At 46.0% G+C, this 288358-nt stretch overlaps 1 protein-coding gene, 1 long non-coding RNA gene and 1 other non-coding gene across 4 annotated transcripts; 1 reads left to right on the forward strand and 2 right to left on the reverse strand.

Moving 5' to 3' along the window:
• Nucleotides 1–46711: 46711 nt before the first annotated feature.
• Nucleotides 46712–72661, reverse strand: LOC139186416 (uncharacterized). Its single transcript, XR_011569962.1, has 3 exons — nt 72558–72661; nt 51650–51716; nt 46712–47047 (listed from the first exon to the last, which is right to left on the reverse strand). It is a non-coding gene; the product is annotated as an uncharacterized lncRNA (long non-coding RNA).
• Nucleotides 72662–81054: 8393 nt separating this feature from the next.
• DOK5 (docking protein 5) lies at nt 81055–232382 on the forward strand. 2 transcript variants are annotated; one of them, XM_070801919.1, is made up of 8 exons: nt 81056–81380; nt 150661–150768; nt 171785–171899; nt 171982–172101; nt 175042–175231; nt 193739–193874; nt 222244–222364; nt 231681–232382. In XM_070801919.1, exons 1-8 carry the CDS (start codon nt 81315–81317, stop codon nt 231743–231745), a joined length of 921 nt encoding a protein of 306 aa, XP_070658020.1. In that variant the 5' UTR covers nt 81056–81314; the 3' UTR covers nt 231746–232382. The 2 variants fall into 2 exon arrangements, with proteins under 2 accessions (XP_070658021.1, XP_070658020.1); XM_070801920.1 differs by lacking the exon at nt 150661–150768 and having other exon boundaries at nt 81055–81380.
• Nucleotides 120536–120607, reverse strand: TRNAL-CAA (transfer RNA leucine (anticodon CAA)). Its single transcript has one exon. It is a non-coding gene; the product is annotated as a tRNA-Leu (tRNA).
• Nucleotides 232383–288358: the final 55976 nt, after the last annotated feature.

Consider the following 288358-nt stretch of genomic DNA (forward strand, 5'->3'; position numbering starts at 1 on the left):
TTGGCCTTACTTCCTGCCTCTTTCCCCCTGCAAATCAATTACAAACATTTGACTAGGATTGTATATTTATCCCTCACAGAGAGCCCCCTTCGACCATTTCCAGACCAGGTCCTCGTTTGCTCCTGTTGAGTAGACTGTAAGCACACACCCTACTGCTGGCTTTGAACCTGCGTAATGCATGTGCACGTTGGGATTCATTACACTGAACACGTAAGCCAACGGTAATTTGCAGAGCCATATGTTTACATATCATGTCTGAAGTCAAGCTGTTATCTTCTTTTTTATAGCTCAGAATGATCTGGCATTAAACTCATCCACCTCCCTGTGTCTGGTAATAAAGCTTTCTTGGAATCATAGAATACTTCAGTCTACCGTGAGGCATTCCTGCTGTGGCTGGCTGGGTGCAGAGGGTGAGGGCCGCCTGTTTACGTGCTCTCCTCCCAGAGCGGCAAGCCTTGCCTTTGAGTGGCACACCCTGAGAAGGCCCAGCTTTTATTCGGGTGGAAAGCCACGTCAGCAGTTAGAACAAGTGATTAATACAGCGTGGCACCGCCAGCCAGGGGTCAGACCATTAAACGGGGGCACGTGGAGAGACAGCTTCAGACACCACAAAGAACGTATTCGTCTGAGAATAAAGGGGCCAGAGTCCTCGTTCTTGTTGTGCAGCGGGTCGTTCTGTGACTTGTTCTCTCTGCTCCACTTTCTCATCTGTTTTATACGGAGATAAATCTGGCAAATTCTAAAGCCCTTTTTATATACAATTTACAGAATGTATGGGAGATTAACCAGCTCTTCTGAATGCATCCAAAAATAAATGTCAATAGATGGAATTCTTTTTGATGAGATGTTATGCAGTCACTAAAATAGGGATTTTTAAAGAGTAACTAATAACATGAATATCTGCTTTATTGACTATGCCAAAGCCTTTGACTGTGTGGATCACAACAAACTCTGGAAAATTCTGAAAGAGATGGGAATACCAGACCACGTGACCTGCCTCTTGAGAAACCTGTATGCAGGTCAGGAAGCAACAGTTAGAACTGGACATGGAACAACAGACTGGTTCCAAATAGGAAAAGGAGTACGTAAAGGCTGTATATTGTCACCCTGATTATTTAACTTGTATGCAGAGTACATCATGAGAAACGCTGGGCTGGAAGAAGCACAAGCTGGAATCGAGATTGCCAGGAGAAATAGCAATAACCTCAGATATGCAGATGACACCACCCTTATGGCAGAAAGTGAAGAAGAACTAAAGAGCCTCTTGATGAAAGTGAAAGAGGAGAGTGAAAAAGTTGGCTTAAAGCTCAATATTCAGAAAACGAAGATCATGGCATCTGGTCCCATGACTTCATGGCAAATAGATGGGGAAACAGTGGAAACAGTGTCAGACTTTATTTTTTGGGGCTCCAAAATCACTGCAGATGGTGATTGCAGCCATGAAATTAAAAGACGCTTACTCCTTGAAAGGAAAGTTATGACCAACCTAGACAGCATATTAAAAAGCAGAGACATTACTTTGCCAACAAAGGTTCATCTAGTCAAGGCTATGGTTTTTCCGGTGGTCATATATAGATGTGAGAGTTGGACTATAAAGAAAGCTGAGCGCTGAAGAATTGATGCTTTTGAACTGTGGTGTTGGAGAAGACTCTTGAGAGCCCCTTGGACTGCAAGGAGATCCAGCCAGTCCATCCTAAAGGAGATCAGTCCTGGGTGTTCATTGGAAGGACTGATGTTGAAGCTGAAACTCCAATATTTTGGCCACCTGATGCAAAGAGCTGACTCGTTGGAAAAGACCCTGATGCTGGGAAAGATTGGGTGCAGGAGGAGAAGGTGATGACAGAGAATGAGATGGTTGGATGGCATCACTGACACAATGGACATGGGTTTGGGTGGACTCCAAGAGTTGGTGATGGACAGGGAGGCCTGGTGTGCTGCAGTTTATAGGGTTGCAAAGAGTCGGACACGACTGAGCAACTGAACTGAACTGAACTGAATGACATGAATCATATACAGGAAAATAATTCCCCAAACCATAGAATCTCCTGACGTTTGTCGCAGATGGAAGCAGCGTGGACTTGGCAGCTTCCAGTACAGGCCGACTCAGACGGAGGGACAGTAACTGAGGTACCACGATCTGAATGATTACTGGGGGTAGATAGGATTTTGCAAAAGAGGAAAATTTAGTAAATTTCCAACAAAACAGAGTGCAGGCTTGTCTTGATTGACACAGTAGTTTTATATTTGGGAAAGTCACTAAATATTGGAATTCTACAAAAATACATTGTGTTCCTATGCAGATTAATTTTAGGTTCACTTGTAAATGCTATTTGAAAGTTAGGCCAAAAAGAAAAAGGGCCGAAGGTCAGACAGTTCCTCCTTGGGCAGGACTGTCCTGTGCATTGCCGGCCGCCTCCGTCCTCACTCAATGCTTACGGAACCTGCATTACCTGAAGGCTGTGCCCTGTGAGGAATGGCCTCATGCCTCATGTATTCCACAGTTCCCTCCGGGAAAGCACCAGCTCTGGGCAGGAAGCCCCATGTAGCTCAGCTCTTACCGTCGTCCCCCAGTTCCCTAAACCATCCCTGCTCCTGGAGAGTGGCAGGTCGAGTCACGCCTCTGAACTGCTTTGCTTTAGTTACTGCTTCCGGCTGAGCGGGGCCTTCACTGCTGCTCGCAGGCCTTCTCTGGTGCGGTGGGCAGGCTCCTCTCTGGCTGAGGGCCGCGGCTTCCGTTGTCGCAGACGCCCGCTCTGCCGTGCGCGCCCCAGCAGTTGCAGCCTGTGGAATCTGCCCAGACCAGGGACTGGCCTGTGTTCCACCGGACCTGCTCTGGCAGGCAGACTCTTGACCACCGGACCACCAGGGAAGCCGCCTCTGTCCTTCCACATGTACCAGGCCCTCTGTCTGGGGTGTCTCACTTCCCTCGCTTCCTATCAAAATATCTTTCCATTTCATCAAATCTGAAATGCCTTTGATATCTACGATGCACCATTATTTGTGCCACCAGGAAAGAAAAAAATGCTGCCAAGAAGTCTAAGGCAAGCTGTTGTGTGTAAGATGCATCCCGGTTTCTGAGACAGAAAATGTGAACGAGAATGCGCATTTGGACAATGAAATCAGGTCTTTACCCATCCAAGTCAGGCTGCCTTAAGTGAAAGTCACTCAGTTGTGTCCGACTCTGCAACTCCATGGTCTGTGGTCTGCCAGGCTCCTGTCTATGGAATTCTCCAGGCCAGAATAGTGGAGTAGGTAGCCACTCCCTTCTTCAGGGGATCTTCCCAACCCAGGGATCAAACCCAGGCCTCCTGCATTGCAGGTGGATTCTTTACCCGCTGAGCCACCAGGGAGGCCAGGGGAGACTGTGTACCCGAGTGTCTATGATCCAGCCTCTGAGCCAGGGACTCTGCTAAGCCTCGGCTCCACCACTTAGAATGATGGTGCTCCCTTTCCCTCACCCTCCCATTGAGGTTAATGGGTAAATTCTCAGAAGACCAAACAGGATAATTCCTGTAAAGCACCGAGCTCAGCGTCTGCCACAGCAGTAAACCTTCATGACTGTTTTATGTATTATTATTAATAACGGGCACTTGTAGCATCACCTTCACTGCGGATTTGTCCCAAATTCCCTCGATCTGAATTACCCCCTCCTCTTGGGAGTTTCGCATCTCCACACACCATACCCTAAACCTTGCTAGTTATCAAGAAGTTTAACAAGGTCCCTAGACGTCTTCAAGACACATTTGGAAAAGAATATTGACGTTTGTGTATATTCACATGAGAACACACACGCGTGCACACACACACACACACACACACAAGGAAGTCCTGACAAGAGAAGTCACTTAATTCCTGGAAATAGTGGATAACATTTACTCACTTTACTCCGGGCCAGGCACTGTGGGAGCGCTCCCTGGGCGTGATCTTTAATCCTTGTGAAAATCCTTTGAAGTAGACACAGCATATTCCTAATTCACGGACGAAGAAACTGCGAGTTCGGCCGCGCAGCTGGCGTGAGAGCTGGGCTGTTACCCCGCGGTCTCTTGGTCCCCGAGCCCGAATTGAACCTGTGACTGTCTTTGCATCGGTGTCAGAGCCAAGTCTGTGGTCAGCTGGCTCATCTTGCCAGTTTGTGTGTTTCCTCCCCCATCGCCCCGTGGAGAAGGTCCACTGTTTGCTCCTTCACATCCAGGGACGTTAGGCACAGCAACACTTGATCACTTTTCCCCCAGCAGCTTCTTAATGCTGCACAAAGCTGCACTAGAAAGAAAAGAAGATTTTCTATCTGTAATTTTATTCCCAAATAGTGAGCCAGGGAGCAACAGAGAGTGAGGAGGTGGGGCTTATGAACGCACTAAGGCCCTGTGTGTATGAGGATGAGTTTCTGAAAAGAAAACGGAAATAGCGCTCTGAGAAAGCGGGCATGTGTCTTTATTACAGTAGACGTGTGGCTCCTCCAGGTAACCAGCTGAGCCCCGATTCCTCTCTGAGGAGCCATACAGTAGTGCCGTTCTGCATCTGCTGGCTTGAAGTCAGGAAGCCAAAGGCAAGGTTTTCGTTGGGGCTTTGTGGACTCAGCCCCCCTCCTGCCTCCTCTCCCCAGTGATGCATGGTCCCGAAAACAGCAAAGATGATGGAAATTGTAACCAACAGCTTAGTAAATATGCAGGTCATTTTTTCTTTCTTATTGCTTTTGGAAAGATGGCATTACAAATTTGCCAACTCATTTTTTTTCCCAGGCAGTGAAAGCAAAACTATCTGTTAAAAAGTGTGTGGAGCTGCCAAAATCCTGCTGAGCAGCCCCCAACATCTGGAATTCAAACTGCTGCAAATGCAGGGAGCAAGAAAGCTATTATCCTGCTGTTCCCGGCAGATAAAGTCATGCTCATTAAGGCTTAGAGTGATATCCAGGGATTCAGTTCGACTGTGAGAATAGCTATTGTCTTGTGAAAGTCTTGCCTCATGCTACTGAAATCTCATCAAAGAGCATGAGATGCTGTCTAAAATAGGGGTGATGTTTCCCTCTGTATATATGTTCTCCATTAAAGGTACTTTTATTTAAACACACAGCCATTTGATATACAGTAAATGTTTGTTTACCCAGAATCAACCAAATAAAAAATTTTTAGTTAGCCTTGTTACTAAGGTGGCCCAAATAGTAAAGAACCCACCTGCCAATGCAGGAGACATAAGAAACTCGGGTTCAATCCTTGGGTCGGGAAAATCCCCTGGAGGAAGGCATAGCAGCCCACTCCAATATTCTTGCCTGGAGAATCCCATGGACAGAGAAGCCTGGTAAATCCATGGGGTCACAAAAGAGACACAACTGAGCAACTCAGCACACAAGCACAGCACACGTGGGCAGGGTCAGATTATCTCCCTGTAAGCTAAGCGAAGGCACTTACCGTCGGGCAGACAGGCAAGCCTCTGAGACAGGCCGCTCTGTATGGCTGTAATAACAGAAGCAACGAAAAGCAAGTCAAAGAAACAGCTCCAACATGGAGTCAGAACTGCCTTCTCCCTGCATCAACAGCGGGTTTTCATAATGATGAGCCTGTTGTCTTACAGCATTTTTACATTTCTTTTCTATCATCAAAGATAGACTACATTCTGTTGAATATATATATGTTTAGTATTTTGCACGTGTATTTGAGTTAGTTCATCAGTTTTAACTACTGAAGTGCAGGATGGCAACTGCTCCCTTCAGGCACACTTCGGGCCCCAGCCCTGAGCAGGTGCCGTGGAAGCATCTTTAACTGACGACAGGGCTCCTTCCTCTGGGGCTTCCATCTGACTTCAGCATCCAAGCCACTACTAAAACCTGGGCCACACTGATGCTAAAATACAGAATAACATGTTTCTGCCATTAAATTAATCAATAAGATTTCACAGAAAGAACATTCAGTTCAGGACTAGATCAACAGAATTCTGTTGATCTTATGCAAAACTGTATTGCATGGATTGCATTTCAATTGATATGTCTTTTATATGATATTAGCTACTTCCTCAGTGTTTATAAAACTGATCAAAACTATGCAGGCTGCAGGTGAACTTAGGCAATGTTAGTAACATAAAGAAACAATTCATGTATTTTAAAGGGCTGCTGCTACTGCTAAGTCAATTCAGTCGTGCCTGACTCTGTGCGACCCCATAGATGGCAGCCTACCAGGCTCCCCCGTTCCTGGGATTCTCCAGGCAAGAACACTGGAGTGGGTTGCCATTTCCCTCTCCAATGCATGAAAGTGAAAAGTGAAAGTGAAGTCACTCAGTCATGTATGACTCTCAGTGACCCCATGGATTGCAGCCCACCAGGCTCCTCCATCCATGGGATTTTCCAGGTGAGAGTACTGGAGTGGGTTGCCATTGCCTTCTCCATTTTAAAGGGCTAAAGGAGATTAACTTAACATAGTATATTTCTTGTTGTTCGGTTGCTAAGTTGTGTCCAACTCTTTGAGACCCCATAGACTGTAGCACGCTAGGCTCCTCTGTCCTCTGCTATCTCCTGGAGTTTGCTCAAATTCACATACATCCATTGAGTCAATGATGCTATCTAACCATCTCATCCTCTGTTGTTCCCTTCTCCTTTTGTCTTCAACCTTTCCCAGCATTAGGGTCTTTTCCAATGAATTGGCTCTTTGCATCAGGTGGCCAAAGTATTGGAGCTTCAGCATCAGTCCTCCTGATTGGTATTCAGAGTTGATTTCCTTTAAGATGGACTAGTCTGATCTCCTTTTTGTCAAGGGACTCTCAAGAGTCTTCTCCAGCATCACAATTCAAAAGCATCAATTTTTCGGTGCTTAGCCTTCTTTAAGGGTCCAGCTCTCATGTTCATACATGACTACTGGGAAAAACAGCTTTGATTATATAGACCTTTGTCAGCAAAGTGATGTCTCTTCTTTTTAATACACTGTTTAAGTTTGTCAATGTAGTATATGAATATTATAAATAATGCATATGATAGATATCCTATGTATCTATTAATATATATGTGTTTATTAGCAAGCTACTGCACCATAATTAACAATAGTAGCCAACTCCTAGGAAGTAATATGTTACATTGATGCAACTACATGTGTTATATTTTAATGGACTATATTATAAAATGCACAGATCTTTAAGTGTGAAGTTCAATACATACATTCATATAACCCACAAACCTATCAATTTATAAAAATAGGGACTATTTCTATCACCCCCAAAAGTTTCTCTGTGTCCCTTGCCAGTCAGTCACCCCTTTCCACTTTTATCTGCCAAGAGCATCCGATGCCTGACTCCCATCACCATAGATGAGTCTCGCTTGTTCTAGAACTTTATATTGAGAATCATACAATAGGTAACCTTCGTGTCTGGAAGGTATGCAAGACTTGTACACAAAGCAGTGCTAAGAGAAACTTGCTGCTACTGCTAAGTCGCTTCAGTCGTGTCCGACTCTGTGCAACCCCATAGACAGCAGCCCACCAGGCTCCACTGTCCCTGGGATTCTCCAGGCAAGAACACTGGAGTGGGTTGCCATTTCCTTCTCCAATGCAAGAAAGTGGAAAGTGAAAGTGAAGTCGCTCAGTCATGTCCGACTCCTATCGACCCCATGGACTGCAAGCCTACCAGGCTCCTCTGTCCATGGGATTTTCCAGGCAAGAGTACTGGAGTGGGGTGCCATCTCCTTCTCCAAGAGAAACTTGAAGAGCATCTAAATAAGAACTAGGTATGCCACATTCATGGAACATTCTCCAAAATTTATCTATGAAGTAAATGCAATCCCAATCAAAATCCAAGCAGATTTTTTTTGGGGGTAGAAATTGATGGTTTGATTAGGAAATTTATATGGAAATACAAAGAACTTGGAAAAGCCAAAGCAGCTAGCTCCGCGTTTTCTGCTGGTCGGATGGCCTCTCCGGCTATTCCCACCTGGACGGTGCTGCGGACTCGGCTCCAGGCTTAGGCAGGAAACAGAGTCCGTGGTTGCACAGGCCCAGCCGTGCCTGCGATCAGGGGCTCACAGCTGGGCTGCAGACTTAGGAAGACTACAAGCTGGGCTTCACAGCTCGGTGAGAGGCTGGCGGTGATCTGCTGGGCAAGTTTGCTGGGCTTTCAGTGAAAAGGGGCTCCGGCTGTGAACTGCGATTGGGCGGGGCTCGAGGAGGCTTTCCCCAGTAGGCGGCATTGCTGGCCCAGCTCCCTTGTTGGATAGGGCTGTGGCTGTGCTGCAGGGTCAAGCAGGGTCCCTGCGAGGGCAGGCCATAGGAGGCCCCCCCGGGAGATGGCCTGCAGCCGCGGGGTTGCCGGAAGTCCGCGTTGGTCTCGCACCTCCTACCGGAGAGGGTGTAGCTCCGGGGGGCCCTCTAGGGGGCGCGATACTATGCCAGCCTGGGGCGGGGACGTGGGGGCGAATGCCCCTGTTTGGGCTCTTGTCTGTCTCTTGGTCCAACAGGTACCTAAACCTCCTCCCGGGGATCTGGAATTTCCACAAAGTTGTCCTGTCTATGAAGCGTTCTAGTTGGTCTTCTTAGGAGAGGGACTGAAGTCAGAAATGACCTATGTCACCATTTAAATGATGTCACCTCAGTTCAGTTCAGTTAGTCCTTTCTGACTCTTTGCGACCCCGTGGACTGTAGCACGCCAGGCCTCCTTGTCCATCACCAACTCCCGGAGTTTACTCAAACTTGTGTCCATTGAGTCAGTGATGCCATCCAACCGTCTCATCCTCTGTCATCCCCTTCTCCTCCTGCCTTCAATCTTTCCCAGCATCAGGGTCTTTTCCAATGAGTTAACTCTTCGCATGAGGTGGCCAAAGTACTGAAGTTTCAGCTTCAACATCAGTCCTTCCAATGAACACCCAGGACTGATCTCCTTTAGGATGGACTGGCTGGATCTCCTTGCAGTCCAAGGGGTTCTCAAGAGTCTTCTCCAACACCACAGTTCAAAAGCATCAATTCTTTGGTGCTCAGCTTTCTTTATGGTCCAACTCTCACATCCGTACATGACTACTGGGAAAACCATAGCCTTGACTAGATGGACCTTTGTTGGCAAAGTAATGTCTCTGCTTTTTAATATGCTGTCTAGGTTGGTAATAGCTTTTCTTCCAAGGAGCAAGGGTCTTTTAATTTCATGGCTGCAGTCATCATCTGCAGTGATTTTGGAGCCCAAGAAAATAAAGTCTGTCACTGTTTCCATTGTTTCCCCATGTATTTGCCATCACGTGATGGGACCAGATGCCATGATCATAGTATTCTGAATGTTGTCACCTCAGTAGCCCCATTTTAATCTTCCATAAACGTCACATCTTTTTTATAGAACTAATATATTGATAACTTTATTAAGCAAAGCTAACATATTGTTTTGCTTTTCCACATGCTAAAAAAAAGATCATCAGTTAGAAAATATGATGCCATATAAGATTCCATTCACAGCAATAAATTTATATACATATACATATATATACACCTGATGATACATTTTTGTTTGTTTTATTTTATTTATTTATCTTTTTATTTTGTATTAGGTTATAGTCAATTAATAACAATGCTATGATTGTTTCCGGTCAGCAGTGAAGGGACTCAGCTATACATACACATGTGGGAATGCATTTTTTTAAATGCAGGTTTAAAAAAAGCAAACATTTTTAAAACAAAACTGTTTAGAGGGACCTAAAATAAAACAGGAAGAAAAGAGAGTAATGGTTACTGAAGTAAGGCAAATTCAGCAGAAAGGATACTTATCTGGAAAAGATCACCCACCGACTCGTATTCATTAGAACCCTAGCTCCAATCTGCTTGACTTATCAGTGGTTAATTCACTGGGCCAAGTCCTGGGCAATGAGACACACTCTGGCAAGTTTGTTAATAGGCATGATGTTAACAAAAGACCAGAAGTACAGAGTGTAGGGAGGAATGTGTTAACTTTTATCTCAGTCTCTCAAAGGGATAGCTGTCTTAATAGATTAAGCCTTTATTATTTGTTAAGCAATTCTTCCCGTGGAAACACAAGATGAAAAAAAGGAAAACTGCAATTCTGGACTGAAGATCCGTCTTTAAGATCTATTTTTATGCTCGCAAATAGGAAATGATCAATACCACGCTCAGCAGCTGCATTCATCGTTTCGGCTGCTGTAGCTGGAATGAGTCAGTGTCTCATGACCCTATCTGCTCATTAAGTTTTCCCTTCCTAATCGCTTGGCTGGACTGAGATTCAGCAGCGATACGTGAACATCGCGTCTACTCGCCGGCAGACCTCGGAGAGGAGGAGCCGGGAAGAGCAGCCTTGCTGTTTATCTTGGCTTTGAACAGAAGCGAGGGATATTTTTAAGCCAAAAGTGAGAAAATGACAACTCCAGCTCTGCCTCAAACCAAAGGCATCAAAAGCTGTTACGATGTTGGAGTCTAAAAAGGAGAGAACATGGGGTCTTTTATTTGTATTTATTAATCATTTATTGGACTGTCATTGCGTTACAATGCTGGGTTAGCTTCCGCTGTACAACAGTGTGAGTCAGCTGTGTACACACAGACGCCTCCTCTTGAGTCTCTCCCGCCCTCCCCTCCCACCGCTCTAGGTCATCCCGGAGCAGGAGCTGAGCTCGTGTTACTCACAGCTCCCCACTGGCTCCCTGTTTCACACCGCGGTGTCTTTATGGCAGTGCTCCTCTTCCAGTTTGTCCCACTCTCTCCTCCCCCACCCCCAACCCGTGTTGTTTTTTCATCATTTCTGACATTTTATTTCACAACGTTCTGTTTGTTATAAGCAGCCCACGGAGGCTTACTGTCCCCCACAGCTCGGATGAGAGCTGGAGTCGGCACACTTTGTAAGAGCCAGAGAGTAAATATCTGACGAGTCGCTGCCCAGATGCTCTCTATCAAAAGTTCTGCAGTCTGCTGCGGCCTTGCAAAAGCAGCGATGGACAATGAGTAAATGAATGGTCATGCGTTCCAATAAAGCTTTATTGACAGTTACTGAAATTTCAGTTTTATATAATTTACATGTGTCACATTTTTCTTTTGATTTTTTTCTCCAACCATTCAAAATGTAAAAAATATGCATACTTACCCTCTGAGCTGTATTAGCTAGAAACCCAGATTTGGCCATCGTTTGCCAATCCCAGGATGGTGGCATTCACTGGTTAGCATTTTGTCAAAAACTATTATGGAGGCTGAGTGTTAAGTGTCAGGAACCAGGCACTGGAGTTGTTCTTCAGTCAATTAGTCATATCCAACTCTTTGCGACCCCATGGACCGCAGCACGCCAGGCTTCCCTGTCCTTCACTATCTTCCAGAGTTTGCTCAAATTTGTGTACATTGAGATGGTGATGCCATCCTACCATCTCATCCTCTGTCATCCCTTTCTCCTCCTGCCTTCAATCTTTCCCAGCATCAGGGTCTTTCCCAATAAGTCAGCCCTTCACATCAGGTGGCCAAAGTTTTGGAGCCTCAGCTTCAGCATCAGTCCTTCCAATGAATATTCAGGGTTGATTTCCTTTAGAATTGACTGGTTGGATCTCCTTGCAGTCCAAGGGACTCTCAAGAGTCTTCTCCAACACCACAGTTCAAAAGCATCAATTCTTTGGTGCTCAGCCTTCTTTATGGTCCAACTCCCACATCCGTATGTGACTCCTCGAAAAACTGCAGTTTTGACTATATGGACTTTGGTCGGCAAAGAGATATCTCTGCTTTTTAATATGCTGTCTAGGCTGGTCATAGCTTTCCTTCCAAGGAGCAAACGATTTTTAATTTCATGGCTGCAGTCAACATCCACAGTGATTTTGGAGCCCAAGACAAAAAAATCTGTCCTTGCTTCTACTTTTTCCCCATCTATTTGCCATGAAGTGATGGCAAAAACAAAACAAAACAAAACAAAAACAGATGCCAGGATCTTAGTATTTTTTTAATGCTGAGCTTTGAGTCAGAGCAGCATGATCGCCTTGCTCTGCTCCCTAGTAGTCGTGGCACCTTGGGTCGGTTATTTAAGGTGCCTGACCTCAGTCCTCCCACCTGTAAAATGGGCATTTTTGAAAACAGTCATTGATTTGGCTGTGTCAGGTCTTGGGCGTTCATGTGGGGCCTCTGCAGTGGCACGCGCATTCTCTAGTTGTGCTGCACAGGCTCCGTGGTGGTGGTGAGCAGGCTAGATTCTCTGCGGCACGTGGGATCTTAGTTCCCCACCAGGGAGCAAACCCCAGGCCCCTGGCATTGCAAGGAGGTTTCTTAACCTCTGGATCACCAGGGAAGACCCCCGGAGATCTAACTTGTAAGATTGTTGTACAGACTCAGTAAGTGTAAGAAATAGCCACTGATTCCTGGAATAAATTAGTTGTTATGTTCGGGTTGTTTCCTTAGAGTGCAGTGTGCAGTCTGGATTCATTTCTCATGCCCCTAGCATAGCCAGCTTTAGCTGGAGGACCACGGACTTCGGGGAGGCTTGGAAACAGGGGAGGCTTGTGTGTGAGTTCTGTTTGCCTTGTTGAGGAGCATCCTCTGAGCCTTATCAGCTCATCAAAGGGGTTTACAAAGGGCTGTATTCATCCGGGGGCATGCAAAGCAGTGAAGGCCACAGTGGCTGACTGTAGGCACTCAAGGACCCTGTAACATGTTGCAGCCTCATGTGGCTGCTTAACAGCCTCTCAGGGCTTCTGCAAAACAGCCCTTGACTCACATCCTTGAAGCTAGGCTGGCCATTTGTCTGCGGAGAGCTGGGAAGCCAGGGAGCTTAATCATTCGCCCACACTCTAACAGACGTGGGCATGGCCTTACAGGCCCTCCACCGGAAGTGGGATGAAACTGGTGTTTTAGCCAAACGGGGCTGGACCAAGGGAGGCCTGTAAGAAGCTCTCCAGGGTGGTCTGCCAAGGAATGCATCTCAGGGAAGGTGCACAGTAGAACTTCAAGCAGAGCCAGTGGGTGCAGTAGCTAAGCTTTAGAAACTCAGTGCTCATGGTCAGCCTCACCTGCAGAATGGCTCACGTGGGGTCCCAGGGCTTCACTGGGGTCTCACACACGGTGAGAATGAGTGGCCTTGGCTGTCCTGCCTTGGAAGTAGTCCTCATCTGCCAAAATGTGTTTCTGTCATTAACGTTCACGGCAATTTGTGTCAAACATCTCTTAAACCACCTCTTAGTATTTTCCTTTAAAGTTGCATGTTTTAGAAGAGAAAAATGGGCCCAAAGTAATGTCCGCCAGAAGGAGGACAAATGAACTCAGGTAAGCGTGTGAGGGAATGTGGGCTTCCCCAGTGTCTCAGCAGAAAATAAAGAAAAGAATCCACGTGCAATGCAGGAGATGCAGAACACGCGAGTTTGATCCCTGGGTTGGGAAGCTCCCCTGGAGCAGGGCGTGGCAACCCACTCCAGTGTTCTTGCCTGGAGAATCCCATGGACAGAGAAGCCTGGCGGGCTACAGTCCAGGGGGTCACAAAGAGCTGGACACGGCTGAAGCGGCTGAGCACACATGCACGGGTAAGGGAATATGATGTAGCAGCGAAGACGCCGCAAGAGCTACCTGTGTCATTACGCACACTCAGGGTCAACTCATGTAAATCATTAACGGAGAGAAAAAAGTTGCAGAAGGGTACATACAGTTTGACACCACAAATACAGTGCTTTTAGGGCCAAAAAAAAATTGCTTTTTTTAAGACTTTTATCAACAGTAGTATTACAATTTTAAAATACTTTGATCACTCTAGGCAAAAATGAGTTCTTGTTTTCATTTGCATTTCTCTGTGTTTTCTTGGACATGTGTTTTCTTCTATGAATTGCTTGTTTTCTATTAGAATTTTCATCTTTTCTTACTAATCTGTGAAAATTCACCAGGAACGCAGTTATTTTGTTTTGCTTTTTAATTTTAATGTTATTGTTCAGTCACTCAGTTATGTCTGACTCTTTGTGACCCCATGGACTGCAGCACACCGGATTTCCCTGTCCTTCACTGTCTCCTGGAGCTTGCTCAAATTCATGTCCATCGAGTCGGTGGTGCCATCCAACCATCTCATCCTCTGTCATCCCCTTCTCCTCCCACCTTCAATCTTTCCCAGCATCAGGGTCTTTTCCAATGAGTCAGCTCTTTGCCTCAGGTGGCCAAAGTATTGGAGTTTCAGCTTCAGCATCAGTCCTTCCAATGTATGTTCAGGGTTGATTTCCTTTAGGATGGACTGTCCATAGGAGACCTGAGAGCCCACGGGACTCTCCTGAGAACCCCCACCCCACTCTGAACTCACCCCCACAGGCTGGGTGAACACTGGTCTCCCGACTCTAGGTTCTATGTCAAAAGAGCTGCTGTATTTGCTACAAGAATTATTTTGCGATTTACAGTTGAGCTTGTCGCAGGCTGGTCATTCAGCCAGCTGGATGTTTGCAGGTTGATTTTCAGTGTATGGGCCCGAAGCTGTCCCCTTTCCCTACTCTGTCATGGACCATTCCCTCTGTCATTCTGGGCAGTACTCCTCTTGTTAAAACTCTTCTCTAAATACTGGTGCCCTTCAAGGTCTGTTCTCTTCCAGTCCAGTAGTTGAACATGGAAGCAGGGAAGACTTTCCAACTGTCATAGCCTTGTGATTAGCATCCCAGTAATTCCGTTAGTGAGTGTTCTGTGCTTGCAACTACTCTGAAGCGGCCATAGCTCTCTTGAAACACACACAGCCTGAGACAGACATGAGCTTGGCTTATCTGATTCACCCAGTTCTCCTGAGACCAGCTCTTTCCACTCTCAGAATTTTGTATTACATGTGTATGATGACTTTGACCAACATTTTCTACTAGAGAAGCATCCCGAAACCAAACACATTCTCTACTTATTTCTTTTTGCAAATCTACTTCTTTTTCGCCAGCTATCATTATGGGATATTTCAACAGGCATGTGGGACTGTCAGTATATGATAAATATGTCAGAAAACAGATTAATTGCAGGTGAGAGAGAACTTCTGTACTTGCTGTGTAGAAGGCAGAAGGGAAAAGGCAAGCATTTAAGTCAGACCTCCTGGAAATATTTCACAGAAATGGGATTTTGCAGCTATTGGAATTTCACTAAACCAGTAAGAGGAGGCTCAAATCATCTAGTTCAAAGATGGTCAGACTTTTCCAGGAAAGGGGCAGCTAGGAAGTATTTTGGAGGTTGCATAGTCTCTGTTCCAACTACCCTTCTCTGCCATTGTAGTGGGAAAGCAACCACAGACCCCACAAAGGAGATGGGCACGACTGTGCTCCAATAAAACTTTATTGACAATGACAGGTGCTGGGCCAGATTCAGTCCATAGATGTACTCAAATGATGTCTGAGCTAGTTTATGTATGTCATACAAAGCAGAAGATGTTTGTTTCATCCCACAACCTGAAAAATGTATACCTTCCACAGCTACCTTCTTTTTGGTGGGAAAGTGGTTTCTTTCCTTTTAAAAATTTTTATTTATTTATTTGGTTGTCAGGTCTTAGTTGCGATGTGTGGATTCTCGAGTTGTGGCACGCAGGCTCAGTTGCTCCTTGGCATGCGGAATCTTAGTTCCCTGACCAGGGATTGAACCTGAGTCCCCTGCATTACAAGGCAGACTCTTAACCCCTGGATCACCAGGGAAATCCCTCTACCTACTTTTAAATTTCATCAGTAGCCTGTCATATTTGTGTCTTCAAATACCATCTTTTAAAGTAACTCAACTCGTTGTACTATTTTGAAATTGCCAAGTTGGCTTTGATTTTCCTTGGCATGCAATCTTTCCATATTTCCAAGAGCTGCCAACATCCCTAAGAAGAATTCTTTAATTAAAACATCAATAATGAAATAATAAGTTCTCACTTTGAAAAAGTTCAGCAGTGGCATGAAGGACTCTTAGCTGGGGTATCAAATATTGGAAGGATCAAAATTTTAATTGCGGCATGATAATGGTACTATTTATTTAGCATTCATTGTGGGATTGGCTCTACTAAACCTTGGTGCCTTAAAAGAGACGGATGTCATTACGCCCATCATACATTTGAAGGAATAGAGTATCTAAGCTTTTAAATGATGTGTAGCGCCCATATGCATCTGAACATAAAGTTCAAGAGGTCATGCTGGATGTGGAATTGGCTTTGGGTGTCCCTGGACAAGCAAATCAGCAATTCCCCCCCTCTCTGTCCGCCTGAAAGTAAAAGGCTGATCTCATTGATCTTAATATCCCTTCAAATATCCTTGTTTGAAATGATACCCAGTCACTCAAAAAGCAACCACGTGTTGAGTACTGCTCAATTCTAGCAACACCAGTATTTTTCTTTAGACTTTTCGTTGTAGAAATAAGAAACTGTTATTTCTTATACAACACAGAATATATTTGACTACCCCAAAGAAAAGAACCATTGTTATAAAGACAGTCGGTTCAGATCAGTAACTCAGTTGTGTCTGACTCTTTGTGACCCCATGGACTGCAGCACGCCAGGCCTCCCTGTCCATCACCAACTTCCAGAGTTTACCCAAACTCATGTCCATTGAGTCAGTGATGCCATCCAACCATCTCATCCTCTGTCATCCCCTTCTCCTCCCACCTTCAACTTTTCCCAGCATCAGGGTCTTTTCCAATGAGTTAGTTCTTCGCATCACGTGGCCAAAGTATTGGAGTTTCAGCTTCAAATAGCTTTAACTATATGCAGCTTTGTCAGCAAAGTGATGTCTGTTTTTTAATATGCTGTCTAGGTTGGTCATAACTTTTCTTCCAAGGAGCAAACATCTTTTAATTTCATGGCTGCAATCACTATCTGCAGTGATTTTGGAGCCCAAGAAAATAAAGTCTGTCACTGTTTTCATTGTTTCCCCATCTATTTGCCATGAAGTGATGGGACTGGATGCCATGATCTTTGTTTTCTGAATGTTGAGTTTTAAGCCAGCTTTTTCACCTTCCTCTTTCACTGTGATCAAGAAGCTCTTTAGTTCCTCTTTGCTTTCTGCCACAAGAGTGGTGTCATCTGTATATTTGAGGTTATGGCTTTTCTCCTGGAAATCTTGATTCCACCTTGTTCTTCATCAAGCCCAGCATTTCTCATGATGTACTCTGCATAGAAGTTAAACAAGCAGGGTGACAATACACAGCCTTGATGTACTCCTTTCCCAATTTGGAACCAGTTTGTTGTTCCATGTCCGGTTCTATTGCTTCTTGACCTGCATACAGATTTCTCAAGAGGCAGGTAAGGTGGTCTGGTATTCCCATCTCTTTCAGAATTTTCCAGTTTGTGATCCACACATTCAAAGGCTTTGGTGTAGTCAATGAAGCAGAATTAATGTTTTTCTAGAATTCTTTTGCCTTTTCTATGATCCAGCAGATGTTGGCAATTTGATCTCTGGTTCCTTCTGCCTTTTCTAAATTCAGCTTGAACATCTGGAAGCTCTCAGTTCACGTACTATTGAAGTCTAGCTTGGAGAATTTTGAGTATTACTTTGCTAGTGTGTGAGATGAGTGCAATTGTGTGGTAGTTTGAATGTTCTTTAGCATTGCCTTTCTTTGGGATTGGAATGAAAGCTAACCTTCCCAGTTCTGTGGCCACTGCTGAATTTTCCAAATTTGCTGGCATACTGAATGCAGCACTTTCACAGCATCATCTTTTAGAACTTGAAATAGCTCAGTTGGAATCCCACACACCCACTAGCTTTGATGCTTCCTAAGGCCCACTTGACTTCACATTCCAGGATGTCTGGCTCCAGGTGAGTGACCACACCATCGTGATTATCTGGGTCATTAACATCTTTTTCGTGTAGTTTTTCTGTGTATTCTTGCCACCTCTTCTTAATATCTTCTGCTTCTGTTAGGTCCATACCATTTCTGTCCTTTGTTGAGCCCATCTTTGCATGAAACCTTCCCTTGGTATCTCTAGTTTTCTTGAAGAGACCTCTAATCTTTCCCATTCTATTGTTTTCCTCTGTTTCTTTGCATAGATCACATAGGAAGGCTTTCTTATCTCCCCTTCTATTCTTTGGAATTCTGCATTCAGATGGAAGGCTTTCTTATCTCCCCTTCTATTCTTTGGAATTCTGCATTCAGATGGAAGGCTTTCTTATCTCCCCTTCTATTCTTTGGAACTCTGCATTCAGATGGAAGGCTTTCTTATCTCCCCTTCTATTCTTTGGAACTCTGCATTCAGATGGAAGGCTTTCTTATCTCCCCTTCTATTCTTTGGAACTCTGCATTCAGATGGATATATCTTTCTTTTTCTCCTTTGCCTTTCACTCCTCTTCTTTCCTCAATTATTTGTAAGGCCTCCTCAGATAACCATTTTGCTTTTTTGCATTTCTTTTCCTTGGGGATGGTTTTGATCACCACCTCCTATACAATGTTACTATATAAGAACAGAGATATTCTTACTATATAAGAACAGAGTCTACGGGGACTTCCCTGGTGGTCTGGTGGTTAAGATTCTGCACTTCCAATACAGGGGGCATGGGTTTGATCCCTGATCAGGGAACTAAGATCTCATATACCATGGGGTGTGACCAAAAAATAAATAAATAAAATTAAAAGGAAAAGATACATATTATAGACCACGGCCAAAACAATAAATAAATAAAAGGAAAGGGAAGACTATATGTACTGTGGGTCACAGGGCTTGACTATAACCCGGTTTTGACTCGTGTATATTACTGTAGCTAGTGATAATAAATCTCCAGAATTTTAGGTGGGAGACTTCAGGTAAAAGGAAAGCTGTGGAGGAACTGAAAATATTTAATTTGAACGTGAGTGTTGGAAACAAAGTTCCCCTAATGCCAAAAATAAGCTCTACTGGATTAGTGAGCAGGAAGCAATTAAAAATTTATATATTTGTGCTAGAGCCAATCTGTGCGGGAGTTTTATAATTGCCAGCAACCAAATATGGCAAATGTAAACCACAGGGAATTTACTAGAACAGTGTGGAGCCATTGAGTTGCAAGACTCACAGAATTAAAAGGAAACTTGTACACCAGACTTGGGCTGACCCAGAACCAAGGATCCAGGAACATTAGCGTATCTGGAATGACCTGGTTGCAGACGCCAGCAGCGTTTTCATATTTATCTCTCTCTTTTTAAAGGTATTTATTTATGGCTGTGCTGGGTCTTTGTTGTTGCACGTGAACTTCTCTCTAGCTCAGAGAGCAGGGCTTCTCTCTAGCTGAGGTATAGGGGCCTCTTTCTCGCTGAGGGAGCGGGGGCTTCTTTCTCCCTGAGGTGCGCGGGCCTCTCGCTGCCAGGCTTTCTCTTGCTGTGGAGCAGGGGCCGCAGGGTATGCAGGCTTCAGTAGTTGTCACTCATGGGCTCCAGGGCGCAGGCTCAGAAGTTGCGGTGCATGAGTTGGGTGAGCCACGGCACGTGGGATCTTCCTGGACCAGGGATCGAACGTATGTCCGTTGCATTGGCAGGTGGATTCTTTATCACTGAGCCACCAAGGAAGCACTTGTCTCTCTTTTTATCAGTTGTTAAAATTAAAATCTATTAGCCTTTGCCCTGCTTCATTCTGTACTCCAAGGCCAAATTGAAGAAAGTGGAGAAAACCACTAGACCATTCAGGTATGACCTAAATCAAATCCTTTATGACTATACAGTGAAAGTGAGAAAAAGATTTAAGGGACTAGATCTGATAGACAGAGTGCCTGATGAACTATGGACGGAGGTTCGTGACATTGTACAGGAGACAGGGAGCAAGGCCAGCCCCAAGAAAAAGAAATGCAAAAAAGCAAAATTGCTGTCTGAGGAGGCCTTACAAATAGCTGTGGAAAGAAGGGAAGCGAAACGCAAGGGAGAACAGGAAAGATATACCCATCTGAATGCAGAGTTCCAAAGAATAGCAAGGAGAGATAAGAAAGACTTCCTCAGCAATCAATGCAAAGAAATACAGGAAAACAATAGGATGGGAAAGACTAGCGATCTCTTCAAGAAAATTAGAGATACCAAAGGAACATTTCATGCAAACATGGGCTCAATAAAGGACAGAAATGGTAGGGACCCAACAGAAACAGAAGATATTAAGAAGAGGTGGCAAGAATACACAGAAGAACTGTACAAAAAAATCTTCATGAACCAGATAATCACAATGGTGTGATCACTCACGTAGAGCCAGACATCCTGGAATGTGAAATCAAGTGGGCCTTAGGGAGCATCACTACTAACAAAGCTAGTGGAGGTGATGGCATTCCAGTTGAGCTATTTCAAATCCTGAATGATGACGCTGTGAAAGTTCTGCACTCAATATGCCAGCAAATTTGGAAAACTCAGCAGTGGTCCCAGGACTGGAAAAGGTCAGTTTTCATTCCAATCCCAAAGAAAGGCAGTGCCAAAGATTGCTCAAACTACCACACAATTGCACTCATCTCACATGCTAGTAAAGCAATGCTTAAAATTCTCCAAGCCAGGCTTCAGCAATATGTGAACCGTGAACTTCCTGATGTTCAAGCTGGTTTTAGAAAAGGCAGAGGAGCCAGAGATCAAATTGCCAACATCCGCTGGATCATGGAAAAAGCAAGAGAGTTCCAGAAAAACATCTATTTCTGTTTTATTGACTATGCCAAAGCCTTTGACTCTGTGGATCACAATACGCTGTGGGAAATTCTGAAAGAGATGGGAATACCAGACCACCTGATCTGCCTCTTGAGAAACCTGTATGCAGGTCAGGAAGCAACAGTTAGAACTGGACATGGAACAACAGACTGGTTCCAAATAGGAAGAGGAGTACGTCAAGGCTGTATATTGTCACCCTGCTTATTTAAATTATATGCAGAGTACATCATGAGAAGTTCTGGGCTGGAGGAAGCACAAGCTGGAATCAAGATTGCTGGGAGAAATATCAATAACCTCAGATATGCAGATGACACCACCCTTATGGCAGAAAGTGAAGAACTAAAGAGCCTCTTGATGAAAATGAAAGAGGAAAGTGAAAAAGTTGGCTTAAAGCTCAACATTCAGAAAACTAAGATCATGGCATCTGGTCCCATCACTTCATGGCAAATAGATGGGGAAACTGAAAACAGTGGCTGATTTTATTTTTCTGGGTTCCAAAATCACTGCAGATAGTGATTGCAGCCATGAAATTAAAAGACACTTACTCCTTGGAAGGAAAGTTATGACCAACATCTGCTGGATCATAGGCAGCATATTAAAAAGCAGAGACATTACTTTACCAAAAAAGATCAGTCTAGTCAAGGCTATGGTTTTTCCAGTGGTCATGTATGGATGTTAGAGTTGGACTGTGAAGAAAGCTGAGCACCAAAGAATTGATGCTTTTGAACTGTGGTGTGGAGAAGACTCTTGAGAGTCCCTTGGACTGCAAGGAGATCCAACCAGCCCATCTTAAAGGAGGTCAGTCCTGGGTGTTCATTGGAAGGACTGATGTTGAAGCTGAAACTCCAATACTTTGGCCACCTGATGTGAAGAGCTGACTCATTGGAAAAGACCCTGATGCTGGGAAAGATTGAGGGCAGGAGGAGAAGAGGATGACAGAGGATGAGATGGTTGGATGGCATCATCAACTCGATGGACATGGGTTTGGGTGGACTCCGGGAGTTGGTGATGGACAGGGAAGCCTGGCATGCTGTGGTTCATGGGGTTGCAAAGAGTCGGACACGACTGAGTGAACTGAAAATTAAAATCCTGGGAGGATGCACCCTATGGTGCAGGCTTATTCTCAAGCAAGTCCTTTTCTCAAGACAAAATATTTTTCCCACACTAGATTCCCTAGGGGTGGCAACGTTTAGGATTAGCGTACTATCAAGACTACATACACTGGGGAGAGGAATCTCCCCTCAAAAAATGAAGTAGAATGGTCTGGCAAAGAATGAAGTGGCTCTAAGAATATTGCTTTTAAGCCATCAATTTCTAAATAAGTTCATGCCTGATTCTTGGATTTATTCAGATAAATACTAAATGAGAACCAGTGTATTCTATTTGGGCAAATCTGGCTTTAGATAATGAACTTTTCTGAAAAAGCTTGTTTCCAAATTATTCCTAGCATACAAATTGGATTTCTGATTTCTCTATCCCAAACAGCAGTGAGACACAATTATGACTGTTAAACACCTGCTACATTAAAATGAGATGGTGGCAGAAACAGCCTGGAGTTGTGGAATGTTGCTGTTGCGGGAATGTAGAATTGATTTTCATTACGTGGAGACCCCAGACAAGGGTGTCTACCTGCCTCTATTCCAGGACAGCTGGCCATTGGATGAATGTGATGTAGAATTAAGGATTTTTATTCTACCCACAGCATTTGCCTCGCTAATGTTCAATAAGTGTAATGCCATGCAAGTGAGGTAGTATTTGATGATTAATCAAGAACTTCCTTTCCTGCGTCTACTTCAAGGTAGAAGTCTTCTATTAATTCAACATTTAATGAGTGACTACTGCATGTCATGGACTAGGCTAACCCTAGGGTGTTACAGGAACAAACAAACAAAAAAAACCATGGTTTCAACACTGGAGAAGAGTCTAATTAGGGAAACAGATATGCCAAGTGTAGTGATGGAAGCACAAGCTGGGTATATATTAGGTGCTATAAACTCATAGAATAGGATCCTAGCCCAGTGTGGGATTCCCACCGAGATCCTAGAAGGCAAAAATATAGCACAAGTGTTTTCAAAATATGATCCACTGACCAGCAGCCTAAGCCTCACCTGGGAACTTTTATGAAGGCAGAGTCTGGGTGCTCCTCCAGACCTCCTGAATCAGAAACTTTGGAGTTCAGCCCCAGCAATCGTAGTTCTAATGAGCTCTCCAGGTGAGTAATGTTGATGCTTGTCAAGTTCAAGAGTCATGTCAATAGATCAAAACTGCTAAGAGTTCAGGCTTTCCAATTAGATCAGTGGGTCTCAGTTCTGGCTGCAGGTTAGAATCAGCTGGGGGAGTTTTAAAATTCCTCGATGCTCAGACTCAATCAACTTTCACGGCTAGGGCCTGTGCTTCTCTCTATATGTATACACAAGAATACATATTTTAAAAATGTCCAAGTGATTTAAATACTAGATTGAAGTTTGCCAACTTCAACCTTCAATTATTGACTATCTCCTAATAAGTGACAAGGGACTTCCCAGGTGGCACAGTGGTAAGAATCTGCCTGCCAACACAGGAGACACAAGAGATGTGGGTTCAATCACTGTGTTGGGAAGATCCCTTGGAGTAGGAAATGGCAACACGCTCTAATATTTTTGCCTGGAGAGTCTTATGTACAGAGGAGCCTGGCGGGCTACAGTCCATGGGGCTGCCAAGGGTTGGACTTGACTGGGCGAGTGAGCACAGCGCACAGATGGCAGAGCAGTAGGTAGAGCAGATGCGGGCAAGGGGAAGAGGAGGGAAAACAGCAAGCGTTTTGAATGTTGCGTGGCAGACAATGACCAAGGGGTTAAAATACAAAGAAAGAATAAAAGGAAATAATGAAGGGAGAGAAAGGGAAAACCGGGGAAAGAGCAGCCAGAACTTCCTGAACTGTGTGCTAGACTCAGGATCTCATCACTTCATTCAGATCTCATGACACTCCTTCCACGCCGTTGATATAAGACCCATTTTAAAGATGAGAAAACTGAGATTCAGAAACCATACGTAGTTTATCCAGTGACGACACTGTAAGTGCAGAGTCAATAGTTGAGCGAAGCCGCCTACCTTCTAGTTCCCAGGCCCTGGTCTGCTCGCTGCAAGGTGGCGGCAGGCCGGTGGCCCAGCCAGGTTTCCTGCCACCAATCCGCCCTTCTGTTCATCCCACAGTGTGCCCCACTTTCCCCGGCCCCATGGACCGTAGCCCGCCAGGCGCCTCTGTCCGTGGAATTCTCCAGGCAAGAGTACAAGAGTGGGTAGCCATTCCCTTCTCCAGGGGGTTTTCCCGGCCCAGAATTCGAACCCAGGTCTCCTGAATTGCAGGCAGTTCTTTACGTCTGAGCCACCAGGGATGCCCTTGAGCAGTGGATTCAGTTGCATTTTCTACTCTCGGGTGTTTAAGACCCAGTGAGGAGAGAGAAAAATCAACATAGTCTTGATTATTTATTTTTCACCTCAAAGAATTAGCAAATTGTCAAATTTTATTTTATTTTACACTTTTTTGGAGTACAGATGCTCTGCAACATTGGTTAGTTCCTACTGTAGCAAAGTGAATCAGCCTTGTGTACACACATCCCCTCTCCTTGGGGCTGCCTTCCCATTCAGGCCACCACAGTTCCCCGTGCCGTGTGGCCGGTTCTTATTAATTATCTGTTTTATTCACAGTATCAATAGTGTACATATGTCGATTCCCATCTCCTGGTTCATCCGCCCGCTTTCCCCCTCGGTATCCACACATTTTTCTCTACATCTGTGTCTCCATTTCTGTTTCGTGAATAAGATCATCTATACCAGTTTTTTCAGGTTCCACGTATTTTCGTCAATATATGACATTTGGTTTTCTCCTTCTGACTTACTTCAGTATGTATGACAGTCTCTAGGTCCATCCAGGTCTCTACCAATGACCCCGTTCTGTTCCTTTTTATGGCCGAGTAATATTCCATTGTGTATAAGTAGCGAGTCTTCTGTATCTGTTCCTCTGTTGATAATTTAGATTTTGTGTGTAAGTGCCTTAGAGCAAACAAACCCAGCTTGCTGTGGTGGGAAGTCTTCATTTGGAAAACGTGGTGATTTGAGTCACGTTTGCCAACCAGTCCCATCCTTTTCCCGGTAGGAAAATTATACAGATAAATGAAGTTGCAATGTGAATATTCTTGGATTCCTCGGAAATATGTACAAATTACACAGGTTGCAAATAACATGCTACGACTGAATAAATCAGGTGTTTTATCCAACTGATGTCAGAGTTGAATACGCATTTCTGAACTTCTGAATACACGTTTCCTTGCCCCTTCCCACTATGAAAACATTTTGCAGCACGTCTGCTTCAGCAAAGCGTGCTTGCAGCCTCAGTCATGGTCACCTGGTGATTTGGTCAGTAATCACCCAGAGTGAAGACGATGTGAGCAACTTATTACAGGGCAACGAAGCTTGCTCAGAATTTACTGCCTCCTGTCCTTGCAAGCGTGAAATATGGGCGAGCTCATTTTGTAACACCTAGAAATCATTTCAGAGGCGACAGATTAGTCAGCTTCCCTCAGCAAGCAAGCGGTGTCGATCATTTGTCACTTGTGGGTGGCCTTTTTCTTCCTTTTCCCTCATTGTCCAAAGAACGTGGTGATTTAAGGAGAGACGAGTTTCAGGAGTGATTAGAAGGACTGATGCTGAAGCTCCAATACTTTGGTCACCTGATGTGAAGAGCCGACTCATTGGGAAAGACCCTGCTGCTGGGAAAGATTGAAGGCAGGAGGAGAAGGGGACGGCAGAGCATGAGATGGTTGGATGGCATCACCGACCGAATGGACACGAGTTTGAGCAGGCTCCGGAGAAAGTGACGGACAGGGAGGCCTGGCGTGCTGCAGTCCATGGGGTTGCAGAGAGTCAGACACGACTGAGTGATTAAACAACAGCAAAGTTTCAGGATTCACTTCCACTCACAGACTCTGTACCTTGCCCATAACCGGGATTCAGAAGACTGTGTAAAGCAATCAGATTTCATTTTCCACAGACAGTGCTTTGACCTTGCTGACAAAATGTTATCCGTGTGCTAAATCTGTATCCCAATCTGGCCTCCTGACAACATTGACTTCAACCTACAGCAGAAATTCAGCAGAAAAAAAAAATAGAATTAAATGTGGGCTGGGAAACTACCACTTTTAAACTTACATTTTTCTTTGGCGTGTCCACCAAGACCACAACCAGGAGAAAAATAGACAGTGTCCGGTCAGTGCTCCCTTGTGAAACTAGATCTCTCTTGAAAGACTGATTTCTTAATAGATCTTCCTGAAAGATCCCTTGGCGCTGGATGAACAACCATGGAAATCCTTGCTCACAGCACTTAAAGTGAGGGTTGCCCGTTCTATTCCTGGTTTCCGAAAGTTGGGCCAGTGAAGATCAGAGAACCGTCTTTTATATTTGCCAGTATGCTGGCAGTTCCAAAAGACAAAAATATGACTCATGCTTTTTCGGTAATAATTTATTGGCTGATGTAATAGAAAAGTTCAGAGTCATCTTTAGGCAAGGCTGAATTCGGGTGCTCAGGGTTATTTATCTGGATCTCTTCTCTCTGCTTTATTCTGTTTGGGCTTTAGTCAGGCTCTTGAGTCATCACAGCAGAAGGACCTCCAGCAGTTCTAGATGTACATCCTGTTAGAATAGCAATCCCACCATTAAAAGAATTTCCCTTTTATAATGATTTCATCAAAGTCTTAAAGTTGTATCTTGCTGGTTCGGCCTGTGTACATTCCTGAACCAAATGTGGTATCTGGATATTAATTTTAAGAATGCTCTTATTGGACTTGCCTTCATCATATGCTGAAGCAAAGAAAGCAGATTCAATCTCACATAGACGATATGGACTAAATTAAGGAAGATTTCCTTCCAAAGGACGAAGATGGGCTATTACTAGAGCCATCCCCGTTCGTATGGATACCAGGGTTCCGCCCTCACACGGAGCCCAGGGTTCGATTCCCTGCTGGGGAAGCAGCACAGCCTTTTGGATACCAGGGTTCCGTCCTCACACGGAGCCTGGGAAGGCAGCTCAGCCTTTTGGATACCAGGGTTCCGCCCTCACACGGAGCCCAGGGTCCGATTCCCTGCTGGGGAGGCAGCACAGCCTTTTGGGTACCAGGGTTCCGTCCTCACATGGAGACCAGGGTTCGATTCCCTGCTGGGGAGGCAGCTCAGCCTTTTGGGTTTCCCGGGTGGTGCAGTGGTAAAGAATCCACCTGCCGATGTGTGAGTCACAAGAGATGCGGGTTCAATCCCTGGGTCGGGAAGATCCGCTGGAGGAGGAAATGGCACCCCACTCCAGCATTCTTGCCTAGGAAATCCCATGGACAGAGGAGCCTGGCGGGCTGCAGTCAGCGGGGTCCCAGAGAGTTGGGCAGGACTGGGCACACACACAGCAAAGAGCAGAGGACAGGGGACGCGCTGGAAAAGTCAACCAACCAGCCAACGGAAGTGTCCACCTGTTGAGAATGGAGATGGGAAGCCCACTAATATCAAAACCATCGCATCCCCGACATTTTCTCTCTCCAGCTCTCCAGGGGAACAATCAAACTATGGCCACTGTATCCGCCCTTGGAAGAAGACCTCCTAAAGCCACTTCCTTACAACCTCCTAGCAGTGCCTTCCTTCAAAAGAGGCGCAGACAACTCAGCTCAGCATGGACCCTGCGTTGAAATTACTGCGAGGTCCTTGCGTTTGACTCTTGATGATGACACTGAATGCTACCAGCGACCCCAACATGTCCTAAATGAAGAAAGAAGTTCCAGGGTTCATGTAAGGCATTTTGAAACTGTTCAAAGAGAGCTTGAATTTAAGAGTGCTTACATTTTTAAGCACCAAACTGAAAAGAGGAGAAATGCTGGTTTTAAATTTTAATGTTAGGGAAATGGGCTCTGTCAGGAGGTCTGAGGCTGCACAGCCTGCGGAGGAATGTGAGCACATTCAGACTTTAAATTCCCCTAAATGCCACAGGAGCCGTTTTACCTCAGTCACGTAGAAAGTAAAGAAGGAGATAGTGCATTTTCCAGGAGGAAAACCGTAGCTTAGAAGGTATGCATGCCTCCCTGCCCCCATACAGATTCTGCACTATACTCGTGAAACTCAGAAGCCAAAGGGTTTATTCCAAAGCTCAAAGATGTGTGCCCATGTCACAAAGCTGGGATTTTAATTCTCTCTCTTGGAAGATGAATACGAAAGAAGGAGAGGTTTGGGAAAGATGAAAAGGCAAATTGAGTTTCAAAGAAGAAGGTGACCCTAAAGTTTAATACTGTGGCTCATCTTTTAATTAAATAAGGATTCAGATATACACTTACTATCAATGAGGACATTTCAAAGAGAGATGCTTCTCCTTGAAAAGGGGGGAATACACCTAGCCCCTATTCTTTCTTTTCTGCAATTCCTTTAGTGGTCGTTAAAGGGGACCTATATAAAAATGACCCCCTCAGTGTTCTCATAGCACTTTGATCATATGCCTGTTATAGAAATTCACTCACTCACTCACTCATGCACTTGTTTAAGAAATATTTATTGAGTATCAGCTATAGTCCAGGTAATGTGGACTCATCAAGGAACAAGACAGACAAAGCTAGTGCTCTCTAGAACTGACAGTTGAGGCTTAAATAAAAACAAGTGCACAAGGGCTTCCCTGGTGGTCCACTGGTTAAGAATCTGCCTTGCAATGCAGGGGTCATGGGTTCAGTCCCTGGCAGGGGAACAAAGATCCCACATGCCACAGAATAACTGAGCCTGAGTGCCACAGCTAGAGACTCTGCTCTACGACAAGAGATGCAGCAAAATAAATAAATATTTTTTTTAAAAGAAGCAAGTAAACAAAGCAGATATACAAAATAATTATGAAACAACTAATCCAATTTCTATACTGTTACTTTAAGAAAGGAGAGGGGAGTTCTATTCCAGATTTAAAATAACATAATCAGATGCAAATTGTGGGCCTTGATTCGATTCGAGGTTTAACATATCGATTGAAAAAGATGACTGGAAACAATTGGAGAAATTTGAATGTGCCCTGGATATTAATGATGTTAAGGGAATGCTGGGCTTCCCTGGGGGCTCAGTTGGTCAAGAATCCACCTGCAATGCAGGAGACCCGGGTTCGATTCTTGGGTTGGGAAGATCCACTGGAGAAGGGATAGGCTACCCACTCCAGTGTTCTGGCCTGGAGAATCCCATGGACAGAGGAGCCTGGCGGGCTACAGTCCATGGGGTGGCAGGGTCAGACACGACTGAGAAACTTTGATTCACTCACTCAGGGAACGCTGGTGTGTGTGTTTTCTGTACATGTAGTGCAATTATGAAGCAAAATGTCTTTAGTTTTTTGAGATTTATACTAAAGTATATACAGAGTATGGAGAAGGCAATGGCACCCCACTCCAGTACTCTTGCCTGGAAAATCCCATGGACGGAGGAGCCTGGTAGGTTCCAGTCCATGGGGTCGCTGAGAGTCGGGCACGACTGAGCAACTTCACTTTCACTTTTCACTTTCATGCATTGGAGAAGGAAATGGCAGCCCACTCCAGTGTTCTTGCCTGGAGAATCCCAGGGAAGGGGGGAGCCTCGTGGGCTGCCGTCTATGGGGTCGCACAGAGTCGGACATGACTGAGGTGACTTAGCAGCAGCAGCAGCATACACAGAGTAGGGCTTCCCAGGTGGCGCTAGTGGTAAAGAACCTGCCTGCCAGTGCAGGAGACATGAGGCACAGGTTCGATCCCTGGGTGGGGAAGATCCCCTGGAGGCGGGCATGGCAACCCACTCCAGTATTCTCGCCTGCGGAACCCTAGGGACAGAGGAGCCTGGCAGGTTACAGTCCATGGGGTCGCAAAGAGCCAGACTTAGTGCGCGCGCGCACACACACACACATAGGATAAAATGTCAAGATAGTTGCAACTTTGCTTAAAAGTGCATGTGTGTTAAGTTGCTTCAGTCATGTCCGACTCTTTGCAACCCTATGGGCTATAGCCTGCCAGGCTCCTCTGTCCATGGGCTTCTCCCACATTCTCAAGAATGCTGGGTTGCCGTGCCCTCCTCCAGGGGATTTTCCCCACCCAGGGACTGAAGCTGCAGCTCCTGCACTGCAGGTGGATTCTTTACCACTGAGCCTCAGGGGAAGCCCTTGCTTAAGAGTATTCAACAATAAAAGGTAAACTTAAAAGTGGCACAAGATTAAATCTTGTTGATGGGTATACGAGACTCCATTATGATTGTCTCACTACTTTTCTGTGTGCTCGGACATTTCTGTAATAGACACACAACTTCTGCTTATTATACCACGTCAGACAGAATCAGAGGGCTGAGATAAAGGGATGTGTTGGTTGTCTCGAGTCTGAGTGGTCAGGAAAGACATGATGAAAAGGTGACTTCTAATGTGAGACCTGAAGGAAGAGAACAAGTTGGCCACATTAAGAGCGGGAAAGTATTTCTGACAAAGAGGACAGTGTGTTCAAAGACATGATGACTTAATCTCAGATAGCATCCATCATAAGGAATCCAGTTTTTTTAAAAAGCTATTAGAACTAGAAAATAAGTTAACCAAGGTTAAGTTAAACAAGGTTGCAGGGGACAGAATCAATACACAAAGAATAACTATATTTAGCAATAAAAAATCCAATAGCAATAAAAGCACTATACAAAATATAGTAAGTAAAAGATCCAAGGAGGAAATTAAGAATTTCATTTGTGATAACATCAGAAGAATAAAGTTCTTAGACTTTAATTTAACAAAATAAGTGTAAAACTCACACTCTAAAAACTGTAATGCATTGTTGAAAGTAGCTAACGGAGACTTAAATAAATGGAAAGGCAGCTCTTGCTTATGGATTGGAAGACAGAATCTTGTTAAGAAGGTGGTCCTCTCCACATTGATTTATAAATTCAGTCCTTGGGCCACTATGGCTTGTTTTCATCAGAGCTCTGTACTTTACTCAGCAAAACACTTTCCTAAATAAATGTTTAAATCCAAGTATATTCAAAAGCTGAATAAACAGTAGAAGCAGTAGTATATGATTGAATGCCAATGTTAGAAAAACATTGAATAATGAAGTTTGCATTTTCAAGATGGACTACATGAATACCAAAAAAAAGGATGGTCATCACATCTAAATAAAAGTCCTGATTGCATAAAAACTTTGCATATTGACTTTATTCATTAATTAGTTTCTAAATCATTTTTTATCCAAAATAGCATGTAAGTAATTACAAATATCCATGCAATAAAATTTTATTAGGCGTTTATGTGCCAAATACTCTGTTAAAAATAAAAGATTAAAAAAAAAAGATAAGGCATAATCCCTCTCCTCAAAGTTTCAATACTTTGTACACAATTTTAATTTATCTCATGGTTAATAGCTCACGACTAGCTTATCTATCTTGGGCAAGTTAGTTAACATCTTTGTGCCTGTGTGTGTGTGTGTGTGTGTATTAGTGTACTATGGAAAATTTCAAACATACAGCAAAGTAGGGAGAATTGTGTAATAAACCCCATGCATCTACCAATCAGATTCAGTCATTTTCAGCCGAGTGTATTTTTTTTAATGTCCTCTCTTTGCCCCTTACCCCTTAACAATTGGATTATTTTGAAGCCCATCCTAGACATCATATTATTTTCATCTATCAGCACTTCCTTATTGCTGTTCAGTCACCAAGGCATGATCGATTCTGTGACCCCACAGCCTGCAGCACGCCAGGCCTCCCTGTCCATCACCATCTCCTGGAGTTTGCTCAAACTCATGTCCATTGAGTCGGTGATACCATCCGACCATCTCATCCTCTGTCGTCCCCTTCTCCTCCTGTTCCCAATCCCTCCCAGCATCTGGGTCTTTTCAAATGAGTCAGCTCTTCGCATCAGGTGGCCAAAGTATCAGAGCTTCAGCGTCAGCATCAGTCCTTCCAATGAACACCCAGGACTGATTTCCTTTAGGATGGACTGGTTGGATCTCCTTGCAGTCCAAGGGACTCTCAAGAGTCTTCTCCAACACCACAGTTCAAAAGCATCAATTCTTTGGTGCTCAGCTTTCTTTATAGTCCAACTCTCACATCCATCCACGACCACTGGAAAAATCATAGCCTTGACTAGATGGACCTTTGTTGACAAAGTAATGTCTCTGCTTTTTAATATGCTGTTTAGGTTGGTCATAGCTTTTCTTCCAAGGAGCAAGTGTCTTTTAGTTTCATGGCTGCAGTCACCATCTGCAGTGATTTTGGAGCCCCCAAAAATAAAGTCTGACACTGTTTCTATTGTTTCCCCATCTATTTGCTATGAAGTGATGGATGCCATGATCTTAGTTTTTTTAATTTGAACTTTAAGCCAGCTTTTTCATTTTCCTCTTTTACTTTCATCAAGAGGCTCTTTAGTTCCTGTTCACTTTCTGCCATTGAAGTGACATCATCTGCATAGCTGAGGTTATTGATATTTCTCCCAGCAATCTTGATTCCAGATTTTGCTTCATTGAGCCCAACATTTCTCATGATGTACTCTGCGTATAAGTTGAATAAGCAGGGTGACGATATGCAGCCTGACTACTTCTTTCCCATTTTTGAACCTGTCTGTTGTTCCATGTCCACTTCTAACTGTTGCTTCTTGTCCTGAATCAACATTCCCTTAGGTACTTCTAAATATTAACATAACCATAACACCATCATTAAATGCAAAAAATAACAATAATTCCTTGATTTTATGAAGTATCTAATCAATCTTAAAATGTTTCAGCATATATCACATTTCTTTTTTTAAATTTTATTTATTTTTTACTTATTTAATTTTGGCTGTGCCGAGTCTTCACTGCTGCTTGCTGGCTTTCTCTAGTGCGGCGAGCAGGGGCTCCTCTCTAGCTGCGGTGCGCGGGCTTCTCATTGTGATGGCTTCTCTTGCTGCAGAGCACAGACTCCAGGGCCCGTGGGCTTCAGCAGTGTGGCTCACGGGCTTTGCTGCCCTGTGTCATGTGGGATCTTCCCAGACCAGGGATCGAACCTATGCTTCCTGCACTGGCAGGCAGATTCTAACCACTGGACCACCAGGGAAATCCACACATTTTCTTTTTAAATGTTTTTTTTTTTCAAATCGACTTCAAAGTCCACACGTGCGCAAATTCACTTCCCACTCCCTCTTCTCTCTTCCCTCCCATCTGGTTGGAGAAACGAAATTGTTCTGTATCGTTGCCATCGTGGATTTTGTCAGTTGCTTCCCGTGGCAGCATTTAAGACGTCACACTGTCATCTGATATTTTTGTAAGTGGAGTCAAGTTCCCTCTTTCCCATCCCTGAAGAATACAGGTAGGAGGTGGTGCTGCCTTCAGCATCCCAGCAGGAAGAATAGGATGTCTGGTGTTGTTTGTGTGGTGTTATGATTGGCCCGTTCATTATGGAGTTCCTTACTGGCTTTTCACCTTAAGGTATTCATTATTTCAGTAGGCTTTGAAAGTGGCTCAGTGGTAAAGAATCTGCCGGCCAATGTGGGAGACACATGAGCTGTGGGTTCGACCCTTGGGTCAGGAAGATCCCCTGGAGTAGGAAACGGCAACTCACTCCAGTATTGTTGCCTGGACAGAGGAGCCTGGTGGGCGATAGTCCGTGGAGTCACAGCCTCTCCTCTTTCACTTTCATCAAAATGCTCTTTAGTTTCTCTTCATTTTCTGCCATAAGGGTGGTGTCATCTGCATATCTGAGGTTATTGATATTTCTCCCAGCAATCTTGATTCCAGCTTGTGCTTCGTCCAGCCTGGCATTTCACATGATGTACTCTGCATTTAAGTTAAATAAGCAGGGTGACAATATACAGCCTTGACGTACTCCTTTTCCTATTTGGAACCAGTTCGTTGTTCCATGTCCAGTTCTAACTGTTGCTTCTTGACCTGAATACAGATTTCTCAGGAAGCAGGTCGGGTGGTCTGGTGTTCCCATCTCTTGAAGAATTTTCCACAGTTTTGTTGTGATCCATGCAGTCAAAGGCTTTGGCAAAGTCTACAAAGCAGAAGTAGATGTTTTTCTAGAACTTTCACTTTTCAATGATCCAACGAATGTTGGCAATTTGATCTTTGGCTCCTCTGCCTTTTCTAAATCCAGCTTGAACATCTGGAGGTTCACGGTTTACATACTGCTGAAGCCTGGCTTGGAGAATTTTGAGCATTACTTTCCCTTAGTTTACTGCAATTTCACAAAGATGATGAACTAAGGTTTCTTTATCTATTTAAATGTTTTTAGCATTATTTTTCAGTATTATCATGAAGGTACTTAAAATTTTTTTTTATATTTTTAATTGAAGGGTAATTGCTTTCAATACTGTCTTGGTTTCTGCCAAGCATCATGAATCAGCCATAGGTATTATAGGTCCCCTCCCTCTTGAACCTCCCTCCCATCTCCCATCTCGCCCAATCCCTCTAACTTATCAGAGGGCCCCGGTTTGAGTATTTTAACACAGTTGTTTTTCCACCCCTTGTCTTTTTTTTTCCTTTTTCTTCCTTTTTTGAGGCTTAATTCTTTTTATCTTTGGCCAAGGGGAGCTTGTTCAAATCGCTCCCGAGTCCTTTAGACATAATTTCGAGAGCCTTTTGCAGCTTTCTTGGTTTCTGGCACGAGGTGCTCCTAACTCTGCATGTGCTTCATCTGCCCCAGACCTGGAACGTGCTGCTTCCCCAACGAGCCCTGGTTCTCGGCGTCCCCAGACCTGGAACGTGCTGCTTCCCCAGCGAGCCCTGGTTCTCGGCGTCCACGGAGCACAGTCTAGGGGCTGAGGCCACTTACTCATACCAGGCTGGCTTTTGTGTCTTGGCCTTTTAGTGGACAGAAATAGGGTATACACGTAATTCTTCAGAGAAAAGTAAACCGTGAGTTTATACTGCTATTACCCATTTAAACTTGTGGTTACAAGATTTTTACTTAACTTCTTTGATTTTATACTTGAATTTCTTTACTTTTATGCTGAAAAATCCTGGGTACTAATTACTTCTTTTCTTTAATTTTCATCATGTTTATAAATGTGTATCAGAATAATAATATAGCTATTTGCATATATATGATTAATCACACATTTGTGTGCCTGTCTGTGAGAAAAATAATACCACTATTATTAAAACAGCTTTGCCCTTATAGTGTATCCCACTAAGGATATACTGTCAAATTACTGGGTTTTAAAATCACTTAGAATAATTTCTGGATGTTTGGTTAAGCCACAAATCAATACTCATTAGGTTGCTTTGTTTTATTTTGCTTTCATTTTAGGTTTTTTAAAAGACTTTGTTTTATAACTGTGTAAAAGTTAAATTGATAAATCAAGAAATAGCCAGAGAATTTTAGCTTTCATCCCTGCCCGTTGACCTATTTTTTCCTTTGCTTTATGGATGACCTTTTATTTTTAACGTTTCTGGTTTATCCTTTCATTATATATTTATACTATAAGCAAGTGTGTATATGTGTATGTTTACATTAGTGTAATGCTCATTTCTTAGATAAAATGTAGGTCCTCTACGTACTATTCTATATCTTGTTTTTTTTTCCCCCACTTAAAGATATATAGAGCCTGTTCTACAGAGTGGAATAAGTCAGAAAGAGAGAAACAAATACCGTATTATGTATTAATGCATGTGTATATGGAATCTAGAGAAATGGTCCTGATGAGCCCATTACAGGGAAGGAGTGGAGATGCAGGTGTACAGGTCGGACTTGTGGACACAGGGAGGGCAGGGAGGAGGGATGAATGGAGAGAGGAGCATCAGCACACACACTGCCAGGTGTGAGACGGCCAGCAGCCGAGAAGGGTCTGTAGCACAGGGGCCCAGCCCGGTGCTCTGGGATGACGGAGAGGGGTGGGGGTGGGTGGGAGGGAGGCTCCAGAGGGAAGGGATATATATATATATATATATATATATATATATATAATTATGGCTGTTTCCCATCATTGTATGGCAAAAAACAACACAAAATTCTAAAACAATTTTCCTCCAATTAAAAAAGAAACAAAATACATTCTGGAAGCCACTGCATAGCATCACGTTAATAAGGTATTCCCCATGTTTTCAGCCATCTCTTTGAGCTCTAGTATGTGGACATTCTGTTGCTTATTAAATCCCTTCTCTGCAGATAGCCATTTGTGTCGTTTCCAGTCTCCCACTGTTTCAAATAGGGCTGCAAGTAACAGCCTTGTCCGTATGGAGGTCTCATCTGTTGCTGCTTTTTTGGTTTTATTTGGTTTCTATTTTTGCTGCTGTGTCTTTAGGATCCATCTCTAGAAGAGGAACTGGAAGATCGAAGGGTAGAAGCATACGCATTGTGCTCTGCATGATAAATTCCACGTTACTTTCCTTTCCTACCAGCAGTGTATAAACATTCTTCTTTCCCCACAGCTGCACCAACAGATTATTTTTTGTCACCCTGATAGGGAAGTGAAAGTGATGGCATCACGGCAAAATGTCACGTTGCGAGAGCCGACTCAGCGAACCACAGATCTTCCCTACCACCGGACTCCACTAATAATTCACAATAAAACAAAGTGAGTGTAAGCAAGGAGATGGCATTCTTCTCTGCGGGGACCTCGAACGATCAGATGCAGCTTCTGGAAAGTGTTCCTCTTGGCTCCAGTGGAACTGGTGTCAGTGTCAGAGTAAGATGATAGCGACCACGTGTGTGACTGAGGTCAGCCCAGAGGAGCTCGTCTCAGGGTTAGGGCTTCTTGGTTTTTAGACTTTATTAGTTATGCAGAGAGAGAGGCTGTGAACTCAGCTTCCACTTTCCGGACTTCCTTGCTCCTTACATTAATACATTCCAGTGGTTTATTTATGACAAGCAATCTTGATAGATCAGCTATATCCTGGTAAAGGTGTTAGGATGTTTAAAAAGAAGTCTGTTTGAGGTAAACCCAGGAAGGGTTCGGGTGAGTTGCAGGTTTGCTGTTTTACTTCCAGTTGCCTTATCTTGGCTATTTTATCCTGAGTCGAGGTTAAGCACCTTATCTTCAGTTTATCGTCTGTTTGCATTTTCTCCTGTGAACCATCTGTTCCTATTCATTGCTTCTTCTTCTAATAGCCTCGTGGTGGCTGCTGGCTTAGTCCCTAAGTTGTCTCTGTCTCCTCTGACCCCATGGACTGTAGCCCGCCAGGCTCCTTTGTCCATGGACTTTTCCAGGCAAGAATACTAGGGTGGGTTGCCATTTCCTTCTCTAGGGGATCTTCCTGACCCAGGGATTGAACCCATGTCTTCTGCATTGCAGGAAGATTCTTTAGCAACTGAGCCACCAGGGAAGCTCTCTAATAGCCTCAGTTCAGTTCAGTCACTCAGTCGTGTCTGATTCTTTGGGAACCCATGAACTGTAGCACTCCAGGCTTCCCTGTCCATCACCTACTCCTGGAGCTTGCTCACACTCATATCCATCGACTTGGAGATGCCATCCAACCTTTTCATCCTCTGTCTTCCCCTTCTCCTCCTGCCTTCAATCTTTCCCAGCATCAGAGTCTTTTCCAATGAGTCAGCTCTTCGCATCAAGTGGTCAAAATACTGAAGCTTCAGCTTCAGCATCAGTCCTTCCAATGCATATTCAGAACTGATTTCCTTTAGGATGGACTGGTTGGATCTCCTTGCAGTCCAAGAGACTTTCAAGAGTCTTCTCCAACACCACAGTTCAAAAGTATCAGTTCTGCACTCAGCTTTCTTTATGGTCCAACTCTCACATCCATACATGACTATTGGAAAAATCATAGCTTTGACTAGATAGACCTTTGTTGGCAAAGTAATGTCTCTGCTTTTTAATATGCTGTCTAGGTTGGTCATAGCTTTTCTTCCAAGGAGCAAGTATCTTTTAATTTCACGGCTGCAGTCACCATCTGCAGTGATTTTGGAGCCCAAGAAAATAAAGTCTGTCACTGTTTCCATTGTTTCCCCATCTATTTGCCATGAAGTGATGGAACCGGATGCCATGATCTTCGTTTTCTGAATGTTTTGTTTTAAGCCAACTTTTCACTCTCCTCTTTCATGTTCATCAAGAGGATCTTTAGTTCCTCTTAACCTTCTGTCATTAGACTGGTGTCATCTGAATATCTGAGGTTACTGATATTGAATATCAGTTTACTGATATCTCATCTGAATATCAGGTTACTGATATTTCTCCCCTAATTTTTGTACCTCTAATTACTTTCATTGGTTGTATCATGGTTCCTTAAGTTAAAAGATGAAACAGAAATTATATTTATCTCATCACCCAGATAATCACGGTGGTGTGATCACTGACCTAGAGCCAGACATCCTGGAATGTGAAGTCAAGTGGGCCTTAGAAAGCATCACTACGAACAAAGCTAGTGGAGGTGATGGAATTCCAGTTGAGCTATTTCAAATCCTGGAAGATGATGCTGTGAAAATGCTGCACTCGGCAAATTTGGAAAACTCAGCAGTGGCTACAGGACTGGAAAAGGTCAGTTTTCATTCCAATCCCAAAGAAAGGCAATGCCAAAGAATGCTCAAACTACCGCACAATTGCACTCATCTCACACACTAGTAAAGTAATGCTCAAAATTCTCCAAGCCAGGCTTCAGCAATATGTGAACCATGAACTTCCTGATGTTCAAACTGGTTTTAGAAAAGGCAGAGGAACCAGAGATCAAATTGCCAACATCCACTGGATCGTGGAAAAAGCAAGAGAGTTCCAGAAAAACATCTATTTCTGCTTTATTGACTATGCCAAAGCCTTTGACTGTGTGGATCACAATAAACTGGAAAATTCTGAAAGAGATGGGAATACCAGACCACCTGATCTGCCTCTTGAGAAACCTATATGCAGGTCAGGAAGCAACAGTTAGAACTGGACATGGAACAACAAACTGGTTCCAAATAGGAAAAGGAGTACATCAAGGCTGTATATTGTCACCCTGTTTATTTAACTTATATGCAGGGTACATCATGAGAAATGCTGGACTGGAAGAAACACAAGCTGGAATCAAGATTGCTGGGAGAAATATCAATAACCTCAGATATGTGGATGACACCACCCTTATGGCAGAAAGTGAAGAGGAACTAAAAAGCCTCTTGATAAAAGTGAAAGTGGAGAGTGAAAAAGTTGGCTTAAAGCTCAACATTCAGAAAACCAAGATCATGGCATCCGGTCCCATCACTTCATGGCAAATAGATGGGGAAACAGTGGAAACAGTGTCAGACTTTATTTTTCTGGGCTCCAAAATCACTGTAGATGGTGACTGCAGCCATGAAATTAAAAGACGCTTACTCCTTGGAAGCAAAGTTATGACCAACCTAGATAGCATATTGAAAAGCAGAGACATTACTTTGCCAACAAAGGTCCGTCTAGTCAAGGCTATGGTTTTTCCCGTGGTCATGTATGGATGTGAGAGTTGGACTGTGAAGAAGGCTGAGAGCCGAAGAATTGATGCTTTTGAACTGTGGTGTTGGAGAAGACTCTTGAGAGTCCCTTGGACTGCAAGGAGATCCAACCAGTTCATTCTGAAGGAGATCAGCCCTGGGATTTCTTTGGAAGGAATGATGCTAAAGCTGAAACTCCAGTACTTTGGCCACCTCATGTGAAGAGTTGAATCATTGGAAAAGACTCTGATGCTGGGAGGGATTGGGGGCAGGAGGAGAAGGGGACGACAGAGGATGAGATGGGTGGATGGCATCACTGACTAGATGGCTGTGAGTCTCAGTGAACTCCGGGAGTTGGTGATGGACAAGGAGGCCTGGCGTGCTGCGATTCATGGGGTCGCAAAGAGTCGGACACGACTGAGCGACAGATCTGATCTCATCTGATCTCTGTTGTACATATTAAATGATATTAAATATGTAAAATGATTAGAGCAGTGTCTGAAATTTAAATTGCACAATTACTTATTTAATTATAGCTGTGTGTGTGTATATACATATATATATATATGGGTCTTCTCTGGTGGATGAGATGGTAAAAATCCCACCTGAAATGCAAGAGATCCCTGTTTGATTCTTGGGTCAGGAAGATCCCCTGGAGAAGGGATAGGCTACCCACTCCAGTATTCTTGGGCTTGCGTGCTGACTCAGATGGTAAAGAATCTGCCTGCAATGCAGGAGACTGGGTTAAATCCCTGGGTCGGGAAAGATCCCTGGGAAGATCCCCTGGGGAAGGGAATGGCAACCCACTCCAGTATTTTTTGCCTGAAGAAACCCATGGACAGAGGAGCATAGCAGGCTCAGTCCATGGTGTTGCAAAGAGTCAGACACTTGCATATGGTTGGATAGCATCACTGACTAAATGGACATGAGTTTGAGAAAACTCAGGGAGATAGTGAAAGACAGGGAAGCCTGGTGTGCTGCAGTTCATGGGGTTGCAGAGTTGGATATAACTTAGTGACTGAGCAACAACAAATATATATATATATATATGTGTGTGTGTGTGTGTTCAGTGAAATATTTCAGAGTTAAGCAATTCTTTCCAATAGCATGCATTTGCACATCTGCAATTTGGAATTATGAAAGCCACAGTCACTGTCTGAAGAGATCAGTATTTGCAAACTTTGATCACGTGTCACCTTCATTATTTCTCCATCCTCTGTGTATCCTGCCACTTCTAGTTTTCTTTAGTATTTTTCTTTAAATGAAAAAGTTTCTCTTTTTTCTTTTAAATGTATATGTAAAGATATACATATAAATAAATGCAGATTCTATTTTTAGTGTGTCTTTATATATCTCTCTGTGTTACATATATTAAAATAAAGATATTGTTTTTTTTTTAAACCTTAACACCTGAATGCATTTCATATCCCACATTGTGGAAAACATTAACGAGTTTCTGCTTTAGACAAGAACCCCCTTTTCAGCATCCCAGGTAGCGGACAAGCTTATTTTTAATGACTTCTTGAGTAGGTTTTATAATCACTCTTAATTATAGCTGGAATGTAAATTTTTAAAAGTGGGATCTTTGGTCTGATTCACTGATCCATACATGTTTTGGAATTCTTTCATTCATTCAGCTCTTCTGTCTTTTTCTCCAAGTCCTGCTCTGGGGCTGAATGGGCTCACAGTGTGTTTTAACTGCAGTGGTTTAAATTAGTGTTCATTCAGTTGAAAAAAATGGAAGAATTGGGAATTTTGGGTCTATTCTAGAAGACTCATGAAAAAATAATTGGATTTTTTTTTCCGCAGCTAGCTGTGTTTCATTCACATTTCCCCCTCACTTCTGGAAGTTTCCCTATAGATTATTTTTGAATCATGAAGTTTTAAATGTTTGCAGTGGGTAATGCGGATGCTACCCCAATATAATTAGAAATATAGAAGTGTGGGGCAAAATACAGCTAGGGTATATTTGGCTTTCGTTTGATCTGCAACTTATATAACCAGCAATAACTCAGTCCCCAAATGCTAAATGTTGCCTATAATTAGAAAGGCCCACTTTTATAATTGATGGTTAAAACGACTGTTACTGGTGCTTAATGGGCTTCCTTTAGGTATTCTTATCGTAAGGAATGTGTAGGCTGCCTGTTTATGCCTTTCAAAGATTCCCCCAAATCGTTTTCTTTAAGAAAGTAAGGTCACGTTATAAAGCACAGTTCTCTTTTGTTCTACTTTGTTAAATGACATAGTTTGTAAGTTTTCAAAGTGCCATCTGCATTCTATAATTAGAGCAGTATATTTTTCTTCCAAACATTTGTCAAATTAAGGATCCCAAGGTCTCAGGCATAATTTTTCACATCTTATGCATAATGCTGGAAGCTTCTGTATGTACCAATTCAAGATGAGGATAGGCCATTAGCAGGAAAAGCAAGATTAAAAGAAAAAAAAAAAAGTGTTAGCCTTGGGGGAAAATATGCTAGTTACAGTCACATGGATCAACCGTGTACTTACTTGGGGAGGTCTCTGAATTTCCCTGACCTTCCTGTTCTTCTCTGAAAAATGGGAATCACCAGGCAGGGAGGAAAGGTGTGTTGGGGCTTCCCTGGCTGTCCAGTGGTTAAGACTTTGTCCTCACAAAGACCCGCTGAGCACTGGGTGGGGGTTTTGTCTCTGGTTGAGGAGTTAAGATCTCACGTGCCTCTCGACCGAAATCCAAAACAAAACAGAAGCAATACTGTAACAAATTCAATAAAGATTTAGAAAATGGTGCAGATTAAAAACAGAGAGAGAGAGAAAGGTGTCTTAAAGAGACGAGGGTGCGATTCAACAAACACTTTCCTCAGTCTTTATCATAGGTAAGGTCCTTCCTAAGTGTACGTGAGACCGAAGAATAAGGTGAAAGCCTGCCTTTAGGGACTTTGCAGTTTGTTCTGGATGACAGGCATATAGAGATAATTATGTTACAATATAGAGAGGGAGAAAGTGTCAAAATAAACATGGATGAAAGACCAAAAGATAAATTGATAATCATTTCTTCATTAATTCATTAACCAAATATTGATTTTGAACCATAAATGTCTAACAAAACTTGTAATCTCAAACAAGACATTTTTCCAAATATCAACCATGTAAATCTATTTTTCTCCATGTTTTGTGGGCTTTTCTCAGCCTACCAAGATGTCCTTCAATCCCTGTGATGGGTTATCTTCCACAAGGACCCTGAGTTCTGGTAGGTATAGTTGTCAAGGGCATGTTTGAGATTAAAAACAACCCATTTCCTGGAAATTCTCTGCAAAATTCACACGGGTTACCTTTAAAGCTACAGGGAGGGAGGTGGGAGGGGGGTTCAGGATGGGGAACACGTGTACACCCATGGTGGATTCATGTTGATGTATGGCAAAACCAATACAATATTGTAAAGTAATTAGCCTCCAATTAAAATAAATAAATTTAAATTAAAAAAAAGAATGCCCACCATACAGTATTAGCAAAAATAGTTAAGATATAATATTGTTTACAGACCGCTGAATTTCCATAAATGAGTATGGGTTTGCGAAAGGGTTTAGGCTTACTTTTTGTTGCACAGTCCTGCCTTGAGATAGTAAATGACTACAGTGTTTTGCTTCTTTAATATCCTGAGGGTAAAGTATAATATTCATTCATTCATTCAACAAAAGGCTAGATTCAGGCACTCTTGTTGCAAAACTTTCAGCAATTAACAAGATAGAACTCACATCCTAATGAAGGAAGGGAAAAAGCATTCAATTCTGTTTTAAAGAGTTACTTATTTATCGATGGGGCGCTGTGTTTTAAAGAGTTACGTATTTATCGATGGGGCGCTGGATCTGCGTGGCTGCGCGCGGCGTTCTCTGGTACCGGGGCCGGGGGATACTCTCTCTTGCGTTGCGCCTGCTTCCCGTTGAGCGGCTGGTGCGCGGGCTTCAGCAGCCGCAGCACGCACGCTCGGTAGTCCTGGCGAGCTGGATTAGTTGCTCTGCGACATGTGGGATCTCCCCAGGCCAGAGATCGAATCCATGTCTGCCTCCTCGGCAGGCGGATTCTTAACCACTGGGCCACCAGGGAAGTTCCGTTAAATTCTTAAGAAAACAAAAAACTGATGATTGCACGAAGCTGTATGAAAACAAAAAATAAGGGAATAGAGTAATTGGCAGAGATAGATCTTGATAGAGTGGTAAGACAGAGTCTCTCCAAAGGAGTGCATTTTAGGGTCTGAATGATGAGAACTAGTGAGCCGTGTGAAGGTCCATAGAGAAAGCATTGCTTGCACTTTAGGGTCTGAATGATGAGAACTAGTGAGCCGTGTGAAGGTCCATAGAGAAAGCACTGCTTGTAGCATTGATAACAGGTAACAATGGAGTGAACTTGAATTACTCAAGGAGCACAGTAAAAATGGGAGAGTTTGATGAATTGGGCTAAAAAGGTGATGGAGAGAGTAGGGGCAGAAATTTCTAAAATGGTTTCTGATTTCAAAGATGCCTATCTGGCTCCTGTGTAAAACATGAATTGAAACAGAAGAGTACAACGGGAAACTGGTTCAGGGGCTGTTGCTGTCACATCGGAGAGAGAGAGTGATGGTTTGGTGTGGGGGGAAGCCATGAAGCCTGTCTGCTTACGGTGTGTTAGACATTGTGTTCATGCTTTGAGAATATTAAAACCAGCAGCATTCTGAAAAGGTAATCACTTTACATTTTTCAGGTGAGAAGACTGGAGCTTAGAGAGGGTAAAACGTGGCACATAGTCACAGAGTTGGTAGACAGCAGACGACACTGAGTTGGTCAAATTTCAAAGACATGCTCTTTTCTAAATAATAATTTTATTTATTTATTTTTGGCTGCCCTGGGTCTTTGCTGCTGTTCACAGTCTTTCTCTAGTTGCAGAGGGTGGGGGCTACTGTAGCTGCAGGGCATGCGCTTCTCACTGCAGTGGCTTCTCCTGCTGTGGAGCGTGGGCTCTAGGAGCATGGGCTGCAGTAGACGCGGCACACAGGCTCAGCAGATGCGGTTCACAGGCTGAGCAGATGCAGCACACAGGCTCAGCAGATGCGGTTCACAGGCTGAGCAGATTCGGTACACAGGCTGAGCAGATGCGGTTCACAGGCTGAGCAGATGCGGTACACAGGCTCAGCAGATGCGGTACACAGGCTCAGCAGATGCGGTTCACAGGCTGAGCAGATGCGGTACACAGGCTCAGCAGATGCGGTACACAGGCTGAGCAGATTCGGTACACAGGCTCAGCAGATGCGGTACACAGGCTCGGTAGATGTGGTTCACAGGCTCAGTAGATGCAGTACACAGGCTCAGCAGATGTGGTTCACAGGCTCAGTAGATACAGTACACAGGCTCTTAGATGCGGTTCACAGGCTCAGCAGATGTGGTTCACAGGCTCAGTAGATGCAGTACACAGGCTCAGCAGATGTGGTTCACAGGCTCAGTAGATACAGTACACAGGCTCTTAGATGCGGTTCACAGGCTCAGCAGATGCGGTTCACAGGCTCAGTAGATGCAGTACACAGGCTCGGTAGATGCGGTTCACAGGCTCAGTAGACGTGGTTCACAAGCTTAGTGGATGCAGTTCACAGGCTCAGCAGATGCAGTTCACAGGCTCAGTAGATGCAGTACACAGGCTCAGCAGATGTGGTTCACAGGCTCAGTAGATACAGTACACAGGCTCTTAGATTCGGTTCACAGGCTCAGCAGATGCGGTACACAGGCTTGGTAGATGCGGTTCACAGGCTCAGTAGATGCAGTACACAGGCTCAGCAGATGTGGTTCACAGGCTCAGTAGATACAGTACACAGGCTCTTAGATGCGGTTCACAGGCTCAGTAGACGTGGTTCACAAGCTTAGTAGATGCAGTTCACAGGCTCAGCAGATGCGGTTCACAGGCTCAGCAGATGCGGTACACAGGCTCTGTAGGTGCGGTACACAGGCTCTTAGATGCAGTTCACGGCTCTGCAGCTGTGGTTCACAAGCTCAGCAGATGGGGTACACAGGCTTGGTAGATGTGGTACACAGGCTCAGTAGATGCGGTTCACAGGCTCAGTAGATGCGGTTCACAGGCTCAGCAGATGCGGTTCACAGGCTCTGCAGCTGTGGTTCACAGGCTCAGCAGTTGCAGCTCACAGCCTCAGTTGCCTTGCAGCGTGTGGGATCCTCCTGGACGAGGGATCCAACCTGTATCCCCTGCATTGGCAGACTCTTATCCACACACCACCAGGGAAGTCCCAAAGACTATGATCCTGAGTGCTGAGACACCAGGACTGCAAGGAATCGGTTAAGGTAGATTTTCATGCAAGGCATGATGGGAGTACAACCACAGTCTGCGGACGTGGCAGGCCTGCCTCCCTCTGAGGGGAATATCTTGCTCCACAGGTCTGCCAACCGCTGTGAAGGGCCTGAGAGTTTATCCTGCTTGCAAGTGAACCGTTTCATGTTTGCTGGGAGGACACATGAGGTTCTCGGGACAGAGACAAAGGATTTAGTTTGGACAGCAAGTGGCCTGAGCTTCTTGTTTGGTTTGGCTCCCGCTGCCCTCCAGGTCCCCCAGTGGGTGAGGAAAGGAGGCGTTCCCAGGTCTGAGGGGCTCAGGTGGGTTCGCATTACAGCCAAGGAGCCCTGAACCTGGGAAGTTCCCCGCTGTTACAGCGAGCTGTGAGCCAGCCTGCTTGCTGTCTGGAGGGGAGTTACCTCATCCTTTAAAGTTGCTTGCTATGAACAGAACCCTGAACCGTGACCTGGGTGAAGAGAAGTCGGGGCCTTGCATTCGTGGCACAGCCACAAGAATATGGAGGAGTGCTTCAGGGCCCACGGCGGCTGCCCATCCTCCCTACCCCTCCTCCCCGCGGGGTCTACAGCTCACCTCAGTGGGAACAGAGCCACTTCCTCAGGACTGATGCAGGAATTTGTCCCAAATTCAACCCTCACACTGTTTTAGAAAGATCTGGGAGATGCATCAGAAACCAGAGTCTTGGGTAAGAGATTTGAATGCTTTTGGCTGCAAGAAAGGGAATGTTGGCACAGTGGTAAAGAACCTGCCTGCCAGCACAAGAGACTGTGGGTTTGATCCCTGGGTCAATAACATGCCCTGGGAAAGGAAATGCAACCCACTCTAGTACTCTTGCCTGGGCAAGAATAGACAGAGGAGCCTGGTGGGCTACAGTTCATGGGTCAAAAAGAGTCAGACACAACTGAGCGACTGAGCATACACGTGCACACAAGGGAAATTCACCTTTTAGGATCTTGTAGGAGGGTTTCGTTTCCTCATCGAAAATGAAGCTCTGGTAAAAGGTGATACTGGGCCCCGGGTCCACATCCCTGCGGTTCTCTAAACTTTCCGCTTGGTGTCAGACAGACCTGACTCATCTGAGCATGATGTTCTTCCTCAATCACTTCCAAAGCAAGGAGGAGGCAGGCAGGGTACTTCTTTTCCAACACCATCCCCTTGTCAGGGGTGAGAATTCACTGCTTCAGGAATCCCCAGGAGATTGCTGCTTAGCTCTCATTGGTCACACATTGGTCACATGACCACCCTTCTCTTCCTGAGGGACCCCTGCCAGACATGTGAATAAAACTGAGGTTCTGTGACTGAGGAGAAAAGGAGATTTTCGTGTTTGATGGTCACACGTGTACCCCAGTGCGTTTCTGGCATTTAGACAAGGGCTCTGGGCAAGAAGCATGGACTGGAAATCCACCATCCCTGAAGCAGGTCGTGGCTCTGTGGGTGGCTCCGCAGGGGCAGCACTAAGGAAGCCTTCTGCCTTTCACACCAGCCTGGTGTGGCGATAGCTGCAGAGCCTGCCAGTTAATTTGGCAAAGACTCTCCCCTTCAGTGAACTTTAAATAAAGAGCACAAAAGGGGACAAATGGGAATTATTTTACAATCTGACTCAAACCTTGCAGGTTCCTGAGTCACTGAATAGAGCGAGGACAAGGTCTCTTCAGCATATGCTGTCGGCCGGCCGGAAGCAGGAGGGAGCAGAGAGAAAGCTGTTTGTGCGCCTGGAACCTGTCACAAAAAATCCCAAACAAGCAGAATGAACGCTGCGATTCTCAGTGGGCACCGCGGCCCGAGGTTCCGCACGGTCTGTTTGCTTGCAGCTTTAGTCAGCGTTACTTTCCTCCGTGTTTAATAGTATTCACCATATTGACAGTAATTTGCAGGTTTTTAATTCTGCATATGTTCCCACAGAAATAAGCCTCCTTTTTTGCTTCCCTGAGACCTTGTTCAGGAAACACCTGAGGAAGCAAAAATAATAAATAAATAAAAATGTTAAAGTTGTGCATGAATCAGAAAATGTCTTTGGAAATTTCTCCAGGCTTTTACATATCACGTACTTCCCCCACTGAAATGGCAGTTGCAACATCAGGAGATTTATTGCTATGAATTGGAATCATAATCATGGGATGTTTTTCACTGAGAATTATTTTACACTATCAGATCATGAACTCCTTATTGCCAAATTCAGACTTAAATTGCAGAAAGTAGGGAAAACCACTAGACCATTCAGGTATGACCTAAATCAAATCCCTTATGATTATACAGTGGAAGTGAGAAATAGATTTAAGGGCCTAGATCTGATAGATAGAGTGTCTGATGAACTATGGACTGAGGTTTGTGACATTGTACAGGAGATAGGGATCAAGACCATCCCCATGGAAAAGAAATGCAAAAACGTAAAATGCCTGTCTGAGGAGGCCTTACAAATAGCTGTGAAAAGAAGAGAAGCGAAAAGCAAAGGAGAAAAGGAAAGATATAAGCATCTGAATGCAGAATTCCAAAGAATAGCAAGAAGAGATAAGAAAGCCTTCCTCAGCAATCAATGCAAAGAAATAGAGGAAAACAACAGAATGGGAAAGACTAGAGATCTCTTCAAGAAAATTAGAGATACCAAGGGAATATTTCATGCAAAGATGGGCTCGATAAAGGACAGAAATGGTATGGACCTAACAGACGCAGAAGATATTAAGAAGAGGTGGCAAGAATACACAGAAGAACTGTACCAAAAAATCTTCACGACCCAGATAATCACGATGGTGTGATCACTCACCTAGAGCCAGACATCCTGGAAGCTGAAGTCAAGTGGGCCTTAGAAAGCATCACTACGAACAAAGCTAGTGGAGGTGATGGAATTCCAGTTGAGCAATTCCAAATCCTGAAAGATGATGCTGTGAAAATGCTGCACTCAATATGCCAGCAAATTTGGAAAACTCAGCAGTGGCCACAGGACTGGAAAAGATCAGTTTTCATTCCAATCCCAAAGAAAGGCAATGCCAAAGAATGCTCAAACTACCGCACAATTGCACTCATCTCACACGCTAGTAAAGCAATGCTCAAAATTCTCCAAGCCAGGCTTCAGCAGTACGTCAACCGTCAACTTCGAGATGTTCAAGCTGGTTTTAGAAAAGGCAGAGGAACCAGAGACCAAATTGCCAACATCCGCTGGATCATCGCAAAAGCAAGAGAGTTCCAGAAAAACATCTATTTCTGCTTTATTGACTATGCCAAAGCCTCTGACTGTGTGGATCACAATAAACTATGGAAAATTCTGAAAGAGATGGGAATACCAGACCACGTGACCTGCCTCTTGAGAAACCTATATGCAGGTCAGGAAGCAACAGTTAGAACTGGACATGGAACAACAGACTGGTTCCAAATAGGAAGAGGAGTACGTCAAGGCTGTATATTGTCACCCTGCTTATTTAAGTTATATGCAGAGTACATCATGAGAAATGCTGGGCTGGAAGAAACACAAGCTGGAATCAAGATTGCTGGGAGAAATATCAATAACCTCAGATATGCTGATGACACCACCCTTATGGCAGAAAGTGAAGAGGAACTAAAAAGCCCCTTGATGAAGGTGAAAGAGGAGAGTGAAAAAGTTGGCTTAAAACTCAACATTCAGAAAAAGAAGATCATGGCATCTGGTCCCATCACTTCATGGGAAATAGATGGGGAAACAGTGGAAACAGTGGCAGACTTTATTTTTCTGGGCTCCAAAATCACTGCAGATGGTGACTGCAGCCATGAAATTAAAAGACACTTACTCCTTGAAAGAAAAGTTATGACCAACCTAGATAGCATATTGAAAAGCAGAGACATTACTTTGCCAACAAAGGTCTGTCTAGTCGAGGCTATGGTTTTTCCAGTAGTCATGTATGGATGTGAGAGTTGGACTGTGAAGAAAGCTGAGTACCAAAGAATTGATGCTTTTGAACTGTGGTGTTGAGAGTCCCTTGGACTGCAAGGAGATCCAACCAGTCCATCCTAAAGGAGATCAGCCCTGGGTGTTCTTTGGAAGGAATGATGCTAAAGCTGAAACTCCAGTACTTTGGCCACCTCATGGGAAGAGTTGACTCATTGGAAAAGACTGATGCTGGGAGGGATTGGGGGCAGGAGGAGAAGGGGACGACAGAGGATGAGATGGCTGGATGGCATCACTGACTCGATGGATGTGAGTCTCAGTGAACTCTGGGAGTTGGTGATGGACAGGGTGGCCTGGTGTGCTGCGATTCATGGGGTCGCAAAGAGTCGGACACGACTGAGCAACTGAACTGAACTGAACTGAACTGATTAAGTCTCTGATATATTTTTTGAAGTTTAAAAAATAACTTTTTGGGTTTTTTCCCCTAGAAAAGTAGCACATTTATTTATCATTCAAAGAGCTTATTATTGTAATTTATTAGGGGTCTTAAGTGTACTGGAACTGTGACTCTATTTTTATATGGACAGCTGTGTGTGTGTGTGTGTGTGTGTGTGTGTATAGGAAATCTCCAAATGACATCAAGGAGGAATACTGTAGACAACTGGTTCAAATATTGGCCCAAATAATAATATAGTTCCAACCAGATAATTATCACTGTAGATTTGGGGAGCCTGGTAGTTTTGAAGTCAGACTTTGGGGTTTCAATTCCCACCCTGTCATCTGACCTTGGGAAAGTTACTTCAATTCTCTGAGCCTCAGTTCCTTCATCTGTTGGTTGAGTTAATAATAGCAAATAGTAATATTAATAGCAATAATAGTAATGATGAAAATGATGGCGCTGAATCTAGCTAAGAGTTATTGGGTGAGAGGCACTGTTCTAAGTGCCTCTCAAGTATTGTTGCTGTTTGGTTGCTAAGTCATGTCCAACTCTTCTGCAACCCCATGGCCTATAGCTTGCCAGGTCCCCTGTCCATGGGATTGTCCAGGCAGGAATACTGGAGTGGGTTGTTTATTCAATCGTTAATTAATTAATTATTAATATTAATAAGTATAGAGGCTTGTGAGGATAAGATGCTATGTGTCTAACACACTACTTCATACGCTGTAAATATTTTAAAACATACACAGACCAGCTAGGCATCCAGACCCAGACAAAGAGCCCAGGCCACGCGGGCTCGTTAATTTTAAAGGCAGCGCAAGGTGTCCTGGACAAACGATTTTCAAAGTACATCCTGCCCTGCCAGAATGCACAATCAGCACCTCGGAGCATGGGACCTCTGGCCTGGATTCTTCTGAACTAGAGCCTGAAAGAGTTCCACATGTTTGCATATTTCCCCTGGTGGCCCAGTGATGAAGAATACGCCTGCCGTGGGAGACGTGGGAGGTGTAGGCCTGATCCCTGCATCAGAAGATCCCCTGGAGAAGGAAATGGCAACCCACTCCAGCATTCTTGCCTAGAAAATCCCATGGACAGAGAAGCCTGGCGGGCTACAACCCATGGGGTTGCAAAAAGTCAGACACCTTAGTGATTAACAACAACCTTGTCTTTCTGGCTGTAACCGCAGAGGTTTAAATATTTGCCCAACAGACTTTCAAGAACGCTGGGGAGGACCGTCACACGCCCTGCTACTGCCGCCCCAGATCGGCTCCTCCTCAGCTGGTGTTTTCCTTTTCCGGGTCTGGCGCACAGCAGTGCTGAGCAACATCCAGGGATACCCAGCATGCCCGGCAGGGAAGGCTCCGACTAGCTTTCTGAGGCGCCTGCTTCCAGCAGAGTTTCTGAGCCCTCCCCTGTCGACTTTTTAATAATAGACGCAGAAACCTGGCTACCCCCTTTCATTCATTCATTTAAGCAGTCCTCTGGGGAGCACCCGGGGATATCTCTCAGAGAGTCATTCAGATCACACACATTCTGAGATGTCTAAAAGCTTCAGCGTTTCCTTGTGGGTCTGATAAAAAAGCTCCTCCTCTCACCTTATCTCACGAGACCCAGCCTGGTCCCGACTTGCCTGGCTCTGTCTCACTTTGCATCACCGTCCCTGCCTCTCTGCTTCAGTCCTCCCGTCTTATTGCCTTTCATCGAAGGAGCCAGACTGAGGCAGCTGCAAGGCCTTCACTCTGCCTGCGTGCTCTTCTCTGCCTTTGCCTGGCTTGCTGTTGTTTAGTTGCTAAGTTGTGTCTGACTCTCTGTGACCCCGTGGACTGTAGCCCACCAGGCTCCACTGTCCGTGGGATTCTCCAGGGAAGAATACTGGAGTGGGTTGCCATTTTCTTCTCCAGAGGACCTTCCCAGTCCAGGGATTGAACCCATGTCTCCTGCATTGACAGGTGGATTCTTTACCTCTGCGCCACCAGAGAAGCCTTTTCTGTGACTGGTTCAATTTACATATTTCCATCACACTGAGGCTTTTCATATCAACTCGACTTAAAGTAATTCCCTTCTCCAGTGCCTGGAACAGGGCCAAACACATAATAGATGCTAGTACCTTAATTAACTTAAATGACATGAAGGATGCTTCTATAATGTGCAAATTGCTTTCTTTTAAAGAAAATATTTAGGTGTATAATTAAACTCAAGGAGGACTCATGAGATTTTAGGTGATCTCTTGGAAGGCAGAGTAATAGAATGGCTAACCTTTAGAATGGTGTGTTCCAGTTTAAATAGGTCCAGGAGCCGGGCAGGTAAGCAGTGTGAAGTCAACCTAATATTAAAGGAAAAAGAAAGGGTGAGAGGTGTGGCTTGAGTGTTATGCCTGACCTCAGATAATTCAATTCAGTTTAAAAAGTTAAGACAAATAAGAACTGTAGCCTTAGCCGTGGGTTCCGCCGGCTGGCGTCTAACATTTGACGTGCTGCCGACTCTGAGAAGTGCCTTCCTTCCCACTCTGCGTGTGTTCTTTCATTTACCATCACTCTACCCTGTAAAGGAGGAGCTATGATTGACATCCTTTATGCAGTCAGCCTTCCGTGTCTGCGGGTTCTTCATCTGCAGATTCAACCAACTGGAGTGAAAATATTCAGAGGAAGAAAAAAAATCCAGAAAACTCCAAAAGCAAAGGTTGAATTTGCCAAACCCCCAAATCATTTGCATAATATTTACATTGTATTAGGTATTATTGGGAATCTAGAGATGATTTAAAGTGTACTGGAGTATTTTATTTATTTTATCCCTATGTATCTTATATCAGGAAAGTACAAATTTTAGAGTGGAATATTATTAAAATACTAATGCTGGACAAATAGACTAAAATATCATTTAAAGGTTGTCCATAATCTGAGACAGTGCTAAATTTTTGGACAGACAACTGAAAAGATGCCGGCACAGAATGCTTTGCAAATTTTTTCATGTATTACCAGCAGGTCCCTTTGAAAAAAAAATAATGCTTAATTCTTAAAAAGCAAAAGATTATCCATATAAAATAAAAGTTATTTGTGAAGCATAAGAAAGCAAAATGAAATAATAAAGTACACCGGAAGATACATGTAGCTTATATGCACCATTATATAAACGGGACTTGAACATTCCTGGAGTTTGGGGTCCACCGGGTCTGGAACCAATCCCCTGAAGTCACCGATGGACTTCTGGAAATTCGATACTTGAAGTTTATAGAGCAGGGCAGACTTTTTCTGTAAAAGGCTTGATAGTAAATATTTTAGGCTCAGGGATCTACACGGTCTCTGCTGCAGCTACTCAGCTCACAAGCAGCCACAGCCACTGTATCAACGCACGCGTGTGGCGCCCTTCCAACCCAACGTGCTTTATAGACGCAGCGGGCTGGACCTAGCTGTCCCTGGTCTGCCAGCCTCTCTTCCAGAGGGTAGGTAATTGGCTGGTATTTACAGAACTAAATGGCAGCTAGGTTTCGACCCCACTTGTCCTGGTTTTCAGATGCTGGTTTACTGCCTGTGCTTCCTACTGGTCTATCCAATAGGTCAGGGCCACCACAGCTTTTAGTAACTAGAACACACGTTTATTGACTTACTTACCAGGCACTGCCTAAGGGTCTGTGTGCGTATTCAATGATTTAATTCTTATGGTGTTGATGTAAGAAAGTGTTAGTCACTCAGTTGTGTTCAAATCTTTGAGACTCTGTGGACTGCAGCACGCCAGGCTCCTCTGTCCTCCACTATCTCCCAGCAGACAGGAGTTTGCTCAAACTCATGTCCATTGAGTTGGTGATGCTATCTAAACAGCTCATCCTCCGTCGTCCCCTTCTCCTCCCACCTTCAATCTTTCCCAGAGTCAGGGTCTTTTCCAGGAAGTCGGCTCTTTGCATCAGGTGGCCAAAGTATTGGAGCTTCAGCTTCAGCATCAGTCCTTCCAGTGAATATTCAGGGTTGATTTCTTTTAGGGTCAAAGTACCAGCAGCATTTTTCTCCCTTGATTTTGCAGGCTAAGAACTTTTTGCGCTTACAACAATGCTATAAAGAGATACTTTTATTTCTCCCAATGTGATGTTTGTGGAAATGGAGGCAGATTTTGTGTCTCTTCCAGGATCTTGGAGGTGGGGGTGGCTTAGTTGCTAAATTATGTCTGATTCTTTGTGACTCCTGGACTGTAACCTGCCAGGCTCCTCTGTCCATGGGATTCTCCAGGTAAAAACACTGGAGTGGGTTGCCATTTTCCTCTTCAGGGGATCTTTCTGACCCAGGGATTGAACCCAGTTCTCTTGCATTGCAGGAAGAATCTTTATCGACTGAGCCACCAGGGAAGCCCAGGATCTTAATGCTGGTAAATAAATGGTAGAGCCAAGATTTTAAAACTGAAAGTTTGGATCCTGCTCTGTGCTTTTAACAAAGACTTTCTTCTGCTGCTCGAGTTATATATTTGCTTTTGGTGAGACTAACAAGCTGATCACTTACAATCATGTAGATTAATTCCTCGTTTGAATCTATGTCCTTTTATCCATTTTAGTTCTCGCCTGTGTTACCTCTTTGTAGGTAACAAAAAGGCTACTTAAAAAAGAGCATTCATAAGGCCAATTTCCTTGATGTGAAATGCTGTGCCATTTAAGGTAATTGTTCCTAATATTTTAGCTTCTAACCCAAAAGTCAGGTTGCTTTAAATGAAAGGTTAATAACCAGGAATCTCAACTGCACAGTACATCAGGGCAGATAAATGACGACACAAACGGTAATGCAAAATTATAGCCTAGTTTAAGCCCACTGGGTTTGTTCTTGATTCTTAGACCAACCTTGCCAAAGGTTAAATGGAAAATTAAGGAAAAGACAAGTTTCAGTTCACTTCAGTTCAGTCGCTCAGTCGTGTCCGACTCTTTGCGACCCCATGAATCGCAGCACGCCAGGCCTCCCTGTCCATCACCAACTCCCGGAGTTCACTCAGACTCACGTCCATCGAGTCAGTGATGCTATCCAGCCCTCTCATCCTCTGTCGTCCCCTTCTCCTCCTGCCCCCAATCCCTCCCAGGATCAGAGTCTTTTCCAATGAGTCAACTCTTCGCATCAGGTGGCCAAAGTACTGGAGCTTCAGCTTCAGCATCATTCCTTCCAAAGAAATCCCAGGGCTGATCTCCTTCAGAATGGACTGGTTGGATCTCCTTGCAGTCCAAGGGACTCTCAAGAGTCTTCTCCAACACCACAGTTCAAAAGCATCAATTCTTCGGTGCTCAGCCTTCTTCACAGTCCAACTCTTACATCCATACATGACCACAGGAAAAACCATAGCCTTGAGTAGACGGACCTTTGTTGGCAAAGTAATGTCTCTGCTTTTGAATATGCTATCTAGGTTTGTCATAACTTTCCTTCCAAGGAGTAAGCGTCTTTTAATTCCATGGCTGCAATCACCATCTGCAGTGATTTTGGAGCCCCCAAAAATAAAGTCTGACACTGTTTCCACTGTTTTCCCATCTATTTGCCATGAAGTGATGGGACCAGATGCCATGATCTTGGTTTTCTGAATGCTGAGCTTTAAGCCAACTTTTTCACTCTCCTCTTTCACTTTCCTCAAGAGGCTTTTTAGTTCCTCTTCACTTTCTGCCATAAGGGTGGTGTCATCAGCATATCTGAGGTTATTGATATTTCTCCCAGCAATCTTGATTCCAGCTTGTGCTTCTTCCAGTCCAGTGTTTCTCATGATGTACTCTGCATGTTTATCTCTTGGCAAATTCATGTTTCACCTTCTACAGCTTGCAGGACTCGATAGTCGTGGCCAGCATTTGCAGCAGAACTGGAATTATCACTGGAGAGTTGTAGTTGTTTGTTGTTTGACTCTAGGCTGATTCAGGGGGTAAAAGACATGGACTGGGTCCTATTTTATTCAATAAATTCGATGTAAAATCCGGGGGAAGGGTTGAGTCTATTCGTGTGTATTTGTTTTTTGGGGGCTACTGTGACAAAGTACCACAAATTGGGTGACTGAAAGTAACAGAAATGTACTGAGATAGTTTTGGAGACCAGATGTCTGAAATCAAGTTACGTAAGAGTCAGAGTGAACCTCTCCTTGTCTCTCTTAGCTCCTGGCGTTTGCCTGCAATCTTTACTGTTGTTTGGCTTGTAGATGCGTCGCTGTGCCTCTGCCTCTGTCACCCTGTATCTCTCCCTTCTTCCCCAGTAGCATTGTGGCCTATTTTGGACCTTCGGGGGCTCATCTTTCAGTGTCCTATCTTTCTGCATTCTCATACTGCTCATATAGTACTCTTGCCTGGAAAATCCCATGGACGGAGGAGCCTGGTGGGCTGCAGTCCATGGGGTCGCGAAGAGTTGGACACGACTGAGCGACTTCATTTTCACTTTTCACTTGCAGGCATTGGAGAAGGAAATGGCAGCCCACTCCAGTGTTCTTGCCTGGAGAATCCCAGGGACGGGGGGGCCTGGTGGGCTGCCGTCCATGGGGCCGTACAGAGTTGGACACGACTGAAGCGACTCAGCAGCAGGAGGAGCAGCATGGGGTTCTCGAGGCAAGAATACTGCGGTGGTTTGCCATTCCCTTCTCCAGTGGACCACGTTTGGTCAGAACGCTCCACCATGACCCGTCCGTCTTGGGTGGCCCCACACGGCCTGGCTCATAGCTTCATTGAGTCACGCAGGGCTGTGATCCACGTGGTTGTTCTGATTAGTTTCCTGTGATTGTGGTTTTCATTTTGGAGGCTGTGGGATCGCAGTTCTTGCTTCTTCTATCTGTCCTCTGAGGATGAGGATAAGAGGCTTGTGCACGTTTCCAATGGGAGGGACCGGCTCTGGGGAAAGCTGGGTCTTGCTCTGGTGGGCAGGCCACACTCAGGCCGTGGTCATGCAGCTTCTCTGCCTCTGTTGCCCTTAGCTTTACCCCGTGTGTCTCTGTCTCTGAGCCTCTTCTTCTCTTACAAAACCACCGGTCCTGTCGGATAATGAGCCCACCCTACTTTATTTGGACTCATTTTCACTAATTACATCTGCAGTGACTGATTTCTAAATAAGGTCACATTCTAAGGTACGAGGTGCTAGGACTTCAGCATATCTTTTGGGGGAAAACAAAATTCAACCAGTAACACCAGGTTTCCATGTTCTCATTTGTTTTTGCATGTTAAAATTATCTTCTCTATAGGAATGCTAAAGGGAGGCTAATGAAATCCAAGTCCTTTGAGGAAACAATACTCCATAATTATTAAACAGATCACTGTGAGACTTATCCAAGAGATGAGGACATATTCATGGGACAGTCTTTATGAAGTCTGGAATTGTTTTACATACCCAACCAAGTTCTCTTTTTACAGGAGCTGGGCTCCCCACAGTGTATTTTTAACCAGAATAATAAATAACTTCAAAGTAAGTGAGATAGACACAAAAGGATGACAATTCCTGACCTGGATGTGATTCTGCAGCAAGCTTTAGAAATTGCGTTCTTTATTTATAAACTGGATATTTATTAAGAGAAAACCAGTTTCTCCCCAGACATACAAAGAAGTGTTTCGTTTGTTCTGGAAGAAAAGGCAGTTTTCATGTACACAGACCTTCCGTATTTGGCTTTTTCACTGAACATGTAGAAAAGAATGTCATTTCAGACACAAATTTCATAGAGGATGCAGGAAGTCCTCTTGGGCTTCTCAAGAAGTGAAGTTCACATGAAATGGGAAAACAAGAGCTTCCATAATCTTCTCCGGGGGGCGTTGCTCACTCGTTTATTTGACAAATAGAGAGCCCACTTGATTAAGGCAAAGACAACAGGGGCGCAAAGATGCAAAAGATATGGTCCTTCCCCTCAGAGAACCCACGGGTGAGTGCAGAAAAATGTAAAGAAATAGCCAAAGTATGGTAAGTTCTGTTGAAGACGTATTTCCAAAATGCTGTGGATACAGCTGATACCATTGAAAGGAGCCAGGGAAAGCTTTCTTGAGGCAGAAACAGCAACAGCAGGGAATGGGATTGGGTGAAGGCTGAGGATGTAGGTGCCATGCTGTTTTTAATGTGTGGCTGGAGTGTAGAGTGTGAGGTGCGTGGATGGCGAGACGATGAGAGGTGAGGTCCGAGGGGCAGGCTGGGCCATGCTGCGAATATTCTCTTACGTGTTGACCCAAAGAATTTGAACTCTACCAAGGGAGGACTGGCTTCTTTCCTTTCCTCAATACTGTTTTTCTGAAATTAATCTCAGCCTGTTATATCAAACTTTAAGTATAAAATAGTATAAATATGAAAATCAAAGCACTTCTAATCTCGACATTCAGAGTAAAGCTTTTTGTGTTTTATGTGTATCTCTTGGCCTAGAGAATTCTAGGACCATATAGTCCACGGGGTTGCAAAGAGTCGGACACGCCTGAGCGGCCTTCACTTTTCACTTTCACTTTGTATTTTAAAAATAATCAAGTAGGGACTCCCCTGGCGGCCCAGCGGCTAAGACGCTGTGCTTCCAATGCCGGGTGCCCAGTTTCCATCCCTGACCAGGGAACCCACACGCTGCAACAAAAATCCTGTTTACTGCAACTCAGACCATGTCCAGCCAAACAAATAAATAAAAATAAATATTTTAAAAATATGTAAATCAACATAATGTGTTTATTTTAATTTTAGTTTATTATAATGCGAAGGTAGATAGGATTTTTGTCTCTCTCATTTTCTCTTGTCACTTAACTTTATATTGTGGACTTTGTCCTGAAAGAATTTTTCTAGATAGTCTTATGATATATCTACATTTTACAAAGTTTAACTGTTGTAGCAAGCAGAGATTTCTACACTTGAGGATAACATCAAGGTGATATCAGTCAAAACCTTGAACTCCCACTATTCCTAGCTGCAGAATTCAGCTAGGAATAGTGATTCAGTCTTGATGTATTTCAACTTGTCATGTGATTCACAGAAATAAAGTCAATGGTTCATCTTTTATGGAATTGTATACATTTATAAAAAATTATAAAGGGGAAGTGATACATGAAGCACAATCTTGAAGAAGAAAATATGGGTGTAGAAAAATAGCAGGTTTGAAGCAGTGCATTTATTTTCTGAAGATAAACATTCCTGTTTATTTAAACATATAGTCTGAGTATGCTAACTATGTGGTACTTCAAGCCTAAGACTTCCATAAATTGCATCACTATAAGACACATAAGCGTATTGACAGCATTACAACAATCTCAAATAATCTGTCTGGAGGACAACTCTTGGATCAAAATAACATCATAGTACACGTGATTTTTTAAATTTATCCTTGAAATTTAAGACAATAATACCATTAGAAGGGATCAAAATAGTCTGAATGGGCATGAAATAAAATAACTGCACAGGAATGTGGGCTTGTACAGTGTCCCCTGGGTCTTGTCTAACTCTAAAATAGCTTAATACTTTTAATGTGAAAAATCAGAAGTCTGTTGCATTTCAATGATATTCAATAACATCCACAAATTTCACTGAACCAGAGAATTCACAAATAGTTAAGGTAATCAGAATGATTTTTTAAATTTTTTGGCGTAACTTGGAGGCTGTCAACTCTGTTTTTTAATTCACCATGTCAAAACAAACTAAGACCATTCATCTATGATGACACATATTTTCAAGGATAAAGGAGAATAACTTAAGCATCTAGAGGGAAAAACCATATAATCTATAAAGAGACAAAAATCAGGCTGGCTGCAACTTTCTCTTCTGGGAGAGAGGGAATTTGACAGCCCTGACCATTATTGAAAGATAATTTTCAGGAAGAGGTAAAATCATGACTTATATACAGATATCAAAATGAATATGCACATTAAAGGCTTTATTGTACTCGTAGGAGGGGCCTAGGCTGCTATTATAACTGGTTCAAAGAGAAAATCAGAATAGCACCGAGTAAAGGAAGGCTCAGATGAATTGCAAGCAGAGACAAAACCGGGGTGGGGGGGGGGGGGCGGAGTGGGCGGGGGAGTGAAGGTAGTTTGAACCTCTTCTCAATAACACATACTCTGCCTGTCTCTCTGTCATCACAACTACAGCTCGTAACAGCTCAGAGTCAAGGAGTGGAGTTAGGTTCTGATAACAGCGGGTGTGCTGTAGGGCCTGAGCTGGGTTCCACGGAAGCCAGCTCTTCTGTGGTGTAGTGTCATCGTGGTAATCTACCTCTCTTTGCTGAGTGATCTTCTGTTTCCCATTATGCCAGTCATCTACAATATAAACTCAGAATTAAATGAAATGATTTTTTTCCCCTACAGATTTAGGAGTTAAAAAAAAAAAAAGATTTAAAAAAGCAGAAATCTAGGCCAATCACTACCACTGTTAGAGGGCAATGGACAAATGCACTCCCACTGCAGTCTGAGTCCCATGAACCCAGGAACTTCAGCTCTGTGGTTCACTAGTAGTGATACATCCTGGTGGTTTTTAAAAGATATTTGTAAAAAAAAAAATAAAAAAATAAAAGATATTTGTTTATTTATTTGGCTGTGCCAGGTCTCAGCTGTGGCTAGCAGGATCTTCCGTTGCAGCCTGTGGGATCTAGTTCCCCGACCAGGGATCAAACCTGGGCCCCCAGCACTGGGAGGGTGGAGTCTGCCACTGGCCACGAGGGACGTTTCCCAGATCCTGGTTTTTGAGGTCTGAAGCTTTTACAATGATTTTAGCCCTCTTAAAAAGATGTATATAAAATTATGAGAAAAGCATTAGATATAGGGCAAATACTTAGAATGAGCAAAGAAATCATGAAATAATTAATAAACCAATAAAAATGATGAGTCACAATTGATTTTAAAGCTGATTTTAAAAAACCCACACATGTCACAAAGTCCAGAAAAATAATACTGTTAAAAAAAAAATTAACGGATTCAACCCTCTGTAGTACACTTTTCCCTACTTTTGTGTGTGTGTGTGGGCGTATCTTTTGATATCACTGACATCATTCTTTTGTTCCTGTGACAAGGATTTTGCAATATTATTTTCCATCGAGAGAGCTGGAAGAAGTTCCGGTTTTCTTCTGCTGTTGTGGCTGCTTCTCTTTTGTGAGCAGTCTCGTGTGCTCTTCCGTCTGGATTCACAAGACGCCATCAGGACAAGATGCGTCGAAGGAGCTCAGATGTGATCTAATACGCTGCCACTCAGCTTGTCCATTGTGAGTTTAAGAATTCTGAAGTTCTCATGAGTGAGTGAAAGGCGCTCAGTCGTGTCTGACTCTTTGCAACCCCATGGACTGTAGCCCACCAGACTCCTCTGTCCATGAAATTCTCCAGGCCAGAATACTGGAGTGGGTAGCCAGTGCCCTTCTCCAGCGGATCTTCCCAACCCAGGTCTCCTGCATTGCAGGCGGATTCTTCACCAGCTGAGTCACCAGGGAAGCCCAATTCGCATCAAAAGAGGAATGAGAATGCATGGTGTATTTACTGTTGGGCTAGTTGGTTTTAGTCGCTAAGTTTTGTCCAACACTTGAGACCCCATGGACTGTAGCCCGCCAGACTCCTCTGTCCATGAGATTTCCCAGGCAAGAGTACTGGGGTGGTTGCCATTTCTCTTTTCAGGGTTTCTTCCAGACCCAGGGATCGAATCCGCCTCTCTTCTATTGGCAGGCGGATTCTGTACCACTGCGCCACCTATAGGAAGCCCAAAGGAAGCAGCCGTCTAATGGAACCCTGGGTAGACATTTTGCTCTTAAAAAATTACAAGAACCCAAAATTATGTGTGTCCGTTTGAACGTATTGCTAGTAAGCCTTCCTCATTTCTCACTGTATCCCCAGTGTTTTGCCCATTACATAGACAATAAGAAGCATTTAATAAATCTATGTTTAATGATTAAACGCTTGATGAGCAACGTGAAAGGAAGGATATATTTATCCAAGGATTCTTTGGTGCCCTCAAGGGATGTATGTACATATAGAAAATACTACCCAGAAGTAGTTTTATTTATTTATTTAAAATGGTTCATTTCTTGTAGAACCCTGTATTGATTTATTTGTTTTTGGCTGCTTGGGCTTCTTGTCACAGTGGCGTGTCTTGCTGCGGAGCATGGCTCTAGGGTGGGCTTTAGTTACGGTGCACAGGCTTAACTGCCCTGCAGCACGTGGGGTCTTCCCAGACCAGGGATAGAACCCATGTCCCCTCATTGACAGGTGGATTCTTAACCACTGGACCACCAGGGAAGTCCAGAAATATTTTATTTTTAAAAAATAAGTATTCAACTTATTAAAGTTGTGAAAGGAAAACTAACTCTAGCTTAGTCTTGAAGCATATCACACTATAATCTATTATTTTAATTTTAAATCCTGCAGATATTATTAGCAACTACTTCTAATGGATCTTTGACAAATATTGGGCCTTCCCAAGCTTGAACATCTCAAATATTTTAAACAGCTTTTAGAAAATTAATCTATTTGCTCTCTCTAAGTACCCTGAAGAGACTGAATTAATGAAAACAACCCTCTAGAATAATTATCAAGCCTTTTTCATTTACTAATGTTTACACTTACAAAAATTTGAAGTTTTTTTTTCTTGAATTGTTTCAAATGCATATTTATAAAGTGTGGATCCGTCTAGTCAAGGCTATGGTTTTTCCTGTGGTCATGTATGGATGTGAGAATTGGACTGTGAAGAAAGCTGAGCACCAAAGAATTGATGCTTTTGAACTGTGGTGTTGGAGAAGACTCTTGAGAGTCCCTTGGACTGCAAGGAGATCCAACAAGTCCATTCTGAAGGAGATCGGTCCTGGGATTTCTTTGGAAGGAATGATGCCAAAGCTGAAACTCCAGTACTTTGGCCACCTCATGGGAAGAGTTGACTCATTGGAAAAGACTCTGATGCTGGGAGGGATTGGGGGCATGAGGAGAAGGGGACGACAGAGGATGAGATGGCTGGATGGCATCACTGACTCGATGGACGTGAGTCTGGGTGGACTCCGGGAGTTGGTGATGGACAGGGAGGCCTTGCGTGCTGCAATTCATGGGGTCGCAAAGAGTCGGACATGACTGAGCGACTGAACTGAACCGAACTGAACTGAAAGTGTGTACAGATTCAGTATTTACAGAAAAGAATGTTAATGCTATGAGTTTGTTACTCTCAAAATTCTTATACTTAATTTTAAAGTTTATTATGTTCATATTTGAGTAATATAATTAAACTTTCGATTAACTGGCTTTATTCATGAATAGCAGAGAAGGCAATGGCACCCCACTCCAGTACTCTTGCCTGGAAAGTCCCATGGATGGAGGAGCCTGGTGGGCTGCAGTTCATGGGGTCGCTAAGAGTCGGACACGACTGAGCAACTTCACTTTCACTTTTCACTTTCATGCATTGGAGAAGGCAATGGCAACCCACTCCAGTATTCTTGCCTGGAGAATCCCAGGGATGGGGGAGCCTGGTGGGCTGCCGTCTATGGGGTCGCACAGAGTCGGACATGACTGAAGTGACTTAGCAGTAGAATTCATGAACAGAGGTTACATTCAAAAAGCTACCTGGGTTTTTAGTGACTGTTCTGCTGGAACTCATTGAGATCTATTTTATAGTCTACTTGTCGTGTCTCCATAATTCCAGGATGTGATCAAATTGCCTGATTTCCCAAGTTCAGGTTATACATATTTGCTAATTCATACAGGGAAGCCCGGTGTGTTGCAGTCCATGGGGTCACAGAGTCTGACACTAATGAGCGACTGAACAGCAGGTGTCTGTTTCCTGGGCTTCCCAGGCGCTGCCAGTGGTAAGAACCCACCTGCCAATGTAGGAGACACAAGAGATGTGAGCTTGTTCCTGGGCCCGGAAGATGCCCTGGAGAAGGCCATGGCAACCCACTCCAGTATTTTTGCCTGGAAAATTTCATGGACAGAGGAGACTGACAGGCTAAAGTCCATGGGGCTGCAAAAAGGAAAGCTATGATAAGCCTAGACAGCATATTAAAAAGCAGAGATATCACTTTGCCAATAAAGGTCTGTGTGGCCAAAGCTATGATTTTTCAGTAGTTATGTATAGTTGTGAGAGTTGGACCATAAAAGAAGGCTGAGTACTGAAGAGCTGATGCTTTTAAACTGTGGTGCTGGAGAAGACTCTTGAGAGTCCCTTGGACTGCAAGGAGATCCAACCAGTCAGTCCTAAAGGAAATCAGTCCTGAATATTCATTGGAAGGAGTGATGCTGAAGCTGAAGCTCCAATACTTTGGCCTCTTTGCAAAGAGCTCACTCTTTGGGAAAGGCCCTGATGCTAGGAAAGATTGAAGGCAGGAGAAGTGGATGACAGATGGTTGGATGGCATCACCAACTCAATGGACATGAATCTGAGCAAGCTTTAGGAGATAGTGATGGACAGGGAAGTGCTGCAGTCCACGGAGTCACAAAGAGTCAGATACGACAGAGATACTTAACAACAACCACCAACCCAGCATAAAGACTTGCCCGTTCAATTAGCTCATTTTTAAAATAAATATTTTATTTGTTTTATTTAAAATAAATATTCTCAAATTCGTATAATTGAGGAGGTGTTAAGAATGATATCCAGTAGAATTCTGTATTCCTCACGTGGCCTTTGTCTGATTTGCATTTAAACTCATGAGGTCATTCTGATGGCAGGAAAATGTAGGTCCTCTTGCGGAAAATAAAATCAAAGACACCCTCCCTCTGCCCAAAATAATGAATCACAGAATTCCAGAGAAGGAAAATGACAGTTTTTTTAAACTGTCAGTGATCAAGAGAGATGCAATTTAATAATAGAGTTTAAATGTGATAGTAACATTAAATTTCAAAAATAATTTTTAAAAGGTGCAAAAAATGAATAATAGATCTATGGATTGAAAATCTCACATTATGTAGATGCTCTGTAATAGAATGGGTAGAATGGAGCTGATATAAAACAAAATGTACTCAAATTTCCATCATGGGTGTTTATGTATTTATATAGTCTAATACAAATATCAAAAATAATTATTGAGAGAGCAATATAATGTAAAATCATCACATTTGTCATTATATTTCCATATCATATCTTATTATTGAAAAAAAAAACAGGAAAGGGGGTCAGGTCTCAGGAAAATAAAAATTGCTGGCATCTTTGTCTTCTAGAGGAAGTTAGACTTCAAAAATTTTTTGACATAGAAATGAAAAATACATGCATAAAATTATAAAACTAACTGCTGAGGGAATAAAAATAAGATAGTGTTGACAGCTGACTCCCCAGAGAGACCATCAAAATCACCTACAGATCAGACAAAGGCGAACTCATGGTTCACTTCAGTGCTGAACAGAGGGAGAGTCTCAGTAGCATTTCTAGAAGGAAAGGGCCAACGTGGGAGAGACCTTGAGGGTTTTTTGATCTGATTTAAGGTATATCTTTCAGTGCAGGGACCTGAATAGGATTTTGCAAAGTGTGCGGTATAATAGTTGAAGATTGATGGATGCAGAGAAGTGAAGATTTTGAAGCGAAGCTCTAATAAATATACAATAATTTGGTGAATCCACTTGGGTTGTTTAATAGGAAGAAACGACTTCTGTTCCTTGTACTGAAGAGAACAAGGTGAATAGTCTAGTGTTCAGATACATGGATTTTCAGCAAGCTCCTGAAAGAAACAATAAAGGTTTGCAACTTCATTTTTCCGGGCAAGAATTTTCTGGCTTAATGCTGCTAAGTCGCTTCAGTCGTGTCCGACTCTGTGCGACCCCATAGACGGCAGCCCACCAGGCTCTCCCGTCCCTGGGATTCTCCAGGCAAGAACAATGGAGTGGGTTGCCATTTCCTTCTGGCTTAATAGAGTCATGTTAAAGCAGACAGTAAGTTGTGTTGATGTAGATGGTATCAGGTATCAACAATATTTTTTTAAACATCAGCCTTATTAAAAATTACAAAGCTTTGTCTATAGCTTGTATAGACAGGAGGAGGAAAGATGAATAATAAAATGAGCATAAAATCAGACAACAGAAATTAAGAAGATCAAACACAACAATAAATGTTGAAAATGAAAGTGGATTAAGCTATCTGAAGCAAAGACACATTTAGCTGTGCACTAACCGAAGCCTTGTGCTGCGCTCGGTCGTGTCCGAGTCTCGTGACCCCGTGGACTGGAACCTGCCAGGCTCCTCTGTCCATGGGATTCTCCAGGCAAGAACACTGCAGTGGGTTGCCATTTCCTTCTCCATATGGTCATGTATCTTTATGCATAAAATCAAAGAGCATCTAAGAACATAAATCAAAAACTGTTGAGGCAAGAGAATGTAGGAGGAAGAAGAATTCAGGATGAATGAGTGTATGGGTCTGGGTTTAGGGCTCGAAGAGATGCTGGTTCTTGAGGCCGTGAGCCGAGGGTGCGGGGGTGCTGTCCAGTACCCAGCCTCTGACCCAGGTGGGGAAGTTAGACCTCCGACAGGCGAGATGATGCTGATGGAGAACGGGGCTACTACAGCGGTTTCCACGCAGAAGAGAGTGAACTGGATTTCGATCTTCCACGGCACCCCTCTCTCCCAATAAAATGATCATTCGTGATGAATTCAAGACTTAACTGTGAAAAGCAAAACTTTAACACTTGTGGAAGAAAATAGCGACTGTGTTTGACGTTAGGATCCTGAAGGATTTCTTAAGACACAAAAATGAAAAAAAAATGACCCATAATCTGACTCCAATGAAAATTTAAACTTGTTTATTAAAAAAACCCCATAAAGAAAAAGAAAAGACAACCCCAGACCCCTTTTATAACACACTGACAAAAATCTGTTGTCTGGAATACATTAACAAAAAAATTCCTACAGTGAAAATTTGGGCAAAAGACACGAACAAACACTGCAGAGAATATAAAACATGGATAGAAAGTGAGCACGTGAGGACAGCGCTCAAGCCCATCCTAATCGGAAAAATGGGCGCTGAGATCTCATGCCGATATCCAGGAAAAGAGGAGCACTGGGGCCAGAGGACGTGCAAAGGCCCAGAGGCAGGATCCTGCTCGGCTGGTCAGGAGAGAGCAGGAAGGCCGTGAGCCAGACAGAGGGAGGCAGGAGAGGGGGACAGAGACAGGCAAGGGTCCAGACCATTGATTTCTGTGCCACACAATTCAGCCCTGGACTTAAGGGACGAGCAAGATAAGGTATAAGAGTAATAAAGAGAAATGTAAACAGAGGGGACACCATCGATAGGAGGGGCAAACCAATCTTGAGAGAGCGGGTCAAAGGGAGAGCGAGTAGATGTTTTAGATAATTCAATATTTAAATAATCCAGACCATGTTTATTAAGGTATCTGCTAGACCTTCTATTAGGAGCTAAGGATTCAAAGATAAGAAGAAACACTGCCACAAAAGAAGTCATGTGTCCTAATAAATAAGTATAAAAATAAACAGAAACAAGTAATGAGCTGTTAATGTGTGATGTTCACAATAAAACAATGTGTGTTTGTGGTAACTTCAAGCCCCCACCTTTTCCCCCTAATCTCTACACTGTAGAGCACTGTAGCCAGAGGACGTGCAAAGGCCCCAAGGCAGGATCCTGCCTGGCTTGACGGTTGATGCTGTTTGTTGCCAATTTACATCTGAGAAAACAGCTACAGGAGAGATTAAATAATTTGTTTCGAGTTTCCCGTGTTCCATGCTCTTGGCCTTTGGGGCTGGATAATTGTTTGTTGTGAGGCTGTCCTGTGCATCGCAGGCTGTTCTGAGCATCCTTGGTCTCTACGTACTAAAGGCAAGTGGCTCCCCACCCCCAACAGTTGTGAGAGCCACGATGTCTCTAGAAAACATCTCCTGGGTGACAAAATCAACCCCATGGGGAACCACTGGCTCAGAAGCAGAGTAAGGGTGAGGGTGGAAATTCAGACCAAATCTGTCAACGCCAAAGGCGACATTTGTTGCCTGTGTTTTGCAGAGTTCTTACTGTAGTGAACAGTGCCTTTCCGAATGGGTCTCACTGTCCATTCATGTTTAACATTCATGTAAAGCAACGCAGCTACTACAAATGGTTTGCCCTGGAGGAAGGTACACAGGAGACCACAATGCAAATGTTATTTTGATTTTCCATTGTTTGTTGAACATCTCAAGACACACGTAATATCAAATAACAGCCTGCATTTCATTCATTCATTCAATGCTGGGTGTTGCATGAGGCACTGAGGCCCGCAGTGGACAAGTCAGAAAGATCCTGACTTGGGCTCAGTCTAATGGGGGATGGAGGACAGACAGGGACATGTTAGTACATCGTGAAACAAGATAACTTCAATTTGTGCCATGAGTTTTGGGGAGGGGAGGGGAAGGTCCCAAGGGAAAGTGTCTTGGTTGGAAGAAGGGAGCTAATTTGGACTCAGATATCAAGGAAGGCTTCCCAGAGGAGGTGACACAAGCTGAGAAATCGGTGATTAGAAAGAGTCAGCCGTGTGAAAATCTGAAGGAAGAGTGTGGCAGAGAGCAGCAAGCAGGCGCTAAGATGCAGGCAGCGAGTCTGGCGTATTTTGGGAACCGGAAGAAGGTCTTGGTGGACGGTGGGGGTTGAGCCATGGCAAGAAGGACGTGAGGGCCTGGGGCCATGCCTGACCTTGTAAGCCAGCGGATTTTATTCTATATGCAAATGGAACATGGTTTTGTGGAAGCCACTTCAAAAGGAAGACCAACTGTTATCTTTCTCCAAGCTGAAATACCAGTGCAGGGTCCTACGTCTTCTTGCTCCCATCATTCATAGTTACATGTTTGCAATTATTTAAATGGACTGATGTGAGACTTTACTTTTGAAGCCAAGGGAAATCAAAGAAATATTTAAAATATATTAGTTTAGCTTTTATTCTCACTGCAGAACTTCTGCAAAACCAACTTTTTTTTTTTTTTGCTCTGGCTCCTTAGAAAGTCTACTGAGCATTTGATTTCATTAAAAAGAGCCCACAAGCATCTATATTCTTTAGGAATTCTGATGTTGAGCATCAATGGCTGTCAGTGATTTTTAGATTTTTTTTTAAGAAAGATATTACTGTAATGATCTTATTTCATATTTCAAGGATAACAATTTAATGTCTGTTGCTTGTGAAGGGATAAAATAGAAATAATTTAAGTGCCCAGCAGTGGAAAAGGAGAAATAAAATGTATTATTATTATATGATGGAATACGATTCAGTAGTTTAATGACTAGATCTAAGTGTATCAAACTGTACAAGTCTCCACAGAAGGAGAAGGAAAAAGTAGGCTGTAGTCAAACAGGTATATAAAAATACATTTCCCCCCAGATTTATTGAGATATAATTGACACCTAACATAGTGTAAGCTTAAGATACACAGATGCTAATTTGGTATATTTATGTATTGCAAAGTGATGACCACTGCGGCATGGGGGCCTGGGACAGCATGAGACGCTGCGGCCTGGGGGCCTGGGACAGCGTGAGACGCTTTGAGGGATGGCAGGCATGTCCATTATCCTGATTGTTCACTGTTGCTGTTCAGTTGCTAGGTCATGTCCAACTCTTTGTGACCCCATGGATCGCAGCACACCAGGCTTCCCTGTCCTTTGCTATCTCCCGGAGCTTGCTCAAACTCATGTCCACTGAGTCAATGATGCCATCCAACCATCTCATCCTCTGTTGTCCCCTTCTCCTCCCACTTTCAGTCTTTCCCAGCATCAGGGTCTTTTCCAGTGAGTCAGCTCTTCATATCAGGTGACCAAAGTATTGGAGCTTCAGCTTCAGCATCAGTCCTTTCAATGACTATTCAGGGTTGTGATAATTTCACAGGGTGTACACATTTGTCAGAACTTAAGAAATTTTATGCTTTATTATATATGTGCTTTATAGCTGAATGTCAACTATACCTCAGTGAAACTATGAAAATTTCTTATGCTTGGCCATTGGCATGGAAAGTTAAGTTGAGAGAAATTTCCCTCCCTTACTAGGGCATAAAGTGGGAGTGTCCCTGAAAATTAATGGCATCTTCAATTCCATCAACTGCAGCAGTAATGCCTTTGATCTGAGATTCTGGTGGCTGAGCTTTATGCTATTTTCAGCTAAAAACATGCTGAGTGACATGCTTTGGAAATACTGGAGGGGAACGAGGTTGAAAGACGGTGAATTTGGTTTCAGCCATGTGAAGACTGAGGCGGCAGGAGCTTCCCTGGTAGTCCAGTGGGGAAGGCTCCAAGCTCCCAAAGCAGGGGACCCGGGTTCTGTCCTTGGCTGGGGAACTGGATCCCACATGCTGCAACTGCGTTTGAACCACACGGGAATAAAGACTGAAGAGCCCGCGAGCTGCAACCAAGGCCTGGTGCAGCCAAATAAATAAAAACAAGTTTTAAAAAGTTCTCATAAAAAAAAGCACACCAAGATTGGGATGACAGGAAGACTGGTTGTCCCAGTAAGTTTCTAACTGGTCGCTCCGTCCTCTAGGGCTTCTCTGGTCCAGGCCCCACCCAGGCAGTCTTTCTGCCTTTGCCATAGACTGCCGCCTTAGCCTGGCTCCTGCCTGCCTTGGATAAAACATGCCTTTCCCTACGGTCCCTTCTCTTTGTGAAGTCGAGGGTCACATGGCTAAACTCTGGCCAATGAGATAAAAGTGGAATTGATGCGTGCAGCTAATTCTAGTCATCTGTCTAAGAAAGGAGTTCCTAGGACTGCAAATGGATCTGTCTATCATATCTTATTGTAAATGCATCTGGTTTTTGCTGCCTTATAATTCATCAACACGGAAACCCTGTTTTCAAAAGAAAAACATACCAGACTCAATTTAGCTACATCTTATGAGTGATGTCTTAAAACGTGGCTTCTCTGGATGTCAGCGCTGTTCAATGGCTCATCCCGGTTCTCAAGCAGGCTCCATCAGTGTCCCTGGACAAGCCATTTATTCTTTCTGCTTCAGATCCTTCAGCTGTGAAACGTGGCTAATACTGTAGGCCTTGGGAGTGCTGTGAGGATTAATTAACGCTGGCAGAGCGCTTTGAACAGGAGCTTGTCCTCTCTGCATGTTTTATCCAGGGACTTCGACAAACTGTACCAGTAAGGCTGGTCCCATTTATCTCTGTTTTCCAGATCAGGTTATAAGGCAGGAGACATTAAAACCTTGCCCAAAGTCACTCAGTGAACAGGGGGGTGGGGGCCTAGAGGAGACCTCTGGAATATTGGCTTCTAATCTTGCAACAACCACTGAAACACACTTTATTTTGGAAAGAGGGCTCTATAAATGCCAAATGCCTTTGTCACCTGGTTCCTTCTCATGGGTCTCTTTCTCACGTGCTGGCCTAGATTTTCCTGAGTTGACTTTGTGCTGACCTACAAAGAGGAGGCCTCTTCTCATCAGAAAAGAAACGCGAGTATCTTGGAGAAGCTTAAGGATCACCAGACTCCAAAATGTGCATCACAGATAAGTTGACTGGAGGTTTATGTTAGCTTTGGTGTCCTTGGTTAAAAACTTAACATGTGAGGTCCTCCCCTGCAGAGAGAGGGTCACTCTTTATCCTAATTGTATCTGGAATTTATTTTAAAAAACACGCACAGGAGAGAGTTCACAGCCTCAGTACTTCACTTTGGCCACAGATAAGCCCTGCTTATATTTTAGTATAGATATATTCTAGCACGCGTGTGGTGTGTGAGTGTGTGTATATACGTATGTGTGTGTGTATATACCTTTAAAACAGAACACAGACCGCACCAGCGCGTGAGCAGCCCTCTCCTCTCTGCCTGGCGCCCGCCGCCCTCTCCTCTCCCGCATCGTCTCCATGACCTCTCTGCTCTGAATGGGCCACCGCTCCCTTGTCTGGGGCACTGGCACCTGGCCTTCTTCCCCCGTCCTCTCCTCCCACCCGAGTAATATTGTCTTCTTCCCATTTCAGCCCTCCAGTCTCTCCATTCCTCACCTTCCAAAGGGATCAGGTCCTGTCTCTTTGCCTTTGTCGTTCAGTCTCTAAGTCATGTCTGACTCTTTGCGACCCCATGGACTGCAGCACGCCAGGCCTCCCTGTCCATCACTATCTCCCAGAGTTTGCTCAAACTCGTGTCCATGAAGTCGGTGATGCCCTCCAACCATCTCACCCTCTGCCGCCCGCTTCCACTTTGGCCTTCAATCTTCCCCAGCACCAGGGACTTTTCCATCAGCTCGTGGGGGATTTTAGTAACGCTTGCGCTCCCACTGGACCGTCACGTCCGTGAGGGCAGAGTCTGGTCTCTTCATGTCTGCTCCACCAACACCCCAGAGCCGAGGAAGCCTGGCTCATATGATACGTGTCGAATGAACAAATCAGAAAGGGTCCCGTCTACATCTGTTCGAATGCTTGATATGGATTTGTAACAGAATGATAAAACGGCACCTTTCCTGTTGACTCAGTTTTGGAGGAAGCCTGTAAAGTGCAGGGGAAGGCTGGGGTGGGGGGCCTGTTTAGAAAACATTCCGAAGCCAAGGTGCGAGGCTGTCTGCGCAGAAGTGACAAACAAGAGTGACCAAAAAATGATGATCCAGTGAGAGCACAAGACGGTAACAAAACACACCCATAGGTGTACGATTACGCGACAATTTCATGATGCTAGGACCAGGCGTGAGACCCCGACCGCCGTGGAAGATGGGAAAATCAGGCAGCTGAGCTGGGAGAAGTAGTCCGGAACACTTTGCTTGCACTAGTCGATAACGCTCCTCCAGCCTAAAGAGGACTTTGTGGATAAAGAAATTCAAGGAGGCAGCAGCCCTGCAGACAGCTGTCCTCTCCCCACAGGGCAGGCGGGGAGGCTTGTCCTTACGTCATAGCAAGGGAGCTGTTTTCAAGAGATTCGCTCAGCGGGCTGAGATGCGGGTCCCTGTGAGTGTGGCGGACACGCGGGCAGCCCGAGTCTGAAGGCGGAGGTCTGTGGCTGACCCATGGCCTTGAGCGCGGGACCGTGATGAGCGCCGAGGCTGCCCTGGGGTGAGCAGAGCACTCAGTAGTGCGTGAGCTTTCCCTCAGGCCGCCGTGCACACGTGGGGCACAGAGCCATCAGGAGGACACAGGGTATCCGCCGAAGCCTGGAGCCCTGGGGCCTGGGGCCTGGGGGTGTGGGGGGGAAAGAGTAGCCCGACTAAGAAAGGGATCGACCCTGAGCTCTCGGCACGTGCATCTCTAGTGAACTTGCAAACACTCAGAGACAGAACCAGCAGCCTTAAATGCCTGGAGCCCTGAAGGCATCTGGCCCCAGGCAAACCTTGGGGCAGGCAGAGCTTCTCTGTGTTGCAGCCTCTCCAACCCTGGAGGTCTCTGACGCCTGCAGTTATTACCTGGAGGAGGAGGCAGCTCAGAAAGTCAGTGAAGATCCCGCTCCCAACCCCAGCGCGCTCTCAGGCCTGACCGGACTGGCGGATACACCCTGCGCTGAGAGGTGTTGGTGTTCTGTGGTTGCTAGGCTCAGCTGAACTCTTTATGACACATTAGTAGTCAAAGGGGCCAAGGGCCTCCTGGAAATTTCACTCAGCCTTGGAGGAAGCACTTCTCAATAAGCAAAGGGTAATGAGGACTGACTGAGATTCCCAGGTGGCCAATCTGCAGCCCTATCCTCCTCGTTGGCGCGGCCTCGCCTCGCGGGGCCAAGGCTGCACGTGTTTCTGTGACAGTCCCACTGAGAGCAGCAGCCCACGGGGCCAAAGCTCAAGTTATTTTTGGTAAAGATTTTGGACACGTGCCATTTCAGCCTCTGCCCTGGTGCTTGGTGGCACCCAGTGAGAGAACGACCTTTGATGAACTTGGGCACCTGCTCTGGCAGACTGCAGAAACCTCTGGACTTTCTGTTCAGAAGAACTTAATAATCATAGAAATAACAACAATAATTGGTTGAACGGGATGCAGAGAGCAAGGCATGAGGTGTTCGTGTTTGAGTGAGAGTGGATCTCTGCTCTGAATGTATTGAAGTGGGCAGCTTTTGGGCTTTCCTGGTGGCTCAGATGGTAAAGAATCTGCCTACAATGCAGGAGACCTGGGTTCAATCCCTGCATGGGGAAGATCCCCTGGAGAATGGACTGGCTACCCACTCCAGTACTCTTGTCTGGAGAATTGCATGGACAGAAGAGCCTGGTGGGCTACGTCCATGGAGTCACAAAGGCCTTTGGGTTAATTCCTGCCTTTGTGCAGCTGTGGCTATAACGTTCTATTTCAGTGTGTGACAGGATTTTGTTTTATAGCCAGATGTCCAAGTAGAAGAGTACTGTTACATGTGTTCCATTTCAAACGGACACTCCTTTCATTTTAATTATTACGCTTTTAATAAGGACAGTGTTGTGGACTGAATGTGTCCCTTCAAAATTCACAAGCTGAGTTCCTCTCCTCTCCCCAGTGTGGTGATCTTTGGACCTTTGGGAGATGATTAGACTTAGATGAGATTATGACCATGGACCCCTTGTGAATAAGATTAGTGCTTTTAGGAGAAGAGAAAGAGAGACCAGAGCCCTGTCTCCCTCTCTGGCATGTGAGCACCTAGCAAGAAGGCTGCTGTCTGCAAGCCAGGAAGAGGGGTCTGCAGGCACTTCATCCTGGACTTCCCAGCCTCTAAAAATGTGAGAGAGAAAACTCTGCTGTGGAAGCTACCTGGTCCACATATTTTGTTATAGCAGCCTGAGCTTAGAGAACACAAGAGAAGACTCTACACATGGACATCAAAAGATGGTCAACACCGAAATCAGATTGATTATATTCTTTGCAGCCAAAGATGGAGAAGCTCTATACAGTCAGCAAAAACAAGACCAGGAGCTTACTGTGGCTCAGATCATAAACTCCTTATTGCCAAATTCAGACTTAAATTGAAGAAAGTAGGGAAAACCACTAGACCATTCAGGTATGACCTAAATCAAACCCCTTATGATTATACAGTGGAAATGAGAAATAGATTTAAGGGCCTAGATCTGATAGATAGAGTACCTGATGAACTATGGACTGAAGTTCGTGACACTGTACAGGAGACAGGGATCAAGACCATCCCCAAGAAAAATGCAACAAAGCAAAATGGCTGTCTGGGGAGGCCTTACAAATAGCTATGAAAAGAAGAGAAGTGAAAAGCAAAGGAGAAAAGGAAATATATAAGCATTTGAATGCAGAGTTCCAAAGAATAGCAAGAAGAGATAAGAAAGCCTTCCTCAGCGATCAATGCAAAGAAATAGAGGAAAACAATAGAATGGGAAAGACTAGAGATCTCTTAAAGAAAATTAGAGATGCCAAGGGAACATTCATGCAAAGATGGGCTCAATAAAGGACAGAAATGGTATGGACCCAACAGAAGCAGAAGATGTTAAGAAGAGATGGCAAGAATACACAGAAGAACTGTACAAAAAAGATCTTCATGACCCAGATAATCACAATGGTGTGATCACTGACCTAGAGCCAGACATCCTGTAATGTGAAGTCAAGTGGGCCTTAGAAAGCATCACTACGAACAAAGCTAGTGGAGGTGATGGAATTCCAGTGGAGCTATTTCAAATCCTGAAAGATGATGCCATGAAAGTGCTGCACTCAATATGCCAGCAAATTTGGAAAACTCAGCAGTGGTCACAGGACTGGAAAAGGTCAGTTTTCATTCCAATCCCAAAGAAAGGCAATGCCAAAGAATGCTCAAACTACCGCACAATTACATTCATCTCACACGCTAGTAAAGTAATGCTCAAAATTCTCCAAGCCAGGCTTCAGCAGTACGTCAACCGTGAACTTCCAGATGTTCAAGCTGGTTTTAGAAAAGCCAGAGGAACCAGAGATCAAATTGCCAACATCCACTGGATCGTGGAAAAAGCAAGAGAGTTCCAGAAAACATCTATTTCTGCTTTATTGACTATGCCAAAGCCTTTGACTGTGTGGATCACAAGAAACTGGAAAATTCTGAAAGAGATGGGAATACCAGACCACCTGATCTGCCTCTTGAGAAATTTGTATGCAGGTCAGGAAGCAACAGTTAGAACTGGACGTGGAACAACAGACTGGTTCCAAACTGGAAAAGGAGTATGTCAAGGCTGTATATTGTCACCCTGCTTATTTAACTTATATGCAGAGTACATCATGAGAAATGCTGGGCTGGAAGAAGCACAAGCTGGAATCAAGATTACTGGGAGAAATATCAATAACCTCAGATATGCAGATGACACCACCCTTATGGCAGAAAGTGAAGAAGAACTAAAAAGCCTCTTGATGAAAGTGAAAGAGGAGAGTGAAAAAGTTGGCTTAAAGCTCAACATTTAGAAAACGAAGATCATGGCATCTGGTCCCATCACTTCATGGCAAATAGATGGGGAAACAGTGGAAACAGTGTCAGACTTAATTTTCTTGGGCTCCAAAATCACTGCAGATGATGACTGCAGCCGAGAAATTAAAAGACGCTTACTCCTTGGAAGGAAAGTTATGAGCAACCTAGATAGCATATTCAAAACCAGAGACATTACTTTGCCAATAAAGGTCCGTCTAGTCAAGGCTATGGTTTTTCCAGTGGTCATGTATGGATGTGAGAGTTGGACTGTGAAGAAAGCTGAGCGCCAAAGAATTGATGCTTTTGAACTATGGTGGTGGAGAAGACTCTTGAGAGTCCCTTGGACTGCAAGAAGATCCAACCAGTCCATCCTAAAGCAGATCAGTCCTGGGTGTTCATTGGAAGGAATGATGCTGAAGCTGAAACTCCAGTACTTTGGCCACTTCATTGGAAGAGTTGACTCATTGGAAAAGACTGATGCTGGGAGGGATTGAGGGGAGGAGGAGAAGGGGACGACAGAGGATGAGATGGCTGGATGGCATCACCGACTCGATGGACATGAGTTTGGGTAAACTCCGGGAGTTGATGATGGACAGGGTGGCCTGGTGTGCTGTGATTCATGTGGTGGCAAAGAGTCGGACACGACTGAGCAATTGAACTGAAGTGAGCTTAGAAAGGTGGTAGTATCAGGGTTGGGACTGAGGAGGCAAGAAGCTCCTAGAAGGGGTGGTTTAAGGAAGCATTCACCCTCAGGGTCTTGGAAATGGAGATTCAGCACTTGGTACCCCAGAGAGCAAGTGCTTCCTTAAATTTTGCACAGTGTCCCATTCACTTCACCCTAGTCCAGGCCCTCGGAAGCATACTGTTTATATCCCAAACCCAATGGGCTCAAATAAACAAAACAGAACAAAGAAAAGTAGATCTTGTCAGCAAGACGCAAAAGAGGTATCGTTCTGGCATGAGGAATGATTCCATCTCTAGCTCTGTCTCTTCCTGCTTTCTCCTTTCTTAACTTTATTCTTGACTGGGCTTCCATTTTGGAAACAATATGGCCACGTAGCTGTGCATCTCAGTGAAGGTTTTGATTGGCTCTTCTGGGTCACGTGCCCATCTCTGTGCCAATCCCCGTGTCATGGGTGGTGTGTGCTGATTGGCCAGACTCGATCAGGTGTCCAGCCCAGGATGGGTGAGACTGGCTCCTGCAGAATCACTCATGTTGAGACAGAAAAGTGAAGTGAAGTCGCTCAGTCATGTCCGACTCTTTCTCGACCCCATGGAGTGTAGCCTACCAGGCTCCTCCATCCATGGGATTTTCTAGGCACGAGTACTGGAGTGGGTTGCCATTTCCTTCTCCAGACAGAAGTGATTCCCAAGGGACAGCGATTAGACCAGTTTGGACCTGAGGTCACCTTCCCCTTTGTCGACAGCTTTCTAGAAAATGCCACAAAAATGTTGGGAATTTTCTCAAGTAATCTATGCCTTCTAGGTGTGTCTGTATACAATTAAGTTGAGATTCTTGAGGCTTCAAATTGTACTGTGGGGCCATAAGCAGGACTCCTTTGATTGCAAATGACAGAATACCTCAGTCTGACTGGTTTGAGCAAAAAGGTGATTTTTTTACTTTGTGCAATTAAACAGCCCAAGAGTGGCTCTGGTGAGGTAGAAAATGCCAACTGACGCAGGCAACACCAATTCAATTTTGTTCTTTCAGAATTAAAGCCATGTCGGAACAGAGACTATATTCCCCATTCTCCTTGGAGACAGATGTGGTCATATGACAATGGATCCTCAGTGGAACGTAAGAGAAAGAGGTTTGAAATATCTGGATGAAATTTTTATTTGAGGATGTTTTCCGTCCATGCTCTCGTCTCTCTTCCTGGGAAGTGGCAGTTAACTAGACTCAAGGATGGGAACCATGTCCACAGCTGACCCACCTGCCTGAGTCCCTGGGTGACCTTCTGGGATTGAGCTACCTATCTGCCCACCTGTTTTGTTCCATGAGAGATAAGTCAAACTTTTACCCAATCTAAGTCATTGCATTTTGGGCTCTAATTGTAACAACAGCTTCACAAGTATTTATAACATAGTAAGCTCCTGGGTCAAAGAAGGCAATGGCACCCCACTCCAGTACTCTTGCCTGGAAAATCCCATGGGCGGAGGAGCCCGGTAGGCTGCAGTTCATGGGGTCACGAAGAGTCGGACATGACTAAGCGACTTCACTTTCACTTTTCACTTTCATACATTGGAGAAGGAAATGGCAACCCACTCAGTGTTCTTGCCTGGAGAATCCCAGGGACGGGGGAGCCTGGTGGGCTGCCATCTATGGGGTCACACAGAGTCAGACACGATTGAAGCGACTTAGCAGCAGCAGCAGCAGCAGGCTCCTGGTGGGTGGGGTGGGTTACCTGGACCGCAAGGAGATCAAACCAGTCCATCCTAAAGGAAATCAACCCTGAATATTCGTGGGAAGGACGATCCTGATGCTGAAGCTGAAGCTCCTATACTTTGGCCATGTGATGTGAAGAGTTGACACACTGGAACAGACTCTGATGCTGGGGAGGATTTAAGGCAGGAGGAGAAGGGGCGGGGAGAGAATGAGATGGTTGGATGGCATCACCAACTCAATGGACATAATGGACATGAATTGGCACTAACTCTGGGAGATTAGTGAAGGACGGGAAGCCTGGCATGCTGCAGTCCGTGGGTCACAAAGAGTCTTACACAATGAGCGATTGAACTGAACCTGGGGTGCTAGATTGGGGGGTTCCAAATGGTACTGTCAGGATTTGGTTTGCTTCTCTGAACCTCTTGATCTGCTTCTTCTGTGTGGCCTCCACTCCCAATGCTTCTGGGCTCTGTCCATCTAGACTCTATTTCAGCCAAACCTTTGGCCCAGTAGTCATCAAAAGTAACATGTGTCTTAGTGCACCAACTTAGGTCACGTGTCCAGGTCTAAAGCCATCAGTGTGTTTGAAAGAAGGCAGTGTACAAGGCTGCACACCTGTGCTGGTGGTTGCACCTCAGGTAACAGCAGTGACCCTAGCGGAAGAGGCTTATTTACATGCTCTGGAAGCAAGCAAAAATGGGTACATATGAAGTTCCAAGTGTTCAAATTGAGTTAAAAGCAGGGATTGAAATAACGATTTTTCTGTATCAGACTTATCTCTAGTGAAACCGCATTGTGTGTGGCTGTGTGTCTGACTTACACAAGTTGTGCACCGTGCAACTCTACAGGCACTATTTACGTTGTGCCTCTCTGCGAATTACTACTTTCTCTTCAGCAGTAGGTTTCCAAATGATTTTTTAAATTATTTCATCCTCTTTTGGTGAGAGATTTAAACTTAAAACATCATTTTCATTGAATGACAACATGATGACAGAGCTGATGGTTTACTGTATAACAAAGAGAGTTCTCCTTGTCAGAAGATTTGATTTTTGATGGTCCCAATTTAGTCTCAGTTCCTCTGTGACACATTCTAGGGTGATTCTCTTCTTTAATTGACACCCATCAAACCAAGATGGCTCAAAGCCAGTGTTCCCAGGGAGAAAGATTCCTATAATCTTAGAGTTGAAAACCTTTGAATGTCATCAGGTCAGAGAACCCACTAAATAAATAGATGAATCTTTTCCTCAATAGCTCTGAGCAAAGATCACCCAGCCTTCACTCGGTCACCTCCAGGGCACAAGCACTGTCAGATTTCTGACTCCATCTTTGCCTCTGTGGACAGTACAAGTGATTGTAAAGATTTTTTGGAAATCAACTAGTAACCTCCCTCCCCCTGACATCTGCTCTTCAGAAGGGGTATGTTGTTGTTCAGTCACTAAGTCATATCCGACTCTTAATAACCCCATGGACTGCAGCATGCCAGGCTCCTCTGTCCTCTACAGCCTCCTGGAGTTTGCTATTGAGTCAGTGATGCTATCCAACCATCTCATCCTCTGCTGCCTACTTCTCCTTTTGCTTTTAATCTTTGCCAGCATCAGGGGCTTTCCCAATGAGTCAGGTCTTCACGTCAGGTGGCCAAAGTACTGGAGCTTCAACACCAGTCCTTCCAATATTCAGGGTTGATTTCCTTTAGGATTGACTGGTTTGCTCTCCTTTCAGTCCAAAGGGACTCTCAAGAGTCTTCTCCAGCGCCACAGTTCAAAAGCTTCAGTTCTTTGGTGCTCTGTCTTCTTTATGGCCCAACTCTCACATCCATCATGACTACTGGAAAGATCATAGCTTTGACTATAGGGACCTTTGTTGGCAAAGTGATGTCTCTGCTTTTTAATATGCTGTCTAGGTTGGTCATAACTTTCCTTCCAAGGAGAAGGGATGTAGGGCAGTGTTTACCATCAGAACTGGTGGCACATCCATCTCCCTTCTGGTGGAATCTGATTCAAATCTCTTTAATTCCTCTGAGCTTCAGTTTCTATAAAATGTAGCCCATAGTAGTTCATTATTCCTTTAGCAGGATTAGCATATTGCCTAATGCCTTGTTCCAAGCAATGATTGGCGTTATCACTCAAACAGGTTTCGGGAAGGCAGTGCAGCCAGGGCCAGGTGGATGTGCAATGGGTCCCCCTTTTGCCCTGTTCTGTAGGTGGCATCCTGCAATGGCTATGAACACGAACCTTATAAGGGAGGGTACCTGTGGGGTATATGAGAGTCTGCATGAGTCTGGCTAAGGGCTCAGAGGATACCTGGCACTAAGGATTTATTCAGCATCTGCTCTGGGTCAGGCTTAGGCGGGTACAGGTATTAATGAGGCCAAGGGTCAACCTCTGGGAAACTCACAACCGGCCTGGAAAGACAGGCTCAAACAAGCAAAATGTGGAAAATGATATCACCGCAGGCTAGGTCCAGGATGCCAGGGAAATCCGAGGAAGCAGGCAGCTTAAGCCAGGACACTATTCCTCCCCTCCTATGCCAAGGTCAAGGCTAACCAGGGCAACAACAGCCCCCAGGCACACGCACAGCAGAGGCAAAAGCCAGTCGTCCTCCGGAAAGAGCTGGGGGTGCAGGGAGAGGAGGGAGAGACGCGGCTGAGAAAAGTGAAATTCCCTCTCCATCTGAAAGGAGCTGGGGATCTCCGCGGGCGTGGGCGAGGCGCAGGGGCGCGCAGGGCAACTCGGGGTCCCGGGGAGGGGAGGGGTCGGAGGACCGGATCGGGCCAGGGGGGCGCCAGAGGGGTGGAGGGGAGAGTGCGCCGTCAAGGCTGTCTGCCTGCGGGTGACCGGCGGCTCCTCCGGCTCCCTCTTCCCCGTCCCCCTCCCCCTTCTCCCTCTCCTCCCCCTACCCACCCCGAGAGGCAGGGCTGGATCCCTGAGCGCTGCCCCTCCTCGCCCTCCCCCTCCTCCTCCCCCTCCTCGCCCTCCCCCTCCTCCTCCCCCTCCTCCCCCTTCCTCGCCCTCCCCCTCACCCCAGAGGCAAGGGCTGGATCCCTGAGCGCCGCCCCTCCCTCCCCCTGCGCCTCCTCCTCCTCCCCTCCCCCTCCCCCCTCCTCCCCCGTCCCCCCTCCCCCTCCATTCTCCCCCCGCCTTGCAGAGGCTGGGCTGGATCCCTGAGCGCCGCCCCTCCTCGGAGCAGGCCGGCTGATGAGTCAGCTGACGCGGGCGCCCCAGCCGCGCCGGCTCCCCGCGCTCCCCGAAGTGGCTGCGAGCCGGCCGCCCACTTCCAGGCTCGGGGACGGGAAAGTGATGCGCGCCTCCTGACGCCGCTCGAGCCGCCGCCGCCCGGTCTGCGCTTTCTCCCCTGGCCCAGCCCAGAGCCCCGTCTTGACCCGAGGCCACTTAGGGCGCGCGCGGGGCGCGGGGAGCTCGCCGGCCGCCCGGGATGGCCTCCAGTTTCAATGACATCGTGAAGCAAGGCTACGTGAGGATCCGGAGCCGCCGCCTGGGGGTGAGTGTGGACCCGTCCTCCCGCCTCCCGGCGCGGGTTCAGGGTCCCGACCCCCGGCCGGCGTCCCTGGGTCTCGGGCGCGCCGCGCCGCGCCTTCCCGGCTGGAGCGCACCCGGGCAGCCGCTGGAGCCGCTCTCGGTGTGTCGCGGGTCTGTCTTTGTCTCCCGGGTGACTTGGCTTTCCGTCGGTGGCCGCGTGTCCGCCTCGGTAGCCTGGAGCCCAGCGAATGGAAATAAATATTTCTCGGTAGCCATGGGAGTCGGCGCCGAGGAACCCGGGCGGGGGCGCCGAGCCTGCCGGGTGCCCGGTGCCCCCACCCGCCGCCAACTTCACTCCAGCGGGGGTGGGGGACGGACCGGCCGGGCGAGGAACGGCGGCCGCTCCGGGTGCGAGCCGGGTCAGTGACCCCCCGACCCCGGAGAGACACTTGTGCCAAGAGAAAGGCTTTTTTCGGAACTCCGGGCCGTGGACGGTGACCCAGCCCCGGCCCAGGAGCTGGCGAAGGCGCCGTGGGTAGATGTCCTCGTCCTGAGCCTGGGCAGGGGATGTGTTGCTGGAGTACACACCGGATGCCCCTGGAAGGCTGTCTGTTAGGGCGGAACGGAACACCTGGCGCAGAGCTGGCGCTCTCTCTTTAAATATGTGCTGAAAGGAAGGATGGCTGAGCCGGAGGGCACTGGTGTGGACAGGTGTTGGCACAGGGATGGGTCCTCCTTTAAAACTCCCTCTCTGTGGCCCTTCTCCCCTTTGCTCTTCATTGACGAACTTCAAAGAGAACTTACTCTGCTTCTCTTTGGGCTTGAGTGGTGATGGCTAAGGAATTCTTGAGGGAGGAAGAGGATACTGGAATGATTTTTTTTTTTAAATTTCAGACTGCCTCATTTCTCTTTGCTTTGTGTCGGGTACTGTTGCTGCCTTTTTTTTTCTTTTTTCATTGTGTACTTTGGGGCGAGAGGGTTGGGGGGAGAAAAGTTTACTTTGCTAATGTCTGAATAATGGTAATATCAGTAATGGCCACAGGGATAACTTAAACATCTTTCTCCACAAATATATGTCATTGGCACTGTTCTCTGATTGGATCTTTGGACTTGTTAATGCACTAGATAATCTTACTGGAAATTGAAATTTTCACCGTGTTAAACAGCTAGACAGGAAGACCTGCTGGTGGCAAATATCCATAACTATCAACAGCTCTTACCTGATGTGTTTTGGTCCTTTGCTTTCTTTCTTCCTTCCTCCTCCCTTTTCTCCCTCTCTTTCTTTCCTTTATTTTCTTCCTTTCTTTCCCTGCTGGTTACCATTTTTTAGCAACTATGTCGTGTAATTGTGAATATACAAATATATAATTAGGGAGCAGTGTAAGAGAACTAACCAGTCCCTATCAACCGTAAGTTTCCTTGGTTTTCTTCCCTGCTATGCAGACATTCTGATCAACAGGAACAGCTTTTGTTAGGGTATTTAACCTAATGACTCTCATGCAAAGAGTCAGAAATAATAGGAACTTTTTATTTTTCATAACCTTGTGGGCCAGCCAAGTGTTACAGTGTTAAAAGGAGCATTTGAAAACACCATTCTAATTTTAGATTTACTCCATCATGTCAGTTGAGGAAATTGATGAGACATCCATTCTGTGCTAGAGAGCATTCCAATAGAAAGAGGACGTGAATTACTAATGTACAAAATGGGAATTATTCATAAGGATCAGTTTATACCAAATTTTGACACATGGTGATTTATTTGAAAAACTAGTTACTGTAACTTCCTAGTTTATAGTAATTGAGACTTTTTCTGTAATATTACTACTGACACAGCGTAGTCCCACGTGTGTGTCAGGAAAGGAAAAGTAGTTTACTTTGCATTTACTTTATATTTTATAGTATTTTGGATGCCAACAGAAGTGTACTTTCTTAGGATTTATTCATTGTGTCTGTGTTAATACTCAAATAGATTTTGGAATATTTATTGAATGACAGTTATTGTTCATGGAGAGAAAAGGTCAAAAATAATCAAAATCTAGTTTTATTTGTTCAGTTTGGTTTTATCAGCAGTTAATTTTAAAAAGTGTTCTAAATAGTATAATTTATCATTAGAAGCTGAGGAGGCTGTCGGAACCACTGCAAGCTAAAGCTTTAATGGAGGCATCAAGAAGAATACATTGGGAAAATGGCATAGGGACCTTCAGTCTAAAGAAAGAAATGTTAGTGGAGCTGATCGAGGCAGAAGCTGGCTTGGAACAGCAGGCAGCGTGTGCAAGTCTCAGAGAGTGGTAGGACTTCACGTTAGTGCACTGCAGGTGCTCAGGTCGTGCAAGTTGAACATGGATTGAACTGAAAGTAAACGCCTGACTTTGCGAATCATAAGCCTCTTGAAGAACCAGTATGACACGGTGGCTTTATTAATGGAATCCAGACAAGTGTCTGAGGGTTAGAACCATGTTTAGGAGAGTTTATAATTAAACAAGAAAACAGCACTTAATGGTGAGCAGCTGTCGTACCTAGGAATGCCCCTGCAGATTTGGAAAAAGAAGAAAAGAGACAAATTCTCCTTCTGTTACTCGTTAGCTCTGTGACCCTTGACTTCTCTTGGCCTCAGTTTTCTTATCTGTACATTGAACAGTGTTTAACGATGCTGCGAACTTTGGATAAGATGATGTCTATGAAAATGCACTGAAAGCATACAGCCTTGGTTCTGATTGCATCATTTCTTTGGTATAATTAGAGATGAGTTGGGGTTGGTGGAAGGATGTAGGAATTAGTGATTTCCTTATCTTTCGATCTAGAAGCGTCCAAAGGCATATATATTTACGCAGTTTTCATTGGATGCGGTTTTCACAAATCCATTAAGTGATCTGTGATTTTGTTGTTGTTGTTATTTAATACTGATTTATTTCTCACGAGGGACCAAGAAAATATGCTCTGCAAACATTGGTGCCGTCTCCAGGGGCTTATGTCACGTTCACAGGTTTGAGTATTAGTGAGTTCCTTGTCCTCACTTGCGTGTGTGCCGAGTCTCTTGAGTTGTGTCCAACTCTGCAACGCTGTGGACCGTATCCTGTCAGGCTCCTTTGTCCATGGGATTCTCCAGGCAAGAATACTGGAGCGGGTTGCCTCCAGGGGATCTTCCCAACTCAGGGATTGAACCTGCGTCTCTTATGTCTCCTGCATTGGGAGGCAGGTTCTTTAGCCCTAGCGCCACCTGGGAAGCCCTGCCCTCACACACACTTGTAGTTATCCGCACAAAAACACAGTATGCAAGTCACACACACACACACAAATATAATACATTTCAACAAGGCGTGAGTCATTCTAAGACCATCCCTGTTCAGATGGACCTCAGTAAGTGGTCACCTTTAGTTGAGATACTAAGCAGTTTAAGCGATTAAGCAGTCAAATATTTGTAGTGTTGCTTTTTTCTATAAACAATCCAAAAGCTTAGAAATTCACCTCCTTTAACTCAGAAGAAGCCTCCGTATCTTCACGTCTTTATTCTCCAGCCTCACTCCGTTGGTTCATGGAGCTGTCCGGTTGGGCCCTGGGGCTGCATTTGTTCAGGAGTGTCGATGGCACTGCTTTGGGGGGTGGGGAGGGGTCTGTCCACCGTTTTCCGGCAAATCCACTAAAGGCATTAAACCTGTGTTTTTAGAGGAGTGGTGAATCAGGTGATTTGCACATCATTAGCAGTGGCCCTGAGTTTGAGCAAACTCTGGGAGATAACGAAAGACGGGGAGGCTGGTGTGCTACAGGCCATGGGGTCGCAAAGAGTCGGGCGCGACTGAGCAACTGAACTGCAACAACCGTTTCTTCCCTCGCAATGGAGAGGATTCCCGGGCAGTAATTGTCAGGACGTGTCCACTGGTGAGTCTCAGACCTGTTTACTTTATCTGCATGCAGTTCCCCTTGATTACTTGATTTTATTTACTTTTTAGCATTTATGTATCTATTTGGCTGTGCTGAGTCTTGGTTGCAGCCTTGGGATCTAGTTCCCTGATCAGGAATCGGGTGCCCTGCATCGGGCGTGTGGAGTCTTACTCACCTAACCACCAGGGAAGTCCCTGGGTGGGTGGGTGGGTTAGCTGCTGCGTCAGGGAAGACCCCACTTGCCTCTAAACAGCATCTCTGTGCTCACCTACCAAGGAAGGACCTCTTCTCCCATCAAGCCCACATCTTCATCTTATTGGCTCCTAGGCTCAGGCTTAGTATATCCAACCACCCACTTTTTCATCCTAGCCGGCTTCTCCTGGAGCCTGTATCTCAGCCACTATAGGTCCCGGTATTTCAGTTGCCCTGTAAAAATCAGTCAAGCAATCAAACAAGCAAGCAGCAAAGGATCAAAGCTTGGTCTCCATTCTCTCTCCTTCCCGTATCTCTTACCACCACGGCCAGTCCATCACAAGATGCTGTAAGCTTTGTTTTAGAAGTAAAGCTAGAGTCCAATGACCTCTCATACCATCTGCCACTACTGCCCTGGCCCAGGCCCCCTGATTTATCTCCCTCACTGCTCAGACCACCAAAGCCTTTCCCTGCGATCCAGAGTGACGGCCTTACCACCAGCTCCCAGGTCCTGTGCTGACGCAGAATGTTTCCTCTTGCCCCTCTCTCCGCCTGGAATACGGTTCCACCAGGTTCTCTCCTCCTGGCTGTCTCCTCACCTCCTTCAGCCTTTCTGCAAGTGCTGCCTTGTCATCGAAACTTCCAGCCCTCCTGTTTTATCGCTGCCCTCCTTCTCGCCCTGTATCCCTTCCATTTTCTCTCTCTAGACTTAGCATCCACTTACCTGCTGATCTGTCTGTAGGTTTTACCTGTTGATTGCCTGTATCTCCCAAATAGCGTGTGGAGCTCCATGAGGGCTGGGACTTTTCTCTCTTTTCATTATAGCTGAACCCCAGTGCCTGGAACAGTTTCCAGCACGGAGACGCACTTGATGAAGGTTTATTGTGTGAATGAATGGATGAATGAATGCATCATGATAGCTGGACTGCAGTGCCAGCATGAAGAAATACTTAAAAATGTATTGGATGAATGAATGAAACCATCAGTTATAGCTGAACCCCAGTGCCTGGAACAGTTTCCATAATGGAGGAACACTTGATGAAAATGTATTGAATGAATGAATGAATCCATCAATTATAGCTGAACCCCAGTGTCTGGAACAATTTCCAGCATGGAGAGCACTTGATGAAAATTTATTGAATGAATGAATGAATCCATCAATTATAGCCGACCCCCCAGTGCCTGGAGCAGTTTCCAGCATGGGGAAGCACTTGATGAAGATGTATTGAATGAATGAATGAATCCATCACCGCCTCCTGGTTTAAGAGCATGGGCTCTGACATGAGACTGTTAAAATCCCAATTCAGCGGCTGGTTATGTGAGTTTTGGTGAGATATTTAATGTTAAGAAGCCTCAGTCTCCTGTAAAAATAGGGAGGCTCATAATATCCGCCTAATAGAAGATCCTCATGAAAGGCTTAACACAACGCTTGACACAGCGGAAACCCTACCAGTGTTTTTACCACTCTCCCTCTTACCACCGGCGCTGTTAGAGGATAATGGTGCTCACGTGGTGGTGGTATACCTCTTCTACTGCGATAGCTGTCCTCCTCAGAGAACTCGCTCTTTAGTTAGGAAAACAGATGTAACATCTGTGAAGTAGTCACTGAACAACCACTGATGCTAGGTCATGGCCAGAGGTATTGGACACCGTAGAATTTTTCCTGATCGTTAGGTACATGGCAGAAGTGTCAGGACAGAGAAACTCATCCGTGTGCAAGTTTGGTTTGAGCAAACTCATCAGACAAGAGCAACACTCTGTTAATTTGAGGATCTTTTTTTTGGGAGAAGGGGGGCTGGCAGAGTAGATTTGAAAAGTTGGTTAATTAATGGCCAAATTTCAGGTGGAAATATTTTCTCACCCCTTTCGTTTCTCAGTTTCGCTTGACCCAGCCTGCCAGAGACGTTTCATTTTTCATTTAGGGTTTTAGGTTGCAGAGATGATCAGGAATCTGCGTGTTAAGTTATATTCCTTACTAACACGGAAATCGTAGGAATGGAATAAATTAACCACATGCCATCAGTACGGTCACTCAGTCGTGTCCGACTCTTTTGCGACCCCCTAGACTCCTAGCCCCCTAGGCTCCTCTGTCCATGGGATTCTCCAGGCAGGAATGCTGGAGTGGGTTGCCATGTCCTCCTCCAGGGGGTCTTCCTGACCGAGAAATAAGACCCGTGTCTCCTGTCTGGTGGGCAAAGTCTTTACCACTGAGCCACCAGGGAAGTCCTGCCATCAGTACATGAGTGTGTGTACACACGTGTGCACACAAGCACATGTAATCTTTCAGTAAGATGCATGAAGCACCCTTTTCCTTCCTCAAGGAAAAGAGACTTGGCGGCTGACTTCCTGGAGTGAAATTTACGGTCAGACACTCACCTAAGACTGTTGGGCTTCCCCGGTGGCATTAGTGGTAAGGAACCTGCCTGCAGTGCAGGAGACCCAGGTTCCATCCCTGGGTCGGAAAGATCCCCTGGAGAAGGAAATGGTGACCCACTCCAGTGTTCTTGCTGGGAAATCCCATGGACAGAGGAGCCTGGTGGGCTACAGTCCAGGGGGTTGCAAAGAGTCAGACACGACTGAGCGTGCGCGCGTGCACAAACACAAGAATACTTGGTATTTTAGCCCCATCGGAATCTGCTTCACTGGTGTCATGTCAGAAGTTCTTTCCAGCTGGTATTTTAGCCATCTTTATTTGATCGTCCTTGTGGATGGTGTGATTAATTATGCATAAAGTCACAGCCTTTAATCATCAGCCCCAAAACTGATTTAAGCAAAGAATGGCCAATTTAGTGCTTTTGTGTGTAGACATAAACCAAATTATGGACGTGATCATTTCCCCCACATCTGCCAATGTATTTTTTAATAATATTCACGAGATGACTAGAAAGATTTATTTTTTAAGCAATTTTGTGGATCATTATCTTTGGTATTTTAAGAATTATGTTTTCATTCGGGGTATTTGCTTTCATTTATTTTAACACGGATCAGATGTTTATGGAGTGAATACTCGTGTTAAGAAGCTTAGGGAACACTACCCTAAATAAGACAGATGTGGTCAACATCCGTGGGGAATTGACACTCTATTCTGGGGCTGGTGTTATTAACATGAGATTAATATATTCACTCTAGTTGAGGAAGAATTCGTTTGAGCAACAGGTCAAATATTGAAGTGAAAAGGCATCTTCAGGTCTTTCCTTGTTTCATTTTTATGAAACGAGGGAGGGGAAATTTGATTTTCCTGTTACTGTAGGAATTTGATTCTGATCGGGTGGAAATCAAATCTTCAGGGATTCTAAGCCAGGAAGAGATTAGTCTGCCTCCATTCTGCAAACACCCTGTTTCTGTGAAGTTCAAAATGAAGCTAATAGTTTAGAAATGCCGCAGACATATGTGAATGTGGAAGTTAAAATAGCTTCTTTCTAGAATGCAGATGCCTGCATTTTGGATGAGGTTTTTCCGAGCAGTCGGCAGGCTGTGTTTATTTTATGAGTATTCTAAGTCTCTGTTGGTGCCCTGGGTCTCAGAGAATATAAGTGTTAGCTGTGTGTGCTGTGTTATGGGTAGGGTGCAAATGATTTCCTCAGGTGATGCTTCATAGCTTTTGTGGGATTCTTAGAGAAATCTAGACTTGTGTGTCCCCAAACCGCTCACCTCTCACCTGCAGATTTCCAAAACAGTGAGGAACCACTGTCTCGCTCACCTCCCACCCTGCAGATTTCCAAAACAGTGAGGAACCACCGTCTCATTTTTTAAAATTAGAATTTTAGGGACTTTATTGGTGGTCCAGTGGCTCAGACTCCAAGCTCCCACGGCAGGGGCCAGGTTCCACCCGTGGTCAGGGAACTACGTCCCACGTGCCCCAGAGACGTGTTCCCAGGCCGCAGCTAGAGATCCCGCGTGCTGCCGTGAAGACCAAGATCCTGTGTGCCGCAGTTAAACAAGGTGCAGCTTAAAAGAGTTAAATTTTTAGCTTTTACATAATCGTAGGTTCACAAGAGGCGTAAGAAATGACACAGAGAGGCAGCCATGCCCCTCCCCAGGCTCTCCCAGTGGTGATGCTTTTCGAGTCCCCAGTATCACAGTCAGGATGCTGGTATATCATCAAGGGACAGCGCGTCCGTCCACAGCACCGTCCTCCCCATTGTCTTTTGTGGCTGCCCCTGCATCTCCCCCACCCCCGCCCCACAGCCCTGAAGCCCTGACAACGTGAATCTGTTTTCCATTTCTTTTATCATTCATCATTTCAAAAATATTATAGAAATGGAACCATGCAGTATGGGATGTTTTGGATTTTTTTTTGACTCAGTATAATTCTCTAGAATTGTGGTGGTTGTCATGGGTTCTGTGGGTATGGATGGTGGTTGTTGTTCAATCGCTCAGTCGTGTTCTGCTCTCTTCGAACCCATGGACTGCAGCACGCCAGGCTTGCCTGTCCTTCACCGTCTCCTGGAGCTTACCCAGACTCATGTCCACTTACATGAGTCCATACAACCGACTCATCCTCTGTCATCCCCTTCTCCTCCCGCCTTCAATCTTTCCCAGCATTAGGGCTTTTTCTGAGTGGCTCTTTGCATCAAGTGGCCAACGTATTGGAGCTTCCGTTTCAACATCAGTCCTTCCAATGAATATTCAGGGTTGATTTCCTTTAGGATTGACTGGTTTGATCTCCTTGCTGCCCAAGGGACTCTCAAGAGTCTTCTTTAACACCACAGTTTAAAAGCATCAATTCTTTGGTGGTTCGCCTTCTTTATGGTCCAGCTCTCACATCCATACATGGGTGACTGGAAAACCATAGCTTTCACTACAGGGACCTTTGTCGACAAAGTAATGGCTCTGCTTTTTAGTACATTGTCTAGATTTGTCATAGTTTTTCTTCCAAGGAGTAAGCATCTTTTAATTTCATGGCTGCAGTCACCACCTGCAGTGATTTTGGAACCCAAGAAAATAAAGTCTGTCACTGGTTCCATTGTTTCCCCATCTATTTGCCATGAAATGATGAGATTGGAAGCTATTCCTTTTCCCTTTTTACTGCTAAGCTGTAGTCCGGGGTATGGATGTGCCATAGTTTGTTTAGCTGTTCAAATAGTGAGGGATATCTGGGGGGTGTTTGCCATTTTAGGCTCTTATGAATAGGTTGATGTAAATATCAGGGCTAGGGTTTTGTGAGAATGTAAATTTTCATACCTCTAGGAAAACGCCCTAGGAGTACAATTGCTGTGTGTATTTGTAGTTGCATGTCTATTTTTATAGGAAACCACCAAGCTGTTTTTCACATTTTACATTCACAGCAGCATCACAGGAGTGACCAGTCTCTGCATCCCTGCAGCATTTGGGGTTGCCCAGCTTTTGGTGTGAGTCTCGGCGTAGACATTCTACGTGTGATGCTGGCCCTCCTTGTGACGCTGAGCACTTTTCATGTTCCAGCTTGTCAGCTATACGTACATTTTGGGAAAATGCCTATTCATGTCTTTTGCCCATTTTCTATTTGGATTGTTTTTTAACTGTTGAGTTTTGAGAGTTCTTTGTATATTCTTGATATTAATCCTTTTCAGACATGTGGTTTGCAAATATTTTCTCTTACTATGTAGCTTATCATTCTTATCCTTTTAACAAGGTCTAGCACAGGGCAGATGTTTTTAAGTTGATGAATTCCAATTTATCATTTTTTTTTCCTTTTCATACTAATCCGTTGCCCAGCCCAAGATCCCAACTATTTTTTCCTACTTTTTCCCCCTAAATATTTTACAGTTTTACCTTTTACATTTAAGACTGTGGTCCATTTCGAGTCAAATTTTATATACGGTGTGCATTTTATGTGAAGGTTCGTTTTCTGCCTATGGATGTCCAGTTGCTCCAGGACCATTTGCTGAAACGCTGTCTGTTCTCCACGGAGCTTATTCACGTCATCTGTCCCTGGTCCTCTGTTTTATTCCACTGCTCTTCGTGTCTCTGCTGTGCCTTGACGTGTCAACATGTGTCTACATGTGTAGCTATGCTATGTCTTGAAGTGGGGTAGACTGGTTCTTCCCACTTTATTTTTCTTTTTTGAAATTGTTTTTATTCTAAAGTTGAAATGATAAAGCTGAAAATTTGATCAACATATAGTGGGAAAAAGTTATGTTTATTGAATCAAACGGATATAGTAACTAATATTCCCAATCAATAGTTTTATCAACTCGCTCAGTCTCTAAGTGGGTCCGGGTGGGAGGAGGGATAATAGAATAATGTCTTGGCCCACAGTCGGTGCTCAATGAGCATTAAATTCAATGAGTAAAACCCTGAAATAACATTTTGCATATTCAGTTATGAAACGGACAGGAAGCCTAGCCTCGCATGAGGACGCATACTCAGGAATCCCAGGAAATCCCAGGAGTTCCGTAACATTCTTTGAGTGGTGTTTGTAGGCAGCCCTGCTGCAGCATCCACGCTGCAGTCCTCAGCGCAGGACAAGCGTGGAGACGGGCGAGCCGGCTGGAACGAGAGCGGCCTGGTTCCCCCGTCCTGCTGCTGGCGATCTGCTGTGACCAGCGCGTGTCGCTGAACTTCTCTCACGCCGGCTTCCGATGCAGCAAAGATGGAGGTGCCAAGGTCTGACCTGCCTGCCTCCCCCAGCCGCCTCGGAGCCAGAGGTGTGGCCGTGGATGCGGAGAGCCTGCCCGAGCACACTCCACATCCCGCCTAGTCCCAGCTGGTCTCCACAAGTGCCCTGCTGAGTGGAAAAGAGCCGAGAAAACTTGGGATGGCCCTGTGCTGCTCTGAGCTGTGTCAGACCCCAGAACCAGAACAGATGACTGGAAAACTTTCTAGATTTATGATTTACTTTGGAGTCACAATGTTGAATTTCTGACCAAAAAAAAAAGAAAAAGAAAGAAAGAAATAGATCCTCTTTACCTACAACAAAAAATGACTTTTGCCTGTATCAACTACTTTTAATTTACTAGTATTTTACACTATATTTACATGGTTAAAAAATTAAAAAAGCAAAAAACGATCAAATGAAGAGGAAAGTTCTCTCCTACTCCAGACTTGTCTCCATTTCCAGGCAATTCTGTGCGGATTCTTGTGTATCTGTATGGAGATATTTATTTATATAGGCATATATAAAAATGCCTGTGTTTTTGTGTGTGTGTAATTTGCTTTGCATGCTTGGGTTCATGTTATTTAGTACTGTTATTCTATCTTTGTTCTTTTAACTTATGTTGGAGCACTTTTCTGAAATTTTTATGGATTTCCAATATTCACTTGGGCTTCCATGGTAGCTCAGCTGGTAAAGAATCCACCTGCAGTGCAGGAGACCCCAGTTCGACTCCTGGCTTAGGAAGACCCCCCGGAGAAGGGGAAGGCTGCCCACTCCAGTATTCTGGCCTAGAGAATTCGTGGACTGTATAGTCCATGGGGTGGCAAAGGTCGGACGCGACTGAGCGACTTGCACTTTCACTTTATCAATATTTACTTTCACTTTATCAATATTTACTTATTTGGCTCCATTTCTTTAATTAGCTCGCACTAATAGTGGACATCTTAATGTAATTTCTAATTGTTGCTAATTAAACAGTGAAGCAGTAAACATCCTGTGCATACACTTATGGGCGTATACGATGCTCTGTTTCTAAGATAAATTCTAGAACGGAAGCTGTTCTTACAAAATTATGTTCATTTAGAATTTTGGTAAATTCATCTAATTTTCCTTCAAAGAGGGTGTAGCAGGTGTACTTCCCCTGAGAGTGCTCAGAATCATTTGTTTTTGCCAGTCCTCCCTTGAGGTGTGTTTAACTCTGTGTGTGTTCAGCTTCGAAAGGATGTTCTCCTGCAAGGATGTTCCTTCGTTTGGTCCCCAACTCTCCAAATTTATTCTGCTTGCAGCAAACATTACCTCGTAATCCAATCCAATCCTATCCTATCTGTACTTTAAAACTCTCTAATGCCTTCTCCTTACGCATAAATATTCTGCAGTGTCCTCAAGACACTCTGTAATCTGTACCCGGCCATAACTCATCCCACCCAAACCCGTGCTCAAATAAGTTCACGTCCCCCTTGGTGCTCAACGAAACCTGCCCACTCGAGTTTCTCCACTGGCCAAGCTCTCCATCCTCTGTTATTGCCTTTATGCATGCTTTTTCATTGATTAGAAAATTCTTCCACTTGCTTTTATCTTCTGTACTTCTTTCTCGTCCTGAAACTCTCAGCTGGGATATTGCTAATCTGGAGATGCTTTTCCAAACACCATCCCACATCTAAATGGTGGAAAAAGCCAGTTGGCACATGTATTTTTTAGTTCAGTTCAGTCACTCAGTCGTGTCTAACTCTTTGCGACCCCATGGACTGCAGCACGCCAGGCTTCCTTGTCCATCTCCAACTCCCAGAGCTTGCTCAAACTCATGTCCATCGAGTCAGCGATGCCATCCAACCATCTCATCCTCTGTCATCCCCTTCTCCTCCTGCCTTCAATCTTTCCCAGCATCATAGTCTTTTCCAATGAATCAGCTCTTCATATCAGGTGGCCAGAGTATTGGAGTTTCAGCTTCAGCATCAGTCCTTCCAATGAATAGTCAGGGTTGATTTCCTTTGGGATTGACTGGTTTGACCTCCTTGCAATCCAAGGGTCTCTCAAGAGTCTTCTCCAACACCACAGTTCAAAAGCATCAATTCTTTGGTGCTCAGCCTTCTTTATGGTCCAGCTCTCACATCCATACGTGACTACTGGAAAAACCATAGTTTTGACCGTAGGTACCTTTGTTGACAAAGTAATGTCTCTGCTTTTTAATATGCTATCTAGGTTGGTCATAGCTTTTCTTCCAAGGAGCAAGCGCATTTATTTGTGTGTGTTTAATTAATTTATTTTTTATTGCAGAATAATTGCTCTACAGAATTTTGTATGTCTTCTGTCAAACCTCAACATGAATCAGCCATAGGCGTCTTTTAATTTCATGGCTGCAGTCACCATCTGCAGTGATTTGGGAGCCCCCAAAATAAAGTCTCTTATTGTTTCCATTGTTTCCCCGTCTATTTGCCATGAGTGATGGGACCAGATCTTAGTTTTCTGAATGTTGAGTTTTAAACCAACTTTTTCACTCTCCTCTTTCACTTTCATCAAGAGGCTCTTTAGTTCTTCTTCCCTTTAAGGGTGGTGCCATAAGGGTGGTGTCATCTGCATATCTGAGGTTATTGATATTTCTCCTGGCAATCTTGACCCCAGCTTGTGCTTCATCCATCATGGCATTTTGCACGATGTACTCTACATGTAAGCTAAATAAGCAGGGTGACAATATACAGCCTTGATGTACTCCTTTCCTGATTTGGAACCAGTCTGTTATTCCATGTCCAGTTCTCACTGTTGCTTCTTGACCTGCATACACGTTTCTTAGGAGGCAGGTCAGGTGATCTGGTATTCCCGTCTCTTGAAGAATTTCCCACAGTTTGTAGTGATCCTCACAGTCAAAGGCTTTGGCATAGTCAATAAAGCAGAAGTAGACATTTAAATTAATTAAAATCAAATAAAATTCAAAGTATTCAGTTCCTTAATGATGCTAGCCACTTTCAAATGCTCAGTGGTGACGGTTTTGTTGGTTCCTACCCTGAGAATAGAACAGTTCCACCATTTTTGAGAATTCCGTGGGTTAGCGCTGCGCCAGTTTCTTCATAGCGCTCGTGGCTGCTTTAAAATCCGTGATTGAGAACTTCCCTGGTAGTCCAGTGATTAAGGATCCACGTGCCCGTGCAGGGGACACAGGTTCCGTCCTCCTTCCAGGAACTGAGACCCCCCGTGCTGTGGGCAGCTGAGCCCGTGCGCCACAATACAGAACCTGAGCTCCAAGCCCGTGCCCGCAACAGCAGGGGCCCCCGCAGAGAGAGGCCCGAGCACCACAGCTGGGGAGGGGCCCCGCTCACCGCAACCGGGGAAGGCCTGTGTGTCACACCCAAGATCCCGTGCACCCAAAGATGAATGAGTAAACACACAACTTTTAAAAACTGAAAAACATTAATGTTAAGAATGTGTTACCTTAAAAAAAATATGTGATTGAATGTGTTGTTGTGGTGGCTTTTCCCCTCATTAGTCTGTGAGCCACACATGCGTACAGCTTATTCTTGTCTTGCTTCCTGCTTTTTTTCTTAGAGTTCACTAAGTATTTGTCGAATGAATGACTGAGTGAATTGAAGAATTGCTCCAAGCTCTTAACTGTATCATTCTGCCATATTGGTGAGAGTCTTTCTGGGAAGGGGCCAGACACTTCATGATCTTATCCACGTCTCCTTCAACATTCCAGTGAGATACCTGCGCAGGGCCCTAATTCTTTCTCCACCATTGTCTGGGGTTATTTTTCCTCACTGGGCTTGACATTTCAGCATCCAGTGGCCAACCGTGGGAAGGCTGCCTTGGGTTGGGCTGGACCGTCGTGTTGGCACTGCATTGCGCCTTCCCGATCTCCACCGTCTCTTCAGGATGGAGCCTCTCGAGCCCTCTGGAAGTGCTGAGAGTGCTGTCGACAGCTCTCGGCCCAGCCCTGTCCTGATGCCGAAAAGCTGCATGCCCGACGCCAGGCCCCTTTCCGGGGCGTGTCCTGGCCCCAGTGAGTGCCCCCGCTTGGGACAGCTGTGCAGGCGGCCAGCTCCCGGGGTGGGGTCTCCATGGGGCACAGTGCACAGAACGTCACAGCTGGCCCACACCTGATGTGGCTTCCAGAGCCCTCCCGGGAGATTTCTGGATGCACGTCTCCTTAGAGCCTGCTTCCTGCTAGGAAACTCGATTTGCAATCGCAAACCTGCAGCCCCGTCTTCCAAAGAGGGAGCCGAGACCTTGGCAAGGGTGTGTGTGGCTTGACTTGCTGGCCCACCGTTTCTGCCTGTGTCTCACCGAGTGTTCTCAACACCAAAACGGTTCTTCAGTTCACTTTTCATAAAGTGGAAGTTTGGTGGCTTGTTTCATTTCTTATGTTGTTAAAATGCCAGTCTCTTCAGCAGACTCATCTAATGAATGAATTAGGAAGATGCTGCCACTGGCTTGTCACCCTGCATTTGGACTCTGTGCATTGTTAGTACCAACCACGGTTTTCTCGGAAAGGAAGAAGCTCCAAATAAACAGTAGGCAAGAATTGTATGCATATTGCTTTATCTTTTACTGCCGGAAAGGCCTGATTACAGTTCTGGTGGTGGTTTAGTCGCTAAGTCATGTCGGACTCTTGCGACCCCATGGACTGTAGCCTGCCAGGCTCCTCTGTCCATAGGATTTTCCAGGCAAGAATAGTGGAGTGCGTTGCCATTTCCACCTGTTTACACCATTATAAGAGGAGAATTCTGATCGTAACTTGTAGCCAGAGGGAAGGAATATGCTTTTGTCTGTGGATTTGATTCCATTTTAATCCTGGACGGGGCACCTGGCCATCAGGTAGCCCACGCAAGGAGAGGAGAAAATGTGATTTTCCTTCAAAACTGTCACCTTCCCTGGGCAACTGTGAATTTCCGGAGAACATTTATAGCATAAATGGAGTTCCGGGAGATACGCTGACTGGCAGATGTTTCGAGATCGATTAAAGATTTAGAAAGAAGTACGTTTCCCCAGGCTACTGGACTACCTTTTAATGAGATTGACAGTTTTACACATGGGACGGAGAAACTTCTTTATCACACAGAAATAAATTTCTGAAGTGAAATCCATTTGAGAGAGATGGATACAAGATAAAGTGTGTGAAGCAGTTTCGACATTTTACTGGCGTTTAACTTTGAAGTTTCTTTTTCAGAGATAGATGAAGCTGGGTCTTTCAAAGATGAAAAAGATCATTTTATTAGACTAATTTCTCTAATATTAACTCAAAGAATGGGTCAACTCTCTGCCGGTTAAGGTCATGCATTCTGGAGAATTTGTAATCATGACTTTAGTTGGGCACTGGGCATATGGAGTTAGAAATTAGCAGATTTTCATTTTGTCTTGTAAAGGTTCAAATGGAGAAAGTCACTGGCGTATTAGTTGAGGAGATGACTAATAAGACTGTCAGTGTCATTAGAAGAATGCATCTTACTATTCTCTGAACGAGAAGCAGGCGAGGGAAGATTATGTTAAATTTAAGGAACATATCAGTTCAGGCTTCGAAACCAGAGGGGATGGCTCCTGGTCACACGTCTTGTATAACAGCTGTGCTTTCCGCTAAGAAGTAGGGCGCTGCGGGTAAAGTAGGATGGGTGGTCATTTGCTTTTTAAATTTTATGCTTTTAAGTTTATTTATCCATTTGTTTATTTTTAGTGATGCACATTTGTACCTCCTGTAATACAGTAAAAGGACAGTATCATGACCCTAAGTGGCCAGACGTGGAGGACAGTGGTTGGAAGATGACTTTTATTTTTAGTGAACATATTTTACTTCTAAATTAAGAATTCATTCTCTACGTGGCAAGGGCATATCCTCATCTATTGTCTTATCCTGAAAGACAACATCCAGTAACATCACTGACTTTTCCTCTCATGCATCTCTTTGGAACACGGGAGAATCACAGATCCTGTTCATTCCTGCGTGAAGTCATCACATGGGACCTCCACTGAGTATTTTCTTTTGCAGGAGAGGAAGCTCGGCCATGTGACTTTCTGCACCCTAGCATAATCATTATGGCTTTGCCAAAAACATTGTAAGACATCCTCACAGTTTGAATGAAATGTATTTTCCTTTAGCAATCACTATTCATGTTTTAATTAAGACTGTTGAGAGCTCAGGGTTTCAGCAACATCTCACGATCAGAAATTGGCAGATTACATGGTCTTTTTACATATCTTATTAAGTTTATCAAGGGAAGAGCAGCAACTCTAGTTTGTCAAGAGAGAAAGATGGGATTTGAATTCTATATTCAAATATTTAAGCTTGGCAGGCAGTTTCAGCAGTGAGAGACTGTGGTCCCTTTGGAGAAAGGTGAGAAGGAAGTTGGGTCAGATTTTCAGAACAAATCAAGCTGATTTGGAATTTCAGTGTATTTCGATAATATGTTCACTTCCGATGTTCTGTATCATTTTGCAAGTGTTGATGTTTGCTTTTAGGTAGCAAAATTACATCCAGTGTTTCAGAGCCCTGTTCTTGGTGAACGGTATAAATTGTGGAGCCCAAATCCTATGTTTAGGATAATAATAGAACACAAGGAAAAATCATGTCCCTTCAAGCTAGTTTTATAAAGATTTGTTTCCAAAAGCTATTGAATAGTATTTTTGTAGGTATTGACCCTCCAGCCAAATAAAGATTTTTCTGTGGAAGAATAAAGCCAGCCAATTGCCATGTCAGTGTGGTTGGTTATAATTTGTAGAAATGTAGAAATATTGATAGAAATGATTAGGAACTCTATGAATCAATATATAGTGAATTTTGACTTAACAATGATAGCTGGTTCCAGTATGATTTGATAATAGTTCAGTTTAGTTCAGTTCAGTCACTCAGTCGTGTCCGACTCTTTGCGACCCCATGAATCGCAGCACGCCAGGCCTCCCTGTCCATCACCAACTCCCGGAGTTGGGAGTTCCTCTTTCAGTATCCTATCATTTTGCCTTTTCATACTGTTCATGGGGTTCTCAAGGCAAGAATACTGAAGTGGTTTGCCATTCCCTTCTCCAGTGGACCACATTCTGTCAGATCTCTCCACCATGACCCGTCCGTCTTGGGTTGCCCCATGGGCATGGCTTAGTTTCTTTGAGTTAGACAAGGCTGTGGTCCTAGTGTGATTAGATTGACTAGTTTTCTGTGAGTATGGTTTCAGTGTGTCTGCCCTCTGATGCCCTCTTGCAACACCTACCGTCTTTCTTGGGTTTCTCTTACCTTGGGCGTGGGGTATCTCTTCACGGCTGCTCCAGCAAAGCGCAGCCACTGCTCCTTACCTTGGACGAGGGGTATCTCCTCACTGCCGCCCTTCCTGACCTTCAACGTGGGATAGTTCCTCTAGGCCCTCCTTCGCCCGCGCAGCCACAGCTCCTCGGACGTGGAGTTGGACCTCCTGGCCGCCGCCCCTGGCCTCGGGCATGGGATTGCTCCTCCCGGCCACCGCCCCTGGCCTCAGACGCAGGGTAGCTCCTCTCGTAGGGCACTTAATAATAGTTGGGGGCATTAGGCAAGGCTTTGTGTGCACATACAGGGGAGTGAGTTGCAACTCATGACCGCATTTTATAAATGAACAAAGTAAAGGTCAGAGCAGTGACATAGCACGTTCTAAGTCACGTGGCCAAGTGAGAAAGCAGGATAAACTTGGGATTGAGCTTGGGCACATTTCATGGCCTCTTGGAACAGCATTTACATGACTGAGCAGCTGAACATGTTGGAGTTACTCCCTTTGGAAGGGGAGTGAAGATTCCTCAATGCCATGTTGGATTTTCTGTGTTCATCATCTTTTTGAATGTAACACTGTAAGTCACATTCTATTAGCTTCGTTTAAAGTTTCAGGAAAGTCAGGGTCAAAGAAGCTAGACGTTGTCGAGAACGACAGGAATGGCACGACTGAGCAGTTTCAAGCTTCTCTGTCTGGGGTCCCACCGTCCATCTAGTTCTGTTATTTACACCAACATGGAGGCAGGTGCACCCAGAAGTTTCATCTGCGTGGTGTACGCATCAGGAAGTGTTGAATCGCACATCACTCCCGGAGACCCAGAAGGGTGTTCTGCTTATGCTGCAGCTACTTTACTGCTGTTGAGCCGGTTTTAGTGGAATGAATGCTAAGTGGGAGGAGTCACCACTTCCATCGTATCTGGCCAACTTAAAAGGGCCGTTATTGTTGCTGAGATCAAGGCACGGAGAGCTGAAGTAATTCACCAGGGCCACACAGACAAGACCCCACCTCCGTTCCTATCCATGGCTCGTCACACTGTTTGACTGAGTGTGCAGCACATGGTTAAATCTGGGTTGGAATTCATTCTCAAACCTTTATGATATACTATCTTTGTCCTCCTTTTACAGGTGATTTAGGCTTATAGAGAGTACATAATCCAGTCAAGACTGCCCTGCTAGTAACAGGAGATGCAGGAAGTTCAGACCATGCCTTTCTCTGCTTAACCTTTGCAACGCAGGTCCACCCAGTCTTTAACATTTTGATATTAGTAACAGGACTAACTAAACATTTTGAGTTACTCCTGTAAAACTGCCTCTTTTGGATACTTTTCTTGCACTTCTTTTTACCTGATGCTCTGAAAGTAAGAAACGTTGAAGTTGCTAATGAGGAAAAGAGTAAGAAACGGAATTCAATGAAATCAAAGTGAATGTCATACACTTAATTGACTTGAAAACCAGTGACAGGAGAGGGCAGCTGGGTGTCTGGGTGGTCTTTGTGACTGCCTTTAAAAAATAGAAAATAGAGAAATAGACTAATAGTCTAAAGCTGGGCTCCATATACAGGCTCTTCAGAAGAATGTTAATAACCAAGATCGTCTCCGTCAATATAAGTTTGAACACGGGACACAAAAGGGACAGGAGAGAGCACATTGACGGCAGTAAATCTTTTCTCTTTGTACTGTTACAGTTTTGCTGGGTTTTCCCTTAGTTTTCCCTGTAATGAAATTACATAAACCTAGTACCCCAGTGGCGCCTGCTCCAGCGCTCTTGCCTGGAGAGTCCCAGGGACGGGGGAGCCTGGTGGGCTGCAGTCCACGGGGTCGCTAGGAGTCGGACACGACTGAGTGACTTCACTTTCACTTTTCACTTTCATGCATTGGAGAAGGAAATGGCAACCCACTCCAGTACTCTTGCCTGGAGAATCCCAGGGACGGGGGAGCCTGGTGGGCTGCCGTCTGTGGGGTCGCACAGAGTCGGACACGACTGAGCGACTTAGCAGCAGCAGCAGCAGTACCCCAAAACAAGGGTGCTATTTTAGTATATCTCTTTCCATTTCCCCCATGCTCCTAAGATTTTTCATGGTTGTAGCTATTATACATTTATTGTGTCATATCCTATGTACGTTTTAAAATATGTTATATACATTTTCTCAAATGGTTACATAATCTTTCAAACTATAATTTTAACATCTATAGTACTCTGTTGAGTAAGTACATAATCTACTTGATAGTTAAAAACAGTTAAACTGTTTCTAATTCAAATAATGCTCAGGCTTACATTTTTGACCATGTTTTAGATTATACCTTAATAATCAATGTGATTATGAGGCTACAGCATTTAAATGTTTTTATGACCATTGATATACATTATGAATTAACTTGCCTAAGATCCTTAGCAGTTTATCCTGCTATCAGCAATGTGTGAAGTGATAAAGGCCAATTTTTAAGACGGGAAATCTAGCAGCCTGCCATAGATGAAGCTGACATTCTATTTGTTTCAATGTCTTCCATTCACTGATTATAGAACGTGGCTCTGAATCCTGAACTCAGTAATAAAGTCATAACCACAGTCCTCCATGTAAATTTCTGCCCTTAGCATGAAGATATATGTAGTGCTTTTTGATTTCCTTCGTTCAGACACTCTGAAGATTCTTTAGCTCAGTTAGGAATTTCATTATAATTAGAGAAAAATTAGATATGCTCTTTGCGATGCACATGAGTTTGAGTAAGCGCCAGGAGTTGGTGATGGACAGGGAGGCCTGGCGTGCTGCAGTCCATGGGGTCGCAAAGAGTCGGACACGACTGAGCGACTGAACTTGCCGTGGTGAGCCATGCTGTCTCCAGCCCATAGAGAACTACTGCCAAATGAGCTCAATGACCATTTTGATTTCATTTGTTCCAAAACTGGAAAGAGGATCTGTTTCTGAATTTTGAGCAAATTTTAGTTCCTCAGCTAATACTCTGAAATGCGATTTGCTTGTTATACTTGCTGACAGCAGAGAGCATTGGATTTGTTTTTGTGGCTTATGCTGTTTATTAATTATATTCCATCGATAAAGCAGTTTACATCTGTGAAGCTGGAGAAGCTAATCAAGGAAGAGTGTGTTCTTTCTGGTGAGTTCTGTCCTCGTGCGTGGCTATTTGTAGTGTGTGTGTGGCTCTTTCAGAAACCACATCAGTGACTGAGGCCTGTTACACCAGTGACCCGGGCCTTCCTAGTGGCTCAGACGGTAAAGAATCTGCCTGCAATGCAGGGCACCTGGGTTCGATTCCTGGATCGAGAAGATGCCCTGGAGAAGGGAATGGCTACCCACGCCAGTATTCTTGCCTGTAAAATTCCATGGACAGCGGGAGCCTGGAGGTCTAAGGTCCATGAGGTCGCAGAGTCGGACACGACTGAGTGATTAACACACACATGCACCAGTGACCTAATTATTCCTCTAGTTTAAAATATTTAATGACTGTACATTCATTTGGAGGTCCATTCATTCATTTATTTAATACCTTTTTACTGAGTGCCTACTATGCGCAAGGGTTAGTTCTGGGTACTAACAGATAAACGGTGAGTCGAAGGAAAATGTATTAACGATAAATGTGCTCATTTAACCTGTGGTTTTAATATTATTATAATGATTTCATGCTATTTAAATGAAAAATTTTATAGGTATTCACATGGCATAAAATTCCAGCATTAAAAATTAAAAAATAGTACACAGCAAAAATTCTTTCATCCTGTTCCCCAGTATTATCCAAATAGGCCATCAGTGGTATAGCTTCTTATGGCTTTTTTTTTTTCAGCTGTATGTCAGGCATATATCAACATATACATATATAGATAAACATATACATATGTTATTTTTTGCACTCCTTTCCCCCACGTATTTGGTGTATCTACTATATACTTTATTCTGCACTTACCTTGTATTACCTAATAAATTTGGAAATCTCTCCTCATCATTACTTAAAGATCAATTTCATTTCTTTCTTTTTCTGGCTTCATGGTTTCCCACTGTGTTAAATATTTTATTAATTTGGAATTCTTAAATTTATTATCTCCTTTATTACGATTATTATAAATAGTTTGCAAAGAGCATCTTTGCACATAGGTTTTATTCCCGGAGGTCTTTTTTCTTTCTGGCCATGTCAGGCAGCATATGGGATTTTCGCTCCTGGACCAGGGGTTGAACTGACAGCCACTGCGCTGGAAACACAGAGCCTTAGCCACTGGCCACCAAGGAGGCCCTAGGTGTTTTTCCGTAGTAAGTGAAACTGTGCCTTTAATGCCAGGTGATTTTTTTTCTGGCTATTGAAAAATATTTTTCAAATCATAGCCTGTACTGATCCCCAGTGTGTAGAATGCTCTATTTGTGTAGGAAGGGAGGGGAATGAGGCTGTGTATTTGCCTTTGTATGCACATCCTAGCATTTGCATAAGAAGCTGACTGTCCTTGCAAATAGGTGACTAGTTTCGGAGATATAAAACTCAGAGGAAGGAGCTAATCAATAAATACAGTCAATCAACCAGTAAAATACAACTGAATAAATCCATAGTAAATCCATCAATAAATACTATTGAAATCATTGGGAAATTTGAACCATATGAACATATCGCTTTTAAAAATCATAGAATTTCAATTTTAACTGTAAAGTTAAAAAACGGAGCGTCGTTCTCTGTTACACTTCCGCTTTCAACCTACGCATACGAACGGCTTTCTTTTTAGGATGCTGGTGCCAGCGAGTGAAAATGTCACAAAGTACACGCTGTCATGCAGTTTGTTCATTGGGAGGATCTAATTCATAGGTTTGCTGCTTTTATCGCTAGCTCTTTTTTAAAAAAATTGCGTTAGAATATGGTTGATTTACAATAATCTGTTACTTCCTGCTTCAGGTGGAGTTGGGTTGAAATGGGATTGTGAGACACAGGGTGTTTTAGACCCATAGTCTTCAAATTTTTTTGATTACATAATTCATTCAATTATAAGAGCCACTCCTGGGATTTCCTTGTCGGTCCAGTGGTTGTGACTCTGAGCTTCCACTGCAGGGGATGTGAGTTCAGTCCCTGGTCGGGGAACTCAGATCCCACATGCTGCGTGGTGTGGCCAAATAAAAAAGTGGCTCAGTATTTAATGCTTATTCTTTATATACGCGCTCTATTATCAATTCATATAGAGCAGTATTATATTTTAGAAAATGTTTCTTATTTATTCAAGATACACACAAGTAAACACAAGTTTTAGAATGTTTTCCTTCACTTCACTGAGCCCTACTGACTCTTCCAGGCAAAGGGAATTGCACAGGCAGAGGCCTGAAGGTAGAATAAAGCATGACCCACGTGGAGAACAGCAGCAGCTCACTGTACCTGGAGGGAAGCGTGTAGGTGGGGAGCTGGGGGCGATGATGGTGAGGAAGCAGGCAGGATCGTTTCTGGAGAGCTGCGCAAGGCGCTCAGGGAGAGGGACAGGCTGTGGGGACGCTTTTGTTAGATGCCTAAACACCCATACGATGGGAGGTTGGTCATGGGTTTCAGGCTCGAGGGGGCGGGCGTCCAGGCTGTGGGGACGCTTTTGTCCGATGCCTAAACACCCGTACGATGGGAGGTTGGTCATGGATTTCAGGCTCGAGGGGGCGGGCGTCCAGCATTTTGTACGATGGGAGGTTGGTTGTGGGTTTTAGGCTCCAGAGAGCGGCGTCCAGCATCTTGGTAAGCACTTTACATTCATTCGTCTTTACTGTGCAGTGCGAGGTGGTGACGAGGACATTGATTATTGATTGGAATAGTCTCCTTTCTCTCCTGTCCACTTTCTCTAATTAAATTCTGTAAGTTGAACTCATGCTGGTGAAGACCAGAGCTTTGATCACAGAGAGGAATTTCATTCCAGGACAGACGGTACTGGATCCCTACCGCCACAGCTCCAGAAGAAGCACCCAACACTGCCTGAGGTCCAAGCCAGTGAAAACTGCCCAGTTACACCAAGATGTAAAAATGTCCACCAGAGGCTTTCAGACAGGAGTATGGACAGTTTTTGTTTCTTTTTTTAGTACTGATTTACATTTCCTTTATTTACTTACTTTGCTTACACAGAATTTCCTGGAAATGCTTTTACTCCAAGAAGCAGAATTATTCCTTTTTCTTTACTGGAAGATTCTCTTTTCTGACTTCCTTGATGAGGCTGGTGTGTGAGGCTGGTGTGCAAGGGCTGTTTCTCAGTCTGTAAATGCTCGGTAATTAACAGTCACACTTTATGCCTAATCCTAAAATATGCGTAAGTGAAATAGCATTTTTTAAAAGCCTATTTTAAACTTCATACTTGTACAATTTTTTTACCTTCTGATTAGAATTAAAGAGAATAAAGCCCTTTCATGATAAATTTTCTGGCCATGGTGAAGAGACGTGTTTTAATGCTCATCTCTTTAAACCACAACCAGAGATATATACTCAGAAAATCACTTTATATTAATGGCTAATTGGAAAAACAGACAATACTATTAGAATATGGAGAGAAATAGCATTTGGGCTTTCAAAGTGGATTCTGTATAGGATCCCACGGCCTGGGATAAGATATAAGAGAGGACACTTCTCCTTCCTGGTTTGCAGGAATCCCGCTTTGCTTTACTTTAGTTCCCTTATGTCACCCTGGCTTTGCTGGATTGAAAGGTTGCCTGGCTTGTGCAGCCCCTGGACCAGAATTACTCTTCCTGCTCGGCCATTGGGAGCACAGCCCTGTCAGCAGATGCATCCACTTGATTTCACCTCTGTGCTTTTGGAGTTGAAAGCGCAGCCTTGGCAATGGGCGTACGTCAGAGGGCTCAGCACGACCAGCTAGAGACACTGTCTGACCGTGGTGTTCACGCAACAGTGCAGAGTAACGGCGTTCGCGTCCGAGGATGGTCAGAGCCGCGACTGCAGAAGCCACAGCAGCAGCAACCGCTCCCATTTGGTGGGCATTTTCTTTCCTTTAAAATTGAAGTATCGTTGATTTACAGTATTAGTTTTGGGTATATGGGAAAGTGATTCAGTTATATACATGTATATTTTTCAGATTCTTTTCCATGATAAGTCATTACCAGATATTGAATATAGTTCCCTGTGCTATACAGTAGATCTTTATTGCTTATCTGTTTTATATATAGTAGTTTATATTTGTTAGACCCATAATCCTAATTTATTCCTCCCCTGTTCCTTTCCCCGTGAATAGTATTCTTTCATATTGAAATCTGCACTTTGATTTACTATTTCAAAAAATGCACACTTTAAAAAAAAGAAATATGCTATGAAGGGTAAACTCAGTTTCAGTGATACTGACTTGATTTTGGCCCTAGTCTTTGTGCAATTATTGTACCATGGTTCTGGGGAAGGCGATCATAAGAGGTTCTGCAGCTGGAAGTGGAAGAATAGGATGTAAAGTAGTTAAGGAAGGAGAGAGGAACAAAAGTGAGCTTCTGTGTGGTGCTGACCACGTTTCAGAAATTTTGCATCAATTTTTTGTTCCTCTTAACCAGCCTGTGACACAGGTTTGCTTCCTGGACTCTACAGGACACCAGATTGACACTGTCTCCTCCCTCTTACTCACCAGCAGATCCCAGGTTGTTTGGGGTCATGATATACCCAGCTAAACTAACCACGTTTCTCAGCTTCTTGGCTGGGGCTTCGGAACCAGATGGAGTTAATGGTAAAGCCCTTTAAAAGGGGGCAAAATCAACTGGTAACTTGTCTCTTACCCTTTTCTCAGAGTGTAACATGGGGTTGTAACAGGAGGTTGAGCAGCCACTTCAGGACTGTAAGTGGACAAGCCACAGAATTTGGTTTCCTGTTATATTCAGCTGGAATACAATTCCCAATAAGTAGATAATAGTGCGTTCATGCTCAGTCATGTCTGACTCTTTGTGACCCCATGGACTGTAGCCCTGGGAACTCCATGGGATTTCCCAGGCAAGAATATTGGGGTGGGTTGCCATTTCCTTCTCCAGGGGATCTTCATGACCCAGGGAACAAACTCATGTCTCTTGTGTCTCCTGCATTGACAGGTGGATCCTTTACCACTGAGCCACCTAGGAAGCCCAAGAATAATAGTAATAGGAGTTTATTGAGCTTTAGCTGAGTGTATGTGGTCTGTCAGGCAGAGTGCCAAATGGTTTCTCTTTATGATTTCATTTACCTTGCCTTCTGATCCTTACTGCAACCATGGAGTTAATGATGGTTACAGCGATCTCCCTGTTTTACGAGTGAGGAAATTGAAGCCTAGAGATTACAGGTAACTTGTCTTTGAGTGGTTACGTGTGAACACTGGTCTGTTCCAAATCTTAACACTGGTCAGAATCTGCCTGAAGTCAAGAAAGGCCTCTACACTTGGGAAATCGAATCCCAGTTCTTACTACTACTTAACCAGTTGTCGGCTGATACACTAGCGGTGGAATTAACTGCTCCTCTGCGTTGTTCTTCATGACTTTCTACCACTGATGACCTTGTCTATCCATTTTGCCTCTGTATCAGCAACAAGGACTTTTTCCTGGTGAGAGCGATGGCTCAGCATAGAGGAAATACAGGCTTTGGTTTCAGAAAGCTATGTTGAAATTCCACGTCTGCCATTTCAGTTTGTTATTGAGTTACCCAACGTCTGAACCTCAGTTCTATAAAGCGAAAATAATCATGAGACCTAGGCAGTAGAGCCGTTGTGAGAATTATGAGAATTGATGAGTAATTGTCAGATAGTAGATGATCAGTGAATATTAATTCTAGATTACTGACACCTAGTAACTACTCAAAAATGAGCAGTTCTTTTGGAGATTGTTGAAGATATTGTTTCAAAAAGTCAAAAACTCAGAAGCCCTTGAAGCAGCTTGTACCATGAATAAGTAAAGAGGGCTGGATAGGGATTCTGGGAAAATAACACCTGCCCTGCTTCAAGGAAGCAGTCACTTCTCACATCCAGCCCAGGGATCCAACTTCGTCAATTCTTGCAATTTTTCTTTTCTTTTTTTAAGTGTACTTTTAATTGGAGGATAATTGCTTTACAATGTTGTGTTGATTTCTGCTCGACAACAGTGTGATCAACTGTAAGTATATGTAAGTCCGCTCCTTCCCACCTTCTCCCCTTTCTCACCGCTCTAGGTTGTCATGGAGCACCAGGTTAAGCTCTCTTTGTTAGATAGCGTCTCTCCACTAGCTGTCTATTTTACACATGATAACGTATATATAGGCTTCCCAGGCGGTGCTAGTGGTAAAGTACCAGCCTGGCAGTGCAGGAGACTTAAGAGATGAGAGTTCAGTCCCTGGGTCAGGAAGGTCCCCTGGAAGAGGAAATGGCAACCCATTCCAGTATTCTTGCCTGGAGATCCCATGGACAGAGGAGCCTGGCGGGCTACAGCCCAGGGGGTTGTAAAGAGTTGGACATGATGGACATGAGTTGGAGCAAGCTCCGGGAGTTGGTGATGGACAGGGAGTCCTGGCGTGCTGTGGTCCATGGGGTTGCAAAGAGTCGGACACGACTGAGCGACTGAACTGAACTGAACTGAAGAGACTTGGCACACACGCAGTGTATATGCATCAATCCTACTCTCTCAATTATTACAACTTTTAAAGCAAAATCAGAAGTCCAAGTCTATGTGAAACTTGATTTTCAAATATTAGTTCATTTATATATTTTTAAATGCTCTGTGAGCAAAAAAATAAAAATCTCCATATTCCCTTGCAGGCTGCCATCCTGCCATCATGGATCATTCATTCATTTCACTGGTTCATTCAACAAGCTTTGGAGAGGTTAACTTAATTCAGAAGTGAGTCACAAAAATGACTGCAGAATAAGACTTTCAAAGAAGATAAAAGACACTGAGATTATTAATGTTGGAGAAAAGTGGGCTGTGGGTTGACTAATAGTTTTCAAATACATGAAAGATTTTAAGCAGTCGATGTTGGCTAATTATCCTCTGTCTTACAGAGAGTAGAACAAAAAGACAGTGATTCATTTTAAGGAGAATTACTATGATGAAATAAATATGAAAAAATTCAGCTCCTGGGACTGATTAAGTTTTCAACAGAACAGGGGAACAGGCTGTGGACCCTTATTTTGTGAAGACTTAAAAAAATAGGAAATGTTATTGGGGGGATATATGTGTATAATTTGAATGATGTTGGAATGACCCCAACATCTGGAATGCTGAGACCGCAGTTACTTATTCTAAAGGGATTTAATTACCGACACCCAACCTTTGGCACTCAGTTCACTGCAAGGTACAATTCAAGACAAATCCCTAAGGATTTTGGATTCTGATTACTTGAGAGTCTTCTGCCTCTCCTGTGCTGTAACTGCTCTTGTTACTGGACACGTGCATTGAATAGAGGGCTCCTTTCAGAGATACAGACACGAAGTTTCCCCTGGGGAAGTCATATCTTCCAGCTTGATGGATGCCAAGTTGACACCTTCCTCCTCTTTCATTATTCTGAATAATTCTGCAAGGCCCTCCTCATTTCAATACTGCACTGGGCATGAGAATTTGCCTTTTCCACTTGTCAGAAGATGTCAAGAGTTTCTCGGAGTCCGCGGTCATACTTCAGTTTTCAGGCAGAAGAGGAATTCCAGGGGTCCCAGAAATGGCAATAAATCTCTGCTCTAACTAACTTTGCTTCAGGTGTGCTTTAAAAACTCGAAGCTTAACAGTCTTAAATATTCTCTTTCCTTTTGCTGGAAAGCTGCAAGTTATTTTAAAATATATGGAAGGTTGCCTAGTAACTATAGCTTCACTAGCTGTGAAAGAGAGGTTTTTTTTCCTCTCTTTCTCTCTCTCTCTTTTTGCTACAGAAGGGCTGTCAGGGAAGAGTCTTGGAAAATGAGGTTCATCGAGAAATGAATGAAAAATAAGACATCTTTTGGGAGTTTGGGCTCACATAAAACTGACATTAGCAGGAACATGAAAATTAAGTTTGTGTTTGAGGCAATAAATAAGTTCAAGAAAATCATCTCATTTATCTTTGCATATGCTGAATAATTTCAGTAACGTGTGTTATAGTTGAATTATGAAAATACTGTATTTCACCTTTCTCTCTGTCTCTCCCGTCTCTTCTCTCTCCTTCTCCTTCTTCTCTTAAATGAATTAGTCTGCTTAGGCTGCCGTGAAGAGTGCTGCAGACTGGGCTGCTTAAACCATGGAAATTAGTTTTCTCATGGTTTTGGAGGCTCAGTTCAAGGTGCCAGCAAGGTCCCTGTCTGGCATTGAGGACTTTCCTTCTTGCTGGTAGATGGTTGCCTCCTGCTGTGTCCTGACATGGCCTTTCTTCTGTGTTGGTAGGGAGAGAGGGATCTTTGATGTTTCTTCCTCTTATAAAGACACCAATCCAGTTGGATCAGGGCCCCACCCATTTAACTGTAATCGCCTCCTTAAAGACTCAGTCTACAAATACAGTCACATTGAGGGTTGGGTCTTAAACATAGGAGTTTGGGGAAGACACAGTTCAGTCCATAGAAAGTAGTGTGGGTAATCTTAGTGTTCTGTGGACTCAACTTTAGGCTTTGAGATATGAAGAGTTAATTATAATCGACCTCCTGAAGTGAAGTAAAAGTTGCTCAGTCATGTCTGACTCTTTATGACCCCATGGACTGTAGCCCACCAGGCTCCTCTGTCCATGCAATTCTCCAGGCAAGAATACTGGAGTGGGTTGCCATTCCCTTCTCTAGGGGATCTTCCCAACCCAGGGATCGAACCCAGCTCTCCTGAATTGCAGGCAGATTCTTTACCATCTGAGCCACCAGGTTTCAATTGACTTCATAATTGACTTTATTTCTCGTTTGAATTTTGCTTCTTTTAGCCTAGTGGGAAACAACCACCAATCAAGACGATCAAGATGTTTTTGCTGAGTCAGTCCAGGCTTGGAACTGACTTACTGAAGAGCTCAGTGCTGAACTTCGCAGAGTTCTGTGGGGGTTCTGGGAACTCTGTGAACTTACAGTAGTACTTGGTGCATAGTTTGAGACCCAAAGATTGTTTGTCTTTTTCTTTCTTTCTTTCCTTCTTCTTCTTCTTCTTTTTTTTTTAACAGCTGTTTGACAAGGAAAGAAGAAAACGGAGGGAAAATGCAGTTTAAGTTAATAGAACCGTAAGTGCTGCTTGGATTAGTACGACGATACGGGAAATAGATTAGTACTGTGATACAGGAAACCTAGACTCAATTCATTTAACAAGGATTTATTAGTTACCACCTCAGAGCAAGGCACGTGTGCTCAGTATATTAGGATGAACAAGACAGCAAGGTCCCTGCCCGGAGAACGTTCCTCCCCAGTTTATTAAGCCTCAGTCTTCTAAAAGCATAAGGGTGTTAGACTTTGAAACAAATGTTTTTCAGGGAAGGTAAAATGCGTTCATAGTTTAACAGAGGGCCAGTCTGGTTCACGATGGTTTTAGGTATGCGGTAGGTGCAGGATGGGTTAGGGACAGCCAGTTGCCGTCTAACCTTGCAGAGGGACCATGATGACCTTCTTTCTGTTCCTTTCTGTTAAACATTCTTCTGCGTTCTTACTGGGAACGCAGCCTTGGAAGGGATGCACAGGTTTTCTGTGTTCCTTTGAAGCCCTGTCCTGGGATCACCCTTCCTTCTCGTTTCCGTGTCTGACTCAGTTCCTCGTTTTCTGTCCACCTGTTGGCTCCTCATTCTGATTTGGGGACATACGCTACTGTCCTGTTTTATTATTAACTTTAATTATGTGAATAACACGTAGGACATTCTCATTGTAGGAAGTGAAAGTGTTATAAACAAGTGTCCCTTGGCAATGTCATCCTGCCTTTAACTCTTTAGCATGGGCAACTGTTATCAATTACCACATATGGTTTCTAGGCATTTGCATAAATATGTACATCCATTGAAATATTAGTTCTTTGGCATGTGAGTTCTTTTATTTAAATGATATCTTGTATGGACTGCACCAGTCCCAAAGAAAGGCAGTGCCAAAGAATGCTCAAACTACCACACAACTGCACTCATCTCACATGCTACTAAAGTAATGCTCAAAATTCTCCAAGCCAGGCTTCAGCAGTATGTCAACCGTCAACTTCGAGATGTTCAAGCTGGTTTTAGAAAAGCCAGAGGAACCACAGATCAAATTGCCAACATCCACTGGATCATCGAGAAAGCAAGAGAGTTCCAGAAAAACATCTATTTGTGCTTTATTGACTATGCCAAAGCCTTTGACTGTGTGGATCACAAGAAACTGTGGAAAATTCTGAAAGAGATGGGAATACCAGACCACCTGACCTGCCTCTTGAGAAACCTATATGCAGGTCAGGAAGCAACAGTTAGAACTGGACATGGAACAACAGACTGATTCCAAACTGGAAAAGAAGTACATCAAGGCTGTATATTGTCACCCTGCTTATTTAACTTATATGCAGACTATATCATGAGAAGCACTGGGCTGGAAGAAGCACAAGCTGGAATCAAGATTGCTGGGAGAAATATCACTAACCTCAGATATGCAGATGACACCACCCTTATGGCAGAAAGTGAAGAGGAACTCAAAAGCCTCTTGATGAAAGTGAAAGAGGAGAGTAAAAAAGTTGGCTTAAAGCTCAACATTCAGAAAACCAGGATCATGGCATCTGGTCCCATCACTTTGTGGCAAGTAGACAGAGAAACAGTGGAAACAGTGGCTGACTTTATTTTTGTGGGCTCCAAAATCACTTCAGCTGGTGATTGCAGCCATGAAATTGAAAGATGCTTACCCCTTGGAAGAAAAGCTATGACCAACCTAGACAGCATATTAAAAAGCAGAGACATTACTTTGCCAACAAAGGTCCATCTAGTCAAGGCTATGGTTTTTCCTGTGGTCATGTATGGGAGTGAGAGTTGGACTATAAAGAAGGCTGAGCACTGAAGAATTGATGGTTTTGAACTGTGGTGTTGGAGAAGACTCTTGAGAGTCCCTTGGACTGCAAGGAGATCCAACCAGTCCATCCTAAAGGAGATCAGTCCTGGGTGTTCATTGGAAGGACTGATGTTGAAGCTGAAACTCCAATACTTTGGCCATCTGTTGTGAAGAACTGACTCATTTGAAAAGACCCTGATGCTGAGAAAGATTTAAGGCGGGAGAAGAAGGGGACGATGGAGGATGAGATTGTTGGATGGCATCACTGCCTCAGTGGATATGAGTTTGAGTAAACTTCGGGAGCTGGTCTTGGATCCGGAAGCTCGGTGTGCTACGGTTTATAGGGTTGCAAAGAGTCGACGTGACTGAGCGACTGAATGGAACTGACTAAAATTGTTGAGTCCCTCCTGTCTTAGACTGGGAACATCTGGAGGATAGGACTTGAAATGTTCATTTTTGTCTTCCTAAGCTACCTTGCAGATGACACCACCCTTTTGGCAGAAAGTGAAGAGGAACTAAAAAGCCTATTGATGAAAGTGAAAAAGGAGAGTAAAAAAGTTGGCTTAAAGCTCAACATTCAGAAAACGAAGATCATGGCATCTGGTCCCATCACTTCATGGGAAATAGATGGGGAAACAGTGGAAACAGTGTCAGACTTTATATTTGGGGGCTCCAAAATCACTGCAGATGGTGACTGCAGCCATGAAATTAAAAGACGCTTAGTCCTTGGAAGGAAACTTATGACCAACCTAGATAGCATACTGAAAAGCAGAGACATTACTTTGCCAACAAAGGTCTGTCTAGTGAAGGCTATGGTTTTTCCTGTGGTCGTGTATGGATGTGAGAGTTCGACTGTGAAGAAAGATGAGGGCCAAAGAATTGATGCTTTTGAACTGTGGTGTTGGAGAAGACTCTTGAGAGTCCCTTGGACTGCAAGGAGATCCAACCAGTCCATTCTAAAGGAGATCAGCCCTGGGTGTTCTTTGGAAGGAATGATGCTAAAGCTGAAACTCCAGTACTTTGGCCACCTCATGCGAAGAATTGACTCATTGGAAAAGACTCTGATGCTGGGAGGGATTGGGGGCAGGAGGAGAAGGGGACGACAGAGGATGAGATGGCTGGATGGCATCACCGACTCAGTGGACATGAGTCTGAGTGAACTCCGGGAGTTGGTGATGGACAGGGAGGCCTGGCGTGCTGCGATTCATGGGGTTGCAAAGAGTCGGACGTGACTGAGCGACTGAAGCTACCTTGGCTCCGAGTGGGCTTTCAATAAAGGGTTTTGAACAAGTGAAAAAGATAGTAAATGAATGACTGAGTGAAATGTGTGATTCTGAACAAATAAAAGGAACTAATGCATAAATACGTCTTGAAGATATGAAAAGAATTCAGTTCAGTTCAGTTCAGTCGCTCAGTCATGTCCCACTCTTTGCGACCGAATGAGTCCCAGCACGCCAGGCCTCCCTGTCCATCACCAACTCCCGGAGTTCACCCAGACTCACGTCCACTGAGTCGGTGATGCCATCCAGCCATCTCATCCTCTGTCGTCCCCTTTACCTCTTGCCCCCAATCCCTCGCAGCATCAGAGTGTTTTCCAATGAGTCAATTCTTCGCATGAGCTGGCCAAAGTACTGGAGTTTCAGCTTTAGCATCAGTCCTTCCAAAGAAATCCCAGGGCTGATCTCCTTCAGAATGGACTGGTTGGATCTCCTTGCAGTCCAAGGGACTCTCAAGAGTCTTCTCCAACACCACAGTTCAAAAGCTTCAATTCTTCGGCCCTCAGCTTTCTTCACAGTCCAACTCTCACATCTGTACATGACTCCTGGAAAAACCATAGCCTTGACTAGACGGACCTTTGTTGGCAAAGTAATGTCTCTGCTTTTCAATATGCTATCTAGGTTGGTCATAACTCTCCTTCCAAGGACTAAGCGTCTTTTAATTTCATGGCTGCAGTCACCATCTGCAGTGATTTTGGAGCCCAAAAGAATAAAGTCTGACACTGTTTCCATTGTTTCCCCATCTATTTCCCATGAAGTGATGGGACCAGATGCCATGATCTTCGTTTTCTGAATGTTGAGCTTTAAGCCAACTTTTTCACTCTCCGCTTTCACTTTCACCAAGAGGCTTTTTATTTCCTCTTCACTTTCTGCCATAAGGGTGGTGTCATCTGCATATCTGAGGTTATTGATATTTCTCCCGGCAATCTTGATTCCATCTTGTGCTTCTTCTAGTCCAGCATTTCTCATGATGTACTCTGCATAGAAGTTAAATACAGAGGGTGACAATATACAGCCTTGACGTACTCCTTTTCCTATTTGGAACCAGTCTGTTGTTCCATGTCCAGTTCTAACTGTTGCTTCCTGACCTGCATACAAATTTCTCAAGAGGCAGATCAGGTGGTCTGGTATTCCCATCTCTTTCAGAATTCTCCACAGTTTGTTGTGATCCACACAGTCAAAGGCTTTGGCATAGTCAATAAAGCAGAAATGCATGTTTTTCTGGAACTCTCTTGCTTTCTCGATGATCCAGCGGATATTGGCAATTTGATCTCTGGTTCCTCTGGCTTTTCCAAAACCAGCTGAACATCTGGAAGTTCACGGTTGACGTACTGCTGAAGCCTGGCTTGGAGAATTTTGAGCATTACTTTACTAGCATGTGAGATGAGTGCAATTGTGCGGTAGTTTGAGCATTCTTTGGCATCGCCTTTCTTTGGGATTGGAATGAAAACTGACCTTTTCCAGTCCTGTGGCCACTGCTGAGTTTTCCAAATTTGCTGGCATATTGAGTGCAGCACTTTCACAGCATCATCTTTCAGGATTTGAAAGAACTCAACTGAAATTCCATCACCTCCACTAGCTTTGTTCGTAGTGATGCTTTCTAAGGCCCACTTGACTTCACATTCCAGGATGTCTGGCTCTAGGTCAGTGATCACACCATCGTGATAATCTGGGTCGTGAAGTTCTTTTTTGTACAGTTCTTCTGTGTATTCTTGCCATCTCTTCTTAATATCATCTCCTTCTGTTAGGTGCATACCATTTCTGTCCTTTATCCAGCCCATCTTTGCATGAAATATTCCCTTGGTATCTCTAATTTTCTTGAAGAGGTCCCTAGTCTTTTCCATTCTGTTGTTTTCCTCTATTTCTTTGCATTGATCGCTGAAGAAGGCTTTCTTATCTCTTCTCGCTATTCTTTGGAACTCTGCATTCAGATGTTTATATCTTTCCTTTTCTCCTTTGCTTTTCGCTTCTCTTCTTTTCATAGCTATTTGTAAGGCCTCCCCAGACAGCCATTTTGCTTTTTTGCATTTCTTTTCCATGGGGATGGTCTTGATCCCTGTCTCCTGTACAATGTCATGAACGTCATTCCATAGTTCATCAGACACTCTGTCTATCAGATCTAGGCCCTTAAATCTATTTCTCACTTCCACTGTATAATCATAAGGGATTTGATTTAGGTCAAACCTGAATGGTCTAGTGGTTTTCCCTCCTTTCTTCAATTTAAGTCTGAATTTGGCAATAAGGAGTTCATGATCTGAGCCACAGTCAGCTCCTGGTCTTGTTTTTGCTGACCGTATAGAGCTTCTCCATCTTTGGCTGCAAAGAATATAATCTGGTTTCGGTGTTGACCATCTGATGATGTCCATGTATAGAGTCTTCTCTTGTGTTGTTCAAAGGGGGTGTTTGTTATGACCAGTGCATTTTTTGGCAAAACTTTGCCCTGCTTCATTCCGTATTCTAAGGCCAAATTTGCCTGTTACTCCAGGTGTTTCTTGACTTCCTATTTTTGCATTCCAGTCCCCTGTAATGAAAAGGACATCTTTTTTGGGTGTTATTTCTAAAAGGTCTTGTAGGTCTTCATAGAACCGTTCAACTTCAACTTCTTTAGCGTTACTGGTTGGGGCATAGACTTGGATTACTGTGATATTGAATGGTTTGCCTTGGAAACGAACAGAGATCATTCTGTCGTTTTTGAGATTGCATCCAAGTACTGCATTTTGGACTCTTTTGTTGACCATGATGGCTACTCCCATGTCTTCTGAGGGATTTTTGCCCACAGTAGTAGATATAATGGTCATCTGAGTTAAATTCACCCATTCCAGTCCATTTCAGTTCGCTGATTCCTAGAATGTTGACTCTTGCCATCTCTTGTTTGACCACTTCCAATTTGCCTTGATTCATGGACCTGACATTCCAGGTTCCTATGCTCTACTGCAGCTCTTATATATAGTGAGTTAAATATAGAGTCAACGTTCAGAAGCAGAAATTAATTCAAGAAACATTTGTCGAAAATCGTACATTTAAAATGTTTTAATGATACATAACATTACTTTCCTATTCCTATTGTAACAAATAGTCACAACTTAGTTAGTGGTTTAAAAGAATGGAAATTTATTTTCTTACAATTCTGAAGGTCAGAAGTCTGAATTGAGCCTTAAGGGGCCAAAATCAAGGTGTCAGCCGAGCCTCCTCTGGAGGCCTTAGGAAAATGGTCTCCTTGCCTTTTCTAGCTTCGCTCGTACTTCTTAACTCATAGCCCCTTCCTTCATCCTCAAAGCCCTTCAGTCCAGCCTGTTTCTGTTGTCACATCTGCTTTTTCTAACTTCGTCTCTTGCTTTTCTCTTATAAGGATGCATTTGATTACACTGTGCCCACCTGGATACTCCAGGGTGATTTTCAGATATCAAAACTCTTAGCATAATCAATTCTGGAAAGTGTTAAGATAGTATCTGCGCAGGTCCTGGGCATTACGCAGTGGACATCTTTAGGGGGCCATTTTTTTTGTCTGTCATAGTATATCTTGTTGCTATTGACTGTTCTCGTTTTGAGATTTTATAATGGAAGGCATCCTACCACTGACTGTCACTTCAAATGCAAATTTAGAGAGTTTTGAGCTTGTGTTCTCTTTTGCTTGTTCCATTTCAGAAAGTAAATTCATTTCCCAAGAAGACAAATCATTTCTTCATGTTGCCCATAAAAAGCGGCATGGCTCAACCAAGGAAAGCATGCCAAGATGGACTCAGTCCCTCCTGTGGAGACGGTGGTCCCAGAAACGTGTGCTGGTCATCCAGAGACGGCAGAGCGCTGGCAGTCAGCCAGCTTTGTCGGGCGACGGCACAAGTGTCTGAAGCGCGTCTATGCAGCCCTGTGGTGTTTCGGTGATCGGGTAATGCAGGGCATGCGTCTATGCGCTCTGTGGTGTTGCGGTGATCAGGTAATGCAGAGTACGCTTCTGTGCAGTCCAAGGTGGTGGTGGTGGTTTAGTCGCTAAGTCGTGTCCGACTCCTGCGATCCCGTGGACTGTAGCCCGCCAGGCTCCTCTGTCCATGGGATTCTCCAGGCAAGAATACTGGGGTGGGTTGCCATTTCTTTCTCCAGTGCAATCCATGGTGGTGTGTAATTGGGTAATGCAGAGCATGCTTCTGTGCACTCTGTGGTGTTGCGGTGATCGGTTAATGTGTTAGCTGACAGAGGATGATCCCTGACACAATCCACCTCTTTCTAGCTCGAGTTATTTCTGACTCTTAAAGTAGACAGCGGAAGCCAAAAGGAAAGGTGTGAATAATAGTAAAATGTTCACTTGCAGTGTGTCCTGCAGCCTTAGGCTAAAAGTAGCATCTCAGAGTCCAGCTCCCATATTCTCATTTCCCCTCTGTGATTCCTTAAGTGGGCAGAAGTGTGTCTCATTATATAACCCTGTTATAGTGGGAAGAGAAGCTATATTTAAATATGTGTGTGGAGAATCCATTGTCAGCTACAGGTACATATTTAATTACTGTAAGGGAGAAAAAACCCAGAAATTCAAATATGATGTGGGGGTTGATTTTATTCAAATAATTCCGCCTAAAGAGAACTGAGCAGTGTTGTTTAAATGATTGCCTCTTAGGAGACAGAATGTGTATATGCGTCTATAGCCCTGCTTTGTTTAAATAAAGAGGCTTTTTGCAGTAGGTGGAAAGACAAATGAGAAGAGAAAATCATTTAAATTTCACCCTTTGGAAATACTCTAGCTTGGGAACCTTCTATTGTTTTCTTTGGGTGTGGTAGAGTATGCTTTTGTCTGAGCTGTGTCTCCCCCTTCTAACATCCTGGGCTAAAAGCTTTACTGTTGCAAAGGCTCAGATCCCTCCCAGTGACAGAGAAGGGCCTCCAGCTCAGATGGTTTGGCTCCACATGTGTGTTCTATACTCACCCAGGGTCTAGGTTCGCAATAAACAATGAAAAAATTAACACAGATATTCATTCATTCATTCAGTTCCTAATTAGGTCATTGCTGTTGTTCAGTCGCTCAGTCGTGTCTGACTCTTTGCAGCTGACCCCATGGACTGTAGCACACCAGGCTTCCCTATCCTTCACCAACTCCCAGAGCTTGCTCAAGCCCATGTCCATCGAGTCGGTGATGCCATCTAGCCATCTCGTCCTCTGTTGTCCCAACTCCCAGAGCTTGCTCAAGCCCATGTCCATCGAGTCGGTGATGCCGTCTAGCCATCTCGTCCTCTGTCGTCCCCTTCTTCTCCTGCCCTCAGTCTTTCCCATCATCAGAGTCTTTCCAATGAGTCAGCTCTTCGCGTCAAGTGGCCAAAGTATTGGAGCTTCAGGTACTGCTAACTCTGATCGTTTTCTATGGATAGAACCCTACTGACACCAAATATTCATGAGGCTTTCCAACATCAACCAATTTCCAGCTCTCTGGACACCAGCTCAGTGTTGTATGATTCAGTTTAATTCTGACACTTTGTGTGAGTGCTGAGTTGCTCAGTCGTGTCCGACTCTTTGTGACCCCATGGACTGTAGCCTGCCAGGCTCCTCTGTCCATGGGATTCTCCAGGCAAGAATACTGGAGTGGGTTGCCTGCCCTCCTCCAGGGATTTATGCAGACCCAGGGATCGAACCTGCCTCTCTTACTTTATGTGCTGATGGTGATGATGTTGGTGATATTGATGAAAATGCCTCACAGTTAGTAAGCCCTTACTTTTTGCCCGGTGCCAGGCTGAATACTGCACACACATCAGCTGGTAGTGCTCTTACCGGCCCTCTGTGGCAGGTGCTCCTGTGGCTCCGCCTTTTCATTTTACATTTGCACACACATCAGCTGGTGGTGCTCTTACCGGCCCTCTGTGGCAGGTGCTCCTGTGGCTCCGCCTTTTCATTTTACATTTGCACACACATCAGCTGGTAGTGCTCTTACCGGCCCTCTGTGGCAGGTGCTCCTGTGGCTCCGCCTTTTCATTTTACATTTGCACACACATCAGCTGGTAGTGCTCTTACCGGCCCTCTGTGGCATGTGCTCCTGTGGCTCCGCCTTTTCATTTTACATTTGCACACACATCAGCTGGTAGTGCTCTTACCGGCCCTCTGTGGTAGGTGCTCCTGTGGCTCCGCCTTTTCATTTTACGTTGGCATCTGTTTATTTCCTTGGCGGTGCTGGGTCTTACTTGTGGTGTGCCGGACCTTTGGTGGCAGCACGTGGGATCTCGTTCCCTGACCAGGGATCGAACCTGGGCTCCCTGCATTTGGAGCAGGAGTCTTAGCCACTGGACCACCAGAGAAGTGAGAAGGTGAAAGTTTAATGGAGTTAATGAACGTGTCCAGGGACGTCTAGGAAGAAGTTGGCTCATCTAGGGCTCCAGTGTAGCTGTCCCTGACTTTCAACGTGTGCTGCGTCTCATTTAATGTTTTCACTGTGCTGTAGTGGTTGGATTGAACTGCATTTTCTTTTTTTTTTTTGTATCAGGAGGTCAGATGTTATGAAGATTAAAAGAGACATAATATATGTTTAATGTTTGGCATCCATCCCATATAAAATGCTACATAAATATTAGGCATTTTATAATATTAGATCTATTTCTTTTACTTATAAACTATTTAATATAATCTTTATTCCTTCCATTTCTATTATTGCCTTTAACATTTCATACCATCCTGAAATGATTAAATTATTTATTCTCTATCTCTATAGAGATACAGAAGTTACGAGTGCCTATATAATTGAAGATGAGAGAATGACAAGACCTCTGTAATGTCCACAGAAAGTCAGAAAGTCTTGATTTAGGTCAGAGTTTCAAGTTTGAATATGATGTACTCATTTTTTCAAATAACTAGCTTATGTTTTAAGCAAATACCATGAGATCTGTAACACCATCCTCTTGTGATTTAGTAAGGAGAAATGGGTTGCTTAAACATGATGCTTTGCTCCTTCATTTCAAAGTGAATGATGCACCAGGAACGGTATTTGTGAATCTGTCTCTATACTGTGAGATAACCAATTTGTCTGACTTTTATCTTTGAATTAATAGTTGTTTTGGCTTCAAGGAAATGTGGTGCATTAGACACTGAAGATTATCTGTGGCACATCTTCCTTGTAGGCTTTTAGTAACACTCTGTTTCAAACTCTCAGAAGAGAATCCTGTCGTCTTAGCGTTTTGGTTTTTGAAAATCAAGTGTGTTCTCCATTCTGTAGAGCAGGTAAGTGCCTATGGAAGCTCCTTGACCTGCAGCCTCGTCAGCTCTCAGACTCCTGTTGCTCGTGTTTTGGGGTCCTCCTCCTCCAGTTGATGGGACCAAAGGCGTCTCAGTGGAGCTCCTAGTTCAACCCCATCCTCCCAGTTGCTTATGCGATGGATCACCCTTCAGTTGTCCTTGACTCTTCTCTTCCTCTCCCATTTTGTTTGGCAGCCCCTTAGCAAATTCTGTTGCCTCTAGGTTCAAAATACATCTAGGATTTCGTTCTTAGTAAAACTCAACGTTCAGAAAACTTCAATTGTGGCATCCTGTCACATCGCTTAGTGGAAAATAGATGGGGAAAAAGTGGAAACAGTGACAGATTTTATATTCTTGGGCTCTGGAATCACTGTGGATGGTGACTGCAGCCATGAAATTAACAGACACTTGCTCCTTGGAAGGAAAGCTGTGACCACCCTAGACAGCATATTCAAAAGCAGAGACATTACTTTGCTGACAAAGGTTCATAGAGTTAAAGCTTTGGTTTTTCCAGTAGTCATGTACAGATGGGAGAGTTGGAACATAGAGAAGTCTGAGAGCTGAAGAATTGATGCTTTCGAGCTGTGGTGCTAGAGAATACTCTTAGAGTCCCTTCAATCCTAAAGGAAATCAATCCTGAATATTCATTGGAAGTACTAATGCTGAAGCTGAAGCTCCAGTACTTTGGCCACCTGATGTGAAGAACTGACTCATTGGAAAAGACCCTGAGGTCAGGAGGAGAAGGGGGTGATAGAGGATGAGATGGATGACATCATTGACCCAATGAACATGAGCTTGAGCAAACTCTGGGAGATGGTGAAGGACACGGAAGCCTGGTGTGCTGCAGTCCATGGGGTCAGTTGCAAAGAGTCAAACATGACTGAGTGACGGAACGAGAACACTGGCATAGGGCGTTGGCGCTCACCATCTACGTGGGGTGTTTCCTTGGGATGCCACCATGCCCCCTCGCATCTCCTGGCCCTTCCTTTGGTTGGACCTTCTATGAGCAGCCTCTGACGGACCCCATGTCTTCTCCCGTTGACCCAGTTCTTCACTTTCTGGCCTCACGTCGCTTGTGAGCGGTGGTGGTGCTCATTTTTATGATGCAGCCTCTGACACCAAGTGTGTCCAGAAACTCAGGTCAGTTCTGCCACTGCCTCCTGGAGTTAGCACAGACTCCAGAGGTAAAAACCTTGCTCCCAGGAGATGTCCCTGCTGGAGCTGCCAACCACAGCAGGGGTGCCCAGGCTTCCCACCCTTCTGCGGGGCCGACCATAACTGTGCTGTTCTCCCAGCTTTCTTTTCAGGTTCAGAAATTTGCCTGAACAACTCACAGAACTCAGGAAAACACTTCACTTGCATTTCCCTGATGACTATAAAGGATTCAACTCCAGAACAGCCCGATGGAAGAGATGCCTGGGGCAGGGTATGGGAGGGGACTGTGTGGGACTTCTGTCCCCTCTCTAGACCTGCCACCCTGCCAGCACCTTGATGATCTCTTGGTCCTTCAGTCCTTGAACCCTGCCCTTTGGGAGCTTCTATGGAGGATTCATTATGTAGGCGTGATGGACCAATTCATTGGCCATGGGTGTTTCTGTCTCCAGCCCTGTGCCCCTCCCCAGAGGTGAGGGCTGGGTGTGAATGCTTCCTTTGGCTGATCGAGAGGCACCTCATTAGCATACACTTAGGATTAAAGGAGTTAGTTGTGAGCAATAAAAGATGCTTCTAAATTCCTGTCTTTCCCATCACTCAGGAGATTCCAGAGGTTGTAGGAGCTGTGCCAGGAACGGGAGACAAAAGCAAAATACACATTTCTTACTAGACCACACCTGCCAGCCTGCTTCATACTCTACTTAGATGTTGATTGCCTGCCTGCACCAGCTGGCATTAAACTCCACTGCATCATGTGCTTTAGGACTGTGGTGCTGGAGAAGACTCTTGAGAGTCCCCTTGGACTGAAGGGAGATCCATCCAGTTGATCCTAAATGAAATCAGTCTGAATATTCATTGGAAGGACTGATGCCGAAGCGGAAGCTCCAATACTTTGGCCACCTGAGGCGAGGAGCCAAGTCATTGGAACAGAGCCTGATGCTGGGAAAGATTCAAGGTGGGAAGAGAAGGGGACGGCAGAGGATGAGAAGATTGGATGGCATCACCGACTCAGTGGACACGAGTTTGAGCAAGCTCCAGGAGACAGTGAAGGACAGAGGAGCCTGGCGAGCTGCAGTCCGTGGGGCTCCAGAGTCGGACACGACTTGTCACTGAGCAGCCGCAGCAGCAGCAGCACATGACTTTTGTCGGTTTTGTGTCCACTCCTGTTCAGCACCCGGAACAGTGCCTGCTGCACCACAGACGATCAATATGTATTGAATGAGTTGCTTAATTGACTTAAATCAGATATTTACTTAACAGAGTGATGGAGGCAAAGATGAGTTTATACATCTTCCATGAGACTCAGAACCCAAGAGAGGGAGAGAGAAGAAAGTGATTTTCTAAAGAGCTTTCTGGTTTGAATCTGAGTCTTTCCTGGTACTGTGTTTTCTTTCTTTCCCTTGGAAAGTTCTTGAGCTTCTCCTGTCTTCTGAAAATAAACCCCCCTATTATAAAGCAAGGTTCAAATGGATTTTCCATTTGTTGAAAGCCAGAGTATCTCGGCTCATGCAACTCTTTGTAGAAGAGCAAAAGCAGTGGGCCTGGCACATGATAGGTGCTCAGTGAATATTTTCCGAAGCATGAATATTTCCTAAAGACAAGAGGCTTGTATTTCCTATTGGCTAGAGGGAGAGAGTGCCCGCAGTGTGCTTGCGAGCTGGTGTGGGGCAGAACTGGGAAGCTCGTTTAGACACTCTGAAAGGACACAGCGGGCATGGCCTCTCTGAGGGCATTTCACTTCACATGCCAGTACAGATGTTACAGGATTAATTAGACACGTGTCTCTAAGGTCAGCGTCAGGGACCAGACTTGTTCCGGCTGCAGAACTGAAGCTCTGAGATTCAGACCTGCGAACTGGCGCTGGTGCTGGGCTCCCGGCTGTGAAGCAGGCTTAGCCACGGCCCACCCCTCTTACTCTCCTTTCACCCACCTCCCCGCACCTTCTGAGTCTAACCCAGCTTGAGTCCCCTTCCATTTGGAGGTGTGGCGGGCTGAGGGAGGAAGAGCTGTGCTGGGGAGGGGAGGAAGGCCCACAGGAGGGGAATCTTGGGTTGAAGGGGGGGCAGCCGGAAGGCGTGAGGCTGAAGATGCCACGTGGCTGCGGTCCGGACGCAGCTTGGAGCTCTGTGCCTTCATCCCTTCGTCCTTGTGGTTCAGTCCGGTTCCCTTGCTGACGCGGCCGATGATGTGCTGGGTCCTCCGAGGTGCAGTGAAGATTAACAGGACTTGCCCTGGGGAACCCAGCAGCTCCCAGAAGCCCCAGTCTCCGCCATTCTGATCACATCATCTCATTGCGTGACCTGATTTCAGTAATACCTGTTATGGTAACTTAGGTGACTCAGTGGTAAAGAATCTGCCTGCCAATGCAGGCCATGTGGGTTCCATCCCGGGCTCAGGAGGATCCCCTGGAGGAGGAAATGGCAACCCACTCCAGTGTTCTTGCCTGAGAACCCCACGGATAGTGGAGCCTGCAGGGCTACAGCCCGCGGGGTCACAAAAGAGTCGGACACGACTTGGCAACTAAACAGCAGCAGGCATGGGGACCAGCACTGACGTGGGTCCTTGTTGGCCGTCCAGACCTCCCTTCTCTCTGCAGCTGTGCCGTGGGGGCAGTGAAGGTGTTGGTTGACACTGATGTGGGTCCTTGTTGGCCGTCCAGACCTCCCTTCCCTCTGCAGCTGTGCCCTGGGGGCAGTGAAGGTGTTGGTTGTCTTTTCTCCATTACTCAGCACAGGGGAAACGAAGACAAGGGGGAGATAGGGGATGTATTTGCCGGAGATCACACCGTGGAAGGGGGTGGGTTTCCAGCTGTGGCTCCTGAAGCGAGTTTACACAACACTTGTCATTTCTCGGCATTTGGATTCTTCCTCTCTCTTCTGTAATAACTGATTTTCATTAAGATAGTTAGCATACTCTTGAGCTGGTGGCTAAGATTTATCTGTATCAGATTAAAGACCAGACCTTCAAAAGAGAATGAAAAAGATTGGATTTTTGTTGCTCTGTGGCTGCCTGGTTGCAGTTCGTCTTCAGCCAGAGGACAGCCCTCTGGAGAAGACCGTGAATGGAGGGTGGTCCTTGGTGGGCGATGGCCCCTGTCTGGGGGGAGAGCAAAGTTCCTGCTCTGCTCGCGTGTTCAGTACTGCAGGTGGCGTGGGTCTGAACACCCAGGTTATTCACAGCGGGTCCGATGGTGACTGTCCCTGCCCTGAAAGGAAGCATTTCCCCGAGGGTGGGAGGCTGGCCAACGTCGCCTGGGCTCCGCAGAAGGTGGACTCGAAAGGAAGCGTTTCCCCGAGGCTGGGAGGCTGGCCAGTGTCGCCTGGGCTCCGCAGAAGGTGGACTCCTGCTCTCCTGGTTGGCCAGAAGGCTTTCTGTTAGTCATTGTGTTCACTGTGGTACAGGGACCAGTGGGACTGGGGGCTTCTCAGGGACCAGTGGGACTGGGGGCTTCTTAGGGGGCACGGTGGTAAAGGATCCACCTGCCAGTGCAGGAGACTCAAGAGACGTGGTTTCCACCCCCAGGTCAGGAAGATCCCCTGGAGAAGGACATGGCAGCCCACTCCGATGTTCCTGCCTGGAAAAATTCCATGGACAGAGGAGCCGGGTGGGCTACAGTCCATAGGGTCACAGAGAGTCAGACACGACTCAGAGAGATGATAATTTAGGCAGGCCTTTCATCTTTACTGAAATTATAGAGGGGTGTGGTAGGAGTTGTACTCCAGTCTTCTGACGCTTCCCGTTTGGTGATTCGATCTGTTTTTGAAGATTTGGCTGCAGATACCGGCCAAATACTAAGAACCAAACAGCTTCTTAGTTTTCAGTGCGCGCACATAAGTGTGCGACTTTTCTCCCTGCCAGCGACCGGCAGCATGGTGTCCTTTCGGCTGTGACCACTCTCCCTCCCTAAGTTCTGCTTTTTAAATTTGGCTGCTTCTCCCAGTCCAGGCTCGCACTTCTCTGATCTCTGGCTGAGGAGCCGGTGTCAAAACAAACCCCAGATTCTTTTTTTTTAACCGTTTCCCACATTCCTCTCTTTTTAGCTTTGATGAGGTCAGATTTCAGAATCGCCAACCTGACAGCTTTCTCCTTCTCCCATTGATTCGTTCGGATAAAGACAGACTGTGTAAAGAACACTTCTTGTCTGAGCGGTGTCCTTTCTGTGCCCTGTGAAGGGTGAGGCCCAAAGCTGGGACACCGGCTGTCTGGCGCCAGGGTTCCTGGAGTTCTGAGTGGTGAATATTCAGGAAAGAGATGAATTTGTTCCCTTTGATCCAGAGCTGGTTGCCAGGGGGGGAAGGCTGGAAAGGGAAAGAAAACGCAGAGACTGACTACTCGGGTATTAGGAATGTTAGAAATAATGGTTTTCTCTTGACGATTGGAACTTTCTTGCTGCGAACTTGTGGTCTGATTATAAATCAAGTGAGAATCTGGCACCAAGCACACTTGGTTAAACACACACACTCACAACTGGAAGCACAAAAAAAGATGTCCAGTTGCTGGATGCTTCCCGAGCCACGCAATTAAATCACAACCATGCTTTTCAGAAATACCTGGAGCAAGTCCATCTTCCAACAATAGAATCTTTTCCAGCACACGGCTGTGTCTGCACGCCCAGAGAAAACTGTGGGGCTGCCTGTTATCAGAAAGCAGCCTTTTTCCCCTCTTGCTTTCAGAACACCAGTGTGAAAGGTGAGTGCAATTTCTTACTCAGAGGTGGAAATGTTTTAAAAATCAGTTACTTAACCGCAAACAGGTACTGTCTCTGAAATGATGAGATTTTGTTCATCAGAGACAGTGGCTGTTAAGGTGCATTTCGCCTGGTCTTGTCTCTTGCGGAGAAGTGGTTCAGCATGGTTGTGGTCTCTGTGTACTTCTGATAAGGACGCTGAAATAATTGCACTTTCAGCAGAAAGAGCAATCTTGAAAATTTTCCTGGTTAATTTCTCTCTCAAAAATGGAAAGCTTGAGAAACTTGCCTGAACATGGATTTGGTCTCTGAATGATACCTGAGATGTGTTTTACCCAAACAATTGCAACTCTAAGTCCAATGGGAGAATTTGGGCTCTGTGGTTCAGAATCTGCCTTCTCTCTGAGAACCGGCTTTAAAAGTGTTTTATTTTATTTTGTTGATCTACCAGTAATATAGGAGACGTGAATTCGATCCTTGGGTTGGGACGATCCCCCCTGCAGATGGAAATGGCAACCCACTCCAGTATTCTTGCCTGGGAAATCTGATGGACAGAGGAGACAGGCAGGCTACAGTCCATGGGGTCACAAAGAGTGAGATATGACTTAGTGACTAACACATTTTCCGACAATTAATGGCTATTTTGGGGTCTGAGTAATGAAGATCCATTGTAAGTGTGTATTCCTATGCTCAGGATTTTATGAAGCTTTTTTAAACTTGCAGTCCCCTGGTTGCTCCCGAGAAGAACACCCTGAACCCCCGTCCACTTATAGGGCTGTGTGTTGTCATGACATCGACGGTCAGATGTCAGATCTGAGGGCAGGTCTCTCACGTTGCTGTTATTAGGTGGTATGCGCTCCAGTGCTCGCTGTGAGGGATGCTAACCCCCAAAGGCCTTTTGTTAGTTTCCCAGAATCTAAGCTGGGAAGCAGAGTTGCTTGTCTAAGAGCAAAATAAAACTGAATGCCTTGGGAAGGCAGCGCTGAGTAGAAATAGATTTTTTTCTTTTCAGAAACAGCATTTGAAAAAAAGAATTTAACAAAGTGGTTAACGGATGTAGAGGAACAACTTGAAACCTTAACAATGGAAAGCTACACATTCATTCAAAAGAAAGTTAGGGTTGTGCATATTGAAGTGGAAGGATCCTTTGATTTGTTTTGGAGTGGAAACTAAAGGAGTAAGTTCTGGAGTCTAATACTTGGTACGATCCTCTTTGTTAAAGTGTGCATGCTCAGTAGCTTCAGTCATGTCCAGCTCTTTGCAGCTATGGACTGTAGCCCGCCAGGCTCCTCCATCCATGGGATTCTCCAGGCAAGAATACTGAGTGGGTTGCCATGCCCTCCTCCAGGGGATCTTCCTGATCCAGGGATCGAACCCACGTCTCCTGTGTCTTCTGCCTTGCAGGCGGATTCTTTACCACTGAGCTGTTGGGGAAGCCCCTTATTAAAACATATACATATATAAATAGGAGGGTAGGCTGATGCTACTTTTTGAATTAGGTTTGTCTGCCTGTACCTGAAAACTCATAGTAACTTACTAAGTAGAAATTTAGTTTTCTTCCATAGAAAATAATTCAGAGTTCGTATCATAGTTCCAAGGTCATCAGGAAAGCAGGTTTCATCTGTGTCTGCTCTGCCATCCTACTGGGGGCTTCCAACCAAAAGGTTACCTCATGGCCCAAACTGGCTGCTGGAGCTCCGTGCATCATACCTCTTACACAGAAGTAGGAAAGGCCAGAAATGCAAAAGAATTCTGACAGAACACAGAACTTCTTCTATATCCTTGGTCAGTATTTAGCCGCCTGGCTTTACTTACAAGCCTAAAAATATAGTCCCTCAGGTGGAACATTGCCTGGGATTTTGTTGCTGTTTAATAAGAAGAGAGTGGTAGTTGGGTGGTCACTTGCTGGAATGGCCAAATGGCAGCCTCCTGCGCTTCCATCATCGATTGCCTTAAATGCACATTTTTAATTTAAACAGTAAAAAAAATGAAGGAATGCATATTTTTAAGTGGGCTCTCCCGGTGGCTCAGTGTAAAGATTCTGCCTGCAATGCAAGAGATGCCGGTTAAATCCCTGGATCGGGAAGATCCCCTGGAGAAGGAAATGGCAACCCACTCTAGTATTCTTGCCTGGGAAATCCCGTGGACAGAAGAGCCTGGAAGGCTACAGTCCACGAGGTTGCAAAGAGTTAGACCTGACTTAGCAAGTAAACAGCAACAACAAATATTGTAAACAGAGGACGATAAAAATGTAAGGAAACGCATGGTGACCCGGGAGTCCACGGTCAGCAGCGTGAGAGAAACGACAGTTCTCTGGCCTGTGGGACCCGTCTTTCAGCGTCAGAGCATCTTGGCATGTTGAACAGATCGTCTCATCATGACCCAGTGCTGGACTCTGAACAGTGTCAGATGAAAACATGTTTAGATTTCAACTCAGTTTAGATCCCGTCATTTTTTTTATCTGTACCAAGCCATTTGCAAAGGTAAAATTCTAATGAAAAGTACTGACTCATAGCTGCCACTCAGCTTCCTAAAAACTACTCGAGCATTTGGATGTTCAAGGCTGGAACCATAGTGACACAGTTGACCTTTGGACAACGCAGGTTTGAACCGTGCAGGTCCACTTACATGCAGACGCTTTTTGCAGTAAATACACACTGTCGTACCACACGAGCCACAGCTGCTTGGATCCATAGATGCAGAACCCAGGTGTGTAGGGCTGGTTGTGGAATTACACTCAGGTTTTTGACTGGCAGGAGGGTTGATGCCTCTAACCCCAGAGTTGTTCAAGGTTCAACTGTAATAAAAACACTAACAGAGATTAAATGCTTCAGAGAGGGAAGATCGTCTAATGGACAAGAGTGTGGGTTCTTGAATCAGAATTGCTCTTTACTTCTCCTTCAAATATCTTAAATTTCCCACCTCTCAATTTCCCACCTCTAAAATGGTAATCATAAGAGTTTCTCTTTATATCATGGGACAGTCATAAGAATTGAAGAAGACAAGCCCGATCAGGTGACTGGCCATTAGTAAATGCTCAAGGTCAAAGTGATGACATTTTTGTGGCTGGCCCACTGTGTCAGGCGGACTATAGTTATTTTGAATTTTACCCCCAAGTCCCACAAGTCTATAAAGGTGTACTTAGTTTTTAAAATAACAACTTTATGGAGATAGAGTTCACCTACCATAAAATTCAAGCTTGTGAAAGTGTCCAGTTCTGTGACTTTTGGCACATGCACACGGCTGTATGATCATCACCACAGTCCAAGTTTAGAACATTTTCATCACTCCATAAATAAATCTCCTGTCCATTGGCAGTCACTCCCAGGTGGCCCTTCCACTCAGTCCCTGGAAACCAGTAATCTACTTTCTGTTTCTATGGGTTTGCCTCTTGGACATTTCATGCAAACGAAATTAATGCAATATGTGATCTTCTGTGTCTGGCTTCTTTCACTTAGTAAAATGTTTTCAAGCTTCATCCATGTTGTGACAGATATCAGAACTTCTTTCTTGGTTGAATAATATTCTGCTGTATAGGTACACCACATTTTTTTCTCTTCAGTTGATGGGCATTTGATGGTTTCTGCCTTGTGACTGTTGTGAATAATGTTGCTGGGAACATTCACGTGCAAGTGTCTGTGTGGACACATGTGTTCATTTCTTCTAGGTACGCACTCGGCTTTTTCGCTCAGCAGTCACTTTTGGAGCAGACAGTCATTTCAGTGGGTGTCTGGTTGTCTCCGTCTTATTAACAGCTGGCATTTGTGTTTTACCCTGCTGCTGCTGCTGTTGCTAAGTCCCTTCAGTCGTGTCCGACTCTGTGTGGCCCCATAGACGGCAGCCACCAGGCTCCCCCGTCCCTGGGATTCTCCAGGCAAGAACACTGGAGTGGGCTGCCATTTCCTTCTCCAGTGCATGAAAGTGAAAAGGGAAAGTGAAGTTGCTTCAGTCGTGTCCAACTCTGTGCGACCCCATAGACAGCAGCCCACCAGGCTCCGCCGTCCCTGGGATTCTCCAGGCAAGAACACTGGAGTGGGGTGCCATTTCCTTCTCCAATGCATGAAAGTGAAAAGGGAAAGTGAAGTCGCTTCAGTCGTGTCCGACTCTGTGCGACCCCATAGACGGCAGCCCACCAGGCTTCCCCGTCCCTGGGATTCTCCTTTACTCTACCAGCTCCCTCATGGTGTTCTGGTGTTTCAAATCTTTGGCTTGCTTTTACAAATAGTGCCACAGTGAGTACTCTTACACAGCCGTTATTTCACACGTGCAAGCGTATGAGGGTAAAGTAAATCTTTGCAAGTGGAATTGCTGAGTCAAAGGATGTGTCCAGTTTGGGGAAAGATCTTGTGAAATTGCCCTCCGTGGAGAGTGTCCAAATTGTACTCCATCTGTTATAAAGACCCTGGGGAAACATTTATCTCTGGGCCGAGTGTAAAGAATTGTTCTGACTTTACTCAGCAGTTGTTTTGTTTTCGTCTTACAGAGAACGTGACTCATAATTCATCAGGTGTCTAATTTATCACTTGCTTAGAGCCAACTTTGTGGTCCAGCATTATCAGTCTGTGAAATTGTATTATGGGTTTTTATGTTAGTGTCTTTATTTTTGCTCATCTTGTAGGATTGGAAAAGCATTACATTGAATCTTAAAATTCTTATTCGGATGAGTCTTGAACCAGTGTTGATTCTAATTGTAGGATCTCAGAGCTCCAGAAGACTGAAACTGTAATAGAACCTGGCTTATAAGGCAGGGAAGCTGTTAGATTTTGGATGAGTCTGAGTGGAATCTATTATAGTTAGGACACCTAAGGAAAAGTTGATATTGTAGTTGATATTGTAGAGACGTCACCAGCTTTGCCTCATTTCGTAACTAATCGGAGTGAGAATGCTGTTCCAGGCTCTTTTAATGTTCAGCAGCTTTCTATGCAGCTTCCTGTTGGCCTTGGGTACAAGTGGGATGAAAGCTGAACCTCTTGCTGCCACATGTTACTATTGGAGATGAAGTCTTGGGGGAGCTGGTTTCCAGTTAATTTCTAGTGGAAAAGCTCCCCTTTCTTCATATCCTTTGTAAAAGCAAAAGCATTTCCAGTAAGACTTAGAGACAAGTTTATAGGAAAGCAAAATATGAATGCTGTTGACTCTACTGTCTTACTTATTCTTTGTTTTACTTTATTGAAGTATAATCGATTTATAATATTGTGCTAGTTCCAGATGTTCAGTTTAGCAGTTTGAGTTTTTGACAGATTATATTCCATTATGCTGCTGCTGAGTCGTGTCCGACTTCAGTCCTGTGGGACTCTTTCTGACCCTATGGACCATAGTCCCCAGGCTCCTGTGTCCATGGGATTCTCCGGGCAAGAATACTGGAGTGGGTTACCGTGCCCTCCTCCAGGGGATCTTCCCCACCCAGGAGTCGAACCCGCATGTCTTAAGTCTCCTGCATTGGCAGGCGGGTTCTTTACCACTAGCGCCAACTGGGAAGGCCTATATTCCATTATAGGTTATTATAAGATAATGGGGATAATTCGATTGTATTTATTCTTGAAGTTAGACATAGATTCATTTCTTTGTTTCATTTAGGAACTATTTTGATGTGTGTTCACCACGATCCAGTAATTAGAGCAGTGCATAAAGCAAGCACTGCCCCTCTCAGGACTTACAGTCTAGAAAAAAAGAGACGGTTAAATACTTACCATGAAGTATAGTTTGTTTATAATGGTGGAAGGTCCTCTGGCAATTCATTTATCTGGCAATTGTTTACTGAGTTCCTACAATACGGCCAGCACTGTGCTAGAGCTGAAAATAAAGCAAGGAAGAATATAGACAAAGTCTCTACTCAGAGTGTCTGTCGTTGATTAAAGGTTTATTATGTGCCAGCCATTGTTCCAAGGTGCTTTAAATGCAGGAACTCAGGATCCTCTGGGATGAGTCCTGTGACAATTAGTTGTCCCATGAAGACACAGAGGGTTTAACAGCTTGCCCAAAGTCACACAACATGTGCATTTTGCGATCACCCTTGAGCCTAGGTAGGCTGGCTTTCATCTTCGTGTGCTTTGCTGTGACTTGGCTGCATCGTCTCAGGTGGGGTTCGGGGGTGCTCATGGGTCGTCTGTCTTCCCCGTGGTGCGTGGGCTCGGGAGCGTGGGCTCAGTGGCCGCAGTGCGCAGGCTTAGTCGCCCCACAGCATGTAGGATCCTAGTTCCCAGACCAGGAATCGAACCCACGTCCCTGGCATTGCAAGGCGGATTTGTAACCACTGTACCGCCAGGGAGGTCTCTTGAGGCTGTGCTCCCGACTTCTGCGGCGTATGCTTCTTTGCATGGTCTGTATGTATATTGGTTTGATGCTGGGGATGACGGGAAGTGACGATTTTCTGGAGGAATTAACGTGACACGTGGAAGCTAAGGATGGATGTTGGAGGGTGTGAAATGGGAGGGTTGACACACACAGAGGCGCTCCCCTGAGGTGCCGGAAAGAAGGTGGGGATGGTCCTGGCAAAGGAAGGAGCCCGGTAGTGCAGAAGCCTGTAGGGTGTGTGTCCAGCCTGGGTGCCAACTTACGAGTTGACTTGAGGCTTCACGTTCAGGGACTGCCACTGTTCACAGCCTTTGCGTGTTTCTTTTCCTCCTGATTGATCTTCGCCGTGCCACTTTTTCGCATGTTTTCTCTACCTTGGTCGGCAGTGACTTTTCTAGCAAGGCTCACGTCTGAGCAGGGTGCCAGGAGGCTCGGAGCCCTGCAGTCTGAGTGGCAGCTCCTCTGCCTCTATCCAGCCCTCCTGGCCCAGCACTAATTACTGCCACCTGACTTCAGAAATCCTTTGAAGTCTGAAACACGTCGTCCTGGGACTGCGGGCATGTCTCAGCTTGTCAGGATCTGTGTCTACCTGACCCTAACACATCCTATCACTTTAACAGAAATGTTTGGGCATCTTGACGTTTGGTTTTCAACGTGACAACACTTGCTTTCAGAGCACTTTATAATTCATCAGACAGACTTAACTTTGGTCAATGAGTCCTTCTAGATCTGGGATAAAGGCTTTAATTTTGAGAAGGCTGTTTACCTGATGTCTTCTTTTTCTCACCTTCAACACTATAGACATTTTAGGGCCAGATAACTCCTTTCAGCGGAGAAGGCAATGGCACCCCACTCCAGTACTCTTGCCTGGAAAATCCCATGGACGGAGGAGCCTGGAAGGCTGCAGTCCATGGGGTCGCTGAGGGTCGGACATGACTGAGCAACTTCATTTTTACTTTTCACTTTCATGCATTGGAGAAGGAAAATGGCAACCCACTCCAGTGTTCTTGCCTGGAGAATCCCAGGAACGAGGGAGCCTGGTGGGCTGCCGTCTATGGGGTCGCACAGAGTCGGACACAACTGAAGTGACTTAGCAGCAGCTCCTTTCAGTGGGGGCCGGCCCTGGCACTGTAAGATTCGGCATCTCTGGCCTCCACCCCCAGGCACTGCTCAGCATCTTCCCAGCTGTGCCAAGTAGATTTGCTTCCAGATGCCGTCACATGTCCCCTGGGGATGCACTTGCTGGAGTTGAGCACCACTGATCTAATCACACCGATCTAATCATCACCTACAGGCCTCTGTCGTTCAGACGTAGGTTGGCTTTTTAAGCTGGACGGTACAGAGCAAAAGGCCATTTCATGACATTTTAATAATCTGATATGTAGACACTTTTTCCTAACAGTCTGTAATTAAATCAATATAAACAGGGCTCCCTTGATGGCTCAGTGGTAAAGAATCCGCCTGCCAGTGTAGGAGACCTGGGTTCAGACCCGGATCTGCTTCATGCCTTGAAGCAAGTAAGCTCTTGCGCCACAACTACTGAGCCTGTGCTCTGGAGCCCGGGAGCCACAGCTAGAGAAGCCTGCACGTCCTAGAGAGCAGCCCTCGCTCACGCAGCTGGAGAGAAACCCAAGCAGTGCTGAAGACCCAGCACAGCCAGAAGTAAATCAATTAACTAATTAAAAAAAAAAAACTCTCAAAGCAAACAACCAACCAACCCATCTTTCTGGTGCGGTCAATATCACGTCTCTTCACAACAAGAATCATTTCTGAAAATTTGCCTCTTTGCTGTAAATTAGCCCTGATGAGCTGAAACGGTTTCCTCTGTGGCCACCCCGGTTTCCCCCCTTGGATTCCTGGCTGAGACGTTTTTACGTGACCCTTATTCTTCATCCTTCTGCCCCTTTCTGGCAACATCTGTTCCAGGTGTGTGGGTTTCAAGAGTGCTTTCTCAACCATGGGATTCGTTTCTCTTCCTTTCTTAGAGAGTGACATTCTAACGTGCTGTACTGAGCCCTCTCCTGGAATGGCTTTTCCTCAGTGCTGTGTCCCCGTCGTGGGGAAGTTTGGAGAGCCAGCCATGCTGAAATGTTTCCTTCTGAAATCATGACAGTAGCTCAGCTTCAGAAGTAGCATTTCTAATGAAAACTCTCTAATTGGGAATTAAAAAAAAATTTTTTTTTGTCATGGCAAATGTCTCTCCAGCTTGGTTAGAGCCTGTTTCTAAAAATAGGAAAATATTTGCTTTAGTCTCTAGGGAATTTTAGTCATCTTGAGGGTCTGTGGTTTTAGAACAAAAACCCATTGATGTTTAAAAACAAAGATGTGCCGAATGGTCCCCAGAACCTTTCTGCATGGTATAGATAATGGCATTTTGCAGGATGCACTTTTTAAGGACAAATGTGGTTTTATAATTGTTTCTTTTCAAAGCATGTCTGTCAGTATAATTTGAATGTGTGCTCTACATATTTTGAGGTTTTATTTTTTTTTAATACTGTCTTGTATAAAGATGTTAAGGCTTTTTGGAAATGTCAGGTCCATTCTGAGGTACTTTGATGTCTAAGGGCATCATTTATGAAATTGTGGAAGGCTCATGAGTGCTGAGTATGGATTTTCCTATGTTTTTAATTTGCTCATTCATTTATGCACTCAATTATTTAAAAAGAATGAGAGCCTATACTCTCTTAGGTCCTGAGAATTCAAAGTAAGACAAAATATGGGTTTTTTTGCTTTTTAGGGAGGAAGGTAAAACATAAATATGCAGACAAATCAGTGAGCAAGATGATTTCAGACGCTAAAGTTGCAAGGAGGGGGAGGAGAGTGCGTTAGATTTCGTAGGCGGGACGTGTTTCTGAGGAGGTGACATCATGATGGATCGTGAGTATATGCTCGGCCTCTGTTACTTCCAGGACCTTTACCTTGAAATCTGACTGTCTCCATCTGCCCTGACTCTGGGCTTGTGAGATGAACTATCAGCAAACTTGCCACAAGCAGAGGCTTGTAAAAGCGTTTTACGTGGAGGCTATACAAATATTTACTTGCTCCTTCTGGGATAAGTGAATAGACACACTTTCCCCTATTTCCTTTGCTAAGTACAACTATAAACTCTGGACTTTATATATAAATCAAACTAACAAGACTCTGAAAGGTGAAGAGAGGGCAGACTGGCCAGAGACCTCAGCTTTTTAAAAACCTTTTGGCTGTGTCCAGGGCATGTGGGATCTTAGTAGCCCAGCCAGGGACTGACCCACGCCCCCAGCAGTGGAAGCACAGAATCTTAACCACTGGACCAGCAGGGAAATCCCCACGGGTCTTGGCTTTCGAGGACCGACTTAGTGGTCATCTCCGTAGGTTTTTGTTTTGTCTCATGTATTTGAAAGGTGATGCTGGAGAAGCCAGCACATCAGAAATGCCAGTGGGCACAGGGAGAAATGCCAGTGGGTACAGGGAGAAATGCCAGTGGGCACAGGGAGAAATGCCAGTGGGCACAGGGAGAACCTCCTCTTCCCGCACACCCCCGCCAATTTTCTGATCCAAGGATGACCTGGAAAAGGCTCGGCTGAGCAACACAGAAAACTTTTAGAAAATACCTCTTCTGATATCAGCCAAGAATCACAGAATAGACCGGGCCCCCCCCCCCCCCACACCTCCATGCCAGCAAAGGCTGAGTAAGGAGTCTAGACTTCCATCCTTATGAGCTTCTGTGAGTAAAACATTTCCCTCTACCTTCTTAGGTGAAGCACCTGGGCATGGTGAATTAAACTGACGCAAAGCGTACAAGTTTTATTTATATCTTCTTATCTCTGGGGACTAAACAGAGAAAGAAGTGAAAATCCAAAGAAGCAGGCTTGGGATTTTATTTTAGTTACTTCACTTCCTAAAAGTCCTTTATTTGTCCCAACTCAGATTTGTGTTCTGCCTGTTATTTTCCAGGCAGTGCCCAGATTCATAACTTCTTTCTCTCCTTTCTGTCCTTTTTATTTTTCATGTCTCCCTCTCTCAAAGTATCAAAGAAAGAAAGAAAGACGCTAGAAAGAAACCCAAATACTCTGTTACAAAAGACTTTGGCCATTTCTTTTTAAAAAATACTTATTTTTTTGCTATTTGACTGCACTGGGTCTGAGTTGTGGTGCGCTGGATCTTCATGGCGTCCTGCAGGATCCTTCCTGAGGCACTCGGACCCTCTAGCTGCAGCAGGAAGGCTCCGTAGCTGCTGTGCACTGGCTTAGTTGCTCTGCGGCAGGTGGGATCTTAGTTCCCTGACCAGAGATTGAACCCGTGTTCCCCGCCTTGCAAGGAGGATTCTCAACCACCGAACCCCAGGAAAGTTCCTGGCCACTTCTTACGTCGCCTTGACTCTTGATAATACCTGTGTGGTCTCACCTTTGAGCAAAGCTGTTTAGAGCATTCCCTCTATATTGAGTTTAGGTTTGGAATCTTATACACCGTTTTACCAGCGAGCTATGAGTTATGGAGAAGTGACGAGACAAGGAAAGGGAATTTGAGCAGCTCGGGGTGGTAAATTGCGTGAAGATGACTACAACATTTTTACTGTAGAAGAGATTGTTCAGTATGGTTGGTTAAATAGATTCATCTTGGTGCCATCTCTTGTCTTCCTGGTTTAAGAGAGTGAAGCCCCTTTACACGTGTAAATAAGTGAAGTCACTTCAGTCATGTCTGACTCTGTGTGACCCCATAGATGGCAGCCCAACAGGCTCCCCCATCCCTGGGATTCTCCAGGCAAGAACACTGGAGTGGGTTGCCATTTCCTTCTCCAGTGCATCAAAGTGAAAAGTGAAAGTGAAGTCGCTCAGTCGTGTCCGACTCTCCGTGACCCCATGGACTGCAGCCTTCCAGGCTCCTCCATCCATGGGATTTTCCAGGCAAGAGTACTGGAGTGGGGTGCCATTGCCTTCTCCAATGCATCAAAGTGAAAAGTGAAAGTGAAGTCGCTCAGTCGTGTCCGACTCTCCGAGACCCCAAGGACTGCAGCCTTCCAGGCTCCTCCATCCATGGGATTTTCCAGGCAAGAGGACTGGAGTGGGGTGACATTGCCTTCTCCATACACGTGTAAATGCATGTCAGTTAAAAAGAAATGTATTCCTTACTTTTAGGCAGAAAGGAGGAAGGCAGAGAGATTCGTCCTGTGTCTGCCGTTTCTCGGTTACCTTTGGCTCAACATGATCCCGTCAGAGAAGAATGTTTACTGTAACAGGGTCCTCTGTCCCCAGGTGGGTGTCCTGGAAGGCCAGGCAGGGAGCCCAGCCTCTCCCCTCAGCCAGTCCTTAGCCACGCCCACTGCGGTGTCATGGAGACTGAGGCCGCGTCCCTACACCCTGCCCCGCAGTCACGAGGTCTTCACCCCTTTCCCCACGGGGGTGGTGTCAGGGGTCAGGATCTTCACCGATGGTCAGTGGCAGTGAGACCACCCCACTGCTGCACCCTCGGGATCACTGGGGACAGAGCTCCCCGCCCCGTCCCTCGGTCATGAAGGCCCCTCGGTGCCAGCCATTCTCCTGCTCGCTCCGTGGAAACACGCCCCAGCTAACCCGGGGAATCTGAGGCCACGCAGTTGCAGAGCTCAGTCACCCCAGGCGAGCTCCAGACCGCCCTGCCTTGACCGCTCACCTGTGCAGGAGCCCTGCTTAAAGGAGCCAGGGGAGACCAGCAGAGCAGCCCCATCCACCGTCAGGCTCACCAGGGGTGAAACGGGCTTGTTGTCTTGAGCTTCTCAGCTCCAGGGTGACTGGTTATACAACAGTCGCGAAGTGACAGAGGAATTTCACGTGCGACCTGGAGGACGAGGGGAGGCAGCCCCTGAGCAGCAAGGGGAAGAGCCTTCCAGCATGTTCTCTCCTCCCTCATTAGAGAAGCTCAGAACTTGGAGGCTGGGGCTCCAGTGGTGGGTGGGGAGGTCTGGCCAGCGGGCAGCGGGCAGCCTGCGGAGAGCCAAGCTGAGAAATGGCAACTCAGTGTCGGGGATTTTGGTGTGGTGCCCACTCACAGACTTTTGGAAGCCACGACGACATCATTTCTTTTTTTAACTTCAACAAATACTTGTTGGGAACATCCTACCAAACCACGGTGTCCCGCAGATGCAGTCCGTGGTTGTAATGACCACGTGCTGGGCCTCGTGCTCGGGGCGGGGAGACCGAGTTGTCTGTCTCTGCACATGAGGAAGCGAAAACCAGAACTTGCATGATGTTCACAGAGATGTGTATAAATGTCAACCGGTTCAATCCTCATGTTAATTATATGTGCTTGGTATTATTATTGCTATTTATCCTCACTCCACGCAAGAGAAAGTGACTGTCATTTCTTCAGTCCTTGGAACAGGGCCTGGAGCATAGTAGATGCTCAGGAAATATTTGTGAAGTTAATGAATAAATGGTCTTCCCTGGCGGCTCAGACAGTAAAGAATCTGCCTGTAGTGCAGGAGACCCAGGTTCCGTCCCTGGTTTTGGAAGATCCCCCGGAGAAAGGAGTGGCTACCCACTCCAGTGTTCTTGCCTGGAGAATCCCATGGACGGAGGAGCCTGGTGGGCTAGAGTCCGTGGGGTTGCAAACAGTCGGACACGATTGAGTGACTTTCACAGGCTTCACAGTGAGTAAATGAAGGAGCTAGAGTGTGTGTTGTCCTTGTTTGCAGGCAGATCACCTCCTGGCTGGATGGTGTGAGCTGCTGACCTCTATAAAGGGTCCCCCAGGCAGGAGAAGCCCTTTAAATGCACTAACTCATTCCATTCTGCCAATAAGCCTGTAGGGAAGATGGTGCTGTCAGTTTATTTAAAAAGTACAATAAAATCTTGTATCTTAGGCTTATGTGTATAATATATACATAGCTGACTAGTCCTTATGTTTAATAATAGAATGTTTATATATAAAACTTAGGTGTTTAACAGGCATAACAGACTCCTTATATCCACCATCAGATTCTGCATTCTCGCTGCAGATTCTGGTTCCCTCCCAGGCTTGCTTGCTTCACTAACATAAACTCCATTCTTCTACTTGCTTGAGCTAAAAATCTTGAAATCATCCCTGGCTGTCCTTACTTGCATCCTTACCTCCAGCCTCATCAGTGAGTCTCGTTGGTTCTGCTCTCGGAATGTATCCTGACTTGGACCCCTTCTCCTCTGCTTCCTCACGTCCATCCCGGCTCAGGGCACCATGAGATTTATTGCAGCAGCAACCTCCTAGCTACATTCCTCGATTCTGCCTTCAAGTCCCTGCCGCGTACTAAACATAAATTGGATTATACGACTTTCATTCAGAAGCCTTCATCTCACTTCCCATTGCATGCAGAGAACAAGTCAGAGTCTTTGCAGTTAGACCCATACAGCCTCCCCGCCTCCACCAGCTCTGGCTTCTCTGGAATTCCGATGGCTCCTCATGCCAGGGCATGTTTCTGTCTGAACGTGCGTCTCCTGCATTGGCAAGCAGATCCTTTCCCACTGAGCCACCAGGGAAGCCCACATAACCCGTTATTGCCTGTGTACTACCAGACATACGCTCACAGATGTACCCGTACGTCTCTTGTCATCATATCGCGTCCGGAAGCCCAGTGAAGGCAGCAGGTTCCTCCACTCTGTTTGCAGCCCCGTCCTTAGTACCTGAACAGTGTCTGGCACATGGTAGGCACTCAGTAAGTGTTTGTTGATGAATTCATGCAGGAGTTCCCCAACCTCCCTGCTGCGGACCAGTATCTTCAGATCAATCGTAGCATTAGATTAGAAATAAAGTGCCCAATAAACGTAGTGTTCTTGAATCATCCCAAACCACCCCCCTCCACCGTGGCCTGCGGAAAAATTCTTTTCCACGAAATGGGTTCCTGGTGCCAAAAAAGGTTGGGGGCTGCTGAATTCATGAGTGACATCAGCTCCCCAATTTTTTGTTTGAATAGAATGTCCACCCAGTAGTCAAGATCCTCTAGCATTTCTTTAGCGTTGTTTGGCTTTTTTCTTCAAGGCTGCTTAAAAATAGAAGTTGAATGAGGACATGCAGCTGCGTGTGGCTTCTTCAGGCTCCTGTTCTCACTTCTCTTCCTCCTGCTTTGTGGATCTGCCCGGGGACAGAAAGCACTGGGGAGAGGAGGAGCCACCACTTTTCCCTTTGGCCGTCCACTCTGCATTGGTCACTTTTGTCTGACAAGGGAAGGGTCCTCATGTATGACCAGAATACTGATTCCATGAGAATTTTTCCAAGTAACCTCGTATTGCTTATTTGATCGCCACTAAAAATGTATGTGTATGGTTCTAAGTACAGACTATATAAATGAAGAAATCAACAAAATAAGGCAAAACAGGTAGGGTGGGGCCAGCTCTTGCAGGTTCTACAATCTCTCGTTAAGACTTGGGTTTGTACCCCAAAGGCAACAGGCAGCCTCAGAAATGTGTTCAGCAGTGGGTTGATGTGGTCACATCAGGGTTTTAAGGATCACTCCAGAGGTACTGCGGGAAATGAACTGAAACGCGGCAAGAGTGAAAGCAGGGAACTCTGGAGCTCAGGAGGTGGTGCTCAGATTAGGGTGGTGGTCCCTGCGGGGGGAGGCGGGGGAAGACACGCCAGGTTCAGCCAGAAGGTGAAATACACGGGACTCATCGACTGATGGATTGTGTTAAAACTAGTTTTCAAAACAGTTAACTGTTCATATCATGACTTTCGTACAGATGTAGAAAGAGCACGTGCTGAAGATTCTAATTAGCTCATTAAGTGAGAGAGCAGCACAGGATATTGTAGCTAGTTCTAAGGGGAAGCCAGCGAGCTCACACATTTATATAAGCAGCATAGTGAAATGTGTGCCCAGAGGAGGCTGAGCGGGCTCCAAGATGGGGGCGGGGAAATCAGTGAGGCCTCTTCTGAAGGGGATAGAATTTGCATCTTTATGGTTATTTTACATTTTTATCAGTGATCTACAGTCTAGAGTTGTAGACTGTTTCCCTCAGAATCAGAAGCAGGTGATACCGGATGTGTGTGTCCTAGAGAATGCATAGTTTTCCATGGAAACGGATACATTCCCCCCTGGTGTGTGTGTGTGTGTGGGGGGGACTGAATGTATACATTACAGTAGAAACAGATTAAAAAGCAGGGACAACCTACTTTTCTTACTTAATAACTTACTTAGTAGCACATCCTGTGGTATGACTATTATCTTACAGCATCGTTTTTAATGATGGCAATTTCCAGTTTACAGATATGCCATAATTAATGAAGCCAGTCCCTGGAACATTTAGAGCACTCTCAGTTTTGTGCCAAAGAGCCCTATTCCCATATGCTTGCATATTTCCTTAATTATTTCCTTAGGGGGAAAGTTCCTAGAAATAGTATTTTCAGGTCAAAGGGTAGGCATAATTTCTCCCCTGGAAAGGTTGTGTTAATTTACTTTGACATCAACAGAGGGTTTGCACAGCTAATTTATTGCCTGTGGATGCTTTTGAAATACTTTTAATCCTCTTTATACAAATTTTATTTTATGATTAATTATCTCATTTTTGCTGGGATTTTTCTTTGTAGTGAATTTTAATATGTACCTCAGCACCCACTGTGCAGCTTCCCCAAATTAACATTCTTTCCTGACAAATGGAAAGTGCATATAAGTGACAGGCACAGAGTCATGCTGTTTACTCATTAAAGTGACTTCTTCTCCTCATAAAATATGTAATTCCGAACCAGCTCGTTATTTTGGTGAGTGGAGTTGGTAGCACCTACCGGTTACAATTCAGTGAAAGCACAGAGTCCTACTCTTCCTCCGTCGCCTTGTGGCTCAGACGGTAGGAATCCGCCTGCAAGGCAGGAGACCTGGGCTCAGTCCCTGGGTTGGGAAGATGCCCTGGAGCATTCCATGGGCAGAGAAGCCTAGCGGGCTGCAGCCTATGGGGTCGCGAAGAGCAGGACACAACTGAATGGCTGACACTTTTCACTTTCACTTTCTATCACCTTCTGAAATCCCATAACGACAGAGTCCTTCGTTAGGCCAGAATGTTATAACTGCCTCGGTCTCAGACGTCTTCTCGGTCAGAATTCTCATTTTGTGGAAGGATTATTTGGAGACCGTGGCAGACAGACAGGCTGCATCACCCAGTGCTGTGCCTGTGGCTGTCGGCTTGCCCTTGGATTGGTGCTCGTCCATCGCAGGCCCAGGACTGGGTGGGCCGTGGGTCACTGCGGCCGGGCGCCGGGGCCACAGTGGGGGGCTGGGTGCTGACTGCTCGCATCCAGGCAGCCGGGAGCCAGGACGCTGGTTTTCTGCAGCTGTAACCGGTTACAGTTGCTCGGTTAGAGCGAGCAACCACAGGTTAGACAGGGAAGGAAGGCTATGGAAAACCCAGAGCTTGCGTGAGACACTTACCATATAATCAGAAATATTTGGCACAGTTGAGTTTCTGAGCTGCGGTCAGGGATCCTGAATACTTTGTCACTTAAGGAGAGGGTGGAGTTCTTTAAAAAGAAAACACATCTTACAAACTGCTGGGCTTGCAATTCCGGGATAGGGTCTTCAGACCCCAATTGCAGAGATACTCCATTAAAATTTTCACTCTTGGCCAACGCTTGGTGCCAGGGAACTTAAAATCACAAATGCAAATGTCACACTGAAATAGCTAGACGGTAAAGTCGTTGTCCAGATGAAAGAGCATATGGTTACAACTAAATGTCTCTTTATAGATTATGATAAGCATGAAAATCAACTTCTAACAGACGGCTCGACCCTCAGCAGAAGTTTGAATGTCTCTAGGAGACCAGCTTTTCTGGGAAAATCCTGGAGGAATGGTTAAGAGCTTTTTCTCCAGAATCAGGCAAACCAAGGTTGGAATACTGGCTTGTCTCTCTAGTTTCATGCTCTTGAGTAACTAACACCCAGTGAGGAACCTCACTAAGGTCTATTTCCTCGTTGTGAAATGGGAAGAATGATAGCCTCTGTTTTATGGGGCTGTGGGTAGGTTAGTTGAGATAATGCACAAAAAGGAATTAGCATTCTGCATGCAGAAAGTTTTCGGCTAATGCTTGGTATTGATATTAACTCCCCAGACAAAGAGAATATTTGACTTGTTTTAGAGAATAAATAAAAATAGGACTAGAATGTGAGAAATGAGGCTTATATATGATGAGGATACATGATATGGCTGGGGTGGAGAGATGCCTGGTTCAGTTCAGTTCAGTTCAGTCGCTCAGTTCAGTTTGCGACCCCATGGACTGCAGCACACCAGGCCTCCCTGTCCATCACCAACTTCTGGAGTTGCCTGGAGAAGAGGGAAAATTGATGCGATTATAGAAATTAGATTCTGGCAGAACAGAAAACAGTCCTAACTTACCTTCACTCCCCTGCCCCACCCCCCAAATACACCTTCCTGCTGTAGAATTGTTGTTGTTGAGTCACTAAGTCGTGTCCGACTCTGTGCGCCCACATGGACCGCCAGGCTCCTCTGTCCACGGGAACTTTTCCCCGGCAAGAATGCTGGGGTGGGTGGCCATCCCTCCGTGGGTGGTCAGAACCTGTGACGCAGTGTCTGTTGTCGCTTCGACAGTGGCTTGTGTGGATCGGCTTGTCCGAGTCCAGGACTTTGAGGATATTCTTCAACTCTGCAATCTCAGATCAGTGTGAATTCATCTAGAATAGTGCTTCTGACTTTACACCCCTCACCACCCGCCAGGGGACACTCAGCAGTGTCAATGGAGTAGGAGAAGCGTGCTTCCTGCATTCAGTTGATGAAGCCCAAAGAGGCTCTGAAACATCCCACGATGCACAGCGCCCCCGCCCCAACTAAAAACATAACTGTCTTAAATGCCAGTTGTGCTGAGAACGAAGAACCCTAATGTATAGCAGGTGAGATATTTCAACATAAAGTTATTCTGTCGTCAAATTATCTTAAGAGTGGTGCTAGCGGTAAAGAACCCGCTTGCCAGCGTAGGAGACGTGAGAGACTCGGGTTTGATCCCCTGGTTGGGAAGATCCCCTGGAGGAGGGCATGGCAACCCGCCCAGTGTTCTTGCCTGGAGAATCTGCGGACAAGGGAGCCTGTCGGGTCACAGTCCAGGGGGTCCATAGGGACCCAGTGGATGTGACTTAGCATGCAGGCTAATCATTAGGATTACCTACGCTTCTTGTCCCATGAAACTACACTTTGCTGTCACAGTTGGGATAAAAAAGCTTCAGTTAAAAAAATCAGTTGAAAGAAAAATGTTAACTAAAAACGACTATAGATGGGCCATAGATGTGCTATGAAGGAGATCATTGGAAGAATTAATCGACGAAGGAAACGCTGCCCTCTGCCAGTAAGCAAGTGAGATGATTCTCAAGCTGTCGCCCTTTGACGCGCGCCAGTCACCCCAGCTCGTCCCCACGCATCCCCGTCCTCAGTGAGTCCTCCTGCCTTGTCCCCTGTCACCGATGCTGAGACATGGAGCAAAAGTCTGTAATTCTCTGGTACTTGGTGGCTGTTCTGTTCTTGAGACTAAGAGTGTAGGGCAGGTGAAACGGGTTTGCTGTGGTTCAGCCGACTTCACTGTCACCGTCACTGGGTCTCAAGACAGCATCTCCCGCCCCTCCATGCCCCAGGTCACGGTCCTCACCGGATATCACACCCTCAGAGGCCCTCACTGTGGGCGGAGCAGTTGCCAGAGGAGTCTTTGTTGGCCATCCCTCCGGGGAGCACTGAGTTGTCTGCAAGTCTTTATGAATATTCATGCATTGGTTTGCAAATTAGCAAGCAAAATTCCTGGGGAATGTGGTAAACAGCCAATTTGTCTGGCCCCATTCTGATGCAGTTGACCTTGGCTAATCTCTAGGAATCTGCATAATTAACAATTATCTTGAGTGAGGCTGGACCACTGCTTGAGAATCACTCAACTCCCTCTTTTCATAAACCTAGTGTTGGAATTTTCCTTATCTCCTGATGATCCAGCATGTTTTAATCTGTTCCAGGGTGACTTTCCAGCCAGTCATTATAAACAATATTTGTACAATACAGCCTGGATACCCAGGTGACTTAGTGGTGAAGAATCTGCCTGCAATGCAGGAAACTTGGGTTCCATGCCCGGGTCAGGAAGATCCCTGGAGGAGGGCATGGCAACCCACTCCAGTATTCTTGCCTGGAGAACCCCATGGACAGAGGAGCCTGGTGGGCTACAGTCCACGGGGTCGCAGAGAGTCGGACGCGACTGAGCGCAGCACAGCAGCAGCAGCAGCGAACAATACAGAATGTGTATCCATTTATTTTACAAATTTATTTATGTTGTATAAATGTGAATCTATACAATAGTGCTTTGGCGGTTATTTGATTATAACCCTTCACTGTTGCTCTTACTACTTAATAAAACAAAAGAAAAACAAAAATCCTCCAAGAGTAATGTGGATGAATCGAAGATGGAAGTCATCAGGCCTGCTTAAATTGAGGAATCTTTAGCTTGCGTGTGACAGACTTCAGACAGAAGCCAGACAAATGTGGTTTGATCCTGAAGAAAATGAATAACTTTGTTTTAAAGTAGAAATGCTGTCATTCAAGACTGGGCCTAAAAGTTACAGCATAATTTGGAAATATAAAATGTCCTCTTTGATGAAAATATTTTTTCCCGTAGTATGCATGTTTCTTGCATACCTTAGCATGCTGTCTCTAACACATTTGCATGGCCGTGTCCAGAAGAGAGGAGCTGCCGATGATAGAATGACGTCGAGAAACCTGTTTTCCACGTCTTTTATTTGAACAATCAGAGTGACAGTCATTGCCGCTGTAATTATCGTCCTCTTTCTGGTGGTTAGGTTTTAAGGAAGCCAGTGATCTCATCTGTTATTCAGACACCAGTGAGATATTGGTAAGTTTTCTATTTGCCAGCCACAGCCCTCCACGTGTTAATCTCCATGGCTGATTCTCCATCCTGAAAAGGATTTGGTGTTTGAACTCTTACCGATGACTCTTGCCATTTAGTTTTCTAAAGTTACTTAGTCTAGTGGTTAATTAGACTTCAGTTTGATAGCAAAAGAAGCAGGTAACTGTTTTTAGATTAGGCTGTAATTTTTGAGATCTTGGTTACATATCTCTGCACTTTTCTGTTAAAAATTTATAAGTGTTTTGTTTTAAGATAATTGTAGATTCACTTTTGGTTGTAAGAAATATTACACAAAGATCCTGTGTTCTTTAACCAGTTTCCCTGGTGGTAATATCTTTGAAACAACGCAGTATTTTTTAGATTCATGTATTTAATTTTTATTTGGCCGAGTCTTAGTTGCAGCAGGTAAATGGACTCTCTGGTTTGGTGCTCGGGCTCAGTAGATGCGGTGCATGGGCGTGTACTCGACCCTAGACCTGTGTGATCTTAGCTCCCCGACCACGGATCGAGTCTGCGTCCCCTGCATTTCAAGGCGGATTCTTAACCACTGGACCCTCAGGGAGGTCCCCAGCAATGCACTGTACCCAAGACGATAGTATTCGTAGTCAGGATACAGGGCAGTTTCATCGCTGCCGGGACCCACCTGTCACCTATAGGCACCCCTCCTCCCTTCTGCTCCCTCTTCACACAGCCCTCACCCCTGATAACCACTCATCTGATTTCCATTGCTATACTTGCCCTTAATGCGGCCATACAGTACGTGGCCTTTGGGTCTGGCTCCGTGCCCCCCCCCCCCCCCCCCCCCCGCCCCGCCTCAGGCAGCATTATTCTCTGAAGACGCGTTCAAGTTGTTTTTGTAGCTGAGTGGTGTTCCATGATGGGACTGTTCCCCGAGTCGTCTAGCTGTTTCCCCGGTGGAGAATAGACGGGTTGTGTGCAGTTGGCCCTGGCACAAATGCAGCTGCTGTGAGCATTCATGTTCATGTGTTTTGTGTGCGGGGAGTTTGCGTTTCTCCGGCCTGGATTCCTAAGAGTACAGTTCTAAGTCCTGTGCTGCTTGCTTAGTTCTTTAAGGAATTGCCAACCTGTGTTTCAGAGTTGGACATTTTATATTCCCGGCAGCAGTGCGAAAGCGATCCAGTTGATTGGCATCCTTGCCAGCGTTTGGTGGTATTACTGTTATTTGAGCCAGCCTGGTAGGCATGTGCTTCATCGTGGTCTTAATGTTTGTGGTCGTGATTCACACATTTCATTGGTTTGCAGTGTTTCGCTGTGGTTTTAATTTGCATTTCCCTGAAGGTTAATGACGGCGAGCTCTTCCTCATGTGCCTCTCGATCACCTGTGTGCTGTCTTTGGTGAAATGTCTGTGGTCCACTTTATAAATGGATGGTGTGCTTTTTTAATGTTGAAATCTGAGGACTCTGTGTATTCCAGATACTGAGCCTATGTCAGATATATGGTTTGCACATTTTTTCCCCCCCAGCTTGTCTTTTCATTCTATCAGCAGAATTTTTCACCTAGCCAAAGTTTTAAATTTTGGTGAGTTACATGTGGCAACATTTTCTTATGGATTAAGATTTTGACATGAGGTCAGTCCTGGGTGTTCTTTGGAAGGAATGATGCTAAAGCTGAAACTCCAGTACTTTGGCCACCTCATGCGAAGAGTTGACTCCTTGGAAAAGACTCTGATGCTGAGAGGGATTGGGGGCAGGAGGAGAAGGGGATGACAGAGTATGAGATGGCTGGATGGCATCACCGACTCGATGGCCATGAGTCTGAGTGAACTCTGGGAGTTGGTGATGGACAGGGAGGCCTGGCGTGCTGCGATTCATGGGGTTGCAAAGAGGCAGACACGACTGAGTGACTGAACTGAACTGAACTGAGCTAGGGCTTCCCTGGTGGCTCAGTGGTAAAGAACCCACTTGCAATGCAGGAGACCCGGGTTCCATTCCTGGGTCAGGAAGATTCTTTAGAGGAGGAAGTGGCAATCCACTCCAGTATTCTTGCCTGGAAAATTCCATGGATAGAGGAGCCTGGCGGGCTCCATGGGGTCACAGAGAGTCAGATGCAACTTAGGGAGTAAACAATAGCAACCTGAGGTCTAAGAACTCTTCACTCAGACCGTGTTCCCAAACATTTCCTTTTTCCTCCCTAAGCATATATATATATGTGATATATATATATATGTATATACTTTTTTAAATATTTGAGTCCATTTTGAGTTAATTTTGTATGAGTCTTTTGGGTCAAGGTTTTTTTTTTTTTAATTCCCTATGGATATTCAGTTTTTTGGGCTTCCCTGGTGGCTCAGATGGTGAAGAATCCGCCTGCAATGCAGGAGACCTAGGTTCAATCCCTGGGTTGGGAAGATCCCCTGGAGGAGGGCATGGCAACCCACTCCAGTATTCTTGCCTGGAAAATTCGGTGGATAGAGGAGCCTGGCTGACTGCAGTTCTTGGGTTTGCAAAGAGTCGGACACGACTGAGTGACTAAGCACAGGCATTCAGTGTTTTGAGCACCGTTTGTTTAAAAGGCCACCCTCTGTCCACTGAATTACTTCTCCACTTTTGTCTCCATGTTTTTATGACCCTTAATATGTTGCAGTATTAACTCGGACTGCACCCCAGCCTGGCAATAATCTTTGAGTCTCCGGGTTGAATTTTCTGAAGGAGAATGTGGTTGGTGTTCATCTGCATTTATTAGCTAGTCTGCTGTCTGGCCCAGCTCCTGACCATCGGGTATGAGGAACGTCCCATGACACGCAGGGGCTGTCCCTTCCTAGGTCTTCACGCCTTTGGCGTGTCTCAGGCTGTGATCTCCATAAGTAATGGCGTTTGGAATTAGGGCACGTGCCGTGAAAGCTTGTCTTGTTTGTGCTGATTTGGGGTTTTTATCTCTGGGACTTCTTCTGAAATGTTGTCAAAGAATGAAGATATGTGCCTCTAAATACTTATTTTCTTTTGATTCCAGTGATTTTTCTGAACGGCATAATACACCCATTGTGGAAACAGTTTGGGGTTTTAAAATTTTGTTTTCCCAAAGCAACATCACATTTACGGTTTATGAATATTTTACAGGCGAAAACATCAAAAAGAAAACATTTAAATGCAAATGCCAGTAATATCTGAGTCGGCTGTGATGCTGAGTGCTGTCTTTGTATTCACTTCCAGATTTATCAACGATGTTGGTTAGTATTCAAGAAAGCGTCCAGCAAAGGTCCAAAGAGACTGGAGAAATTTTCTGATGAGCGTGCCGCCTATTTTAGGTGTTATCATAAGGTAAGACTCGATTATTGTAGCTTTCCACGAGTCTGTTCGTAACTAGGGAACTCACGTTCTTTGAGTCTGAAAACTTGTCTTGCTTTTTTAACCACTTTACAAAAGTTACTTTTCCCAAGAATGTAACATCTCTAAAGTGGTAACTGCTTGCTCATTGTTTTCTTTTTTGGTTGTTGTTACTTGTTTCTTTTGTAGCTTATTCATTTTATTGTTTTGTTTTTTTTGGTTTGTTTATTTATGATGTGTTTTGGCTGCGGTGGGTCTCTGCTGCTGCACGCAGGCTGTCTCTGGTCCTGGGCGGGGCTCCTCTCGTTGCCGTGCGTGAGCTTGTCGTTGCTGTGGCTCCTCTTCTTGTGGAGCGTGGGCTCTGGGTTTCAGGAGTTGCGGCCCTTGGGCTCGGGAGTTGCGGCTTGCAGGCTCAGGAGCGGTGTCTCAGGTCGTTGTGGGCTACCGGCTTAGTTGCTCCGTGCACGTGGGAGCCACCAGGGATCAAACCAGTGTCCCTTGCGTTGCAAGGTGGATTCTTAACCACTGGACCACCAGGGAGGCCGCCCATTTTATTGTTGATAGATACTTAGTTTTTTTCCAGTTTTCACCTATTATGGCTCCAGTTTTTAAAAAATTCTTCTTGGAGTATCGAATCTTCCCTGGTGGCTCAGGGGGTAAAGCTTCTGCTTACAATGCGGGAGACCCGGGTTCAATCCCTGGGTTGAGAAGATCCCCTGGAGGAGGAAATGGCAAGTGGTTCCAGTGCTCTTGCCTGGAAATCTGCATGGACAGAGGAGCCTGGCGGGCTACAGTCCATGGGGTCACGAGGAGTCAGACAGGACTGAGTGATAAACAACAGACCCCTGTGGTCCAGGCCTAACTAACTCTACCTAGGTCCACGCTACCTAACTCCCAGCCCTCTGGAGTCTATTTGAGATGCTCGTATTGCATCATGATTCTCTGGTGCAGAACCCTCAGTCAGGTTGGTATAACGGTCCACCCGTCACACGTGTGACTTCCTGCCGCCTGTTTAACTTCACGTGTGCAGTTTCCCCAGCCCCGCTTGGCCCTGCGACAGATACCCTGGGCTCTGAACTCTCCGTAAGACAGCCAAGCACATCCCCTGTTTTGAATTCCCCTTCCCTCTGCTTGGAAGGCTCTCCTTGCAAATATCCACATAATCATATCTTTCCTTTGTTCATGTCACCCTTCAAGTTCCTCCACTAAGCGAGCCCCTTACCTGCCCTCGTTATTTAAAATGAAGTCCTTGGACACCCTCCCGCTCCCTCTCCCTTTGTTTTTAGCTCTTATCATACTGCATACATATTGCTCAGTTATTTCTTATTGTCTTCACTACAATACCACCAAAAAACAAGGTTCCCAAGGGCAGAGATTTTGGAGTCAGGGGTACATCTGCTTCGACTCCTTACCAGGGCCTAACGTAGCAGACACTTCTTAAACTTTTTTTTAAAAAAATATCAAAGATCTTTATTTGTTTTGTTTCTGTTTTGTCGTGTCTTGGTTGTAGCACGCGGGGTCTTTAGGTGTGGTGTGTGGGCTCTAGTCCTGAGCAGGGGGTGAATCCGGCCCCTGCATTGGGAGTGCAGAGTCTTAGCCACCTGACCACCGGGGAAGCTGCTCTTGAAACTCTTGATTGAAGAGATTCGGGTGTTACCGACAGAGGACGGGGAATAGATGTGGATGTCCAGGCATCACTTTCATTTAGCTCATCAGGGAGGCTTGAGGCGTCTGAAACTGGGAGGAAGAGTTCTGATTGGAGGAAATGCAGTGCATGGTGCTGGGGCAGAGGAAGCCAGGACTGGGAAGGCTTTTGAGAGCAGACCCACCTGCAGAACCAGAGTGCGCTGGGAACATTCCCCTTGCATGCGGAACAAGCCAAGGGCGTTTGAGGACAAGCTCGCCCTGTCTCCCAGACCCCTACCTGCTGGCTGTGGAATTTAATGTGTGTATCTTTGGGGAACGTGGTAAGCCAGTCCCTTTCATCTATAATAATCATTAACCAAAGTTCAAAGCATTGAAACGGAAGAATTATCTCCATTAAGCCTCCAAGCCCTTGATGAGTTCCTGTAGCCGATTCACCCTCCTCACTCTTTCAGATCTGATACATTTAATATTAATCTCTCTGGGGCATATAAAAAGCTGGAGTAACTCTGAGATGTGCATTTTTTATCTAAATGCTGTGTAATTTATGAATCTTGATAATAAAAGTACTAGGGCGATAAGTAGCTCACCATGACCGGATTTCAGAGTTTGTTTGAATACAAATAAAAAGCAGCTTCCACAAGACATGAAGCACTGTACATGAGGCTGTGTGATCGGCGCAGGGACGGCGCGGCGCAGACACCCCTCTCTCCTGCAGGAGACCTGGGCGTGTGTGGAGCGAAGTGCCGCTTTACTTTCACTTTTAAAGACAGTATTACGGGGGCAGAAGACCACACCAGTTTTACACATGTGATTCTTTACAGTTTTTAAAAAGGAAATTGACCGTACAATTTTAAAATTTGGCGCTTTGCTCACTGGCAAGGTGACTACAGGTGCTCTCATACAAAAACTGGGAAATAAATACGTGACTGATGCCCAGACGGAGGCGTTCTGTTCCTGTCTTTACCTCTTTCGTGAAGTGCCCCTCAAGCCCAGAGCTGTCAGAAATGGCTGTGAACTTGATTAACTGTAATTGTAGCAATATTAAGACTCCAGTGACTTTATTTTTTCTTTCTTTCCAGTTTTAATGAGAAATAATTGACATGCATCAGTAAGTTTAAATGTGGGGCTCCAGTGACTTTACATTTAGTTCCTGACCTTCCCGTTAAATACTGGTTTATTGTTCTCACTCAGCAAATGCAAACAGCCCACACGGAGCAGAAGGGGTGAGAGTTTCTGTGCATACTTTTACTTGTTTGGTGTGCATAACAATTGGGAGGAAATCTAAGTAGAATGATGGTCAACTGTTATTTTCGAGACCAAGGCAAATCGCATGGTGGGAAGTATGCTGGCCCTGGGTTTGGGAAGCTTGCTTTCTCTTTTCTCTTTTGTTAATTAACCTCACTTTATTTATTTATTGAAGTGTAGGGAATATGCAATACTTATTGCATATTGATTCAGTATTTTTTCAATTATTTTTATTAATTAATTACAGGCTCAGTTCAGTTCATTCAGTCACTCAGTCGTGTCCAGCTCTTTGCAACCCCATGAATCGCAGCACGCCAGGCCTCCCTGTCCATCACCAACTCCTGGGGTTCACTCAGACTCACATCCATCGAATCAGTGATGCCATCCAGCCATCTCATCCTCTGTCGTCCCCTTCTCCTCCTGCCCCCAATCCCTCCCAGCATCAGAGTCTTTTCCAATGATTCAACTCTTCACATGAGGTGGCCAAAGTACTGGAGTTTCAGCTTTAGCATCATTCCTTCCAAAGAAATCCCAGGGCTGATCTCCTTCAGAATGGACTGGTTGGATCTCCTTACAGCCAAGGGACTCTCAAGAGTCTTCTCCAACACCACAGTTCGAAAGCATCAATTCTTCGGCCCTCAGCTTTCTTCACAGTCCAACTCTCACATCCATACATGACCACTGGAAAAACCAGAGCCTTGACTAGACGGACCTTAGTTGGCAAAGTAATGTCTCTGCTTTTGAATATGCCATCTAGGTTGGTCATAACTTTCCTTCCAAGGAGTAAGCGTCTTTTAATTTCATGGCTGCAGTCACCATCTGCAGTGATTTTGGAGCCCCCCAAAATAAAGTCTGACACTGTTTCCACTGTTTCCCCATCTATTTCCCATGAAGTGATGGGACCAGATGCCATGATCTTCGTTTTCTGAATGTTGAGCTGTAAGCCAACTTTTTCACTCTCCACTTTCACTTTCATCAAGAGGCTTTTTAGTTCCTCTGCACTTTCTGCCATAAGGGTGGTGTCATCTGCATATCTGAGGTTATTGATATTTCTCCCGGCAATCTTGATTCCAGCTTATGCTTCTTCCAGCCCAGCATTTCTCATGATGTACTCTGTATATAAGTTAAATAAGCAGGGTGACAATATACAGCCTTGATGTACTCCTTTTCCTATTTGGAACCAGTCTGTTGTTCCATGGCCAGTTCTAACTGTTGCTTCTTGACCTGCATATAGGTTTCTCAAGAGGCAGGTCAGGTGGTCTGGTATTCCCATCTCTTTCAGAATTTTCCACAGTTTCTTGTGATCCACACAGTCAAAGGCTTTGGCATAGTTAAGAAAGCAGAAATAGATATTTTTCTGGAACTCTCTTGCTTTTTCGATGATCCAGCAGATGTTGGCAATTTGATCTCTGGTTCCTCTGCCTTTTCTAAAACCAGCTTGAACATCTGGAAGTTCACGGTTCATGTATTGCTGAAGCCTGGCTTGGAGAATTTTGAGCATTACTTTACTAGCGTGTGAGATGAGTGCAATTGTGTGGTAGTTTGAGCATTCTTTGGTGTTGCCTTTCTTTGGGATTGGAATGAAAACTGACCTTTTCCAGTCCTGTGGCCACTGCTGAGTTTTCCAAATTTGCTGGCATATTGAGTGCAGCACTTTCATGGCATCATCTTTCAGGATTTGAAATAGCTCAACTGGAATTCCATCACCTCCACTAGCTTTGTTCGTAGTGATGCTTTCTACGGCCCACTTGACTTCACATTCCAGGATGTCTGGCTCTAGGTCAGTGATCACACCACTGTGATTATCTGGGTCATGAAGATCTTTTTTGTTCAGTTCTTCTGTGTATTCTTGCCATCTCTTCTTAATATCTTCTGCTTCTGTTAGGTCCATACCATTTCTGTCCTTTATCCAGCCCATCTTTGCATGAAATGTTCCTTTGGTATCTCTAATTTTCTTGAAGAGGTCCCTTGTCTTTCCCATTCTGTTGTTTTCCTCTATTTCTTTGCATTGATCGCTGAAGAAGACTTTCTTACCTCTCCTTGCTATTCTTTGGAACTCTGCATTCAGATGCTTATATCTTTCCTTTTCTCCTTTGCTTTTCGCTTCTCTTCTTTTCACAGCTATTTGTAAGGCCTCCCCAGACCGCTGCAGCATGGGGGTCACAGAGAGTGGGACACCCCCTAGCGAGTGAACAGCAGCAGTCGTTATTGGAGTGTATCAAGTTAGAGTGTTGTGCTGGTTTCAGATGTGATGGTCATGGTTAGGCACTAAGTCATGTCCAGCTCTTGTGACCCCATGGACTCTATAGCCTGCCAGGCTCTCTGTCTACCAGCAAAGTGGATCACTTATGCGTGTGCATACATCCACTCTTTTTCAGATTGTGTTCCCATATAGACCATTACAGAGTGTTGAGTGGAGCTCCGCGTGCTGTGCAGCAGGTTCTCGCTGGTCATCTGCTTATGTGTAAATGTAGTGGCGTGTATGTCGGTTCTGCAGGTTCTCGCTGGTCATCTGCTTATGTGTAAATGTAGTGGCGTGTATGTCAGTTCTGCAGGTTCTCGCTGGTCATCTGCTTATGTGTAAATGTAGTGGCGTGTATGTCGGTTCTGCAGGTTCTCGCTGGTCATCTGCTTATGTGTAAATGTAGTGGCGTGTATGTCAGTTCTGGTCTCTCAGCTTATACCCTCTTCTCCCCCTTGGTAACTATATCTGTTTCTACATCTGTCACTCTGCCTCTGTTTTTAATAAAACTCTTAGAGGAAAACAAAGGCAGAACACTCTCTGACGTAAATCCCAGCAAGATCTTTTTTGATCCACCTCCTAGAATAATGAAAATAAAAACAAAAGTCAACAAATGGGACCTAATTAAACATAAAAGCTTTTGCACAGCAAAGACAACCATAAACAAAATGAAAAGACAGCCCACAGAATGGGAAGAAATATTTGTAAACAAAGTGCTCGACCGGAGATTAATCTCCAATTTTTAAATACACAAGTAGCTCATGCAGCTCACTATCAAAAAGTATAGACAACCCCATCAAAAAATGGGCAGAAGATCTAGATAGACATTTCTCCAAAGAAGACATACAGAGGGCCGATAAGTGTATGAAAAGATGATCAACGTCGCTAATTATCAGAGAATGCAAATAAAATCAGCAATGAGTTAGCACCTCATACAAGTCAGAATGGCCATCATCAAAAGATCTAGAAACAGTAGATGCTGGAGGGGTATGGAGAGGAGGGAACCTTCTTGCATGGTTGGTGGGAATGTAAACTGGCACAGCCACTGTGGGGAACCGTATGGCTGCTTGTTGAAAAACTAAAAAGAGAGGGCCCATTTGGTCCAGCAGTCTCCCTCCTGGGCTTATATCCAGGGAAAACTGTACTTTGAAAGGACACATGCACCCCAGTGCTCATGGCAGCACTGTTCATTAATGCAAGAGCCAGGACATGGAGGCAACCCAGATGTCCACTGACAGGTGCATGGATAATGAAGATGCGGTGTAGATACTCAATGAAATATCACTCAGCCGTAAAAGAGAACGAAATGACGCTCTTGCAGTGACCTGGATGGACCTAGAGACTGTCGTACTGCGTGAAGTCAGACAGACAGAGGCAGACAGATACCAGATGATATTACCTATAGGTGGAATCCAAAAAGCGATTCAGCGTTTCTGCAGGTTCTCCTCTATCATAGGTCACTGCTGTGCTCTTCTTGCTCATCTATTTCATATGTAGTGCCGACAGTTTGTACCTGTTAATTGCAGACCCCTGACCTGCCCCTCCCTGCTGGCTTCTCCCCTTTGGTAACCACAAGTTTGTTTTCTATATCTGTGAGTCTGTTCCTATTTTGCATAAACATTCATTTGTATTATTTCTTAGATTCCACATATAAGTGATATCATACAGTATTTGTCTTTCTCTGACAATTCATTAAACGTGATATTCTCTAGTGAGTGAAAGTCGCTCGGTCGTGTCTGACTCTTTGCAACCCCATGGACTATACAGTCCATGAAATTCTCTAGGCCAGAATACTGGAGTGGGTAGCCTTTCTCTTCTCCAGGGAATCTTCCCATCCCAGGGATCAAACCTAGGTCTCCCACCTTGCAGGTGGATTCTTTACCAGCTGAGCTCTCAGGGGTTCATCCACATTGCTGCAAATGACAATCTTTCACTCTTTCTCATGGCTGAGTAACACTCCACTGTGTGTAAACCACATCCTCTCATCCAGTTAAGAAGGGTGCTTGGGTGGCTCCATGTCTCGGCCGTTGTAAATAGTGCTCCTGGGAACAGTGTAATCCCCGTGAGATTCTCCAGGTTGCCGTGGTATGTGTCCTAATAGTCCCCTCCTGTCTGTCCCTAACCAGTGTTCCACAGTATGCATTACTACAGGTGATTACTTTCCCCACTGAACAGCATCTTGGTTGTTTCTAGTTTGTTATTATTATGGATATGGTGGCTGTGCGTTTACTTCTACAAGACATTGCGCACACCTCCTTACAGAGCAGCTGTGGATTTCACATTCCCACCAGCAGAGAGCGGCCGGCCCCGTGTTCCTGCATCTTCATCAGCTTTTGGTGGTGTCACTGAATTTAGTCATTCGACAGTCACATCTCATGCAGTTTTAATTTGCATTCCCTCATGTCTAATGATATCGAATGTATTTTCCTGCACTTTAATTGCTGTGTATCTTTTTCTATGAATATCTCTTTATGTATTTTTACCAATTTTTAGTAACCTTTTTTACGAGTGAGTTTTGAGTATTTTTTAATATAGTATAGATTGCAGTCCTTTGTCAGATATGTGGTTGCAAATATTTTCTCCCTTTCCATAGCTTATCTTTTCATCCTCTTAACAGGATCTTTTGCAGACCAAAGGTTTTAAATCTCATGTGGTCCACTGTTTGAATTTTTACTTATATGAATTATGCTTTTTGTGTCAAGTCTAAGAATTGTTTGCCCAGCCTTGGATCCTGAACATTTTCTTTTTCTAAAATTTTATAATTTTAAGTTATAATTAGTATATATTTAGTATAATTTATATACTAAAATATAATTTATAGTATAAATTACTTATAATAGTATATATTATTTGGAATATATAATATAGTATATTATACTATATAATTATACTATATAATATAGTATAAATTATTTATAATTTATAGTATATAATTTAAGTTATAAATTTAAGTTCATGGTTCATCTTGAGTTTAATTTTTGTATGAGATGTGAGACGTAGCTTGAGTTTCTTTCCTTTTTACCTATGGTTGTCCAATTATTCCAATACCCTTTGTTGTAAAAAAAAAAAACAACAACCTGTTCTTTTCCCACCGAACTGCTTTTGCACATTTAACCAAGAACCGTTTTGAGTATTAGCACAGGTCTATTTCTGGGTTTTCTGTTCTTTTTCATTGAGCTCGGTATCACATTCTTTGATTACTGTAAATATATACTAATAATATTGGGTAGAAATGAATGCTTGCAGTTACTCTGTTTTTAAAGGTCGTTTTAGTCATGTTAGTGCTTCTCCATAAAATTTTAAATTTGTCTGTGCTTATAGAAAACCCATGTTAGAATTCTGAATAATTACATTAAGCCTATAAATCAAATTGTGGGAGAACTTGACATCTTTTCTGTATCAGATCTTTGCATTCATGAACATGGTCATTCCATTTATTTGAATTTTAAAACCTTCTTTCATCGTCATTTGGTAGTATTCAGCCTCTGTGTCCTGTACGTGTCTACTTAGGTTCATATGTGATTATTCCACTTAATCTGGATTAAATTCAAGCCCTTCTGTATTAAATCCTGTGTAGACTTGCCCTCTCTGGCCTGTAATCAGTAAAACGGTCATCTGGTTTAATTTTTTTTTTCCTGTCCCACAATTATTTGAGTAATCATTTGAATTGATTAGTGGTCCTTGCATTTTGGGAAAAAGCCTCAAGTTTTGAGGGCTTATCAGAGTGTCATCTGTGTAGTCTGGCACTGATCCGTTAGTTTGCTTGACTTAGTCTTGTCCTTAAGAAATGTGCTTATGCACACAAGGAAAAGGAACAAGACAAAAACGAGCAGGGACAAAGTCCACTGAATGTAAATGCCTTTGCTCCCCCCATTCATATGTATTTCTTACATGAATTTCTTAAAAACTTGAATTCTGAGGACTTATCTATATGATTTTGCATTTGTGTTTATGTGGAAACGCTTGACTATAATCCAGGTACACACAGAAGCTCTCTGTCGGTGATGTCAGAGAACGATGGATTTTCTTTAGTCAGTAAAAAGTGAGTCAAATGGTTTTTGGGTGTGGGAGAAAGTACAGGATATTGTTGACCAAAGGGGTGATGCTCCATCTACCTCATTTTACAACTTTTTGCAGATTTCTTTTTTCTTTTTCTTATCACATTATTTTTTAAAATTGTAAATATCGTACATGTTTGTTGCACCAAATGTAAACAGTTCTGAAATGCATGGAGTAAAATGAAAAACAAAAAAATACTATTGTGGACCCTAGTCCCTGTCCTTCGGAAAAAATGCTGCTGCTGCTGCTGCTAAGTCGCTTCAGTCGTGTCCGACTCTGTGGGACCCCAGAGACGGCAGCCCACCAGGCTCCCCCGTCCCTGGGATTCTCCAGGCAAGAACACTGGAGTAGGGCGCCATTGCCCTCTTCTTCGGAAAAAATACTAATGGATTCATGTGTACTTTTCAGACTCTTTTTTTCTCTGTATACAAATAGAAACAAATTCTCACACATATATAGATCACATTTTTAACGCAAAAATTCAGTAATTCATTGCATATTATGCATATTGTGTTTAAGGAGACCATATTACAGATTTCTCCAGGACATTTTGATGAGCCTGTAGTCAGTCCTTACATAACTTTTAGTAGTGACTTGTTTCATATTCAGAATATTTGTATTTATGAGACACTACACATGGCCACGTTAGTTATGCCCTTTCTGTCATGCTTTGACTACCACTCCAAGTCCATAATTAGTGGCTACACCTCATTAATTTAACAGAACCAGAGTACTCTTTAATATTGATACACCACAACCTGTTGAAAAATACCCAAATTGATGGGCAAAAAATTTTCTAATATTTTATAAATTTAAATTCTACTATGGTGAAAAACTTGTGCATGTATCTTTGTATGCTCATGCAAATCTTCTTGAGAGGAAATCTCTTAGACGCAGGATGGTCAGCTGATAGATATCCTGTGCTGGTAACATTTTTGTAACTACTGCCAAATTGTCTCCAGATAGATTATCCAAAATCCCACACCCACGACCAGTTTAGGAAAGTGTCCTTCACCCCAGACTCCATCCTGTCTGTAAATTTCAGATGCAGACTTTTCAGTGTAAGTACTCTTTGGTGTGTGTGTGGCTTTTTATTTTTAAGAAAGATGATGTGGACAGATTATTTCAGTTATTTCACATGTACAAATAAAGCTCCACTCTTCAGGGCAGACAGTCCAAATTTATACCTCAGACAGGCTCTAGTCCAATTTATTTTAAGTGACCAAGGGCATGTGTATATATTTGGAAAGAATGAAACCATCTCTTGGGGCTGGGATTTAACTGTCTAGGATGGTTCTTTCTTAAGGAATCTTTTGTAAAATGTTTGCTTAAACTGCTGTGTTCCAGGTCCTGAGGGGAGATTAGTGGATAGAAATGTTTTATGCTGACAACTTTTGATTAGAACTGGGAATGTGTCTCCTTCTTTATCTGTCCTTGCATACTGGCACTGCTTTAAAACCATTGGTACTTTTTTTTTTTTTAGGAAAGACAATATGAAACACTTTAAATGTTTGAAACACATTATAAGAAGTCCTTAGGAAAATTTTAATGGGAATATTTATTAGAGCTTTTTAGAGTGCTCTGAAAAGTTCAACTGATAATAATGTAATAACAATAATAATCATGTAATGGATTGTTTTATTAATCCTGTACTTGAGAAGACATTATAGATCCAGAAATGTATTGCTTTTACATGACTTAATTTCAAAGGCAACCTACAGAAGTTAAAGGGATTTATGCCTGTTCATTTTCCGTAGGATAATGGCTTTATTTATTTATTTTTTTAGAATGAAATAATTTGAAGCTTCTGCAGAGCTTTGCAATTTGCATATACAAAGTGAATTGCTCACTGAATTCATTCAGTGCCACAAGGGGAAAAATAATTAGGATACAGCTTACAAAAGCAAGGCAGAAAAATTGCCTTTTAGGTAGCAGTCTCCATTTCACTCTGTAAACATAAATAAATCATCATCTGTAAATTACCATCAGCAAAAGAAGGGGAAAAGTTGGAAATCAAATCCTTGTTTTCCTAAATGGCTCTTGACTTTGCAGCATACCAGCAACGTATTTAATATTCCCACACAACGTTGACTAATTGCATAATTCTGACAGGAATATACCAGCTCCTCAAGGGAGTGTACTTTTAAAAAATCCGATTGTATTAATTTTCCCTTGAAGCACCAGAAGAAATTTCAGCAGTTTCTCTGTCTAGTTACAAAATAACCCATTTGGAAAATTGAATTGTGTAATTTGTAATTGTTTTCCAAGTTGTTAATGCAAACCTATATCAGCAGCAAGTTAAACTTTTAAAGTATGGCCACTTTGTTAATTGCTGGCTGTTAAACATTTATTTCAATGAATACTATCATTTATGACGAATAAGACATCTGGAATATGGCTTTAAACAGCCAAATTAATTTGCCAGTTCTTTTTTTTTTCGGAATTCCTAACTGGATGGCATACTTAAAGATTTATCAGAGATTTAGGAGTGTGCTGAATATCGCTCTTTCCTTTGAGGGAGTCACAGTGCTGGGTTTTGATGCTCAGAGAGTTAGCAAAGGAGAACTGCGGAGGAATTAAGCAGGTCTTTAGCGCCCCCTATTTTTCATCCCCCGCCCCACCCTAAGCTGAGCTAAGTCCTATCTGCTCACTGCCTGGCTGTCTGCTGACCTCTCTGGGCCTTGTTTCCACCCCCGGTCGTGTTCCCACCGTTCCCCACGGTTGAGGCCACGTGTGGCCCAGCCAGCGGCGCGCTGCTCAACCCCAGAGGACGCCATCCTCATTAGTCCTGTGTGAACAGCACACTCAGGCTGCGTGATGCATCAGCCGTGTCCATTCTCCACTTTTCCTCTAACGCGGTTTTTCCACCCTCTGCGCTGTTAACATTTTTGGTGTGGAGCTGGCCTGTTCTTAGCAGCGTCTCCTGACTTCTACCCCCTAGATGCCAGGAGCACCCCCCAGTTTTGGCAACCAAAAATAGCCCCGGACTTTGTGAAATCTTTTCCCTGGGGAGGATGAGGCGAGTGCAAGATCTTCAGCTCTCCCCTGGACGGAGAACCACTGTCTGCAGCCTGCAGATGCGACCCCCCAGTTACCTGCGTAAAACCTCCTCGTCTGCACTCTGCGACTTCACGAGGCCCAGTGACTCCTGCCAGCTGCTCACTTCTAGCCTTTTAGCCCCAGCCCAGCTGCTCTCGCTTCGCACTTTGTCTTCCTGTCACTGCCTCACTCCTCACCACCACTTTTCCCCGTACTCCTATCCTGCCAAACTGCAGTTTCGAGATTGTGTGGGGAAGCTTTGGTCTGGAAATCCCTCTCTCCTTTCTTTGCCTCATAAACCCTCGCTCACCCTTGTCAACCCACTTTAGGATGACAGTGCCTCCCTCAGGAACGATGGCCTCGCTGATTCCTTTCTGGAGAGTCATTTGGTGGCATTTGGTGGTTTACTGAAGTGTCATGCCAGATTATCCATGGTTGAATCCCAGCTCTGCTGTTTGCAAGCTGAGTGAACAAATTCACCTCTGATAGTCCTGTTCTGTGTAAACAGGGATTTCACAGTCAGAAATGTGAAAAAGTAAATAACATAATCGATATGAAGTGCTTAGAACCCCAAATCTGGCATATAATTAAAGGTCTGCCTGCGTGGGGGCCTTCCCTTCCCTTCCCCGGTGGCCCAGCGGCTGAGACTGTGCTCCCAACACAGGGGGTCCGGCTTTGGTCCCCGGTCGGGGGACGAGGTCCCACATGCCCCAGCTAAAGACCTGGTGCAGCCAAATAAGTGAATTTTGTTCTTGTTCAGCCACTAAGTTGTGTGTGACTGTTTGCCACCCCATGGACGCCAGGCTCCTCTGTCCTCCGCTGTCTCCTGGAGTTTGCTCAAATTCACAGTCTCCTTTCCTTTATGATGAAGATGGGTGGGGAGGGGGGCTTTCATTTACCATGCTCTTGTTGAGGGCTTACACGTGTGAGGCACTGAGCTTGGTGCTGGAGAGAGCAGAGAACAGAGCAGGCGACACCCTGCTTCTGCTTCTACGTAACATAAAGAAAATGTGTAAGTAAGGTATGTAGGGTGTTGGCGTGACTGATCAGCGCTAAGCAAGAATGCACGCCGGCAAAGAGATAGGCATGTGGACTGAGGGTGTCGCAGTTTTGTTTTTATTTTACTCTATTTTACTGGCCTGTCAGTGTGTGGGATCTTAGTTTCCTGACCGGAGATCCAGGCTGCGCCCCCTGCATTGGAGGCGCGCAGTCTTCACCACCGGACCGCCAGGAAGTCCCCCTGTTGCAGTTCTAAACAGCGTCGCCTGGATGAGACGATGTTTGAGTCACTGATGATGGGGCAGATTGAGACTTCCTCCTCGAGAGGAAGAGTGTTTCCAAGCAAAGGAAGAATAAACCCAGGTGCTCTTGTTTGGTGGGGCTGAAAAGACCACAGAAGCGAGAGGGAGTTCAGTTGGACTTCCCGGAAAAGGGAGAGTAAAGTGTGACTGCCTGTGTTTCAGCAGAGTGGTGTCTCTTCACATAAGGCCCTCCAGCACCACACTGGGCTTCCCAGGTGCTAGTGGTGAAGACCCGCCTGCTGGTGCAGGAAACGTGAAAGACGCGGGTTCGATCCCTGGGTCGGGAAGATCCCCTGAAGGAAGGCATGGCAACTCACTCCAGTATTCTTGCCTGGAGAATCCCATGGACAGAGGAGCCTGGTGGGTCTGTGGGGTCACAAAGAGTTGGAGACGACTCAAGTGACTTAGCATGCACGCACGCAGCAAGCATCACAGCAGGCGGTGTCTTCAGGGCAATATTTGGAGGAATATTCTGAATGTTCCAAAGAACTGTCCACCAGATAAGCAGAAGCTGGGTGGAGACTTCAGTGTGCAGCTTTTCATTTCTTCCAGCTACTGGGAAGAAATCCATTTCTCTTAGAGCAGCACAGAGTATGTGGGAGGAGTACACGTGGTTGGACTGTATCTTGAGGAAAGGGAATCAAAGTTGGTTCAGACTGATTTTCAGGCAGCGCCGTCCAAAGGAATCACACGCTAGAGCCAGAAAGCACACCACCAAGGTAGCCTTCTGTCATTTTCTGCGTTGGTGCAGGAAAGGCAGGCTGGGCTGCCTTCAGCATCTGCCTGGAGTCTGCTGAAGGAAGGACGCTTCACTGCGGGGCATGGGGGATTGAAGGACCCTCCTCAGATGGTCTGCATGTGCCCCCGAAAGGCTAAGACTCAAAGGATCCCTTCTCAACAGGCTCTGGAAGTGTCACCTAAACAGGCCACCGTATTCACCTGCGAGTGGTTTTCTTCAGATCCTCAGCGACTACAGGTAGAACCTGCTTCTGTGATAACAGCCAGCTGACTGTCGTGCGGCAATGCCTGCAAAGAGACGGAGGGTGGCTTCAAGCCCAAATGGCTTGGTTCCCTTCTTGAGTAAGCGCCCCAGGCGTGCACACCAGCTCACGTGCTGACGGATCCAAACCAAACACCAAGGACGTGTACCTGTCAGTCATGTCCTGCTCTGTGTGGCCCAGGACTGTAGCCCACCAGGCTCCGCTGTCTGTGGGGTTTCTCAGGCAAGAATACCGGAGCATGTTGCCATGTCCTCCTCCAGGGAATCTTCCCAACCCCGGGATCGAACCCAAGTCTCTTGCATCTCCTGCATTGGCAAGCGGGCTCTTCACCACCCACGCCACTTGGGAAGCCAGAGATGGAGGAGGAGGATGTCCAAATGTTCAAAGGGTGTATGGTGGGTGCTTCTGTCAACTACACATGCAGTAAGTTCTCGATAGTTGAACACGCTCCCCTTATTAAATGCCATAGTCCACGTTTTTAAAATAAAAAAATAATCAGTGCTTCTAGTAATACTGTTGACCTGGCTTTCCTTGTGGGAACAGTTCAGGCATCCTGTGTCAATATTTATCTTGACTCTGACAATCACAAATATATGGGCTTAGGTTGACAAACCAGTTGGCCTAAAGAGAACAGCATTTTGATGCAGATGAGAGTCTTCAGTGGGTGCTAAGACAAGTCTCTCAAAGGTAATTGGGAAACAGGTGTTCACATAATGCCAAAGTATTGCCCAGCGTGGATGCATCTCGTAGACGTGACACCAGATGTAAGAATCCAAACATAGAAAAACACGTGTGATATAGTTCGGTTTACATGTTAATAAGTTTTCTAGAAGGAAGAACCACCCAGTGGTGATGGAGGTGAGAGTGGTGGTTTTATCCGGGGTCGGCACTGATCCGGGAAGCGACGGTGTTAACTGAGAGCTGTGTGTGTCAGTCTGAGTGGCGTCCCCCAGCTGTGTACACGTGTCGAGGTTCACTGGACTGTGGTCTCGAGATTTCTGTCTTTTACTGTTTGTGCTGGATCCGTGGGGCCTCATATTTAGGTTCCTGTGCTTGTTCCAAGCCGGCTTTCACTAGAGCTGTAGTTTGGAATACAGACCGTGGTGCCACATGCACACACGTAAAAGCCAGTGGTTTTGGAAAAGCCGAGTTTTCTTCAGCATTTTAAAGTCTGAATACGAAAGATGAGTTTAGCTCAGACTGTCTTCTTTTGAGTTGACAAGTACTTTATTTTTACATAGGAATTAAGATTTACATTTCTTTTTTTTTCTTTCTTTCAAGATACGGTTTATAACTTGCAGAAATATCTTTAAATGTTTCCAGAACTGTTTGCATCTATAGTTTTACTCATTTGCTCATTTATCCAGCCAGTAACTTATTTATTCATTTACTTTTAATGTGTTTTAAGGAACACACATGGTGGAGTGTACTGCTAGAAAAAAGCATACATTTGTAGAAGCCAGAAGGTCTAGATTTGAATGTTGCTCTATCCTTCCATCTGCCTGAGAAATCATCATTAAGTTACCGCTCTCTCTCTCTCACTACTCATCCTCATATAATGAGTTTAATGACAGTACCAAGGGTGTTATGCCATTGTGAGAATTCAGTATTACGCTGTAGCCATTCAGCGTTCTGCAGTTGATTGAAGTAAGCGGACCTCCTTGAGAAGTGGATTTATAACTGGTGAGTAGGGTGAGATTCATTTCCTCATTTAATTAGACTAGTTCTACTTTTATATGATGGTGACACTGTAAGATTTCCTTTGAAAAAAAACTTTAAAAACCAAGTGATTCAACCACTAAATTAAAATTGCTAACCAGTGTTCTAGTGGCTTAGTATGTATTTGACTAGGAAATCTCGTCCCTTTTGTGCTAGAAGTAATATAGGAATACAGTGGGGTTTGAGAGAAAAACTCTATGAGAATTCTTGGCCAGAAGGAAATCAAACAGAGAGCATATTAGCCAACTTTTGCTTTGGCAACAATTCCAAAATCTTAGCAGCTTATAGCAATTCATCCTTGTCTTCTGCCCTTATTGTTTGAGGGGTCTGGGTTGTGTGGTGGGTCTGTGGGTGTGTTGAGCATAGCTGGATTAATTTGATTCAGTTGCAGTCCATCTGTCTGTACATCCAGGAGTAAGGAGGGAAATGAACTCAAGGAGAGAAGAAATGACTTACGCATACTTTTAAAGTGTTTACTTGCACATATCAGCTCACATTCTATGAGCTAAAGCAAGTTGCATGACCAAATCCAAACCATTCAGGAAGAAGTCGTGGGGGCAAAGAGTGGGTGGATGAATTTTGAGCAAGTAAGTCAATCTGTATGAAGGTTAGGAATTCCCCAGGTGGTCCAGTGGTAAGGAGTCCACCTGCCAATGCAGGGGACATGGGTTCCATCCCTGGTCCGGGAAGATGACACCTGCTGCAGGGCAGCTAAGCCCCTGCACCTCAACTCCTGAGCCCACGAGCCCTCGAGACCGTGCCCGGCAACGAGATGCCAGCGCTCTGCAACTGAGCGCCCTCGAGCAGCAGCAGGGACCTAGAGCAGCCGGAAATAAAGATAAATAAAAGAAGAAAATGAAAGTTGCCGTGAGGTACAGCGTTTGCCTTTGGTCTGATTTTAAATCCCTCCAGATTCTAAAGAGAATCATTTTTGCCAAGTCTTACCCGCACTCAACCTTCCCATCCTCTGTGTTCGTGAACGTACTTTATGTGTCAGGAAAGCTCCGATTCAGGGTTCATTTCTCTTACCAGAGGAATTTTCAAGGAACCATGATCTTCCATGAGTTCTGAATGAGTCCAAGGATTGACTATCAAATTAAGCCTGAAGCTAACCTGGGCTTTGAAAGTAAACAGCCAATTTCTAAAGAAAATCAAGCATTTAAAAGGTCCTCATATTGACATTTTCAGTAAGCTGTACACATGTTTCTGGTCTTCTTTGGCTCCATTTTGGCCAAAATGGATTAGATTTTAGCTCCATTTCGAGAGAGAAATCTCTGGAGTCAGAAAGCGTAAATACACCCAGAAAAGGAAAAGGAAGTTTAGAGATTGAGAGGTCACAGATTAACTGAAAAGAGTCATCAGACAGGTGGCAGTCCAGAAATAAACAGAAGTAATTCCATTGTCTGCCTTGGTCACTGTTGCCTTAGCATGAAGATTCTGTTACAGGGTAGGTAAAAGCATTTAGACTCTATGTGCCGTTTTAGTCACAAAATGTGACTTCTGTTACTGTCCTGCTCAGTACCAAGACCCTCTGTTAGTAATGGACATTTGTAACTGGGTCTCATATTGACTGTCTCTTGGAAACTGTTCTTTTGCCTTTTAAATCATAATTCTCACTTGTATTTCAGATCTGGTCATGGCGTTTGAAATGTTTTGTTGTCTTCTTCACTTAGGATGTGCGGTTGTGAAATGGACAAAACAGGAGAAAAGGAAACAAATGGTCCTGCTCAGGTGCATGACCTTTGGGATGGGAAGTGGGCACCAGATCTTTGCCAAGGTTCTGTTGACATCCATTGTCATGCTCCTGCCAAGCAAAGGAGAGTTCTTCCGGCTGACTGTCGACCTTTAGGATGCTTGGTTATCACCTGGACTCTCAAATTCGTGAAAAATTAAATGCAAGTCAGTTCATAACAGTGGTGTTAGGTTAGGAGTCATAGATTAATGGTGTTTTTCCTAATTTTTAGTCCTTTTTCATTTATTCATAACTGTTTGTTGTGATGTTGGATGGCAGCACCGACTCAATGGACATGAGTTTGAGTAAACTCCAGGAGCTGGTGATGGACAGGGAGGCCTGGTGTGCTGCAGCCTGTAGGGTCGCGAAGAGTCGGATGCGACTGAGCGACTGAACTGTCGTAGTATTGTTGCAGGGACAAGCCGCTTCTGAGTCCATGTTGGACTTTGACTTGCTTTTCGTTGCTTTTGTTATTAAAATCATACATAATGGCCTGTCTCACAGAACTCTGCGCCTCTGTCTGACCATCAAACTCAAATGCCTTTGTTCAGAACCCTGTCCACTTGTGGATGGCAGGAAGAAAGAAATTAGCACATCCTCTGCCTGAGGCTTGCCGTTCTAGGAGGTGTTTGCAAGATGAATGGCCTTTTAACTCTGCTCCCTACCTCTCCCACCTCAGAGCTACAAAAGAACCTGGCATCCAGACCCCGATAAGATGGCTGTCTTGAGACGTTAGTCTGCCAGCTTCTCGGTCAGCCAGCTCTCTCCTTGCCTCAACACCTGTCTCCAAGTCGCTGGCCTGTCACGAGACTAGAAGCGCGAGCTTGTACTTGGTAATAGTATCAGCTTTACTCCCTTTTACTTAATATTTTGCTTGAAATCAGATCACTTCTTTGTTTAAATAAATTCACTGTAACAGAACCTTTTCTTACTACCATCAATAGAAACTAGTATTGCTTGCCATGAACAGCAGATAGCATTTAAGAAGAAGTACAAGGGGAAGAAAGTAATATTTTTAAGGCTGAATAATACCCCACTGTAGGCGTGTACCGCGGTTTCTTTATTCGTCCACCAGTGGACAGGTTGTTTCTGTATCTCAACTGTTGTAAATAACACTGCAGTAAAACAGGAGTGTAAATGCCCACCTCAGGGCACTGTTTTCATCTCCTTGAATGTACGTCCCCAACGTGGGACTGTTGGACCACATGGTACTTCTGTTTTAATTTTTTGAAGAACCTTCATATTTATTTTTATAGCAGCTGCATCATTTTTCATTCTCACTAACAATGCACAGAGTTTCCATATCTTATCCCTAGTTAATAGAACACTACTTGATACCAAGCAAATTTTAAAAATAAATGAATGAATGAATGAGTAAGTGAAGAGTAAACAGACAGATATTTTGGTGGATGAAGGGATGCAAGGAAGATTCCTGAGAAGGAATGTGGTTCTCCTGCAATTGTGTGTAAGTGGTTCTCCTTGGTGTTCGGTCTTCTCAGGTGGTTCAGTGGTGAAGAATCTGCCCACCAATGCAGGAGATGCTGGTTTGATACCTGGATTAGGAAGATCTCCTGGAGGAGAAAATTGCAACGCACTCCAGTATTCGTGCCAGAAGAATCCCATGGACAGAGGAGCCTGGTGGGCTACAGTCTATGGGATTGCAAAGAGTCAGACATGACTGAGCATACACTTCTCGATGTTGTTAGACTTTGAAGAACTTTTTACATTTTATTTGTGAATCTCTACACAAAAACAGCACTGTGAAGTTTCAGTTCAGTTCAGTCGCTCAGTCGTGTCCGACTCTTTGCAACCCCATGGACTGCAGCACGCCAGGCCTCCCTGTCCACCTCCAACTCCCAGAGCTTGCTCAAACTCATGTCCATCAAGTCGGTGTTGCCACCCAACCATCTCATCCTCTGTCGTCCCCTTCTCCTGCCTTCAGGAGGATCTTTCCCAGCATCAGGGTCTTTTCAAATGAGTCAGTTCTTTGCATCAGGTGGCCAAAGTATTAGAGCTTCAGCTTCAGCTTTAGTCCTTCCAGTGAATATTCAGGACTGATTTCCTTTAGGATGGACTGGTTGAATCTCCTTTCAGTCCAAGGGACTCTCAAGAGTCTTCTCCAACACCACAGTTCAAAAGCATCAATTCTTCGGCACTCAGCCTTATTTATGGTTCAATTCTCACATCCATACCTGACTGCTGGATAAACCATAGCTTTGACTAGATGAACCTTTGTTGGCAAAGGAATGTCTCTGCTTTTTAATATGCTGTCTAGGTTGGTCATAACTTTTCTCCTAAGGAGCAAGTGTCTTTTAATTTCATGGCTGCAGTCACCATCTGTAGTGATTTTGGAGCCCCCCAAAATAAAGTCTCTCACTGTTTCCACTGTTTCCCCATCTATTTGCCATGAAATGATGGGACCAGATGCCATGATCTTACTTGTTTGAATGTTGAGTTTTAAGCCAACTTTTTCACTCTCCTCTTTTCACTTTCATTAAGAGGCTCTTTAGTTCTTCACTTTCTGCCTAAGAGTGGTGTCATCTGCATATCTGAGGTTATTGATATTTCTCCCGGCAATCTTGATTCCAGCTTGTGCTTCATCCAGCGCGCTAGCGGGCACCTGCTGGGTAGCACCGGGAGCCCAGGTGGGCGCCCTGGGCGGCCTGGGAGGTACAGTCAGGGGTGGGGGGAGACTCCTGAGGGAGGGGTTAAATGTATACACACAATTTATTCACGCTGTGAAACAGTCACACTCCTATCGAAAAGGTATATGTATGAAGCAAGCGCCTACATCTGTGAAGCTCTGAGGCTGTGGCGCCTGTTAGCTTCAGAGAAATCTGACAAGGGGAGGCAATGTGTTAACCTCCTTGCTAGGGCTCTGAGGGCAACACTGAAATAATCGCCGGACACGCTCTTCTTCTGGCAGGCCCCCTTTGTGTTCCCCTGGGACGGGCCTGCTCCCTTCTGCTCGGTGTCAGTGGGAGCTTTCTTTCTGTGCTCTAGCTCACTGTGGTTCATTTTTCAGGTTACAGAACTCAACAACGTGAAGAGCGTAGCTCGGCTGCCAAAAAGCACCAAGAAGCACGCCATCGGGATTTACTTCCGTGATGACACCTCCAAGACCTTCGCTTGCGAGTCAGGTGTGTTGGCGGGGCGGGGGCCGCGGCTCTGTGCTCCCCGGCAGGCGCCGGGCAGCCGCGCTCATCTCTGGCGTCTCCGCAGATCTTGAGGCTGACGAGTGGTGCAAAGTCCTCCAGATGGAGTGTGTGGGGACGCGGGTCAATGACATCAGCCTCGGAGAGCCTGACTTACTGGCCACCGGAGTTGAGAGAGAGCAGAGTGGTATGTAAAGAAAGTCCTCTCCTCTCTTTTCTTAAACTGTTTTTTCCCCCATATAATGAAACATAAGACATCTTGATGTAAAACTTTTGAAGTTAGAAAAGTGTATAAAGGAAGAAGTAAAAATAACCTTTTATTTCACCTAAACCTCGGTTAGCATTTCTGTGTGTTTCTCAAGATGTTTCGGTGACTAACAGGACTGGATCGACATGAATCATATCAGCTGGAAGCTCTGAGAAACCCGCTGTGTTTCTGTGTTACTTTTCTCTGGACGATGCGTCAGATCATTTAATTTTCCCAGCACACTGTGATATAAATACTATCACCTCCCATTTGCAGATGGGAAAATGAAGCTTAAAAGAGCTAAAGATCTGGCGTCACGTCCAATAGCTAGGGCTTGATTCTAGACGCGTACTCCTGGGCTTGTATTTATGGTGTACACGTGCAGTGGGTTTTTGTCTTCCTTTTCTTCCACTTTAAATTTTTATTGAATGCTTTCCAGTGTTTTTAATAGAATCCAGACTTCCTGAATTTTTCATCAAGAGTAAACCTACCTAAAATTTGTAATTTTTTTTTTTTTTTAACTAAAACACTTGAGCCAACTCTTTGAGCTCAACACTCAACCTGGGAATATATCATGATAAATAATAATGACCAAAATGTTCACAAACACTTCAACGAAACTCACTATTGATTTGCAGTATGAGTTTGGAGGCGAGGAATCATTTCTTTGTTCCCAAATGCCTTGTAACAGGATAGATTGACTCCTAGAGTTCCACACCAGCCTGTTGACTTGATCTGTGAGGATATATCACAGCCAAAGAGGCTGGGGGTCACCTGGCCTGATTATGAACACCGAAGAGGTGGGATTGTGCTGACCCCTTCTATGGATCCACAGTCAATTGTTAGTGAGAAAAATGCCCTCCGTCGCAGCCGGAACTGTGTCTTCATGACACATTTACAGTCGGCGGCTCCTTTAGATGCTCCGTGTCCGCCATAATCCATCTCCAGGGAAGTGTTATTGATAAAGTCTGAGACGTGCTGGCTGATTCAGAGGAGCCTCTTTGCAGACTGGGAAATTGAGCTGCAAAGAGGTGAAGTCATTAACCAAGGTCACACAGGCTTCTCTCTCCGAAGTCCACTAACTCTGAATGCTCTTGTAACCGACATACAGAGAAAACGTGGCAGGCGCTGATTATTTTTTTGGAGAGCCCAGATCAGCACTTGCCTTGCACGTTTTATATTTGCAAAGCTATATTCAGAGAGTGCCCCAAACTGAATTCACAAATTGCCTGTTCCTAGGGGTCGGGCTTCCCTGGTGACTCAGATGGTAGAGAATCCATCTGCAGTTCAGGAGACCTGTGTTTGATCCCTGGATCAGGAAGATCCTCTGGAGAAGGGAATGGAAACCCCCTCCAGTGTTCTTGCCTGGAAAATCCCAAGGACAGGGGAGCCTGGCGGGCCACAGTCCATGGGGTCACAGAGTCAGACATGTCTGAGCGACTAAGCATGTCAGGAATTGCCCTTTGGTACCAATTTTCTGAGCCTCAGTTTCCTGTTCTGTCAAAGAGGAATAAGAGTACCTCTGGTATATAACTACTGGGGTTTATAACAAAACTCAGCTCTGTCTTCTGAGGTACTTTGCAAGATTAACTATGACTTAAAGTTACGGTAATTAAAGTGGTCACTCTTACCAATGTTACTGTTATTCCTGGACAAGGTGATTACAGAACTTCCAAGCCAGTGACTTGGGAAGGATCTCTGTTATCGTTGTTTAGTTGCTAAGTCGTGTCCGACTCTGCGATCCCATGGACTCTCTTATTTTTTGCTTATTGATGGCAGTCTTTCTTATTTCAGAACTCTCCAGGTAGAAATTTACTCCATTAGAGTTTACTTTTAAAATAATAGTTACTGGAAAGCAGCAAACGCTTGCTTATTGGGAGTTTGAAATCACTTAGAAAATTTGCAGAAGAGATGCTTGAATACATTTGTAAACATAATCTTGACACTCCTGTTTCTTAAACTTAACTAAAGTTTATGAAAATTCTGTTGACTTTGTATTAATTTAGAATCCCAGTGATATTGTTAGTGTCTACTATCTTCTCGGATGCAGTCTGCTGTAATGACAAATAGATAAAAAAGCGTTTGCTATAGTAATAATATTTTTATTCATATTTCATTCAAAATTTAGACTCTGTAACTTCCTGAATTAATGAATTTTGTAGAAATGTAACAGAAATACCATGACTGTATCTGTGGGGATGAAAATTCAGTTGCAGTAAAAAGCCAAGTAGTTTATTCAGAGTAATCGTGGTGAAATTTTAAGTCACACAAATAAGCAAATGAATATTTCTTTCCAGTATTTGGCTAACGAGAGCTCTTTGTTAAAATGAGTCCAAATTCATTGGAATTTTTCCAAACTGTCGGTCAGTTAAGTGCATACTATTAGTTTTATTTAAATAATTTGAGGTAGAATAGTGTTATGAAAATTATAAATTGATTAATATAACTTTAATATCAATAAACCATGCAACAATGATTTTGCACCTGCATTTTTTGTGAACACAAAAGTGTGGGTGTAATTAACAAGTACTTGGCAGGAAAAAAAGTTGTTTTTAATGGTTTCATTGTTAGAGTCTCTTCCTGGCATGCACAATTTTTATTATGCAAGCTAAAATATTGTAAAAATGATCTTTGCTCCTGTAAATACTGTGGCATGTACATTGACCACCAGACTGTATCTTTCCTGTGTTATTTAATGTAGTCTTCATTTAAAAAAGCATTTTCTGGAAGTGTTGATTTGTGAGAAAGGTTTGTCTTCCTGAACATTCAACCAAAACCTAGAATACGAGCTTGAATTGTTTGAAATGCCTCTTTGTTCCTGCTGTGTCTGTGATGTTTTATTCCTGGGGATTTTAGACTAACCTTTTGTTTTTCTCCCAGAGAGATTCAATGTGTATTTGCTGCCATCTCCTAACTTAGATGTACATGGCGAATGTGCCTTGCAGATCACATGTGAGCACATCTGTCTTTGGGACGTCCAGAATCCCAGAGTCAAACTCATCTCTTGGCCGCTAAGCGCGCTGCGGCGGTATGGGCGAGATGCTGCCTGGTTCACTTTTGAGGCAGGGAGGTGAGTTCCATGACTGTCTGTCTGCACTTTTTCCCGAAGTTCACGTCATGTGAGGCCTGGGTTTTCCTGTGAGATCCAGCGTGAAGCACACTGGGAAGACGCCTGGACCTGTGACTGTGATGCTGTGAATGGTGTGGTGGGTTAGTCGCTCAGTCGTGTCTGACTCTGTGACCCCAAGGACTGTAGCCCACCAGGCTCCTCTGTCCGTGGGACTCTCCAGGCAAGAACACTGGAGTGGGTTGCCTTTTCCTCCTCCAGGGGATCTTCTGGACCCAGGGATTGAACTCGTGTCTTCTGCATTGCAGGCAGATTCTTTACCAACTAAACCACTGTTCGCATATTCAGCATGGCTTTGTTTTCCAGGGATGGGGCTGATGTTTCATGAATGTGATGTGAAATTTTCATTACACGGTTTGAGCCCATACCACAACCTGACGTTGAAGTAGGTACCAGTGCTAAGATTGTGCTCTTGCCAGGTCATGCTGAACAGAGGCCAACTTCCTCGTTTTTGGAAAACTCCTATTTTGATATCTATGTTTCCTCACTGAACTAACTGTGGTAGATTATCAACATTAGGGGCTGTTGATATTTTTCAAGTTACAGTTTATTAAGTTTAATCTATTTTTCTCACACAGTAACGAATGACACTAATATTAAGAAGAGATTGATTTCATAACTTGGTTACTGCAATACCTAATAAGCACTTTCGAGGCTTTTCCTGTTTCCTTTTCAAAGTTAATTTTGGAGAGAGAAGGGGGTGCAGTAATATGGGGTTGATCATTAGCTACAAAATATTAGTCTAATCAGCATCTTATTGTCACCCTCTTTCCTCAGAATGTATGCTCTTTTTTCGGAAACACTGCAGATCCAATTTTATATTTTAGAATTTCAAATGACTCAGTTCATCTCAGTCGCTCAGTCGTGTCTGACTCTTTGCGACCCCATGAACCGCAGCACGCCAGGTCTCCCTGTCCATCACCAACTCCTGGAGTCCACCCAAACCCATGTCCATTGAGTTGATGATGCCATCCAACCATCTCATCCTCTGTCGTCCCCTTCTCCTCCTGCTCTCAATCTTTCTTTCTAAATTTTAAGAAATCCAAGTTCTTCTGTATATGGCCTGATTTTAAAGTTGAAAAAAATCAACTTGTGACTTTAAAAGGTTTTTGTTTTTGGTTTATAAAGTAGACAGTTCTCCCCTCACAGGAGTAGGGTACTTGACATAATAAGAATAATGACATGACTTCTAAACACCTAAAACTCTGCTCCATGTGAATATGCCATAGTAATGCTCCACTCACACTAATCTGCTCACCTCAGTATAAACATTGCCCAATTATTTAAAATTCCCTTTTCAGATAGATGATCGAGTCAGTGCTCTTACAATTATTCTAGAAAGTGTTTAAAGCCTTCTCACCCATGCAGCTCTTCTCTGGTCTGTTTACACTTTAAGAACCTGGAAATGGAAATGGTATAAACACATTAGTGAGTCTTTCAGAGACACAAAGTTTCTTGCATTAGCAAGTAAAACTTTAATCTTTAGAGCAGTGTCCTTAAGTCAGAAATACTTGTTTATTACCCTTATGGGGAAATCTTGATAGAAATTAAGAATTTGTTTGGGAAGGTGGGTATTTCTCCCTGTTTCGGTGTCAGAAATCATTTATTATCATTTTTAATATTTCTGGCCATGCCTCGTGACTTATGGGATCTTAGTTCCCCAACCAGGGATTGAACCCTGCCCCCTGCAGTTGAAGTGAAGGATCTAACTGCTGGACCATCAGGATTCCCTCCAAAATCATTTATGTATAAACTGTAACCAGTGACGATGGGTATGAAAGGTGTTTTGTCATTGAAAGTAGACTTATCTGTTGGCTGTACACCTCACATCATTCCCCACGCATATTTCATGTTGACTTGCAGGAGAGTTCTGCATTGATCAACATGTTAAGGGCCCATTTTCAGTCCTCAGTTCAGTCGCTCAGTCGTGTCTGACTTTTTCTGACCCCATGAATCGCAGCACGCCAGGCCTCCCTGTCCATCACCAACTCCCAGAGTTCACTCAAACTCACGTCCATCGAGTCAGTGACGTCATCCAGCCATCTCATCCTCTTTCTCCTCCTGCCCCCAATCCCTCCCAGCATCAGAGTCTTTTCCAATGAGTCAACTCTTTGCATGAGGTGGCCAAAGTACTGGAGTTTCAGCTTCAGAGCATATTGGGCACCTACTGACCCAGGGAGTTCGTCTTTCAGTGTCCTATCATTTTGCCTTTTCATACTGTTCATGGGGTTCTCAAGGCAAGAATACTGAAGTGGTTTGCCATTCCCTTCTCCAGTTGGGCAACATTTATTCCAAAATTCATATTTTTCCATTTTTCTTGCATGTTATTGTGTATGTTAGTTATTGTGTATGTTATTGTGTTAATCTGTGTTATTGTGTTATTGTGTGTGTGTTATTGTGTGTGTGATTGTGCATGTGTTGTTATTGTGTATATATGTTATTTTGTGTTAGTTATTGTTCATGTTATTGTGTTATTGTGTGTGATTGTGTGTGTGTTGTTGTGTAAGTGTGTTCACATTTTGTAAGTAAGAGGACAGAGGTGGCCGATGTGGATGTGGGAAGAGTATACGGAGCTCGAGTGCAAGAAGTGGTGGAGGAAAAGAAGGTACGCTGAAGACGTGAGTTTCCAAACTATTCTGATTGTCTTTGACCACAGCATGAACATTGACTTGGAAAATGAAAGCGCTTTTTAGTTCATGACTTTCCTCTCTGTGTTCTGTCCTTTGGGGTATTTCGTGCAAGCACTCCAGTGGTTAGATACTGTTAACACCTACAGCTCATCCCCACAGCGTTGTGTCTCAGATGTTGTAGGGACCTGGGATATGTGTGGATTTTGAACAGCATCCTTGTTCAGTGGTCGTGCTTTGTGGGGCTGTGCAAACTGGAGACCGAATGAATGGTCAGAAGGCCAAGTGCTGGGCTGTGCTCTCAGGACCTGACTCCTTTCTCAGACAGCGTGCTGTGTGCATAAGGGGCTCTGGTTTGGGAGTCAGAGAAACCCTAAGGTCTGATCTCTATTCTTTTTCTTTAAACACTGAGTGGGAGCAATTGATTTATTTATATGTATTTTTTTACTTAAAAGTCACAGCCGTTTATCAGGTCAGAAGTCGAAACACAGCCTGGCTCAGCTGGCTCTTTGCTCTACGATTCACAAAAGCAAGATTTTTCTCAAGGTTCTGGGGATAAACCTGCTTTGAGCCTCATTCGGGCTGTGGGCTGAGTTCAGCTCCATGTTGTAGGACTGAGTTTCCTGTTTTCTTGCCAGCCGTCTGCACCTTCTAGAGGCTACCCACACTCTTTGGTACATAGTCCCCTTCCTCTGTCTTGAAAGCCAGCAGTGGAGTCTGATCTCTGTTTTTTATTAGCTGTTGACTGTGGATGAAGTGTTTAACTTCCCTTTTATGTTTATCTAAGTAATTAACTTCCTTTTGGGGTGGTTGTAGGTAAAAGCAGTGATGGATATAGATGACCCAGAAGGTGCTGGGCTTCTATTACATAGTGTCTTTGAGATTTTGTTATAGGAACTTTTGGAGCAGGACTGGGTTTGCAGGATCCAGACAATATTAAATGCAAGGTGATATTACCGTTTTATATTTTGCCTGAACCTCAAATTAGATGGATTTTTATAGTTACCATCAAGATGCTCAGGATAATAAGATCGTTCATGTTCCCCCAAGTGTGAAGATTTCATATCTGCCTTGCTTTATTAGTGAAGATAATTTTTTCCCTTGGCTATTTTTGGATGTGTTCAAAACAAGATAATTTCCTCCTTGTCTTACATTGATAGGTGAACAGGAGTTAAGTCTCTCCGGGCAGGTGGTTTTCACATATCCAGCATGCGTCTGCAAAGGCATCACAGCATTCCCCTCTAGGACACAGGCAGTCTTCCCAAAGACCTCAGGGAGAATTCTGCTCCGTCTGGACAGAACCTGTGTTTGAGCTGAAACTAAGTGTTATTCCTGTTGAATGGCCCATTTTGAGGCACCAAGATTGACAATGGGGTGTGTGTAATAAGCTAGGCTGGGAGTCGGAGGAAATGAAATTAGAGTTAGTCTCATACTGGTTGTGGGACCTTGAGTGAATGAGTTAACTCTCTGCGATTCCATCAGCCACCTGTGAAATGAGTGTAATATTCTGTCTCCCACAAGATGGCTGTGAAGATTAACAAAGGTGCATAGACAAACACCCACGTTAACGCCTGGCAGGTACTAGGCAATTGTGTCAACCCAAAGGGATGCAAAGAGCAGAGAGATCCACGGACCCTCAGAGCCAGTGCAGGTGGCACGGCTGGCTTCAGGCTTGGGCTGACTCAGAGGCCAGATGAGGATCCTGGGTTGTATCTCACAGTCCTGCTCCTTCTAGATGGCGTCACCCTGACTCCACGTGGGTCCTCCAGGAGCCTTGAGATCTCACACCGTCAGTGAAAAGAAGCGAAGTAGATTCTTACAGGTGTTGACTCCGTGTCAGGAGCTGCTTTGAGGACTTTGTGGAATGGTGCGGTTCTCGCAAAGCCGGAAGGAGGTACTGACGCTTTCGGAAGACCTGTGAAGTTTAAAAAAAAATCTTAACAAAGTGTGTCCAACAGAGTATTTAATTACTGCTCAAAGCAAGTAACGAAAGGCAGCTATTTGACTATAATTAGCAATATCACTCATCACGGTGCTGAGATACAGAACAGTGGTTCTCAACCAGGGGGTGATTTTGCCCCCAAAGGACACTTGGTGGTGTCTGGAGGCATTTTTAGTTGTCACAGCGTAACCTGTAGAGAACAACCCCAGCAACAAAGAATTGTCAGGTCCATACTGTAGCAGGCATGTCAGCCATTGAACGACTAGTGATATTTACTGAGCCCGTACTGTAAGGAAGGGGCTTCCCTGTGGCTCAGATGGTAAACAGTCTGCCTGCAGTGCAGGATACCTGGGTTCTGTCCCTGGCTTGGGAAGATCCCCTGGAGAAGGGCATGGCAACCCACTCCAGTATTGCCTGGAGATTTCCATAGACAGAGGAGCCTGGCAGGCTACAGTCCATGGGGTCACAGAGTCGGACACAACTGAGCCACCAACACTTTCACTTAACTGCTGTAAGAAAGTTGTTATATGAAACATTTTATACGCACTATCTCATTTAAGTCATTTGCTGGTCATATAAACCAGGGGATATTATTATTCGCATCCTAAGAGGAAGCTTGGGCATCGGTGCAACTGATCCAAAGGCACACCAGAGCAGTGAGTGAAAGGTGGATTCAGAAATACACGCAGGTCTTCTTACTCCCCAGCCCTAAGATTCCTAAGAAGGCTAAGTGTGACAGCTCTACTAGGTTAGCCTAGTTCTTTCTCTTAAATAATTATGTAAAATTCATTTGTAATCAGAGGATAATCGCTTTACGATGTTGAGTTGGTTTCTGCTATAACAACATGAATCAGTCATGAGTTACGTATGTGCCCTCTAGCCTGGTTCTTGGACTTCCCCCGTGGCTCAGACAGCAGAGAATCTGCCTGCAGTGCAGAAGGCCTGGGTTCAATCTGTGGGTTGGGAAGATCTCCTGGAGAAGGGAATGGGACGCAGTGTTCTTGCCTGGAAAATCCCATGGACGGGGAGCCTGGCGGGCTGCAGTCTATGGGGTTGCGAAGAATCAGACGTGACTGAGTGACTAACACTTTCACAGCCTAGTTCTTAATGACCTCTACAGAGCTAAGGAAGAGAAGGCATACTACACAACCAGCACTCGTGCATAATTATCTTAGTTTAACTCCGAAACCTCCTGTTTGTCCTTTTGGTTCTGAGTACAGCACTTACAGTCAGGATCATTCATCTCTCCTGTGCTGCAGTATCATGACCAAAGGTTGTTAAGAGTCTTCTAGATTGTGTTTATCCCTCTCTTTCCCAGTGTAGGCAAATCTAACCATTCCTCTGTGGGTTTCTGTTTTTTTTTAAGAAATCCGGAGTTGATAAATAATCTGTAGTCTATAATAAAGTGCAATTGCACAATTAATTGCTACTCATTACTCCCAGAGATAAAGAACAGTTAGCTTATGGGGAGGGTGGGAGGCAGGGGAAGGGACACGTTGCTTATTTTATTTTTGAGTATTTTCTAGTCTTCTATTTGTTTCTTTCCACTTGGAAGCCCTGAAACAGTGAAGCAGATCAGACTGGCAGGATCTCTGATTTTTTACGGGAAGATCCAGTTGACATGGAGTTGTAACTGCAGCGTCCCCACAGAACTGTTCTGTAAACGTTACTTTCTGAAGCATGGTGCCAGGTACCCAGTCAGTTGCCCTGTGAATTTCACAGCTGGCTGCCCAGGTCCCACCGTCAGCGCCAGGCCCCGCCCCACCTCCTGACTGATTTAAATGGACGCCCTGGGTTCAGCGCCTGCAAGGATGGGAGGGGATCAGGTGACGTGTGGCGGGACACCGGGGATGAGTACCACCCCTGGGCGCCTCTCTCTACCAGCCGAGGAATGTCTCTCTTGTGCTTTTGACATCATTTTAAGAGAAACTTTGAAGTATGCCAAGAACATGTTAAAACTGACATTGCATAGACCCATCCTTTTTCTTAAATGGAGTGCAGAAATTGGTGAAAAAGACTTTTTTGGATGTAAAGGCATCTGAACAGTCTTGGAAAAGAAGTCATCTGTGTCTTCTGTATATCACTTTAAAAACAATACTAATTGGTAAAACAGTCTGTTTTAAGAGACTGTTTAACATTTCATTGAAGAAGAAAATTTTATCTTCCTCTAATTGATGAGTTTAAGGTAAAAAAAGGACCGTTATTCTAATATAAATCTTTGGGTATTCTCTATTTGTCTTCTTGATTACAAGCTACTTAGTAATCTCTTACTTCTAAGTATTTTATAGAGCATATATTCATTCTTACTAAAGGATTGAAAGCAAATGAGCAAATGTATTCCGTGTTTCCTACTATGTTGATTAGAGAACTGTTAATTTTTTTTTTTTTTGGAGTATGGTTGATTTACAATGTTATGTTAGTTTCAGGTTACACAAAGGGAACCTTTATATATCCGCATATATCCACCTGTTTATTCTTTTCCCACATAGGTCATGGTTGTTGTTTAGTTGCTAAGTCATGTCCAGCTCTTCGTGACCTCGTGGACTGTAGCCCTCCAGGATCCTCTGTCCATGGGATTTCCCGGGCAAGAATACTGGAGTGGGATTTCCCAGGCAAGAATACTGGAGTGGGATTTCCCGGGCAAGAGTACTGGAGTGGGATTTCCCAGGCAAGAATACTGGAGTGGGATTTCCCAGGCAAGAATACTGGAGTGGGATTTCCCAGGTGAGAGTACTGGAGTGGGATTTCCCAGGCGAGAGTACTGGAGTGGGATTTCCCGGGCAAGAATACTGGAGTGTTGCCCTTTTCTTCCCCAGGGGATCTTCCTGATCCAGGGATCAGACCCGCCTCTCGTGCGTTGGCAGGTGGATTCTTCACCACTGAGCCATCGGGGAGCCACATAGGCCATTGCGAAGTATATAAATATGCTTGATCCCACACGGTCTTGCTCAGAAGAAGCGAAATTCTTCTTTTGAAAGCAAACAGAAGCTACAGTTGTACTTATATGGCTGTTCATTCTTCATTAGCATTGATCTAAAAAGTAACTGTAATTATAAAAGTGACAAGCATTATAAGCATTCCTTGCGTGGAGGCATGTGTGAAACCAGAAGGGAGAGTCCCCTTTGTACTCCAGGAAGTGACCTCTTCAATCCTCATCTTTAGTAGATCGTTCACGATTGCACGTCTGTTCTCTGCCAGGCGCTGTGCTAGGTGTTCAGGTGTGAACACAGTCAGGGCCATCGTAAGACGCTTAACCAAGTCCCCTTTGCCTCTGAACGTCTATGGTCTTAGCATATGAAATCCCTAAAGGAAAGGATGACTTTCTTATGATCTTTGGAAAAAGAAATTAGACACTCATCAATGCCTCCTGTCTTGTGGCCATCTTTAAAAAAATGTAAGGTGTATTTGTATTTAATTTATTTATTTGTCTAGCTTTATTCAGGCACCAATGACACAGAACATCATTTAAGTCTAAGATGTACAAGGTGATGATTTGATACATGTATGTATTGCGGAAGGATCACCGTGATAAGGTTCGTTAACACCGTCGTCACCTACCTACTGAAAGAGTATGCACTCGGGGTCCGGCTGCCAACAAACAGGCCAGGCTGCTGGAAAGGAAAGTCTGCTGCATTTCAGATGCCGGCAGCTGTGGGGGCCGGTGAGGGTGGTGGATGTCTGTCCAGCCCCTGCTGACAAGCAGGGGTGAGAGCTTTGACAGACACAGCTGGGGGGCGGGGCATGCCGAGCAGCACGGTCACCTTCTCGTCGGTCATCGGTGGTCTGACCGCAGCATCTTGACTGTTTCACAGCTTGTCTTCAGTCCCAGGGTCTGTTTGTCCCCGTTTATTTGTGGCCAGTTCTCTGCTGTGGTCCCTCATGTCCTGGGAACAGTCTGGTCATCACATAGTTAACTCCTCCACCTGGGGTTTTGGAATCTGTAAGACAGCTCACAGGACGTGGCACAGAATGTCATCTACAGCCCTCGAGGAAGAACTAAAGGTCCTTGACGATGCTTAATGACTGCATTATTACCGGTTAGTCTCCTTTGACTGTTTTCCTTTGTTTCAGCATTTCTCACTTTTCTGATTAAAGGTATTCTTTGACTAAGGTTTCCCACAGACAGAAGGCAGGCAGAGGGCATGGCTGGAGGTTGGGGGGCAGGGACCATGCGGTCCTGCTCCATTTCAGCCTCACATAATTACCCCTTTTTGTGGTGAGAACACTTAAGATCTGCTGTCTTCCAGGTATACAATACAGTATTTCCAATGATGGGCCCCACGCTGTACATTAGATCTCCAGAATTTACCTTCCAGCTGGAAGTCTATACCCTTAGACCAACATCTCCTGTTTTCCTCCGCCCCAACCCCTGGTAACCACCTTTCTATTCGTGGTGTCTGTGAGTTTGGCTTTTTTTAAGATTCCACAAGTCAGTGAGATCACACAGTATTTGTCTCTCTTGCTCTGACCTGCTTCACCTAGCATAATGCCCCCAGGGTCCATCTGCATTGTCAAGACTGGCAGGAGTTTCTTCTCTTTTCTGCAACTCAGTGATATTCCCGTGTGTTGCTTCTTATCCACTCACGCGTCAGTGGACTCTCTGGTGGTTCCCGCGTCTCAGCCGTGGTAAACAATGCTGCAGTGAACACAGGTGTGCTGACATTTCTTTGAGATGATGACTTCATGTCCTCTGGAAATATGCCAGAAGTGGAATTGCTGGATCTTTTGGCAACTCTGTTCTTTTGAAGAAGCACCATACCGTGTTTCACAGTGGCTGCCCCAATTTAAATCCCCACCGGCAGGGCACACGGATTTCCTTTTCTCTGCGTCCTTATCACCACTTGTCATCTCTTGCCCTTTTCACAGTAGCCATTCTCACAGGTATGAGATTGTATTTCATTGTGGGCTCCATTTCCCTGATGGTTAGTGATGCTGGGCACTTTTTACAGGCATTTTTCACCCGTTGGCCATTGGTGTGGTGAGACCATTTTCTCGTAGGTGATGCCCTCTAGTGGATGTGAGCACTCTATGTGTGACACGGCCTCAGAATTCTAGTTAAGGGCTAGTGAAAATGAACCGTCTTTCATCACACATTCCCTGAGTGCACCCTAAGAGCTAGTGTGGTTCCAAACAGCATGGATGTAGCAATAAATAAAACTGATGTTCAGTTTTGAAATGTACTCTCCAGAGGAGAGGAGATGCAGGCAATAGCAAACATTAAGAAAAAGTAAAATAGATGTTGGGACATGTGAGTCCCATATGGAAAATAAGGTGATGGAAAGTGCCAGACGGGGGTCCAGGTTTAAAAAGGGATAGAGGACTGGTTTTGCTCGGTCAGTGACGTATGAGTTGGAGGCCTGAAAGGGGTGAGGGAGCGAGCCACGTGGGATCTGACGGGAGAGGATTCCGGCACAAGTAGGGGGTGCCGAGGGGGAGTGTGTAGAGCAGAGCCAGGCGGCCGGCAGGGCTGGAGCGGAACAGGTGGAAGGGAAGTGCCGCGTGACGGAGGCGGAGGCGTGGCAGGCCCAGGCCGTGTGGGGCTCGGGGGCCACGGACAAGAGTCTGGCCTTTGGTCCTAATCACGTGGGAGCCACTGGGAGCTGCACAGTCTGAAGAAATGGTCCCCAAGACCTGTCTCTCTTCCGACACCGATTTCAAGTTCAGGGGTTCCCATACCACAAAGGTGGAATCATTTGCTGGGATGACTCAGAATTCACTGAAAGCTGTGAAACTCATAGCTCATTACAGAGACGACACAGACTAACGTCAGCCAGGAGAGGACGGGCAGGCGATGGGGAGCAGAGCAAGCGGGTGATGTTTCCTGGTCTCGGTGTGTGCCGTTCACACGGAGCGCTGCCATCCGGGGCACTCCCTGACCTGCAGCGTCCGAGTGTTGAGCCTGCATCGCCCGCACGGTGGGTTAGTCATCGACTGCACAGGTGAAGATCTCCAGCTCCAGGCGCACAGATGCCACGTGACCCAAAGCTCATCCTGAACCGTATTGTTACTCTTTGCCTGGTCAGGAACCCCAGGCAAGCAAAACCCCTGACCTCCCAGGAGCCCATGGGAAAGATCAGAACCCTTGTTGGACAAGGTGAAATTCTTGACTTGGGAAAGCAGGGCAGGAGGAGAAGGGGGCGACAGAGGATGAGACGGATGGATGGCATCACCAACTCAATGGACCAATGGACATGAGTTTGAGCAAACTCCAGGAGATAGTGAAGGACAGGGAGGACTGGCATGCTGCCGCCCATGGGGTCCCAAGGAGTCAGACCTGACTTAGTGACTAAGCAATGATAAGTTCTCGGCTACACAGGGAGTGTTAAGCAACAAGGTGACATGGTCTGGTTTCGTTTTTTTTAAATTAGACTCTGTCTGACTAAAACCAGTTAGAGGAGCGTCACGGCGATGCTCAGGGGAAGGGGCAGTGTGGCTGTGACGACTCTGGTAGCAGTGAGTGAAAGTGGGCTTAAGCGTTTTGAAGCTAAAGCCCAAGAAACTTACTCACTGGTTGGATGTGGGTTAGGAGAAAAATAGAGGAGTTCATGACTCCCCAGAAGCAGCTAAAACTGCAGAGCTTGCCAAAGTGGGGGTCTGTGGGGTAGGCTGACAACGCATCCGTTTTGGACACGTTATCATCAAGCCGTGTTCAGCAGTTTCCCTGTACACACTTTTCATCTCATCAGGTGAAGCTAATTAGTGGTGCTGGAGAAGACTCTTGAGAGTGCTTGAGAGTCCCTTGGACTGCAAGATCAGACCAGTCCATCCTAAAGAAATCAATGCTGAATATTCATCAGAAGGACTGATGCTGAGGCTGAGGCTCCAATACTTTGGTCACCTGATTCGAAGAGCCGGCTCATTGGAAAAGACCCTGATGCTGGGAAAGATTGAAGGCAGGAGGAGAAGGGGATGACAGAGGATGAGATGGCTGGATGGCATCACCAACTCAATGGACATGAGTTTGAGCAACCTCTGGGAGATATTGAAGGACGGGGAAGCCTCGTGTGCTGCAGTCCATGGGGTCACAAAGAGTCGAACATGACTGAGCAACTGAACATGATCTTTGAGTTTAAAAACTGAGACTAGCATTTCATTTCCAACCAGCTTCTTATAAACTGCTATATTTGGAAGGATGAGGAAAAATGCATCCTTGACAGAAAGACTTAGATCGAGGTCTTGGCTTAAAAAAGCAAAAAAGGAAGATAAAAGTCATCATCCCTCTTTGACTGTGTTTACATGTTAAATCTTTGGGAACAGATGCGAGTAATAAACTGCCACCCTCTCTTATTCTAGCCGGTTGCATGGCTTCGGATAGTTCATTTTCTCCCCCGCAAACCTTCAAGCCCACACACAGGAGGGTTAGGACGTGTATCTGAAAAGCGATCCTGACGTTTGTGTGTGTGTGTGAGGGGTCTGGTCACAGGAGCCCTGGCGACACTGAAGACAAACCCCCGGGAGAGAGGACAGCATATAGCAGCGCGCGCTGGGATCGGGGCCTTTGTCTTCATCCTGATCGCTCCGTTGTTAAGGTGTGGCTGACACTTCAGGACGGACACCTGGAGCTTCCTGGAGCTGGAGAAACAAAACACACGATATTTCCCGTCATCGTTTTTGGGGTTTCTTTTAAGGATCATCTTTTTTTTTAATTAATTGATTTATTTTTGGCCGTGCTGGGTCTTCCCTGCTGCTCGGACTTCCTCTAGCTGGGCGAGCAGGGGCTCCTCTCTAGTTGTGGTGGCCAGGCTGCTCCTCGTGGTGGCTCCTCTTGCTGCGGAGCACGGGCCCTGGAGCACAGGGGCTTCAGCAACACAAGGGTTTAGCGGCTGTGACTCCCGGGCTCTGGAGCACAGGCTCTGTGGTTGTGGCGCGTGGGCCTGTTTGCTCTGAGGGGTGTGGCATCTTGTTGGATCAGGGATCAGACTTTTGATCCCACATGTCTTGCCTTGGCAGGCAGATTATTTACCACTGAGCCACCAGGGAAAACCCCTCATCATAATAGTTTTTACTCAGTAACAGTGGACTCTCGGATTCTCTCCTTAAAGGGAAACTTCATCTGTCTGAGTTCATGACTCTGCTCCCAAAGAAGGGGTTTCCACTGCTGTGCTGTCAGGCGGCCCCGGGCGTGCCTGCCCTGCTGCACGCCTGCTTTCCTGGGCACCTGCGTCCCGGGCTGCGGTCACCCACGGGCACCTGCGTCCCGGGCTGCGGTCACCCACGTTTCCCTCTAGGCTGTGGTTGTGTCTGTCTCGTGACGTTTTCCCCGAGGACATCGTCCTCGTTGGCTTTGACGTTTTAAAGAGCTCAAGTAACAACACCCAGTCCTAATTAAATGTTTACTTGATGTCAGGTCCTTTGCTAAATATAAAACAAGATTTCCCACTGCCCTCTGAAGTTTGGGTGAGTTTATTACTCATATTAGAAACATGAGGCTGGCTTCAAGAGGCCAGAGACTTGCCCAAGGTCACAGCATGCGAGGGAGCTGGGACGGGGAGGTCCTGTCTCCTGCGCCCCCAGAGCAGGGCTCTGCAAACTGCATGTGTATCTCCCCGCAGTGGGAGGTGACTTTAGGTGGTAGAGACATCGTGTTAACTGAATGTGACTCTTCCAGGGATGAAGTCATTTTCTCTTCAGTTACCTTTTTGACTAAATTATAGAGAACCATTTCAGTGGGTTGCCTGCTGTCTTTTTTTTTTTTTTCCTTAATAACAAACACCTAAACTCTTCCCTTTATTAGTAAAGGGAGAAGTAACACAGTTCATGCCACATGTCTTAAAACAGTGCATCCTCTAACAGTTTCTAATTTACCTGTGTGTTACTGAGAGGGAATACGAACCAGTCCATCCTAAAGGAAATCAACCCTGACTATTCATTGGAAGGACTGATGCTGAAGCTGAAGCTCCACTACTTTGGCCACCTGATGGGAAAAGCCAACTCATTGGACAAGGCACTGACGCTGGGAAAGACTGAAGGCAAAAGGACAACGGGGTGGCAGAGGATGAGATCGTTAGAGAGCGTCTCCAACTTGATGGACGTGGGTTTGAGCAAACTCCCGGAGATAGGGGCAGACAGGGAGGCCTGGCGTGCTGCAGCCCATGGGCTCGCAGAGACTGAGACGCGGCTGGCCATGACTGAAAAGTGAGCGAGCGCTCAGCTTGAATCTTGGACAGAGGCCCGAAATGGAGCGTTTCGTCGCATTTCTGTTCATGTCTACTTCCAATTTATGGCAGAGCCTCCTGGTTCATGATATGGATTTGATCATCCCATTTACAACATATTTGTTTAAGAGAAAAAAAATGAGTTGATTTAAAATATTCAGTAGGAGATACAGAGGTCTGACCAGCAAATGAAAGTTGTGTATTGACGTTCACAGAGCTGTCCCTGCTCAGAAGCCTGAGTGTCTCGCACGTTGATTCCATGTGGCGAGGAAGCCTGGGTCACGTTCCCAGCAACTCCTTTCCCAGTCCCGCCTGCTGTCTCCTCATCTCTTCTACAGTGACTTTGTTCTTGTGCTCAGTCGCTAAGTCGTGTCTGATTCTTTTGCGACCCCATGGACTGTACCCACCAGGCTCCACTGTCTGCGGGATTTCCCAGGCAAGAAGACTGGAGTGGGTTGCCATTCGCTTCTCCAGGAGATCTTCCCGACCCAGGGATCGAACCTGAGTCTCCCGCTTGGCAGGCGGATCCTTTACCGCTGAGCTGCCAGGGAGGCCCCTACAGTCATTTATTGGGCACCAGATAAAGGCCGAGGCCCGTGCTGGGTCCTGGAAAAGCGGTGAGTAAGTCAGAAAACAGTCTGCCCACGTGGGGCTCCCATCCACGTGATTTGAAGACATGCTGTGTGCGTTCTGTGTATCACATCTAATACTTGTAATGCAATTTAGGTGACGGTTGCCATCATTACATTCACTTTTCAGATGGGCAGTGCAGGCTTCGGGAGGTTTACGGACACGTCCCGGGCCTCAAAGCAGGCACGGGGCAAGCCAGCCGGGTAGTCTGGAGCCCAGGTCATTACCTCTGCTACGCTTCTTCTTCCCACAGCCTCGATACGCACTTATCGTGTGTATGAAGGACTGAATTTCCCAGTGCTTTCCGAGCTCTTGGTTTTTCGATGGGTTCTTAGCCAGGTGCATAGTTCATGGTTTGGAGTGGCATGCGTGGCTTTTAGGTAAAGCAGTTACTGAGGACGTCAGCGCTCTAAGTGCATCTGTGTGGACATGGCGTTCTTGTATCCAAATCCTTATCCTCTCGAAGGACAGAAGGAGGTCCGGCTTAAACTCCTTATTTTTCTTTCTCTGGGTGTCTGTCAGCTGGTTTCTGTTAGTGTATGTCTATCAGGAAAGAGTGCTGGGGCCTCTGGGACATTAGATAAAGTGCCCGCGGTCACAGTCAGAGGGTAGAGAGAGAAAGGAGTCGGTTCACACGTGGGCATTTGCAGGTCTGCGGCCGGTGAACCAGAACATCTTTGCCCCGTCTTGTGTGAGGCAGACGCTGCCGTACGAGGTTATGTAAGACCATCACTCCTTTCATGTGCTTTTCTTTTGACTTCCTTTCCTTTCCTCCCCCCCTCCCCTTTTCTTCTGACTTGCCTTGGGGAGTTGGCCCATTATTTTACTGAAGGCCCCCAGCAACATTTTTAATGCATCGTAAAGCTGCTTATGAAACAGCACCAAACAAATCTGTTGGGTTGGGGGCAGTGTGTGAATGAAATAAAAGAGCTCGTGGATGGAGGTTCGCAGAGACCTATGGAAGAGCCTCTGAGGTCAATTTTTGTTCATTATCCACACTTTCTGGGCCACACTTTCCCACTGAAGGGCATATGCCTTTGAATGTACGGATGAATGCAATGCAAACCAGAGGCCTAATTTCTGATCTATTTAGAGATCTTTAGTGCATTTTTGTCCCCTAATGCAAACTGGTGGCCTCCCGGCCAGATATGGTCCTTAAATGGCATTTTGACCTCCACAGCTTAAAGAAAATGGAAAAAGTAGCAACATTAAAAATTCAGATTATTTCCTATAAAAATTCAAGATTTCTGGTTTCTCTTAAATGATCAGAAGTGTGGCTGCACTGGGGCTCACCATTTCCCCGTGTAAATGCCTGATCGTCTGTGAAGCTCTATGTTGTGGGAGGTCTCTGTCTCCATTCATTCACGTTCTTTGTCTAAACCCTGATGGAATTTGAGGTTGTAACTCCTGTTACTTTCTGTAAGTGGTCAGTGTGTGTGTATAAGTGTGTATATATATGCATATGTGTGTGTGTGTGTAAGGGTTTGTGTGTGAGTGTGTATATGTGTGTGTGTGTGTGTAAGGGTTTTTGTGTGTATATGTATGCATATGTGTGTGTGTGTGTAAGGGTTTGTGTGTGTGTGAGTGTATATATGTGTGTGTGTGTAAGTGTTTGTGTGTGTGTGTGTGTGTGTCTTTCAGATCCTCAGGTGAAGCCAGGGAAAGCCCATGACTTTCAGGAATACTTGATGCTCTCTGGATTTCCTTCATTTCTGATCACAGTAATCACTGAATCAAATGTCACCAAAGGATGGCTGTGGTGGATTCATGATGTTAACCAAAAGCAGACAGTGGGTGAAAGAGTGATTTTTTTCAGAGTTCTCGCCAATTAGTGAGTCATTATATAAATTAAGCACTTCACCACTAGTATTAAAAGCAGAAGAGAAAACATCAGCATTTTATAAGTTGATAGATGAATAGATAGCTAGATGGCACCTAGATGATAGACTAAATAGATCAGCGGAGTGTTTGGTCACACTCTAAACTCCGTTACTGTGGGCTGCGGTTACAAAAGCCTTACAGTCCCTGGGTCATCAAGCTTTAGAAACACAGTTGCGGGTTTGCTGTTATATGGATCAATCATCCTGTAAGTATGTCCCAGTTAGCAGGAACCTTCATACTTTCTGAAATCAAGGTTGACATCTAAGTAAGTAAATAAATGATGACCTCTGCTCTAAAAGAAACAGAAGGCCACTTGTTTCTCTTAAATAATCGATTGAGGTCACCCTCCTCCTAACAAGTTATATTTCCGTATTTGGTGGAAAAAAAGAAGTGTGAAAAAAAGTGAAAACCTTGCAGAACTGAGTGCCAAGTGACAGAGTCCCGTTTCTGTGGTCGGTCAAGTAGAGAGTGGATAGCTGAGGAGGGGAGTATTTTAGGAAGTCTTCAGGAACAAAACAGGACTTGAGTAAAAATGCTTTGAATTTTAGTTTTTAATTCTTTGAATTAAAATGACAATTAAAATCACACAGTCAACCTCATAAGCTAGTTTTTATGTTAGTTTGTTGAAAGAGCCTTCTAATTTTTCTTTCTTCTTACATGGTCCATACTAGTGAAATTCAAGCCAATTAACATACTCTATGCTATACATGCTGAAGACTGCCATATGGCCGGGATATTGAGCCAACCTTAGATAATTAGATAAGGATAAATCTTCCTTTTTTACTGCACTAATTGCATAGACTGGAATAGATAAAATCATTAACAGTAGTTTGGGGTGAAAATTGGTTTGGTTTCCATGCTGTATTAAAAAGTTCTTTTGATGTGAATCTCTAGATGTGAGCAAAACTCAGGCAGTCAGGCCAATATTCAGTTTGCAGTAAGAGTTTCAGAGGTGGAAGGAGAGGGATTGTGTCTTAGAATAACAAATGATTAATAATTGTAAACAATGTAATAATTGAATAGTGTTCTTTAAAACAAAAACAACTTCTTGGTTAACTGTTGATATATGTAATTAAAATCAGAACTGTACTGTAAAAAAAAATTCTTTTGAAAATTATCCAAGTCTTCAAAAATATTTAGAATAATTGAATACATTCATTAATTATGTATGCCCATATCACTGTATATATATGTATTTTGTGTGTGTGTGTATACAAATATATATATATGTATATATGTGCTCTTGCAATGCAGGAGACACAGGAGACATGGGCTCCATCCCTGGGTCGGGAAGATCCCCTGACAAAGGAAGATGGCAGCCCATCCCAGTGTTCTTGCCTGGGAAATCCCAGGGACAGAGGAGCCTGGCGGGCTATAGTCCACAGGGTTGCAAAGAGTCGGACACGACTGAGCACTAAGCATACTTAGAAAACACAGACACACACGCATTAGTGGTTAAAACACACTGGTTTCTGGTCTAATTGTATGTACCAGTCTCCCTTACCAATGCAATTCATTTCTGTTTTTTAACAGCCTGAGGTAGAGATGGTTCCCCTCTTAATTCCTGACATTAATGATGAAACCCACATGTCTTTCCTTGAGTTCCCTGTTTCTCTTCCATTCCACACATTGGTTCAAGTTATGTCTGTTTAAAATATTCTTGGCTACGTTTGATTTATCACATGGAGTGAAAATCTGGAGTAAAATTGGATCGATGATTTTGGAAAGCAGAGCTGATTTCAGAAATAAAATCATTCTTCAAGCCATTGTCTGTAAGGAGGATCAGGTCAGAGTCTGAGAGCCATAGAACCCGTTCTCACCTCTGAGCTGAAAGGCCCCGTTTCTGGTGAGTCTCTGAGCTGTGAGCTGTGCTGGGAAGGCCTCGCCCTGGTGTCCTCTTTGACAGTTTTGGGAAGTAGAGGAATTGTACTGAAAGCCCAGAAACCATTTGTTCATTAACCTCCAACAAAACCTTCAGGACAAAAAACACGGGGCACCGCCCCGTTGGCTCGAAGTGACTGGTTCCCTGCCCGCTTGTCTGTATTAATGACAATTTGTCAAACACTGTGATTCCAGTTAACTCTGTTCAACACATGTGAACAGGAATCCTGATCTCATACAAAAAAATGAAGCTGATCTTGGGTTGTTCCGGGCTCTGGGTGCATTGAGCTTGGAGAAGCTGGCTTTCAGAAGCCCTCTGTCTTTGTTTTCACAGGATGTGTGAGACTGGTGAAGGGCTGTTTGTCTTTCAAACGCGAGATGGGGAGGCCATCTACCAGAAGGTCCACTCGGCTGCCCTGGCCATAGCGGAGCAGCACGAGCGCCTGCTGCAGAGCGTGAAGAGCTCCATGGTACGTCTGGGGGCCCTTTCTTACAAGCGCTGTGCACACCGCGGCAGAATGCTCTTGCAGTCTCTGTGCTGAAAATATGGTCAGTGTTTTGGGGGGCAGATGCTTTCCTCCTATACTCAGCAGTGTGTTACTCGGATGACACGCATCCTTGGAAAGCTCCAGAAAGTCACTTGGGAGCAGAAGAAGCATCAGCCCGCTTGTCATCTGCCTGCACACTGCTTGCCTCCCTTGTAACGCGTGCTTAATCAGTGCCTTCCTGCAGCAGAATGCTGTCCACTGAGTGCGTTATAAAAAGCAAGTATATTTTGTTCTCACTGGGAAACTGAGAAGTCTGAGATCAGGGTGCCGGCGGATTCTCGGGGGACACTTCCTGGTTTGTAACTGGCTGTCTTTTTACTGTGTCGCAAATGGCAGAAGGGGTGAGGGATCTCTGGGTTCTCTCTTGTAAGAACGCTAATACCGTTCATGGGGGCTCTGCCCTCATGACCTGGCCCCTGCCATATGCCTGACTGTCTGATAACATCACTTGGGGGCTAAGGTTTGAACATAACAGTTTGGGGTTGGGGACACAATATTCAGTCCATTGCAGTCTCTCTCTCTATATATAAATCCATTTCGCGTATGTATGGACATCTATAGACACAACTCCATGGGTTATCTACCTCTGAAAGTGAAAGTCGATCAGTTGTGTCTGACTCTTTGCGACCCCATGGTCTATACAGTCTGTGGAATTCTCTAGGCCAGAACACTGGCGTGGGTAACCATTCCCTTCTCCAGGGGATCTTCCCAACCCAGGGATGAAACCCAGGTCTCCTGCGTTGCAGGCAGATTCTTTACCAACTGAGCTATCAGGGAAGCCCATATATACTTACAAGTGTAACAGAAGTTGTCATTTCAAAGGTCAGCAGTGGTCAGAGAAAAAATGTAAGTGAGAGAAGAGAGCTGAGAGGAAACGGGTCAAATACCAAAAACTCACGACCAGACAGCTGTTGACATGAGATCATGGTTTCTGTGTAGGAGAGTTCTTGATTTTTTTTTTTTTCCAGGTAAATCAAGACTTTGAGTCTGTATAGTATCTTCCAGTTTATAAGTGTTGGAAGTTAATTCCAGCTAAAACCAACAACAAAAATCAGTAATGCTTTGTAGGACAAAGAAAACCTATTTGTAAGATTTCATTCTGCCCACAGCGTGTGTTTGCTGTCTCTAGGGGGTAAACCTTCATAGTCATCAGTGTGCAGAGACAGCAGGGACTGTGCCTCGTATGGGGAATTGTGAGTCATGAGTTTCTTCTTTAGGAACAGTAAATTTACAAAATCTGAAATGAATGTGCAGCAGTTAAATAATGCAACTCATGAATTGTGACTGCAAACACAAGAATAGAGAGTCACATCTGGGAAAGAAATCTGCAGAACCAAAAGGAACTAGGTTGGCATAGGAAGGTCAGGGCAATTTGAAAAGTCTGTGATTTAACCGTGTGGGTGGTTGGATTTAAAGAGGGGAAAAGCATGCCAGTAATACGATCTGTCCCAAAGCAGCCAGGGATTATTCCCAAATGACTTATGCGTGCCGTGTTGTGGGATTTTAGAGCTAGGATCAGCAAATCTTTAATACAGGCTGAGACAGTAATATTTCAGGCTTTCTGGATGAAGATGGTCCCTGCTGCAGCTCTTTAGCTCTGCCGTGGGAGAGCAACTGCAAGCATAGGTCATGTGGATTCAAATGGACATGGCTGTGTTCCGAGGGAAACTTATATTAACGGACAATGAAATTCAAATTTCACTTGATTTTCACATATCATGAAATATTCTTCTGATTTCCCCCTCAACCATGTAGAAATGTTCCTTCTGAACTAACAGAGTCTTGGCATCCATTTTCCATATTCTTCCCAATTTTGGATATTGCAGTAGAGGTGGATAAATGGATGGGTGGATGGATAGAAAGAAAAAGGAAGAAGGAAGAAAAGAAAGAAAAGAAGGAAGAATTCAAGTCATTTTGAACTTACAGGGCAATGTGTCACTGCAGTAGAACTGTGAGCTACTCGAGATGCCTTTAAATGTCTGAAGAAGGTTTTTTTTTAAGATTACCTTTTTGTAAAGCCATCAATTAGCATAAATCTGTCTGTACTTGAAAGGGAAGTTCTGCAGTCACATGTGTTTCCATTTATAACTGCCTCATTACTTGCACTAAAAATTAATCAGGAATATGAGTAATTCGTTCAGATCATCCCTTTGCAAATTTAACTGTAATATAATGTTGTTTGCTCTTAATTTGCTGTATGCTTAACAAGCTCTATGAAATGAATGTGATTTTAAAAGTAAAAACATCCTGTTTTTAAATGGAAGTGAGTAAACTTCAAAATGGGATCTGAATCTCAAGGGAGTTAAAACTGGGGATTGCAGAATGCTTAAAAATCAACATCCTTGAATCGATCTCTGATTAGGGGAGAAAAGAGATACTATGCTAAAATGAAACGAGATGATACGGTAACACTTCAGTTAGTCTTGCATTTTCTGGTCACTGGGAGAGGGGCCGCAGATTGGGTTTATTTTGACTAGGAATTGCCATTATGCCACTACTGGCTGGCATCTCTGAGATAGTCAAGGTCACAAATGGAGAAAGACGGCGAAGCTAATCTCATCAGGCGGCCCTAACCCTAAATCTAAACGACAGTTTGCTGCTGCTGTGGTAAAACTCCCAAGACAGAATGCTTTGCCCATGACAGTTTGAAATTGCAGCCTTGTGTGAATGGTTTGAATCAGACTTATGACCCTAAATCCCAGAAGTCATAAAGAAGAGACATGTAAGTCAGATAATAATGATTATTTTTATTTTATTATCATTACTTATTACTGTGATAGTCTGAATGATGACTCCCTGAGGATCTTCCACATCTTAATTCCTAGAGCCTTTGAGCATTATCTTCTATGGCAAAAGGGACTTTGCAGTTGTGATGCAGTTGAAGCTCCTGAGATGGAGAGATTGTGCAGGATTATTCCAGTGGGCCTGGTGTCATCACAAGGTCCCCATAAGAAGGAAACAAGAGGAGTCGGAGTCGGACCAAAATGACGTGGCTGTGAAAGCCGAGGCACAGAGAGATGTTTGAAGAGTCTGCCCTGATGGTTATGGAGACAGAGGAGCTGGGACCCAAAGGTTGTCGTGACCTCTAGAAATTAGATAAGGAAGTCAATGGACACTCCTCTGGAACCTCCAAAGTGACCAGGACAGCAGACACCGCGAGTTTACCCCAGTGAGTCTTGTTTCGGACTTCCAGCCTCTAGATCCATATAGGGATATGTCTGTGTTATTTTAATCCCAAGTTGTTACAATAGCCAGAGGTAGCCAATACAATTACAATTGTATTAGTTACAATTGTAACGCAATTATTAAAATTATAATAATGTATGCAATTTTATACAATTACAATTTTATTAGTTACAGTTATAGTCACTGATGTTTAGTGTGTCCAGCTCTTTGCAGCCCATGACTGCAGCAGGCCAGGCTTCCCTGTCCTTCCCCATCTCCTGGAGTTTGCTCAAACTCATGTCCATTGAGTCAGTGATGCCATCCAACCATCTCATCCTCTTTTGCTCCTTTCTCCTCTTGCCCTCCATCTTTCCCAGCATCAGGGTCTTTTCCAGAGAGTCAGTTCTCCACATCAGGTGGCCAATGTGTTGGAGCTTCAGCTTCAGCGTTAGTCCTTCCAATGAATATTCAATCCAGGGTTGATTTCCTTTAGGATTGATTGGTTGATTCTCCTTGCTGTCCGAGGGACTCTCAAGAGTCTTCTCCAAAACCACAGTTGAAAAGCATCAAGTCTTTGGTGCTCAGCTTTCTTTATAGTCCAACTCTCACATCCCATACAAGACTACTGGAAAAACTATAGTTTCGACTATATGGACCTTTGTTGGCAAAATGATGTCTCTGCTTTTTAATACACTGTCTAGGTTTGTCATAGCTTTACTTTCAAAGAGTAAGTGTCTTTTACTTTCATGGCTGCGTTCACTGTCTGCAGTGGTTTTGGAGCCCAAGAATTACAATTGGAATAATTACCATTATAACGTTATAATGATGAAAATGTGCTGTGTCTCTGCTCTGTAACAGACAGTAGTGTGTGGGCTTTGTGCGCACTTTCTGACCATCACAATGACCCTTTGATCGGAGGCCCAGTGCCCCAGCTTGGAAGTAGCAGGGCTCAGATTTGGAGCAGGTGTGCTGGGACAACCCCCACTTCACGCTTTTTCTCAAAATCAGGCATGTTTTCTTTGCCCTTCATGAGATCTGCTCACAGCCATTCAAAAAATTCCAAATTAATGGCTGACACTTAAAAGTTAAGATGTTTCACATAAAACTCAGATGTATGTATCATCAGGTCATGCAGCTTTTGGGTGGCAGGGGGTTTTCAGTTCTCTGAGGTCCCCGCCCTCCCCCTGGTCCCCTGGCAGGTGGCCCCTCTCTGTGCGTTTGCTCCCAGCACTGTGACCAGTTGAAGTCCTCCCTGAATCACTACATGTGTCCACTTTCTGCTGCTGGGTGACAAAGCCACGAACTCTGCACCCCAAAACAGCACACGTTTATGACGTCATGGTCACCGTGGGTCGGGCGTGTTGACATGGCTCAGGTGGGCCTCAGCTTCAGATTCTCACAAGGCTGTGCTGCACCAGGCCAGGGGTCCCCAGCCTGCGGGGTCTCATGCCGGCTGGTCTGCAGTGGAACGGATGCAATGATAACAGCAACAGCGTGCGAAGTAGATGTGGTGCACCTCGATCACGCTCCCCCGTCCACGGAGAGAGTGTCCTCCACGAAACCCGGCCTGGTGCCACAAGGTGGGGGCCACAGAAGCTTAGATGGGGGCGGGACCCACTCACAAGCTCACGGTGGTTATTGGTGCAAGTTAATTCCTTGGGGCTGAGGATTTAAGAGCCCTGGTTTCCTGCTAGCTGGTGGATGATGGCCACCCTAGCTCCCAAAGGCTGCCCTCTGTTTCTTGCCATCTTCCCACTTGTTTCATCAAAGCCAGCAAAAAAGACTTTCCTTCACAACGAGGGCCACGATCCTCTGCGTCCCTGTCGTGGTCGTGACATCCATCACCCCATCATAGGCTGTTGGTTGGAAGTGAGTCACAAGAGCTTCCAAAGGTCGAGGGAGGGGACCCCACAAGAGTGTGCACACGTGAAGGGGAGACTGGGGGCCCCTTACTGACTCCACACGGACGTCACCAGAGGGTCGACACCAAAACCAGACTAATGATGTTCTTTGCAGCCAAAGATGGAGAAGCTCTACACAGTCAGCAAAAATAAGACTGGGAGCTGACTGCGGCTCAGATCATGAACTCCTTATTGCCAAATTCAGACTTAAATTGAAGAAAGTAGGGAAAACCACTAGACTATTCAAGTATGACCTAAATCAAATCCCTTACGATTATACAGTAGAAGTGAGAAATAGATTTAAGGGACTAGATCTGATAGATAGAGTGCCTGGTGAACTATGGTCGGAGGTTTGTGACATTGTACAGGAGACAGGGATCAAGACCATCCCCATGGAAAAGAAATGCAAGAAAGCGAAATGACTGTCTGAGGAGGCCTTACAAGTAGCTGTGAAAAGACGGGAAGCGAAAAGCAAAGGAGCAAAGGAAAGATATACCCATTTGAATGAAGAGTTCCAAAGAATAGTAAGGAGAGATAAGAAAGCCTTCCTCAGCAATCAGTGCAAAGAATTAGAGGAAAACAACAGAATGGGAAAGACTAGAGATCTCATCAAGAAAATTAGAGATACCAAGGGAACATTTCATGCAAAGATGAGCTCAATAAAGGACAGAAATGGTAGGAACCTAACAGAAGCAGACAATATTAAGAAGAGGTGGCAAGAATACACAGAAGAACTGTACAAAAACGATCTTCACAACCCAGATAATCATGATGGTGTGATCACTCACCTAGAGCCAGACATCCTGGAAGCTGAAGTCAAGTGGGCCGTAGAAAGCATCACTATGAACAAAGCTAGTGGAGGTGATGGAATTCCAGTTGAGCTATTTCAAATCCTAAAAGATGATGCTGTGAAAGTGCTGCACTCAACATGCCAGCACATTTGGAGAACTCAGCAGTGGTCACAGGACTGGAAAAGATCAGTTTTCATTCCAATCCCAAAGAAAGGCAATGCCAAAGAATGCTCAAACTACCGCATAATTGTACTCATCCTACACGCTAGTAAAGTAATGCTCAAAATTCTCCAAGCCAGGCTTCAGCAATACGTGAACCACGGACTTCCAGATGTCCAAGCTGGTTTTAGAAAAGGCAGAGGAACCGGAGATCAAATCGTGAACATCCACTGTATCATTGAAAAAGCAAGAGAGTTCCAGAAAAATATCTACTTCTGCTTTATTGACTATGTGAAAGCTTTTGACTGTGTGGATCACAATAAACTGGAAAATTCTGAAAGAGATAAGAATACCAGACCACCTGACCTGCCTCTTGAGAAATCTGTATGCAGGTCAGGAAGCAACAGTTAGAACTGGACATGGAACAATATACTGGTTCCAAATAGGAAAAGGAGTACATCAAGGCTGTATATTGTCACCCTGCTTATTTAACTTAAATGCAGAGTACATCATGTGAAATGCCAGCTTGGATGAAGCACAAGTTAGAATCAAGATTGCTGGGAGAAATGTCAGTAACCTCAGATATGGAGATGACACCACCCTTATGGCAGAAAGTGAAGAGGAACTAAAGATGATGAAAGTGAAAGAGGGGAGTGAAAAAGTTGGCTTAAAGCTCAACATTCAGAAAACGAAGATCATGGCATCTGGCCCCACCACTTCCTGGGAAATAGATGGGGAAACAGTGGAAACAGTGTCAGACTTTATTTTTTTGGGCTCCAAAATCACTGCAGATGGTGACTGCAGCCATGAAATTAAAAGGCGCTTACTCCTTGGAAGGAAAGTTATGACCAACCTAGATAGCATATTAAAAAGCAGAGACATTACTTTGCCAACAAAGGTCCATCTAATCAAGGCTATGGTTTTTCCAGTGGTCATGTATGGATGTGAGAGTTGGACTGTGAAGAAAGCTGAGTGCCGAAGAATTGATGCTTTTGAACTGTGATGTTGGAGAGGAGTCTTGAGAGTCCCTTGGACTGCAATGAGATCCAACCAGTCCATCCTAAAGGAGATCAGTCCTGAATGTTCATTGGAAGGACTGATGTTTAAGCTGCAACTGCAGTACTTTGGTCACCTGATGAGAAGAGCTAACTCATTGGAAAAGACCCTGATGCTGGGAGGGATTGGGGGCAGGAGGAGAAGGGGATGACAGAGGATGAGATGGTTGAATGGCATCACCGATTCAATGGACTTGGGTTTGGGTGGACTCTGGGAGTTGGTGATGGACAGGAAGGCCTGGCGTGCTGTAATTCATGAGGTTGCAAAGAGTTGGACACGACTGAGTGACTGAACTGAACTGAATTTACTGTCTGTGTCCACAGCATGCAGACTTCTGGAATAACATCTATTTAGTGTTCCCTGATTTATCGTGTTTTGCTAATACTATTTATTTATGAAAGAAAGAAAGAAAGAAAGTGAAGTCGCTCAGTCGTGTCCGACTTTTTGTGACCCCATGGACTGCAGTCTACCAGACTCCTCCATCCATGGGGTTCTCCAGGCCAGAATACTGGAGTGGGTTGCCATTTCCTTCTCCAGGGGATCTTCCGGACCCAGGGATCGAACCCAGGTCTCCCACATTGCAGGCAGACGCTTTAACCTCTGAGCCACCATTTATGAAGCATCTGCTAAATGCCAGGCTCTTTAGTAACAGCAGCTGTACCACTTGTCAAGCTGGACACTTTACTGACCTTTTCTCTGTAATCAGGATAGAGTCTCGGTGAGGTAGATTCAGTCATTCATTCTCATTCATTTGTTCGTTCACGATGTTTACTGAGGGGGTTATCTGCTTCGGGGCTTCCCCGGTGGCTCTGTGGTAAAGAATCAGCCTGCCAATGTAGGCGACATAGGTTTGATCCCTGGGTTGGGAAGTTCCCTGGACAAGGAAATGGCCACCCACTCTGGTATTATTGCCTGGAAAATCCCATGGACAGAGGAGCCTAGTGGTCCACAGTCCTTGGGATCGATAAAGAGCCAGACACAACTTAGCAACTACAGCAACAACAGTCTGCTGTTATGTGCGCTAGGATATAGTGGTAATCGACAGGTAAAGCCCGTGATCCCACGGGTCTTATTATTCAAGGGAGGATTATTCATGACCCTTGACCCGGAAGGAATCTGTCCAGATGCTATAGATGAGAAAACAGATGCTCGCAGTGGTGAGGTCACTTGCCTGCAGCTGTGGAGCTCACTGCTGCTGGAGCCAGGAATGCAGGATCTTCTATGTGGTTCCTTTTTAAATTTCTTGTTTGATATTGGAGTCTAGCTGATTAGCAATGTCGTGATACTCTCAGGTGGGCAGCAGAGTGACTCAGCCACACACACACACGCATCGATTCTCCCAGACCAGGTGAGAGGGGAGTTTGTGTGGTTCTTAAACCTCTGCCTGCAGCCACAATGCCTTACTCTCCAGAGGGTTTTAAAGCCCTTCTGTTTCTCTTATATCCACGCCGTCTTAGCATTTTCAGACTACCCTGAATGTCAGAGTGCCTTTCAGAAATGCGTATCAACTTAGAGTACATCTTAAAAAATCACTGTTACAGCAAACCTGGTTTCTTTTGCTATTTCCAGCACCAGAGAGCCATCGTGTTTCTCATGACTCTCCCCGCTCTGCTTGTGAATCCAGTGTGCTCTGATTCACTCTAAGGATGGCGCGGAGGAGGGTGGGTGGTTCGGGGAGGACTGACCGGTGATGAGATGGGGCGGCTGGAGCTGTTTGCTTGAGAGCCGGCAGCTGTCTCGCTGGAGCGGCGACAGGAAGACTCCGTGGGGACACTTCGGGACTTCCCTGAACAGCCGGCTATTTTTGCCACCTTGGAGATCAGTGCTGTGAGAGTCTAATTTTGGAGCAAGTAGTGGCAGTGTGTGGGAGGTCCCTCATTCCTCGACCCGGCCTGTCATCTTTAGAATTTCCTTCTAGGCAAGAGGGACAGGGTGGAGTGCGGTGGCGATCTGGCGGCTCCCTGTGCGGCTGTAGGTTTGGCCTCCCCTGGGCGTGACTTTGAGGCCCCGTCTCCCCCTTCCTCTGCAGCCCTGACTGTGCCCCCAGGCTCCGAGTTTAATCCCAGCTGTTTCTGTGTTCCCTCTTTTTTCATTTGCTTGTTTAACTGATAGATTTATTTCCACCTTTGGGTTTGCAAATAAAATTTGATAATGAATTTGTAGAATTCAAGTGGAACCTGTGTTACAGTTCTGCAAACCAACATAACTTATATTCAGCCTCATTTAAAAAATTATAGTCCGCACATTTAAAAAAAAATAACAGAAGACATCAAAGAAAGCATAGAATCAACTTCATTGCTTCTCAGACTAAAAGACCCTTACCTGCTGGGATTTTTATGTGTATGAACACCCTTTTCACAACTTTGTCCCCATCCTTCTAGCCACAAAAAAAAATCAGTTTTTGCCTCTTTTTGTGTTTATAGACTCTGGTTAATTGGGTTAACTTACAGATTCTTTTTTTTTTTAATTTCTTTTAGCATACTACTTAAAGTGGTTATCAATTTTTTCCATTCTTAAAATAAATCCTTTTTATATCCTGGTAATATTAATTATAGCTCAAAAATATTTTATCAAACACCAATCTACTGCTTGCAAAGTAGATCTTATAGAGGACATAAATAGTGAAAAAATCTTTTGCATCTTTAAAGAAGCTTGGATTTAGATTAGTTATGAATTTAAACCCTTGAAAACATGCAACAGTATAATCCTGTGATTCAATTTGCTCTAGTCCCTTCAGAGGGCAGTTTGTCCCTCTGATCAGGATTAAACTGACCAGAATTGGATTCAGGGACTCCCCGGTGGCCCAGTGGTTAAGACTCCATGCATCCACTGGAGGGGTCACAGGGTCAGTCACCGGTCCTGGACGTTCCACACGCCGTGAGGTACAGCCAAAACCGTGAGAACTTCAGGCGTCTCTTTAGTCAGCAGCAGTACTTCCAGGACTTTGCTCTGAAACCGCACCAGCAGAAGCACAGATGACGTGGCACAGCTGGAGGGAGTCACACCTGTTCCCTGACTTCCCTCTGTTGACCACGTTCGCTGAGCCCTGCTGTCCACGAGGTGCTGGGGACGAGACCAGAGAAGATGGGGCTCCCACTCTTGGGACCTGGTGTGTGAGTAACAGAAGCCTCAGCCCAGCGGGAGCCTGGGCACGCTGTGGGGCGTGGTGTCAACAGGAGCTCAGTGAGGCCGCTGAGCAGTCACGGGTGGTGACCCTGTGCATGTGAAGCACACGGATGAGGAAGGCAGGGCAGCGGCAGAGTGGACACACTCGTTTTCACCCTCACCCTCACACGTGCTTTGTGAGCCCTGGGAGTGAGCTTGTGGTGGGAGACTAACATCCGGGCTGTGTTGGTTACCTTTGGCGAGCGGGACTGTGACTCGAGGGTCTGGGAGGGGGCTTTAATATCAGTATTTCACTGTATGTTTTTCTCTGACATTAATTTTTTTTAACTAGCTACATAATTTTTAGAAGTTTATTCACTTCCGGCTCTGCTGGCTCTGTTGCCACGCGGGCTTTGTCTCTACTTGCGGCGAGTGGGGGCGGCTCTGCGTGTGGTGTGGGGGCTTCTTTGCAGAGCGCAGTCTCTAGGACACGTGGGCTCCAGTAGTTGCAACTCCCAGGTTCTAGGCACAAGCTCAGCAGCTGTGACAGCCGGGCTTAGTTGCTCCTCGGCTCGGGGGATCTTCCTGGATCAGGGATCGAACCCATGTCTCCTGCATTGGCAGGAGGGGGCTTTATCACTGAGCCACCAAGGTAGCACCCACAATTATTTTATAGAAACGGTAGCTGAACTTTTGGCCTGGGCAGACTGAGCTGATACACCGGTGAGAAAGAGGAAGAGCTTTCCCGCGTAAATGTGTAGCAGAGCATGGTCAGAAAGAACGGGTTTTGAAAGCTTGGCAGGAACGTTTTCAGGTGCTAGAAATGTGGTCTCCATCAAGGGATAAGATGATCTTTGTGGAGAAGTTTGTGCCTGAGCTGAGTTTTCGGATGAACCAGAGGTAGCTATGAGCTACCACTGCTGGTGGTGGTGACTCCGACATTCACTGAGAAGTTACTTTGTGCCAGGAACTCTGCCGAGCACTAGACATGTATTAACATCTTATCTTGACTCTTTAGCTTGGCTCCACTGACGGTGGGTACTGTCATCCCATTTTTATAGGTAAGGAGTCTGAAGCCTGGACACGCAGATTGAAATGATGGTGCCAAGATTTAAACCCAGGAGTTGCTAGCTCCAGTATCTGCAGGTTAGCTACTGGGCTCTTCTTAGCGAAAATTAAATTTTTTTTTCCTCTGAATTCATTTATTTAAAGATCAGATCAGATCAGTCACTCAGTCGTGTCCGACTCTTTGCGACCCCATAGAATGCAGCTATTTGAAATCATGGAACACAGTATCAACCGAGAATAAAGTTCTGGAATTGAATTGTTATATTTCATTTATATTAATAAATATATCAAAGGAGCAAATGTAGCTTTTAAGATTTATTAAGTTACTAATAGCACAAGTAACTAAGAGTTTCTAAGTTAAGAGTGATATTCTTGATTTTCAAGTTGAAAGATGATAATATTTCAACTCTATGGCGGCAAATGCAGAAGTGTGTTTTGAGCTGTATAGTGTATGTAACAGAGAAGGTGATGGCACCCACTCCAGTGCTCCTGCCTGGAGAATCCCAGGGATGGGGGAGCCTGGCGGGCTGCAGTCCATGGGGTCGCTGAGGGTCGGACATGACTGAGTGACTTCACTTTCACTTTTCACTTTCATACATTGGAGAAGGAAATGGCAACCCACTCCAGTGTTCTTGCCTGGAGAATCCCAGGGACGGGGGAGCCCTGGTGGGCTGCCGTCTATGGGGTTGCACAGAGTCGGACACGACTGAAGTGACTTAGCAGCAGTGTATGTAAGGTGCCAGGCACTGGCGGCTGAGTGGGAAAGGATCTGCCTGCCCACGTGGGAGATGCATGTTCGATCCTTGGGTCAGGAAGAGCCCCTGGAGAAGGAAATGGCCACACACTCCAGTGCTCTTGTCTGGGAAATCCTGTGGACAGAGGAGCTTGGTGGGCTGCAGTCCATGGGGTCACAAAGAGTCAGACACGGTTTAGTGACTAGACAACAGCAGTATGTAAGGTATCGGCACAGACGGCATTTTTAAAAGACTGACTTAGTTCCCTGTGTTTAAAGTGGAAGATTTCACATAAAACACACAGTCTGTCTTTCGAGAAAATGAGACTGTCTGGCATCGCTGTGCCTGCCGGAGTCAAAGTTGCATAGCAGCTCTCATTTTCAGATGCTGACTGCTCTTCCGTTTTCTTTTTTTTTAATTTTATTAATTTATTTTATTTCTGGCTGTGCTGGGTCTTCATTGCTGCGTGGGCTTTTCTCTTGCTGTGGCAAGTGGGGGCTGTCCTTTGCATGCTTGGGTTTCTCACTGTGTTGGCTTCTCTTGCTGCAGAGCACAGGCTCTAGGTGTGTGGGCTTCAGTAATTGCGGCACACGGGCTCCGTGGTCAAGGCATGTGAGCTCCAGAGCCCAGGCTAGAGCCTGTGGCACACGGGCTTGGTGGTCACAGCACGCAGGATCTAGAGCCTGTGGCATGCGGGCTCGGTGGTCACGGCACGCGGGATCTAGAGCCTGTGGCATGCGGGCTTGGTGGTCACGGCACTCAGGATCTTCCTGGACCAGGGATTGAACCTGTGTCTCCTTGATTGGCAGGCAGATTCTTCACACTTTGGTTTTTTGTAGTCCTGTCTTTTCTGGTCTCAATAACCAGGCTCTGGGCCTCTGGAGGGGAGGGGACAAGGCCCTCTGTGTCGCCATCATCCTGGGGCTTGGCACAGGGTTCACCGAAGTTTTGCTGAATGAACAAAAGAGTGTCAAATAGACGATTTTATGAGCACAGAGAAAAAAATCGAAGCCAGAATCCCAAATCCCGTCTCCCCTCCAACGCCAAAACATGGCCAGGCTCCAAGTGAGTCTGCTCTGAGAGGCTGCTGGAAACAGTCCCAGAGGTTATCAGTTTCCCTGCACAGGTGGGGAGAGAGTTTCCTCAGCAAGGAGGCATAAAACGTTACTCTATTTTATGCGCACGGCCAAGAATTCAGACGGCTCTGAGAAAACGGAGGCAAATCACTTTCTTTCCATGAAAATAACCGTTAGAGCGCATCTGGAGCTCACCGAAATGCTGGATTTGGAAACTTGGCCCCAAACGCTGGATCCCACTAATGGTCTGTTTATCAAAGCCGCAGGCGACTGTGCGGGCGTTCTCAGCTGGAGCTCTGCTCGCCAAGTGGCGTCACGGCTGCATTTTCCCTCCGCAATGTTCTTCGCTTGCTCACTTTTCTTCTGTCTCCCTCTCTTCTCTAACGTTCGAGGAGTAAGCCTCTGTCCACGCTCTTTTCTTCACAGTTAGTCATATTCTGTGATGTCTCAGTAGCATTTCGATGGTGGGAATATCCTCGATTTTGCTCCAAGAATTAGAACAAGGGAAAGAGCTGGAGAAAGTGAAGACAGCTCTTTGAGTGGTTCCTGCCAAACACCCAGCAGAGCTGGTCAGGGCTTGGCGGTCCCGAGGAGCAGGTTTCATCAGAAAGCCCGGGATGACCACCTGTCGTGTAGACAGTCGACTTGGACCTGAGAGAAGCGCCCTGGGAGAGCGGGGCTCCAGGGGCCGGCAGAGCCCCTGCGAGCTTCTGTCCCTCAAGCCCCCGGGGGCCTTCCCAGCGCCCTGCGCCTCCTCCGGACAGCTGTCGTCTCTCTGAGCTCTGGAGCTTTCATTTCCATAGTAAAATGTGTTTCCAAACTTCAGTGAACGGGATATGAGCCCATCCCTTAAGGTCTCCATGACATCCTCAGTGCTTTCTCAGGAAATGCACAGGATTCCGCTGTGGACCTCGGCTCTGGAGGAGAAGGCCAGGTCTCATGTCCTCCCCACCCACCGGGTCGTCACAGAGCCCAGGCTGAGCTCCACGTGCTGGGCAGCGGTGTCGCGCTAGCTGCCTGTTTTACACCTGGGAGTGTTTATATGTCGGTTCTACTCTCCCATTTCATCCCATCTAAAATTTTTTAAAAAGAGCCTCTTGGGATAAAGCAGAACCTCTTAGCAGCCTGCTGGGGTGGAGGTGGGGCTGGGCTCCTCCTGGAGAGCCGTCCTCTCTGGACACATCGTTTTCGTGGGAACCATGAGCCAGAGAACCGAACGCTGTTCAACAGGTGGAAAAGCACTCTGGACACATCGTTTTCGTGGGAACCATGAGCCAGAGAACCGAACGCTGTTCAACAGGTGGAAAAGCAAAACACAGCATGACCCTGACTGAGCCAGAGAGGCTGAGGCTGTGACTGAGGGGCGGCGGGAGCGGTTCCTCATCTGCTGCCTGGGCCACACATTCAGCCAAGCCAGCCAGCGTGTCCCTTGGCGACCCAGTCATTCAGCAGCTTTTACCAAGTGCCTGCTGCATGCTGTCTTACAGATCACGCCCTGTGCACTGTGTGTGAGCGCCCAGGAGGAGGCTTCTCCTCCAGGGAAGGAGAGCTCTGATTGCACGTGAGCCTGCTTTCTTCTTGGAGAAGGCAATGGCGCCCCTCTCCAGTACTCCTGCCTGGAAAATCCCATGGATGGAGGAGCCTGGTGGGCTGCAGTCCATGGGGTCGCTAAGAGTCGGGCACGACTGAGTGACTTCACTTTCACTTTTCACTTTCATGCATTGGAGAAGGAAACGGCAACCCACTCCAGTGTTCTTGCCTGGAGAATCTCAGGGACGGCGGAGCCTGGTGGGCTGCCATCTATGGGGTCGCACAGAGTTGAACACGACTGAAGCGACTTAGCAGCAGCAGCAGCTGCCCTCCTCTGTTGAGAAAGCGGCGCCATTGTGTGAGCAGACAGTGATGGGATCCTAGCTGGGCTTTGAACTAGCTCCCTGGCCATTTACTATACAAGGCAGAAAAGGCAGCCCACTGCGGCATTCTTGCCTGGAAAGGTCCATGGGCAGAGGAGCCTGGCAGTTTGCAGTCCCTGGGCTCAGAGAGTCGGATACGACTCAGCGAGTAAGCGTGTGCACACACACCTGGGGAACAAAAGGTCTGTGTCTTATGTATTTTTAATTTCCAGCCCCCAGCAGAGTGAATGGCTATAAATGATACCCAGGGTATAGAAATGCATGCCGTGAGGGAGTGCATGAATCAAAGCGCCAAGGGCAGAATTCGCTGAAAGCGGTAAGGGGAGGCAGGGTGCAGGCAGGGGCCCATTTGTGGAAAACCGCATTCGGAGGTTTCAACTCATGGAGGGACAGTTAAAGTTGGAATGAGCAGCTCCGTCTGTGGTGCTGCTTTATTTTGTTTTAATTTTCACAACTGTCCTTGGAGATGGGGGTTGGTTTTTGAATCCTATTTATCTTTACATAAGTACATGTATGGAAAATTTAAGTAACTGCAAAAATATGACCACATAGACGCTGTGTGCTGTTTCTGACTTTCCTTTTTATTATTGGTTAGCACGCCCCGCTCCCCTCTTCAGCAACTCCTGGACCGTAAAGGCGTGTCCTAACTTTTCCCTGCTTTCCTCTGTACTCACGTCATGCTACGTAGAAATCTGTACAGACACCCAGAAGATTACATACACACTTAGATACCTACCCAAGATGGGAGTCTCTGGGGATCCTTGTTGGTTGTATAGAATCACAGTCATTTTACACATTTAAAAAACTGCACGCTGGTTTTCTTACTCAGCAATAAATACTTCATGGGAATAGTTCAAAGTCATGTAGCATAGGTCTGACTTGGGTTGGCAAACCATGGCTGATGAGCACAATCTGGTCTGTGCCTGTTTTCATGAATACGGTTTTATTAGAACACGGCCACCCCCCTCCATTTTTATATTGTCACGGCTGCTTTTGCATGGAAACGAAGGAGGGGCTTCTTAGCCACCACAGAGACTGGATAACCTGCAGAGCCAAAGGCGTTAATATCTGGCTTTGACAGAAAAGTTGGTCAGCTTTGGTTTCTTTCATTCTTTTTAATGGAATGCATTTTATTGGCAATATGATCAGGTCCATTTCACAGAGGGAAACAGAGGCTCCATGGCTCACAGTCAGCACGTGAGGAGCCAGGACGGGACCAGGAAGCCCAGGATGTGTGTCACCGGAAATGAAGGGCAGAAGGATGTTTGGAGGCTCCCGTAGGAGAGAGAGGGTGTCTAGGCCCAAGTGTGAGTGTGGTTGTGGTCTGGGTGGAGGTGAGAGGTGAGGGAGCAGGAGAGGGGGCCCCTGGGGTAGTGGTTCCCACCTTCTGTGGGAAGCAGAGTCACCGAGAAGGCTCACCAAGCCCCGGGAGGGTGGGCTCCGCCTGCGGGTTCCTGAAGGTCTGGGTGATGCGCTGGGATCTGAGTGTCTAACAAGTTCTCAAGTGATGCTGACGCTGGCCCAGGGACCGCACTTCGAGAACAATGACTCTAAAGTGAGAATTTGGCTCCTTGGTCCCTGGAAGAAATGACAGGGGAGCTAGAGAGTGCACAGTGTGTGACCGCGAGCTTTGATATCCTTTATACCCACAAAAACCCGCAGGCAGATTACATCAGTGATCATTCAGTGAACATGGGGCTGAGAACACAGGGGTCAGTACAGGCATAATTGCCTACCAGTCTTCACATGCATCTCAGCAGGATGTGTTCATGGGGTTTCATTGTTTCCGAAAGCAAGAACATGTGGTTACGCTCTTGCTGGAGAAAGCTGCCTCCTTTTAAGACCTCATTCCTCTGCTAGCAGGGGAGTGCACCTGTTCAACAGGTGGAGGAAAGATGGGTGTGAGAACTTCTCTGCGGACCTGTGTACACCTTGAGGACGATTTACCCCTTCTCATCAACCTGCAGTGACTACAGGACTTGCCCCACAATGAGTACAAAACTTGTTCAGCAGCATCTGCACCTCCGTTCCAGAGGGTTTGGTTACCAGCACTTAGCATAGCAATTAGCATTTTAAGCAGCTTGTATTGATTAAATGAACGTGCTTTATCAAGCACAGAGAATCCCAAAGAATGCAACAAATGTATTTATCTCAATGAATTACTCCCAGCACGGAGGAGCCATACAAGAGTTATTTGCTAGCACTTTATAAGGGTGTTTGATGTACCTGAGAAATATAGATGTATCAAGCTGGGTAAATAGAGCGCATGCTACGCAAATACACGCTTGATTTTTATGTCTTAAAAATATTGTCTAAGACTGTTGTTCTCTTGTAAAAGGGACATTTGATCTGGATTTTGTAGGAATAAACAACAATTTAAAGATTTTGTTCAAAACATGTTTACTGTTCATGAGGTATTTGGAGTACTTCTCTCTGGTTAGAGATTTTAAATTATGTTTAAGCTTTGTTGGGAGCTCTTTTCTAGTCTCCTTTCAGTTTCTCCTTGGTTTCAATTTCTAGTGTCATCTGGAGAGGATCAAGGGGGTTAGGGTTGGGGAGGAAAGGACCTATAAAATGACAGTGTGTGAAGTGGGAAGAGATTTCTTCCCTATAAGCTTGTTCTTACAGGAGTGGGGGCACTTAAACATCACTCAGTGCTTTATTCATAGTTTCAACATTCTTTAAACTAACACGTGGAATGGTATGCAGTGGAGGGTGGGAGCTGTGATTTCTCTTGAGACTTCAAAAGCAGGCTTAAAAGATTTGATTCCTACGTGATAGAAAATGCAAATGGTACAAAAGGAGGCACCGTGTGCAGCCAACCTCTTTCCCACGCTTCATGCCTCTTAGGTCCCCAATTTACTTTCTTGGAAGTGAACACTTACCAGCTTCATTTGCATCCTTCCAGAACATTGTATCACTTAATAGATACAGATGTGTCTATTTATTAATAAGTTCACTCATTTTATGAGTGTGGCAGAAAGTGAAGAGGAAATAAAAAGCCTCTTGATGAAAGTGAAAGAGGAGAGTGAAAAAGTTGGCTTAAAGCTCAACATTCAGAAAACTAAGATCACGGCATCTGGTCCCATCACTTCATCGGAATTAGATGGGGAAACAGTGGAAACAGTGTCAGACTTTATTTTGGGGGGCTCCAAAATCACTGCAGATGGTGACTGCAGCCATGAAATTAAAAGACACTTACTCCTTGGAAGGAAAGTTATGACCAACTTAGATAGCATATTCAAAAGCAGAGACATTACTTTGCAACAAAGGTCCATCTAGTCAAGGCTATGGTTTTTCCAGTGGTCATGTATGGATGTGAGAGTTGGACCATGAAGAAAGCTGAGTGCCGAAGAATTGATGCTTTTGAACTGTGGTGTTGGAGAAGACTCTTGAGAGTCCCTTGGACTGCAAGGAGATGGCTTTTGAAGTGTGGTGTTGGAGAAGACTCTTGAGAGTCCCTTGGACTGCAAGGAGATCCAACCAGTCCATTCTAAAGGAGATCAGCCCTGGGTGTTCTTTGGAAGGAATGATGCTAAAGCTGAAACTCCAGTACTTTGGCCACCTCATGTGAAGAGTTGACTCATTGGAAAAGACTGATGCTGGGAGGGATTGGGGGCAGGAGGAGAAGGGGACGATAGAGGATGAGATGGCTGGATGGCATCACCGACTCGATGGACATGAGTTTGAGTGAACTTGGGGAGATGGTGATGGACAGGGAGGCCTGGCATGCTGCGATTAATGGGGTCGCAAAGAGTCTGACACGACTGAGCAACTGAACTGAACTGAACACCCTCCTAGGATGCAGGAGTACGGCAGAGAACAGGAAAGAGTCCTTGTCTTCAAAGAGTTTTCTCCTTGTTATGGGCTGATGTGGAGAAGACAATGGCACCCGACTCTGGTACTCTTGCCTGGAAAATCCCATAGACGGAGGAGCCTGGTGGGCTGCACTCCATGGGGTCGCTAAGAGTTGGACAGGACTGAGCCACTTCGCTTTCACTTTTCACTTTCATGTATTGGAGAAGGCAATGGCAACCCACTCCAGTGTTCTTGCCTGGAGAATCCCAGGGACGGGGGAGCCTGGTGGGCTGCCGTCTATGGGGTCACACAGAGTCGGACACAACTGAAGTGACTTAGCAGCAGCAGCAGCATGGGGTGATGAGATGATCATCAACAGATAATAAACAAAACTGTATCAAGAGTTGGTGAATGCTCTGGAGAGACAGTGTAAAGGGGGAGAGAAGAAGGGGGATTTGTTGCTCTGATGAAACAAGACTCTAGCAGAGAGAGGAGGGAAAGAGAAGTGGAAATTTCCAAGGGCCAGTTGTTCTAGGCAGAGGGGACCATACTTGCAGAGGCTCTGAGACAGCTCTGTTCTTTGCTTGGTCAAGTCCAAAGCCATGACTTTGAAACATGAATGGGAAGAGGGCTACGAGGTGTTGTCCAGAAATAAGTAGGTGCCAAGTCCTAAAGGACCTTGCAGTCGTGGCCCAGACTTCGAATTTTGCTTGGGGTCAGTTGGGAAATCACCGGAGGGTTCTGAGTAATGGTCCAGTAAGCTGTCTTTACCCACTCCAGTGTTCTTGCCTGGAGAATCCCAGGGATGGTGGAGCCTGGTGGGCTGCAGTCTATGGTGTTGCACAGAGTCGGACAGAAGCGACTTAACAGCAGTAGCAGCAGCAAGCTGTCTTTACTATTAAAGGGGGCACTCTGGCAGCTGTTTGGGAAAGACTGGGGATGAGTGAGGCCAGAGTACAAGGAAGAAGCCAAGCTATGGACTGTTTCCATCATCGAGGCATCCAGGAGAGCTCTAAGGATGTGGATCGGATGGTGGCGGGGTGGGGAGCAGGTGGAACGTGGACTCTGGTACATTATGAAGAACAGGGTTTGCTGATGGCTGGACTCTCGAGTAGGATAGGGCGTGAACAAGGTACTCCCAAGGGTTTCTCTTCTTTAAACAGAGCAGTGGGGCAAGTGGAAGAAGCATTTACCCTGAAGGGGAAGAGCTGCAGAGAGTAGAGCCTGGGAAACGATGCTTTGGGTTTGTGTGTGTTCAATGAGAGACTAGCTCTCCTGGGTCCCTGGTGGCTCAGATGGTAAAGCATCTACCTGCCATGCAGGAGACCTAGGTTCCATCCCTGGGTCAGAGCCTGCTGGACATCTGGTGGAGGTGGGGAGCGGGCTGTGAAATACAGGACTCTGAGGTTTCAGGGAGAGATGGGAGTTACAGACACACGTTTGAGAATCATCAGAGTGGATCCATGGAATTTAAACCTGCCCCAGTGATGAGTTCTCTCCATGAACACGCATACATAAGTAATAGCAGCCCTTTGAGTTTAGAATCGTTTCACATCACTTCAGAAAAGATCTACCTTTTGCTTTTTAATGGCTAACCTGTTAGTCTATTGCATTGGTATACGGTATATGAAGATAAGACTGCTTTGTTTAAAAACAAAAGCAAAATTACCAACCCATCTACAGTCACATTTTAAAGTAATTTTTGAGTCAGTCTAAAATTCAATTTCACATGTAAATTAAAATTTTTAAACATTAAAAGTACTGGTCATTGGAATAATTGTAGTAAAGTGTCTTAAGATAAAAATTATAGTTAGCAGGGGAAAAATGTTATAAAAGGAGATTTGGTCACAATTTAGTTCCTCCATCTTACCTGGTAAATTAAAAATGGTTAGGAAAATGAACAAGTAAAGTATAGTGCAACCAAAGTACGGGCTGTGATGCGGACGTTAAAATGACAGCAGAGGGGACGGCAGTGTTGGGGAACGTTGGGATACATTTACAAGATACGAAATAGAAAAAAGAGGACAGTGTAGTGCTGCATACACTATCTCATGCTCAGTCTTTCATTCGTGTCCGACTCTTCGACCCCACGGACTGTGGCCCGCCAGGGTCCTCTGTCCATGAGATTTCCCAGGCAGGAACACTGGAGTGGGTTGCCATTCCCTTCTCCAGGGGATCTTCCCGACCCCAGAGATCAAATCCAGGTTTCATGCATTGCAGGCATGAGCCACCAGGGAAGCCCCATTAATGACTAAAGGAGGTTAAATAACCAGCCTGGAACCTTTATTAGTGGCAGATCCAGACTGCAACCCCAGTTTCCTGAGTCTGGAGTTGGGCTCTTGACACAGTGGAGAACTTTTCCCCCAGCTTGATTGATCCAAAGTGGATGAATAACATAGGACCTGCGTGCATGCATACTCAATCCTGTCCAGCTCTTAATAAGACCCCATGGACTGAAGCCCACCATGCTCTTCCGTCCTTGGGGTTTTCCTGGCAAGAATACTGGAGTCAGTTGTCATTTCCCCCTCCAGGGGATCTTCCTGACCCAGGGATCCAGCCCGAATCTTCGGCATCTCCTGCGTTGCAGTCAGATGCTTTATCACGAGTGGCCAGGGAGGCCCTAGCATGGGACACTGGTTCTCAAAGTGTGGTCCCTGGACCAGGACGAACGGAATTATCTGGAAACGGGAAAAATGCAAATCCCCCATTCACAGTGAGGTTGGGGGCCGGGAATGTGCATTCTAATGATCCCTCCAGCTGATTCTTGTTAAAGTTGGAGAGCTCAGAGGTTGGCTGACCCAGGGACCAGAAAGCGTAGGTAGAGTCTATTCCCAAATGTGATTCCGAAGGAGAGCAAGTAGGCAGGAGGCGAAGGCACCGTTGAGGAGGCTCGGTGGAGGCTGACGGTGTAGGCAGGAGGCGAAGGCACCGTTGAGGGGGCTCGGTGGAGGCTGACGGTGAGCCGAGGGGCCGTGCCACTCGTGCGCTGGGCTTGGGGGGATGAGAGACAGACAGCGAAATGCGGGTTTCTTTAGAACCTCATCTTACTCGTCCTCTCTTGGACTGAGTCGTTCCTTCTGATTCAGCTTTGCCCACATGTTGTGCTTAAAATACCCGGAGAAAGTAAGTTCTTTATATATACATCCCTAAACTGAGGCTACTACCAGAATCAGGGGAGCTTTGGAAGCCTCTCAAGCCGAGCAGACACTCGGCGTCGATGTAGCTGTGACTCACAGCACAGCCTTATTGTCAACGTCGTGTCCCTGGGCGGCGACTTCAAGGCGCGGTTGAGAGAGTGGAAATCACGGGTGGTTTGCGTAGGCAGGGTGGCCACTGGCAGAGGCCCCAGGGGAGTTAGCTGGAAGGCGCAGCCCGACGGGACTTTAAGAGGCTGATGAGGAGGGGGTTGGGTCTTGAAGTCGTTGTCTGTTCTGTGATGACTTGTGCTGGCTTCTGAATGGCTCCAGGACGATGCCACAAACGCAGCATATGAGCATCCTTGTGATGGCTCATGGTAGCAGTTAGCTCCTGTCGTACTGTTCAGTTCTGCAGAACCCAGTGCTTTGTTGTAAAGACAGAGGGAGTCCAGGGAAGGACGACCTGGTGATTGATGTGTGTCGTGCTGTGGCTAAGTCTTGGCCTCTGCCCTGCGCACCTGGTCTCAGACTCATAAAAGGGGCCTGTAGGCAACAGGGAAGTGTGAGCCAGGCCAAGGGATGGGGCGGGAACCAAAGGGCGGCTGGCACACAGTGGTCCTTAGAGGGCTTTCTCTCCCAAGAGCGTGGCTGTGATTTGCCTATTATTAGGAGAAAAAGGGAGAAGGCAATGGCCCCCCACTCCAGTACTCTTGCCTGGAAAATCCCATGGACACAGGAGCCTGGTGGGCTGCAGTCCATGGGGTCTCGAAGAGTCGGACACGACTGACTGACTTCACTTTCACTTTCATGCATTGGAGGAGGAAATGGCAACCCACTCCAGTGTTCTTGCCTGGAGAATCCCAGGTGGGCTGCCGTCTATGGGGTCGCACAGAGTCGGACACGAGTGAAGCGACTCGGCAGCAGCAGCAGCAGGAGAAAAGGGGCCTTGACAATGAGCACTTTCCTCAGTGAGTTTTGGGAGGTTTTTTAGAGTCTGTCTGCTGCTGACTGTGACAGCAGTGGGGGCCGTGGTTTGGCCACTTGTTACTCAAATTTAAACGTTACTTCCCCCGCGACTGTTTGGCTGGTGGTGCTGGTGGTGGTTGTTTAGCCTCTAAATCACACCTGACTCCTTGTAACCTCATGGACTGTAGCCCACCAGACTCCTCTGTCCATGGCATTTCCATGTAAGAATATTGGAGTGAGTTGCCATTTCCTTCTCCTGGCCCAGAGATCGAACCCCCGACTCCTGTATTGGCAGGTGGATTCTTTATCACTGAACCACCTGGGAAGGCTTTGACCAGAAGTAGCCACCACCTACCTCATTACATCATGCTTTATAAAAAAGAAATAGTCTGATTTTATTTTTTTGAGCACAGCTATATTGAGGCATAGTTCACATACCATACGATACACCCATTTAAATCATGCAATCCAGTGGCGCTAACATAGTCATGGGGTTGTGAAACCATCAACAGTCAGCTCCTGAACACTTTCCTCACCCCAGGGAGAAGCCCGCCCACCCAGCCTCGGGCGGCCACCGGCACGCTTTCTCTGCATTCGCCTGCCCTGGATGTTGCGTATAAATAGGATCGTGTGCAATGTGGTCTTTCCCAAGTGACTTCTGTCACTGAGCATCATGTTTTCAGCTTCTCCACGTTGTGGAGGGGGCCCCGGTGGCTCAGTGGTAAAGAAGCTACCTGCTGATGCAGGAGTACGGGAAACACAGGTTCGATCCCTGGGTTGGGAAGATCCCCTGGAGGAGGAAATGGCAACCCACTCCAGTGTTCTTGCCTGGAGAATCCTGTGGACAGGGGAGCCTGGAAGGCTACAGTCCATGGGGTCGAAAAGAGTCGGACACGACTGAACGCGACTGAGCATATGTGCATGTTGTGGCATGTTTCAGGACTTCATCACTTTATTTAGCAGGTCATGATAGCAGCATGCAGGATCTTCAGTTATGGCATGTGGGATCTAGTTGCCCGACCAAGGATCTAACCTGGCTCCATGCACTGGGAGCTCGGAGTCTTAGCCACTGGACCAGGGTGGTCCCTGACTTCATTCCTTTTTATGGCAGTCATCTCTTTCTCTTTTGTTTGCTTAGATTTATTGTTGTCTCTTTAGGAAGGGATGTTCCATGGGAAAGGAGACTGGGAGGTTTAGACACAAGTGGGGACGTGTCCCGTGTCTTACCTGGAGCACGGCTGGGATGGGAACCCAGGTCTCCTACCCCATAATCCCCCCCGGCCACCCCCAGCGGCACAGAGCCACGTGTGTCCTTGAAACCGCACCAGCTCCATCCGTTGATTGATTATCTCAGGCCACCGAGCAGCATCAGAACTCACTCGGGCTGGGCGGGGAGAGGCCTCCACGTATCCTGCTGTCTAGGGGCAAGTCTGGGGGGTGAAGTCCAGGAAGGTGTGTGTCTGTCACTCACGAAGCCTTGTCCTTCTCCCCTGGCGGGATCGTGAGCCGACACTAGTAGGACGGATAAACATGACGAGCTGGACACCCTGCTTCTGCTCGTCACATGAGCGGCAAAGTACAGAGTGACTCAGTCTTGTCACCACGCTCTCCACAGCCCCGAGAACCACGGTAACATAACCTGGACCTAGAGCTTCAGTAGGAATTCAGCTCCAGGCTGCTTTGCTGGGTTGATTTAAGATTTATTCCCTGCTCCCTGGGCAGGGCTGGGTTCTCTGGCTCATTGATTCCTCCATCCTGTATTTGTTCAGTCTTTGGGGGTCCCAGTCAGGTGTTGGGGATACAGAGATGAAAGATACAATCTCGTGTTCTCGGAGTGCATGGGCTGCAAGAGGAGGCGGGCTGCCATCACAGAAGAGCGAGATGACCACGGTGAGAGCAGGGCTGTGCATGCTCAGGTGGGTCTGACTCTGCGATTCTGTGGACTGTAGCCCGCCAGCCTCCTCTGTTCAGGGATTTCTCAGGCAAGAATACGGAGGGGGCTGCCATTTTCTTCTCCAGGGGATCTTCCTCACCCAGGGATCGAACCTGCGACTCTTGCGTCTCGTGTGTGTCCTGAGTTGGCAGGCAGATTCTTTACCAGTTGAGCCACCGTCTGGTAAGAGTGCCTGGTGTCATTTGTGGAGGAAGAGTGGTCAGGCGGTGGTTCCTGGGCCGCCTTCTGAAGGGCAGACAGCTGTTAGCCAGGTGAGGAGTCGGGGTGTCCTCAGGCCTAGGAGTCAGCATTTGCTATAGTGGGGAGTGGGGTGTGGGCACCTGGGTGGGTGGAAATGGCAGGACTCAGCAAGTGGCTTGGGCCCAGCCATTGTGCAGAGGGGTGACGGAGGGGTGCTGAGCTGAAGTCAGAGGGTGGGGCTCCCTGTGGCAGTGAGGCGGGGTGAGGGGGCACCTTCTGACTGGGGCATCATCGCTGACTTCCCAAGTCTTCTCACGCTTCGAGAATTCAGACATTTTTGCAGTGTTAACTAAGAAGGCTTTTCTTAGCACTTTTCTCCAAAGACAATTAAAATGCCCCTTTGATAAAATTAGATGTTCTTTCAAAGGTTTGAGGAAGGAAGAGACCAGGCTTGGTTGATATTCTCTTGACACACGGCATTGGTGCCATTTTATTTTTGTTCCTAAGTAAGCGTTCTAAAAATACAATCAGACCATGCTGGGCTGCAGAAGTATGTTCACAGTGAAGTAGCGAGTGATTTGAAGTGATGGCTGCTTCCCAAATATTTTCTTTGTATTAAAAATATTACTATCTTAACTATAATCCCTTTCTATTAAGAAAAGCAAATAATCGGTGCCTGAATATTCAGTTCTTTTCCTCTCTTTATTTTCTTGTACTCCATGTTCATGAGGTTGAACGTCACCGCATGTCGCTGCTAAATAGGTTTTTTTTTTTTGGTTGGTTTTTGTTTTTGCTGCTAAACTTTGAGACTTTCATTTCTGCAGAAGCAGGAAAACAGCCCCAGAACTTTTCTACTAGCCTTTGTTTTCAACTTTTTAACCCTTTTGATTTAATTGGACATGTTTAGGGAAAATATGTCCCCACAAAATCTAGTGCTGTGTAAGTACTTGGACACATTTAAGTAATTGTGCTACTGTGGTAAAGAGAGAATTCAATCCATCACGTGTAAAATAGAGGATATGTAAATTAAAATAGTCTTTGGAAAGATGGTTATAATCTTCTTTTAGAGTCAGTCTCATTGGGCTTCCCTTTGGTAAAGAATCTGCCTGCAATGTAGGAGACCTGGGTTTGATTCCTGGGTTGGGAAGACCCCCTGGAGAAGGAAATGGCAACCCACTCCAGTATTCCTGCCTAGAGAATCCCATGGACAGAAGAGCCTGGCAGGCTACTGTCCATGGGGTCACAAGAGCCGGACACGACTTAGCGACTAAACCACCATATCAACTCCAACGAGTTTTGGATTCCAGGGTGTGAAGTCTCGTATTATTTGGCTTTATTGAGGGAACGTACAGATATTATGCCTGAGACTACTATGTTAATGAGATGTATAGAGTGGGGAGTTTAAAAGGAACCTTTTGGAGGGCACTGCAGTTTATACTCATCATCACAACGTCCTTCCTTTTCGCTGTGCCTGGTTTGTTAGGCAAGTGCTAAGCAGGCATCATCTCACTGAATCCAAGTGGATAAATTTAATACCAGCTTTTCTCAGATGAGCAATTAAGGTGGCATCCCACTAGACAGAATGGTCTGCGATTCGCTCTTCCGTAATGGCACAGTATGGCAGTGTTTCCTTCTCAGTTGACGTAAATCTGCCGTCCTCTGATTTGCGGTTGCCAAGCACTCCAGCGTGTCCGCAGTTAGCCAGGCCCTGAGACTTGGGGGCTTACGTTGCCCCTAGTTTTCCTGAGTGCAGACTGTCTCCTAACGCCCATCCTTGTCTAAACCCATTTCTGGACACGTTTTTATCAGACTGGGGTGGGTCATTTGATATGCAAGCCGCTCTGGGACATCAGAGTCACCTCTGTGGTACGACACAGTAAAAGCATGTCATGTTTGTGCCAGATCAGGGCTCGGGCCGGGGGCACTGGGCAGCTGCCTCAGATCACACCCCACCCTCTCTTCCTCCTGCGTCGTCCCTGTGTGCCTCTAGTCCCTCCCTGCTCGTCCTGCTAAGCTGTCTTCTCTCGGAATCGTCCCCCAGTGTGGTTGGACAGACGACCTACTCCTCCCCGAGGACGTGGAGCCTCACACTGTATCTTTTAGGATGGGTCCTCTTAGATACTTGGAGCCAAAAGCCACAGCTTCCTCTTCCCCTCAGTATCTGGAAGGGGATCAGGCACTTGTGGGAGCAGACAGAGGTTTTCTTCTGCTGGTATGGTGTGAGTGCTCAGCTGTGTCCGACTCTGCCGCCCCATGGACTGTGGCCCTCTGGGCTCCTCTGTCAGTGGGATTCTTCAGGCAAGGATGCTGGAACAGGTTGCCATTTCCTTCTCCAGGGGTCTTCCTGACCCAGAGATGGAACCCGGGTCTCCTGCATCTCCGGGATTGGCTGGTGGATTCTTGACCATTAGCGCCACCTGGGAAGGCCCATGCTAGTGCTAAAACCCAGCTCATATCAGCTTAGACTAAGACCAAATGGGCTGGTGTAAGTGAGAGCTCTCGGCCTAGCCTCTGGGTTCAGGTAGGAACCAAGGCCTCAGTGGAGCTTGTCAGGACTCTCCCTGGCTTTCTTCCTCAGAGTAGTGTCCACTGACTGCCTTGTTCTTTCTTACTGTGCCAGGATAGACCCCAGGCCCATCTCCTGTCCCCCCATCAGCTCCCTACATTGATGAGAAAGCTCCCACATTCAACTCCAGAAGTACGTCCTGCGTACTTACCACCTCAGGACATGATCTAGACCCTGGGGTTCAGCAATGACCGAAGCAGGCAAAACACCCTTAACTTACCTCTCCTGATTCTTCCACAAAAGTTCTAATGAATGTCCCCAGGGATTGTGTCTTACTGGCCTGACTCAGGTCCCTGGGCCACCCCTGAATCCGTAGTGGGGTCCACCCACCGTGACAGGTGGGTTGAGCTGAGTCGCTGGAAGTTCCAGCCCGGAAAATGATACCCTGTTGCCAACGTGTGAAGAACGGGCGCTGCCAAGTCAGCAAAGACAGACGTGCTCCCCCACGGGCCAGCCCACTGGCTCTGGATGGCCGACTCCGCGGCCCTCGATCTCCCCGGGTGGATCTCCCTGAGTGGATCTCCCTGGGTGGATCTCCCCGGGCGGATCTCCCTGGGCGGGGCTTCCCAGGTGGATCTCTCCGAGTGCATCTCCCTGGGTGGGGCTCCGCGGGTGGGGCTCCCCCGGGTGGATCTCCCCTGGTGGATCTCCTCGGCGGGGGCTCCCCGGGTCAGCCCTCGCAGCCCTGGGTTGCTGACTTGCGCTCTGTTCCTCTGTCGCAGCTCCAGGTGAAGATGAGCGAGCGGGCCGCCTCGCTGAGCACCATGGTGCCTCTGCCTCGCAGCGCCTACTGGCAGCACATTACCCGGCAGCACAGCACGGGGCAGCTGTACCGCCTGCAAGGTGAGCGGGGCGGGGCGGAGGGCAGGGTGCTGGAGCGGAGGGCGTGGCTCCGCGGGGCTCTGGGGCGGGGCGCAGTGGGGGAGGGGCGGGGGGCGTGGCTCCGGGGCGGGGGGCTCCGGGGCGGGGCTCCGGGGCGGGGCGCAACGGAGGCCAGAGTCCTCCCGGATGCTGCGTCCTTCCCCGCAGGTTAGTCCCCTTTCCCCCAGAGCCCAGTGTTTCTGAGGCAGGGGCCTCGGGCTCCATTCCAAGTCAGGGCCCTGAGACCCCGCCTGTCTTGTGGGGAGGACAAAAACGAAACATCCTCAGGGCAATCTGGACAGAGGAAATGTCACATGAAGGAGACCCTCATTTTACAATTATTTTAACTAACCTAACTCCCTTTCAAAACAAGTAGGCGCTCATCAGAAATGCCCGAAGACTAAAGGTCTTACCAGGGCCCTGACGGGGTAGTCATATTTTTTAAAATCTTAAGTTTAGAGCAGATGTGTTAGATGCTGTTGACATATGGTTTGTGTGCTCCTTGGGTTATATAGCTACCTCTGACAATGTCTGCATCTGTTTACAACAAAGAAAACAACTCTGTTTCCTAGCATATAGACACAACTTCTTCAACCATAACAACAAAAAAATGCAAATTTACCTGCATACAAAAAGCCCGTATTACGGTTGGAAAACAGTACATAGCTGAAAGAGTCTGGTATCATCACCAAGGACTGCTGCTGCTGCTAAGTTGCTTCAGTGTCTGACTCTGTGCGACCCCATAGACGGCAGCCCACCAGGCTCCTCCGTCCCCGGGATTCTCCAGGCAACAACACTGGAGTGGGTTGCCATTTCCTTCTCCAGGAATTAACTATAGGAACTTATAATTACTAGAGGCCCTTATTGAATATAACTGGCCTAGAACCCAACAATTCTCTGCCAACACAGGCCTTAGTTGACTTAGGAAGCACAGAAATCAGTCAATTTCCTGGTCTCCATGTGTTGCCACACTGGTGCAGAACTCTCTTAGAAGCTAACTGCTACACTGACCTGGACAGCATCTGAATTATAGCAGACTTCTGCTTCCCCAAATTGTTTTTGCCCATGTTTTCAGACTATCTTCTTTGCTTTTTCACATTTCTCCAATTACTGAAAATAAGATTCACAAGTTACACCGTGCTCTATCAGGCCTTACAGACCTAAATAAACATCCCCATCACTTTTGACAAGGCCTTCTCCCAGTTCCCTTACTGTCACAGAAATGGTTCTCACCACTGGTACAGACTTATTTCCCCCACTGAGAATTTCTCTCAGTATTCTTTATGGCTTAGTTCAAGTTCACCATTCCATAAAATTTCTAGGGACTACACCAATTTCTAGGGACTACATCACCAAGGACTACTGACCCACTAATTCCAGAAAAACAGTGGTGATAATGTTACCTCTAGACACGGAGCAGAACAACACAAAACATCACCATGAAGGAGGAAAATCACCTTAGAGAAGTTTGCGTTGTTTTTATCAAATATAGCAAGCCACAAACCAAACGGCTCATCAGAATCGGACTTGGGGTTATTTGATAAGCCTTTATATTTCAGTTCAGTTTATATTTAAGTTTGTTATTTATTACTTTTATAACCCAACACTCAACAGTAATGAGATTCAGGCAGATTTTGGATATATATTAGCTTCCCTGGTGGCTCAGAGGGTAAAGCAGCTGCCTGCAATGCAGGAGACCCGGGTTCGATCCCTGGGTCAGGAAAATCCCCTGGAGAAGGAAATGGCAACCCCTCCAGTTTTCTTACCTGGAGGATCCCACGGATGGAGCAGCCTGGTGGGCTGCAGTCCACGGGTAGCAAACTGAGCGACTTCACTTTCCCTTTTGGTTCCAGACCATCCCAATAAAGAGAATATTGTGATAAAGCGAGTCACACAAATTTTTTTGGCTTCCCAGTGCATATTAAAGTTATGTTTACACTAGCCTATGGTCTATTACGTGTGCAACAGGTTTTATGTCTAAAAAGATATACATACTTTAATTCAAAAACACTTTGTTGCTAAAAAATGCTAATGATCATGTAAGCCTTCGGTGGGTCGTAGTAGTAACATCAAACATCACCAATCACAGGTCATCAAAGCAAGTATAATAATAATGAACAAGCTGGAGATATTTCAAGAATTACTCAAATGTGACACAAAGATGCGAAGTAAGCAGGTGCTGTTGGAGAAACGGTACCAACAGGTTCACTCAGCATAGGATCGCCGCAGATCTGCCGTTTAAAAAATACATAGGGACTTCCCTGGCCATCCAGTGGTTAGGAACCTGCACTGCCTCCACGGTAGGGGGCGTGGGTTCGATCCCTGGTTGGGGAACTGGGATCCCGAATGCTGCATGATGAGGCCCTAAAATACTCAATCAAAAAGAAATTTTAAAACGTTAACAAAAGTGCAAATCTGTAAGCATAATGCAGTGAAGCAGAAAATGAGGTCTGTGTGCATCGCTGTAGAAGTAAGTCCAAGTTTATCGGTACAGATTTTACAAATGAGCACAGTAGTAGTGCTTGCAGGACAGTAATTTAAAGATAGCGATTGCTTAGTTTCTGATGAAATAAATTCCAGTGATAATAAGAAAAAAAAAAGCCATGGAATCCCTGCAGAGATGATGGGTTATCAAACTTTGTGACTGGTAATTGTATAGGGTTTTGAAGGTGATTGTGTTCTAGGATTGAAGATGATAATTAAAACTATGATTGTTTGTTACATAGTATAACCTTCATTGAACCTAAGCTCCCAATAGAATTCTTACATTTTTCCTGTTTTGACTGCATGCTAATACTCAATGAAATATCCTATTATCTTAGTATATTTCTGTGCACGAGAATGGCATTATAATTGCTTCAGTGATTTTTTTTCTATGTTTTGTATCAATTATTTCATCAAACTGTTTGTTTTCACATACTTTTGTTACCTGTGTAGGAATTAATGTAAATGTGTTTTATTTTGATACTCAGTTTGTAACCGATGTTTCCGAGATAGTACCTCATCAGCAACTTCTATGTAGATTTGTCTATATTTGTCTTATCTTGGGATTGCTTCTTAGTCACCAGTATTCATTGAGATACAGTGCTAATATGTGCTGTGGATGTATTGAATAGCTTGGAAACTCAATTTACCACTAAATTTGATAGATTTTTAAAAAATGTTCAGACTACATAAAATTATCTCACGTCTCAGGGTGGCCATTCACACGACGAATAAATGGGAAATGTTCATCTGTCCCCCCTATGAGGCTTCCGGTGGCTCAGCGGTAGAGGCCGCCTGCAACGCAGGAGACACGGGTTCCACCCCGGGTTGGGAGGATCCCTGGAGGAGGAATTGGCGACCCACTCGAGCGTGCTTGTTGAGAAGTCCGTGGACAGAGGAGCCTGGCGGGCTGTAGTCCTCGCGGTTTTAAAGAGACAGACAGGACTGAGCAGCTGAGCAGGCTCACACGCATTCCACCTGTCCCACCTGCCTTTATTCCTCCCTTCTGCCCACCCCCAGAAGAAAAGGAAATTGAGAAAATGCGTAACATCGTGGCCCTGTGTGTGTCCCACGATGAGCTTACACAGCGCCTCGTATCTTGTTTTGCTGGTATCCGTGAGTTGTAATTCCTCTGGCCAACTCACCTCCCCTAATGTGCTTCAGATTGATTTTTGTCTGACGGATCCAGTGGCTAACCTTGGAAATCATGCAGAACTTTATGAGGGAATTTATCCAAGAGGTTTGAGAAATGTTTCCTCTCCAAATTTGGTGCTAGAGCGCCCCCTACTGGTTGACGCTTGGATTTACCGCTTTATTATTCTATCGGTGAGGAGAGGAGCGTGCGGGGTCTGACACGCCCGCGTACCCTAAGATGTGTTCATCCATCTTCGCTGCTTCCTCCACCCCATTTTACAGTTTCAAAACTAAATTCTCTTCTCTGCTTAGGCATTTACAGAATTAACATGTGAGCTTCATCGTGAGAATTGGGAAAAAATACATGAAATAGAAGCACTCAGCCATATGTTGAGCCCCGTGTTCACAGGCTTCTTCTAAGAATACATTGTATAAAACGAGTTGCCATTTCCCAGTTGTCTTCTATATTGTCCTGACCCTGGTTGATGCCACCCTCCTCCAAAAAAGTACTGCTGCTGCTGCTGCTAAGTCACTTCAGTGTCCGACTCTGGATTCTCTAGGCAAGAACACTGGAGTGGGTTGCCATTTCCTTCTCCAGTGCATGAAAGTGAAAAGTGAAAGTGAAGTCACTCAGTCTGGAGTCCAATAATTGGGGGCAAAATCAGTCTTTTAGTTGCTCAGTCGTGTCCAACTCTTTGTGACCCCATGGACTGCAGCACGCCAGGCCTTCCTGTCCATCACCAAACTCCCGGAGTTTGCTCAAACTCGTGTCTATTGAGTCGGTGATGCCATCCAACCATCTCATCCTCTGTTGTCCCCTTCTCCTCTCATCGTCCATCTTTCCCAGCATCAGGGTCTTTTCCAGTGAGTCAGTTCTTCCCATCAGGTGGCCAAAGTATTGGAGCTTCAGCTTCAGCATCAGTCTTTCCAATGAATACTCAGGATTGATTTCCTTTAGGATGGACTGGTTTGTGCTACATGTTAAATTCTTTAGGAAATTCAGAGAGCAAATCAATATTTTCAAGACTCTGAGATGTCCTGCAGTAAAAAATAAATCTGTTTAATCTTGGTTAAGCCAGGGCTCTGTAAAGGTGAACATGCAGTCTTCTCTCTCCTTTGTTTTTTTTTTAATATAAACTAACATTAATATACAACTAGTAAAGTGCCAGATTTGTTCCTTTCAAGGGAGACAGGACATACTCACTGCATATCTTTATAAAAGCTACTGTTTCTTGAGGACCCACTGTGTTCCTGTCTACACTAGGAACCTAACGTGGTGGTGGTGGTTTAGTCGTGTCTGATTCTTCTTCGACCACAGGAACTATAGTCTGCCAGGCTCCTCTGTCCCTGGGGTTTCCCAGGCAAGAACACTGGAGTGGGTTGTGTTCCCTTTTCCAGGGGACCTTCCTGACCAGGGATTGAACCTGGGTCCCCTGTGCGGCAGCAGTGTTTGTACTGCAGGGGGTCTCCTGCATTGCAGGCAGACTCGTTACCAACTGAGCCACTAGGAAAGCCAGAATGTAATATACGTGATCTCATAGACTGCAAAGCGGCCGCCTGGGAGTGTTTTATTCCCCTGCGCAGCTAAGACACAGAATTTGAAGTTAGTAATGTGTCCAGGATCACCTGTGTCATGGAGCTGAGGCTTTCGTCTCCATTCATTCATTGTTTGATAAATGTTAGCTGAGCATCTGTTTTATGCTGAGTATTATGCTAGGTGATGGAGCCACAGTGGGGCTACTACACAGGCTTGTTTCTGCCTCCTACAGGTTATAGTCGGAAGGAGAGCCACAGCCAACAATTACACACGCATATTTAATTTCAAATTTGGTCCATGTCATATTGAAAAGAAAATGTTTGTAGTAGAGAATGGTAAAGCAGAGTTGTAGCCAGTTTGGGGAGGAGGGTCACAAAGAGACTTCTTTAGAGGGGCTGCACCATTTACCCCAAGACCTGGAATCTGAAAAGAGGAGTCCTATTGAGCATTATCCACAGAGAAATCAACATATGCAAAGGCCCTGGTGCAGAAGGAGCTCAGATTTTCAAAGAACAGAAAGGAAGCAGTGTGACTGGTGCATAAAGGCTTTTAGGAGAGAGCCGGGTGTGTCCAGCTTCTTGGCAATGTTCTTCTTAAACTCCCTCATCTCCTTCTTTAAGTTAACATGTTAGGAATTTTGCCCTTAATCCTAAGGCGCTCCATTTAGAACCCTTCTGTAGAAATTGCCTCTGAAGAGAGCGTCCCTTGTTTCAAAGCAAAAATGAGAAAAACATAGGCACTTATATCATTGATCCAGCGTGATGTGATTTTGGATATTCGTGGGAAATCAAGGAGCCGCATCAGATGTCTGTGCCACTCTACGGGCATCTCCCTTCTCGCCTTTCCTGGCTCACCTGGCAGCAGGTGGAGTTGGCCAGAGACTCCATTTCAATGAAGGCAGAACTGAGACCCTTGGAGGTCAGTAGTCACCGAGATCACATGGACAGCGGGTGGACGGACTGACACTAGAACTCCAGGGTTCTGACTCCTGGTTTAGAGTCTTTCTTTCATTGTATATGCTTGCCTTTGGGTGGAAATTCTGCCACCGCGGCTGTTTCCAAAGTGAATACCATGTGATGGAAATAACTCCTCCAGAGGGTTGGTTCCAGGTCATGCAATTTACATTTTTATCCTAAGGAGGGTAGATTTTTTTGAGCAAGTGGTTACTTTGGAGGGCTTAACCTTGGGTTTTCTTTCTTTTTAAAAATTTATCTTTTATTGAAGTATAGTTGGTTTACAATGCTGTTTTAATTTCTGCTGTACAGCAAAGTGATCCAGTTATGCATATATATGTATACATTCAGTTATACACATATATGTATACATTCAGTTATACACACACACACACACACACATATATGTGTGTGCTAAGTCACTTCAGTCGTCTCCGACTCTTTGCAGCCCCATGGACTGCAGCTCACCAGACTCCTGTCCGTGGGATTCTCCAGGCAAGAGTACTGGAGTGGGTCGCCATGCCCTCCTCCAGGGGATCGTCCCGACCCAGGGATCGAGCCCAGGTCTCTATGTCTCCTGCATTTGCAGGCAGGTTCCTTTACCCCTGGCGCCTGTGCCTGCATTTTATACTCTTTTCCATTATCTATCACAGGGCATCGACTGTAGCCCCCTGTGCTGTAAGCAGGGCCTTGTCTGTCTCTCCTGGATAGAATAGTTGCCTCTGCTCGTCCTGAACTCCCATCCATCTGTCCCCCAGCCCCTACCCCTTGACAACCACCATCTGTTCTCTATAATGTTGGTTTTTCAGTATTAATTCTAATACAGCTACGTACATTGTGTGTGCATCTAGTAAGAGAGAAGTAGATTAAGATCCGAGCAAATTAGAATAGAATGATGACAGAGAAACCGGGGTCTCACACTCGCATGTCTGTAGGGGCCACGAGGACCAGCCAGTGTGGCGCGGTGGGCTCCCTGGTGAACGTGGCGGGGAGAGCGCAGGCCACGGGCCCGGCCTTCCCCAGTGTGCAGTTACCCAATGTCGACAAGGAATGCCCCGTGCTCTGTGCCCCGTGCAGGCCAGAGAACAGGGCTGGGCACAGAGAGGGCCCACAGGCCAGCGCCAGCTTGTGACCTCTGTGTGTGACCTTTGCATGCGTTTGTGTGCATTGGAAGGAGAATTGAATTCATGTGTAAAATGATTGGGAAGCTGGAAGGAATGATCTCTAGTGATTGGGATATTTTACTATTCTAACTTGTCTAATAATAGTCACTTCTATATGTACCAGTGACTGTATGATACATATATAGTTTTCTTATGGTTCAGATTTGAGGCTTGTAAATATCTGAATCCACGATTTCTTATGTCAGAAAGGGACTAGACTGGGCCGTGATGGAGCCCAGGGCTGTTGGGATAAGGAGATGCGCTTAGGGCGTAGGGCCAGTGCCACGATGAGCCTTCCTGCTCCATCCAGCGTTCTGAGTGCGCATTGGTGGGGCGGGCATGCTCTGCTTAGCCGGTTAGACTGGCTTGATCTACATGTTTGGCTCCAGGAAGTCTGAACTGTAGTGTAGATTTTTCTTTGTTCACTTCTGAGGGCTCTTCACCTGATCTGCATTGTAAATTCCTTTGCGTGTGGTAACCCTTAGTCGCTTAATGCAACGAGCCCACTGACCGGAAAAGACCCTGATGCTGGGAAAGACTGAAGGCAGGAGGAGAAGGGGCGACAGGGGATGAGGTGGTTGGATGGCATCACTGATGCAATGGACTTGAATGTGAGTGAATTCCGCAAGATAGTGAAGGACCGCGGAGCCTGGCAGGCACAGTTCACGGAGTCGCGGAGTCAGACTTAGCGACTGGACCGCAACAGCCCTTAGCCAGCAGATGGCAGTAGAGCACCTCTTGTGTTTATCAAACCACACGCTCCGGCCGCAGGAAACGGCCAGCTGGCCTCCTGGGCAATCCAGCTGCTGTCTGTTTTTGTTCACAAGCTTTCATGGGAACATTCACGCCCATTCCTTACAGATTAACTGGTTGCTATTGAGCTGCAGGCAGTGGAGTTAAGTAGTCGCTACGAGACCATACACTCTGCAGAACCTAAAGTACTTCACATCTGCCCTTTTATAAAGTTCGCCAGCCCCTGTCCGGTGTCACAAAGGAGACTCGCAGTGGCCTCGTGTGAGTTCTTCCTGACCTGGCCTTCCTGACATCTTCATTGTCCTTGGTTTGGAACTTAAACCTGAAATAATAAAGGCTGTGTGGCTTTTAAGAGGTCCTCCTTTACCGCAGGATTGCCTAGGAATAAATACAATATTGTCTTATTTCTGACCTGGTTTCCAAACGGTGTTCTCGCCAACCAAAAGATTCCCCAGTCTTTTGATTGTATCTCGTTTTCCCTAAATCTGTTGGGTGTAGGAGTTGGTTGATGAAATATCGAGGAGGCGGTTGCCCCTCGTTGCTCCTGGTTTGATCCCATTGCTGTTGTTTGGTCGCTAGGTTGTCACCACCTCTTTGCAACCCCTTAGAACGTAACTGGCCAGGCTCCTCTGTCCCTGGGATTTCCCAGGCAAGATTCCTGGACAGGGCTACCATTTCCTTCTCCAGGGGATCTTCCCGACCCAGGCGTGGGACCCGTGTCCCCGGCATTGGCAGGAGGGCTCTTTACCACCGAGCCACCTGGGGAGCCTGGTTCGCACATAGCCAGTGCAAAGGCCCGGAGAAGGCGATGGCGCCCACTCCAGTACTCTCGCCTGGAAAACCCCATGGACGGAGGAGCCTGGTGGGCTGCAGTCCATGGGGACATAAAGAGTCAGACACGACTGAGCGACTTCACTTTGCCTTTTCACTTCCATGCATTGGAGAAGGAAATGGCAACCCACTCCAGTGTTCTCGCCTGGAGAATCCCAGGGACGGGGGAGCCTGGTGGGCTGCCGTCTCTGGGGTCGCAGAGAGTCGGACACGACTGAAGTGACTCAGCAGCGGCAGCAGCAGTGCAAAGGCCACACGCAAGTGATGTGCTAAGCATCCCGTCTTTCAGTGTGGTTTCACTCTCCTTTGCGTATCCTTGGGAGTAGCCTCTGGGGGAAAAGCCTTCTGTATCCTACGTTATTTATGTCTGTTATACAGAAACTTGCGATGAGCTAACCTGGTTGTGGTTGCAACTGCTGATTTTAAAATCTCTTTTGGAAAAGGTGTCACCAGCCCTCTGAAGCTTCATCGAACAGAGACTTTTCCCACCTACCCATCTGAGCACTGACGGGCCTGGCGTGAGCCGTGTCAGCCGCAGACCCACCCGGACGGGCAGAGGGCGCCCGGGGAGCCGTGCCGGCAAGCAGCTCCGCGTCCTGCCTACCTGTGTGGTCCCTGGGACACTCTGCAATACTCTTTTTCTTTTTTCCCCTTTTCTTTCTTTAAAAAAAAAAAATTAGCATACTTGAAACCTGCTCTATAGGTATCGACTTTGTGTTCCCCCTTTTACGGCTGTGGTTTTCTATTGTAGATACCGTGTGCCCTGCACCTCCCTGAATTTACCCTTTTGCGGATTCTTGTGATTTATTTTCCTTCTGAGTGTTTCAATTGTTTGACAGTACTGACAATAAAACGGCTCTTAATTATTTGTTATTTGTTTATACCATATTCCTCAGTTATTAATACTATGGTTCTGCTTAACTATGGGCCATCGTATTTTATTATATCCCCACTTGGTTAAATCAGTGCTTGGACTCAGTGTGACCTGTTACATTAAGAAGTCAGCTTTCCTAGCACCCTTTATATTATTTACCAGGGTCACAGTTTCTTACACCATCTCCCCTCTCCCTCCCTTTTAAGAAAGCTTTTATTTTCTTCCATGTACCTTCCAAAACGTTTTAAAATAAAAGATCATTCTTCACCCATATTGTCTTGGGTTTCTGGCTACATGGGTTTCTCTGTATCTTCAGTGTTTCTGAAGGTGTGTGAATATCTTCAGTGTGAACCCTGAGCATTGCATTTGATAGTATCCAACCATGTGTGTGTTTCTTCACTCCTTCATTCAGCTGCCTGTGCTGAGCATCTGCTCGTCCCAGGACCTTGTGATGCAGAGGGGCATGACAAGGAAATAAGGGCATAACTCTAATACAGCGTGGCATCTGCTAAATGGGCCTCAGAAGTGATGGCCTCTAAAGAGACGGTCAGTCTGTTCCCTAGGCTTTCCCACTGGGAAAACGCCAGATGGGAGTTGAGTCTTGTGAGCTTCTGAGGTTACAATTGTTATAAAGCTGTATAAGGGATGGGGTCTGTCTTGGTCTCAACTCGATTCTCAGTAGCGTTGCCAGGTAAAATATGGGATCTAGTTAAATTTGAATTTCAGATACACAGTGAATAATTTTTTAGCATACATGTATTGCATGGGATGTGACTATACTTAAAAATGCCCGTTGTCTGTCTTAGATTAAAACTTGACTGGGTGGTCTCTATTTTTCCTTACTAAATTTGGCAATCTTATTTCCCAGACCCTAGAACATAGCTCATGCTTGAGAAATATACGTTGAACCTATGGATAGAGGAATAAACCCTGATCCTTGGGATGGAATTCTTTCTGCAACGGGAAGCAAATTAACATTGATTTGCATATGTTCTCAGTGCCAGGCACGGGGCTCGATCTTTCCAAAATGATTATTTTCACTAAGGAGAAAAAAAAGTGTTTTTGCTAAGTCCCAAGAATGCTCCTTCCAAAAAGTGCATAATTTCCTAAAATGGAGATTGACCAATGAAACCCCAAAGGTCTTGCTGAAATCCCGCCTTGATCTGAGGTGGTTGGGGTTTCCAAGGATGCTGCTGGTTGGGATGTGTTTTTCTCAGGGGTGGAGAAACCTGGAGGAGGGGGTTAAGCTCAGCTGAGAATGAATTAGTGGCTTAGGGACACAGAAGTGATTTCGCGCTGATGGCTTTGCTGGGACACACTTGTGTTTCGTGTCCTCTTCCCATCCTTCTGGTTCATCCTGTTCTCCCAGGCGTATTTCTGTTCATCTTTTAAAAATTTGGTTTGCCACACACGTTTGATAGTTCACTCACTGTTCATTTTTCCTGACTCTATCTGGCTCTTATGTATTTTTTTTTTCCTTGTTGAAAACTATCTCATAAGAGGTTCTCCCTGATTCCCAGGGCCTTGGCAGCCAGCATGGGGGATTAAGTTAAAGAAGTAGATAAAGGAAATGGAATTAAGGAAATAATTATAATTTTAATGAAGTCAGGATTGCTGAAGCAAGTCTACAGCTAATGAGTGTGTGAAGAAATGTTGCTGAATGTAGTTAACTATAAGCCAGAGACTCTTTTAGGACTTTTCAAAAAAGAAACATATTGACAAAAAGGAGTTAGAGTTCTATTAGAGTCTCCTAATAGCTTCTACTTATTGTCTCTGCTATTCTTAGACCTTTACTTGTGTTATCTTACTTAATTCAATCCTCAACAGCTCCATGAGGTAAGTATAATTATTGTTCCTGTTTAACAGATGAGAAACTGATCCTAAGGAGTTTAAATAATCTAAAAATATGCCTAAGATCTCTTAGCTCTGTTAAAAGATAAACCGAGGCAGATTAAAAGAGTTTATTTGAGGGACTTAGCCGGTGATCCAATAGTTAAGACTCCTGGCTCCCACTGCATGGGGTGTAGGTTCCAACCCTCATCAGGGAACTAAGATCCACATGCCCATGGCGTGGCTTAAAAAAAAAAGTTTATTTGAGTATCCGTCTCTTGGGATTGGGCAACATCAAACCAAAGATGGTTAGAAGAGCTGCACAGACAAGCTGGTGGGCTGGGGTGGGGGTGCAGTTTTTATAGAGAATACTTGGAGGCAAAGCAAGGAAGCACTTGACTGCCTATGGCTGAAGCGGTTGCCTTATCTGGGAAAGACTAGTTGGCTGTTTGTGATGGCTTGTTCCTAAGTTTCATTTTCTTGAATTCTAGCGCATTGACTCTGGCTTAGGTTTTTGCTTTGCTCCAGTAGGCCACCCGGGACCACCCCAGTCTAACGGCCTTCCTGTTTGATTATGTCAACAGCTACTAAATGACAGACACATTTGAACCCGGGCAGTCTGATTCACGAGACTGTAAATTGTGTATCCCTTACCCATGCTGCTTTGGAGGGCAGCAAATATTTTCTTTAAAGGGCCGGAATATAGATATTCTAGGCTTTCTGGGTCATATGGTGTCTCTGTTCCTCCTGTATTGCAGAAAAAGCCGCAGACCATGATCCTCAATGGGGAGGCATGGCCATGTGCCAGTAAAACTGTTTACAGAATCAAGTGACTGGCTGGAGTCACCCCACTGTAAGAACCCCCAGGACTGTCTTTTATCAGTTTCAGGGTTTTTGGTAGACAACACGAGAGATTTAAACACATTAATCTCTGACCTTAAATAAGAGAAATAGTGATTCGAAGTTATTTTGAAATTTCTTTTTCTAATCCTTAACCTGCTTGGTGAACACCCGAGTGTGAGAAGGGGTAACATTTCAGAGCTGTGCTGGATTTGTACGTAATCCAAACTGAATTCTTAAGTGCTTCCACCAACGTTGCAAATCAACTGAAATCTAAAGATTAAACTGCATAGTTTTACTTAGAGTTGTTTCTGTTTTAATTGTATGATGAGAAAAGTGACTTTTCTTTCTTTTGGCAGACGTATGATGGGGGTGGAGGTAAATTTTGTCTTCCCTTTTGCACGCTTATTTTATCCAGGGCTAAAAAAAGACCTTTGGGGCTTCCCTGGTGGCTCCGATGGTAAAGAATCTACCTGCAATGCAGGAGATTCTTCTATCTTTGGGTCAGAAAGATTCCCTGGAGGAGGAAAGGGTTTCCCACTCTAGTAGTCTTGCCTGAAGAATTCCATGGACAGAGGAGCCTGGTAGGTTACAGTTCATGGGGTCGCAAAGAGTTGGACCAAGCACGCAGCATGCACAGAAAGACCTTTTACCTAACTTAAAAGGCAGAATGATTAAAAGGCAGCAGTTACTAAAATGCTTTCCAGCAAGACAGCTTTGGTTTCTGTGCTTCATTTATTCATTTACCAAGTGTTTATTCTGTCTCATCTCTGGATATCCCAGGCTGAGTGGGAGTTGCTGAAAATACGGTGTGAATAAAACAAGCAGTGTACCTGCCTTCACAGTGCCTGACCCGGAAGCCAAATTATTTAAGCCAATTGCTCAGGAAACAGAAAAACTAAGTAGAACATCCGTTCATATGAGGGGGCATTGTATGGTTTTTAGGGGAGAGGATGGACAATCTTGCCCTTTCAGAGGAGGATACTGTGCCAACTTTTAACACAAACTTTTCCTTTTAGTCCCGAACAAAGGAAATCATTTTGCAATTTCCACACGAACGCATTACTTTTCATTCCTATTGACATTTTAAGTTCTTTTGGTTAAATGTTGGAGGCAAGGCTGCCCATCTTCTGATGAAAGTCAATACTGGCTGACTTCAAAGCGAGGTTTTGGCTCAACCATGGGGATTTGAATCAGCCAAGGCAAGACCAGGCTTCCCTGGTGTCTCAGAGGTTAAAGTGTTTGCCTGGAATGCAGGAGACCTGGGTTCCATCCCTGGGTCGGGAAGATCCCCTGGAGAAGGAAATGGCAACCCACTCCAGTGCTCTTGCCTGGAGAATCCCACGGATGGAGGAGCCTGGTGGGCTACAGTCCATGGGGTCGCAAAGAGTCGGACACAACTGAGTGACTTCACTTCACTTCACTTACTTAAGGCAAGACCAGGTGATGGTCATTTGCCTACACTTGTGCTGAAGATGGCTCCACCCACGTTCTACTCTCTGAGCTTGTAGTTACCAGCTGTTGGCAAAAGACGCTGGTTTTGTCGGTCTGAAGTGGAGCCGATGAATCTCTGGGAGTGGAATCTCTGGGAAATTCCAGTGCGGGAGACACACATCCCACTTTAAGAAACCTTAAGGAGACAGACGTGGGGAGAGTTCCCATCAGGGGAGACTTGGCACCTGGAGTTGTCAGCAAGCGTGCTTACACAAGATACCACTGGGAGTCGGTAGGAGGAGCTGGGGGCTGGCCGCAGGGGAGTGGGCAGGGGGAGCTGGGGGCCGCAGGGGAGTGGGCAGGGGGAGCTGGGGGCTGCAGGGAGTCGGCAGGGGGAGCTGGGGGCCGCAGGGGAGTCGGCAGGAGGAGCTGGGGGCCGGCCGCAGGGACTGTGGCGATTCCCGGTGCAGGTTATGCGCAGGCCTGAGCTGTGCCGAGACTGAAGCTCGGGCGGGGCCGTCCTGGGTGGCACTTCCAGGGTTTCTGGTATACTTTCTTTGTTGCCATAGCAACTAGGGAGGCGCCTCAGTTTGACCTTCTTTGTCTCTGGGAGAGGCCTGAAGGGCATGGACTGCTCACACTGTTGTTTAATAGGAAAAAGCCAGCTGGGAGCTGCCGGAAAGAGACAGGCTGCGAAGCGCGGCTGGAGGAGGAGGCCGAGCCTGTAGGTTGTTAAGGACCCAGCGCTGAGCCGCCGGGCGGGCCGCCGCCGACTCCCTGCCCCGAGTTCTTTCCTCTGATTATAGTAGTTGTGCTATGTTATTATCTTTGGCCTTTGGTAATGAGTTCCCCTCCTCTGCTGAGAAGCAGAGGTTGCTGGGGTGGGTTTAAAGATGTCAGAGGTGGGTAAGAATTGCTGTTTTTGCTCTGAGTTCTGACCTGCACAGTGACTGCCCCCTTCGTGGTGTCTCTGTTGTGTTGACAAGCTGTGTTTATTTCCTTTCTTTACATTGGAAACTGAGAGGGTAACAGGCAGGAAGGCCAGGGGTCTCCAAAGGGAGGAAATAGCCTGCAAGTGTCAGACATTTTTATCTCTCTTAAGCGGCAGGAGGAAACAAACTAGCAATATTTTTTTCCTTCTCTATACAAATTTAAAGGGAGGTTTCTCTTAAAATACTGTGTTGCCATAATGACACCTGGTTTCACCTGAAGTTAGCTATTCTCGAGCCTAGAGGTAACCAATGCCTTTTTCTTATGGAAATGTCCGTCTTAAGCTACGCTAATGTACTACGCCTTTACCCCAAACTCTGTCTCCAAGTCGGTTCGCCTCTTGGCCCAGAACCTACTTGACAAACCAGTATGGATATTGTTCCCCTAATCTATGTAAATGAAACTATTTGTATGGTGGTCTGCCCTTCTTCAAGATTCAAGTTAATCGTTTTATGGCCCAGGATAAACCATTTGGTGCCAAGATTATCCCAAAATGCATCTTATGGGTGAGGGGCCTGGTGCCATTCTGAATTTTAAGACATTCCTTTCTTTCATTAACAGACTGCTAGTGACTATAGAACATCCAGCTGAAGACTAGCAGGGGGGTACTCTTTCTGCCCCCTTCTGATGCCTATGTCAGAAGCTTTCTCTATCTCCTTTATACTTTAGTAAAATTTTATTACACAAAAGCTCTGAGCGATCAAGCCTCGTCTCTGGCCCCGGATTGAATTCTTCACCTCCGGGGGCCAAGAATCCTGGTGTATTCGTGTGATTCAACAACAACCTTTCAAAACCCTAGGAGACCAAGGAGTAGCTTGTTTTTCAGTAGGTAGCCACCCTCCCTTGACCCACCGAATGAGGCCCACATGGAAGGCTTGTGTAGCAAGGGTCTTAAACTCTGGCCAAAGCGTCAGTGAAGTTTACCTGGCACACCACCGTGCCCGTTTGGTACCTGTCGCTGCTTTAGTGCAACGCCCGTGGAGTTGAGGGGTGGTGTGAGGGGCCTGAGCCCTCCCCAGGGAAGGTTTGCAGAGTCCTGCCCCGTACGAGCCCTGCCTTCAGGAACCAGCTGCCCCTGCTCCTGCAGGCCTCTCTCGCCCCTGGCATCCCACTGAAGCCAGCGTTCTCTGTGGAAGGAACGCGGAGCCCGCCCCTGAGCCGGGCCTGCGCCCTCTCACTGCAGGGGGCATTGTTTCTGTCATTCCTTTGGCCTCGGAAAACCTTATCTTCCTCCACTCTTGCAAAACCAACGCTTCCTGTAGACGTTAATTAAAACACCAGGCTCTGAGTTCCTTCCCGAGACCCCCAGACCAGACGAAGCCGCCGGTTATAAGCTTTTAAAGTACTCCGAAGGGTCCCTGCACAGCCCTAATTACTGTGTATAATGGCAGTATCGTGTGCTGACTGGATTGTCTGCCTTCTCTGTGCTTCTCAAGCTCCCTGAGGGCAGGAACTGTATTTAATTGGCTAAGCTTTGCCCCCCCCCCAACACCACATAAAATATCCAGCTTAGCGGGTGCTCAATAAATGTTCATAAAGAAATGGAAAGTGAGATGGCAACAAATACATCATTAAATCGCAGTATCGGGCAGCACAGGTTCTCCCTTGGACGAGCAGTACAGAGAGCGCCAGGGAGCCCCGACTTTCTGGGACCCCCGTGTGTGGCAAGTGCAACCCTTTCGTCGTCTCTGTGTGGGTGATGACTCGAGTCACATGCTTTACCGCTACACTTCTGGTTCCCAAACTGTGTGCCTGGGTGCCCCAGGGAAGTCACAGCAGTGCTGTGGAACATGTTCAGTTTCTGCAGGAAGCAGTGACACTGACCGTCTATCGGACCCTTGAGAGCTACTGGCCAGAAGCTGTTCAGCTTCCACATTCGATCACATTAAGTTCATTTCCGTGACGTCATGATTGTGAAACTGGGTTTTTGGCAATAAAAAGCAAAATTACTATGTGATCTTTTTTTTTTTTTTTTTTAAGTACTGTGTGAATGGCTTTCTGGGCGGAGCTGGGGTGAAGAACGCACCTGCCAATGGGAGATGTAAGAGATGGGTTGATCCCTGGGTCAGGAAGCTCCCCTAGACGGGGCACAGCAATCTACACCAGTGTTCTTGCCTGGGAATCCCTGGACAGAGGAGCCTGGTGGGCTGTGGTCCACAGGGTCGCAAAGAGTTGGACACGACCGATATGACTTAGCACGCATGTACTATGTGAATAATGAGTGTGAACCAGGAGAGGAGGGTGACTAGGTGTCCTGTCACATTCCCAGATTTGAGGACCTGTTTAGCTTAATGCTCTGCTGGTGCACGGTTTGATGGTGCCTTGGTTTGGTCCAATGAAATCCTTCACACGTTTATCTTTGGACTTGTGCTTGTAAGTGAAGCCCGGTGGGACAGTGGAGCACGTGTGAGCGGAAGAGGCGCCTGCAGTGTGTTCGCGGGCTGTTCCTCCAGTCGGGGTTTGCATGTAGTATTCATAATCGAGCAGGACCCGAGGGGGCCTTTCCGGAACAGGCCTTCCCCGTATCCTGTGCTCCAGCTCCTCTGATGGACCTTGTTGTTCTTGCTGCTGTTGTCCAGTCACTCAGTCGTGTCCAGCTCTTTGTGACCCCATGGACTGCAGCACGCCAGGCTTCTCTGTCCATCACCAGCTCCTGGAACTTGCTCAAACTCATGTCCATCGAGTTGGTGATGCCATTCAACCATCTCATCCTCTGTTGTTCCCTTCTCCTCCTGCCCTCAATCTTGCCCAGCATCAGGGTCTTTTCCAACGAGTCAGCTCTTCACATCAGGTGGCCAAAGTATTGGAGCTTCGGCTTCAGCATCAGTCCTTCAGTGAATATTCAGGGTTGATTTCCTTTAGGACTGACTGATCTCCTTGCAGTCCAAGGGACTCTCACATCCATACATGACCACTGGAAAAACCATGGCTTTGACTAGATGGACCTTTGTTGGCAAAAGTGATGTCTCTGCTTTTTAATATGCTCTCTAGGTTTGTCAGCTTCTCTTCCAAGGAGCAAGCGTCTTTTAATTTCATGGCTGCAGTCACCATCTGCAGTGATTTTGGAGCCCAAGAAAATAAAGTCTGTCACTGTTTCCATTGTTTCCCCATCTATTCGCTATGAAGTGATAGGACCAGATGCCACGATCTTACTGTAGAGAAGCAGAAGATATTAAGAAGAGGTGGCAAGAATACACAGAAAACTACACAAAAGAGATCTTCACGACCCCGATAACCATGATGGTGTGATCACTCAACCAGAGCCGGACATCCTGGAATGTGAAGTCCAGTGGGCCTTAGGAAGCATCACTACAAACAAAGCCAGTGGAGGTGATGGAATTCCAGCTGAGCTATTTCAAACCCTGAAAGGTGATGCTGAGTGATCTAGATAACAGTATTTGATGCAAGTCTCCTGAGATGTTTTGCAAATGTAGAAACTGCAAAAAGGAAGATCTTGACTACTTGATGAGCATGAGTGCACAGCCCCAGGCCTCCTGGAGTCAAAGGATGGAATGTGAGCCTTTGACAGCGCCTGCTCCCTCCCAGCAGCCAGTCAGAGAACTGCACACAAGCTGATCACAGGTCCTGTGCCCCCCGACCCGCACCCTCCCGAGCAGGGCACAAGCCACCCGTTGCCCTGCACTCGGCCTTTCTCTGCTCCAAACTCCATTTGTCTGGCCTCACTGTGCATCAGGCACAGAACTGGCATTAACTGTCGTGCCCCGTGAACACAGCTCCCGAGGCCCCAGGGTGCATGGGGGTTCTGGGATCCCTAAAGCAGGTAAAGCACAAGGGTGGCACACCCACCGCAGGGTGAGCAGGGCCCTTGGCCGCCCGGGAGGCTTGCCCTCTGCCCCAGAACTTGCTTCCCCTGCAGAAGTCAGGCAGCGGAGGTCCAGGAAACACGGCCAGCCGAGGGGCCCATCGGGTCTTTCTCACACACGGTCCTTCCTGTGTGACAGAGAAGGGAAGGAAACGAGGGCAACCCGTGGTTCTTTCAGTCTCTCCTCACTCAGCAGGAGGCCAAGCTGGACTGTGCTGCAGAATGTCCGTGTATCAGGAGGTGAAAGAAAAGCAAGTGTGTTAGCTTCGTGCAACTCTTTTCCTGTTCTGACAAGAACAAAAAGTGCATGTGAGGTGTAGAATACAAGATGTATAATTTTGGGGATTCAGCACGGGAATTAAATGTTCTGATATTAACATTTAGGACAGACACGGCACCATCCGAAGATGACCCCCTGAATTGGTGCTATTTTAAAATCTTAATTTTTCTGAAGACAATCACAGCAGATAAGGGACACAGTGACAAAGGAGAGAGAATAAAGCAGAAAGGAAACACTGCACATTTTAGTTCCTTGAATGGCACTTCTTTCTTGCTTTTTGAACTGTCAACTTTGAGAGTTATGTTAAAACATAACAGGGATTTTTAGGACTTTAAGCTGGGTAGGCTTCCTGAATATTCATTGAAAGGACTGATGTTGAAGCTGAAACTCCAATACTTTGGGCACCTGATGCGAAGAGCTGAGTCATTTGAAAAGACCCTGATGCTGGGAAAGATTGAGGGCAGGAGGAGAAGGGGACAACAGAGAATGAGATGGTTGGATGGCATCACTAACTCGATGGACATGAATCTGAGTAAGCTCCGGGAGTTGGTGATGGACAGGGAGGCCTGGCGTGCTGCAGTCCACGGGATCGCAGAGAGGACATGACTGAGCGTCTGGACTGAACTGAAGCTGGGTAGGCAACATCTCAAGTAACCCTGAGAGCACTGCTCCGAGGAGGCGTGGCGGGAGCCGGGTTACACGGAAGTTTTGCAACAAAGGGCAGCTTGTCCAAGTGTCAAAAGATTGTTGTTAATTCCAGAAAACCAAATACTTCAAGGAATTTAGGGCTTTTCCAGGTACAGAAAGGGCTTCCCCGGTGGCTCAGTGGTAAAGAATCTGCCTGCCAACGCAGGAGACACAGATTCAACCCCTGGGTCATGAAGCTCCCGGAGAAGGAAATGGCCACCCACTCCAGTGTTCTTGACGGAGTCCCATGGACAGAGGAGCCTGGCGGGCTACAGTCCTTGGGGTCCCTAAAGAGTCATTCACATCTTAGCAACTAGAAACAACAGCAGTGTGCGGGAGATGCGAGAGCCTGGCCTCGCTGAAGCCGGCCGATCAGTGCGCACCTCAGCGCCCGGAGTCCTGGGTGTCCACACCCTCAGGGCTCAGCGGTCACCGGCCGCAGTGACGGCAGCGCTGCTGACTGTGGCCTCCTTTGTTTGCTGCTACGGCAGGAAGACCCCCTCCTCAGAGCGCCGAGGCCCCGTTCTAACCGCACTGGGTCTCCCGGGTCTGCGCCGGTCCTGTGCCCGAGTCGCCGCGTAAGGGAAGGCAAGCTGAGCGGGACGGCGCGTGGGGTTCTCGGTGACTCTCCTGCCTCTTTCCTGCTCCCACTTGTGGCTTCCACCCAGGACCGCTGCTCGCCTCTTAAACCTTCCAGTCCAGTCATTTAACAATCGGCCTCCGTTGCAGACAAGCCCCGCAGCTCCTATTTTAAGCAAATGCCCCGAGCCAGTCACGGTGGCTGCACACAGCTAGACGCTGTAGAATTATTTTCCTCATCACTGAATTTCTTTTAAGGTTGTACCTTCAGAACAAAGAGAAACATTTGGTAATCAAAGGAAGCCAGCCCCCAGATTTACTCTCCTTCAGCTGTCATGCAGATATCAAGCCAGAGGTCTGGCTGGTTGTCTTTGAAGATAAAGATCATAGTGGTGTCCCAGAGAGGCTTCAATGGGGTTTCTGATGATCCTGCAATTTACTTGGGGAAGAAAAGAGCGGAGAACACTAGGAAGAACTCTGGAGGCAGGAAGATGGCTCTGAAGGCACAAAAGCCCAGTGTCCAATTCTGGTCCTCTCGCCACCTGGAAGAAATGTCAGTTAACAGGAAGGGGTCAGACAGGACCAGACCAGGATCTCCTGAGTGCCGCCGTCTTTGTGATGGCAAGTTCTTGAGGGTGGAAAGAAAGTTTTATCCATAAGCGAAGCTCTGGTAAATATTACATCAATCCTAAGGGAAATCAACCCTGAATATTCACCGGAAGAACTGATGTTGAAATCGCAATACTTTGGCCATCTGATGTGAAGAGCTGACTCACTGGAAAAGACTCTGATGCTGGGAAAGATTGAAGGCAGGAGGAGAAGGGGACGACAGAGGATGAGATGGTTGGATGGCATCACCAACTCAATGGACATGAACTTGGGCAAACTCCAGGAGAGAGTGGAGTTCAGAGTAGGCTGGTGCACGGTAGTCCGTGGGGCTGCAGACAGTCAGACATGACTTAGTGACCGAACAGCAACAGACATCGAAGCAGTTTCTTTCCTCTGCGGACATCGTGGACCCTCCATTCAGCACGCGTAGCAGCCGCGTGGGCTGGTAGGAGCAGGGCCTTTGTGGTGGTGGTGTTTTCGTTCCTGTGTGTGTGCTTATCTTCCTAACACGAGACGCACGTTTTTGTTTTTACTGCAACGTGTCTAAACCAGCTTGGCTGCCTGTTGCTGTTTCCGCATGACTAGTTTCCAAACAGCTGGAAGGCAGAGTTGACTCCACATCCTCTTCTACAAAAATGCAGCGACAACTCTTCTCTCCATTCGGTTAAGACCAAGTGTAAGTCACAGCTATGAAAACTTTGAGAACTGTAAACGTGATTCATCTGTGAGGCGCTTTCAGAGTCACTGCCAAGTGTCCCCTGGGGGCAAAAGTGCCTGCAGGTGAAACCAGCAGCGGAAAGCAGGGTGAGACGCCTCTGCCCGCCGACCTCCTCTCCCGCAACTGCGGGATGCAAGTGTTCGCGCCCAGCAGGGATGCGAGCGACGGGCCTCCGCTCACGGGGCCCGCCTCTCCTGAGGGGCTCACGTGAGGCGGGGGCTCGGGTTTTAGAGTCAGGCTGCCCGGGTCTGAGCCCACCTCCGCCGCTTCTTCTCTTTCAAAATATGTGTTTATTTGGCCGCACCGGGTCTCAGTTGCAGCAGTGGGATCTTCAGTCTCTGTTGCGGCAAGCAGGCCTCTCAGTTCAGTTGCAGCAGTGGGTCTGGTTTCCTGACCAGAGATCAACCCGGAGCGCCCTGCACTGGGAGCCCAGGGTCTTCGCCACTGGATCACCAAGGACGTCCTCGGCTCTGCTACTCCTTACTGCACATCTTACGTATATAATATACGTATATAATATACAACGGTGCATTTGTTGGCGTGTGTTCGTGTGCGCACGCACAGTCGTGTCTGACTCTTTGTGACGCTATAGACTGTAGCCCGCCAGGCTCCTCTGTCCATGGGATTTTCCAGGCAAAAATACCGGAGTGTGTTGCCATTTCCTTCTCCAGGGGACCTTCCCGACCCAGGGCTTATCCATTCGGTTAAGACCGAGTGTAAGTCATAGCTATGAAAACTTTCAAAATTGTAAAAATGATTCATCTGTGAGGCGCACATCTCTTATGTCTCCTGCATTGGCAGGCGGGTTCTTTACCACTGGCTTCACTTAATGATTTGAAAGGTTTGCACCTCTGTTTTCCCCCCTGTAAAATGGGAATAACAATAGTCCCTTCCTCTTAGAGTTCTTGAGAAGACAAAATCTTACGTGTAAACTGTTAAGAGGAGGCTGGGACAGAATTGTCACTCAAAACTTAGTTTTTGTTAATGATACGCTTTCCATTGGTTCTAAGCCACGGCTGCATGGGCGTTGTACTGACCACGGCCAGCTCCCCCCAGCTGGCCTGACTCTCCTAGTGTGAGCACGGGCCCAGCGTCCAGGGAAGCCCAGAGTCCAGCCAGCCTGGGCAGTTGGCCACCCTGATCCTGCCCCAGGAGGACAGCTGAGTATTTTGTTAGGTCACGTTCACAGCTTGGTTCTGACTCTGTGCTGACAGATGCTGACCATATGCATTAATGACCGAGGTTTGTGCTCAGTGCAGAGGTCCCAGTCACCTCACTGCCCAGGGCGAGAAGCAGCAGTAAGCTGCGTCTTGGCTCCCTGGGCCGGGAGAGCACCGACCATAGGGCGTTTTCAGCCTCCTCTGGTGCAAACAGCAGTGTTTTTTGCTGAGAGGATGGCCCTTGAGCTAAAAATACTCAAGCAGATAATATTTGGCCAGGTAGAAGTAGATGCCAATGACACGCCTATTTTTTTGGCCTCGAAAGATGACTCCAGTGTCTTATACAAGAAAATAAGGGATTTAAAAAATAAATACAGCGCAGGGAGGTGGTTACTGCAGACATGTTAGCTAATTGGCAGTGTGATATTATGTCTGTTTTGCTAACGGGGCAGAGCGGCCTGGATTATCATATTCTAGTGAAAACCAAAGAACTCGCCCAGTTTTCTGTTGAGCCGAAACTCTCCTGAACTGGGTACTGTTTTCAAAGGTTTGGCCATTTAGTTTTAAAGGAATTATGGCTGTTGAAGCAGATGCTGCAGATTGCTTATTCAATTCCATTTCCCCCCTCCCCGCCCCCCACTAACCCTTTTTTCTTAACTAACAACTCTGATTTTCTTGGGGAAAGCAGTGATTCTGCTTGAAAACACTTTTCTAGATTCTCTGGAATGTCACGAAACCCAGTTCCAGTCTGAAGAGGGCTTTCTTTCCCCATAAAACAAAGTTTCTAAGGTGAAGCCTTTTATCCCTCATCCTTGGCGCATGCCTCTCCATCCTGCCTGGAATGTGGATGGGATGGCTGGAGCTGGAGAAGCCATATTGCTTCCATGAGGAACAAAGATAAGAATGTCAGAGACCTGGCATGCTGCAAAGGAGCATGGTCCTTCGCAGAAGGAAGCAGGGTCATAAAGGACCCTGCATGAGTAGCTGGACCAGCCCTTGTATGAGGACTGCCCTTGTCTTACTTCGTATGAAACTTCCTACTGGAGGGAAGCCACTGTGGACAGATCTCTAGCACGTGCAGGCAAACAGGATCCTAACTGAGCTGTTAGGCATTCATTTCAGTGGTGTTTGGCAAATGCTATCAGCATCAGAACTTTGCAGGGATGTAGAGTCACTGTGAAATTTCTGAGGACGCAATGTTTCTAGTTGCTGGAGTTTTCACCTGAGACTGTCAGGGCCGTGGCCTCCACTAGACCCAGGAGGTACGGTGCCTGGGCTCCGTGATTCTTTCAGAGGCCCATAAAAATCTTTTACTTTCTTATAAAACCAGGAGAAAAATCCAACCTGGATTATATGGGTTTATACAAACCCAGTCATGTAATACAGTTTTCAGTAGCATTTTATGGAGGAAGAAGTCCATGAAGGCAAAAGTGTTTATTGGCCCATGAAAGTCATCGTGTTGTCTGGAATACCCCCTTAGTTCGAGGAGGAATGGTCTCATTGCTTCCCACTCATTTTCCGTTCCCAGATCTTCCCTCTGTGGACACAGGAACATGCCCCCATTCAACAGACAAAGCAAAGGATGGCTTCTGGGGCCAGCAGAACTGGGTGTGACCCCTAGAGTGCTTTCAGTTCAGTTCAGTCGCTCAGTCGTGTCTGACTGTTTGTGACCCCATGAATCGCAGCACGCCAGGCCTCCCTGTCCACCACCAACTCCCGGAGTTCCCTCAGACTCATGTCCATCGAGTCGGTGAATGCTTTAGGCAAATGTTAAAATTTCTCCTGGCATCCATTTTATAAAAATGACGGATCCATGTATTTATTCAACAGTGATTTGAAGGCTCGCAGTGTAGCAGGCAGTCTGTATGGCAATTATCTTTTGGGAATTAGAGGCATTAACGCACAGGAAGCCCCGTGTCTGGCACTCAGTTCGGGTTTTAAGTTCCTCGCCCTTGGCCGTGAGCTCCAAGCCTTGGCGCGGCCCACTGTTACCGTCTCTCTTGCTGTGTTAAACTTGGGATTCTTCTCAAGGTGGGGTCCTCCTACCTTTTTAAGATAAATTCATTTATTTTTGGCTGTGCTGGGTCTTCACCGCTGGGCACAGCTTTCTCTGGTTGCGGCAGATGGAGGCTGCTCTCCGGTTGGGGTACACGGGCGTCTCATGGGGCAGCTTCTCTCCTTACAGCGCCAGCTCTCGGGAGGGCGGGCTGCAGGAGCTGTGCCCCACGAGCTCCGTTGCCCCGTGGCATGTGGGATCCTCCTGGACCAGGGGTTGGATCTGTGTCTCCTGCATTGGCAGGCGAGCTCTTCACCCCTGGACTACCAGGGAAGCCTGACCCATCTACCTTTTGCAAAAGAGCAGTTCTTTTACTGGAATCTGATTAAGGCCCAGGGCTCCTTTCCACAACCATCACTGCGATGTCCCAGTGTCTCTTTGCTAATGATTTTGTTCCGTGTGAGTGTCTCTACGACTCATCCTCTAAGCACAACCATCAGCGAGCGTGCCGGGTAGGATAATTCAAAGACCCACTGAGCCATCTTCCATTGGAAGACGCTGCCGGGTAGGATAATTCAAAGACCCACTGAGCCATCTTCCATTGGAAGACGCTGCCGGGTAGGATAATTCAAAGACCCACTGAGCCATCTTCCATTGGAAGACGCTGCCGGGTAGGATAATTCAAAGACCCACTGAGCCATCTTCCATTGGAAGACGCTGCCGGGTAGGATAATTCAAAGACCCACTGAGCCATCTTCCATTGGAAGACGCTGCCGGGTAGGATAATTCAAAGACCCACTGAGCCATCTTCCATTGGAAGACGCTGTCAGAATTTCAGACCTGGCTTAGTTTTTGTTGTTGTTGTAGAAATCTTTTTTTTTTTTTGCCTTCTTATAACTCTCTTACAGATCCATCTGTGAAAAAAAGCAATGTGTTATTAGAAAAATGTGTATTTCCCCATTATAATATACCGTGCCACACACTAAAGGCTCTATAGTCTGCTATAAAAGTGCCAGATATAATTTGTATGCAAATATCTGATGCAAAGAGGACTTTTTTTTTTGATTGCACGCAGGAAAACACACCGAGTGAATTTTTGACAAACACAGGCTAGATCCTGCTGAGATAAGAAAACATCTTAATGCAAAGCTGCCTAGAGAGAAGAGGAGGAACTTATTCAGATTCCGAATAAGAAACAGCAGAGCTTCTTTTCTCTCGGAGACAGAGCCTCAAGATGGCACTCCCTTTTGTGCCCACGCTCCAACTGTTTGCTCCCTGCCTGGCTGAGGAATCCCAAAGAGCCACCGGAGAGACCCTACATGCCAGTGTGCCCGCCCTGGGCAGGAACAGCCGAGCTGAAGCCTTGTTGGTGTGGAGCAGGTTAACTCCATCATGGCCAGGTCTCCGCTCTCCTGCCGTGTGGAGGGGCGGCGGCCTGGGATGCACCCTCATGGGACCGTCCTGGCGACGGCACATTCCTTTTCTTATTTGGGCTGTGATCAGACGACCTGGGCCTGAAATGTGCCCAGCAGTGCACAGGGCATTCGCTTTAAGAGAGATGGTAGTGGAAGCTTCAAACACACCCAGCTCGTTATTAAACTATGTTTACAAATAACCCAGGGATGCCAAGAACGCCCGAATCCCCCAGATAGGCTCCCAGTTGGTCTTCCACTTTCTCTCTTCTCAATGTGTTTTTGCTCAAAGCTGAACTTCTCCAGGGGAGCAGGGAATGATAATTCTAGTGATCCTATTCTCTGAGTCAAAAAAGCCCAGAGTAACACACATACGCACACTCATGCATGTATTTATTCATTTCTCAACTGCCACTAACAACCTCGGTGCATGTCCAGCATTATATTAGATGCCAAGAACTGTGCTGAACCAATAATGCACGGAAGTGATTTTTCTCAGCAGCTTAAGCCCGTGTGGGAGGCCCCTGAGGATGGAGGGGCACGGTCAGTGCTCCTGGCGGTCCCCTCCGGGCGCGGCACGTGGGGAGCTGGCCTGTCTCCTCTCCTCGCCTAGAAGCCCTGCCGCCCTCATCGCAAGGAGCTGGGGAAAGGCCTCTCCTGTGACTCCTGCCAGAGAGGACGCTCTGATGGGGGTTCCTCACAGCCCCTCATGGGCTCACTCACTCAGCCGTCAACACGGGTTAATAATGACAAGTGTTATACATGCTGGGGAAACTGGACCTGGTGATGAATAAAACAGACACGATTCCCTGCCCTCACAGGGCTCACAGTCTAGCTGGGAGGTGTAGAGAGGAGGGGATGTTTGTGTGCATGCCAGCTCGAGGTTGCTGCTGAGAAATCGAAGTGGGAGGGGAGTGAGGGGCTCTGGGTGGGTGTTGCGATTGTAAGCAGAGCGGTCAAGGAGGTCACAGAGGAGGTGATTTTGAGCGGAACTGAGGGGCCAGCTGTGGAGCATCAGGGAGCATGCAAAGAAGCGCAGGAGTGGGGGAAGGCTTTGGAGCAGGGCTGTCCAAGGACCGGAAGTGGGGGCGCCGTCTCACTGGAGGCAGGAGAGTTTGCTGGGCAGGGGAGGGGGCGGGGGGGTCAGGGTGCCAAGGACCACCCGGATGAGGAACAACGTGGAAAAGACTTAGGGGGGGCGGTCCAGACGGTGTCTCTTTTGTCCAGAATCGCAGAGCAGGTGGTAATTTTTGGTGGAAGATGTCTATTTCCAGCCCCTGAAAGCTGAAGGGTGTGTTGCTGCTGCTGCTGCTAAGTCGCTTCAGTCGTGTCCGACTCTGTGCAACCCCATAGACAGCAGCCCACCAGGCTCCCCCGTCCCTGGGATTCTCCAGGCAAGAACACTGGAGTGGGTTGCCATTTCCGTCTCCAATGCATGAAAGTGAAAAGTGAAAGTGAAGTCGCTCAGTCGTGTCCGACTCGTAGTGACCCCATGGACTGCAGCCCACCAGGCTCCTCCGTCCCTGGGATTTTCTAGGCAAGAGTCCAGTAAAAACCTTCGTGTCAATTGGCTCACCTCCAGCACTTGTCCTGCAGCCAGAGGAGCCTTCTGGCCCTCGTCTCGGGCGGGCGGGTGGGCAGGCGTGCACCTCTTTTGTCACGGCATGTGAACAGCTCAGTCGAGTTTTACTGGTGTGCTTGAATTGGGTGTGGGAAAACCCGCTGTTCCCAGCACAGACCTGAGACCCAACGGGCAGCTTGCGGTCACCCACGTCCATTACCCGGCGGGCTGACAGGGGCCGTCTGACGCTGCCCCCAAGGACGCACAGGCGTCGCCTCGGGGCACAGGCTGTCTTCACGTCTCTGTCCGCGGCAGCTGTGACCACCGCTCATGTGGTCTTTCCTGCCAAGCTTGGAGGAAAGGCCTAAGTCCTCAGGATGCCTTCAAAGAGTCCTGCATGGTCTGCCACACTGACATGCCCTGCCCTGAGTTATTTTTTTATATTGTTGTTCAGTTGCTCAGTCGTGTCCGACTCTTTGCGATCTCATGGACTGCAGCATGCAGGCCTCCCTGTCCTTCACCATCTCCCAGAGTTTGCTCAAACTCATGTCCATTGAGCCGGTGATGCCATCCAACCGTCTCATCCTCTGCCGTCCCCTTCTCCTCTTGCCCCCAGCATTTCTCAGCATTACAGTCTTTTCCAATGAGTGAGTTCTTTACATCAAGTGGCCAAAGTATCAGAGCTTCAGCTTCTGCATCAGCTCTTCCGATGAATATTCAGGACTGATCTCTTTTAGGATTGACTGGTTGGATCTCCTTGCAGTCCAAGGCTCTCTAAAGAGTCTTCTCCAACACCACAGTTTAAAAGCATCAATTCTTCGGTGCTCAGCCTTCTTTATAGTCCAACTCTCACATCCATACATGACCACTGGAAAAACCATAGCCTTGACTAGATGGACCTTTGTTGGCAAACTCATGTCTCTGCTTTTCCTATGCTGACTTTTAGTGTTTTAAGCATCTGTATTTTCTCACTTGGCTGCATGGTCTTAGCTGTGGCACCAGGGTCCTCACTGCGTCATGTAGATCTCTGTCTGTGGCCCTAGTTGTGGGCGTAGATGCTCCTGAGCAAGTGGGCTCTCAGCCCCCAACCAGGGATGGAACCAGCGGCCCTGCATTGGACGACAGACTCTCAACCACTGGGTGAGGAGGGCAGCACCCCTGACCCCTGGCTGCCCTTCCTCACCCTCTCTTTGCTCTCGGGCGTCTGTCTCTCCTGAGCCCCTCCCCACGCTCTGGAGGGCCTCTGCATGGGGCCCCATTCACTGCTCTTCCACAATCAGCTGCCATGCTTGATTTTCCTGACTTTGGGCAAGGTCTTTGTTCAAAAGAATCCTTCTCAGTGTCTTAACCTGAGCACTCTAATTAAAAATGACTACCGCCCATTCCCTGGTCAGTCCTCTGACCCCCAGCACTCTATGCTGACGTTTCCCCTATGGTACCTAGGTTTTTTTTAAAAAAAAAAAAATCACAAAAATTAATTCCTTCCTCGTAGTTTCATTTACTGCCTTCCCCCTCTTTGCTCACTGTGCCCCTGATCTATCCCATACCCATCAAATACCCAGGAGAGGTTTGATTCGTGGAGGGTGCTGAGCAAATACGCGTTACATGAAGGATGCCTCCCTGAGTGGGAAAGACAAACAGCCGTGCACACAGACAACACAGGGAGGAGAAACTGTGATCTTTGTACATGTGTATGTTTACACAGATAAACATGTGTTAACAGCGAAGGCATGCATGTGTGTGGCATGAGTATATGTGGACACACACCCAACCCACAGAGAGTGGAAGTGTATCGACAGCCTAAATATTGAGTATTAACGTCTGGGTTGAGGGATGTGGAGTAAATTTAAATGTATTTTTGGTGAATGTCATTTTATATCGTCTGATTTATACAGTGAATAAAGAAACACTTTCAAAATCCGGAAAAAATCCATAGCATCGATAAAACACAGGTTCTTTGTTTTTTCTGGGGTGTTTCCTCTGACTTTGATTTTTACCAAGCAGGATGCCTGCTTGAAACTTCCAGTGCGGGCGGCTTCTGTGAGGCAGTTGAGTTTGGCTTCATTCGTCCACCTCGGAGTCTGATGGGCTGGGTCTGCAGGCTAAGCAGACCCCCGGGTTCAGGGAACTCCCAGCCCATGAGGACGCAGCTGCTCACTTAGGCAGCAACATTACTGAATTCAGCAGCCTCTTCCGAAATGAACACCCCTGTGAACACCGGCCCAGATCATTATGAGTTTGCTCTTAACTCCCTTTCAGCTGAAGATCCCACAGCTCAGCTTCCGGGAATTATACACTCTAGCTTTGTTTTGTTCTTCTTTGTTTTCTGATCTAACGAGCCAGACGAGTGCATTATTGAAAATACGGAAATTGTATAAGAGTGAAACAGGAACTGTCGGTACAATCAGCGGCAGTCCTGCCTCTCGCGGATGGCCAGTTTACACTTGGTGTGTTCCAGTCTTGCATCTCGCAGATGACCAGTTTACACTTGGTGTGTTCCAGTCTTGCATCTCGCGGATGGCCAGTTTACACTTGGTGTGTTCCAGTCTTGCATCTCGCGGATGACCAGTTTACACTTGGTGTGTTCCAGTCTTGCCTCTCGAGGATGACCAGTTTACACTGGTGTGTTCCAGTCTTGCCTCTCGCGGATGACCGGTTTACACTTGGTGTGTTCCGTGCCTAGCTGTAGAATCGATGTTTGTTTCAAAAATCACAGCTATACCTTGAACAGTTAATTTTTTCACTCAAAATGATAATCTAAGAATTTCTGGATCATGACAGAAACTTGAAACATGGTTTTTGCTGGTTCCATTGTATTCTGATATATTAATTTCCCATGAATCAATTCCTGCTCTTCACTCGAGCATTTAAGTTGTTTCTAGACAGTTTTTTAAATTTTATTTTATTTTTAGTTGGAGGACAATTACTTTGCGGTGTTGTGATGGTTACAACAGTGTGACTCAGCTCTAAGTACACATATACCCCCGCCTGAGCCTCCCACCCCCCTCCCCCCGGGCTGTCACAGAGCCCCGGGCCGAGCTCCCTGAGCCAGACAGCAGCTTCCCACTAGCTGTCTCTTCTACACATGGGAGGGTATATGTTTCAATGCTACTCTCTCAGAAAGCTTATTGTTAATGAGGTCGTGATGAGCATTCATGAATATTCACCTTCAGGCGTGAGTCCCGGAAGTGGGACACCTCCCATGAGTCAAGGGTGTCTGTCCGCCACTCAGTGGTTGAGCACACTACACTAATTGCTCTTGCCCATCTGACCATCTCCTTGCTGAGAATAAATATTACCATCAAGCAAAATAAGACAATCCTTTTTGACTAAAGAGATTGGTCGTGGCACCCCGGCTTGGAGGTGCTAGAGTGGAGCTGAAGACGCCTGCGAGGTCTCTCACAGGCCATGCTTTCCTGCTGACCTGGAGAGTCCTGTGTCTGTGAAGGACTTCCTCTGTCCAGGTATAGAGCATTTGTGGGCAGTTCAGTTCAGTCGCTCAGTCGTGTCTGACTCTTTGAGACCCCATGGACTGCAGCATGCCAGGCCTCCCTGTCCATCACCAACTCCTGGAGTTTACTCAAACTCACGTCCATCGAGTCGGTGATGCCATCCAACCATCTCATCCTCTGTGGATTTGTGGGCAAGAGGCCCCCAAACCCTTCCGTCTTCTGAAAGGGACACTTTTAGCCTTGGGCTAACACCTCACTCAGTTCCCCTGGAAAGCGGATAAGCATGGCCCACCAGCTATGTTAGCCGGACGCACTGGTCAGGGCAGACGTGAGCACTAGCAGAATACTGCTGGGCCTGGGAGAAGCCCCGGGTGAACGCGCACGATGAGAAGCTGTGCCTTGGGCTCCCCGGTGAGTGAGGAAGGCTCTTGTCACGGGCACGGGTGTAGAACCTCTACCCCACCTGAAGAGGAACGCCTAATGCTGCCCTCTTGGCTTGCCCTCTCTGCTGGCTTTTGTCAGTGTGGTCAGTGGGAATCTTACGCATCTAACTGTTTGAAAATTCAAGACTGATGACCCCTGCTAGTTACAGCCTCAGAGTCATAAAGACCCAGATCCCACATCTACGTTCCCTCCATCAACTCGCTCAGCTGCTCTTAATCCCTTGAAACCTGGTTTCCTTATTTGTAAAACAGGGAGGCAGACATCCCCTCAAGTCTGGCCCCAAGTCGAGATGCTTATAAACAGTAGTAGTGGGAACTGTGGTCATTTAATAAAAATGAACTTTAATGCGACTCACCCACTGTTTCGGTCAAGGCTGGCTCTGTGGACGTGGGCCCCGTGCAGTCACTCGGGGCCACACTCAGAAGGACTCTGCTTTGTTGAATGCCTTGCTGTGGCCACTATGAAGCTCTCAGTAATTCTTGAACGAGACCCACAACTTGGCTTCTCACCGACACCACCAATTATGTAGTTGGTTCTGATTACAGGATAAGATGAGCCTGATAATGTTAAACATGGGGCTTCCCAGGTGGCTCAGTTGTAAAGAATCCACTGCAATTCGGGAGACCTGAGTTCGATCCCTGGGTCGGGAAGATCCCCTGGAGGAGGCATGGCAACCCACTCCAGTCTTCTTGCCTGGAGAATCCCATGGACAGAGGAGCCTGGTGGGCTACAGTCCATGGGGTCACAAAGCGTCAGACACGACTGAGCGACTAAGCACACACTCGCCAGGCTGCAGGCACTATCTCAGCCGGCTCTGCAGACAGGACACTCCACAGAAGACGATGAGTGTCCCGGGCTCTTGAGGGTCCACGTGCAGCTGCTCTTCTCAACAGGGTCCTCTCCGCTTGTAGCTGGTGGAAGGGGGGATCCTCTTGTGCAGAGCCTTTCCTGTGGGTGGGGGAGTTCACTAAGCAAATGATAAGCTCCCCAAGACTGGGGCTCTGGAGACGCCATACGAATACACCCTGCACGCCCATGGACCGGCGAAGAACGGTCTCAGCTTTGTTTCTGGGAGGCTCTGAATACTGCGCAGTTTCACGACTGCTCCGGCGCTCAGCGCTCAGGTCTGCCTGTGGTATTCCGTGTCCTTGTTTTTTTATTTATTTATTTTTTTCGTGTCCTTGTTAACTTCCACAGGACACACTGATCTTCCGTGTGCTGAGCACCAGTGATGCGTTTCTGCGGGCACTGCCGCCTTGAAGCCCTATCTGGCGTCATGACCCTTGTCAGGCTCTGGCTTCCTGGGGAATCATTGCTCACTCTCAGAGTGAGGAGAGGCTGCTCGGAAGAGTTTGGGTGTCAGCTGCTGAACTGGGCAGTTCTGGGCATTCCCCACGCCTGGCATGCTCTTCTTCCCTTCTTGGAAGGAATCTTCTAGAACACTGGTCCTTAACCCTTTACATCCAACTTCACTCGACCTAGTCTAAATCGTTCTTTGTTTCTTCCTTGATTCAAGGCACCAGTCACGTCCTTGACCCCGCCCACCATTCCCGGACCCTTGCCGGGCCCCGTGAGGGTCCTCAGGGGCCTCCGTCACCTTCTTGGACTCTCTGCTACCTCTTGTTTGTATTAGAATTGAACCTTCCTAAGGGCAGGGACTCGAGTCCTTTGCGTTTCCAGCAACATCTGAGGAGCAGTCGGCAAACGCTGCTGGCACCGTCTCCTGGGAACAACCCCGCCGTGCACACGCCAAGTCTCAGGTCACCGGCCGCTCTCGGGCCCCCGAGGTTGCTCAGGCAGGTGTGCGCGGACCTCAGGACGTCAGCTTCCTCTCGGCGCTCTCATGCCTCGTAACGGGGTCTCCAGCACAGCTCTGCAAGGGCAGCTCAGGCACCACTCGGATGTCTCTGTTGACGGTAAACTCACGACCTACTCGAATGTCTCACTGAGGGAGCGTAAAGCACTGGAGGGCGGCTGGACGGGGGCGACTCCACTCTGAATACTTTTTGTTTCGTTGTGTGTGTTTTGCTTTTGCACTTGGCTACGCTGTGTCTTTGCCGCTCGGGCTCAGTAGCTGCGGCGTGCAGGCTTAGTTGTCCCGAGGCCTGTGGGATCTTAGTTCCCCGCCCGGGGATTGAACCCACGTCTCCTGCCTTGGAAGCAGATTCTTAACCCTTGGACCGCCAGGGAGGTCCCTTCATTGATTAGCTTTTATTGGGGCCACTGTGTCAGGCCATTTTCTTGGGAAACAAGGGCAGACAAAATCAAGCCTCTGTTCTCTAAAGCTGAGTTCTAACCGAGAAGGCTAACCGAGAAAGATCGTTACTTGTTGATCAAATAACGATCAGCAAGTCTGGTATGATTACTGCTATGAAGAGGTACAGCAGGTGGACAGAAGGTGGCAGGGACAGGGAGCAAAGGCTGTTCTAAACAGACTGGGCAAGAAAGACCTTCTGAGACCCGAATAAAGGGAAGGAGCCATGAGCAGTTTTGAGGGGACAAGGTTTCCAGGCAGAAGGAAGAGCAAAGTTCTGAGACAGGAGGACCAGGGTGGCTGTTGGTGGGAGGTGGCCGGGGGTCAGGGCCACAGGCCTTGAAGGTCCCCATAAGAGTGTGACTTTCCCTCAGGTTTGATGGGAGCCAGCGGAGGGCTTAAGGAGGGGAGTCAAACAGCCCTGTTTTCAAAGGGTCCCTGTTTGGTGACGAGGAGCTCTTAGGAAGAAGGAAAGTTATGTGGGGTCTGAGGAGGGAACTCTGGTCTCCCAGGTGACGGCTGCTCGGACTCGCTTGGCTTCCGATCAGGCCAGCATCATCACCCCTGCTGCTCTCAGGTGGAAGGTGCGCTTCCCCAAGGGACAGGTGAGCGTCCCTGGTCTGGGCTATGACTCAGGATGAGTCTGGTGCTGAGTCTGGCGCACAGGGCATTTCCATGTACCTCCTTCCCTGGCCAGACTATTTATCATACATGAATCTCTGTTCGTAAGTCGAGAAGGCTACGTGTTACATCTCTAAATTTCTTTTCAATTAAATTAAGTTCCTCTTTGGCCCGTGCCCTGGTGGACTGATTGGCAAATCTGTACTCTCCGGGTTCCTTCTTCACCTAGGCTGTACAAAGTCCCTGGGTTCTTCTGCTGAAGTAGTAAGAAGTGCTGGCTGGTCATCTCTGAAATACCCCCGTTTCACCCAGCATTGTCCTCTGACGTCCAGCAGCCCTACTGACTCCGTGCGGCACTGAGGGGAGGTGAACGTTTGGCTGGAAGTCCCAGCGTGAGACAGATCACGAGGACGCGGTACTCATCAAATAAGGGGCATAGTTCAAGTTAAAGGAATTAATTTCTAACTGTGGGATTTTGTTCATTTTAATTAAGTCAACACTCCACTAGTATTTGGAAAGACGGCAGATAAATAAATATGAGGTGTTTTGCTTGTGTGTTGTGCGGAATCTTGAATATTCCAGGCAGGAGCCTGGAGCAGCAGCGGGCTTGGAGTTTTGACAATTACTAATCCTTATGGAGAACCAATTTACTTAATATACAAATGAGTGAATAAAACAAAAGCAGCAGAGTCTCCCATGACTTCTTCTAGTTACTTTCACTGATCTTCACCTACACTGAGAAACATGCTCTAGAATTTAAGCTCCTTCGTGCACACACAGTGGTGGGGGTTGGCGTGCCACCTGGACCCTGGGCTTGCGAGCTTCTTAAGGGAGGGGATAAGCTAGAAGGCGCCTGGGTCCTCAGTGGGTTCCTGTGTGAGCTGTGAGGCGCTCCCGCGCAGACCTGTCCCTGGAGAGAAGCAGTCAGCCTCTGTCTCTCTGCTCTTTGTCTGACGCTCGCCTGAGGTCCTTCATGGCCCCTCCTTTAGCTCCATCTTTGTAGCTGCACAAGTCCCTGCTCTTTGAGTTTGGAGCTTTCAGCCTAGTGGGGAAGGAAAGATTCGAAACAGAGTTATTTCACTGAGAATGTATCACAGGTGAGCCTGACCAAGGATGGAGGAAGTGATGTCGAAAGGAGGATGGAACGATGGACAGATGTCCCATTTCGGGGATCGGTAGCCTGCTGTCTCCTTGCATAAATAAAGTTTTATTGGCACACCACTATGCATATTTGTTTCCATATTATCTGTGGATGCTCTTGTGCTGTAACAGCAGAGTTGAGCAGCTGTGACAGAGACCGTATGGCTCACAGAGCGGCATCTTGTTTTCACACCCTTTAGAGAAAAGGATTTACCCGTCTCTGATCTACAGGCAGTGGGAGAGAGAGCGTGGGCAGGGCTGGGCAGGGAGAACCTTTTGGAGTGAGGACCAGGGCTTCTTATGGCAAACCAAGGATTAACAAATCTGAATCTCATAAACGGTCAGACAAATAACAGCAATAAAGTGAATCGTATGTTTGTGCATTACATGGACAAGATCCCAGAGAAATATGTTTCCTGCCTTTGTGTTTTGTATATTGGGCTACTTTTAATAGAGACATGGACATAAAAATATTTCTCAACTATAAGAAAAGCTCACAGCAAGCGTAAAGATAAATGGCAACTGAAATTCAGACCTGGTATTAATGGTATGACAAAGTGTGGTGGGGACTGAGGGAAAAACAGAAACATGCCTATTTCATGCTTATAGTGCCTGGCAGATTTTTTTTTTTTTTAAAGAAATTCTAGAAATTCAAATTTTTATGTGGAATCTCCCGATATTGAAACAATGGCTTTTGTTTTGTTTTTACTGTGTGAATGTTAAAACTCAGCCTATCTCCAGGCTGGGTTGTCCCTGTGACTTCCAGGTGGAGACCGTGGCATAGATATTTAGGAGGTTCAGAGGTGCAGACCTCAGAGGAAGAGAAGGTTCTAACAGCCTAGGAACATTGAGCATATTATTTGTATCAGGTTGCATATTTTGTGGCACAAAGATGTATGCGTCGGGAGGCTGGAGGAGGAGGGGGAAATTCAAGGTGGTTGGAGAAGTCTCTGTGGACCCTTGGGGAAGATGGGTAACGTGCTGTGCTGGGCAATTGGTCACTCAGTCATCTCTGGCTCTTAGTGACCCCATGGACTGCAGCCCACCAGGCTCCTCTGTCCATGGAGATTCTCCAGGCAAGAGTACTGGAGTGGGTGGCCATGCTCTCCTCCAGGGAGTAGCATATTAGGCACTAAATAAAGGATACGATCAGAGTGTCTAGTAGCAATAAGAGACGGAAGACCTGGAAAACCACATTCCGGGAAGATGAGAGCTGCAGAACAGAGAAGAATTTGTAAGAGATTTGATCTCCTGGGAACAAACTGTATACGAGGGACTCTACAAGGCCAGCAAGTAATTTAAAATCTGTGCTCCTTCTATTATCCACAGCTCCTCCTCTCTGCCATCCGCTGACCTCTGCGCTCTGGCTTGAGTTTAATTGTATCTCCGAGTTGGGTTGAAAATTGCCGGTGGTGACTTGGAGATCTGCCACCAGGTGGTGACATTCTCATTTGGAAAAAAAAAAGCAAAGTCCAGCCAAGGAAGGAGCCACTTTCTGTTGAATGATGTCCACTGGGTTCTCTGATCACTGCCTGAGCCCGGGTTTATAGCTAATCAAGTAGAAACAGCTCACACAGTTTTCCTGTTTTATTTATCTTATGGCACTCTGCATAGATCCCACCACGTCAAGCCCATCATATTTATTTCTGCAGCGATTGCTATGCATACTGTATGCAGGGGAAATGTCTGATTGATTCCCAGCATCTTCTCAGCAAGCGCAGCCACAAGAGAGAGAGCAGAGAGCAGAAACCTGCATGTAGAGGCCCGGAGACTTCCTGGAGGGCGAGGTGAGAAAACAGTGAGGCGCGTCTCCCACCCCTGCTCTCCAAGGGTGCAGGTTTAGACAGAAGATCTGCTGCTCAAAGGCTTCTTTTAAGAAACAGAATATGCAATACCTAATGGTCTTTTTTCAGCCCATCTCTCTGGAGAAGCTCAGGCCAGAGCAACCCGCCGAGGTGAAGGGCCGCTTCTGGTCAGCCAGGGGTGGAGGGCCAGGGCTGTGAAGGACGGAACGGAGGAGCTGGGAGGGGAGTGGAGGGGAACCCTGGCCGGGTGGTGTTTATTCCTGTCTCTCTTTGACCTGTGGGTGGTGCCCCATGTGGATTTCCTCTGCCCTTCCCCGCCTCCCATGATGGTGTTGAATCAGAACAACTCTCTGGGAGGAATGCACGCCCCGCCCTCCCTGCAGGAGGGGAGTTGGACTCACAGGAGCCCGGTCCCACCCAGTGAAGCAGGAAGTGCCTGGAAGTGCTTGTCTGGGGCCAGAACCCCCGAGGTGGTGGGCAAGCATCATCATTTTTCCCTGGCAGTCCGGCGGCGTGTGAATAAGATCCGCCTATTCATGCTCCTCGGGCTCACGTGGTCCCTCTTCTGCGCCAGGCCTTGGGGTTCCTGAGATTTCCACCTCCCCCAGTTCCCTTTCCGCCTCCTTTCCCAACCCTCCTTCCCAACTGGTGTGTTCAGAAACCACTCTGCTCCTCTGGGGGAAGTAACCCTCCTTTCTTGGCACTGCTGGTCTCTTTGCCCCTCCTGGCCTCCGTCTCCTCTTCTCAAGTTTGTGAAGAGGTGATGCTGGGCACCTGTTGTCCGCAAAACTGCTGGATCTCCCCCCATGAAAAGTGGGGTAGAGCCTGCTCTTTTGCTGCATGAAATCACCTCTTTGAGGTGAACTAGACTCTGGCTCAGGTGGGGTAGGGTAGAAAAGCGGGCAAAGAGCAAGAGATCAGACCAGGAGACCTGCTCCTAGCCTCAGGCCCAGCTAAAGCAGCCCGTGTGGCCTGCTGTTCTTTCTGAGATGGGGGGGAGGGAGGGGCGGTTCCGTCGGGGCCCCAGGGGCCGAGACGTCCCCCTCTTGGCCACGTTCTGCCCCGGGAGCGTCAGCTGTGCCCACTGGGCTGTGTCCCTTTGCAATGCACTTGGTCTGGAAGGCCTCATCTGGTCTGCAGGCGGGTTTTTACCAGGGGATCTAGCTTCCTGGTGGCACTGGTGGTAAAGAACCTGCCCACCAGTGCCGGAGAGGCAGGAGACATGGGTTCAGCCCCTGGATCAGGAAGACCCCCTGGAGGAGGGCTTGGCAACCCACTCCAGTGTTCTTCCTGGAGAATCCCATGGACACAGGAGCCGGGTAGGCTTCAGTGCATGGGGTCACAAATATTCAGACATGACTGAGGTGAGTTGCTACCACGCCACTAGCTTCTGAAGTTCCAGCCAGTGTGCCCACAGAGACCCCAGATGCAAAACCAGGGGCGAGTCCCCCACGATGAAGAGCGTGCGGCCACCCAGCCCCCGTGCTTCTCCTCATGGGCCTGATGCCTGCGCTGTCGCTCTGAGGACCACCTGGCCCCACCTGCCAAGGGCCTGGCACCTACAACCTCCCCCGTGGGCTGAGAGGGCCCTCCGCCAGTGGCTGGCTCTCTTCTGAGCCACCCGCTCCTGACCATGGCATTTCTCAGGCAGGAGTTTGCCTGGATGCGGTGTGCTGGGTGAGTTGTGCGTGCAGGGAAGCTGGGTGAGTTGCCGCCTACCTGTCTCTTCCAGCTCAGAGCCTGTGACTGCCAGCCGTTGGGTCCAGTGGGATCAGAGCAACCTCCTTCGGGTAACAAACACTCAAGAGCCTCCTGATGCTGTTCTGGGCCCAGAGGCTCTGAGATGAATACGGCGAGGTCCCCGGTCACAGAGGATTCATGAGATGGGGTGGGCTGTTCTGGGCTCGGAGGCTCTGAGATGAATACGGCGAGGTCCCCGGTCACAGAGGATTCATGAGATGGGGTGGGTTTGGTCAGTAAGTGCTATGTAAACGGTGTGTTAGGTGACAAAGCCGCTGGAAGGGAAACCAGAGGAGTGGGGGAGGTAGTCGGGGAAACCTCCGTGTTGGAGATGATGTGGGCGGAGGGCTGAGGAACTGAGTCGTGCAGTGAGTGATCGGGGAAGAACCTGCCGCCAGGCAGAGGGAACGGCCCGTGCAAAGGCCCTGAGGTGGGGGCGGGAGGGAGGTGTTGAATCCAGAATCCAGAGTGGCTCTGATGACGTGAAAAGAAAATGAGAGACAAGAAGGCTGGTGAGATTTGGGGGCTGGGGCTGAAATCATACAGATTATATGGAGCTTTGCAGGTCCTAGCTTTTGAACTTCATCTTGGGTGAAATGTGAGATTTCAGAGGGTTTTGAGCAGAGGCATTATCTATTGGGTTGGCCAAAAAGTTCATTTGGTTAGTGACTACATTGTTCAACATAGTCCTTGCTGAATATGAAAAACAGGTCTTTTATTTTTACTTAAAACCGAACAGACTTTTTGGCCAATCCAATATTGTGGCTTCCCTGTTTTAAAAGGCTGGTTCATTTTTCTAAAGGGAAGCCTGGTGTGCATGTGCGTGTGTGTAAATATGTGGCTGAGTGCGGTCACATGTGTATGCACTTATGCATGCACAAAGTCAGAGGCGTGCATTATGCATACAGTTTGAAAGTGTTAGAGTCCGTGTCTGTGAACCCCTTTCCACTAACCTCTGCTGCACACAGGTCCCTGTTCCTCGACTCACTTTATCACTAAGAGCAGGGCGCTCACTGTGGGAGGGGAGCCGGAAGCCCCTCTGGGGCTGCAACACAGTCTCTGCCCGCTGGGACGTCTCAGCCATGCGTGGAGACCCGAGCCCTCCCCTTTCTCAAGCAGCAGCTAGAAGCCGGGGTGTCTGAGGTGGTGGGCAGAGGGTGGCGAACAGAGAGCGCCACAAGGGGCCTGGCCCATGAGACGCCCTTGATCCACGCTCGGCTGGAGAGAAGCGCTGACACAGCAGGGCGTCATCGTCGCACGGGCACCGGCTCCCCACGGACGCAGCCTGACTCGAGAGGACCCTCTGCTGATAGTGAAGTCCTGCGTGCATTTTTAGAAGAATGCAGGGGAATAAAAGAAGCAATTTGCAGTGAGAACGCAGGCTGTTTCAGATAGAAGGTGTGTGTTCGTGGGTATGTAATGTTTTTAAAATGGAGATTTCTTAAAAAATAGCTCTTCTTGAAAACAGATGCTCAGCTTCTCCCCCACACTAAGGTGATCTGGCTCTGGCTCTGGGTGAGAGTCCATGGCGCATGTTTTGTCTAAACCAGGAGTCTGCTTGGGCCTCTCTGGCTCAAGTTCTAAGGCTTGGCTGCAAACCTAGCTGTGCGCCCAACATTAGCCTCTTAATGGACATTTACTAAGAATGGACCATGCGTTCCTGGTGAAGCTGGATTCATCTGAGAGCTTTTTCAGGTGTGTGTGGGGGAAGATTTTTAGGAACCATTCTTTGAAATCTCTTAGGGGATGAACCCAAGGGTTCTCCGATCACCCTCACCTCAATTCAGGTGTTTTATAAACCGGACTTGCACCACGGGACAGTTTGCTGTCCAGTTTCTCCCTGGTGCAATCTGAGCCAAGCCTGTACAGGACACGGGTTGCGTAAAGGCTCTGTGGAGGCCCCGCACATAAAGCCGTCTCTGTGGCTCACTAGGGGACGAGCCCAAGGCCATCTAGAGGCTGGCTTTTCGGACAGCTCCTTTGTTAGTTTTAGGCGACTCTCGTCCCGCTGCGGCCCCAGTACCGTTGCCCCCGATGCAGTCCTTGGTGCTCAGGACTGAGAGCTGAACAGGCCCCGTGTGCTCGCCCTCCCCGTGAGCTCCTCTGCTCTGCAGAGCCGGGGTTCCAGCCACACAGACGCCACCTGTCTCACATCCTCCAAGTCTCCACACGGTTACCATCTTGCTCAGCCCTGAGCCCCTCACAGGCTGAATTCTACGTTCCATAGCCCCCAGACCCCACCCCATCGGGACCTTTCCTCAAAGATCTCTCTGGGAGCCCCCACCACCCAGATCACAAGGTGGGGTCGGGAATCAGGAACCTTGCCTTTCCCTCATTAGAACTTATCAGAGCCAGACCCAATAACTAACTGAGGAATCAGCTGTTGAAGGTCTGTGCCTGCGCTGGAATATTTGCTTTAGAATAGCTTTGTGGAGGTACAGTTTTCATATTATAAATCCACTCATTTTAGTACATTTTTAGAATTGTGCAGCTATCACTCTAAATTTCTTTCATCCCCTCAAAAATCCCCTGTGCCATCTTCAGTTCAACCTCATTCATTTCCCCCTCCAAGCCCAGAAACCCCCAAGGAGCCGCTGATGCAGTTTCTGTCTCTGGATTTGCCCGTTCTGGGCACTGCTGCTGCTGCTGCTAAGTCGCTTCAGTCGTGTCCGACTCTGTGCGACCCCATAGACTGCAGCCCACCAGGCTCCCCCGTCCCTGGGATTCTCCAGGCAAGAACACTGGAGTGGGTTGCCATTTCCTTCTCCAATGCATCAAAGTGAAAAGTGAAAGTGAAGTCGCTCAGTCGTGTCCGACTCTGTGCGACCCCATAGACAGCAGCCCACCAGTCTCCGCAGTCCCTGGGATTCTCCAGGCAAGAACCCTGGAGTGGGTTGCCATTTCCTTCTCCAATGCATGAAAGTGAAAAGTGAAAGTGAAGTCGCTCAGTCGTGTCCGACTCCCAGCGACCCCATGGACTGCAGCCTACCAGGCTCCTCCGTCCATGGGATTTTCCAGGCAAGAGTACTGGAGTGGGGTGCCACTGCCTTCTGGGCACTAAGCAGAGACTATTATATTACAGCCCATCTCAATGAGGCACTGAGGTCCGCAGGGTCGTGGGACATGGGGCTCAGGAAGAGTGGGCACAACTGAGCGGCTGAGCTGAGCTGAGCAATAAGGTGCAATGCAGTACAGTTCAGGACCGTGCAACAGGCCTCTCAGGGGAGCTGGTGTGAAAACCCGCCTTTGAGTGCACAGATGTGGGTTCAGTCCCGCGTCAGGAAGGTCCCCTGGCAGAGGAAATGGCAACCCACTGCAGTATTCTTGCCTGGGAAATCCCATGGACAGAGGAGCCTGGCGGTGGCAAGAGTCAGGCGCGGCTGAGCGACGGAGCACGCATGCGCAGTTGCGCCTGGTCCTTGGCCGGACAGGCTGCTTTGGAGCCGCTTCTGTATTGCGATCTGTGTTAGCAGCTTGCCCTCCGCCAGAATCTGGTCTCACGGGGGACTGGAACCTGATCTGTGTCCAGTTCATAAACGTTTCTAGTGCAGGACGCCTGCTGCAGGCTGCGCTCTGGGGAGAGGCCTCCGGGGGGGATGCGCCTGCGAGGGCCCGGCCAAATATTCATTGGATGAACCCGATGTTGGATAAATGAATAATGATATAAGGTCCTACAGATACGGAATGCCTAACCTCATGATGCTGAGGTTCTGATGAGTGATCCCACGTGGGGCCCAGCAGGAAAGATCTGAGTCAGAAGAACGGACAGTTCAAGGCTGAACTGGGGAGACAGACACGAAATCATCTCATTCTATTACAGCCTGGTGGGTGTGCAAAATGGCTTAGATGTGTTGCAGAAATTCTCAGCTCAGCTCTGTCCGTAACTTACTCTGTGCCTCTGGCAAAACCACTTAACCTAGCGATCATTGCAATACAAGAAACGCACTGAATGGTTTCTAGATGTTTTTACATAAATTTTACATAAGTTAGCCGTTTGATCGTCACACTAACCCCATGTGGTGGTTATGTAAATTAGTATTAAATAATAGCCTTAACAATAACAACACTGAGTATTGTTACAGCACTCTTCAGATCAGATCAGATCAAATCAGTCGCTCAGTCATGTCCGACTCTTTGCAACCCCATGAATCGCAGCACGCCAGGCCTCCCTGTCCATCACCAACTCCCGGAGTTCACTCAGACTCACGTCCATCGAGTCAGTGATGCTATCCAGCCCTCTCATCCTCTGTCGTCCCCTTCTCCTCCTGCCCCCAATCCCTCCCAGCATCAGAGTCTTTTCCAATGAGTCAACTCTTCGCATGAGCTGGCCAAAGTACTGGAGTTTCAGCTTTAGCATCATTCCTTCCAAAGAAATCCCAGGGCTGATCTCCTTCAGAATGGACTGGTTGGATCTCCTTGCAGTCCAAGGGACTCTCAAGAGTCTTCTCCAACACCACAGTTCAAAAGCATCAATTCTTTGGCGCTCAGCCTTCTTCACAGTCCAACTCTCACATCCATACATGACCACAGGAAAAACCATAGCCTTGACTAGACGAACCTTTGTTGGCAAAGTAATGTCTCTGCTTTTCAATATGCTATCTAGGTTGGTTATAACTTTCCTTCCAAGGAGTAAGCGTCTTTTAATTTCATGGCTGCAGTCACCATCTGCAGTGATTTTGGAGCCCCCAAAAAATAAAGTCTGACGCTGTTTCCACTGTTTCCCCATCTATTTCCCATGAAGTGATGGGACTGGATGCCATGATCTTCGCTTTCTGAATGTTGAGCTTTAAGCCAACATTTTCACTCTCCACTTTCACTTTCATCAAGAGGCTTTTTAGTTCCTCTTCACTTTCTGCCATAAGGGTGGTGTCATCTGCATATCTGAGGTGATTGATATTTCTCCCGGTAATCTTGATTCCAGCTTGTGTTTCTTCCAGTCCAGCGTTTCTCATGATGTACTCTGCATATAAGTTAAATAAACAGGGTGACAATATACAGCCTTGATGAACTCCTTTTCCTATTTGGAACCAGTCTGTTGTTCCATGTCCAGTTCTAATTATTGCTTCCTAACCTGCATACAAATTTCTCAAGAGGCAGATCAGGTGGTCTGGTATTCCCATCTCTTTCAGAATTTTCCACAGTTTATTGTGATCCACACAGTCAAAGGCTTTGGCATAGTCAATAAAGCAGAAATAGATGCTCTTCTGGAACTTTCTTGCTTTTTCCATGATCCAGTGGATGTTGGCAATTTGATCTCTGGTTCCTCTGCCTTTTCTAAAACCAGCTTGAACATCAGGAAGTTCACAGTTCACATATTGCTGAAGCCTGGCTTGGAGAATTTTGAGCATAACTTTACTAGTGTGTGAGATGAGTGCAATTGTGCGGTAGTTTGAGCATTCTTTGGCATTGCCTTTCTTTGGGATTGGAATGAAAACTGACCTTTTCCAGTCCTGTGGCCACTACTGATTTTTCCAAATTTGCTGGTATATTGAGTGCAGCACTTTCACAGCATCATCTTTCAGGATTTGGAATAGCTCAATTGGAATTCCATCACCTCCACTAGCTTTGTTCATAGTGATGCTTTCTAAGGCCCACTTGACTTCACATTCCAGGATGTCTGGCTCTAGGTCAGTGATCATCTGTCGTGATTATCTGGGTCGTGAAGATCTTTTTTGTACAGTTCTTCTGTGTATTCTTGCCATCTCTTCTTATCTTCTGCTTCTGTTAGGTCCATACCATTTCTGTCTTTTATCGAGCCCATCTTTGCATGAAATGTTCCTTTGGTATCTCTGATTTTCTTGAAGAGATCTCTAGTCTTTCCCATTCTGTTGTTTTCCTCTATTTCTTTGCATTGATCGCTGAAGAAGGCTTTCTTATCTCTTCTTGCTGTTCTTTGGAACTCTGCATTCAGATGCTTATATCTTTCTTTTTCTCCTTTGCTTTTCACTTCTCTTCTTTTCACAGCTATTTGTAAGGCCTCCCCGGACAGCCATTTTGCTTTTTTGCATTTCTTTTCCATGAGGATGGTCTTTATCTCTGTCTGCTGTACAGTGTCACGAACCTCATTCCATAGTTCATCAGGCACTCTATCTATCAGATCTAGCACTCTCGCTGTTTCTGTAACACTTGTGTGACTATAATCATTACGTGATATTGGTTATCGCATGCCATGAGCTGCTCTAAGCACTCTGTTGTTAGTCCTCATTTGCTTTTCACAGTGACGCTAGGAGGTGAGTTAGGAGGTGAGTGCACTGCAGTCACCGGACTGTAAGCCCCGCGAAGCTTCACACACGGGCTCATTTGCTTATTCTTCACTGTGCCTCCTACACTGGCAGAGTATTTAAGAATATCTGATTTTTTAAAAAATTGTTTTAATTGGAGGATAATTACTTTACAATACTGTGATGGCCTCTGCCGGACATCAGCGTGAATCGGCCACAGACACGTGGCCCCTCTCTCGCGAGCCCCGCCCCGCCCCTCCCCGCTGTCAGGGCACCGGCTCTGGGTTCCCTTCACACCTCACACTCCCGCTGGCCGTCTATTCTACGCGTGACAGTGCGTCTGTTTCAAGGCTGGTCTCTCGAATCATCCCACCCTCTCCTCCTCCCACGATGTCCAGAAGTCTGCTCTTTATGTCTGTGTCTTTTTTCCTGCCCTTCACGTAGGTTTTAATTGAATCAATGACTCTCCTCTATACAGACGAGGGAGCTAAAGCCCAGACTGTACCTGATAGAGTCCTGCCTCCATACCTGCAGATTCTGCATTTGTGGATCAGCCAAACCAGAATCAGACCACAGTTGGTTGGATCCATGGATATGGAGCCCACAGGTATGGCAGGGAGGGGAATCCACTGAACTACAGCGTTTGTACACGAAGGACCGGAGCATCTGCAGATCTTGGTGCCCGTGAGCCTTCCAGGAACCAGTTCTCCTGCAGACACCGGGGAGGCCTGCATTTGTCCCCACGTCATTAAGGCTGCAGGCGATCAACCCGGATGTGAACTGGGGGCTCTGAATCCAAAGGCCACACACTGAAGCTTTTCATTTGTTACAGCCCTTCATCCTGAAACTGGCCTCTCCCTGGCTCGTCCCTGAAAGGTAGGGCTATAATTCAAGTACAGGGCTGCAATGTGGTTCGATATAGAAATCTAGAACCAGAATGGACCTTGAAGACCGTCACAGACAAAGGTAGCATTCTCCAGAAGAGGACACCAAACCTCACCAATTTCAGGATGAAGGGCTGTGCTCCACAGCGAGAGAAGCCCCACAATGAGAAGCCTGAGCACAGCACTAGAGAGGAGCCCCCGCTCCACAGCTGGAGGAGAGCCTGTGCAGCAACACAGGCCCAGCACAGCCCCAAAGAAATGAATAAATAAAAACCAAAAAAGAACGGGAGGGCCGTGACAGTCCTGGAAAGCTTTGTCGGGAAGGAAGAGGTCTCGTTAAAACCTCCCAAAGTTGGCGTTTCTTGTCATTCATGTTCTTCTCTTTTTTTTTTAATTTGAAAACACTACTTGTAAAAATTATATGAATAAAACAGGTTTATCACAAATAGTGGCATAAAACAAATAACTTCAGATGAGTGCCACTCAGAATCAAGGAATTCCATGTATCTGCCACTAAATGCAACATTTGACTAGAAGGGGTTCTGTCTTCATTTCTAGGGTGTGTGTTTATAACTCTGGCAGCTAGGTTGTGATCTCAAGGCTGACAAAAAATCAACTCAGAAACACAAAACTGAAGGCAGCCCTCTTAGAAGCTGAGCGTCAGAAGATGCCACGCAAGCATCCTGGGGCGGAATGATGAGAGAATTCGGTGAAAAGGCGGGTGAGCCCATCCAGTCTGGGCTTCCCAACACCTACCTGCCAGTGCAGAAGATTCGAGAGACAAGGGTTCAGTCCCCGGGTCAGGAAGATGCCCTGGAGGGGGACGTGGCAGCCCCCTCTAGTGTTCTCGCATGGAGAGTCCCAGGGACAGAGGAGCCAGGCGGGCTGCAGTCCACGGGGCCGCAGAGTCGGACTCGACTAAACAGTCTAGCACCTCCCAGTCCAGGGCATGCTTTATCATATTACCCCTTTCAGTTTCTCTACAGCCACCGTTCTCACCTCACACAATCTATTCACTGTTTGTTTAGAGAGATTTAGGAGTTTTATTACTAATTGTTGAGTTTTATTTATTTTATACAGAATCATGTGTTTGCTGCACTAAAAGCTGCAAGTGAGTGGGTTTGTGCTGAGAAGGTCAAGAGATAGACTTGGTTTCATTTGAACTCAGCAACTGATTGACTTTGTGACCTTGGAAGACGTTCTCAATCTCTCTAACCCTCAGTTTTCATCTCTGTAAAAGGGGACAGACTTAACAGCCATCTTACATACTACTTATGACTGGACATTACATGTAAATCATTCAGCCTGGTGCCTGGCAAACAGCTCTGAGTTTACTGAACAGTTTCTGTGATTACTGGTCCTTCGCTTGCGGCAGTAGCAGTGTCTTCCGCCTCTTACAGACGCGTCGGCAGCTCCCTGACCAGCACTGTGCCTTAGTTCTGGTTTTCTCAGGCCTGAAGGATCTAATGATGGGGTTGCTGCAGTGGTGGGTTGCTTCTGTTGTTCAGTCGCTCAGTTGTGTCCGACTCTGTGCGACCCCCATGGACTGCAGCACAGCAGGCCTCCCTGTCCCTCACCATCTCCTGGAGTTTGCCCCAGTTCATGTCCATTGCATCGGAGATGCCATCCAGCCATCTCATCCTCTGACGCCCTCTTCTCCACTATCTACGTGCTTATACCCCTTACATGCCAATTGCACTGAGGAAGGGGGCTTCCCTGGTGGCTCAGCGGTAAATCCACCTGCAATGCAGAAGCTGCAGGAGACGTGGGTTCAATCCCTGAGTCAGGAAGATCCCCTGGGGAAGGAAATGGCAACCCACTCTCTATCCTTGCCTGGGAAACCCATGGACAGAGGAGCCTGGCGGGCTATAGTCCATGGGGTTGCAAAGAGTCGGACACAGACTGAGTGACTGAGCATGCACTTCACACACACACGCACACACACGCGCGCACACATGCACGCACACACACACACAGAGTCACACACACACACATGCACACACACACACGCACACACGAAAGACTCACGTGGTGTTTTGAAGGCAGGCTTTAACACACCTTTGTGTTCAGTGATATTGAGAAGCCCTTCTTTCCACCAGAGGACCTTGACTTTCTAAACACACTAAGCATTGTTTCTGCACTTCCGTTTTTTCTAACCCAATTCTCCCCTCGATCATGATAATCCCTCTGAGTCCCAGAAGGGATTATTCAGTGAGTTTGTGGAACCCTCTTGCTTATTAATCATCTGGAATAAAGGCCCTAGACTGAATTTGAGAAGAAGCAAGCTTAATGTAGTGGGGGTAGTCTGTACTAGTCTTCTGGCGATATATAATTCACTGATTTGGGTTTTATATGGGCAGGAGGTAAAGATGGCAAAGAGAAGGAATACACGTGTCTCTTCTGTCTCTGTGTGTGTCTGAAGAGAGAGGCGCTGAGAAGATCACAGTTGAAGGTAGAACTAGATCTCTGGTCTCTGTGTGTGTCTGAAGAGAGAGGCGCTGAGAAGATCACAGTTGAAGGTAGAACTAGATCTCTGGTCTTTTGAAATCTTATTTCTTGATGGATTTACAACTGTATTTATTAAAAGCACAGTGAAGTTGCAGGCCATGTTTAAGGAGAGAAGGCCTTTGCCTGGTTTGTAATTTAAAACATTGGTTGGAGATTCAGGCCTTGATTCAGATGAACTCAAATTTGGACCCTTGGCCTGCCCTGAGCTCTGCCGTCTGTGTCACCATCAGCGTTGGAATGTCACCGTACAGCTCTGCCATCTATGTCATGCAGCTTGGAGCCACAGGATGATAATCCGATAGAGGCGTTGGCAAGCACTTGGGGAATAACGTGCGTCTGTGACTTCAAGAGACTTGGGTGTCACTGGCCGAGCAAAAAACGGCACCCCCTCCTGTAACACGGCGTGAGTGAGTACTCAGTGGGTGAGGGTGATGGGACCCTTCAGAGAGGAGGGTCAGAGGAGGCCTCTTTGAAGAGGCAGAAGCTAAAGGCGGAGCCCGCTCGGTAAAGCTGTTGCAGCGTTCATCGAGCTCGCAGAATGCTTGGAATGACGTCTCCTGTGCGTTTGTTCCCTTTAGTAATTATGACCCAAATCCTCTCACATAGCCCTTCAATTCCACAGCAAAGGAATTCTCTCAATTCCCAAACTCTATTTGCCCCTCCTAAGTCTCCACTTTTAAAATACTCTTTCTTTTACCATCAATTCCTTGAGAACTTGAAGTCCTGTTCTCAGAGCCAACCACCTCACCCCTTCCTTGGCTGGCGGCATTTTCGTCTGCTGTGTACTATCCTTTATTTTTGGAAGTGATCTTGCACTCCTGCTGCTGCTGCTAAGTCGCTTCAGTCGTGTCCAACTCTGTGCAACCCCATAGACGGCAGCCCACCAGGCTCCCCCGTCCCTGGGATTCTCCAGGCAAGAACACTGGAGTGGGTTGCCATTTCCTTCTCCAATGCATGAAAGTGAAAAGTGAAAGTGAAGTCGCTCAGTCATGTCCGACTCTTAGTGACCGCATGGACTAGCCTGCCAGGCTCCTCTATCCATGGGATTTTCCAGGCAAGAGTACTGGAGTGGGGTGCCATTGCCTTCTTGCACAGCCATATGCAATGCAAATTTCATTTAGACCAGGTTCGGGGCGGAGCAAGCCTATAACTCCTGCCATTTGCTTCGAAAATGGATTATTTCATTTACTTGTTTACACAGTGAAGCAAAATCAATCCGAAGTTGTTTTCTCCCCAGGACACGTGACTGTCCAAACCCAGTGGAAAAGTGCTTAAGCTGTGTGATCCATTGCTTAAAGTGGGACGGAGCATTTAATTACACTTTAATTATCTTTGCAGATGTGGTGTTTGGTGGGGATTCGGTTGGTCGGTGGGCAGCTGCAGCATCTGGGTTTCCTGCTGCCTTTTTTTTGAGAGCAAACTTCTCTGTAACACAATCAGCTTTGCCGGTTACAGCTTTCCAAGCCCTATCAACTGAGAGTTTCATTGCTTTTAAATTGCAAGGCTTTTGTGATCACTACAACTATGAACCAGACAGCCAAAACCAAAGCGGAATTCAGAAATATCAGCAGAGGAGGAGGACTGAGCCGTAACTTTGGTCTGGCCCAAGTTACAGAGAATGCAACTTGCTGAAGATTATTTGCAACCTCAGTTCTTTATTTATGATGTCATATGTTCACTTTTATTTACAACTTTCAGGTAACCATCCTTGATTAAAGTTTAAATGTGGCTTCTTCTGCATTTGTGTTGCTGAGGGGTCTGAAATCATTCATATGTATCTTCTTCCTCACACAAAGAAAGAAAGTAAAGACTATTTTTATAAAAGAAGAGGCAAGACTATAAGTGTTGTGTAGATGACTTCAGAATCTGTTTGCATCTGGCTAATAGGATAACAAAAACAGTTATCAGAGAGAAGAGCCAAATAATACAATGTCATTTTGCAGAACCTGGGCTACATTTCTATTTGTAATTTCAGCCTGGTGTGCATTAAGACACAACTGAGCCATCAGGAGAGAATACAATTTGTGGTAAGAAAGCTTTGGCTGGCGTTTGTCAGCTGTCACCTGATGGCAAAGTGCAGGAACTAAAGCTGAGCTTGTCACTTAAACTTCAGCTATGAGGGGATCATTATTGAAGGCAGGGGCAAAAAGCGATGAAATCTAAACGAATCCTCAAGATTCAGGAAAGACTTTTTTGGACTAGAGGGTCTGGGGAGATGTTTCAGCCAGCTACAACGGGAGAACTGCTGGCAAAGTGGTTTCTTTTTCCAGCTTCAGCTTCTGAACTTGGCAGTTGTGTTTCCAAGGAAGCTTCCCTGGTAGCCATCTGCTAAGTTACGTGGTGTGATTTGCCCAGAAAGTTAATTCTCAGTTGGCAGTCTTCACGTGCAGCTAGGTTGCCTTTCTGTGTAATAACATTCGCAACAAGCTGTCTCCAACTGATTCACAGTGACACCCCTGGGAAAGATTGAAAGCAAAAGGAGAAGAGGGCAGCAGAGGATGAGATGGTTGGATGGCATCACCGACTCAGTGGACATGAATTTGAGCTAACTCCAGGAGACAGTGAAGGACAGGGAAGCCTGGGGTGCTGCAGTCCATGGAGTTGTAGAGAGTGGGACATGAAGTGACTGAGCAACAGCAAGGAATTTATCAAAGAAACTCCAGTACATAAGACAAAATTCAGGAGTCTCTCTTCTCTCCCCTCTCATCCCTTGGGCTTGCGTTAGAAAACCCAGTTATAGAGAAGAAAGAAATGTTGCCTAGAGAGGTAGGAGTCTTTTTTTTTCTAACTGAGTGCTGACTATGCCAGTCAGGTAAGGGAGTTAACTTTTGTCTCATGCCTACCTTGTAATATTTCATCTTCATGATTTCCTGTGCGAGAAGAATGACTCCCTCATGTTAACAGAGGGAAGAAAAAGATTGAGGATTGGAGAGGCTCAGCACAGCTAAACCGTATGACCAGATATATTCGTTTCCTGTAGCTGTGAAAACAGACCCCCACAAATTTAGTGATTTAAAACACAGCAGATTTATCACCTTCAGTTTTGGAAATGAGATGTCCTAAAACCAATGTATGAGCAGGACCATGCTTTCTGGAGGCCCTGGAGAATTGGTGGTTGCCTTTTCTGGAGTGCAGAGCCCACTGGCCCTCCTTGCCTCATATGAATCCCCTTCTTCCACCTTTAAGGGCGTCTCTGGGGCTCCGATGGCAAAGAATCTGCTGCTATGCAGGAGACCTGGGTTTACCTCCTAGGTCAGGAAGTAAGGCCAGCAGCCATGGTCTTCAAAGCTTTCTATCTCTAACCTGGGCTCTGCGGCACATCTGCCTCTGAGTCTCTGTTGGACCTACCTGGATGATCCAGTGTCTTAGGATCATTCCATCTCAGAAGGATTCTCAGCCACTGGGAGTTGCTTTTGCCACACAAGTTAACAGATTCGTAGGTTCTGGGAATTGGGGTGTGAACACTTAGGGGTCATAATTCAGCCTGTCACACCAGGGCTACAGCAATTAGAATCAGGAGAAAGGAACAACCCTATCTGTGCATATCTCTGGAAATCTCTGGACATAAGAGTCGGTGGTACAAAATTTTGTGAAAATTTCTAGGACTTGTGCAGGATGATTCTAAAATGAATCGGTCTCAGTCATATTGCCTATCTGCAAATTTCAGTTTCCAGTTTCGAAACTTTTCAACTAAACTTACTTTTTTATTTAAAAAAAGAAAAAGCTTCATTTATTTTCTGGCCGCACCTCGTGGCATGCAAAATCTTCCAGACCAGGGATAGAGCCTGTGCCCCGGCAGTGGGAGGGCAGAGTCCTGACCGCTGGACTGCCTGGCAGTGCATGCAAGCCGCTCAGCTGTGTCCAACTGCTTTGCACCCCATGGGCTGTAGCCCACCAGGCCCCTCTGTCCATGGGATTCTCCCAGCAAGATTACTGGAGTGGGTTGCCATTTCCTCCTCCAAGGAATCTTCCTAACCAGGGATTGGACCTGCATCTCCTGCATCAGCAGGCAGATTCTTCACCAGTGAGCCGCCCGGGAAGCCCCTAAACTTACTTTTTAAGAGTTGATTCAAATCAGTCGTGTATCTGAGGACACTAGCTGCAGCTGCCTGGGATCATGGGAACTTCCGGTTTGGGCAGATGCAGACTTTGCTTGAGGCGCTGTCACTGGCCCGCTTCTCGCGCGTCTTAAAATGCAGAAGCGCCTCCACGGCCTTTTGTGAGATCTTTGCTCCCTTTTCCTGCTGTTTCAGGCTCAGGAGGCCCTGACGGACCTCATTATTTCTGCAGCCTGTTGTTACTACCGCGTTTACGTCTTCCGGATGCCTGATGTGAACCTGGAGACACGGAGAGCCTGAGCCCTGGAGGAGGCCGCCGGGACCTCCACCCGGCTTCACGCTTTATTGGCCGTGTGACTCTGGGCAAATATCCTAACTGCGCCTGCGCTTCATTTTCTTCCCTTGAAGAACGCTGATCGTGACGACCGCACAGCGCTCATGCTGTGAGGTTGGCAGACTGAACGAGGCGCTTCTGCCGTGCCCAGGACTCTCGGAAAATGTTGGCTCTTACCAGCGTCATTGACAGAGCAAGGCCCCCTTTAGCAGAGACTCCACATGGGACAGAAATCAGTTCGCAGTGAACACTTCTTTCTCCGTTTCTTTTCAAATCCAGTTTAATGTAAGATGTAGCAAGCTCCCCGGTGGTCCAGTGGTTAGGACTTAGCACTTTTAACTACCGAGGGCCGAGTTCAATCCCTGGTTGAGGAACGAAGATCCTGTAAGCTGCATGGTACCCAAAATAGAATATTAATAAAAAAAATGTAAAATATATAGTGTTTAATATATGCATGTCTATATGTGTCTGTACATCTGTATCCTTTTTCTCGTTTCTTTAAAGTGACCTGTTATGGTCGTTAGCTTACATAAAATCCGTTTTACCTCATTATTTGTGTTCTCTTAACCTTTTCCCTTCAGAGAAGGCAATGGCACCCCACTCCAGTACTCTTGCCTGGAAAATCCCATGGACCGAGGAGCCTGGTAGGCTGCAGTCCATGGGGTCACTACGAGTCGGACACGACTGAGCGACTTCACTTTCACTTCTCACTTTCATGCATTGGAGAGGGAAATGGCAGCCCACTCCAGTGTTCTTGCCTGGAGAATCCCAGGGACGAGGTAGCCTGGTGGGCTGCCGTCTATGGGGTCGCACAGAGTCGGACACAACTGAAGCGACTTAGCAGCAGCAGTAACCTTTTCCCTTGGTTCAGGTACATGATTTCAGTCTCTGCAGCCCCACCTGCCTTGCTCATAGAGTGAGGATTACTGCTCACACGTCCCTTTAGGCTTTCTCACCCTAGATCAATCTTCCTGTGTTTCCTTCTTACCAGGAATCAGATCCCTTATGTGTGGAAAATAATCATTCTAAAGGGGAAGCAGAAGTGATACATTTCCCTCCAGTTTTATGTACCTTTCGAAGTTTATTGTCAACTCCTGAGCTGGGAACGAGCAGGACTCACGAAGACCTGCACTCATGTCTGTTTCAAGTGCGTGATGAGCAGAATTTTGGTCCCTGTGATCCAGCCCCTGGTGTCACTGTGAATGCGTTTCGTTACATGATTAAAGGAACTCCGTGGATGTAATTAACGTTGCTAATCAAGCGACCTTAAAGTAGGCGTCTCATCTTGGATTATCCTGATGTAATCACCCGAGTCTACAGCAGTTTTCTCCTGCCTGTGGGCAGAAGGTGAATTCAGAGGGGTTGAAGTCAGAGAAAGACTGGATGTGCTCCTTCTGATCTTGGAGACGGAGGAGCTGCGAGCCTAAGAATGTGGAATCCTATAGAAGCTGAGAATGAGTCCTGCTCAAATGCCAGCAAGGAAGTGGGGACCTCAGTTATGCAGCCACATGGAACCAAGTTTTGCTGGCAATCAGAATGAGTCTGGAGGTGGGTTCTCCCCCAGAGCCTCCGTATGGGATCCCAGATGATGGAACCTTCTCTTCAACCTGGCGAGACCCTGAACAGAGAGCCCAGATGAAGCTGCTGAGACTTCTGACCTACAAAACTGCGGGATGACATGCGCTTTTAAGTCTGGGGTCATCTGTCACAGCAGTGATGCAGAAGTGGTGCAGGGGATTCCTGAGAGTGGACATAGAAAGTGAGGATTAGCACGGGTACACCACTGGTGAGGCCCCAGACTTCACTCAGGGCTCCTGAGTGGCTGTAATAGCCTCTGATTTATGTCTTTCCAGTTGGATGTTTCACTCAAGTTTTTGGTCACTTGCCTCTTTAAGGAAGCCAGAGGTGTCGAAGAAGCATGGTGTAGAAGTGCCAGCGCCAGGAGCTGTCTCGATTAACCAGAGCCACACATTTTTTTTTTCTTTCTTTTTGTCTTTTAAAGGGGACTTTTAAAAAAACACTATTTCCAAATAGGAGCCATAATCAAGTTTGTTCAGATTCTTGTAAAAATAGACAGAGAAAACAGACATGCTTCTGAGATGGAAACGGCCCCCAGGAGGCCAGGGTGTGACTGTGACCTCTGGAACACTTTTGTGCTTGCTCCAAGCTCCAGTGGATGACCTGGATTGCAGGTGAGGTCATAACACACCCAGATAGTGGGTTTGGTGCACTCAGCAGGAACACGAGTTTGTGAAACTTCAGTAAACCTGGTTAATTTTAAGAGATTACCCTGGCAGAGCCCTTTTCAGAGCCTGGCTCATGACAGATATTCAATAAGTATTCAATAAGTGAGCGATAGAAATTCTAACAGGACCATAGATAAACAAGACAGCCGGCACAGTGATGGACACACGCAGAGTTCCAAGGCCATTGGAAGTTTACTGCTCAGTCCATAACCAGCTCCACTTGATTCTTGTTAGTATTTTATTCCCAAGATAAATTTTTTAGAGAGGAGTTCACTGGGAGTTTAGCCATCACTAGCCCTTTCTACTGATGTGGGAGAGTCTGCAGTGCAGCCACCGCGTCAGGTGTGGGGATGGACAGGGCGGGTGTGAGGTCCTCGTGGAGCTGATGGCCCAGCAGTGGAGGACACATGCCGAGTTTCCCAAACACAGTGCACCTTCCATCAAGGCTCCCTTTTGTAATACCTGGGTTAATTGAGGTTTATGGTTGGCTGGAAGGGCTCCCATCTTAAACACAATGTATTTAGGATTCATGTATATTTCAGACCAGGCTCCTTGAATTGAGCAGAAGTAAAATGGTTCTTGTAGATGCATCTGCAAGTGAGGGTCATTGTCTGTGACTAATTCACACAAGTGATGTTTGTTTCCCCCTCATATCATCAAAAGAACTCTGTGTGGTATAGACTTGCACACCCCATTTGCTGGAAAGTAGTAAAAACGCAAATGTCTCATTTGAAGTCACTCACCTGGTAAACGGTTTTATTAATCAAGAAGCTTTAGAAGCAAATGGGAGAGATATATCTTCAATCTGTATTGAGACAATAAAAGGAATTTGTTTGTGAAACTGAAAAACTCAGAAATAGATGCAGAGACCATATATGTATACTGTATATCTATATTTCCTAGTTCTTCTGGATTAGCTTGATTCGGCACACATATTTTACCAGAAGTTCCAATATCTTTCCAATCTCTCTTCATGTCTAGAATAAACACTACTTTATTACAATGGTCCCGTGAAAAGTCTTAGGATTCTGTCTAGTTGGACTGCAATTCCAGTGCCTGAACCAACTTCAGAGAGATGCAATATGCTGATGTGGAAGACAGGATTTTCCAAGAATAACCATCTGCTCCATTCTTTGGTGGCTCAGACGGTAAAGTGTCTGCCTGCAATGCGGGAGACCCGGGTTCGATTCCTGGGTTGGGAAGATCCCCTGGGGAAGGAAATGGCAATCCACTCCAGCACTCTTGCCTGGAAAATCCCATGGACGGAAGAGCCTGATAGGCTACAGTCCAAGGGATTGCAAAGAGTCAGACACGACTGAGCAACTTCACTCACTCACTGTGTTCTTTGAAAACCTTGCCACTCTCAGTTGAAAGGTCGAGTTTATTCCTCTTCTCCCAGAAATCAGGCGGGTTTTGGTGGCTGCCTTAATGAAGAAAATGTCATGGAAGGGATGCTCCAGGACTTCTGAGGCTAAGTCACAAAGAGCGAGAGTGTTTTTGCCTGGGTCTCTGTCTGAGGGCGCCCACCTTTGAAACCCCCCACTGTACTGCTAGGAAGCCCAGGCCACGTGGGGAGGCTACGTGGGCCTCTCCCATGTAGGTATTGTGGGCAACAAAGTTAAGATCTCAACTGACAGCAGGCATCAACTCCCGGACGTATGAGTAAGGCTTCCGATGATCCCGGCCCCTCCTAAGCTGCCTCCGCTGATACTGAGTGGGTCAGAGAAGACCTGTCCGTGTTGAGCTCTCCCCACACTGCATCTTTGTAGACAAACAGGAATGCTGCTGTCTTCTTAAGTCACTAAACTTTGGGGGAATTTGTTGTGTAACCAAACCATAGTAGCAGAAATATTGATCATATCTGAGTTGCATGACCATTCGTGGGACTGGAGTTGGGAAACTGCAGGGAAGAATGAACCTGACGCTTCCATAGGGGCAGGTAGTAAAGAGGAGGTCGGTAACATGAGAACTGGGATGATGTAGCCGGCAGAGGGGTGACGGCACTAGCCGACACGGCAGATGCCCTGCACAGGGGTAAAGGCGGGCTTAAACTGTCCTCAACATCCACGCTCTTTTTATCAGGAGGATCTTCTCTTCTTACTGTGGGCTGCCCACAGTCTAGCTGGGATAGAACATAGGTACAAATTGCAATATAATGTGGAAGGTGACTCTCCTTTCCACGAGCGCAGGTAACTGAGGGGATTGAAGAGGGCTGCGCTGGATAGCGCGTGTTCTGTTTTCCGCATCGCAGCCCGGGATGGTGGAGCCCAGCAGGACTGGGGCGGTCCTTGGGTTATGACTCCATGTCCTGGTGTCTATATGAGGCCTCACAGAGCCAAGCCACGTTTTACACTTCCACTCCTTACTCAGGTGAGCTTCCGTACCAACACAGTGACCTGGGTGTTGAAGGTCCTCAGAAATGTCAATGGCATTGCTTTGAGCTTAGTTTCTCCGGCCTTCGTGTTGTATCTCAGCCCCCTGGGGTTGGTCTCTAACCATCAAAAGTAGAGAAAGCCCATGACGTTCACATAATTTTTCCTGGAGCTTGGGGAAGGAGTGGCTACCACCGCATGCTGACACATTAATGATTTGTTATGAGCCCCCAAATGGGAATAGGCTTCAGATGAATGGATAAGAAAGCTGTGGTACATATACACAATGGAGTATTACTCAGCCATTAAAAAGAAAACATTTGAATCAGTTCTAATGAGGTGGATGAAACTGGAGCCTATTATACAGAGTGAAGTAAGCCAGAAGGAAAAACACCAATACAGTATAATAACGCATATATATGGAATTTAGAAAGATGGTAACAATAACCCTGTGTACGAGACAGCAAAAGAGACACTGATATATAGAACAGGCTTATGGACTCTATGGGAGAGGGAGAGGGTGGGAAGATTTGGGAGAATGGCATTGAAACATGTAAAATATCATGTATGAAACGAGATGCCAGTCCAGGTTCGATGCACAGTACTGGATGCTTGGGGCTAGTGCACTGGGATGACCCAGAGGGATGGTATGGGGAGGGAGGTGGGAGGAGGGTTCAGGATGGGGAACACATGTATACCTGTGGCGGATTCATTTTGATATTTGGCAAAACTAATACAATTATGTAAAGTTTAAAAATAAAATAAAAAAAAAAGAAATGCCTTCTGATGGCTGCACAATGGCAGAATAATTTAAAATACAACCAAGCATTCAATACTCCATTTGCTTATGGCAAGGTGCATTAACACATTTTAAGGAAATCAAAATTCTTCCCGAGTTCTAAGTGGTTATCAGGTATCTGGGGAATACTTTTACACATTAAATACAATAATTGGTCTCTTGCTTGGAACCATTCCAAAGCTGGTGTGTCATCCCCATTCTGGCTTCCCTTGTAGCTCAGTTGGTAAAGAATCCGCCTGCCAATGCAGGAGACCGAGGTTTGATCCCTGGGTTGGGAAGATCCCCTGGAGAAGGAAATGGCAACCCACTCCAGTATCCTTGCCTGGAGAATCTCATGGACAGAGGAGCCTGGTGGGCTGCAGTCCATGGGGTCGCAAAGAGTCAGGCACGACTAGGCGACTAACACTTACTTACTTACTTACATCCCCATTCCAAACCAAGTTATCTTTGTACGAAAATAACTATTATATCACCTGGCTTACAAACCCCAAACAAGCAAACCTAAACAAAACACGGGTTCTCTGTCACATAAAGCTTCTTTGAGAATCTGTGCAACGTTTTGTGTCTGAACTGGACCCGACTTACTAACCTTGTCTCCTTTTATGGTCGTTCACACTCCTCACTGCTCCGCGAGGACGGGCCATCTCAATGGTCTGCCACCTTGCCTGTGCAAACTCTTCCAGACATACCTTCCTCATTCCCGGCCTATACAGCTGTTTGGTTTCTTAGACATAGTTTAATACTGCTCATGTTGAAGGTACCGGAACTCTTTGACAATTAGATCACGTCTGTTTCCTCTTTGTATGTCCAATACTCCACTAAGTGCATAAATCCTGTGACGGGTAGATGATGGATAGATGGATGGATAGATGGACGGATAGATGGATGGGTAGATGGACGGGTAAATGGCCGGGTAGCCGATGCACCAGTAGCTGACACTTTGACCAACTGATTCATTGTCTGTCCTTTTACCAAGATGGCACTGTCTTGAATACTCCAGCTCTATGGTAAGCCTTGAAGTCAGGTAATCTAAGTTCCTTTAATTTTTTTGGATAGTCTAAGATTTTTTCAAGATTTCTTTGGATAGTCTAAGGGTTTTGAATTTCCATGTAAGTGGTAGGAGCAGCTTCTCAAGTTCCACACACACACACACACACACACACACACTTAATGGGACTTTGATGTTGGAACATGTTATGTTATTCAACCCCTGGTCATAGTGTATCTACTCATTCAGGTCTTTGGTTTCTCTCAGAAATCTTCTGCAGCTTTTAACGGAGACGCCTTACGTTATGTTACCCCGCCTCTTTCACTTCAACTCCTTTTGATGTCGTGATTCACTTAACCCTTCTCTCCTTTTCTTTCTTTCTCCCCGTGTGTGTGCACGCATGCTCAGTCACTGCGTCGTGTCCGACTTTAGCAACCCCACGGACTGTAGCCCGCCAGCCTCCTCTGTCAGTGGGATTTCCCAGGTAAGAACACTGCAGTGGGTAGCCATTCCCTTCTCCAGGGGATTTCCTGACCCAGGGATTAAGCCCACATTTCCTGCATTGACAGGTGGATTTTTCACCAGTGAATCACCCGGCAAGACCCTTCCTCCTCTGCACACACCTCACTCTTTCTCCCCATCTTCCATCCAGCAAATATATTTAAGTTGAGAAGTTCAGCATGCATGGTGTCCAGGAATCCAAACAGGCCCCCAGATAAATTTGCATCTTTGCCAGTTTTAAAAACTGTTATAGGACTTCCCTGGTGGTCCTGTGGTTAAGAACCTGCCTTGCAGTGCCAGGGTTGTGGGGTTCAGTCCTTGGGCTGAGAATGAAGGTCCTGCCTGCTGAGGGGCAATGAAGCCCACATGCCAGGACTACTGAGCCCAGGTGCCTCAACCAGAGAGCAGCTTGCTGCCACGACAACGATTCCTGCACGTGTGCCGCAGCTAAGACCCGACGCAGGCAAAAATGAATATAAAAGAAAAACAGCATTGAAATGGCAGTCAAGAGGTCTGTGCACGTGTGTTAAGTTGCTCAGTCGTGTCCGACGCTCTGTGACCCTGTGGGCTGTAGTTCACCAGGTTCCTCTGTCCGGGGTATTTCCCAGCCAAGAATACTGGAGTGGGTCACTATTTCCTCCTCCAGTGGATATTTCTGACTCAGGGATCAAACCTGCATCTCCTGCGTCTCCTGCATTGGCAGGAGGTTTCTTTACCACTAGGGACACCCGAGAAGCCCGTCAAGAGGTCTGCTTAATACTAATGAATGAAGATGGGATTGCTGAAAAAACCTTGGCAGCAAGCAGGGCTTCTAAAATTATTCTTTGGTTAAAAAATCTATTCAATATTGCTGTCATAAGTATTTCTCAACCTGAGCTCCATTCATAAGATTTGGGGCTTGATTTTGTCCTAAACTTGAGTCACTCTAAATGTTAGGCTTAAGCATATGAAGTTACAGTTTGTGGCCGTCACGGGTTGTCAAGTGTTGGCAGATTTGTACGTTCACCTAACAGAGAACGTTTCGCTATATGTACCTTTCAGTGACTGCGTTACGTTTCCACTTGTACAGACATTTCAGTCAGTTCAGTTCAGTCGCTCACTTGTGTCCGACTCTTTGTGACCCCATGGACTGTAGCACACCAGGCCTCCCTGTCACACCAACTCCCAGAGTTTACTCAGACTCATGTCCATTGAGTTGCTGATGCCATCCAACCATCTCATCTCTGTTGTCCCCTTCTCCTCCTGCCCTCAGTCTTTCCCAGCATCAGGGTCTTTTCTAATGAGTCGGCTCTTCACATCAGGTGGTCGAAGTATTGGAGTTTTTCAGTTTCAACACCAGTCCTTCCAACGAATATTTAAGACTGATTTCCTTTAGGATGGACTGGTTGGATCTCCTTGCAGTCCAAGGGACTTGCAAGAGTCTTCTCCAACACCACAGTTCAAAAGCATCAATTCTTCGGTGCTCAGCTTTCTTTATAGTCCAACTCTCACATCTGTACATGACTCCTGGAAAAACCATAGCTTTGACTAGACAGCCTTTGTTGGCAAAGTAATGTCTCTGCTTTTTAATATGCTGTCTAGGTTGGTCATAATTTTTCTTCCACGGAGCAAGCGTCTTTTAATTTCATGGGTACAATCACCACCTGCAGTGATTTTGGAGCTCCCCAAAATAAAGTCAGCCACTGTTTCCACTGTTTCCCCATCTATTTGCCATGAAGTGGTGGGACCGGATGCCATGATCTTCGTTTTCTGAATATTGAGTTTTAAGCCAACTTTTCACTCTCCTCTTTCACTTTCATCAAGAGGCTCTAAGCTCTTCTTTGCTTTCTGCCATAAGGGTGGTGTCATCTGCATATCTGAGGTTATTGATATTTCTCCCGGCAATCTTGATTCCAGCTTATGCTTCCTCCAGCCCAGTGTTTCTCATGATGTACTCTGCATATAAGTTAAATAAGCAGGGTGACAATATACAGCCTTGACGTACTCCTTTTCCTATTTGGAACCAGTCTGTTGTTCCATGTCCAGTTCTAACTGTTGCTTCCTGACCTGCATACAGGTTTCTCAAGAGTCAGGTCAGGTGGTCTGGTATTTCCATCTCTTTCAGAATTTTCCACAGTTTATTGTGATCCACACAGTCAAAGGCTTAGGCATAGTCAATAAAGCAGAAGTAGATGTTTTTCTGGAACTCTCTTGCTTTTTTGAAGATCCAACGGATGTTGGCAATTTGATCTCTGGTTCCTCTATCTTTTCTAAATCCAGATTGAACATCTGGAAGTTTGCAGTTCATGTACTGTTGAAACCTGGCTTGGAGAATTTTTAGCATCACTTTGCTAACATGTGAGATGAGTGCAATTGTGTGGTAGTTTGAGCATTCTTTGGCATTGCCTTTCTTTGGGACTGGGATGAAAACTGACCTTTTCCAGTTCCAGACCTTTTTCAGTGCTGAGTTTTCCAAATTTGCTGGCATATTGAGTGAAGCACTTTCACAGCATCATTTTTAGGGTTTGAAATAGCTCAACTGGAATTCCATCCATTTTATGAATTGAAAAAGGAAGCTTTATCATTCAATGTTTCCAGGTGTTGCACAAGTCAGATGGAGCTAGATGGCTCCTTTTCTCAGGAAGGACTTGAGAATCTGGATTAATTTCTCCCATAATGTCTTATTCCTTCTTCTCTAGAAAGTATGTATGCAATCTGGAAGAAGTCTCTTATCAGAATGCATTTTCTCTTGTTCTTACACTAAAAGATAAAGGTTAAAATTCTAACCAATTACATTTTGATTTTTAAAGTTTCCGCCGATGACACAGCAAATCCCGAGGAGGCATTTTCTCTTTTTACCTCTTGAGGATATAGAACTTTAGGGAACCAGATGTGTGATTCAGAAACTTTGCAACTTTCAGTAAATAATATCAGTCCCATCATAGAAGGAAAGGATTTAGTTCCAGTTTTGGATTTCAGTTTTGAATGAGGGATTTCTGCTTCGCAGACTACAGCTGCAACCCAGGAGTGGCTTCAGACTCTGATGGTCTCTCAGTCTCCGATTCCTCAGCGATCTGAGATCACCATGGGGCTGAGGGCGGGGTGAATAGCACAGTCATCTTCTAGCAATGTCTGTGATAGGTGACAAATTACAGAGTGCAGGACTGGTGTTATCTAAGTTCAGTTTCCACACCTGCCTTTACAAAATCATATTTAAAATGAGTACAAATAGTAAAATCACTTGGAGAGATTCTAAAACATTTTGGCACTAAAAGAAGCTGATCATTTCTTTAAGCATAATAATATATGATTATCTGCTCATGTGGGGGAAACATCTGCAGAAGCCAGTGTGTCTGGGGAGATAGATTTCTGATACATTCATGCATGTGAGCGGGGAATGGAAGTAGGAGAGGAGAACCAGGCCAAACACAAGGAAAAACTGTTACAGATCCGTCGACGTATGTTTAGGAAGGCCAAGGGTCATGATGCGTTAAAGCCTGGGGAAACATTAGCTAAAGGGAAAACTGCTTTATAGTGATGTGTCAGATGTGAAGATAAACCGGAAAGAAACTGCACTTCTGCTTGGGGCATGGTAAGCAGCTAAATGATGGCACAGCCATGCAATCCCCATTTCCTCTCAATTTTCAGATCAAGAAATCTGACCTTCAATCCGAACGTGTCAAGCAAGTATCCTTAAGGGAGGAATTACAGACAGACTACAACGTTAAAAGAGGTCTAGTGTTGCCGACTTTGCTGTAACGGCCAAGAAATAAACAGACGCCCGGCCTTGGCAGCCTCCGTCTCTGCGGCAGGCCTCCTCAGCACTGCCGCTGCAGCCCCGAAGCCGCCGCGCAGAAATGCAGACACACCCGCGTAGCTCTGCTCCAGCAGAGCTTAATCTGCGGACACTGGAAATTTGAATTTCATGTAATTCTCACGTTGTCATGTAACACTATTTTACCTTTGGTTTTTAAAAATCATTTATAAATATTTTTTTAAAGATTGGGTTTTGAGTCTTATAAAAATATTTCCCCAGCCACAGTTGGCCTCTGGGCCATATTTGGTGACCCTGAAATAAGAACTCAGGCACTTTATTTTTTTTGAAAATATTTATTTGTTTATTTTTGGCTGCGTAGGGTCTTGGTTGCAGCATGTGGGATCTTTCGCTGTGGCTGGTGGTCTCGAGTGCCCCGCAGCACATGGGATCTTTGTTCTCCGACCAGGGATCCAACCTGCCTTCCTGCCCCGGAAGGTGGATTCTTAACCACAGACCACCAGGGAGGCCTGGAAAGCTCCCTTAGTCACTTTAAAAGTGAACTGTTTCTCTGCTATTGAAGAAAGAACGCTAGCGTCCTGACCAACTTGGAGAGGTGACGAGGAGCCAGTTATCCATCCACACAGATGGTACTGGCTGAGGGAAAGATCAAACTTGGAGGCAGGCACAGGTCCCAGTTTTCTGGAAGGTGGTGAGTTGTCTCTTCTGGGAAGCACACAGCAGAAGGCTTGCCCTCAATCACCGGCATTATGGAACACGTTATTAAACAAGCAGCAGGCTGAGAGGTGATTACTCCCTAGTGTGAGCTAACAAAACAAATACCAAGCTTAAATTGGCGGATCAAATTATTAAAATAGGTGAATGGCCAGGACAGAGAATGGATTTGGCGTGCAGGGGAGTATCTGCCAACACTCGACACGCACGCCTGGGGAGGAGGAGACGGGCGAAGTGACAGAACAGCGAGAAGGGCGGGATTATCTCCCGGGGCCCGTGCGCTTCAGTCGAGCAGTCCTCACAGAGTTGGGTCTGTAAGATGGGCACTACGGTCTTCTACTCCTAAAGGTTAAACAGCTAAACACCAGCTCAGCCTTCCAGACTGCCTCTCGCCCGAGTGTCAATTTGATTACTAAAGCCATGCTGCTCAGATTTCAAATGACCCGAAGTGAGCGAAATCTTCCAGTGAGGTCACACTGAAAACGACCTCAGTTCCTGAAATGACTGATTCAAGCCAAAGAAACATCAGCATGGGACAGGCATAAAAGTAAAATGTCAATTAGGCTGAAATAACCCCTTACGGGGCTTCCCTGGCAAGCAGTCCGCCTGCCAACGCAGGAGACGCGGGTTCGATCCCTAGGCCTGGAGGACTCTCTGGAGAAGGGAATGTCAACCCCCTCCAGTATTCTTACCTGGACAGAGGAGCCTGGGGGCTACAGTACATGGAGTCGCACAGCATCAGACACAACTTAGTCACACACACACACACACACCTCTCATGAACAGGTGTCACTGGCAGAGTGCGCAGCGTGACTGTTCTTGTTCCCTTTTTGCAATGTGTATGTGTGCCCATGTGCTTTATTAAAGAAAAAGACGAGGCTTCGGTTAATCACAACTCACAGTTAGCCAGCGGTTCACCGTTTCTGCAGAAGGTGTGTAGTGTGCCTCTTGTTTCTTCCCAGTGCCTTGGGCTGCAACTTAGGAAAACACAAAATGGAAGCAGCAGTGGGTTTACTGTGGTTTGGGAATTTTTCTCACCAAGATGATAACTTGGAAACATTCTTGGGAACTATTCTGTCCAGTGAGATGGTAGTTTTGACAGTTTGGTTGGGTCAGGCTTTTATAACTTACTGGTTGCCCATAACAGCCATCTGCTTTCTTAAGTGTTTGCTTAATTTCACTTTCAATCCAACTGTATATTAAATGTACCAGACCATCAGTGCAGGAGCCAACATGACTTGGCAACAAATGATGTGCAGATGCTTGTAAGAATATCAAGAAACTTAGAATCTGTAACTCATTTCGTAGCATCATGCAACTTATTTGACCTCTCTGAAGATAAGGGCTTCTGTTTAACAGAAACACATGTTTAATCAGAAATAAGAGGGAGGTGTCACCTTCCCCATATTCTTTCCTCCTAAGCCTCTGTGCCCCCAGCTCCTGGCACTGGACTCCTAAACCTCCTTGTAATTTCCTGATTGATGGGGGATGAT

Source organism: Bos indicus, chromosome 13 (genome assembly GCF_029378745.1).
Source record: "Bos indicus isolate NIAB-ARS_2022 breed Sahiwal x Tharparkar chromosome 13, NIAB-ARS_B.indTharparkar_mat_pri_1.0, whole genome shotgun sequence".
Taxonomy (NCBI): domain Eukaryota; kingdom Metazoa; phylum Chordata; class Mammalia; order Artiodactyla; family Bovidae; genus Bos; species Bos indicus.

Bases quoted from the DNA above. Each gene is read 5' to 3' on its own strand.
- DOK5 (XM_070801919.1), top strand. From the start codon at position 81,315: ATGGCCTCCAGTTTCAATGACATCGTGAAGCAAGGCTACGTGAGGATC. The intron at 171,900-171,981 runs GTGTGTTGGCGG...GCGTCTCCGCAG, and splicing joins GACCTTCGCTTGCGAGTCAG to ATCTTGAGGCTGACGAGTGG. The intron at 193,875-222,243 runs GTACGTCTGGGG...CCTCTGTCGCAG, and splicing joins AGAGCGTGAAGAGCTCCATG to CTCCAGGTGAAGATGAGCGA.